This window comes from Anticarsia gemmatalis, chromosome 12 (assembly GCF_050436995.1).
Source record: "Anticarsia gemmatalis isolate Benzon Research Colony breed Stoneville strain chromosome 12, ilAntGemm2 primary, whole genome shotgun sequence".
NCBI lineage: Eukaryota > Metazoa > Arthropoda > Insecta > Lepidoptera > Erebidae > Anticarsia > Anticarsia gemmatalis.
This window is the reverse complement of record NC_134756.1, coordinates 8,262,527-8,549,377: the sequence shown is the minus strand read 5'-3', so window position 1 is coordinate 8,549,377 and position 286,851 is coordinate 8,262,527. Positions and strand designations below refer to the sequence as shown.

Sequence of the window (286,851 nt, the reverse complement as noted above, 5' to 3'; positions counted from 1 at the left end):
ATCATCAGTTAACAGATATTCATTTACTTTTTAACGAGGACGCGTGGGAGTGCATCGGACGTCCATCGTAGACAATTGATTAAGAGCAATTCTGCAATGAAACAGTGTAATATCACAGACAGCACTGTGTTCATGTATTGTATTATTAAGTACAACTTGAATGAATGATGGTGAATGGTACACATTTTATTACACGAACTTTTGTATTGGATTATTATTTTTATCGGATTAATGTAAGGTTGTAGTGCTTTATACATGTTTTTGTACAACTCTAAATTAAAATTGTAGACAATTCTACGGTCCTCTCATTTTTCGACACAAAAATATGACATTCAGACTTTTAGTCACACAGTATTAGGTATACTCAATTAGTTTTAATTAAAAATTCAATGCGCAATACCAATTCACAAAGTGGTTTGGGTAAATACAAATGCAATGAATTTATAATTTGTGATTTATCCCTTAAACAATGATGACTGAAGTTGACCTTTAACCAAAAGGTATTCGTATGACATAGTGCTACCTAATTAATCATAATAGTTCCAGGAACTCAGTTTTCACGCTAGGCACAAAACTTGTTAACAAGATAGCTTCCTCATAATGAATTACACTTACGACACTTTACTTACAACATATATATTCGTACAATCAAGTCTTCACGCCATAGACGTAGGCAGAGACCGAGTAACGCCACATGGTACGATCTTTACAGACTTTCTTTACTTACAACTTGATTTAGAATATGTTTTTTTATAACATCATCTCTTTGCCGTTGCCATACCGGGCACAATACTTACTTTACTTTGCATTACACCAGCTGAGAATATTTCAGCAGAATATAAAAAGCCCAATAGCTTCTTTTCCAACTAAGTCTCAAGATCTAATAGGTATCTAAGTCGAACTCGAAGTCTCGTAATCAGCAATCGCATACTTAACAGGGGTAGATCCCTGTGGTCTCTCCAGTAGGTAAACATATGTAGGTACAGGTTCTTTAGGTATTTAAGAATATTATAGGCGTCGAACTGACCTGTGTTAACGGGAATGTCTATCCAAACACAAGGTATACTTAGATATCAGTTCATAGCGTGCGGCTTTCGGATTATGTAAACTGCAAGCTAGCATCGCTGCGAGCCAGTTAGTAGCTCTTTAGTGGAGTACCGGTGTGTTTGTCCAAGGTACCGCTACGCTAAGTAAGCTTCGGTCAAGCTTTTACTCTAATTGAACTCTAATTGTAGCGATTTTTAACTGAGAAACTATTATTGGTAAGGCATTATAGTTGAAGGGACTTAAACAATAGTCCATGTCTTAATAGTTTACTTTAGTATTTTTCATTATTTAGTGTCATTACGATGCCTACCGGATAGGTAACGTAGGTATGGTATTGTAAAGAAAGCGTATGTCAAATAGTTACTTGTTGTGATTTAGCAATAACTGACGTGTGGGAGCGCTTTTCATCATCATAAAACAGAATATGGAAGTATTTTTATAATAATTTGTCAAAGGAATATACGCTAGAAACTAGAGAAGGTCAAGAGCCTTTTGAGCTAACCAATGAATAATAAATCAAAATACAAATATATTTACCGCATTCAACTAATACGTCTCAGCGAAATCCCGCACGGAACTGGGTGTAAACCCCGCGGATTTCCTTATCGCGTATTGGCGAAAATTTATAGAGTGTGAAAATTTTGTGTCTCGGCGGATCGGTGCAAAATGACAAACGTGACCCGAATGCGGGACTTAAGCCCGTTCAGATTTCAGTGCGGGTGATGAGCGGCATTTTAAATAACTGCGACCACATCATAAATTCTCTTTATGGCTTGTTCATTAGGTATGCGTGATAAATAAGCTTGTGAATTTTATGCATCTGCTTGCCCACTCCATTTTCGGGTTGGAGGAATTATGTATAACCTAGAAATTATTGTAGGGGATTATACGAATGAAAATAATGTTTATATGTTAATCGGGAAAATTGCACAACAAATTATACAAATATGGTAATGCTTAACGTTTTTAATCGTATACTCATTTAATGTCGTATTTTATGGTAAATAATATACCCTTTTGAGGCAGGCTCAGCCTAATCGAAGAGTCACTAGAAATATTATTATAGGTAAATAGAAAATTGTAACATTAGTTTTGCATAGTTTTTAAGAATTGGAATGTGTGAGTGAGTGACTGGTAAATTAATATTATTTTATTTTTATTGAATTATAAGTAAGTAGGAAAACGTCAGGGGTTTTAACGGATACAAGCCACTGGTCCCTATTATGGATATTTAAATTGCCTTTGTACGTCCTCATATTTATTATAAAAAAATATAACGCTACAATAATTTTTATTTTTCCTCTAATACTGGGTTGAATTGTTACACACTGGTTTTCGTGGTAAAAGGGTAAATGAAACTCCGATGAGCGCCTACTTACATAATTTCTATATTTGAATACGATTATGACTTAAATATGGGAATATTATTGTATTTATAAATGTATTAGTTTAGTTATATTTGTATTATTATATAATATTTCATTGTATTATTTGTCATCGGGTAGAATTTTGTATGCTAGTATACTTATGTTATACCTACGTTATTTTATAACGATTCAGTTTAACTTTGTCCATTTGTTCCTGATAATGCAACTTATTTGAATCATTGAATAAGATTTGTTTGGTTCCCAGCAAACTAATAAGTGTCGAAAGTTGAATTGTAGTCCTTAATTATGTGAATGTTTAATAAAAATGCTATAATATATAAAAATTACTTCACGACTCGTAGGACAAGAAGATATATCATAAAATATAAGAGAAGCTAGACTAAAATTTACTTTGAATGAGAGCGTATTTCAAAAACTTAATACAACCAAGCGTTATTAAAACTTTGGACTATTGGCTATAAATGAATTGTCCTTTTGCACTTTAAATAACAACTGAGGGGCAATGTCATCTCTGTATCGACAATCGCGTAGTTATCAAGAAATGTAGGTACCTACGTAAATTCGGTGTATCTCGTTAAACCATTTTTTTTCAGTAATTTTTAATGTCAAACTTTTATTTTTGATTTTACGTGCTACACTAGCACGATTCTTTACCACTATAATGTCTACCACCAACCGATTAGCTATCGAGAATTTAATAAAAATCTGATCAGCGCCCCTAACGGGCGTCGTAGGAACTATCTTGGCAGTACATTTTAAATGCCAATCTTTCGAAACTCGGCACCGACTGTAGAGAATCGCGCTTCTGGACTGTAAAACAAAACTTTTCTTTCGTTTACTCGACTCTAAACAGAAAAACAAAATAATTTCGCATCAAAACGACCCCTAAGAAAATCACAGTCGTCTCAGTGACACAAACTAGTAGTTCCTAGCAAATATACATACATCCGCTGTCCATTACGCGTGGCCATTATGTGCGGTTATAAAAGGGTCTAAGGGACCTCACCTAACATGTCCCGTGGGAACATTATTTATGCCCGTGCAAGTCCTTCTATGTCCCAAGATGTTCCCGTTAAAATATGGCCAACGCCGCCCTACCGTCGAAGAATAATGAGTGACCCAAATTGTATGCTTTTGACAGTTAATACTAAAATGTTTTTAAGGAAAGTCGGATAAAGAGATTGGTGTGGCCAATTTGTATGCGTACGATGAAGGAAATGTTGCTCTTTTATATTGTCCTGTACAATTTGTTGCAGTTTTTTTTACAAAATGAGAAGTTATTTTTAAAATGTTAAATATTAAACCAATAGTTGTGATACCTTATTTGCTTTTAAATGTAAACAAACCCAAAACACTCTGGTTATCTTGATTTTATGCTTTGAAATCTGTATTCTTACTTAGTTTTACTATCCCACCAATTAAGACTAAGATATTTTTTTTCTATTGGATTCAGCTTTAATAATAATTACTTATAATTAATTACGTTAAGAAATAGCAGAGTTAGGTTACGACAATAGTTAGGTGCAGGTGTTACTACGTTTCCATAGCACATAAAGAAATATTTAGGTTAAAAAATTGTCCTGTTCGGTCAATAAAGAAAAATACCATCGTGTAGGTCCCGTTAATTAAAAGAAACCATTATCCTCTTTTACCGTCGAGGTAAATATTAAGAATAAAAAATATTATGATCAGTGTTAAAAAGGGTAAACCTTGCTGCCAAATTTGAAAACGACACTCGAATTATTTGGTAATTTCATTAGAACCTGTTTTCTTGCATAGAACAGGAAAAATAGAAGTCGGTTTTGTAAACAGAAAAATAAATTAGAGTAGATATAAAATATAATAGATACCTATCAAAAACAAAATAATATTTATTTACACTCAAATAGGGTGGTCTAGTAAATAATAATAATTATTGCAAAAATGAAGAAACGCTATAGAAAAGAATGTAGTATAACTAAATCACAGTAGAGGCTAGTTGAATAAATCTCTCAAGGTATACCGTGGGATTTTCCGAGTCTGTGACCGAATTCCATAGGCCGTTGCCGTTGGACGACTCATCGAAAGAATTTGCTTACATAATATAAGTATTAACTCATTTAATAAACTATGACTGTTATACTAGACGGCTCAGTTGCAAGATCCATTTCGATGAGCGGTGTGGTAATATGATGTATAAAATGTTGATAAGGATGAGTAAAATATGTGTTTTTAAAAAAAACTACTTTTTACGACGAAATTTAGTAGTTGTTGTTGTAATAGTATAAAAAGGATTAACGCAATTGTTCTTAATATATGGAGATGAAAGCAATGCAATGGTACAGTAACGCTGACGAATGGTTAATGACAAACTAAATCGCTTAATTCAGTCAGACCTAGCCGTCATAGTCCCATAAGAAGCGATTATAATAACGAGATTATACCATTTTGGTCAGGGATGTCTCTATCTATAGACTTGTCTGATCATAGAATAGAGACGAGATGCGGTCCCGACTTTCCTAGGTCAATGAGCCTTCACCAACTCCCTCCCAGCAGTGTTGCTGTCCCACAGTTCCGCTCCCACCGGTATCCTAGACTCCTAAACCATTAACCAACATCACCACCACTGCCTTTATTTCCCTTTTTCTAAGGCCCTTCAACTTACTGTGGATGACTGCACCAAACACTTTCTATTTACGATGAACATTGTACGAAACGCGTTGTTAATTCATTTCGTTATGTTTATTTGTCATTTGATATTGCACAAATGAATTTATTACTGGATTACAACAGTAATAGGATCGCTTTATGTGCTAATACAATAGATGTCGGCAGTAATTTTATGCAAATTTTGATATTTCCGTACTTGTGTTTGTTATGAAACACGAGTACTTTGTATGACATCATTCTGTTTTGCTATATTCGAAACAGTAAAACCCTGTGAGAGAGTAAACAAAAATATTTCAATTATTACAATATATTCCAGTTTTCCTGTTTATGCCTATCCATGAATGACACTTACTACTATTAATATTTAAAATAAACATTTACAAATAAATACTTTTAACTCATTATTGTCTCTGTATGGGATTTCCCGAGGCTTGAGCTCACAACGAAGTCCAAGAGCTAAGTGTTTTTAACACAAACGGACATATTAGATTTCATAATTTCTTCGTTCTTTTTGAACAAATGATAATTCAGTCAGCCTGTGACTACAGCCAGTGTAACGTGCCCCGAAACGTCGGGAATTCCATAATAAAATTAGTTATTCCTTGGAATGTATGTTTCCCGTTGAATCTAATATACATTACTACTATTATTTTGTATAATAAAAACATGCAACGCAAAAGTTTTAAAGTCATGAAGTGATATTTTTTTAATAAAAACATAATCATACTACTGCCTATTACTTACATTTAGAATATTTATTACACACATTCTCATGCAAATAAGTGTGTTATTATCCTTTCACGTGATGCAATAAAAGGCGAACGACATGTTCCTCAGTATTCGTAAAATATTAAACAAACAGTAGTGTGAACAGTTCCACGGAACTGCTGTACACGCCCCGACAAACACTTGGCAAATAAAAATACCGTTTTACAATGGGATTCCATCGTATTTACCTTAGTTCCTTTATAATACACGTTGCATTTTAACTAGGTTTTTAACTTTATGTTATTGTGGACTGTTTTAAAATTGCATTGCTGTTTACTTTATGTTTAGTGTTCCTTGACACGATTGTTTCTTTGTAAAAAATAGGTCCGGAGAAATTTACGGAAATAAGGAATTTTACAAATGCTATGTTTGACAGTATTGATTTTGTGTGCTTTCACTTAACGAATATAAATTCTAATAGTTTTATCAGAACAACACAATCGAGATTGACTAATAGAACAGGCCGCCGCCGCCGTAGTCTTTTATTGGCTGCGAGAGCTTAACTTCCTGACACAGAAGAGAACACTATAAGCATAGACAGAAAAAAATATACGAAACTTATTTTGAAACCTCTTATTCACGTCGACAAGAGATTGACATGAGACGTCTTTATTTATTGATATTTATGATAGGTTATGTTTCCAATATTTTTGTACTATGATCGCCGGCATAGGTTTGTTTTTACGATTTAAATCAAAGCAACGTAATATACAAGATTATGACTTCAAAAGGTTGGAATTGTTGCATCATTCAAAGTTTCTTCGGTCATAGTCTGTCGCATGGCGTTTCAGCTGTGGGGATTGCTACTTTGGTAAGTTTGTACCGATTTACAGTTTGAATAGTGGATATTATATTGGCTAAGGTCGCCTCGCTGCGCTACTACCACGGCGTCGGGAGCTCATGGGTTCGATTCACACACGGGACCATTATTTGTGCGATCCTCAAATAGTTGTTTCGGGGTGAGTTGTACTTTGTTTGCATATTTGTAAAAAGTTTCCGCGACACAAGAGAAAATATCTTTATAACAATGGCATTGATTGACTAACGGTCTTGCATAGTTTATCTGTTAAGTAAATAGTTGTTAGCTTAAAACGCCTATTACACCAATGATGTAAAAAGGTTGGTATATAAAAGGTCATAGGTAGAAAGGTTCATAGATTTTAATCCTTTTTGGAAGTAAAATATGCTTCTATGAAATACATATATTAGTTTTAAGTTTGAGTATCCACTGACTAAGTAGGAAAATCGTATTAATATTCGTAAACGTTTCCTAAACTTTACATTTTCCTGCTTAATGTTTTCCTTCCTGTTTTTGCTACATGACAAATTTACTATATTTCGAATAGTTATTATATTGGGCACCATATAATATTACAAACAAGTTGCCTATTTGCGTCTATCTGCATGGTTACTATAAAATTAAAATCTACTTAACGAATTTTCATATTGTTTGTAATAATTTATACAATTTTCTGTAAAGATTTGGGTAGAGATCTCGTCCGAGTTACACCATGTCAACCATATCAAATTCTAGAAATTACCCGACGAAACTGGGGCTGGCTACTGGTTTATAAAACAAAAATTACGTGAAAGAATATTGATTCATTCTAATTTGTACTAATAGTTTGTCTAATTAATATGTTTCCGATAGAACGATTCAGTTATAAATCAACGCAGCACATAAATCGAAACGCTCTCCCATTGTCGCCATTGTTTTGTCAAATTTGGAATAATTAACTAAGTGCCATTAATTCATTAGCTGAATTATTAATGGCTACAGTCCCTAATAGGTTTTAGGCCTTAATACTAAAATCAGTAGCTTTGTTTCTCGAGCCTAATTTAATTATTAACTTTGTATAATGTATGGACGTGTTCCTGAATACAGTATTATTTTATGTTATCCGTTTTCATTGAATAACAACTGAAATGAGACTCAAAATGGTATTGTATTCACGTTGCAATCAGAGCTATATTTTTTTGTCGAAAATGGTATAATTGAATAGAGCAATAAAGCTGATATAGTATGGATTCAGATCACTCTCAAATAGTATAATTTTGCTTTGTAACGATATGTGATCGTCGAATCAATCTGTATTACATATTTTTTCTTGAGGACATCCAGCCATTGATCACTTCCGAATAAGTTTGCTTATTAGTCAGAATTTTGGCAATGGTTTCCATACATTTACGGTCATATAAGTACAAATGAAAAAGATTTTCCGACACTTATAAGAGCCCGTTCATATGATAGACGTTGAACGCGCTGTTCTCTCACTAATCATCATCATCATCATCTAACACTGAAAGAATTTTTTAAATCGGACCAGTAGTTCCCGAGATTAGCGCGTTCAAACAAACAAACAAACAAACTCTTCAGCTTTATAATATTAGTATAGATACGTCCTAAAAACCAACGTGCGAAAACTAAAAGTATAATTGTTCATAAAATTAAACTGTTTCTCTTCTAGATAATATCATTCGTGGCGATGACAACAGCATCAATAAGCATATCGAGCATGCCCGAGGACGGGGAGTACAACTCACAACCGTTGTTGGCCATCAACACGTTGTTCTCGCTGTTCTGTGCCAGTATATCACTATATCAGATCATTATATCACTGTTTTTGGTGCTGGTGAGTACTTCTATATTGTATTTAGCTTTGTATTTCTTTAGACACAATCCGACAGAAGAATCAATTTTCTATTGGAAGACAGGCTAAGCTGATGTTGATGGTCTCTAATTGTGGGGTGTTAGAGTAGTTCATAAAATCTAAGGTCAACTTTTGTAACTACCTTACTTTTCTTTACCTCGACTTACTACATTATATCACTCTAAGACTCTAGATGATTATTAATATTGCACAGTAGAAATAATAGTTTATACTTAGTGTGCAATCAAATTGACCAAAATTATTATGCAATAATATTGTTGGTTTTCCATTCCTACAGTTGGTACTACTTCTTATTGCTGAAATTTTTAAACTAGCCACGAAACTGCAATCGAGTCCAAAACCTTGTGATTAGCAATCGTAAAAAATAGCAAGTTAAGTTGTTTCGCAAAAATATAATTTTACTATAGAATATAACGTTTGCACAAATATTTTGTTTCGAAACAACTATCGGTACGTCTTACACATATTTGTTCCTCGTCCACAAATGTTTGTACCGACTGAGCCTTCGAATAAATATTTGACTTTATGTACGAAATATTCTTCGCGTTCCGAATTGAAGGTACTTTTCTGGAATTTTACGACGAAAATAAATGTGGTAAATAAAGTAATTGGTTCAAGAAATTGTTTTTGTAGAAATATCAAACAGTTTTATAATATATAATGTCCTCTTAGACGATATACGGCTACGGCGGTCAGTTTCATTGAAACTGGCCATCTGTGCAGGACTTTGTTTATAGTGACCAAGTGTGTGCACAATACACAGGTACACTCTCTATTCCATCACTCTCTTAGTCTGGTGGGACGGATAACCGACACGACCAGTGAGAGGTCAGGCGCAGGACCGACGGCTTTACGTGCTCTCCGAGGCACGGAGGTCTTCGACCTCAACTTCCCAACTCCGGGCAATCTCTAAGAAATTCTTAACAGAAAATCTCAGAAAATACTTTTTGGCCCGACCCAGGATTCGAACCCGAGACCTCTCGCACGGCAGCCGCATACACTACCGACCGCGCCACAGAGGCAGTCAAAAAAAAAAAAGTGGAACGCTTCACGATTTTGCGTCTCATCCTTGCGCAGGGGCCATGCTAATCTTCTCTGTATCGTTCCAATTTTAGTATATGTACTGCCGAAGCTCAGTTTTATATAAAACCAATTTTAATCTATAAAACTACCTAGCCTCCATGCCTGTTTAGAATAATTTGGTTACCTACATTAATTATTGTCATTTGATATTTAAAAACCTATGTAGGGTATATTGTAATTATTTTGGTAACGAAATTCTGAAGCATCCTCTGTATCGTCATTATTATTTTTCTCAGCAGATCCATAGCTGATTTTGTATTATAGGGTGCACGCATAGTATTATTGATCCCTAATAAAAATATTGGCCCTTTGAAGTTTTTTAACAAAACATTAAAGATTACAATCACAAAAATCAAATACTATTAAAATCAATCAATTAACGTAACAGTAGTTTGCCAAAAAAGTTAAGAGGATCAATTGTTGGGGGAATAATACTGACAGGAATGAGTCACCCTAAATTCATTTCAACCATATTAACATCTGTGTTAGTTAGTAGTGTGTGTGTTAGTAGTTACTAAGTTTTGTTAATAGAATAAGCGTAAAAATGTCTTAAAACACCAGCATGGTATAAGAGCAATAGTGTACTATTTCCTAGGAAACATTTCATCATTAGAATTGAGCTCTAGTTTGAAGATTCTTGAAAGTGCTTGAATCTGCAAAGTTTGTACCTGAGAGCCAATACCCTCACTACCTACACAAGAGTAATATCGTACTGGGAACTTTGCGTAGGCACTGAGTGGAAACACAGGGAAGTTCAGTGCAAATTAGATCGTGTTGCCTTGTCATATTGATACATGAGTGAAGAGTAAATTGATTCTCGTAATCTATTCGCGGCTCTTAAGGATTATTAGCAAATTTCTAATATCGCTTTGAAATAGGTGTTTAACATTGCAAACTGAGTTGTGAGACGTTTAAATGCAGCACCTGATAAAACTGTTGTCTTGAGTCAAGAAAAATAACCAACTAAACTATGTGCTTTCTAAAATGGTATTGGGAAGCAAAACTCACGATTCATAAAAATATTTAAACCTATGACATAACTTTCTCAGCCTATTTTTAGATGATAAAATGTGTATTCATAATTTATGTTTTTCTTTTCTTGCAGAATAAAATCCCATACATGTGTTCGTTATGGTTCGTGTCGCATATATCGATACTGACGCTTTACTGTATGATGTTCACGTTTAGAGCAGTCGTGGGCTATTTTCAAAAACAATACCTATTGTCGGCGTTCACGGTTCTTGCCGCTGTCATTTATATGGGTTAGTATCTTTCTACCTAATTTGTTTGTAGCACTGGTTGTTTTAAGTTTGAGATTGATCTTAGAGCTTGTTGCCTAAGGGATGGCTTAAAGAGTAAAATTGTTTAAAACTGATAATAGGTTATCTATTTTCTAGTAATAAAATCCTTGCTCGGTGATATATTGATGAAAGCTTTAAAAAATTCGGGATTTCCTATCTCTATAGGCTATCAACTTTGTATGAAAAGTTGATGAGCGCTGGTGGCGTATTTTGCAAGCGCTATTTCTTTCAAGTAATTTTAAATGTCATACGCTCGCTAGTCGATATATCGACTATGGAAAATACAGTTTAGTTTTTAATAGGATATGAGTGAAACCACACGAAATATAGTAACATTATTGAAAAAATCGTATTTTGCCTCCATTTTTCGAGTTTTCTTTATTAACCAATGGCTTTCTATTTTCAGGTGTTTTTATTTACTTTATGATCATTGTGCAGAATTATATTTTTTATCTTGACATCATAAGAGTATCTCGGAGTTTATCGTAATCTTTGTACTAAAGGTTTTATTTATGAAAATAAACTTCTGTTAATACAATATTACGAATATTCCTTTTCTGTGTTTATAACAATTTTTACTTAATCTTGAATAAGGATTACTTACTATACCTTTAATTATTTATAACAATGAGAACAGACTAGTACTAACATAAAAAAACAATAATTCTAGGGATTTTTATTATGCAAAGAAGACAAAATAAATGACATCACATTTTTCAATTTTCAAATCAATATTCGACCAATTTCCTTCGACGTTTAATTCACAGAAGTGCCCTCTGTGAAAATATTTCTCCTTCGAATCGGAATCCGTGGAAAGATGGATCCAATTATAACTCAAACGTTAATGAAGAATATCTTAATCGAGTTTACGGAGATATCTACAATATAATTCGTTTATTACTCGAGTAAATACCTCGAGTTTAAAACCCTCTCTGTAAACTGAAGTTAAAAGTAAATCGTCTCTTTATAAAACATCAAAGAGTTTCTGATGAAGTGCTTAATCTTTGCTTATCGAATTAAGTAAATCTGTTATTCGGTTGCTACTTCATTACGAAGACTTGTTATCTCAACTTTGTTACGTTTAGATTGAAGTTAAAAAATCACAAATTACCGATGTATTGTAAAACATTTTGGTGATCGGAAAGATAGACACATAATTTGAGAATCCGAGGAACGTTTAGGTTTTTATTTAATTTTGGTTTTGGAATTATGTTTTACGAGTATGTTGGTTCTATCCTGGGGTCGACGAGTGGTAACCATGAGTCGATGACCCCACATTTATAAAATTAAATTTATTTAAATATGCTACATAGATATTTTATGACACAATTCGGCAGTAGCACGTACCGTCATAACTCGTTGAGATTTGGCTGTAATCTTGGGCTGCATCGTGTTTGGCAGCCGCTCACTGTCTTGCCCTTGCCAAGCTTGCAATTAGCTTTTATATCCGTAGTAATGTATTCTATTGTCAAAGACATGTTTATATCAGGCTTTAAGACGTCGTTTAGGAGCGTAATTGGAGCACAACCACACTCTTCCGTGCTCAAAACAATGAAGATTTACTTAAGTTGAAACATTATAGTTTTTCATAGGAATATTTGGAAGACGAATATTCTTAGTTAAAACTTAACTTGCAAGAAAAGTACGAACTACATATATTTTGTTTATATAATTAAGTTTGAAGAAGGAAAGCAGCGTCCATTAAATCCAAAAATTGATGATATTTTGTACCTAAAAATAAGACTTGGGGCAACTTAGTATTTGAATGTAGTTTATAAATTAATTTATGTTAACACTAGCGTCTGATATCACAGCACTGTTGTACTCGATAGGATAGAATAGAAGGAATTCTTAGAATCTTAACTATTAACGCCAGTTCTCCGATGACTGGCTACAGTCGTGTTCTCAGAACATGCAAATGATTCTAAAGCGATATCCCTTTGACTGTCCCCGTGTAAATTGTAACGGTGTGCTTCTAGAAACGTCCACGAGATGGGAAATAGTTAGCCAGGTTTTTGCTGTACGTTTTTTGCCTTGCAGATTGCTTTTCCTAAATTATTTTATTATATTGCTTATTTTCAATGATAGGATATTGATCAGTTGTGGGTGAAAATACTTAATTTGGACTCTATGTGCTGATTTTACAGCAGTATTTTTTTTAGAGTTTTGACATTTTGGTTAGATTAAAATTTGGAGAATTTGTCAAAATTTTAAGTTATTCCTACAATTTAAGTATCTGATGATTTTTTTTTCTTTTATAAATGTTTTAAACGATCTCTCTACCAGTTCTTCTACTTTCGCGGACAATTTCTCTTAAGAAAATAATGTTTTCACGTTCATCTTATTATCCAGTCTGAGTGTGCGGCAGTACGGCAGTGAAGTAAGTTGCGTGTAACATTAGTTAGAAGCTTCAGCTCCCGTTGCGTAATCAACGCGGTGGAAATGTTGAGCGGCCCGTGTTTGGCAACGACGTCCTATCTCGGCTCAATGCATCACTCGAGTGGGAAGCAATTAGGACGGGCCATGGAGCGCGCGGAACGCGTGACAACGTTTTCATGATTATATTTTGAGACGATCAGTTTGATTTTCGTGGTTCGCGTAAGTTGGAAAAGGGCTGATGGAGAGATATGAGTGTGTTACTACTTTGTAAAGGTGTTTTCGCTAAAGCTGGCAACTAGGGATCGCAGATTGTTAGATTTATGGTTAATTGTTTTATTTGACAATTAAATAAAAGTTTACATTTATGAAAAAAAATAAGAGATGCTACTGTTATTTTATTACTCTGACCTTAAAGATTAAGATGGGTAACATCTTAACATCTTCTGTGGCACAAAATTGTTTCCGTTTTTCCAAAAACGCCACTTTGTGTCAAAGAAACCGTCGTTTTTTGAGATTATGAAATTCCTTTACCGTAAAAATATTCTGTAAAGGGCAAATTCGACCTAAACATTTGTTTTTGTATCCTTAATTTGTATTGTACATAAGAAGCCCTAAAAGTAGTAGCAGTAAAATGGTGTGACGTCACAGATTGGACGTTTCCTTATGATGTCATTACTGTTACGTTAGACGCTTGTAGCCGGCGTTACGAGCAATCTAACGCGGATGAGGTAATTTTAGGGTTGATGCACAAATTGCTGATTGGAATTCTTCGGTTAAGCTTTTTCATTGCTTTTAGCGTATTTTGCGGAGTATCTTTCGCTGCGGTTGCCTGATTTTTAAATGTTATTTTAGGATACAGAGCACTGCTTGTGGACTAATGCCTTGTTTACCTACGATAAACGTTAAAATAATTAAGAAGAAACAAAATAATCGACAAAAATCTGTTAAATATTCTGTGACGTCATGACATTTTAGTACCTTCTTAAGAATAAATTTGGCTTTAGATTTTAGATAAAACACCAAGGGCTAAAGTGCAGATAATGTTTTATGTACGATTAACACAAAAACTTTCGATAGAAAAATTTAAGTTGTAGGATAGTTTAAACGTCGTGATAGCCCTAATGTTCATTCGCGTTTGGTGTTAGCTTATTCCTCCATGCAAGTATGTATACTTAGTATGTGTTGCAATGTTCGCAGCGCGGAGAAATTAAGCGATCTGATGAAAACTGATAAATTGTTAAGACATATTATATTCTGGGTGAGCAGTGATAGCCGAGTGGTATAAGTTGACACCTCCCACGCCAGTGGTCGCAGGTTCGAATCCGAGGCAACACACCAATGACTTTTCGAAGTTATGTGTGTATTAGAAATAATTATCATATGCTCCAACGGTGAAGGAAAACATCGTGAGGAAACCTTGCATGCCTAAAAATTTGTTTAATACATTTATTGAGGGCATGCAAAGTCCCCAACCCGCACTTGGCCAGCGTGGTGGACTTAAGGCCTAACCCCTCCCTCATTACGGGAGAAGACTCTTGCCCAGCAGTGGGACAGTAATGGGTTAAAGGAGATATTCTGGGTACTTACGAAGTTTGCCGTATCTTCTATATGTATCTGAAGTTCTTTCATCTCAAGATGAGACCTAAACCAAAAAATATACCTTCACAAAAATTGTTCGTGATTTAACAAGCCTGATAAAATTTCTTGCTTAGAAACATCGGAAGCCAATATTCAGCGCTATCGTTTTACAAGCTATTCAGAGACTAGTACCATAAACCCTGATTTGCTTACATATTAATCCATACATCCGAACGTTAGTTAAACATAGCCTCTGCTTTACGACTCTCCCTATAAAAATTCATGAACGGGAACGTTTTTTCACCAGTATATTCCAATTTTTCATATAAATTCGTTCATTTTGCGGACAGGCCGGTTGTTGTTCATAAAGTATATCGTTGAAGGCCATAACGGTTAATAGGTGAACGAAAATATTGATGCGATATTTTATGTATGTGGTTTTGAGATATCGTATTTTCATTATTTTATTTGAATGTGTTATCGGTGTTGTTACCAAAGGCTCTTACATCTGCCAAAGTGCCGCCGCGGTTGTTACTGCCGCTTAAGACTTTTGCCACTGACGAAGAAGTCCTTCGCTAGAATCCTCAATAATTCATCTGCAATAAATAGACATATTGAATAATATTTGAGTAGTCTTTCTTTCTTTCCTTTTCTTTTTTTAAAAACAATTCCCGCACTAAGAATTGCTCTTGTGTCGTGGGGACTTTTACACACATACAAACAACAGGCACAAAGTACAACTAAAACAATTCTTTGTGGATCGCACAAATAATATAATTGTTCCGTGTGGGAATCAATCCTTAACCACTGCGCCATGGAGGAAGTCAAGTATGTATGTTTAATATTATTCTGATCTACGACCTATTTCACCTTCTTTAGATAAGTCTAAGTGTCTATTGTGTGTTACAAATAGAATTGTATCAAAAACATGACATGTTTACTTGCGCTTTAACATTATGCCGATAACATACAATTACTGAATATGAGTTGGCTGTAATCCTAGCAACAGTTCAATGGGCTTAGCATGTAACAGCTAAATACAAGCAAAACCAAATCATGATAAACAAACAGTAGTAAATTTCCATCACGGTATATTATTCAGGGATTTGTCTGCATTTCTAAATTGAACAAAATTGGCCACGCGTTGTGCCATCCAAGTAGAATATGCAAAAGGGTTATGCATAAACTAAACTGTACTGTATGAATGTGCATTGTGAATGAGCAGATAACACGATTGCGACATAGAGCCGTACTCTGGGTTATATATTGTATTTTTTTTTGCGAAATGACCAGAGATTGTGTCTTTTGGTGGACCAAACAATGTGATTTGTGCGCATAAATGTGCCTCTAATGGATTACCATGCCATTTCTTCCTGTATATTTTAGTTCTTTATGCTTAAATGTGTGTGCAGCTATCAAAGAAATTAGAATTTACTGCGGCATGGCTTTGCCCTTGACTTTTGATTTTAGATCGGGACACCACAGGAATGGATGGAAAGGTACAGGAATGCGGATGAAACCCTCACAAAAGGAATATCTCTTTTAAAACTTAACAATATATTCTATTATTATCTACGTATGGTTAGTAAGAACTCAACCTAGTTTATAAGTTGTTCAAGACTTTGTCCCTATAGTCTTTGGTATGGTTTAGCGACTGATATCTTACTTGACGACCAGCGAGGCTGAGTTTTACCTGTCTTCCGAAGCATGGTTACATTCAGTTCAGATGCAACTTAGTGACTACCCATCTATAAAGTGTCTGCGCTTAGGTTCCTTAACCGCTGAACGTTTACCGACCGGTGAACTCAACAAGCAATCCAATGGAACGATCACAATCGAGAATATCTCGTTTGAAAATTTCGACATTTATTATGAAATATATTTCGCAGAACGAATGTAGACCTCTATGCTTCAGTTTCCTAGTCCGTGCGACATTGTAGTTGTTTAATGAGTAAAGTTGGCGTGAGCTGTCCTTACTGCGCTAATCTCACAGTCATCATACCGGGATATACGTCTCTACGAAATAGTTCGCGTGAGTTATGCGATACTGCACGGTTTAGTGTGATTACTCCACTTTTATGTGACGTATACCGACGGTAAAACGCTTGTAGGTGAGTATTGGGTTTGATAGTAGAACTAAATGGATTATTATAATTTATTGCTTATCATGAGTTGAATTGAAGATGGCTTTATGACATACCGGTAGGTAAATTAGATTTAGAATAATACTTGAGCTATATAAATAATTCGTTGTTACTTATTTTATTATGTATATTGAATTTTCACTGACTTTCACTGATTATGTCCAAAAGCCTATCTACTAAACTGAGATAACTGAGATAACTTTCTACGAAACTGAGAAATGAGAAGCGCTCATATACTTCTTCTTGTTAGCGTGTCGATGGCAAACAAATTATAGTATTAAAACTTAAAATAGTGTGTGACACTTTCTGTCTTGCTATACACTGCTAGCCCAGTATTCAGCTACGTGTCTCATATACTAAAGATTTTAAAATATGAAGTAATTATCTGACGGAATGTTGTAAAATGTTTCACTTCGATGAAATCTAAACTTATTCCAAAATCGTCTCTTCACTGATAAAGAAAGCATTATATACAATACAATCTTAAAAAATACCTAGTTATACAGTTTTTGTACTCATAATTATTTTATACACTGAATAGCCATAACGAAAGGGATGAAATAACCACTATCTTAAATACTACGTTATAACCTTCACTGATAGTATAAGGAGATGTTAATGTAAGTTAAGAACAAGGGCTCGCGAACACGCAGAGAGGCCCATGTCACCAAGATTTATGACTTACCTCAACTTCTCTCACAGCGACCTGTTCGAGGGTACTCGTAATCTACTCAATTTAATATATTGTTAGTTGGCTGTTGGCTGTTGTCCCGTTTGATGATGCTGTTTTATGACTTTAAGTTTGTGGGTAACGTCCTATGCATACATTATCTAAGAGTAGGTGTAATAGATATGATTTCCTTCTTTTTGATGTTATGTTTTCATCCTTGTTTGCTAGGCAGAAGTTTTTTAGTTCACCTTGGTTGTGACGCCAGTCTCATGTCAGAAGAAACAAGCATTCATCGTGGGAACAAATGCCGAAATTTCTGTACAATCTGATATCGAAATAACTGACTAGGGTATTAACCCCAAAAATAAATTTGTAGGGATAGAATTACAAACTGTTTAAAAATCGCAAATATATTTAAAAACCAACATTATTTGAGTACTTAGAAAATAAATACGAAATTTTGTTTTCGCGGCTTGCTATGATTTAGAATTTTTTATATTATTGACATATTCATTTGATTTTTCATATACATTTTCATCAACCCATTATAGTTTGGTAGTCCACGTTATTCCACCACGTCTTCTTAACTTCAATTATCTTCATTACCGACTAATAGCTTAGCCATTATATACAATTGTATAGCGTTACCATATATCAGGCTTCCATTTAGACTGTTATATAGTAAGCGTTTATTAGTCATATTAATTAAACGTTAGATCCTGCGTCTGTTTCACAACGGCTCATTGCTTGTTGATAGTTATTACATAACCGGATAATACATACAGACAGTAATATGATAATACTTGGTAGAACTAGTATTACTGAGACATCTGCGTTGGTACTAGGCTTGAGTACAATGTGTACGCCGCGTGTTTAGTTAATGAATTTTAATGTGATTACTATTTGCAATATTCATAGAATAGTTTCTTGATTACAATTATATATCTTGTTTTGAGACAATAGAAGCATAATTTTTACAGTTACAGTCAACTTTTCTACAATATTTGAGTATCGAGAATTTGACGTTTGAAATGTACTGTAAAATTAGTTCCTACAACATGCGCTAGGGGCACTGAACCGATTGAAATTTGTCGATAGCTAGCCAATAGTCGATAGTTAATAGTAAGGAGGGAATCGCCCCTGATATATTATTATGTTTTTCTTACTTTGTAATACCTTTAGTCCATTGAAATGTTACTTGAGTTTTAAATTTTTAAGAGGACTCAATTTTATTTTTGGAACACGTTACACCTAAAGTTATCGAACAAAAAAGAATATTTTACAAACTTCAAGTTAAGCTTCTATTGAACCCCCCCCCACATGTACAAAAAAAATTGCGTTGTCTAAAAAATGCAATATTCGGCCCTCAAATTGTAACATTTCAATGGACTACTTCTTAGCTATAGGATATGTTTTTCTTGTCGTCGCAGATCTTGTCATCAACTTCTCTTCTAAACTTATCACTCTGTTCATTGAGTTTAAGTTTCTTTCCCGGCAAAGTAAAGTAAACTAATAAAGGAGTAGTTTTGATCCAATTATGATTTAAATTATAATTTATTATGAAGCGGTTTATTCTTTGCAGTCGTAAAAGTTATGATAAAATAGTTTGTAAATCTTTGGAACTAGCTTGTTGGAACACAAAGATAAAAAGAAACGCAATCAGAAAGATAGAGGGAGGGGAGGGGGTAGAAAAAGAATAGATTCTTGAAGAAAATAAAGATATTTACATATTAAATATAGGACTATAGGTTGATATTATTATAAAGTTTGTAATCACTATTATATTATGAAACAAAGTGCCCTCAGTGTGTCTGTCTGTTTGCGATAAACATATCTTATGATTGGATTTTCATGCGGCTTACCCAAATGATAGACCGATTCCCGTGGAAGGTAATAGAGTAAAATTTGTAAAAGTTAAGTGTGAATAACTTTTTAACCCCGATAAAGCCGAGGTGGGCCTGAAACGTATTAACAAACTAAACTAAATATGTAAAATACATATACGTACGTCACTGTTGTGGCCATTCATTTTGTCCAGGTATTATATGGCTATTGGACAAATAATTCTGCGAACGTCGAGCATTGCACCGAACCTAAATTCGGGGAAGTTTGATACGATTAAGCTTCAATTTCAAACCGAGCGCCTCTCAGAACGGCACTAATACTGTAGAAGACTTAATTGTCATGATACTTACATAACCACATTATACCTACTATTGAGGTTCTCTAGTCAATAGCTTCGGCGTAATATTTCCCGTTACGTTATGATGTAGCTTTGGTAAGTATGTTGTCGATTTTTACGAGTAAATTCCTCAGTAGTTGCATAGTTTTGTATATGTCTCTGTAATCAAACTAAGTTATGTATTACGAATGCATATAGTACGTTGTACGTTAAAGTTTTGTATGTATATAAAGTAGATTTAATAGGTAATATGACTGAAAAGTATTACATTTTAAATTATACAAAAGGTAATATTATCGCTCAAAATTCAAAACTTGTGTTAACAATAAGTTTTTCAGTGAACACGTGTAAAACAAAAGCTGAAATTGAGCTTGGTCCACGGTTTCATTATTGAAACACAGAATTTCGTTACATGTGGACGTAATGTCGGCTCGGGGGCGTTTTTCATTTAATTTCCGCCATAATGACGTCATAAATTACACAGCACTGTTATCTTTTCCCCACTTTTAAAATTAAACTCTGTTTTTAAAATGTACGTCCGTTGTACGCACTGCATTATGAGTTTTCATATTTATCTTTTGATGGACTAAAAAGGTTGGATTTATGTATATCATTTACGTGAACGAAACATGATTGTGAAACAGTCCGAATTCATCAAAATGTTTTGTTAACGAAGTATGTTGTATGTTTAAAGTATCTTTTCTTATTATACTCTTTTTAGCGGTAAATAGCCGATTACAAAGTAGCACTTCTATAGTAGAAGTGATCCAGCATGATATATTTTTCATACTGGATACTCAATAATTGCTCATTCATAAATGAATTGCTCATTCATTGAAACCACATAAAAAGCCTAACATAAGTTCTTAATTTAATCTGTTTTCATTGCAGCAGGAACGACATGTTTTTCTCGTCAAGATGATAATCTTAAATATAAAAATTACTTACACTTTTTTTTTCGGTTTGGCCCAACTCTATTTTTACTGACAGCAAAAAGCCTCTCGAAGTCACTTCCATTTTAATAATATAATCTACAGTTCACTTTCCCACTACACTGAACCATAATCATTAGCCTTATTGGCACTCTTACTTACTAGTAGGTAAACATAAAGTGTTCGTATCGTCCTCCCATAATTCGCCATTGACAGCATTAGCCTCCGCTGTGGACGGAGACAGGCTTATCGCAATTTATCGCTCGCAGTTTCGTACTAGGCTTATAACTAAAAGGGCCAATTATCGGCCCAAACCCCGTGGGCGTATTGTCACGGCATTTTCTCAAATGCTACGGTCGGCGATATATTGAGTGTTTTATTTGAGAAATATTTATCGAATTTACTGTGTTCGGTTGTACGGAAGATTTTGTAGACGATTTAAACGTTGTTTATTTTTATTTTTTGTAGAAAAGGATATTCTTTAACCGTCGACAATAAAGCAGCTACGGTTACAGTCGATGTGGTGGTACTTATATGTGTTCATTAGTATGAAGTGGAGCATTCCAAGCAAAATAAGCTTAACTATGTGAGCTCTAACAGAAAATATTGACGTCATGTAGCAAACATAATATTTCACAGAAGTGACAGAAGCATATTTTTATGGGTTAGTATTTCCATTTTTCAATTATCTACACGACATCATTTTAAAGTTTTTTAACCTAATATTCTAAACTCAATAAAAAAAACTTTCTTTTATAATAACACGTAAAACAATTCGATAAGTGCAGTTTGGTAGGTAATGTACGTATGCAAGTTCGTTACATAAATCTCAGTTAGCACTGCGGGAGGTACCCCACTCAATTTATTTCTTCTATGGTCGGTCACCCTTCAGTTAAGATGAAATTACATCTGATACTGCACATCCCTTATCTTTCGGTGATTTTACCGAGAGATTCGTTATTTATGTCATTGTTTAGATATATATCAAAACGTTATATTGCCTGGGGTCTAACAGTTTTTTGATCTCGGTAGTTACATTTCTTGATTGAAACCTCTTATCGAAATACAACTACGGTTAATCAATATTGATATATCAGAATAAATTTTATTTTAATCAAAAATATATTTATTTTAACGTTTCACGGAAAATTATAGTAAGTAATATATTACGAAAACTGCGAAATATATCAAAAATTACTGATACAGCAAAAACGAAACCACATTTGCTGTCGAGTCATTTCACATTATTAATTCAACAGTACGTGAATTTATTTGCTGCACATGATTCGTATCAGAGTAAACAAGTGTGTTTAAACACAATAAAAATAAATCGCGCCATTCGTCAAACAGCTGAACGGAGCGAAACCATCGTTGTGTCCATAAAATAAATTCAGTCGTTACTGGCTATAATAACTCAATAAAAACTGTTGTATGAACGGAAGTACGGACTGCTGACTATATATCACAGGTAGGGCGACCATGCTCCTTGTGTGCTGCATTGTGCAACCGATCAGTAGTTTCTACTATACTACTATAGAGTATCAACAACCGGGTAGCTCTCGGAAAATGTTGTATGAAAATCGAAAGGTTGACATTTAAAATGTACTGCCAAAGTAGTTCCTACAGCGCCCGTTGGAGGCCCTGATTAGTTTTTTTTAAATCTCGATAGCTACCCTGCTGTCGATGGAAGTAGAGAATAAAGCTACAGTTGTTGAATAGTTTTGTTAATCGTGCTAATATTCGACATTTTGTCTCGCATTACATACTTTTAAAACAAATAGCTGTGTATCACTAAGGTTAAGAAAATAAACAGCCTTTTTAAAAATAGCTAATACTATATGAGACATACTTGAGTTTGAAAATAGTTTATTGTAAAGCTCTAGGTGCTCTAGTCACTAAATACCTATTAGAAGTGTTCTCTATTTCTACATATTATTCCTTCAACGAAAAATAAGTTTCAAGGTACCATAACTTACAATAGTTTTAATACAACGAATAAGTTCGTGACTGTACACAACTTTGTACCGAAATAGCGATAAATTAGACTTTAGGCAAAAAATATGGTATCGTCTTACAAAAGAAATATTATCTGTCTAAAAAGGCTCAGACGGTTTTCACGTGGAAAGGGCATGACATTTAATAACCTTGTAGAAAAAATAAATTGGATATTACAACTATTGACCAAAATATTTTTATAGTAATTTAATTATTCGTCTGTTATAGTTAAAAGTGTAGGCAGAAGTTCAATGCCTCAAATACCAACAATTGATAGTGTATGTTTTAACACCTACGAAGAGGGCAAACTTGTAGTCATATATGCCCGTCAAGATGATTAAGTACAAGCGGCTTATAATAATTGCATGGAAATGGAAGCTAATTAAACGTTGTCTAACTTTGGTAGCGAAGACTGAGAGCCGGTAGTAAAGTCAGCTGCGCCAAACATAATCATTTATTCCTCAGTAGCCTAGGATCTAGAAATGTAGTACAAAAGAACATTAGACACCTTCCATTGGCTGGCTAGAGTTCGTCGGAACCAATTTTATAAATAAATACTCAAGTCCTGGATTTTCCGAGCAAATGGCCACCGTAATCACGACCTATACGGAGTAATTAAAGAGTGTTACGAGGCACTTACTTGTTTTTCCAACTTTGCTAGCGGAGAATGGACCAGTAATCTAATACCGAGTTACCGGGTTTCACCGTAGCGTATCCTTTAATCTGATTGGACAGAATGTATCTTGGAAAGTGCAAGTCGGCCGGATAAGGCTGGTTATGAGGATGAGTTTAATATGAAAAGAAAAATGTTGTTTACTCCGGAACTAATAGGAGTTTATAGTGTTAGTATACCTGTAACTTAAACCATCTTTATGGATAGCCTAATCGCAATTATGTTTACGGTACAGTTTAAGTTCATGATAAGGTAAGGTAAGGTTATTTATTTTTCAATACTGGTAAGTTTTGGAGGTACGCTAGACTTTAAAAATAATTGGCTAGCAGAATTTCGGAACTTCATAAAATGTGGAACGAATTTCGGAACAATGAAACGTTATACCAATATTCTGGTTTTGCGAAACTGTAATATAATTTAAGTCTCGGAATACTAACTATGAAATATCTTTTTGTATTACTCAAACATTGTATTAAGCTTAAACTACCGTTTTTGCAAATGTAAACCAATAATACCTTCGTATAACGTCTCAAATTAACATAACTCAGTTCATTTAACCAAAGTTCCTGTGAGACCGAACTGTCCTCAAGAATATACGTTCCTCTATTAAATCTTCGGCGACCAGTATTCAGGCAAGTTACTATGATCTATAACAACGATTATGAAGGCACTATCTAACGGCTTGTTATTATAGGTGGCCGTTAAAGCCGGGACGGCTAATGAAGCAGACGAACTTTAACTTGCTATAGGTATTGTCTTAGTTCATGTTGTAAGGGTAATTTGATGTTATATTATGTGGGAGAGTCGTTTGGTTATGTTAACCCTTTATGAGAGGATAAGAGAAGACTTTGTAGTTGTTTGTTTGTTTGTCGTATGGTTAGTGGTCAACCTAGTGTCAAAGTTGTTCAAGCCGCCCGAGAGGCCTTTGACGTGGCTTAACGACTGTTATCTTAGTAGACAACAACCGGGACCGACTTTTAACGTGCCCTCCGAAGCACGGAGACGCCCAGTTCAAATACCACTATGCGGTCACCCATCTATGGAATGACCGCGCCAATAGTTGCTTAACCCACAGATCGTTTACCGACCGGTGAGCGCAACTGGCTATGGGCGCCTCACTTTGTAGTAAGTAAGATTGAAGGGTTTGTCCCATTGGGTTTTGACAAAGCGTTCACTGTTTTTTGTCTTCCAATTTCCGCGGTTTTCAAGAAATCAAAACGTTTAGTTTGCCCTGGCTGTGAACGCGAACCTGACTAAAACGTCAAGTGGGACAGTGATAAATATGCACCGCGATAATTTTCTTAATAATGTACCACCAGAGTTTTAAGTTATTGTACTGAAAAGATTTTTTCGTTTAGCGTCCTGGCGATCCTGGCTTTATGCCTAATTCCGTCAATAACAAAGTATTAAATAAAACTCATCAACAATATTTTCAATCATATTTTTTCGGCTGCTGAGCAACAATGTTGAAACAAAAGTCCAACTCGACAGTTTCTTACGTAGCTGATTGACAAACGCAAATCTATTGTTATTTTGTTACTCTATGCCCTTTCTAAAATCAATACAACATTCTTTAAAACACCTCGCACGGCATAAACCCTAAAACGATTTCTCAAACAGCTACTCCAATCCTGTCACGGGGACGCATACGGGATTCCCTACACTCGGAAGCCCAGTGTTACTCAATATAATGCGAAAAGAAAAATGGACGTCACGCGGCCAAGCCGACCGGCTAGCTCATTTGTCATGGACACTGGTTACAAGCTCGCTACATAAAACTCACTGGAATTTACTTAAATATACCATTTTGTTGACAAAATATAGCTTCAGATAAAACTAGGCTTTTAGTTTATGTGAGTATTTAAATGAACTGCTTTTTTAGTAATAAATTATTGTAGAGAATTTGTTTTTGCTTGATAAATAATTCAGTTAATTTATTCGGGATTATTCTATTTGTTTGAACTGAAACTCAACGTGAAAGGAACTATAAATTATTTTGGTAATAAGGTGACTAACAAATCTAGCTAAAGCGTGTACAGTTTTATTTGCCTTACAATTAATTATAATGTTTAATGTGCTGTTTTATAATATTGAATTGAATTTGCGGAACATTTACACGATCTATACTAGTAATACTCAAATCTAAATATCAACCTCAAATTTTTGATTTACATTATAAAAGTCACATAAAATATGATCATAAAAGCCACAATATCCTGATGAAAGAGTGCACAGTGAAGCTCAACAAAGGAGAATCTAGCAGACAAGTTTACAAGCTCATGAAAAGACGGCGGCTTTGTGCCGACCATTCATTGAACCGCATTACCATTCATGTATGTACCACAATGTCATACTTGGCTTTGGTGATAGAGTTTATTACAAATTGTGTGAGAGTTTTTCGGTTTAACTACATCATTTACTTTTTAGAGATTACAAACTAGAAAAATATTGTCTTCAATCGCGTACTTAAAGAGACTGTCAGATCTTAAATTAATAAAAAAGAAATTACCCATTAATGTCCCACTACTGGGCAAGAATCTCCTCTCGTAATGAGAGAGGGGTTAGGCCTTGAATCTACAACGCTGGCCAATTGCGGGGTGGATACATTGCATACCTTCAAGAACCGTTAAAGAACTCTCAGGTATGCGAGGTTGCAACACGATGTTTTCTTTCACCTTTGGCACAAGTGATAATTATTTCTAATACACTATAAGGAAAATCATTGGTGCACTGCCTCGAGTTCAAACCGTCGACCATTTGCGTGGGAAGTACCAACTCCAAGTGATACCACTCGGCTATCACTGCTCTATAAATACGTTTCAATATTTTTGTTGGGTATGAGCAGTGAACCGTAGTTATTTGGTTTAAAGGTAGCGCTAGTGGCATAATTGGACCATTCTACATTTAACTTCAATATTCAACAATCGATAAAATAATGCAATGTTGCAAAATGTTGGAGTAAGGTTAACTAGCCATTTTCCCCGTATGTGTAACGCTCATAAACTTCGAGGAAATGCAGGAGTTTAATCAACGCTTCAAATGTAGTAGGATAAAGTCAACATTATTAATGGTTTTAATCCTGGTACGTAATCAAATTAAGATTTCTAAGAACTAGGGACCGTGGAATAGAATACATAGTATTTATTTCTAAGAATAACATTTAACTTACAAAAGTATAAATGTAATAGAATAGTTTAAAAAAAAAACAATAAAATTGTTATTCTTCAGACTTCATTTATAGAAGACAGATAGAAACTATTGGACCTTGGTGTATTGCCCTGTACAATGGTCATTACTATTTTTCATAGCACCTTATGTTATGATATAATGTAGGAAGTGACTGACTCATGAGTATTTTTATAGTCTGATAACATTGTAGAGACCCTTGTCGAGCATCAGTGAACCGCAGGAGAATGTAGCTGTCGGCGGCCTGTTTAATACCTACTTTATATTTTGGAATTACACAGCATTATTAATTATAATCTAGATTAATCGTGTTAGGCTCTCCAGTAAGTTGTCAAACTAAAAGGCTTCATAATAGCCAATTCTAAACCCAAAACTCTATTATCACGTTGCACATAAGATAGTTATCATTTAAACGCGTTAGTTAATGATCCCCAATATAATTACAAACTAAAAAATATTCTCTTCAACAAAATTGCGGTTAAATGAGAGAAAAACAATTTTCTTTGTGGTACTCGAGCACTAAATCCTGTTTGAGAGTAAATTCAATTTGAAGAAGTGCGCGGCAAGTTGGCGAGCTTGAAGAACCGCGGGTAACTAGTTTACGAAAGGATTAAAGAATTTGTTTAAAACATCGTTAACATTGTTTCTGGAGCAGCTTTATAATATGTTTTGAAACATACGACGTGCAATGTTTACTCTGTAAATGTTTCACGATCTTCTTTCTTGTATACGTTTTAAGAATGCTCGGTTTCTCCGAGTCGAATCTTGTAAAAGGAATTTGAAGCACTACTTTTCATTCTAATGTTTTGAAAGTTATCAAAGCGTACAAGTTTGATACATACTATTATTGATATTTATGACTTTGGATTTGATTTTGGTTCTGCAGCGCACTTCTGTAAAGTCGGTACTATCGAGTATCGGGAGTTTGACACATAAAATGTACTGCAAATATAGTTCCTACGGCGCCCGCTAGACGCGCAGATCAGGCTTTTATACAATAGCCGGTTGTCAATAGTCGAGTGGTAGAGTATCGCGCTACTGGTTTGAATGTAAAATATAATAATCTAAGGTTTTACGTTTATAGATATCATTAAAGATTAATTTATATTCAGATCATTTCATAATCCCTGCTAGAAAAATATCGAGAGGAGCGTAAGTGAAAGTTTCTCAAACCATTGTTTTTCCGAATATGAAGTCGCCAAAAGTTTTTCGATGTATTTATTTTTTGTGGCTGACTAACTTCAAACTTATATGGTTTAAACTTATGCCAGTAATAACTTACTATTAACACGAATTAACAAAACCATAGATGCAATATGGTTACGTTAATTATCGTTACTGTGGCGTATTTTAATTAAATAAAACCATTTATAATTTATTTCATTGCCATGGAAATCAAACTATAGGACGTTACAAGGAAAGTGCTGAAGGAAAATTTAAACGATTGACGTAAGTACTAAAATTGTTCATATTATTATATAGAGCATAATTATCTATAATTCATGGAATTATGTAATGGAATGTTTACTGTTCATTCGTTTGGGATTTTTTCTTTGTTTGTTATCAGTTGCAGGTCGATAACCTTACTACATATCATTATTAATGAGTGTATGTAAAACTAATTGTTTGTTGACTCATCCTGAAGACACTTATATTAAAACTGTCTCACTAGAAATTAATGATGTAATTTTTATAAACAAGGTTTACAAAAAACAATAAATTCCGAAGAAACAATTTTTCGCTGATCTTCGTTAATGGCACAAATATTATAAAATACTAGCTGACCTGCGCAACTTCGCTTGCGTCACATAAGATAGAATGGGTCAAAATCATCCCTGTTTTTGTAACATTTTTTATTGCTACTCTGCTCCTATTAGTCGTAGCGTGATGATATATAGCCTATATATAGCCTTCCTCGATAAATGGAGTATCTAAACTGAAAGAATTTTTCAAATCGGACCAGTAGTTCTTGAGGTTAGCGCGTTCGAACAAACAAACAAACTCTTCAGCTTTATAATATTAGTATAGATTTTTCCCCATTGTTTTCCACATTTCCCCATTCCCCACCAAACCTATGACTGCGCTACAGACAAATACATTTTTTGGTGGCCTATATTGTCTCAATGCTGGGCCTTTTGCCTGCTTACAATGAATTATGAATTTCCCGAACGCGAATTATAACTACTTATTTATTTTTAGCATCAGTTACCCAATTAACGTTAGCGGAACGACAATTATTTCCTGTATACATCGTTATTACATCACGTTGTCAATATAATAAGTAGGCACTTGAATAATTTATTAGTATGTCAAAATTATCTATAGTATTCTATGGTACTAATTACCCGCGGCTTCAGATGAGTAAAATTTGTGTAAAGAATCGAGTAAAAAAACCTATTTATTTAAATATACATGCAAAACCTCAAAGTTTTAAGTTTCATTTAGGACAACATTTCGGTCGACATTTTATTCAATCAGTCAGTTAGTAACACTCTTGCAAATACACACAAAATAGTCTACGAAATACGATACTAAATAAGAGAAAAGGGCCTACAACATATGAAATAGTTTTCTAAACAACTATATAAAACTATTTACTACAATATTATTAGGTATTCAATCGGCTGGCGAGCTGCCAAACCTCATCATATGGCACAAGTTTTGTCCATAAGCAGTTTCTTTATGCCTCACAGAATGTCAAGGCAAAGTGCCACTTATTTTTTCAAGATGCGAGAATGTTAAGAGGCCCTTTTATTTCTCTATTTTTGCAGTTATTTTTTATTTTCTTTTCAAACTACTATAATGTATGTTATCTAACGTACAGTTACTTAGCAAAATTTAAAATCGGGCCGCATCCAATTAAATATTATAGTATATATTGGTTAATTGATGATAAGTGTGGTTAGTAACTGACTAAAAATATCCGTGAAGTAAAACGAAAGTACAAGGTCTTCTCTCGTTCCATAATTTAAAGTTTCGCTAAACAGCTATAATCAAATTAAAATATAAATGTAACGCAGAGTCACACAGAATTATATCCAACTTAGTTACATATTTTTCGATAAAGCACGTTTAGGTCACAACTCTACTCACACATACACACTTCGTAAATTTTCTAGACACTACAACGCACTTCCCAACAATAACAATCTAAATTCATAGTCACAACAAAGTAACGTAGTGCCTATTTAATTAAAATATTTACCTTGCACGTGGTGTAATATTCAATGGAAAGTGCGTCAGGTTTAATGGACATTAAGGCCCCTGCAATTATAAGCCTTATCTTTATTAAAGAGCGGACGCTTAACGATCTTGCAGTTAAGGACCTGTTTGCGAGATATTTTTTCGAGTGGTTTTTGTTTTGGTGCAAATGCGTGGTTATTAGTAAGAGGTTTTTTATAGACTTGTGTGTTGATTTTGTGGGATAAAAATGTTTGTTTTTGTAATTCATTTTAGTTTAGTAGTTTCAGTTAGTCCATTTAAATGGTATATTTATGGGATAATGTAACATTACAATTGACTAAGTAGAACCTTACAAATACGTATGTAAACGAAGTAGAAGTTCTTGGGCAAGGTGGTGAAGATAGGCGTATAAACTCTTTTGTTTTATGGAGACTTATTATTCAGCAGTAGAACAGTAATAGATAATATATTATTGAGTTTCCATAGTGCTGTGTAATACAAAAAAATGTGCTGTATATTGGTCTTAGGTGCGGTCAAAACTCTCGTTAAGGTAGAAGTTTGTTTCATTCATCAAATAAATTCTGTATTAAAAAGATCAAGTATAAAATATGAATGATAAAACCTTTTTCTATTCAGTTGTAGCAAACTTAAACGTCTATAAAACTAAAACTTAACCTTATTCAAGGTCTGAGTTGAATTTCAGCAGGTATTTTAAAATCGTATCACATTGAACAGCGAATAGAATTTTCAAAGAAATCGCTGTCATGTCCGAACGTGCCCAGAATTGATTCCAACAGATACGGTATTTTGTCTTCAAGACGTTTTAAACTTATATTTCAACTACTTTTAGCTTGTGGTTTCGTTTTACTGTGATGGAAAACTATATCATTGAATAAATTTTCTGGGTCGTGTCTTTTAGAAATAATCTCGATTTTAACGTGCTGCGCTTGCTTAGGTGGGCAGTAATGACACATTATGTTAAATACTCATGTAAAATACTAATAGAGGTAATAAAATATTCATGCAAATTTTATTCAGAATAGGGTTTCACTTTGGTATAATTCTTCCAATGTTTTTTTTATATACGCATTTCTGTCCCACTGCAGGGCAAGTGCAAGTCCTCCCAAACGAGGGGTTAGGCCTTCCAATGTTAATTGTAATTTTCTCAAATAATGTAATCTGACGGTGTAAAATCCACCCTTAACATTTTATTTTATAAAAAATTAAAAATATCAGAACGGAATATAAATAAATCAAAATTCTAGTCGTTTTTCTAGTTTTCATAAAACTGTCGCCTTGATGTAGGTAATACGTGAAATGAGGCAGACAGAATTAATCACGTCTGCCAGAAAAACGAACAGTCACGTAGATTTTTTTCAGGGTTTCAGGCCTTGATCTTAAGTCGAGCTGTCGTAAAGCAAAATTGGATTTTTTCCTTTGGACTAAGCTCTATTAATAGTCAAATCGGGTCAGTTTTGAAGAGCTATTGTGTTGTCAGTCCTTTGAAATTTGATATTAATGTAGCTATATGTTATTCTGGGATGTAAAAGATTTTCGTTGAAAAGAAAAAAATATGTTTTAAAATTACAAATGAAGATTATAATAAGATTCATATGATCAAATTATAAACATTCACCATATACTTTTGTTGTGAGATTTAAATAGCAAAAGTAATGTTGTTATACAAATGTTAGATTCTTTAAAGATTACGTTATATGAAAAAACTATGAGCCTTAGTTTAAATTAGTATTTTTTTACACTTTGTTTTGTTGATGAAAACTGTGGGGCTGTAAAGACTTAGAAAATGGAATTGGAAACTAAATATTACATTAATAATTAGTTTCCAATAAGCAGTACATAGCTTATATAATTGTTTACATTAAACTATACATCGAGTAGTCTGGAACTAGTACAAATATATACATACGTGTAAACATTAAGATAGCGCCGATATACGGGTAGGTCAACAGATGTGTTTGTTTTGTTACTACGGTCTATACGATATAGATGGCTTATCTAATTATATAATAACAGTAGGCTTGAGATCATAGATTTTGAAGATCCTTTTCCGGGAATTAGAAGTACCCAATTATGACACCAGTGACTTATAATATTTTTTGTTCTCTGTACGTTACTTCATGCTTTCCTTGCGTTTGCTGGAATTCGTTTCTTTGCTGAAAATACGACGGGTTTGTATCACTAGATAGTTGTCGAGTAGTTAATTTCAACTTTCTATGCAGAGCCGAAACTACTAAGCGTCGAAAATTGAAATTTGGTATATGAAGATTTCTTAGGAATTGTAGAGAGGCTATATTATATAAAATGGTTTAGATAACTTTCACGTAACGCAATTGTAAATGTCTAAGGCTCGATGGAAAGGCAATATACTATATTTAATATATAGTGTAGAAGATCCCGCTACGAGATACAACTGTGTATCCTATATCTATTTTTTATGAAGCGAGCTTCAAAAACGTATTAACAAAATGCACCGCGACAAACTCTTATTTAGCCGTCGTGGCAACAATACCGTTTAACGAAGACTTTTTTAAGCTGTTCTTAACTATTCTCTGTTTAATTCCTTCGTTTAGTATTACAGTATGAAAGAGTAGGTTCTTTGCAGCGGTGTAACGGTTAATGGACACGATGGGATGGAACCGCCGGATGCCGGGAATTGTTTTAGCGAACCCATCGAGTTCTTAATAGGGGTGCCGCTCTTCAGCAATTAGGTTAGGCTTGTTTCGATCTAACTATCTATCATAAGTGATTGTTTTGTCGTGGTTTGATGTTGGCTTTTATCTTATGTGAGTGAATTAGCTGTAGATAATCGATACTGATAAGTTTTCTACCATTTCTGTTGTTCGTCGGTATTTTTGTTGTAAGCCACACTTTTAAAGCCGTAGTCTATTTAAATCAGAAATTTTCTAGTAAAAGTTTACATGCACGTGGTGACTATGCCATACTTAGCCATTAAGGGATATGTACACATAAATCAGAGAAATTTTCAGCCAATTACCACCATTAAAAATTTAAACACGTGTTAGGCAATTAATACGTTTGTATTTTTGTTATCAGAAGATGTCGACAGTCGTCATAAATATTGCAATAAACAAACAGGAAGGAGTGTAGGTAAAAGAAAAATAATGAAAGCATAACACGAGCTATTATTTTAGCCATTTATTTTGATGGGCTCCATCCGTACATCAATAAATATATTTACGCAAACAAGAATGCTTGGTTGTTATCGAATAATAAACGATTTATAACGGCTCAATGTTTTTTACTGATCTATGGAGTTCGTGATGCGGATGTTGAATAATATTCATAAATAAATAAAATTTAGAGCCTTTGTTCAAATATATTACCTTAGATAGATGTTTATTATTAAATCAGTTAAAACAGGATGTGTCCTATGCTAAGGTATAAAACCGGATGTTTCCATTAATCGTTCTAGCCTATGAACTCTTGCACTATGACCTTACACCTAACCAATTTGCTTGCACCTTTTAAAATACAACCAGATCCGTAGCGCGATTCTGTACAACTATCCACGTTCGACAACCGCCTAGCTATTGAGAAATTTTGTACAAAACTCTGATCAGCGCCTCTAACGGATGTCGTAGGAACTATTTTGGCAGTACATTTTAAACTTCTTTTAAATATTTGTTCTGACGCTATTTAATCGATCTATATTTAATCATGAATTTAAATACTGGAGATAAGAAGCGTATTTTAATATATTATACTGATTTAACACACACGCACGTTTTTAGTAGCATGCTTTATACTTCACAACAGCAAAAATATCCTTCGATATTCCATTCTTATACAAACGCAACAAATTCAGGTACTATTGCATATCAAACAAACAAACGGAGAAGCAAATGGGAAAACTTTACAGACGTATTGTTTCTTACATTGACCGACTTTAAGTGGCATACATGCTCCTGAATTATGCATAAGCAATGGCCTGCAGCGAGCTCGACCAGAAAAATGGAAATGTACGTACTTATACACAAGGACTGCGGATCCGTGAGTCACCAAAGGTTTCTTGAATATGCTTTGGATGTTTAAAGGTTTAATGTAAAACGTCTGACGTCCTATTAAATGTGGAATATGCTTTATAAATATTGTGCTTTGAACGTAGACTAAAACAATTTATTTTTCCATTTGTGTTTTGCATCCAACATGCTTTTATAGTAAGAAATAACTTTGGAATCTAGTGTTTCTATAATTTACAAGAGTTGAAAGTGAAATGTAAAGTTGAGTTACTCTTTGTATTTGACCTTTCTGTATGTGATGGTTTCATTCATCATTAAAAGAGGTCATTGATCTTTCAGAGTAATTACTACAAACCACATATTTAAACAAGCATGTATTTAAATCAACGTCGTAACGGTCATTGCAAGAAAACCTCAGTTATTTTAATAACGCTGAAATAAATGTATTGCAAACAAAAGCTCGCGTATAATAGAATACGGGAATTAACGCGAACACGCATTTTACCTTAAAATGCCTTTTAAGGTAAAATGCGTGTTCGCGTTAATTCCCGTATTCTATTATACATTAAACATGCAACGCGAGAGTTTAAAAGTTATGAAAGCTCGCGTAGCTCTACGCCGTAGGCGCGTAGGCTCGTAGCACGTACGTATTTTATTATTTCAAAGCACACAAGCTGGCTTTTCTGTATGAATGAAATAAATAAGTGCAATATTTTAGCTTTTTATACACTTTATTTGAGAGAGTATGAACTATGTGGAATGTATGGCGCAAACGTGCGTTTTTCTCTATTCAGCTAACATAAGTTACTGATGCGCTGAATTAATCCTGCAAGGTGTAACCTTGAATATTACATTTGTAAATTACGATATCTTCTTGCGATATTTTTTTACAGTTTTTATAAATATTTTATCTAAAATACATACATTTCTCACTTAAGTAATGTTTAAAAATTATGAGTATGCATCTATGGTCAATTCTACGTAATTTTTGAATTGCATTGCTTTTCATTTATTCGAACTCATAATATTTTACGAATACGCCGAAACGAAAAATTTAAAACAGTTGTCATTTAAATCATTGAGTGCGAAATGAATACTGGAATAGTAAAACAATATGTGCGAAAAAATATTATTAAAAGGTTTCATCGTCCATTGTTTGATGAACGTCCTGTCATATCAAAGTGAAATGAATTGAATGGTCACTTTAAAGGGAAATTGTACATAAATTGTGCATATATTCATATGTGTCGTGTGAATGATGATATATTGACAACGGTTTCAGCCGTTATAGTATTTGTTGTTGACGCTTTTGTGATGCAGACGTCGGTTTACCTTCGTTTATGAAATACTGTGGTTCGTGAAGTACTATTTAGAATATAATGTGAGTTCTTATAACCTTATATTAGTTTATACCGAAGTATTAGTATAGCCATTAAATTTAATGGCTTTGAATGTTGATAGACGCTCGACTAGTTTATCGCTTAGATTTCATTGTTAACTTATTAACAAAGTCTGTCGCACAGTGGTAAAATAAGGGTTACGTGGGTGTCGTAAATTCGGTTCCTTTTCGTTACACTTTACATCTGATCTACCATAGTACCCCATGGTTGTATGTTTGTAAAAGTCTAAAAAGTCTGATATTCGTTCACATTGTAGGTGTCGTAGACAAAAATTGGTATATTTTATAAAAAAAACATTAGGTACATTGCGTAAGTGAAGTTGCAAATTCCAAAAGCATATTTTAAAAGGCTTTCAATATTTACGAGATTATACTAATATTCATACAGAACTAAAAATCAAAGGTTTTAACTGCAATATTGAGAGTTAAAAAATATAATATTACATCGTACTTTAAAACCATATAAAAAATAATAAAACCGAATCCACTATGGCGGGTAATCTATTAATCCTTTCCGAATAAAACTGAAAACTAATATTTCGTTGTGAAAGTTTTTTTGTTGAAACGGATAGAGATTTGCCGGATTTTAGAGACTAATAAATATTGATGCTCGTTTATAAAACATTTCAACGAGATTGTGTTTGGTATTTTTTATATATTCTTTTACGATTTATTAGTAGTACTGTGAAACTTGATTATGCCTTTTCTGTATACTAGCTACCGCCCGCGACTATGTCCAGGTGAAAAGATTTCCGGTAATATATTTTTTAATGTGTTCAATTTAATGAAAATCCATTCAGTAGATTTTCGTGACAGAGGAACGAATATACATACATACCTACATCTATCCTCACAATCTTTCGCATTTATGTTTAGTGGGATTACCTATTTGTATATTCTTCAGGTCGCTCCATGAATTAAACCAGATTTTATAATGCGGGAGAACTGAAACCAAATTACCACGAGTAAACAGTTAAACAACAGTTAAAGTCCTGCTATCACGACACATGTTTAGAAATAATGCAATGTTAAAATATAGTCAAGAATATAATGTAGATACATATCTTACTGTTTATTATTTGAACATTAAAATGTAACATACATTTACGAACGAGCGTAGCGTTGGCGTTATTTTAGTCGCCCACGGGTTAGTCCCATAGTTAGGAAGGACAACACAAACTTCGAATCTTTTATACAATAACTCATAATACAACAGGATACATACATACATATATACGTAGATAAAATCACGTATTCTCCCCATAGGGGTAGCCAGAGACCAGTAAAGAACGCCTCTTCGTACGATCTTTACTAACTTGAATAAAACAAAGGTTATTCACATCATACATATTCTCATACAGGACAATATACTAGGTAAATGCTGGCAAAATTCATAAAAATGGACAAAAAGATAATCTCTGGAAGCGGAACAAACAAACGAAAATTTTCCACTTTCATTTCCTTGTGACAAAAACCTCTGGTAACTTTCAAAGCGGATAAACAGTAAAATTATCAAAAAATATGTCAACAAGTTAATAAAGAGAGTGGAAGTTAATAAAATTAGAGGCTTAATTGAGCCAAAAATATGGAGTATCGGTAATAAACAACGTTCGGTGTGATTATTAAGTGAGCTGTGACACAGCGGAAGCTATTAAATGTGGCCTTCTGTTACACCGAGGTTCGGACTGAACAGGGAAGAAATATGTAGCTCAAGCGAAAATTAACGTTAGATGCAGTTTGTAGAAGAATGTCTCGTGTTTGTTCATGCTGAATGATGATGATGCTTTCCGACCGATTTCGGCCGTGGCGACCACTTCAATTCCTAAACCTATTTGAAATCGATGCGCCCTGTATAGCTGAATAATATGCATTTGTTTATATCTTGACTTTTTAAACCTAACTTTTACAACATGAGTAACTTTCATGTTAAAACAATTACCTAATCTAAGAAACTAGCTTTTACTACTAAATAACAAATTAATGTTATAAAATCACATTTTAATTTCATAATGTTTATTTTTTATGCCTTCTTCTATTTAGATCTTGCTGCAAATTGGTTTTGATTAACATGTAAATGCACTTTTACAAAGACGTCCCGACCATTCTAAGAACCACTTCATCAAACTCACCACACTTCGGTGTACAACACGTCTATTAAGGGTAAACAAGTTATTAAATAGGCCACTAGGGGGCGTGGCGCCTGCCGTCATTACAGCGGCGCCGCTGCGTCGGTCGTCGAGTGCAACCGCCGCGGACTCATCACGGCATCTCGTTACTCCCGCACCTATAGATAACGACGTGTTAGATTGCTGCGATAGTTGGATAAGCCATTTACGTGATTGCGATGAGAGAAGCGATGATAATTGTGTAAAGTTTTAGGATCGTGCGGTCGTTTTTGGGGAAATAGGTGTGTAGTTTCATCGTTTTCATGCAAAATTAATAGCTTTATCGTAAGGTATCATTCAGGTGACTATAGAAACTTGAGAAGAAACCAAATTCAAACCCGGGTAATGTTTTAAATACTGAATGAATAAAAATGAGTTTTGAATAAAAATAATTAATTTGTCTGTGTTGCTTCAATTTAAGTTAATAAAGTTATATACAAGCGCAGCTTTCAAAGAAATCGCTTCGCAATGTAATTTTGATCACAGACTTAAATTCCGAACCGTGTGATCTCATCTAAAGTAAATGTTCCAAAGGGCGAGTTGGGAATTATGCCAGTCGAATGAGCACCAATGTCCGGCAAACTCACTGTATTATGTGAGATATTATACCTATTTTTAGATTCGACGTTGGACAAGCTTCTTAAAGGGAAACGAGAATATAGAGCTTAGGATCTATTGTAACTAATCTTTTTCTATTCATTAGCAAATTTATAGACCCTAGTTTGTGATTGTTTTAGTCATTTTCTAATTGAGATCTTAATTTGCAATGCATTTTGTCCTGAATCTTCTTGTAACTGTACTGCCCAATTTTTACTATTGTCACCAGAGTGGCGACATGGACATTGACGTAAATAATTGAGCTTCTTTTACCTGCCAATCATTACGTCTAAAATAAAACAAGGTAAGGCACGATATACAAATTCCCGTTTTTCTGTAATATGTGAACAATAAAAACATGTGTAACATCCTTTGTCTCTTTATTTAAAAACCGAAAACAAAATCGCCTCGAAAATATTTACAGTGTTTTAACGGCGACGTTAACGTCAATCACGAAACAATGCACTTCGCATTCCAACTTATTGAAAAATAATACTGAACAAACAGGAAAATAATTTCCTCTCAGTGAAATTTGGTTTTTTATATTCTTTTTTCAAGCCTTTTGAATTCGTTGTCAGGACGAAGGCTGATGGAGGATTATTTTTAATATTTCCCCGAAGCAAAAGGCACGTTTTGTCAATAAGGGGCACTGTTCCCTTCCGATTACTTTACGTCAATATCTAAGGTAAATAGGGGGAGGTATAGCATTCTTTGGGACATTTTTCTGTAAACTCGCATGTTGCGTCATTCATATTTGCTTTCCCATTACGTATTGTAATGTTCTCGGTATGGGAATTTGAATAATCATACTGGAACGAGATTTGTATTGGGAACAAAAAATTTTTCGTATTGGGACTCATGTTACACCTGTTTTTTTGATGATAAGAAAAAAGTGTGGTGTCTTTTTTAAATAAACAATTGGTAATTGTTTTTTTCTTGTTCTCAATAATACAATTACTTATGCTAATTATTTTACAAAGCAACACAAGTTTTGTTTAATTGTTCAAATCCCGGGAAATAAAATAATTACTAACAGAATTAATCTGAATAATTACTGCCTATTCTTTTTATCATAAATCTTACTTAACAAATATTAATGGAATAACTTTCCTCCTTTTATGAATTTGTTACTTCCCTTGTTTCAAATAACTATTTACTTAAGCTTTTTTTTCTTGAATAATGAGTATTTAGAAACACGTGCTGTAATTTTGACGTATTTTTTTAAATCTCTACTCCCTTTCCGAGCTCGTGGTTGATTGAAACTATTGTAATGTCTAACTTAAGAAGCGTTATTGTTTGACCTTTATAAGTAAAAGATTTAATTATGATATTGAATAGAATAAGGCATTTTCAACACCTCCGGCATTTGATTTTGACAATGAATTTTAAATAAAATGTTTATATTAAACTGGCTGGTTAAGTATATTGAAAAGTAAAATGTTGAAAAAAAAACCTAAGTCTGATCCCAAGTGTTTTTCTATATTTACTTAAAATTTCATCAAAATCGTTCAGCAGTTTAGTTGCGAACGCATAACAGAGGTTTTCATTAATGATGTATGTATTACGACCTACTTGTAGCTATTGTTATATTTCCTAGTTAATTATAGACATGAAGCTACGTCATGTTAATGCTCTAGCAAATTGATCAAGGGGTTAAGGACACCATAAGTCGTGATGGGTGATCATAGCACACACGCCCCTCACAGACAGTGATTAATCTGTCTCTGTTGTTTTGCAAACACTATAGTCTATAGTTATAGTAACTGTGTACACATCTATACTAATATTATAAAGCTGAAGAGTTTGTTTGATTGTTTGTTTGTTTGTTTGAACGCGCTAATCTCAGGAACTACTGGTCCGATTTGAGAAATTATTTCAGTGTTAGATAGTCCATTTATCGAGGAAGGCTATAGGCTATATATCATCACGCTACGACCAAAAGGAGCAGAGTACCAATAGGAGAAGTTGCGCGGGTCAGCTAGTGTTAGATATAGGGTGAGCTTTTTAAGTGTTTGTAAGTGGTTAACGCAAAAATATAAAAAGTCTAGGTAATTAAAAATTATTATATTTGCTTATCATAATGTAAATCAACTTTGTCTATAAAAACATAATTGGAAATGGCAAGATAGCTATGGGATTAGACAGGTTTTATTGAAGATGGTACATATGCACGATTAGGTACTTGAAACAAATAATTATTATCTATGCAGGATTATAAATTATAAAATGTTGGAAAAGTATAAGAGTTAAATGTAATTATTTTATTTTTTTGACGCAGGTTACAGATAGTTACAAAATTACTCCTATTAGATAGTATTCAACCAACGCGAAAGTTAGTTTAAAAGTCATCAACAAATTATAAAATTTCAGCGCCCGAAGCCGAAACGGTAAACAGTTAACGATATCAAAAAATATAAAAATAAAATGTCATGTTAAACACGCAAAATAAAAACCAGCAACTGAAATTAAAGTTCACACTTTAGCCGCTATAAATAATGTTAGGACCGGCTGACATGCCCGATAAAGGGGCAAAGTGAAATTGTCAGTTTACCTCTCGGTATCCACCTGCGGGGAGCTTAGCCAGACAACGTAATGTATGGACCCATTTGTTATAATTTGAGACGAATTCCACACTGCAGTATCACGCAGTAGATCAACTTAGCTTTATATGAAGCCGTGAAGCCTACATGATGTAACGCTTGTGGAATTATTCAACTTTTGTTTTGCTTTGGTTGATCATTCTCTGAATTGTATCGTTTGATATAAAAGGGCCGCTTTTTATTCAGTTTTGGTATATGATTTTACCTTTGACAGTTTATTGCAGTGCTATAATCAATGTTGATCATCTTAGCTTTATATGAAGCCGTGAAGCCTACATGATGTAACGCTTGTGGAATTATTCAACTTTTGTTTTGCTTTGGTCGATCATTCTCTGAATTGTACCGTTTCGTTTGATAAAAGTGCCGCTTTTTATTCAGTTTTGGTGAATGCTTTTACTTTTGACATGTTGTTAGTGCAATGTATAACCAATATATATATTGCGGGAATTCGTTACATTTTACCTAGAATATAGGGTTTATTGCAATAAGCTTTAGAATTTTTTATTGGAACATAAAATTAATAAATTTAGTTTTTTAATTAAAAACCATCGCGAGTGTAAAAAACATTAGTATCTTATTTCTATTTTTAGTTTAAAATCATACATAAAATATAACACTTTATAATGAAGTTACTGCAGTTTTAAAACAATGTGCTCACTTAAATTATCCCGTACTCAAGAATCCGGAATACGGTGGTACAATTCCTTTCGCAAGAACTAGTGGGGACATTGATTTCCATAGCGCGCTCAACAAAAGCCTCGCTGAATGAATGAATTACTGTGCTGCGTTAATGAACGACTGATGCGGATTAAGTTCGCTCTCGTGAACGAATGAACGAAATGCCGGTTAAAAGATTTATGTACGAAAAGAACAAATTGTAATACTACGTTTTCATTTTGTGAAAATGGAAATGACGATTTGTTTTCGGGTTTTGCTGAATTAGGTTTTATAAGGAGGGTTTGTTTGTTATTTCAGGTTTTGTCGAGATCTGATTCTATTGTTTGTGATCATCTTGATTACATTTATATTAAGGCTGAAGGGGAAGGTTTCTTGGTTATTTTTAGAACGCTATTGTCACTCGTTTCATAATTTGTTGATTGTAATTGAAATGGTGCCAAATCTTATATTTCAATTAGTGGTTCGGTGCCAAGATAAGATGTTCGTCTTTGTTTTCGGCAAGAACTCTTTAATCACAGATATTGCTGAACTGCGTTTTGAAATGCACCGTACGAATTCTCCAGAGGTGTAGTTTTTGTTTGAAACATTTCTAGAAAAACCCAGTCAAAATGCACAAACAAAAATCTGTGCTAATTCAAAGCGAGACCATTTGGAAGCTTCGAATTTATCACTCGAATTAGTTCCTCTAACTAAAATACACAGCATTAGAAAATACAGAGTAACCCAACGGGGACAAAACTTTGGACGGGACCATCATAAATTTTAAACGGCACTAAAATGTATATTCGTGGAGTGGGCTTTAATTTTGCAGACTGAGTAATCCGGGCCTTACAATCCTTACATACATTGTTTATGAGCTACTAACGGGTTACATTTAAACGTACCTGATAGATTTCACTGAGGTGTTACATCTTGTATCATTTTGTGTAGCGTTGCAGATAAGCGATTTGCATAAGTCTTAATTCGTAGCTTTACTGCGTAGCTTGAACACGTAGAACTTTGTCGTTTGGCTCTCGTAGCGTAGACCTTTGTCTTGAGTCGTAGTAAAACTGCGTAGCAGATATTCGTAGCTAACAGGCTACCGTAGATTATTTTTTCTATATTTTAGAGCATCGACGTGAATGGCCAATTCAATCTTTTGTTTCAACGCGACTATTGCTGGTAAACACAAAAAGCCTAGTCAATCGACGCTATTCAGTTCATAACAAGTTTTACTAACAGGAATGAACTATGGACAACAATGCTCGACTTGCTCGCGAGTGAGTGTCACAGGTCAGTGGCCACCTTTGCTACGAGAATATTTGTTTTTCTCAGTAAAAAGCAGAAGTATTCCAATTGTTAATAGTTTCATCTTTGAGAGATGAGTTATTGCTGTTCTGTTTCCGTTTATTGCTTCGTATATATAACTTCTACGAAGTGTTACTGCAAGGCTTTTGAGCATACTTTTAAATTTTTTCAGGTATATTTCTGAAAACCAGCAGTGTTTAAATTTTATAGCTCTTAGACAATTGCATAGTATCATAAAACAGAGATTTTTATACTTTTAAATTTTTTGTGAGTTTCGATTCCCGATTAATGTGCAACTGTTTCAAAAAAACTTTGAATGCAGTTGTGTTTACTTTATACAGTAATAGTGTCTCCAATATTTAAATCAGTTTCAATGGCCTATCATTTTATTCCACCCAGTATAATACTGAAACTAAAAATAATATACAACAATTTTTTTTACAAGACAAAACAACAAGGAAAAACACTTTTACAGGATTCTAAAGTGATGAAAGAGAACTATTCAAAAGCCAATAGATTCAAAGCATTGTAAGTCCTGAGCACGTTTCTATTGGAAGCGAGATAGCAATCTTAATAATAAAATTAACCTAAGGGACTAGTTTCATTATGAAGGAACTCGGCCGGAATAATGACTGACTAAAGACTGGGCCACTGTATTAACATTCTAGAAATACTGCCCAGTTTTACAGGATAGCTTTAAATAGTTCCGTTTCTGTGATTTTTACGAACTAGATAATATAGATGTGCTTAGTTTTTTAGGTAGTCTTTGCTTATCTCAAATGTTTTTTCGTTGCCTGGGCTTTTCAATTTTGCGATAATGGGAATAACTACTTTTTCATTCTTGGTTAAGACCAGAGCTCCGCAAGTAGCACTAATGCATGTTTTAATATTTTCCAAATAAGTATTTAAAAAATTAGAGCGTAGTTCTTTTCCTTTGCTAATTAATTTTAATAGAACTCAGTAATCAACCCAGTGTTTCTTCTTAACTAAATAACTACACTGAATAGCTTCTTATTCTTAACTAAACGAAATTACCTTTGAGAGTACTGAAGCCAGAATTTAGTTAAATATGTTCATCTTTTATAGGACCCCAAAAATATTTCAACAAACATTTTACTCCACTTCGATTAGACATAATTGGCTTACCGGACTGAAAAAATGCAATTTTCCAACATAATAAGTTACTTAAGTTCATTTTTGCGGCATTTTTTTCGATGGCGTGCTCCTCAATGCGATTTCCGGGACATTAGGCTTCACCGGTATTGAGAGGCGACAAAAAGCGTACAGAGATTTTCACTCAGACTCACCAACTATGCGGAGAGAGCACAGAATAGATTGCGAAGGCGAAATGCCTCTTGGAAGGTGAACAATTTTATTTTTATGTTGTCACTTTGTTTAAATTCAAACTTGCATACCAGAGAGTAGTAGTAATTTTCTATCTGCATTTGCTAGCTTCGTGGACAATCTTAGTTGCACTAAAATCGATCCTGTGCAAAAATGTTTATATCTATCCATATTTAATTCTGGTAGTGTATTTTTATGATTATTTTGTGGTTCTATAATCAAAAAGACAGATAGTAACTATAATTTACATATTTTAAGAAAAGCACCATATACTATCACTTGGCGTTAGTCATGTTGCAAAGCGCTTAATCCCATTTATATTCTTATCCCAACTGCTTATATACATAACCATATCGCTGTTCCCTGTATACACATCAGCTATTATAATCACGAAGTACTAAAATAGACATGTAAATATTATATTAAGTTCGTCTGTTTGTTAGCGTTTCAAGGTTTGACGCTAAAACGGATTACATAATTTTGACGAAACCCCGCGGTTGCCATGCTTCATGTTATAATCGGGTTACATTATGTCACTGCTGAAATAAAACAATGGGTTTGTGGACACCGTATTTACAAACACATATGAAGCTCTACAATTTCAAATGTAATATATCAATGACCTAGTTAAATTCTCAAGTAATGATGCATTGTATATTATTTCATGTGTTTGTTTGTTTTGTGATAGTGATATTACGGCTTATTAACTTGCAATTCCTTTTATCGCAGGAAACAGTCAAAGGGTAAAGAAGAATCTCTTATTAATAACACAGTAATGTGGGTTATAAATATGGTAAGATATAATCCTGGAGTCACCCTAGTGTAAGTAGCACGAATATTTCTTTTGCTAGAAAATCGAACCATTGGCGCAGGAACAATCTTCACTATTGAATCTCAAGTTCCGTCATTCAAAACTGACACAAAAAACGAACACAAACAAAATTATAGATTTGTAAATACACACAAATCTGCCAAATGTAACTACTAACTGAACTTAACTCTTCACAAACAATTGAACTATCTTAAATACAAAATAAATACACTTAACCGTGGCTTCAACTCCGTAATCCTACATTTAGTTTGGCTGTGGTCCTTCGGTGGAAGCAATTAAAAGCTGAAACGACTACAAATCAACTTAAGTACTCTTTCTTACTTGGTAAATTATCAAACTGCGTGCGTTCTACATAGTAGGGGACAGCAGGGTGATAATAACAATTCGATATAAGAACCTTTGTAAACAAAATTCAACTTTTTTGTCCTTTTCATTAGGCTATATGCCACGACCTCATGTAAGTCACCAAAACACCTGACCAAACAACAGGAATTAAGTTGTATTCTTCTGTTATATAGTGTTAAAGTTTAGACTAATAGATATAATTGGTAGGATAATATTTCAATATTTTGAAACTAATTAAAGAAATCCTATGATTCTTGGATTACTTTCACGGGTGACTATAATTATATTATGCCAGAGCTTCCAAAAACAGTATTTTCTTTTATCTAAATATAAGACATCGAATGTTAAATTCGCCACACGTCAAGCTAAGAGAAACTTGTTAATCAGCGTGCGTGCACGTATTATGTTACAACATTTACGTTTGCTGTACGTGTTCGCAATGACGAAGGCCTTAAGACATTCATCTACTTAACAGGATAATATAGACATCGGAAAACATAATTCCTACTCATTTTCTATCACAATTTTTTATGATTTCCTAGTATACATGCTGTTATATGAAGTGCAGTGAAATTAAATCTAACTGAACAAATATCTATGTAAATAAAGTTTGATATACCTACCTACATGATTTAGGCTGACTGAGTCAGCCCATGACCACGGTCGATGTAATTCGATCGAAACGTTGGGTAAACATATTTGTTTACCCAACGTTTGAAAAAATCGCGTTTAAGGCCCGTTGCAAAATAATATCATGATTTGAACAATTGTAATGCTCCCCATAATACATGATCATTTTCAAACTTCTTGCAAGAATGTGATGCCGGAACATATGCATCAAATTCTTGGCCGAGAGGTAATGCTAAAAATATCTCCAAAATCCAATAAATATTAATGCTGTTTTCAACAAAATTTATTTAGAATATTTATCATGAATACTTTTTGCCCATCTTCCCCTACATCAGACAGTATTTTGGTAACTTGCTGGATGGTATTCTAGGGGGCCATTACGCGTTCTTAAGTTTCACACACTACGAAAACTTTACATTCAAATACTAAAACTAACTTTCTTATGATTAGCGCTTTCAGGCTTTTGTAATAATACAGTCGTAACGCTTGTACTAAAATTGTAAGGACGCTTTGTACTCGTTGTTTTGTACTTAAAGGGAGCAGTATACTTACTGAAGATGTCTGGTAACATGTGTGGGTTAGATAAGGGAGCTCTATTTAGCCTACAGATAGGTACTCAAAATTCACGAAGGTCGTTATTGTATTGTCTGCTTTAGACAACGACCTAGTATTGGTTTCAGGCTATTCCAAGGTATTATTATCGATTTCAAACCCATATTATATGTTCGCCATATAATAATAACTTAGAAGCAACATTCAGTCTTGTATTTTATGATGTAGATGTTTACAGAGTAATAATAAATTGTTATCAAAATAAACAGCAGCTGAGTTCGAGGACCTGTCACATGAGCGCAGGAAGGCCTCAATCTGTGAAAATCGGTCAACCGTACGTATCCAATATCTATACTTAAACCAAACGATCTGTGCCGCGCGACACTTTCTTCGAGCCCCCTGACCCCTTTAAAATCACGATAGTGTTGAAAGTCAAGTGAAAAGAACTAGTTCAGTCACCCTGTTGCCATGGCAACGGTGAAATAAGGAAATGTTGTCATACACCGCTGTGCACCCCGCTGTTGAAGCATCGTATCGCATTTTCCAAGTCATAAAACTAAGTGGATTTGGCGACGATTCAATAACTTTAGTACGAACTTACGTGCGGTGAAGGTGTTATAATCGGAAAATCGACTTACATTGTTCCGCTGTGTACAAAATAATAATGACGATCGTAAAAATCAGAATAGTCGTAAATGTTAGTAAGAGCACTTTAAAGTGCGTTTCGTTTATTGGTAGTAATGTTTGATAGCCTGCGGTTTTACTGAGATCTCCATAATGTCTTTAAATATATACAAGCGACATTATTGTATGATAATGAAGTTATGAATTTAATCATGTAAGTGTTCATCTCCCCACGACCAAGCTCTTCTAAATCAAATCATTTCTCTGGTCAACTTACGCTACAATGATTTCCTCTCAAACCTTAGGGTGGTGCCCAAAAACCAGTGAACCAATGCAGTGAATCTTTAAAACTATTTTTTCTCAACCCCTGGCGCAGTGCAAGGGTGAACGGCACCGTACTCAGTTTTACGATATGACTTACGTGATAATATTGAAGTAGTAGATAAAATTTGAATTTTTATGAAAATTACGTCGGATAATATATTTGTAAGTAATAAATTTTCTGGGTAGTACGTACGTAATTTTATACGGAATAGATTTTTTACTTTATTCAATCTCGCTTTCGGATTTAGGTTTTTTCGTCGAGAATTAACGACTTCGGATAAATATATTTTTTAAATCATCATTTACATTTTTATACTATGCAGAATAGATATATGAAGAAGGCATTAATTACCGAATGCTAAATGATATATAATAGATAAAATAATATACATACATATTATATAGGTATATTATAACACAATTTTAAATGACTACAAAATTGTACCTAAATATCAATTGTCTTCTTTGTCATTACATATAGAGAACTCAAAATATTAGAATTACCTTAAAATTAATTTATTCAAAGAACATCATCCCTTAAGATTCATTTTATAAATGTACTTCTACTATACAGCTCAACCTGTGTCGCTACATTCTCTATCACAAAGTAACCGCTGCATTACTTCAAGACTGCTGCTTCTACTCATTTACCTTTCATGTGCTACACTGAAAGAGATTAACTTAGTGATTAGTGGTTTACTCATATCGTGTCGTGAGAGAGAACGTCGTTGTACTGCTTGATTTTTATTCGCAATTAATTAGTGAATACTTTTAAATGATAATAATCGAGAAGTAACTATGAGGCATATGTTTTATAACCTTTACTTGATTTGCGGTATTCGTTTTTATAAGTGTTTGTGTTGAGTGTTGAAATAATTTTAGTATAATGTAACCACAGAAAAATCAAAGGTATTTAGGTGTTATAGCCGCAAGTACCTTATGACCTATGCGATTTTCCCATTAGCGTATGTATGTAGTATGTATTATTCTTTATGATCAGTGATAAATTCAATCGCTTAAGTATATAGAGCAATGGCTAACCTCGGGTTTGCATTTGCAGTTAATACTCTTACTGGTTTAGTGCAGCACAAAAGATAATGATCAACAAACTCTTTCTGTTCACTACGAAGCTTACAGCACACATACTTTCTAAATCCGCAAAGGAAACGAATATTTTCATTTCAATATGATGCAAATCCCAAAGATGTTGCATTCCGGGACCGAATAGTTGAAATATTAAACGTAATCCTCTTAACTCTGAGAGAATACTTCGAACGCCATATCTGTGCACGCATCTGTTCTACCGAGAAAGCTCGCTAGTAGGTTTATATGAATACGAATACGAGGTACTCTAATAAATGTGTTGTTGTGATCTTCTTCTAAAGAATAGACGGGTCTTTGCTGGAGTTGTGTATTGTTTTGTACTCTAGGAATTGTTATGAAATTGATATCATAAGTTTGCGTTCAACTTTATGAGATTGGAGTATTTACCCATTATCAGATTGCTGTTTAATTAAATGCCGTGTCTTTTCATCTAGCTCCATTGAAAAAAATATCTTATTAAATTGTATCTACAGTTCAAACTACTTTAACGAAAAAGGCGTGTAATTTTTAAATGTATGTCAAGACGTGAAATATATTTTCCGTTCCCCGTGATTACATGAGGGCCACTTACCAATATCTTCAATTGAAGTTAGTGCAATCCATTAGCAAATAGTCAGCATGCAGATTTAATTTGACGACTATAATGGATGTCTGGATGCCTCCGCCCTCCCCTTTTCTGTTCGGGTACGGTGAGGACGTCCTCCTTGATAGTGTTCGTAATCCAATTATTCTGTGATTGCGAGCACGAATTTTACTAATGTTCCGGGAATTTTGCTTTGTTTACTTATTTCGAAGTATCATTAAGCTTAAAGACCTTTTTTGGAAGATTATCGTGTTTTCATAGATTTTTCGATGAAATTCTAAGCAGACCTTACGTTTCCAAATAAATGTTTATTTACCTGAAGATAAACGCTCTACCGAGTGTAAGCTTACAGTTCCTTCGAAATCAATGCTGTCTTATTTTTTAAATGTACTCATTCGCGAAAAATTTAGAATATAACAATATGACCACATATTTTAGGGTTTTACTTGATCTATGGAGGAAAACCTGTGACCACTGCAGGTCTATTAATAACCAAAGTGACATACACTAAGTAGCTACTTTTACCTGAGAGCTTTCGACCATTTTTGGTCATAAATAATTCGTATAACCTGGCGACAAAGGAGTCCGATTCATAGTTTCCTTAAAGGATTTTTCCTCAATAATAATTCAACATATAACCTCAAGAAATGGGTTGGCACATACTTTATAGTGATTTATATGACTAGCAACCTCTGCCACGGCCCACTCATTACTAAAGAATGTAATGTCAGGTTGGTTAGCAAAACAGAAAAATGGTGTATAGCGTATGGCCGTAAGGTAACGCATGAATATTTTGGTTGTCTAATGATTAAAATGAATAAAAATTTGCACTAAAATGGATATCTGTAGACGATGCTTTGCCGGTTTTACGAATACAGTACAGAATATGTCAGAATTTCTTTTTGTTTTTTTCAAGAATCCTAATATCATAATATTATAATAATATGTATAAGTATGTGTATTTCATATGTATTTTGCTCTTCATTTAGCGTCCATTTCGCAATGTTAACTTGACGGTATAATAACTTGCTGTCTGTTTAGAGTAAATAGAAACGTGGGCATTTATCTTCCAGACAAGTTTATTTAACGGGTCATTATTCTTCTTTAGTTTTTATTTAGTCTTCGAATACAGTACACTGTTTCTCAATCTTAGAGATAAACTTTTGTAAAACTATTGAAGAGGTCTGTAGCAGTTCTCAACCACTGTAGACTATCGACAACCGGTTAGCTATTTAGAAATTTTGTATGAAAATCGGATCGGCGCCTCTTGCGGGCGCCCTGAAAACTATTTTTACAGCATATTTTAAATGTCAAACTGCCGATACTCGATAGTAACGTTTGTAGAGAATCATGCTGCAGGTCAGTGCTAAAACAGACTGTTATGTGTGATTTGCTATTTCAGCGTAACGCATGCGTATAAAACTCTATTTCATTCCAGTTTATACGAATCAGGAGATGAATCCGAAATTTCGTAATCGATCCACTCCTGCTCATACATAACGGATTGAACTACGTTTCTATTTCTACGTATGTTAATAAAATTTTAGTGTGCACCGTAACTGAGATTGAAGTTCAGAATAAAATCAGTATTTTAGTGTTAATTCCAGAAAAGTCAATTTTACGATTGAATACTGCGAAATTACAGATTTCATTCACTTTATTTAAAAATCAAATTAAAAGCGAGCGAAAAATAAAAGCAGACCAATTCAAATGAATGAATTTATTTAAATTAAAGCTAAAACAGTTACCGAACTTTAGTAGCTAACCTAGTTTTATTTTTAATTTACTAGTTCGTGATTCTGTTCAGATTTAATCGTAGTTGGAAGTACAGAAACTGGGGATAGTGTAAGCGAGTGTTAACGAAAATGCAGGCAGACACGCAAACTGAATGAATCGGTTTTCACAATACTTATGTACTGTTTAACTTTATCTACCAAACTGCGGAATTGAATGTGGGGTAGTTGGACCAACTTTTATAACGTGCTTGTTAGTTTTAAGAGGTTTTGTTTGAGTGTGAAATACAAGGTTTTAAGACAGCTGATGCCAAATTTCGTTGCTTCAAAGCCCATAGAAATGTTATAAACTGGAAAATATGTTAGTATGTATTTCTCTTAGGTGAATACGGAACTGATTTAGATAAAAAATGGCAAAGCGATTTGTTAATTCGCGGAGACTAAGCACAAGCCAAGTTTATTTGTAATTAGTGGTTTTTTTTTGCATATTCTAAAAATATAAAAATAATCCCAAATAGTGAACGTTCCTTAAAAATAAACGAGTCATACGCAACTAGTTTTTATTTAACAATCGTAAAATTCAATTGAATAAAGAAGGACAAATATAGTCGTACCCTTTGGCGGTCCACTTAAATATTACTAAGGCACACCTTCTACCCTTCCCGTTTATTTACATTTTGTGTTATCTGAACAATATTTGAGAAGATTGTCGCGTAGAAAACTCACAACTTGTTTGCATATTGTGTACGCAATGAATTAAATAACGATCGAATCGTCAAAAGTTCAATAAATCTTTAAAAGTGTGAACTTGAGATACTACTATTTTAAACTTGCTTAACGATTCAAATAAAATATATTGTTTTTATTTTCCTGGATTTAAGTGTTAAGTTCTGGGTGTTATAATAGTTTCGTCAGATATGTTTGTGTCCTAAGAGAGAAAATTAAGAAAATTACTGCATTAAGATTTTATTTTGATCGATGATTGATCAATCTTAAGTTTATAAAAGCGGTCGTACCCAGTAAGATAGAGTTCGTTTCAGTAAAATTCGGTGTGCATTTTCATCAATTTTTAAACAATTCAAATGCAAAGTTTAAAAGCAATTTCCCCAAATCGTTTCTATCTATACAAGCATCGGTCAGACCGAGTTCGGAATAACGAAACGTTTCGAAACTCAATCCTTCTTTAAAATTAGGAACAAAGTTTGAAAGTAACATTATACTTTAGAATTTCATTAATTATGACATCGTTTGGTTAGAAGGCGTGAAACGGCAACTTACCGACAGCCTGCTTTTTCATGAAATATTCAGTAGGTAAGGCCTGCAGGTGGTTGATGCTGGCCGCTGGGACAATTATAAGGTATATAACTTTAAAAAGTTATTTGCTTATTTGAATTTTGGCAAACATTATGAAGTGAATTAACTATTGCGTAGCAAGTAGCTTTCATTTTTTGATAACTCTACATTAGGGAATTGCTTTTACATTATCTTTTCATTATTCGAGCAGCAGTCTAGGCCATGTATTTAAGTCTGACTTCAGTCCTAAACAAAAACCGTTTATATAAAATCTCGATTTATTTAAAAATATAATACAACAACGTCTATTTTTACTCAGTAATTAGCGTTTAAAAGATTATTAAAATCAGTATGAATAAGTAGCTTCAGCAGTTTCTTTTTCCCACATACAAGTTTCTATGTGCAAAATTGATGTTTTTACTCGAAATTTCGATCTCTAATGTGTTCGTTAAAGTATTTATTGCAAGATGCGCGTCTGTAAACTTTTGTGGTATTTTCCAAACTTTGTACTTCGACAGTTTTAGCTCTCATGACATCGATTACTAAGACGATCTAATATTTATGTACACAGCTCATGTTCATGTAAGTTCGAGAATTTTAAGTTAACCGACGGTGTACTTACCGTTTAAGTAAAGTGTTAGCAAGTAGCAGCCTCATAAAGGTTTTATGGTGCTGCTTGAATCTGGTAGGTACTTTTCGTGTATTCACGTCATAGGATATAATCTACTAATCTTTATGATTTTAATGGCCATATTTTTGTATTGTAAATTTAAAAACGTTACAAAAAATAAATGTGTGTAACCATTCCAATCTCAGATTGCCTCAGCGTATTTTGTTTCTGACTACCTATACCTAATGCTGTATGACCTCTTACTGCAGAAAGAACTGCTATTAACTTAAACTAAAAAAACGAGTACTCAAAAGTGACACTCGCAAAATCCCCAAAAATATAAATCCAAATTTGGACCAACAAAAGCTATTAGAATTATCCGATTTCGCAACTCAATTAACAGCGTTCTAGAGTGACAGACAGCCGCCGGCGCCGCTGCTGGGAGGCTGTTTACGAAGACGCCTTGCATTTGGAACCGCATGAATATACAACGAGCTCGCGATGGGTGCATTTTCACAATAGACAGAAATATCGGCCTGAAAATAGATTTGTAGATACTATTATTTTGGGCGCGTTTACTGTGACTTTATTTTATGCAGTTTTTTTGTTTATTTATTTTTGTTCTGCAAGTGATTACCAGATGATGCTTTATTATGTGCTCTTATGGATATTTTTGAATATTTATATTCTTTTAATATTTAATTACAAACTTATTAGACGTTGTGATCTCGGTGAGAACTTTAGATCTAGCTACATATTTGACATTAATTATATTAATTACAGAATTTGGTACTTCAAGAAAAAGATGATCATAAAAGTCAATAGAAGACTACTTTTCAATACACAATAAATTGATCTAAAATAATAAATGACGATCAGTAAGATATTTGCTTTATCATTACATCTAATGGACAAAGAATTATATAAAACAAAGGGCTCAACACTCGTAATATATTTAAACGTGAATCTCAAATATATTTGCATGTTTATTTATACGTAATGTAAGCTGTAAACTGATTTGTCAAACGCCAAGTTAGCGGTACAAGTTGGCTCATGAATATGCAAGCGTGGCCAGACAAGCTCGCCAAACTTATATTAAATGCATCGTGGGGACAATGATCGTACTGAAATGATTTGCTTGGCCCCGATACGCGATGTGTTCCGTTACCGAATTAGCTTCGAAATTGGGTTTGGGAGGATAAATTGGATCTAGTTTTGGAAGTACTTACTTGATATTATTTGTAAAAGTTTAGCTGTTAGATTTAAAATTGCGTTAAGATTTGTTTAAGGATGCGAAGACGGTACTAGAGCTAGGTCAGTGCGGTGGTATGACTCTGCAAAGGAATGGCAAAGCTTAGGTGCGAGTATAGTACTCACCATTGCATCTTGTGTGTCTCAATAAAGCAAGGTAGGTAAGTAGTAGGCTGACGGAACGGCAAGAGCCTTGCAAAAATACTGTTTCCAACGATTTCGGTAACTCTCTACCGTTATCGATAAACAGTTAGCTATCGAGAAATGTTGCGTCAAAAACAGAGCAGCGCCTCTAGCGGACGCCGTAGAAACTATTTTTGCAGTAAATATTAAATGCCAAATTCTCAATAATCGTTAGCACGGATTGTAGAGAATCGTGCTACTGAGTGAAAGTTAAAAATAATAATTCTCAATCAAATGCTCGCAGTAGTCTCTAAAAATCAATATACTTGATATTGAATATAAGTAACTGAAAGTAAGTTGAAACTATCTTGTTATTTCAAGGGCAGTAATGTATTGTTTCAAGTGACCTTTCGATAACCATTGATCTTTGTTATTGGAGGCAAATAAGGTGTCAAGTCAAAGGTCTCGGGTTCGAGTCCAAGGGCCAGTGAAGGACAATGTCGTTATTTTTAGAGCTATGTGTCTGACATGTTATTAGAATTACAATTTATTAAAAAAATATAATAAATTAAAATTTAATTTACTATAAAAAAACGGTGTAGTTTGTTATGGACTCTTTTATGACAAAAACTGAATACTTGCTTCAGTGTAAAAATTGTAGGTGTATTTCCTCAAAAAGAAAAGGATAATTTAAAACGTTCTTATTCTGCCGCTAAGACGAGTCTTTCACATACTCACATAACTCTACATACATAAAAACTAAAATACTAATTTGAGTAAAATAATTAGCGACATCTACAAATACATCGATCGCTTGCACTTGGTTATCATAAGCCGATAGTACACGATCATTATAATTGTCAGTTGTACCAGCTATTAATATGCGCCACAATCAATGTACCTTGTTGTTCAGTTCATGTTTACATGTGAACTTACATGACCGTGTTTAACTGCACGTGACACCGTTATTAATTCGTGTTAACACAGATCGGCTTAAAAGTAATTATTTATGTTATTAATAGTAATTATTGTGTGGTTGGTTACTTTCCATCAAGTTTGAAACTATCTCTGAGTACATACATACGAGTAGTACGACTAGTACCTACATTACATTGGGATAGACAAGAAAACGACACTTGAAACAATCCTTACAAACTTACCTTGCTTGACATTCATACATCTAAATCAAAATCAAATCATTTATTCATTTAGGTCAAATGCTGACACTTATGATAGTCAATGATACAGAGAGTGAATTTACCGCCTGTTCGGAAGGTAGGGCCAATCAGAAGAGCTGGCAAGAAACTCCTGGCCACTCTTTTCTAGTCATTAAGGATCGCCGATTACAAGTTTTCTCTGAGTAAAAAAGACAAATTAAAGGGTTCGAGCTTATGTAGCTGTTATTATTAATAAGAAAAATAAATATCACTTAATCGTACTCTAGGATGACCACTGTATAAAGGCGCAAATACGAACGGATGTACTTTTTTTGTCTTATAAAACTTTAACATGTATAAATAATTCATTTAAGACATGTAGCTATATTAAAATTTCGTAATAATGTTGATTATTTCGAGCTTGCACTGTATCCATTAAGCTGCAACACGATATAACCAAACCGTATCATCTCATAACTGATTCTGTCAGTTCAGATAACTAGCGGTCAGGATCAATTTAAGAGTACATACGATAAATCTACTCCATTTGACAACATTTCCACAAATTTTTACTTCAATTAAATCCGTAAATAAATAATACACTCGCAAGCATAAAATAAACTATTTAAAATTTCAGCTCAGCTATTCTTAAATAGTTTTAAGAGCAGCTTAAATCAATAATGAACGTTTCGATACAAATAATTTATTCATGCAAATTACCTATTTCTGTTCTAGTAATTAGATTATCGCCACAACTGACCATCGTATGTAACTAAAAACCTCGTAAAAAATGTTCTATGGAATAAAAACGAAATTGACAATTTAACTGGCACATCTAATCCTGTTAGTCGTATGCAGTTGGCGAAACGAGTGCCAATCAGGACAGAGTTGACACGGATTTAACAATATTCGTATATTTCACGGTAGAGCGGCTTAATTCTATTTTTTACGTCATTGAGCACGTTCTAGCCCACCCTGTATTGACAAGTAAGACTAGGGCTGCCAAACGATGGCACTTTTGAATGGATAGTCCGAGTTTGTCGAGCTACTATAAAAAGTTTAGATTATTTTTTTGTGAAATGCATTGGTGAATATTTCCTGAATCTTTTGACGTAAACTATAATAATAAATAAATTTAATTTAACCCATTAATGTTTCACTACTGGGCATTACTACTGTCAATTACTGGCTCACTACTGTCTTCTCCCGTAATGAGGGATGGGTTGGGACTTGACAGCACGTTGAGTTGAGTATTTTGAGTGACGTAAACTAGTTACTTAAAAATAATAATTAAATTATTTTCTTCAATAATGTATACCTTGACAACAGATTTATCAAAACCATTTGTACACAGCTTTTCTAGAAATAAAATGACAAGTTCCATAGCAATAAATAAAATTACTTTGAACTACATTTTTGCACAACCATGGATGACATCCTTAACAATGACGCAGACAATACAGGGTGCGCGCATTCGTCATGCGATCCACAGTCAGTCATAGATTACTGCCCCCTAGTGATTCGTATCAAATATTACTATTACACTCGCATCTCTATGATAAAAGCAATGTTCCATTTGACACGTGTTTAGTGTACGATTTAAATGCTATTGTTGTCAATCGAGGGGAAGTCATATTGTTAAATTGCGTCTCGAATTTAAGTTGTTAAGTAATTTATTAGTCAAAACATCTTTTGATGAAACGCTACTATAAAAATAAACTGGTTTAAGAATTAAATATTTTGTTTCCAATTTATTACGACAAAGTAAAGAACATTAGTATTACTACGATTTTGTTTTCTAATTTACTTGCGACCTTGATTTAGAGTCGAAAAAAGGAAAAGTTATCTGAGCTTTTAGACAATTTGTAAAATAGAAGTAAATTATAGAAAAAAATAGATTGAAAACGTACTACTAAGCACAACATGATAGTATTACATACTTACCTACTATCAACATACATACATACTCGTGTGTATTTATAGGTAAGGTCAAAATCTTACGATCGCGATGACATACATAATAATTAATTAGTAGCGTCTATTTGTATATCAAGTTCCAGGTATTTAGCACATGTCAGAAGCAAACGACATGCCTGCGCTATAATTAACAGTCGCTTAATTAATGTTATCGGTATTCTGTTACCACCACGATAATCTGTATAATCGAGAATATTGGTAATTGTGGAATCTGTTGCGTAAATACACGAAGGACGTTGTTAAATTTAGGTTTGCTGCGTTTGTTCTTGTTAGAAACTGTTTTAGGTATGATTTACATAAGTAAACAAGAACAAAAAAAGTAAATGTTCTAGTAAGATTTTTGTCATGATATTTTTGCAAATTTGGTTGTACTTGCGATGAATTAATTTGTACTCATTACCTACTTACATTTTTTTGCTACTACGAAAAAATAATTAACTACTATGACAGTAGATATTATATACTATAACAATAGATAGATCTTAAATCGGAAAGTTATTTTAAAATGCTTTCAACAAGCGCAACGCCGGTTATGCCATGATGCTATCGGTGCACAGTTTTAATATAATCAAACATATTATACAAATTCGGATATCAAACTTTATAGGAACGTAAAGCTCAATAGACAGTAAAAGCATTCCAACTTCTCACCAACTCTCTAACACAATAAAGATTACAGAACACGTTATACTTTTTAATAAAAATAAAGCCGATATGACAACACCACGTGCCGCCCGTCGGCGACTGTCACCGTCTGACATGTGAATGACAGCAGGGAGCCACGGACAGAGTGACATTGCATTGTCCGGATTTGTATGCATGAGAAAGAACAGCGGTACCAACTGAATAGGGACACCCTGTATAACGCATTGTGTTTTCCACATGGAGTTTTTCTTTATAATTACGTTCCATATTTGCAATTTAATTAAAAATGGTGTTGTTTTTTTTAATTGCCATGTGTTGTGAGGGGCTATTTTGGCTGACCGCTGACAAGGCAGTTATTAAACAGTGGGACATTAATATCAGCAATGTTTAAACGTTTCAAATAAACAAGTATTTTTAACTAAATAAATTACATTGTCACAGGCAATATTTATTTTGGTTACAACCCATTATTGTAGCACAGTTGGACAAGGATCTCTTCCTAAATTTTGGGGAAGGCAAAACGTACTGAAATAATAAACGAGAAGCATTTTAATATAAATCCAGTAAAACTCTCACTACAGGAAGCATAATAAGTTAAAAAATACTCTACCTTTTGCAGCTTAGTTCTTTACTCTGTTTTAATCTCGGAGAAAAAAGCGAAGTGTGCAATATTCGCGAAGAAGCCGCTAACCTCGGCATTCACGAGGTCTATTCAGTGCGAACCTATAAGCATTGTCGGTGAGACGAAAGCGGGTCAGGTCAGATATTAAAGATGCATGTACAGTCAGCGCCAAAAATATGCACACGAAGTCACACTTTCAAAACCATTTTTACGTACAGACATAAAAACACGCGGTTTTCCTATAGGGGTTGATAGAGACTAGAGAAAACCACTTGGTACGATCCTTACAAACTTCCCTAGCTTTATTCACATACGTACTATAACTTTTGGCATTTCATTGCGTACAGGTATGTTGTAAATTTGATTCTGTTTAGCGACTTTTGGAGCTAAGTGAACATCTTGTCATACTAAAAAGCATTATTAGCAATAAAAATAATGAAACTATTATTGTATAATAATTTCAAATCAATTACAATCACTGCGTTGTTTCTTGACCAATAGAAGCTGTTAATGTGACCCTGTATTGATATATTTGACGCTGACTGTACTAGGCAGTGCATGGACATAGTTTTATCTATGCAAGTTGCAAGCTTTTCTTCGGGAATAGAAACATGGAAGTTCATGTTTAAATCGAACATGTAAAGGAAAATGAATATTTTATAAACATTGACTGAGACGGGAACATGGAATTTGGAAATAAATCTCAGTTTGAAAATGTCTCTCTCTCTTCTTATTTATTAAAGAATACCCAATGAATTTTGTACTTTTAGTAATATTGTTACTTGTTAGTGATCCTATTTTATAAAAAGTGCAATTAATGCGTAGAAATGTTTTATGGACGAAATAGTTTTAAAATTGAACCTGAGTCTACTTACTATGTAAACTTATCACACAACAACAACATATTACAGAAGTGAACAATTTAAATGAAACAATAACCCAATTCACTGAAAACCAAAAACAATCGGGACTTAGCATTACACTCCCCTACTGCAATACATTTTTGGGCGCATCCATTCGTATATAATCTGCAACTTAATCAAATGATTCAAGCGCAGTCGGATTAGACAACTAGTATTGGTTTATTCAGCACGAAAGCGAGGGCTGGCCTATTTAATTACAAAGCTAGACGCAGGCAGTGATGCGTTCATGTGTGCGGTATTGAACTAACTCAGTCCATTTCTCTCTGGCCAACCCTGTACTGTTGACGGTTAGTTGTGGTGACTGGTTGCAACTAGTTGTAACTGGTTATAACTGGTGTATTTGAATATAGTTTGAATTGTGTAAGGAATTGAGTACATACTTATATGAAGTAGTTGTAACTGGTTATAACTGGTGTATTTGAATATAGTTTGAATTGTGTAAGGAATTGAGTACATACTTATATGAAGTCACGTCTTTTTCCCATAGCGATAGACAGAGACCAGATAACGGCACGGAAGTATTGAATTGAAATAAGTAAAAGAGTTGAGTAAAAGGATTGTAACTATCGTTTATTATACTTAGGGAGAAGACGTTTACCAAACATAGATTCGACGTAGGCCTCGCTTATTTATCTTTGCAATGATGAATGATTCAAGTAGCGTCTTTATGTCGCCAAGAATCAGGAACAAGTAGGAAAACGAACAATATGAAAGTTTCGTACTGTAAGTTTGACAAAACTAAAAGTACTATCAAGTCATCCCAAGCAAATTGGTGACGAACTTACTTATTGTTATATACCTACCCTATTTTAAAGTATGTAATCTATACGTCACTATAATCCCATATTGCACAGTGATTTTACTCCCATCTAAAAAGAGTCTTTTGCCATTAACCAAGTATATTTCAATAGAAAATTATGTAAGTAGCCCATAGCCAGGTACTCGTCGGTCTATTCTCCCTCGGCAATGACCTGATTATGCATCGATTACTTGCGGTAGGTCTACGGCATTGCGTGACCAACCCCTATTACCGTATGTATTTCACACCCAAATCCCCGAGGGTTATACTTTCTTCGGTCAAACAAATGGTTCTGAGTCAGATATTGATTAATATGTTATTTGATTACGTGTTCCACTTTTGTACTTATGGGCAGGCTTGGTTATGTACGTAGTAGTGGGTGTAATTTTGACGCATTGAAATCAAGGTTGCTGTTCGTAACAATTGGTTTATATAATAACTATTTGTGTGATGATCTAAGTATATTTAGAGCTTCGCGATCTCACTTATTTATAACATTGAAGCTTAGAATCTCACCCAGCCCGTCTAATCAAAGTAAAATAATAAGGTATATTCCCGTTGTCCACCCCCTGCTTGTCCACCCCGGGTGGACAGTGACACAAATCTTTTAAAAAGTTCTCGGTGTCCACCCCTGGGGGACAGTGAGAATTAATTTTAAATTATTCCCGCTGGCCACCCCGGGTGGACAAAGACACGAGTTTCATATTACTACTCTCGATGTTCACCACCGGTGGACAAAGCCACTGCTTAAATAAACATTCTCAATGTCCACGCTTGCTGAAATTGGGTGTAAAAAAATAAGTAGGTCTAAAGTTTAATCATATTATCAACATCTTTTACTTTTGCAATCTACACAAATAATTATCACAATAGGTATTAATCAAAGTCACAGAAAAATCTTTACATCCTCATCCTTTCTAGAAATAAATCAATATTGAAGTCCCCATTGACAAGTCCCATTCGCATGTCGTGAATAAAATGATCACTTTAAATATATTTTTTTACGTTTATTGTTATAACTTATACCTTGGTTTAATAAGTGCCGCAACTTAGCGTCAATCAACATTATATGGGAAAACACACAATAGATAGTGTAACTACTTCTATTTACCCTAAAGATGTTGATAATATGATTAAACTATGTACCTACTTAATTAATTTTGTTATAATTATTTACACCCATTTCTAACATTGAGAATGTTTATTTAAGCAGTGGCTTTGTCCACCCGGGGTGGCCAGTGGGAATAATTTAAAATTAATTCTCACTGTCCCCCAGGGGTGGACACCGAGAACTTTTTAAAAGATTTGTGTCACTGTCCACCCGGGGTGGACAAGCAGGGGGTGGACAACGGGAATATACCAAATAATAATATACTTTCTGAATCCCCTTAGACAACATGAATGGGATTTGTTATTTTGATTGCTTATTTATATTGTTTCAACGAAACAAGTTGTTGCAAAAAAGAAGTAATAAGCGAAATTGACATATTTCTATTTTCCATATTGCGCGTGTAAGTTTATTCAAGTTGCAAAATGATTTTATCTACGCAACTAAAAGATATATCTAAGATTCCGGGAAAAGGATAACGTTATTACCAAAACTTGTCATATCTTGATCGTTTTCTTTGCGCACAGAATTTGTCGGAAAAGATTTCGTAGAAATGCCTGTTCCTCTCAAACAAAACAGCAAGCGCCTGTAGATTTTATGATAGCAATACGTATTAGCAAAGTTTTGCTGTTAAAAGTGTTTAGTGGAATAAAGTAACTTTGTTGCGTGTTCGGACTAGAGTTAAATTTTAAGTTGCACGGTGTTGCAATAGTTAGGAACAAAACAATTTTCTACGTATAACTTATACGTTTTATGCACGTCAACGTCATAATGTAATTTTAACATAATTTCGTTTTAAGTCGGCCGCAGGGCGTTGGTTGGTCTGCTGGTAGCGACATAAATTACGATAAAAATAATAAATCTCAAATATGTATAGTAGTATTTTTGTAATGTTTTCTTTGTTTCATTTCTATTTTCTTGGTAAATTATTTTGGTCAAACAATATTAATGAGAAATATTACTAACTAAAATGATTACATACTGCTATTTTTTTTGCCATTCCGGTGACTAATTCCACGAAATAGCCAATACAATAGTGTTGACACAATGAATCACAGATTCCCGAAAATGAATCAGATAGAGGGAGAAAATATATTTTTCTAAGAAACAAACGAAAGGGGATGAAAAGAAGATTTTAATTCACTCCAAGATTCTTAGTCACAAAACTATCGGAGAAGCTTTGAATAATTAATGCAAAATCCAGTCACATTTAATATCTATTATAAATGCTTGAGTGGTTTCAGTGTCTAGACTTGTAGCCGCCTTTTGGCTTCATCCTAGATGTCACGGTGCATTATTACAAGGGATGTGAGTCAGCAACACCCGCGTGTGATGGGAAGAACGTGCAATTTCATTCTATTCACAATTTGTGAGAAGCGGTTATCCACATTCTAAGCTAGACGTTTCCTTGATGATATTGAAGCAGCCAAATGGATTTTATAACGTTCAAGCGGTTTTAAAAGTCAGTATTTTTAGACCACTATAGGACTTTTTTTAAAGTTTGTGACCACAGCCAGTGCAACATTTCCGATAGTAGTAATACGCAAATCGTGCTCACTTTCACGCAAATCGCGTGCGTTTTTTAGGTTAAAATATTTTTTATTGTTTTTCAGAACTGAACTGTCCCTTACATAAAACATGTTTTCAAAAAGGTTTATTTGTTTTCTATCTCTATTGAGTTTGATAAGAGCCTGCGCTTTACACTGTTTATTTTACTATTCAAAAATTAAGGAATTATGGTCTCGTACCGGTAAAATTGATTGCTAGTAATTATTCTCGGTTGGTAACATGTGCATTACATTTAACATTACGTTAATATGAGCACATTTTAATAATTTTGTTTTCTGAATCAATGATGTTAATTAAAATAAAATGGCATTATCGTAATCACTGTAACGGACAATTAACTGCAGGAATAAACTTAATCAATGAATTAATTAACGCAGTTGGTAATTTGTTTTACTTAATAGTATTAGCATAGTGCAATTAGTAGAGTTAAATGGATTTCACTTACAATGTAAATAAATCGAAGCTATTGTTCTAAAAGGTAAATAAATATTTGTGACTCTACAAAAATCACATATAACAAAATTTTGCTAAAAGTCCGTTTGATATTTATCTCGCGCCTAGAAAAAGAATGAGGATATTGGATGTTATTAATAATTTACGCAAATTAATGTTTACATACGCATCTGCTGCAATTATTACAATTATACTACAATAAAAAAACGCAACTAAGACTGATTAGTCCTATGGTATCTGTATTAATTATCTTATCAATAATTTCTGAAAAGCATTTGTCTAACTGAGACAGTAACGGGTTTTTATAATACATTACAGTTACATAAAGTAAACTAAGCCAATATAACATAATACTCGAGGTAACTGCACTCAACATCGATCGATAACACGAGATATTCTGTACGGCAAGCTATTAGTGATAATCTGATATCGCCGCCGCTTCAGCCAGCTAATTGTTAATCGTCTAAGATCTATTTTAGATACCTTATTACTACGGCAGGTGTAATTGACATATTTAGGAGGGAAATTAGAGCTCAATCTGAGGTTTAACCGAAGCCGTGTTAATTAGATGCTGTGAGCACGTCGCTGGTTAAATGCTGCCGTTTGCCTTGTCGAATTATTTGGTAGGTACTCGTACCTATAATATATGAGTTCCTGTTAATCAATAGAGAAGCTCGTAACTAAGTAACAACAGACGAGCGGATCGATCTCTCAGGTTAAGCTACGCTTGCCGAGGTTCATCAGTGGATGGGTGACCATTATAATACATAACGAAATTCTCCGTGTTCCGGAAAACACGTTAAATTGTAGGCTCCGGTTGTCATTTTCAAAAATCTTTGACAGTATTTACCAGTAGTCAGAAGCTTGAAAGTCTGTAGAAGAGATCCAAATTCAAACAATAAAAGTGATTCTCTACCACAATCCACAACCGGTTAGCTAACGAGAAATTTTGTGTATAAATCTTATCAGCGCCTCTAAAACAAGATCTAATGGAAAGCTCCATAACGTCATATTACTTTTGCAATACGTCCTACAGATTTACAGTTCACAGATATATGGATAGTTCTACATTAACGCGTATTAAACGACCCAGTTTCACATAGTAATTAAAACCCTTAACTACTTGTAAATGGCGTTGGCTGGTCGCCATGTATGTCTAATATGGCAATAGATAAGGTAATGACCCTAGAGATCGTCCGGGTATAAAGGATCTTGCCTCATTAACCGGTAATGATATTGCAATCCTTTATCATCAATTTATGTTATACCTGATATCCCAAAAATTTAGTTTTGGAAGTCATTTTTAGAAACTAAGAAGTAGTTTTTTGTGTAACTAGAGAAAGTATATGTGTTCTTAGTAATAGTGGGAGTTATAAGTATATTTTCTTTAAAAAATATTAGTATTACTTGAAGTTACCCTTATGCTTTTACAGTAAAAGTATCTTGTGTTAAGCTTATAGTAGAAGTGGCTACAAATGCATAAATATTAGTCGTAATTTGTAATCTTATATAAAGTAATTATTTAGCTTAGACAAATTAGTTTTTAGTCTTTGGATACCCCGATTGAAAAAAGGCGAGATAGTATAAAATGTTGCTAAATATGGATATTCTAACATAAGTACTGCCTGACCATACCGCAGACCAGACACTAAACAAACAAAGTCAATACAGTTTCTATGAAGTAACTCTACAATAAGCTCTATCATTCTAACCCGTCTCCCCTTACCGATACGACTGCCTACACACATGTTATACACCTCTACCTACTCCCTAGGGAAATAAACGCGTTATGTTATGCTCATTGGCTACTAACTAGAAAGCCAGTATTCAGTTATTAGCCGCAAAGGTTACATAATATGTCGCTCTACTGAAATTAATTGACTATAACCAATTATAATATTGGAAACGTTTCGGTTACTGTTAATTGCTATGTGGGTAATAAACCACATTGTAAAACATGTGTGTAATATTAATTATGTAACAAATTTTGTTAACAATTATACATAATGTAGGAAATAGTTATTCCAGTATATCCTTAGTCTGTATTGAAATATAATTTTTCGAGTTGCTTATATTACCAATGTACCTATGTGTATGGATGCAAGGCTAGACTCGACTTTTTTTTTAATCATAAAGACTTTTGCTCCTTCTGATAATCAAATGGCACTTAGTGCTGTTGTAGTGTCCACTACCTAAGTACATTGCTTCACACGCGATACAACAACACAACATAAACAAAAAGTAGTTAAAAAATTGTTAAATAGAATTAACAATTTTGCAGGATGGTATAAAACTCTTTATATAAATCAAGTGTTCAACTGGAAATCTTGTATACAACGAAACATTCGCTAAGCTTCTATGAGCAATATGAGCATAGAGGGCATAGCAATGCGAATGACGTACGTCGCGTCCTCCGCGCGTGTCACGAACAAATGAAATGTGAATAATGGACTGCGAAACGCCGTAGGAATTGGAAATCGCGAACCAACACAGCTTACTGAATTTGAAACTGTTGTTTTCACATGCCGCTGTGGAATTTTGTTATTTTGTCCCATTGTCTCTATGTTATTTGCGCTTTTTCTCGCGCTCTGTCTACGCCGCCCGTTTTTAATTTCGTTGATTTGGGTGTGAATGTAATTTTCCTTTGGTGTATTTATTTTTGTCGTTCTTTTAATGGCGGAAATAGGCTTTGGTGGAGCTATTGAACTGAGAAATCGTTATCAGATTTGTTTTTGAGTTTTATTTATAGAAGGCGAGTCGTGAGTCCGGTTTTTTAATTAACTTAATTCTATTTCATTGGTTTGAAGACACTTTTCCTTGTCTTTTGAAGATCAATAACTGTGTTTATGGCTAAAATGTATATAATATTATTATTTATCAAAAACCTGGCAACCTTTGAGGTAAATTACCTCCCACTTTCTATGAGAAATCAATGCCTTTTCAAACTTAAATAAGCAAACTGATTTCATTTCGTCTACTATAGAAACAAATAAGGGTTATAGAAACAAAATCTCACACAATTTATTACAATTCAAGGCAACAAAAAATCCCTGGGAGTCTCGTACGTAAAACAATAGAAAATATGCCTGCCCATAAAAAGTTCGTAACCAGTGTTACACGCGTAAAAATTACCCTTATTTACAACACATTACTAACAATACCACTTTATATCCATTACGATAGTACAAACGTTATAATTTTAACACAATAGCCTATATTTATTCGCAAATTTCTTTCTTGAATCAAAAAGTCATTAATGCTAGGTAATTATGAAATAGAAATAAAATTTATTATAACGATATGGTGTACTGAAACTGCTTGTTAATTGTTTTAGGCATGCAATTTTTTCGGTTCGGGAAATGTCCTTGAATATTACCGAAGATTGTTTTGTATTACTTTGTATTTTACTAACTTTCTACACGTATAGGCAGCTGCGGCTTAGTATATGTATGTACAGACGAGGTTTAGTTTGTGGACTACGTATTCTTATAAAAAGGTGTGCGTGTATTCTTGTAAATGAATACGTTCGAACGAAACTTCACAACTTGCCATAAAATGTTTACTTTTAGTACTACGAATGTGCGCGTCTGTAGGTATTTGCGATTAAAATGAAATTGAATCGATATGAAAGTGAGAGTAGAATCTGAAGTAGAATTGGTACTTAATAAAGGTAATTTGTGTGCGTGAGGTGCCTTACTATAACTGACCTCTTGATATCATAGAGAGTAGGCTAATCCCATCAATATAATTCGCATATAAAATGTTGTATACAGTCACGATTTATTCCTTGAACTACATTCTATATAATCGTGCAAAATTAATTGCTGTGTGTTCGTGTATTAAAATGTATCAAGTTGATAGGTTAGATCACTGTTGATATAATCTATTCGAAATCAAATCAGTGAGGTATTATACTTCGGTTCATAATGTAATTACTTTCTCAAACTTATGAGAACAAATGGCTTTTTAAACTTCGTAGCGCGTCAATGTTGCGAAGCTCGTAGTAAAAGAAAGGAAATTGCGAGATGAAAATTGCTTAGATATCTTCCTTTGCTGGGAAATTGTTTTTAAATTTCCAAGTAATAGTTTAGTTATTGAAAATTTCCATCGTTTTTTATTAAAATGCACTAAATGATTGAGACTTTAATTTACTACCTTTTGCAATACTGCGTATAATTGTTACTCCAAGTTATGAAAATCTTTCCATATCGATTCGAAAGCAAAACAAACGTCCAATCAGCCTTATAATAGCTTCAAATATTTTCCCAAGCAATATTGTAGAATTGAAAACAAAAAAACCGCGACGAATCCCCATAAATGTCCGACAGTCGGCGAGCCGTCAGACATTCGCGAGACTGCATTAGGCCTACGTTATGAGTTGGAAAATGCGACACTTGCGAAGAAACTCTCCCTTGTATTTATGACGCGGTTGATTTATCGTCGCCTCCCTCAGACGTTTGTTATTCTTTGTCTAGAGGGCAACGACCCCGTGACTCAGCGCTCAACAGATAACTTAACAGCCCGCTATTACCTTTTTCTGCCGAGAACAGATTAATTGGCCGACAGTTGATGTGTCAGGTGAAATAATTGGTTACGTATTTTACCACTTTGTGATTGGGAAGTTAGAAGTTTCAAATAGTCACGATTTTTACGCATTTTTTTGTAAATCACTTCTAATGACTTAAAAGCATGTAGAGAATTTAATACGCAGCAACATAGCTGCGTATTAAATTCTCTACATGCTTTTCAATGACGGACGTGACAGTTTACGCACATGCGTAAATTGTCACGTTCGTCATTTTATATTGGTTTGTTTGCTTTCAGGTTATTAGTAATGATAAAATATGTATAAACAGATATAATTGCTTTAGAAGTGGGTCGCCTAGAAGGAAAAAGGTAATAGAAAATAATATTGAAAGCCAATTACAGCAAAGTAGGTTAAATAATAGGAAATTTATTTTATAGACTATGTTGCATAATTAATTTGAAATAAAACTGTAACAAATAAATTACGAAAGAACTTTTACTCAGTCACCCGGCAGTTTCGATCAAAATAGCTAAACATCAAGTGGTTTCAAATTTGTGCTGAAATTGCACCCCAAACATGGCGATGACAGTATGTTGGGGCTGTGTTTAGCAGCCCCAGTACTAACTAGATATCATCGTATTGACTACCCAACAGTTGGACTTGCCTACTATTCCAATTCAAAGACCAGTGTAGACCGATTAAAAGCGTACGTATTCAAAAAGGTATATACACCGTTATTATTTATGGCATTTACGACCTTTTCATTTGAAACAGGTGTTAAAAATATTGGTATTTTTTACAGTTGCGCTGTGTTATACGAAAATCAACGATCGTTTTTTCATGAAAGATTGTTATTCTGTGATAGTTTCTGTTGACAAAATATGACGTAGTTTTTCAAATTTGTGAAGCTGAGAGTGACATTTTTGTGATGTGAATGTATCCTGTCGGCGAATGTCAAACGCGTACTAAAATTGCTGTTAAAATTGTAGCGAGATTACAAAGTTTAGACATCATACAGGCTTTGTGTGAGTGTTTGCCGTTTAGATTTACTTTAAAAAATGTTTTAGTTTATGTTAGTACAAAAAGCGAGCAGTGAATGCCGAGTGGTATAAGTTGACACCTCCCACGCAAGTGGTCTCAGGTTCGAACCCGAGGCAACACACCAATGACTTTTCGAAGTTATGTGTGTATTAGAAATAATTATCACATGCTCCGACGGTGAAGGCAAACATCGTGAGGAAACCTTGCATGCCTAAAATTTGTTTAAAACATTTATTGAGGGCATGCAAAGTCCCCAACCCGCACTTGGCCAGCATGGTGGACTCAAGGCCTAACCCCTCCCTCATTACGGGAGGAGACCCTTGCCCAGCAGTAGGACATTAATGGGTTAAATTCATTTATTTATTTAGTACGAAAATTGAGTTCAAGTTGGCACTGCAAAACAATCATTGATTAATAGTACTGGTGAGCTAACTTTAGGTTCAAGCGGTCATTCTTAATAGTTCCAGCTGTTACTGCTGGAATAGAGAATAAAAGGGACTCTATGTTTATGCCTCCATGTGTACCACAAGATGTAATAACTATCATAAATAATTTAAAAAATACTAATAGCGTAGGATACGATGGTGTTACAACTAAAGTGTTAAAATCCGTGAATACCCTGATTAGTGGTCATCTTAGTTATTTGATTAATCTCTGCATTTTCTCAGGTGTATTTCCAGACTGTTTAAAAACAACTATTATAAAGCCTATTTATAAGAAGGATAGTAGATATACAATGTCAAACTATCGACCGATTGCTTTGATCCCTATATTCTCTAAAATAATTGAGAAATATATTTATAAAGAACTGTACAAATACTTTGAGAATAATAAAATTATTTGCGATGAACAGAATGGCTTTAGGCAGAATAAAACAATTAACGTAGCTATTTATGATTTTTTACTCAGAACAACAACAAATGTAGATAAACGAAATCCAGTCTGTGCCTTATACTGCGATATGACGCAGGCATATGATTATGTTGAGCATGGTACGTTAAAAAATAAGCTAGATTGCTATGGTGTTAGAGGCAATGTTCAGAGTTTAATATCATCATATTTGTCAAGTCGGAAACAGGTTACGATCATATCACAAGTCAATCTAAAGACAAAACAAGAGATTATATATAGATCTAATGAACGTTTAGTTACATATGGAGTGCCACAGGGAAGTGTGCTCGGTCCTCTGTTATTTTTAATATATATCAATGACATACCAAAATCGATAGAGCACCCTATGACACTTTTCGCTGATGACAGCACTATTACAGTACCATGCAAATCAATAGCTTCTTATGAAAATGATATTAATGGGTCGCTTTCGTTAATTATTGGTTGGTTACAGAATAATAATCTTAAAATGAATTTAGGTAAAACTCACATAATGCATTTTAGTCAACGCACTCCCTTGACCCAACCATTTAATATAATTTATAACGATTCAAAGATAGATGAGGTAGACCAAACTAAATTTCTGGGATTAATTATTGATAAAAAACTCAATTGGAAAGCACATATAGAAACATTATGTAAAAGAATTAGTAGTAGCTCATATGCTTTATATAAACTTGCACCCATCGTAAATATTAGCACACTGCTTATAGCTTATCACGGACTAGTGGCATCAGTAATTAGATATGGTATAATATTTTGGGGGAACTCCGTCGATATAGATTTGATTTTCAAACAACAAAAACGCTGCATAAGAGCCATGTTTGGATTACGAACAACTGATAGCTGCAGACCTTATTTTATAGAATATAAAATTATGACACTTCCCTCAATGTACATTTTAGAAACAGCATTATTTGTAAAAGCTAACCCGCATTTGTTTTCCCGCATGTCGGATATCTGTGTAAGAAACCGTAGAGACAAGAACAAATTATGTATGCATAGAGCAAACACAGCATTAATGGGAAACAGCATCTTTTGTATGGCTCCTAAAATATATAATAAAATACCAAATAGCTTGAAGGATCTAAAATTGACTGTATTTAAAAATAAAATTACTAATGTATTATTGAATAAATGCTATTATAATGTAAAAGACTTCCTTGGTGACAATGATTTATAATATTATGAATAATGTGACATTTCTTCTTTTTTTTTTTTTTTTTTAATTTGTATTTCAATAATTTAACAATAGCTTCTGTTTCTTTTTTAATATTTGTATGTCTTAACAGACAAAACATGTTGAAACTGTACCTATTTTAACCACCTATGTACCTACACGTGTTTTTCACAAATAAAATTATCTTATCTTATCTTATCTTATCTTCCAGAGCTCTAAACGGATGGTGTGCGACCCTCGTATCATTCCTTTAGTATGTTGTGGTTGATAGCAATATTGTATCAAATTCATACGTTCCCAGAGTTCTATTTGTCGCGTGTTCACTGTAACCGATTCCGTTCAGATGGGTTGCTGGGTTTCACGATAAGCAACTAATACTGGCAATCTATGTTTCTATTCCCTGAATGGAAATTCAGTTCCAATTTTGCGGTGTAAGCTCCCGCTTATTTACACTGTAGTGCACCTATGTATTATTCTGATGCAATTGTGTTACGTATATCCATATTTCTAGAAACTCGTAATCTCCGTTTTGGAACGTATTGTGCTAATATTGTAACTCTAGTAGCTAAACTTCAAATTGACAAAATATAAATCTCAAAAGTTTAAACTTCAATCAAGACGAAAGTAGGTTTTAAAGAAGAAGAAAGTTCACGGATCAGGGTCGTAGACGTATACATAGGGACTAGGGACTCTAGGGAGTCCTCCGAAGCGTGGTTCAGACGGTTTCACCATAAGACCATCTGTCGCAGTGGCATCCCGTGGTCCATTGCACGTACACTACTTCTCCCCCATAGTCTTGTACGCGTGTACTGCCGTAGAAGCCATTTAGCTGCGAGTTTTTCCGCTACATATGTAAATAATACGATCCATTAAGATATAATTTTATGTCTAAAACATAAAAACCAGGCTCCAGAGACGTAAAAATAATGCCAGTAATAAAATCGAACTGAACCAGGTTGACTCAGAACATTTTTTTACTACTTTCCGAAATATCCTAAACTTATATTTGGAATAATATTTTTTACTGGTCTGAATTCTAGACTTGTTTGACCTATTTCGAGAGGATAAACATTCGATCAAAGTTTATATCCATTTATCATGTTTTCGCCGCGGAGTGAATGCTATCATCCCTTAATTTCATGCATGATCAGCGTAGCATATTGGTATATTTAGAATTTTGTTATAATGTTGATGTACCTTAACGATATCGGGATAAAGTCGGTGAAGTGTGAGTAATCGGACGGGACGCGACGTTGGGGCGGATTTGTGCTACCCTCGCCACGGCTCCTGTGTCGGGAGCCGTCATGGTAACCATGGCAGACGGCCAGCACAGCTTCTTTAATATGTTGTAGCGTGATGGTGATTGTTAATAACAGGTGTTGTTTTACTTGTTCTGATTGAGTTTGTGCTCAGTGAAGTATATGGCTGAATGATTTTTGATAAAAATATCCCTAATAGAAAAATATTTTAGTATTTTGCGTAAGGTTTGTTGACCTGAAAAGTTTATATTTACGAAGTTAGAACGAATTAGTCGGCTCATGCCAGGAATTTATTTATCCAGCTCACCTTCCTTTGATATACCGTCTAGGAATGTAACGTTGTGTAAAAATCAAAGACAGAAAAATATTATCGCGATAGTTCAAAGCCCTATAAACCTAGCACTAAAAAAATAAGCGCCATATGTCGTTACTTCTTATATAACTACATCTATTTATAACTATAATTATATTAATGGAAACACTAAAAATTATAACAAAAACAATCATTCATACGAAAGTTTTAGGAACATCTATCAAAAGTTCTGGATCTCAAATATAATATTTCCAAGAACTTAACAAACCTTAACCGAATTACTTTATATAAGTATCACTTTATACTTTTTTTTGTATCGGGGAATTTCCCAACATAATAGCCCCAATGCTTGTCAACACCCGCATACTACGAGATAAAGAATAATACTTTTAATTACAACATTAATCTGAATCATTAATCATGAAGCGAAATAGCACAAGGCGGTCTCTGTTTCATCAGTCCACATTTTTGCAAGATGATAATGAGGTTATCGTTATTCACTTAGTTTAAAATAATTATTAAATGTTGATTGTAGAGGCCTAACAATATGCTTGTCATATTTTTCTACAGATGTAATATGTGAGGATTCCTGAAGGGCATAAGGTTATCTTTATTAATTTAATAGTTTGAATAAAGAAATCGGCTACACAATTGGCATTTCACTTGATGTTATGTTGATAAAGCAATGTAAGAAACAAACACGTGTTAGTCTACATACAATAAAGAGGAAAAAATGTTGTGTAAGTAAGTCGGTTACTCTTTCATGCAAAAACTGCTCAACGGATTGTCATGAAATTATACATATAGTTTATAACCTAGATTAAACTGCATAAGATATTTCTACCCCGGGAAATGTACTCCTGTACCTACTCACGCTGACGAAGATGCAGGCAGAAGCTAGTGGTACTACAAAAATCTCTATTTACTGTTACGGAAAAACCGAGTTTACATATTATGAGTTTATACATTATTGCCTACTCATTATATTTGTGAAACCTTTCCAAACAGGACTCAGTCATAATTTTTTAAATATGTCTCCTTTGTGAAATAATTTTCCTCATCGTCCTTTTACCTCTTTTGCTAGGTCAATGTAATAATATACTTATTTAGTAACTAGAATTCACAATCCAGCTCTCCAGTTTAATTACAGTTAGTTTGAATTAGACCTAGTCCAGACAACAGACTTTTTGTGACCTACTCCGCAGCGTACAAAACCCTGCGTAGTTTACGAACAATTCTTGGCTGACTTTTTGTCGTGTCGTGTGTTACTGCATACTATGTTTTCTATTTTCACATATAAAAACGTTCGCTACGAATTCATTGTTGTCTGTTATGCCTCTAACAATACAAAAAAACGCTCTTCAAATGGCTATTTTGAGTAGGATTATGTCGTCTTTGGGTTGTCCCCAGATCCCACAGCCCCTTACTAAAAACATAACAACTGCTTCAGATATTGGACATGTCACCTGCGGCGTACATTTCAAAAGAATCTGGAAATATCTTGAAACGACAGTGAAGACAACTTAAACATTAATAACTTCGTTTTATTTCGGAAGTGCAGCTAAAATAGGACTTTATTGATTGTACAGTAACTAACTGTGCAGAAAAAAGTATACAAAGCACGGTGTTCACTGTTGCAATCAACTACAGAGTATACTTTCTTCTTGTTTACAATCGTTTAAGTGCATAAAGGAGGGGCAATTGATAAACTCCCACGACCCAACAAGATTAAAATTGCACTATTTCATTTCAATGCATCCACTTAAATATTTGCATAAAACAATGACCACTGTCCCTCTCCACAAATAGCACTACTTATACAGTCATAGGTATCAAATATATTTACTCTGTTTAATAGAGCTCTCAGTATCATGGGGTGTGTTTTAATTCTATTTGTGCAGTCAAAACAAGGGCCAGTCTGATCCCCTTTCAATTAATTTAGCCGAATATCCCGAGGCTCGCTTTTTACTCTATTTCCATTTCGATCGAAAACACAAGTACATTGTGGTAACATGACAAAGTAAGAGATATGAACTTATTTTGTTTGAAATTGAATGGGTTTTGTTATGACGGCGTGTTGTGGGACGATTGAAAGTCAATCATTGCAGTGTTGTTTACAAATATGTTGGGTTCGAGTGAGAGTACTCGAATGCAATTGTAGTCAAGTGGTTTTTTCATTCACTTTAAATAGCAGATGTTTGGTCAAATTCAAATGCATCCGGTTTTTTGACGTTATCGGTTTGAACATAATAGTAAAAAGCCCAATTTATATAGGGAAATTCTGGCTTATTTGTTTTCAAAGAAGTCAGGTGTGTTAATCAACAAGACATTGTAGTGAATAGAAATACTATAAAAGGTAAGAAATATTATATTTTTTATAAGAAACCATACTGTACTATATCATAAAATACTTGTGCTTGGAGAAAGTGTTCAATAATATAAGCAGTGAGTGTCGCAAAGTTTGTAAAACTTTTAAAAGAGGGATGTCTCCGAGTTTTCGGGTCCTATTCCCCGACTCGGCGATAAATCAATTTGTTAGAAAAGCAACTACATACTGTCCCTTAACGTAGAGATACGAGTATTAGATAAGAGTAAAGGTGCAATTCTTTATGCTTATTTTCTTTTAGAAATTGCATAAAAATTACAGCTTTTTATGAAACATGCAGGCAGACTTTCAGTGGAAAAAAAATATCATTATAAGCAAATTAAGATTTTCCCTACTCAGATAAATGTCGTACAAGAAAAAATTACAATATATCTAATACAAATAAAAAATGTTACACCAAAAGTTCGACAGCCTTTCTTCCTTCACGTTCAACCTAAACAATTCAAGAAAATTGTAAAGATAATTATGAAAACATCTTCCCCATGGAGCTCCATAGCGCCGTAACGAGCGGTCTTAGGGGAAATGGTCGTAATTACCACACTGGGTGCCATCGCACAATGGCATTATTAGAACACAGGTGGTCCTTACGTCCACGTCTGTATATAAATAATTTAATTTAGTGTAAAATCCCTGCAAATATTATATAATTATTAAAGTGCGTGTATTCCGCCGAAACAGCTGAAACGATTCGGATAAAATTGCGTATAGTTATAATAGTAGCGGAAAAATAAACATGTGAGTAACAGCTCTGCGGAGTGACCTAGTCATATATTATTTAACATCAAAATGTTTTATTAAATAAATCTGTATCGGTTACTTGTCGTATATTTCAAACTGACTGTAATTGATAACAATAAAAGTTTTAGTGACACTATTTTTTTTAAAAGTACTCTGAATTATATCCAGCAATCACAAATGCCATTATTACATTTTTAATGAAAGAAATCTTTGCATTTTGAAGTGATAAAAACTCGGGCCACTCAGTTGCTACGTGCTGGCTGAAAACTAACGGATTTTAGCGGTAGGCATGCCAAATTTTATACATTTTTGGACATTTGAATAAAAAATCAATCAGCTTCTCACTGAATAAGGCCTGTGCTGTAGTAAAAGCGATGAGAGCGAAATACAACGTAATTAACGTTGAGTGTTTCAATTACCGACGAGCATGTATCGTCGAATTTATATGGAGATGAACAAAAAATTGGTAAAATTACGTTATTGAAAGCTGTTGTACAATAATTTTGCCTACTTTAATAAAGCTAGGGAATATTGATTATACGATATTTTTTAAAAAGTAATTATAAATTTAATAAAGTTATGTATTTGCTTTTAACCGTGCATATGTATTATATTTGTTGTGGGAAAAAGGTTTATTTCAGGTTTAACACGCTGCAAAAGTTCGCTTTAGATAATGGGCATAAGATTGCATCAAGTTTTAAATGCAGGTCTCAAAAATACAAGTATGATTGTCGATACTGTTCACATCGATGATAATGTTTTAGGATCGCTTTTCCGAATTACAACATAATTTCATACGTAATATCCTTAATTTCCTAATTTTATTTCCGAACAGGTAATTTCTCCAAATAATTCCACAGAATTGTATTAATAAAGTATGTGTTCAAGTTAATATCTCCCCATGAGTTTTGGGTACAATTATCATTTCATTGGTGTTATTGTACGAGGTAACCCGACCGTGTCACTGTGTAGGGGAGTGGGAGTTGTATGTGGTTTCTATGGCGTCACTCGCTGAGGGATAGCTGCAACTACTCATATTATGTCGTTGAGATTTTAGGAAGCGATATTGTAGTTGTCACTTCAATTTGTCTCTTGCTGTAGGGTGTGAACAGATTTTTCTAGAAAACTCGTGAACGTAAAAAGTCTTACGGATTTAGCTATTGTCAAATTGTATGAAGGCGTAGAAGTTTTTAATAATCCAGTATAGTCCAACAGATTAGTAGAGAGCCTGTTATGCAAACTTTTCGGCTAGTAGAGGTATAGAAAGTATATAATTTGGCACACCTATGACACGCAGGAATACGCCAACATTTTTTTGCAAAAATAATAAAATATACACGATTGATCGCACGTTTTGAGTATGGTGTTCATTTTACATGTTGAAGAGTTAAGCTTTAATATCGAAAATATTATATCATCTCTCACTGGAACATCTTCCAATTGCTTACTATCAATTGCCCTGAATTTATTTTTTCACAATAAATGTACTTTACAAATTCGCGTAGACTTTCACCGATTTCACCTGAATTGCGAAACTGCTTGATAAAACACCCACATTTAAGATTACATTAACACTAAATTTAATGGTGTATTAAACAGAATTGAATCTGAAATTGTGAAACGTTAAATGGCCGTAAAGCAATACTAAGTTACATGAGCTAGTCGTAACATTCGTAATTCTAGTAAATCAAAGATTTTGACGCGTAAAATTAATTACATAGATACATCTTTAGAAACGTTATTTATTATAAAGATGAAATCGATTAGACATCACTTATTTTTAGAAATACTCATCACCATTTTATCGACAATTTCTTCCTTTTCCTTACAAAAAGTAGTAAACAAAGTAAAGAAATAATTGCTAGAACTGTTATGTGTGAAGTTTTTCAAGTGGCATGAAGCAAGTCCGTTAGAAACACAATATAAGTTGTGATTATATAAAATTGATTATAAATACGTGTGAGTATTTATTTACTCGGTCATAATGAATGGGTAATTAATGGGTAATGAAAGACTGCAATTGATGGCAGTAACAATGTAGAATAGTAAACAAATACTTAGTAGAGGAAGCCCAAACATTTTCTAGGCGTTTGACGTACGAAGTGACGCGACGATGTTTGAAAATAAATTGTGGTTCGATATTGTTTCATTGTTGTCTTTCCTGCAATGTAACTGTACTTTAAGGCCAACACAATAGTTTATTATATGATTTTTTACGAAGAAAACCTTCAAGTATCATACTAATTGCTTGGTAGGTATTATAACTACTAAAAGTATGAAAATATTACCTTCCATTTTTTTTATCGTAAAGACATTTTGAACTTGAGACCTAGAGAGAACTTATACATCAGAAAATTATGGTTTTTATTTTTTTATAAGAACTCTATTAAAGATCTAACGTTGATTATGTGTACCATGAAACATCAATCCTAATTTTTTCAGTGAAAGTTTTAACTGAAGCTACGGTTCAGTTTGCTGCAAAAGAATTGCTTTCAAATAAAAATCTGCGCAGTCGTGTTTGTATTATTAAAACATAAGTTTTGACGGTTGATCCATCGTGTCTGGGTTTATGATCGTGACTGTCGATTCTCGGTACGGCGGTATTAGCAGCACCAACGATCATAAATTATTCATGCCGAGGCATGTAATCAGTCACAGGTGCCGATGTATCGGTACCGCGCGGCATACGAATTTTTTTGTCTCTAAATTTTTATGATATTTCATTATTATGAATGGTATGATAATTCTGATCCAGCGGGATTTTACTACGTGCAAATATTCCGAATATTCCGCTATAACCAATATTTGATTTTGTAATTCGGTTATCCATTTCCACTGAATATAACATCGGAAGGTACGTGTTTAACAAAACAATTAATCAATCAGTAACCGCATGTAATGGTTTGAATACGATTGTTATTTTTCCGAGAAGTGCAACTGATGAATAATCTTCTGTACAATTGACAAATTAATTTTCTGTGAAATGCTAAATTGATGTGTTATCCGGAAACAGTTTTCAATATCGCAGTAGATAGTATTTAGATAGCTTAAATTGATGTTTATTCGCATTTCTACTTCGTTTATGAAATTGAATTTACCGAGTATAGCTTCATCTTCATCATTATATTAATGATTGAAAGCTAGAACAGGTTTACTTTAGCGCGATTCTGTACAGTCGGTACTGTCGAGTATCGAAATTTTGACATTTAGAATGTACTGCCAAAATATTTCCTACGACACCCGTCAGAGGCGCTGATCAGAGTTTCATACAACATTTCTCGATGACAGGTTGTCGGTTGTCGGTAGTCGATAGTCGATAGTAGTAGAGAATCAAACTACTTTTTCGTTATTTTCTCTTTTACTGTCACTTCTAGTATTATCTTCTGTCTCGTTACTCCCGTCAGTGTCCGCGACTGATTGTTCTCCGTTAGTTGTCGGCAATAAACCCATTCAGTTGTCACGGTTGCACAATCAAATATTTATACTTGTTAGATTAAGTGAAGCGTGATTCAAATTTAAATCTTTTCCATTTGCAGGTATCGATTAGAATTTAAGTTGTTCAGATTTAATCGAACATTTATGTTGCATAATTGCTGTTTCTAAAACGACTTCTCGTTTAGTTTTTAGAAGAGACACTTTTTTATCTTACACAATTGTATTCAGAGATGGTTAATTTCATTTAGGTAGATAATTGACAGTTGCTTAATTTTTTGTGCAAAAAGTGATTGCTCTTTCTGGAACTTGTTAAGAACACAAATACTGCTACTTATGATGCCCATACCTCAATGAATAGAGTCAAGTTGCATAGCCAAGTAATGACGTAGAATGTGTAAAAACTTATTGTCTTTACAATGTTTCTCATATGTTAGCTAACTCTAGGTAGAACAACGGCTCGCAAACCGCCATCGCGCCAGGCGCCACCGACCGTGAGATAGAACGTTGAATGACGCGAGACGCTACGAGTAGTTCCGCGCACGCCCGTCGCCGCGGCGTGTCGCCCTCATCGCGTCAGTACTGCCGTGCGCTTGTCGAGGGTGGACGTACGCTGCTCTCTGGCTGCACTCTCCCTCACATCACGAAACAAGTTTCACACTTTAACTTCTTGGAATTTACCTCTAAATTCCTTGCACATCACAATGGACTTGTGTGTTCACTTGAAAAGAACTTTTCTCAATGTAATTTCTTAATTTTTATTTTTTTTCCTGTGAAATTTGTGGTCTTTATATTATCTTGATAGAAAGATACGGTTTGCAAAGGTGTAATAGAAACGCGAGTGAAATTGTTTATTGTTCAAGACAATCCGTTGAGGAGTTTGAATTTTCTGTTGTTTTTTATTGTTTATGAGGACGCAAACCTTTAGCGTGTTGAAAAGAGACAAGATGACTTCGTACCGGGCAAGAGCGACAGGTGTGGTTGCTTTGGCTGTTCTGTTGGCAACTATAACAGGTAACTTAGTTCACTACTAGTTTGTTTTTTGTTGTATTTATTTTGTTTTAAAACCCCAATCAGTATGTATAACTTGTCCCAGTTTTATATTATCTACCTTATAATTTAGTCCTAGTAGAGATGTAGTGTTATTAGACTTTGTTGATAACTTGATAACAAATTGTGTTTCTTATGTTGGCACCGTTGATTGCATGTGTGATTCATTCATTCTATTTTGAGGTTATGTTTTGATAAGTTTTTATACTTTGTTTTTTTTTGTACAAGGCTAATATGTTATGTAGAAGTATATAATAATGGTTTAAAAACGTGTTCTTATAAGTTCGAAAGGCTGTTTAATTATTTTAAAAACAGTACCTACATTAAGCAGTAAGTTGCCTTCCGTTCTATTGTTTTAATTAGTTACAAACATAACTGTAAAAACTTATTAGTTTCAGCCAAGTAACAAGATTAACCTCACTATCTTATTAGTGGTTTCTAACAAGAAACTATTAAAGTTATATGGCAAGCGAGCAACGGTACGCTAAACAAAAACCCAAGATGCGTAATTAAATATGAAAACTAAAAAAGAAAATTCAAATGGGCAATTATAATTAGCCGCTATATGCTCGATTTACTTGAGAAAGAAATTGCAAGCATTCACCTAGATCCGAGGCGAAAACAATTAGAAACTTAAGCTGATTGACGAACGTGACGATTAGCGACAAGCCAAGGCCTAGTTGTGCAAAAACCGTTGTAGCCCGTTATACATCACAGACAGGTGGTAACTACGGAAGCCCGCTTTCCAGGAACAATTGAAATTCTGCCACATTTGTTCTCAGTGCACCCGTGCGTTACTTTCTCATAGCGTCGAATCAATCAAACGGAAATCTATATTCGGATGCCTGTTAAAGAACAAAACACGATTGCCCACCTAAATAATGTTCGGCATTCTGATTTCCACGATTTAGGTCAGATCCGGTGAAGTTCTTTTTTCACAAGCTACGAAAATATTTACCTTCGATTTTGCATTGACTTTCCAATTTACCTAAATTGTTTGCCCCTAAACTTTTTACGAATTCCGTGAGTCAAAATGTCATGATTTGATCATCGTCGAAATCGAAATGGATCTCTTAAAATAATTGGAATATTTAATTTCTGCAAACGAACGCAGATTAACGAAAGGAAATGAAATGGAAATATTAATTTAATAGTAGCAATGGAATTGGGATTTTTGATTCTGCTGTACGGTATAAGAGTTGCCGTATCGACACGATCCTCGGATCAATAACCTGGTGAATCGCTGCGAAGCGTGAGAGCATTCATTGCTTATCTCGCGTAATGAGTCTTAACTTATAAACTATGTGTTCACGATATTACACTGGAAATGCACCATAGATATGCAGCACTAAACCGAAGAGGTTATAGAGGTATCTTATTGCTATCTCAGAGATTATTGCCCAGAAGAGGTCGTTTATATGTTCCATTAAGTCCGTACTAACTATAGAAACTATTATCTCTTTATCTACACATGGAATACAATTCACACAAATTCAAAGCATCTGCCGTGTCATTACCCTTAGTCATTTAAGCCTGTTAACGCAGCGAGACCGCTGTAATGGCATGTTGACGGCACTTTCCTCGGTCATGACCGTTTGTGATTATGACTAGCAATAAGAAACAGAGATATTGCTTGATATTTCTATTACTACCGAACTTCTGGGTAAAATTTACAAAACGCATCTGTGGCAACATTAACAAATGGTGCGTCTTTCTCATCAGCATCCGTCTCAATATTTCTGTCAATAGAAGTCATTTATTGGAAGTGGTCCGTAACTTCCTTGGATTATTTTGGTGGATGCATTCTGACGCTAATATGAATTTAGCTCTTAGGATTATACCGGAGCTTCCTGGACGCAAATAGCGAGGGATCTAATGCGTTTCTGATTGTGCAACACTGTTTCTGTTGTATTAAAGTTACAAACATTCCAGCACTTGAATTTAAATAACATTTGCTAGGAACAGTGGCATTTTTCAAGCTGTTTTAGACAGACTGTCGTGAACAGTTTTATAAACATACGTGTTATATAATGTAAACGTTGTAAATAAGATCGTTGGAGGTCTAACTGTGAGTGCACGTGATATAGGTCATCGTGATGAATCACATACGAGCATGATATGAACGGCTAACACGTTAAATTGCCTTGCGTTACGTGACATCATAATCTTGAAGCTAACGAATATAAGATAGTTTTCTCAGAATAAACGACATTCACTACTTAGTCTTGCTATATTACTTTTCCGTTTATTGGACAGTTATTTTGAGATCGGTATGAAATAGTTTTCGTATTATTCGATATTATTTACTTTATATTCGGTCTATTAACGATATCGATTTTTGTAATGGGTGACCGCCCGGAACTTACAAGTTGCAACCTATAACAAGCACATTATTACACGAACTAACGAACGAAATCAGTCAATCAAATAGCATAGATAAACTTGTTGAATGTGCAAATCCTTTCAACAGCGAGATACGGCCGTTAAACTAAATATAAACTTGAATGATTCAATCTAATGTGAACGATCTTATGAATACACAAGTTGTCATTAAGCATACAGTCCACGTATTGCCACAGCCGGACCGGGCTACGTTTCTCGGCTATGTCATCAATTGATAACGTTATCTTATCTAGTACAGGTGCTTCCCTATCAGGGACGCGTTGGGTACAAACGGCCACTGATAACAGTTCTATGCAAAATGTTGAGGCTGCTAGTGTTTTTGTTCTCACTTTGTTGTGCTCTCCTTTGTTTAGTATTTAGTTTACATTAGCGAAGATTATGAAATATGTTTTAACGTTTTGTTAGATAAGTAGTTGAAAGAATATGGATTTTTTGTAAACGTTCACGTGTTTGGTAGTTCGAATTTGAAAGGACTATTACTCATAAAGTTTATTTCAGTGTCGTATCTTTTTACGTAGTACGATGACGTAGTTCACCAAGTGTCTGCGTAATACCTGAAGGTTCGTTTAAAATATCTATCAATAAAGAGTATAATTATTGAAGAAAGTATACGTTTAAGTGCTTGCGAACAACAAATTGAGTACGGTTATAAACTTAATAACAACATTAAGGAACTTTGTTCTTTAAATAGGTCCTAAGCAACAGTCACGTCAAAATTTTATATGGATGACGTGTCAAAAACTTTCTACCTTAAGAAAAAGTTCAAGGACTTTAATAACGGTGTTTTGTCAACTCTCGGCCTTTGAAGTGCGAAGTTGGCCGGGTTATTTTTAAAGCTTAACTTTTTGAATGGTTCGTGTTTTAATTTCCGACAACGTATACTTTGATGTACGTAAAAAGAAGATGTAGTTTTTCTCAACTCTTTTTTGACCAAGCCAATATAGCAAAAAAATCCAGAGTCATACTAAAAGCATTTAAATATAAAAACGTCTTACTATAAACGCTTTTCTCATATGAATTCAGACAATGAATAACGGGTTCCGAAGTCTAGGTCCAGATTTTACTATCTTGCATTTTCCAGGATATGCATTTCCGTTTCCCTAAGCATCGTCGATATCGCTTTCGTGTGGTCGTTGAATTACTGATAAAACCGGTAGTCTAGACCGGTCCTACCGACGGGATGTCGGCCCTGACGATTTTCGCAACATTACCTTACGCAGGAATGTCGTATGAAATGTTTTTGTCGATCCTTTACTCTTACAAATATGGAGCCGCGCTCAAACATTGTCTGATTGTTCCAAAATTAATTTGTGTTAACTTATACAAAAGGAAAACAATCATAAATAATGCGTATCATCTTATTTTGGATGTGAAATTGTTTACCGATTCAAGTAACGGTATCGAAAGGCTTCAGAATCCCACCCTCTTTTAGAGTACCCGGGAGACAATCTTAAATTCTGGTTTCGTTTTATTCTTTATCGAATCGTTACGGAATTCTGAACCAATTTCAGATTCGTAGACTACGTAGTCCTCAAAACGAAATACAAGTAAAAGTATTTGTCGCAGTAAGAAAATATCTAACGGTGAAAAAAGATTAGATTTTCTGATTGCCTTTAGACTTTTCTGTCGGGTTTCGGCCACGATTCCGTTAATGCCATAATTTGTTACGACTTGTTATATCCGTTCTAGTTTCATAATTCTAAGGCATTTTAATAAAAGATAAAAGTTATGATAAACGTGAAGGTTCGCGCTGTGTAAAATAATATCTGTAAAATAATATCGTTCATTTTTCAATGCGAGAGATACGGAATGTTAGTGAAATAATAATTCACGAGTCTTTATCAATATTTATTTTAGGTACGAGTGAACTTGAAGCCATTGTACATTTTATCGGGGTTACAAAAATAAAACTAGTGTTCTAAAATAAGATCTGTGGTTAGGTGTTTAATTTAAAGGCGTTATTACAGTAGTCATAGAGGTAATCTCCACGTTAAAGCCAGACCGAGGTTCAGCACTCTTTTAACACATCGCATACGAACAAAAAGTTAACCACAGACCGTTAACAACCTACTGTTACGAAAAGTTAACAATTAGTTCTGCCTTTGCTTTGAGCATTTCAAATTCGTTGTACTTGCATAACTCGGACTAAAGAAGTTGCCATCAAACGGCTCAATTGTGAAGAGTAAAAGCGATGCTTTCTAATTTATCTGCGTACGTTTTAGCAAGGTTCAGAGGTCTGCCAAGAAAGTTTGATTGAAGCGATTCAGCGAGTAAATTTTCATTCAATCGCTGTTTTTATATTGAAATTCCGGCAGATAGTATAACAAATAGATCAGTGTACTACGATCTACAGTCGTAGTCGTGTATCGTGCCCCACTCAGCTTCGTGGTTTGTGTTAGTTTTTTTTTACATAATGCTTCAGAGTTTCATGGTAGAACGATTTCCCTTTGACGATGTCGGTGTGACAAATCTCGATGTCATAATTTAAGGTTTTTTCCTCATTTGTACAAATGATGTTTAAATGTTTCTTTTTTATTTTAAATTTGGATTGATGTTCTTTGAAATTAAGTGAAATGTAACTGTTAAAATGGCAATTTAATTTGAATGTATTCGGGATTATTAGTAGCTATTTTTAAGATCACGTTGACAAAAAATATATCTAGAGCTCGGAGTCAAGTGTATTGTGATCTCTGAATATTTCTTTGGCCACCCAGTTTGCCAATAAGAGCTAGTTAGCGATAAAGGCCTGTACAATAGGCTATTGAGCCAAACAATTTTCAATAAAAAATTGGACTACTTCTTTCTAAAAACGATGATTGCTGCTAATAGTCGTGTTTGTGTCGCCGAGCAAGGCTTTTTAAGAGTTCGTTTTAATCTATTAAAAACATTTTTACTTTTTTTATAATTGTTACTTTCTTCTCTATATCTAACACAATTTGTCGGTGCTAATTAGTATCTATTAATAGTTATTTAGAATTATTAACGTTAATATAACAACAACTACTTCAACACTAAACCTACTATTAACTAACTGATTAACAATTTCTTCGCTCTGCACGATATTTTCTCCCGCTCTCACAACCGTTCGTGACAAGCCGATACATTGTCGATACATATATTACTACAATTAATAGTCTTGTAATATAATTGATACTTACTGTCTGTACCAGTCTGTTTCATATCAATCATGTCGTCCGACTAAATTAATGAATCATTACACGGATGTTATATTGAGAAGTGGAATGTATTATTTAGGTGTGTTTGTGTCTTGATAAGAATGGGAATCGTATTGATAAGTCGCAAATATTTACGTTTATCGTAGAATTTTTGCAGCACGTGCTTTACGATATGGTGAAGATTGATTGTGATATCACAAAATGTAATAAATAGTAGTAGGATATGGTTAGTGTATAATATTCATCGTTCTCTGCTTTATTTTTCTACGACACAAAGATTTTTCAGTTGATTTCTTACACGATTACAGCTTGTACAAAATTTCGTAAATCTATTTTCTTTAAATTTCAGGGCGTACTTTCGCACCTCAGTAGATTATTATAGAAATCATTTTGTTGTACAACCACGAGTACTCCAGTTAATTTACTATTTTCATCTCGTAATTCGATCTCTTCTCGTACGAGCGAGTGTCTCACACGAACACTAAACGAAATAGAAACAGTATCTGTTTGGCTGTCATCATTACTTAACCAATTCAGTTTAGACGAGTGAACGGCCACGAATCATGCCATGATCATAAACATGTCACATGCAATGTTATGACTTCGTAAATTGTTTGGAATTGCCTGCACGAGCTTATGGATATAAAACTCGCGTTCTGCAATTTAGAACGGCTGGAGATGTGTTTGAGATGCATTAGGGTGCAATTTCGTTTGGTTTTTATTCTAGGCTTTACATAAGTTAGGTAAGAATATGTTTTCCTTTGTGTGTTATTTCATATTATCTTTGTATTAGTTGCGTAGATTTGCTAAAAGATTGTAGTTAACTAAGTGTTAAGAACTCTACACTGAATTCATTTATGTTCACTGATTCATTCAAACTTAAAAATATTTTTGATTTTGTTTAGTGGTACCTACTACCGTTATGGTGTTAAGTCATAAATAAGCTCCACCTTAGCGAAATATAAATACGACTAATATTATTTAAGATCACTAACAATGGGAGCCTTTATTATAATGCAACTCGAAAACCACCATTTTATCAGCCATCTATCGTTACAACTATTACAAACCATTCTTCCAACAAGACCTCATCTATTCACAAGAATTTTGCATCAACATTACCTAGATTATAACGTTAGTGTTCCACAGCGGCCACGGTATAAAACTTCAAAGAAAGCCAACGGGTTTGTGGCTACAATGTGAAACAAACAGAGTGTGTCCAAGCGTCCGGCGCTCGACCGGACTGACGACCGGCGAGCGCGGACCTTGACGGGGTTGCATATTTACTTCATACATGTTATACTAGTTTTTCACCTCGTGCCTTTGAAATTGCTTTAACATGTCTGATTTTTTCGTAGTTCCCCGTAAATGTAGGAGGAAATGTTGTTCCTTAGGGCTGGTACTGATGTTTATGTTTTATTATTTTCAAAATACATTTAATGAGGCAAAAAGTTGGTATACAAAGGGCTAATGTTTTGTTTCATGTACTTAGTTATTGTACAAATGCATTTAAAAGTAACTTTTTACTAACAGTAATTTGTAACTATATTCACGCAAAACAGCGTGACGAATAAATTAGTACTTTCAATTAACGATGCATATTAGGGTATCACGAATTCAATCCCCACATGGTTTGAACAGAATCTATTTTGTATATTCCGATATATTCATATTTAGGCTTGGTATATATATATGAAGTCCATGACGTAAATATGTGACAAGTCTAGATTAATTCTCAGAGGAAAGCTCGATTCTCTACCACTATCGACTCCCGATAACCGGCTAGCTATCGAGAAAGGAGATCGGCAGATTTCGTACAGCTAAAAGTTTGTGTTGTTTCGTAACAGAATTTGTACCACTTATTAAGGGGACTAAGTTACTTATTTTTATTTGGGAGTATTATTTTTAGAAGTCCGGATTAATTAGAAAGTATTTGTTTATTTAAATAATAAATTTTGGTCTATGGCTTATATTTGTTGACAACTAAAGAAAAAGAAAATCTCATGAGCCGTCACTTTTCGTCTGACGTCTACGCATCCGCCAATTTGCCGTTGTTTTGAATTGTGGTTTTGACAGCATCTGAGAAATTTAGCGAACTATCGGGGCTTCTAAAAATGAACATAACTTTTACCTCCCAACTTTTAAAAATATAAGAATTTTAAAATAAGCTTGTCTATCATATTAGCTACCAATTAAAACAAAAAGTAAACCTAAACATGACATTTTATAAGCTGTATGAATTCTTCATATAAACCTGCCGTTCGCCTTTGCAAGAAAATCTGAACTGCGCCTCTAGCAAGCGCCTTAGGAACAATTTTGGCAGTACATTTAAAATGACAAAAGTATCGATACTCGACACTACCCACTGTAGAGAATTACGCTTCAGTAGTAGATAATAAAGTATCCAAAAAATATTCATCTTAAGTTTTACTTCAAGTGTTCTACACGCAGGTTAAAACAATGTGTAACGGTTATGTTAAAATCAAGGAAGTGAATTGCTCAGATAAGCGTTGAACTAGAATATGTTTTCAATTTATTCTAGATTCGTGACTCGATACAGGATGTTACAGACTCACGAAAATATAAATGTGCTTGACGGTGCTCGCATTTCGATTTGAAATTTATGGTACGGATGATAGAAATACTGTTAGGACTCGGTCAGAAGCCACTTGTTTTTGTCCAAACCGTTATGTTGCTATAAACAGATGAACTGGTTTTTCGTAGATAGAAAACCTTACTAGAGCAGATTATTGCGATCGAATTTGCGAACTATGCGAACTTCTTCCAGGTTTTTTAATACATAATAATGTATGGAGTAGTGAATCACAATGTGTAAAATAGTTAAACATGACACATTTAAAGTTATCTGGCAAGTAGAATAAAATAGGCACCTAATGCCACTCAAATATCTAGAAGGAAACCTTTTATTTTTTGCAAAATCCAGAGCTACAACTGCATTCTAACACTTGTTCAAGACTGACGAACTGAAACTTGTTTAGATAGAACATAAATTATGAGCTCATAAAAATCACCCGAGAGTCAAAGCAATGAGATAAATCTACATCATAATGTATTTGTATGTTCTATAAATTGTAATTTATACCGACAAATGGCGTCCAATCCAATTGATTGTCCAATTAATTAGTACGCAGTGAGAAGTCCCATGTTCGATTCCGGTTCATGTGTTAAATGTAATTAATTAATGTTGTATAGTGAATAGTAATTTTTACACTAAATTATCCGCTTTTACTCATTAATTTGTAGTTGTTTTAATTGAAATTGAATTATTTACTGTTTATATTATTTTAATTGCTTTTTGCAATTTAATTTAATGGTACGCTTAAATGCGTGTTTCCTTTTCCTGTTATTTGTGGTTAAAATAAATAAAAAAAAATATCTCTGCTCTTGTATCATAAATATTTTTTCCTCATATTACCGTTACCAAATGTCACGAAATAAACAAAACAGTTTAAAAAAAATATCAACAAAATGAATTATCGATATTTTTTATAATTTCCGGTCAATATGTTTTTCTCTACAATGACGTCACGAATACCTTGGTAATTTTTTATTAAACATTTGACTCAAGCTACGTGATCGATATTTTGAATGTTACGTAAGTACTAGCATTTGGACCTAAAAACGGACTTCATAGATCCATAATATATCTAAACATAGTATTATATGCCTTCGAAAACACAGCAATGATTATGAAGAAGCAATCCCTATGATTCTGAATATTAGTTGTTCAATTGACTAAATGTCGGTCAAATCTGTCAAATACCTGCTCTTTCCGGTCACCAGAGGGCGGTGGACTTACTTTACCGCCAATATCGCTGTCAGCGCCATTGCATTCTTGTGATTCGAACGAATAAGTTGAACTTTTTCTTTATCGAATAAATTTGTGTAAAGTGTGAATAGTTCGGTTTGAAAAAGTGATTTAAAGTGAGTATCAACACAGCAGTGTACGATGGAACCAGTAAGTGGCGGAGATAAGAGTGTAGAGCGAGACGATTTTGTTGCTTCATTGGGAGAACAATCGTCAAGCTCGGGAGCAACAGATACTAGTTCCTCCTCATCCTCGGAGTTTGAGGAGGGCACAGCATCCCCTCTGCCCAATAAACGCGCTCGAATTACGTCTCGCAAACGTAAGTACAAACATGATAATTCCGATCCTCGTATAGACTCTTTAGTATCCCAAGTTTCGTATATCTCTAATTACTTATACCAACAGGAGTTATTCAACAGTTCGGTAGCCCCAGGTGCTACTTCGGAACCACATGGTTCAGCACCGGCGAATAGTTCAAAAAATTTTTTAACGGTTCCAACTCAGCCGCCATCATTGGCTTTAGACTGGGGTTGCATAAATACGAATATTGACGACCGAAAGATTATTCCGGCTAGTGATAAAGATAGATTTAATGAATTGGTCAAGTTACAATACTTTGATTCTCAGGCATGGCGAGGTATAAGATATAAGCGATTGTTACAGAGTTGTTTAGCAACTCCCGGGTTTACAGGTCTTAGTGTTAATGAAGAGCTTTGTCATTTCAACAAGAGTAAGGATTATTTAGCTCCAACTGAAGCCTTTTTAGCAGGATTATCAAACAAGGTTTTGGAACAAAGAGAGTTACTTAGGTCAGGGCTGCAATCTATTCTTGAGTGGGCCAGTGCCAACCCTCGGGATTTAGATCCAGCTACTTTATGCGAAAAATTCTCTAGTAGTTTTGGTCACGGGTCAGAGATTTTTAAGAATTCTGAAACAATAATGCAGCTTGTTTGTGGAAAGCGGTCAGAGTCTATAGAAATCAGGCGTGATCGTATTCTTAAGGAAATTAGTAATACAAACCTTAAGGCCGCTTTAAAGAAGATTCCACCTTCCTCGGAATACTTATTTAGTAGAGATGCACTACATCCTTTGATAAAATCTCTTGGTGGATCCCAAGTTTGGTTGAATAACCCTAGTTATTTAAAGGAAAAGAAAGTTCCAGAACGTGATCATTCATTTCAAAATAGGAGGTTTGCCAACAAAGATAAGGATAGGACTAGAAAGCAAGAGAACAAATTTAAGAATACTTCTCGTAGGACTCAGCCCTTTCGTCCCCGTCGTTCAAACCAGGGTACAGGAGGTTCAAACCCCAAGACCAAGGACAATTGACTGTCAACAGGCTTTCAGGGGGGGATGCCTCAGAGCATCCATAGGGAGATGGCTCCAATTGGGAGCCAGTCAGTTAATTATAAAGACAATTTCAAATTACCACCTACCCTTCTTAAGAAAGCCACCCCTGAAATACCCAACCAGCAATTTTTTAGGTTCGTTAGCCACAAAGGTTACTCCAGAGATGACGAAGATGGTTCAGGAGCTAAGGAGCAAGGGAGTTTTAGAAAAACCCCTTCATCCGAATCCAGGTTTCTTTTCAAAAATGTTCCTGGTAAAGAAAGTAGACGGCAGCTTGCGGCCAATTTTCGACCTCAGGGCTTTAAATTCTTTTGTTGCCACGAAGCACTTCCAACTGATATCTCAGGTGGATGTAGTAGATTTCCTGCAGAACAACGATTGGCTGGTGAAGATAGATCTTCACCAAGCCTATTTTCATCTGAGTGTCGCGGAGACTCACAGAAGATTTTTAAGAGTGTTTTACAATGGAGAAATCCTCCAACTAACATCTCTGCCATTTGGCCTTTCGTCGGCACCCCGAACGTTTGCAGCCGTTTCAAACTGGGTGGCCAGTCTACTACGAGACCGTGGTATAAGGGTCCTAGTATACTTAGACGACTATCTTCTGGCTGCTCAGGACCGTTCCAAGTTAGTAGGCCAGGTTGCGGAAACGCTGGTCCTATTGGAATCCCTGGGTTGGCATGTGAACTACCAGAAGTCAATAACAGAGCCTACACACAGGTTGGAATACCTAGGCCTGGTCTGGGACACCCAAGAGCAGACAATAGCATTACCCACTCAAAAGGTTTTCAGTATAAAGAGAACTATAACAGACATCTTGAATCGCAACAGCTGCTCTTTGAGAGAGCTACAGCGTATCCTAGGCATGTTGAATTTCGCCAACCATGCGGTCCCTCAGGGCCGAATACATTGTCGCAAGACACAGCTTTTTCTGAAGAGATTCACCCAGAGAGGCCAGAGAAAAGCTTTGTGTCCAGCGGTGAAAGAGGAGTTACAGTGGTGGTTGAGGACGGTAGGAGACAGTCGGACACCACTAATCAAGAGAAGTGTTACCCATTTCTTGACAACAGACGCAGCGGATGCGGGCTGGGGGGCACATCTGAACAACCAGTACATTTCAGGCAGATGGGCCTTCAACCAAAGACAATGGCATTGCAATATGAAGGAAATGTATGCCGTCTTTGCAGTTATCAGATCCCAGGGTTCTCAGTTACAAAATGCGCACATTTTAGTTCAGTCAGACAACAGAACACTCGTGGCATACATCAGGAATCAAGGCGGAACTCGATCTCTAAATTTACTAGGTCTGACAACCAGGTTACTGGAATTGACGTGTCGTTTGAACATAACAATGACGGCCTTCTATCTCCCAGGGATTCTCAACGGTATAGCAGATTGCCTTTCAAGAGGAAAACCAGTGCCAGAGTGGCATCTGTTACCACCAGCGACAGCAAAAATTTTCGAGAGGTGGGGTATTCCCGAAATAGACCTGCTAGCAACAGGCGAGACCGCGGTAGTACCAAGGTACGTGTCGCTAAACTCAAAAGATGGCTCGGCAGATTTTTACGACGCCTTCAGCAGAACGTGGGAGTATCAGAACGCATGGGTGTTCCCTCCCCCCAGCATGATACCCAGAGTACTCAAACACCTGAACAGTGCAATCGGGACGTTTGTCATAATAGCACCTCAATGGACTCAGTGCTTCTGGTATCCCGATCTCCAGGCACGAGCACTAGCCCCTCCGCTCTTAATAGAGAACCTCAGAGAAGTATTGGTGGATTGGACAACGGGCCAGGTTCCTTCCCAGATAGACAGGCTGAACCTCCAGGCGTGGAAAGTTGGGGGTGGGAGGAAGACATAGCTAGCTGGAGCAGGGAGGAGAAGCAACTGCTGAAGAAGAGTTGGCGTCCTTCAACTTTAAGCACATATAATGCCCCGTTGAGGAGGTGGGTACAATGGTGTAGAGCACAGGACATCAATTGTAAGAACCCTAATGGTAGAGATGTAGCCAGATTTTTAGCTAGTTTATTTCTTGAAAAGAAGTTTGCCTATAATACGATCTTGTTACACAAGTCTGCTATAGCCACTTATTGTGCGACCATTGGCGATAGCTTGTCCAAAAACTTTTTCATACAACAGGTGTTAAAGGCAATAGCCATCTCAGTTCCTAGATCGCCCTTACCAAAGACGCCAATATGGGACGTTAAGATTCTATTTAATTGGTTAAAAACATCCTCTTGTTCAGGTTCCTTATTTGATATAAGTAGACGAACAGCTCTAGTGTTGTTATTAGCTTCTGGCCGAAGACTGCATGACCTTACCCTCTTAGAACTTGGTGATAAAGGTTTTTCAGAGACTGAGGACACTATAACCTTCTGGCCCAGTTTTGGTTCAAAGACTGATTCTAGCTCTCATAGACAATCAGGTTGGCTTCTTCTCAGACATGAGGACAGTAGTGTTTGTCCAGTCACTCTTATAAAGCAGTATATTAAGGCATCAGAGGCCAGAAGAAGTCAGAATAATCAGATAAGATCTCTATTTATCTCTGTCACTGGGAAGATCAAGTCAGCATCCAAGACAATAATTGCGGGTTGGGTGCGTTCAGTATTCAAATTAGTCAAGATAGATGCCGCTCCAGGTAGTATTAGATCGGCTGTAGCTTCCCGGGGATGGTTAGATAGGAGACCAGTACAAGAAATATTAGAGAGAGGAAACTGGAGGTGCATGGAGACTTTTTCTAAATATTACTGTAAAGAGGTAACTAGAGATGTCAATGAAGAAACTGCAGGTGGTCAGTTATATGATAATTTTAAACCTATATAGTAATTTCATATAGTTTAGTAGTGTTATTTCCAAGATGATCTCAGTACCAATCTTCCAGTCAATAGAGATTAAGAATTAGAAGATTTAAGTGAATTTATAATGTTAAATTATATTTACTGATTATAGTTACTGATAGACATGTCATTTAATGATGTTGAGTCTACTTTGCTTATGGTTGTGTTAGGATATAAGAAGTGAAGTTATAATTGATTTATTCTTAGTTTTTGTGTTCAAAAGTTATAATTATACTTAATTAGTTACATAATTAAATTTTTTATGTTTTGTTACTGTAGATGAGTAAGAAAGTGATTTCTGCAATAAAACTGAAATAATTGCCAATCTTAGTCTGGTAAAGTGATAAATTATACTTAATGCTGTTTAATTTTTAAGTTAATAAAAGAGATTGAATTTAATAGTGTTTTTTCTTTAAATTCAGAATTTTCAACATGTTTATTTCACATTGCATTCTTGTGTTTAGTTATTCCTGTTCACCAGCAGATATTAAACAGGTCTTCATAATCATTGCTGTGTTTTCGAAGGCATATAATATGGCTGTTTTGCATAAAAACAAAACAGATATTATATGTTGGAGAAAACACAGCAATGAATCAAGGAGCTTGCTGATGAAGACTGCAATGGCGCTGACAGCGATATTGGCGGTAAAGTAAGTCCACCGCCCTCTGGTGACCGGAAAGAGCAGGTATTTGACAGATTTGACCGACATTTAGTCAATTGAACAACTAATATTCAGAATCATAGGGATTGCTTCTTCATAATCATTGCTGTGTTTTCTCCAACATATAATATCTGTTTTGTTTTTATGCAAAACAGCCATATTATTGTTTTGTTTCTATTGGTAACAAAGTTCATGGTTCAAATCAACTGAACGTTACTGATATCGTATCTGAAAGTATAGTGCGAAGTGTACAAATGTGTTCCTGTCACTTTGTGAACAACTGACAAATGGATTATGTTAAATTGGCCTCCATATTGTAGACATCGTGACGGCTGAAACAAAAATGTAGATAGTCGTGAAGATTGAAGTAACCTTCATGCATCTATTTACATAGTTTTAGGGCTACAAAATAAAATACTGAGGCACTGTGAAGGATTTGTTAAGTGTATCTTATAGATTTACATTGTGATATTTACCTTCCAACTTGATGTCACAATGAGTGTTGTTGCTTAGTTTCAATAAGATACTAATGTTTAAGGTTAGGTATATCTGAAACGTCGTTATTATGTTTACAATATAAATATGAAATTAAGACTATTTTACGTCTGCACTTAAAAAGTGTATTGAAAGGTATTCCTTGATTGTGAATCGATTACATTGGTGGGAAGTAAATAGTTAATTTATTACAATTCCCTCACATTAGTTAAGTCATTGCTTTAGTGTATTTACATGGGAAAATTATTCGTCCGTGAAATAAAAATCCTGCAGAAATATAAATATGTATTCACTCACCATAGTAAAAAAACTGTAGCATCTGTTTCAAACTTTAAAAGCGCGATGGCGGGCGGAGTAAAAAGACGGTTGAAAAAGGGCGAGCCGACGAAGGAACAAGAGAAATGCAATAATTTGCATTTTATTTCCCACACACAGACACGAATTTCGTTCTCGTAACTGTTTCCCAGCATTGTGTCTCCGTATAATTGTACAATGTTAATGAATCTACGCGATCTTCACTATCTATCACAGATCTAAGAACGCTGCCCGTTATATTCATTTAGCTTTTAAAACAATGTTCCCGTATACACATGTCTCAATTTTTCACACCTTGTTAGGGCTGTGCGTGTTAATTACCATACATCGTGAAGAATAAAGTGCTCTTCATAGATTGGTGTTAAAAATGAAAGTCTTGCATGACGGACTAATGAAGTGTGTAACGCTCCAGTTTCTAGAAGATATTTGTGATGTTTCAATTCACGTTCAGAGTCTTGCGCAAATTCTAAAACATTTAAAGAATAAAGTGCGCTAACTATATTTTGAAATATTCTAAAGCGAACTGACCGACATTTAATTTAATTATATAATTTTGAAACTAGTGGTCTGAGACAGAATTATATTCTTCTTGCTGCTCTTTTAGTTATAAAACAAAAATAGGGTTTATAAGTAGCAATTGACACTGTTCAGTCTCTAAGTAGGATTCCTCCTGTATTTACAATTCAATTCCAAAACATAAATAGTAAAATATCAGTATTCCAATCTTCTTTGACTGTATAGTGGTCGTTACTTATTCATATGGTGTACTCTAAAATCTGAAGGTAAAGCCTCTCATGCCTAATAAAAGGTTATGTACCGAAGAAGGTCGTCTTACGAACCGTGGAGTCTATTAACATTATGAGCGATTATGCTTATGAGCTACCGTTAAAATATTGTTTATAATATTATACCCTTTCCTTATAAGTCTGAGAAACTGAACTTAACTGAGAATTATATGTGTCTTTGGGTTAAGGCGTGGACTGATTAGATACTTTAATTTGATTTGTTTCATTAGAGGTTATAATTTGTTTAAAATTTGTGCTGCTCGTAAAAAAACTAAGTGTGCCTTTAAGCTACAGGACAGAGTAAGCGGTGCAATGGAATTGTGGCAAACTAGCCGCTCCACTACTAGTTTTCATAGAATATCAAGATATTCCCTACTCTGTATATAGAAGGCGCTCTAAGGCATGATATATTCAGTTTGTTTTTCTAGACATAAGGGCTTGAGGTCTGTGGTTTGCTTTTCATGTCACAAGCATATTTCTATGAGATATTAAAATAATAAGCACCGCTTGGCAAAAATCATAAAACTTAAGCTCTGGAAGTAAATAAGATGAGAAGGTTTCGTTAGTTTTCCATTTTTTTATGTAACATACCACGCACCTGACCTTTAGAAGGACATCGTCATGAAGGACATTCCAGGTCGTCCCCTCGGTATTCGCATCCACATCCGCGCTGTGATCCCTATTACCAATCGCCCTTTATTCGACCTATCTGGTGACCGAACAGTCATGATACTTTCAGATATTTTGTAAAATAAATAAATATAAATATCATTGGGTAACTTACACACGGTCATTTGATTCCAAAATAAGCAGAGCTTGTACTATGGTAGCCAAAGAAATTGAAACAAAAAAAAATATTTTAAAAATCTATTTATTTGTATGTCGTATTTCATTGCGTACTTCTGGTTCTGTCGTCTTAATAATATATTTGCTAATCGTCTAGATATTTATAGCATCATTCTGGTTCTCCTTGAGGAGGCTTGTATAATAATAACGCCCACATTGCGATATGTACGTACGTAAACGTATTATGTATTTTTAAGTACCGGAACTTTGTGTTTAGCAATCTTATAGATTATGTACAGACAATTAAGTCGTTTGAAATATGATATAACGTACAAGCGTTTGGCTTTGGTTCCGCCCGCATTAAGAAAAAAATTGCCTGTGTCATTTCCCGTGATATTATGGTGAGTTCTATTAATTTAAGCTGCAAGAGTCCAGCTATCAAATAGGACTTAAATAGATATTCTTATTGTTTTCATGATAAAATTAATATATCTGCAGTCCGTATGTAATGGTAGTCTTAGCTAGTAACTGATCTATGTACGCCTGGTTACATAGAGTTAGCAATGTGTATAGCAAGGTGTCCATATTTCCAAAATATACAGCATGTAGTCACTTCGTAGTTACTGTTGTTCTCTTGTAAACGTTGCGTTATACTTGATAGATGTTTACACTGTGTGATGTCTGAACTTTGATGCAAGCAAGTTGCAGGCTCATTGTCACTGTCATATAACTTGGACGCTGTGCCACGCAAATTGTTTCTAAAACTAACACTGCAAGTTCTTTGTTAGTTAAACTTGTACTCAGTTTTGTATTTAGATAAATGGTGCTTTAACAATGTCTGTCTTATGACAAAGACGTCAACTATTAGTTTGATGAGTAGATTTTGTATATTTACTTCAGTGAAATTCTTTTTTTTTCTATACGAATCCGGGTTAGTGTCCTTTACGCTTTCGAAAAATCTGTTATATTTATTTGCTTATGTATTTATTTCTCCTCGATTATATTGTACTCTAGTATCAAGTGTTGGAAATCGCGCTATAGTATAGACTTTCTACATTATTCCTTGAATTCTGATTTTAGTAAATTACTAATAAGATGATACCACTATATTTTCAGCAAAGACATAAAGAAAAGCGATAGGTTGCATTAATGGATAAATTAAAATAACAATGTATAGATAAAAATGTTTCACAATACTTTGCATAAAAAACTCGGAACAATCGTGACTGTACAAACAGTTAATTCCGATAATTCAAACTCAATGAATCCAAGTACTTTTACATTATCTCTCACAAATGATTCATATTTCATAATACATGTATCTTTATCTGTCTATTTTGACTCATAAGTGGAGTGATAAGGACGGGTATAGTTATATTAATACCGGAAGAAGGTCCTTAATGTATATTAAACGGTTTTGATACTTTGATAGAAGTGGATGGGTACATCTTGATAGTGTATGTGGTTCAGTAATAGATTTCAATGGCTTTTGATTTCGGTGTGATATAAACCTATTTAATTTCAAACAGGACGTAGGATCAGTGTGAATAGAGATTTTATAGGACTGAGAAGATTTAGGCCTTTACAGTGTAAAGAAAGTAAGCAGACTCAGTGACAGGAAGTTTGGGGAAAGAAAAATATAAATGCCATCAAAAACATTCTGTAAAAACCTCAAGTCTCGCCGTAAAAAGTTGTGAGATCTATATAATACCAAGTCGATTAATCTATTTAGTCTCTACTTAAAGGACCTTCTGTCTTAAGTTATTACGTATGTTATTATCATGCCAATTAAAAAAAAAATACCTTTAAAAAAAATAGACCGACCTGGCCATCGCATGATTTGATTATTAGTATGTATCACACTACACAGCACGACAAGAAGTTAATGCTCCTGAAATGTTAATAATGGTGAATTTGTGTTTTCTTGCGATGACCAAGTCGATCTATTTGTTTTAAAGGTATTTTTTTAAAATTGGCATGATAATAACATACGTAATAACTTAAGACAGAAGGTCCTTTAAGTAGAGACTAAATAGATTAATCGACTTGGTATTATATAGATCTCACAACTTTTTACGGCGAGACTTGAGGTTTTTACAGAATGTTTTTGATGGCATCTCACTTCTTTTTGTAGAGCGAACATAAGTCCAATTTGTATGGAAAGACGTTTTTTTTTCATAATTCAACATATTTTCTTATGGGAATGTTGTTCAGTTTCATGGGCTAAACACCCTTACCCACCCTTTACCCTTACCCGTTATGCCTCATATAGTATGTACCTATTTACACCTATTTATTTTATTTTCTACAGTAATAATAATTCATTAACTGCAAATGTAACCTTGTAATCTTATACATTTATATGGGATTACAAAGTTATTGTTGCAGTTGGTGTATTTCGAAAACTGGATCGAAATAAGAAAATATTAAATTTTTCCCATGATTAAGACACTAAACCCTTTTTGTATTCTAAATTTTAAGCTTCTAAGTCTGCTAGAAGTACCTTAGACTTTTGATGATCGGTGAGTCAGTGAGTCAGTGAATCAGTGAGTGACAAAATTCAAAATTTTAACAAGTTGTCATTCTTAAACTACTGGTTCAAATTGACTGAAATTTTAAATATACCGTGTTTATACAATGACTGATTAGTTGCTGAAAATCCAGGCTTCTTGTTTTATCCACAACGAAATTATAGGGGGGTCAAAAATAGCCCGAATTGCTTCGAGAAAAGGATGTTACGGCCGTGCCGCTTTTTTTTTGCTCGACTTGCGGGGGCACTTCCGTGCCCCCAGATTAGGATTTTCATATTATTTTAAACTAGCGTTTGTTGATTAAAACCTGAAAATATTAAGGTTTTAAGCGTTAGGTATATAAAATGGGTACCAGTAGGGTTTTCGTGAAAGAGTAACAAAAATTACAACAAGAGTTACACACAGTCATACATAAATCCATCCTCTCAAATTTCGCATTTTTAATATTAATAGTATGATAGAGTCCCGGATTTCATATATTACAATCTAGAAACACAACAAATAATATGTTAAAGATAATAATTCAACAAATACACAATTTCAAACATAACACAATCTGAAATTCCAACCGTATTTCTCTTTACTCTAAAACAATTCAATCCCTTTATCCGTTACACAAAAAGAATACAGAACATTACAAATACGCCCATGTAAATAAAAAATGTAAATACCTGACCCGGCCTTGAACCCGTTTACTGTTCACTGATCCCCTTACCTAACCTTTGAGTTCCATCTACCGTGCTTAATGCAAAATCCTTTTCATATATTTCTTGCTTCATAAAGCCTTATGTAAAAAACAGACCGACTAAGATTTTCCTCGAGATAAACTTTACATTAAACGAGCTGCTTTTAAGGTTTTTATACTGATAAGTAAAGTTTAAATTTCAGGGGAAATGCTTACTTTCTTCTTATCAAACTAAAATAACTGTAAAAAAAAGAAACCATAGTTAAGTTGTCTGCCGAGATAATTATATTTTGAATAGGACTCTTTTAATAGTTACTTGTTTATCTCAAAAAAGTGCTGCTTATTATTACTATAGTTTGCTTGTCGATTCGGCCCAGCAAGTGTAGTTGAAAATAATACATAAATATTAGAACTCCTATTCCTGTACAATATTAGGTGATAATTATGTACGCTAAGTCATACTAGCGTAATAAAAAATTGAAACACATATAAGTCTGTTGGTATGCAGACACGGTTAAAGGTGACACAAGGCCCGTTAGGCGTATATTTAAATATTCTAGGCATTGAAAGTTTAGTCGCCATGCAACCTATTTAATACTAGAAAAAGCGCGTAACAAATCGCATCTAATGTTCATGAATCATTGTTATTGTGAATTTGAAAGTAAGTTAGTATGTTAAGTTGTTATTCACGATGTTTTACTTGAACTATGACATTGACTTACATTAAAATTACTACGTTGGTACTGGAAAAGAAAGAAAAGCTGTGGTTTTCAATGAAAAGCCTCTGGTTCACTTTTTATTGGTCATTTATTTTAATTTAGATAATACGGTGGTTAAGTTTTCTTTTGCATTTTCATTCGACTTTGAAGCACACAATAGACATTGCAATTTTGGACCGCCCTTTCTCCTAATTATATGTATGGTATTAATAAAAGAAACCCTAATCTAGATATCCCGGTTTGAGGACTGAATCACGAATCTCATTTAAGATAGATAAGCCTCGTCAGTCATCAAATTAGCAATAAGCTTGAAGCATACACAAAACCATTACTAACATGCAACATCCCTGCACATCAAATGGTCAAGTGCTCACAGTTTATTAGCGTTTTCAGTGGACGCTGAGCCTGGACCCATTTTACGATAGTGACGTCATGTTACTTTGGCCTCATGCCAACTGATAGGCACTCGACCCGGCTTACCCCGATGCTTAATGCCAGGGTAATGACCCAACGTTTCCAGCAGGTTCGGGAACTTTCCTTGAGTGGTCATGAACACTTATGAGTTACTCTGCGGTAAGTAGGTAGCGCTGAAAGGGTTATAACTCTGTTGAGTCATTTGATATACGTAAGTCGTAATTCTTAAGTAAGTAAGCTTAAATTACTTTAAGTGCGAGGATAAGGAACGGCTTTCTCATTATTTTGAAATCTCAAAACTCCGACCAGTCCATATTATTAGTTCAAGCATCGAATGATTCCTGAATTGGCTTAATGGTTGCTGAGTAGAGCGAACTACTTAGGCCAAGTTCTAAGTACCTACATAAGCTTAAAGGCGCTTAGCTCAAATTCAAACATTTCTGAGTGGTTTCGCGTTTATATACCAATTCATCAAAGCCTAATGATTATTAGTTGAAAGTCACTTTAAGCCCAGCAATACTCGAGAGCCGGTTAATGGTGTAAAAAAGCCCCTCGTAATGCTAACGATCATTGCCCTTACAAGCCTTGAACTTCGCCTTGAGAAGCTTCAAACGCTTACTCCGAAGGTCAGTTCCATTTATAAAATACCGCCTAACTTCCTGAATAGATGCACAACACAAATGACCCTTTGTATACGTCCAAAAAGGTGTTAAGAGTTGATGGATTTCCCATTTCAAGTTTGTGATTCGTTTTGTGAGGTGTCCCGTAATTAGTCTTCAACAAAAGAAGTTTAACATCGTGATAAGGCCGACAGCTTTCATAAATATTAATGGAAACCACTTGTCTTTGTCTTGTATTAAAATTAATGTGTTCAATTGGTCGTGACGCTACTTGGGGCCCTTTCGCAATGTTTGTTTCTAAAAAGTGAATCGTCATGCCCTTTAGAGTACTTTCATTTGCGACATGTTGGGATGGTATAAAGTGATGATGGAGTCAGGAAATAGGGTTTCGATGAACGTGAGCAGTTTTTATTAAAATAAACACAAAGAGTAATGTGAAGTCATCGCTTCATGATTATTTTGGAGGCTTTCAATGCATAATTGCATACTAACAGGTCATTTGTCGATGTAATGACTTTGTGTGACTATTCAAATACTTCTCGAATCTAAAAAAATGCTCTAAAGACGAATGTGAAAACATTATTTTGAGCATTGTCCATTGAAAGTGTATTTCGAAACACAAAAACACACTGTCACTACAAAAAGGTATTGAATAGTCATGCAACACAGATTACCTACACAGCCTCGATAAAAACTTTAGGTAATATTGCCACTAGAAAATCACGTTTTATACAGTTTTTGTCCGTGAAATAACGGCTGTCTGTAATTGTTGTGTAATTGTAGCAATAACGATCGTGATTGCGCGAAAAATTAAAAGAGTTTTCATTGCTATTGAAGCTACGACTGCGATGCTTCGCCGTCAATTCTGCTATTTATTTTATAGCGTATTCTTTTAAATGTTCCTTTAGAATTTCATAGCAATATTAAAGACTAGCTGACCCGCGCAACTTCGCTTGCGTCACCGAAAAGAGAATGGGTCATATTTTTCCCCGTTTTTGTAACATTTTTCGTTGCTACTCCGCTCCTAATGGCCCTAGCGCGATGTTATATAGCCTATAGCCTAACTCGACAGACGGACTATCTAACACTGAAAGAAACAAACAAACAAACAAACTCTTCCGCTTTATAATATTAGTATAGATATATATTATCATTTTTATATAGGATAGGTAACTATAATCTTATACTGTAGTGCAAAAAAAGAAACAAAATAATGTAAGGTTTCCGAAGTCTAGGATAGAGTGAAGTGTAGAGGAAAGATTAGAAAGGCTGACTACACTATCATATGGGATTCATAGCCTGGAAGAGAGAGAGAGAGAGATTATTATTTTTACAGGAAACCTACTGACAAATTAAAATGATATAAACTAACCCATCTAATTAAGATCATCAAATAAATATAAACTATAAAAGTAACGACCATAATTATTATAGTAATAAAATATGTTATACCTAAACATAAATTATCTTCCTCGACATCAAAATGAATTAAGCGACTCTAAAACAGCTTAACTATATTAAACTTTTGTCATTCTTCAACTGATACTCTAAAACAAGTTGTATACAAGACTCTTCTATAATTATTTACATCACACTTCATATTTTCTCCCTACTAATAAAAACTTATTCCCCGCATTAGAACTCATAAAATTTTATACGTTTTTAAGTAAAACAGAGATGTGTTTAATGTGTAATCAAGCGGTTGTTTACGACGCTTCAACGAGAGGCTGCAATTAAGGATGTCCTGGGTAACAGCGCCAAGCTTTCCAGGAGAAAAGCACGTAATAAAAACTCCGTGTAGATTATTTTTTATTGTTTACGTACTGGCTGATAAGAAAGAAAGTAGGCTGGAATTGAGTCGTGCTAAATTAACTTACTTTTGCCAAATAAAAACCTCTAAGAAATTATGTGTTCTATTTTTAGAATAGAATGACCAGTAGTGCAATTTCTTTCTGATTATAGTCGGTAATAAAGAGTAAATAGAGTTTGACATTTGAGATGTACTGCAAAAATAATGCTTACGCCAGAGGCAGGATAGGTAGAAAATCCGTTTATTCCATCTAGTCCTACCAGTAGTTCGATAGGCGAACTGTTTGGATGTTTTTATTCCAATCTGTTATACTGGCGGATCGAACTATTTGGAAACGCGGATTATATTCCAAATAGAACTACTGACTCCGATGTACAGTGAAACAAAAAATAAAACATCACCTACTTATTTTTCAAGATTTTTTATAAAATCGAAAATAAAATATTTTGAAAGTCGTAAAAAAATCATGATGTTTATAAATGGTGACATCCATAGGACGTAGATGGATCTCTGGCGAAGGAGGTGGTATTTGAAATTTTGCCTCGAAATTTCTAAACAATGTCAGCGATAGCCGAGTGGTTTAAGCTGGCACCTCCCACGGAAGTGATTGCAGGTTCAAACCCGATGCAACACACCAATGACTTTTTGAAGTTATGTGTGTATTAGAAATAATGATTACTTGCTCTAACGGTGAAGTAAAACATCGTGAGGAAACCTTGCATGCCTAAAAATTCGTAAATACATTTATTGATGGCATGTAAAGTCCCCAACCTACACTTGGCCAGAGTCGTGGACTCAAGGCCTAACCCCTCCCTCCTCGTTTGGGAGGAGACCCTTGCCCTGCAGTGGGACAGAAATGGGTTATTGAAAAAAAAAGGTGTGTTTTGAATATGTTGATCTCTCAGGATGCTCTCTCTTGTTCTTCAATAAAGTGGCCTTTTTCCTTCTACATTCATAATTAATTTTCACATGGCAACCACAAAAACACTCCAGCTATCGATAAGTAATTTTATCGATACCTGGAGTGTTTTTGTCTCTCATCCCTCATCTAAAAATTATTCATGTATGATTGACACGTAAACACATTTTCTAACATCCTTCACACAGGATTGATCAGAAATAATAAAAAAGACAATTTACTCTTCCTACATGACCACATGACTGTACCATTATATGCACAATAGCTCTATTTGGAATAAAATCCGCGTTTCCAAATAGTTCGATCCGTCAGTATAACAAATTGGAATAAAAAATTCCAAACAGTTCGACTATCGAACTACTAGTAGGACTAGATGGAATAAACGAGAAAATCGCGCTACTAAATGTTTAGAGCAATAACTATTTGACAATCGATTAATGTATTACCTAAATGGCTTGACGTTCACAGCTCAACAAAGTGCCAAAATACCATCTAACGTTCTTCAAAGACATAATTAGCAAACATATTAAGGAACCTCAAAATTCAATATCAAAATCTGCAAACCTTGTCGTTGAAAATTAGCCCGACTTACACACGGCTTACACCCGAATCAGCGGGATTATGTGGCAAATTGCGAAAATTGTACTAATATGTAATAACACTCTCGTGACCATTAATGAGGCGTTGAACACGGCCGCTACAATGACCGTTCCTGGGAGAATTTCACTCAGTACCGGAAGGGTAGCCTCACTTTATAGTGTTATCGTCATGAATATTTCCCATCCGTTGTAACACTAGGATGTGAAAATGCTAGTACGGAGGAAGTGTGTGTAGTCGTTCTATAATTGTACATACATGTCGTTGAAGAGGTAGGGTGTTAGAACTTATAACTTATGACCTAATAAAAAACTCATCTCAAATCTAAAAGGCTCTTAAAGCTTTTCTGTAATATACACAAGTCTGTCTAAGAACAGTGTTGCAAAAACTCAATTGTCACAAGATTTTTTTTGCATGGATTCATTCAGTATGCATCATATTCTATTGATATAATGGTAAATTGATCCTACTTCTTGACGACGATTGCCTTCCAAGCAATTAGCCTGCGCCTCAAGTATTTTCCATTAGGATGCGAAAAGTAACTGAAGGAAGTTCCCTTTCCATTTACGATACGTAATATCTACTTAACATTAATGTATCTATGACAGTACAAAAGCAAACATCCGCGGCTCTCTGACGGTGCCTTCAAAACAATCATGTTCCCGTGACTTTTCACACGTCACAAGCTTCTGAGTAGGGTTACTATAAAGCAATATGTCAATCGGGATTTTTGTTTCTCGTTTTTATTTGCTTTTTCTTGAGCTTTATGTTTATGTTGCTTTTCATTTTCTTGACAGATTTTCGTAGCAAAGCTATTGTAGATTTCTTTTCATAGAACTGATGCAAACATTGTAATTTAAAATGTTTAGTTTAGTACAAATACTGGCCACTGTACTTAATTGACGTCATTACGCACCCAAGAGTAATTCAATTACTTTTATTATAATTTCCATGTTTTATCAGGGGACTAACGACCTGTACCCTGAAAGTTTGGTAACCCGAATTCTGAGTCATCAGTTAATAAGTGTCGTCTGGTTTTGGGCAACGGGAACATTTATTGACGTTAACGCGTAACGCATCCGGCAGGCGTCGTGACGTATCGCATTACTTTTGAACAAACAAAGGGGACAATTAGGGTTTCGAACTTCATAGAGGAAGTGAAATGTTGATTAAAGTACATTAGTTGGATTCAGCTGCGGCTGTTATTATTTGAATAATGGGGACACTGGAGTCCACTTGCGGTGACAACAATATTGGCTCAGTAATAAGTACTACGCGCAGAGAAATGTTCTCACCGATCTCATTCATCTTTTAAGATTATTTTCTTATATTATTCTAAAATTTTAATTTATTTTATTGCCACTTCAATGCAGTTTATAGTTTTGCAAACGATGTTTTTATGGTTCTGACGCTGTTTCCGGTGATATCTCATTCGTTCTTTTCAGTTTATTATAAAGACGGCAAAAATAAAAAACGAAAAAAATTTTAACAAGTCTTTTATGTTCTGCAGTTTTCATCATTTTTAGTTATTTAATTAATTAGTAGATTTAGATATAATGACCACTCGCCACTCAGCGTGTTAGAGTTCATTGATCTGAATAACTAGATGCTATCTTTTCTATCATCATTATCATTGTAGTTTATTGTGTTTTATTTCTTTTGGAAGCTAATCTAATGAATGCCTTCAACAAATTATCTTTATTGAATCTATTTGTCAAATCAGAAGACGAATGGCAGAAAGTAACTATTTGTTATTCACAGCTAACGAAGTGCTCGCGAGCCTCGGTAGAAATTGTCACGAAATTTCCCGAATCCCGTCAGTTCGTAACTAAAGCTAATATTTCTTCTATCCGTCATTCCGTTGGTTCATCTCGGCTTATAAATTAACGGAGACGTTCTGTTAATTGGCACAATTACGAATGCGACACGGCCGCATTCCGTGGTACACCATTTGTTATCTAAACGATGCCTTTTATTATTCGAAACTGCAAGCCTGATTGTCACTTGTTATACAGAGCATAAATTAATTGCTGCATCTCTTTTGTTCTGTGCCAAAAAATAAGGTCTTTCACCCTAACCGTCCGCTATTCTAACATAATAAAAATTACAACAAGCAATTACAATTGTATGACCATGAGTCACTCTGCTATTTCCATTATAACGTTATTTTTCAAATATAATGAAATATAGGGTAAATGATTAGCTGTCTGCATCCGAAGCGTTATATTTCTGTGTTCGTCACGGCGCGGCGGCGCATCTATTGCATTCGTTAGTCATTGTACAACGATTTCAATGAGTTATGTAAAATGTGAGTCATTCAAAACAAGAGACGACATTTCTCGTTATTAGTTTGTATATCCTAATATGTATCGTTTGCATAATTGAAAAGAGGGTTACGATGTCCGCTCGCCAGCTGTTTCCTCCAAAATTTCGCAAAACGTTGCAATTATAACATAACAGGTTTCCTGCCAGAAATAATGGGGTTCATTTTGAGAAACAAAACCCCTAAAACTAGAAGGTTTATTAAAATTCTTCATATTTTCATTTTAAAATGCTTTCATGCGTTGTTTGGTTGGCAATGTTTTAGTTGTGGCTTTATGAAATTGTTTCGTATCTCCGTCGTACGGTAATTGTTTCCACGATGCATTAATTCCAAGTCGCGGTGCATACAGCGACTATTAAGTCAGCTTATCTTGTAGTGGAATTGTATGCAGAATGCGGATCTTCATAATATTTGGAGACTTTTTTGGGTTAAATAGACGAAAATTATGCTCATTGTAGTGCTGCATTAGTCTCTTTTACTCATTTTTTATGAGAATATACCAGTATCTACCACTAAAAGGGATCTCTCGCGGGAGTGATGTAGGCGAGAACTATTACACCCACCGCTCGCTAAAAACGATGCCAATATAGCACACGAGCCATTTTTCTAAAAGCCACCTACACTACGCTTTTACGGAGGCTCTAGCGAGAGCAATACGCCAGCCAAGTACACAACTAAAAAGAAAACGAACGCTAAGGTAAAACTATTCAGGTTAGAAGATCAGTCATTAGTGCATCAGTCTCAGTCTGTCGCTGACACTCTGCACTTGCGTCTTAATTAATCACCAGTTTTTCAGAACTTCACAAACATTCCTCAGTCTATTGCTAATGAGCCGATTTAACTTCCTCAAGACTATATTTAACCTCAACATATTTCGATTTAGTCAGAGGGTGTACTTAAATTTATGTAGAAACTCAATTTGTTCCCGAAATGTAAGAATAAATACGACCGCATACCTCTGAAAATTTGTGCCTCCGAAATACCAACTTCATTAAATAAAACCTAACGTTGAAGCAAATTCGCAAAGTTAGCTTACTCAGCGCTCGCGTAAATATCAGAAAACGTAATTTAGTTTATTTCTCACTTCGGGAATGAAGAGAGCGTCGACAGACCGGCAACTTTGTGTTACATAATTTTGCGATTGTATGAAAATCATATCTAAGCATTCATAGTTTCTAATGTTGATCGAAGATTCCGCCGTATTCATTTAATTACGTAACCTTTCACTGTATTGTTAACAATGTAACTTAACCGCAGATTAAGGTACTCACTATGCGTACAAAGTAAGAGTAAGCTGTCATTTGAAATTACTTCTAGCTAAATCCACGCAATTAAGCAACAAAAAGCTGGTAGTCTGGTAGTGTGAACACCGCGAAAAATGTTTCTAAAGGTATTGTATTGTGCAATATACCTGAAACAGGGGCTCGCTTGTCGCGTGCTCGACTTTTTCTAAACTTCTCCGGTACTCGTTCCGACTTATTTAACCTTTTGTCGGAGTCGAGGTGACTCGGGGTACAAAGTTTAGGGAGCAGCTCTCCCATGCTGATTGAAGATACGCCATACAATTGAAACGTAATAGTTTCCTATTGTTGTGTTCTTGTTGTGACAGCTTTTTATTTTATTTGGATTGCAAGTGTCGGATAAAGTTACGTTTTTAAATATGAAACACATGTTCATGTGTATGGAAAATAGTTTTGTAGCAACTTTGATTTGTATATGTTTTGAGTTACCCGAACTAAAATGTTTTCTTAATTGGAAATTAAGTCGCGTAGACAGCTGTAGGATATTAATAAGAAATAAAAATATCTTTACTTTATGGCCCATCTATTTTTTCGAAAGACTATTAATAACATGAATGAAGTCATTTACTATGCTTAAAATATGCGCTAGCTTCACGCCTATTTTGCTCGCAGCTTCCCTAGCCGACCGCCAAATTGCATCACAAAGAAAAAAAACAAAAGAGTGTCGGAATAATGGCGTGCGTGACGTATAGCTAGTCTCAGGAGCGATCGTCATTGTTCTGGCCCCATCGCACTTTGCAGGAACGTCGAATTTCAGAGCCCTCTGGAACACCACCAACCTTTTATTTTTTTGGGTTTAATATCTCAAGGAATTTCTAAAATACTTCTTCTACGTACCGTGAGATAGTACATTCCTGATGTAACGTTGAAGATGCATCAAATTAGTTTTCTTGCAGCGAAAGCTCGTTCGAAACTTGGTAATGTTTTACCCTAGAGTAGACTTTAGCTACATGAGAAAGATGAGATCCGACGCCAACACAACAATTAAACTGCATTTGTAATAAAGTGTGGGCTGTGGGTCTGACGCCACGAGCGCGAGTGCGGTCACCAACCCCTCGTACGACACACCGCGATCATGACTATGCTATTACCATGCATCGTGTGCCATCATAATAAATACCATCACTAAATAGACACTTGCGTCATACCTTGTTATGTGTCCGAGCCCTAACTACTATTACACCATGAATAATGTGCATCCATTTTGAAGGCCTTTGTTTTGCTTCCTCGTACTCAATATTTATCCATATTCAATCGAGGAGGTTGAGCATCAAAGTTCGTTATTCTCAACCACCCTACTTTGTTTGAAAGAAGTACTTGTATCTAAGAATATCGTGATGGTAAAAGCGATCGAATTTCAAGTGCATCTTGAGATCTGGATCATTTTGTAATTGGAGATAGCATTGAGATGCAGCGGCTCACTGCGAATACCGTTAAAGAAAGGCTTGATTGTATCTTTTCTTGCGTTCGAGTAGTTAATTACATGATTAATATTAACACGGTTAACTTGTAATTTATGTGTACTTTTGTTTTAGACGAATTATACGTGTAAGAAAACTTGAACAAAGCTAGAACTGAACAAGTTGCGGTGGTCTATGAAATATAGAGCTCTTTATCCCGCCGGCTGTATTTCTATTTTAAGCTCAGGTATCTCGCAGGAACAGGCAATCTCGACCACCTCGACCGTGCTCGGCTTTAAATAAAATTAAAACCTCTATGAAATTCCTCGCGTAAGTTTAGCAACCTTTTTGAATAAATCTTCATGTATACGAATGACGGACTCGAGTGGGTTTGTTAGGAATTCTGAACGTGAAATTTACGGCTCTGTAATTAATGTTTCGACACCAAAAAATCTTGTATGTAAAAAGGAATGCCACTTGAGTGGGAACGGTCCCGAATTCGGCGGGATGTAATCGCGCTATTTTGGAGTATAAGAATGTTGAAAGATTTGTCGCATGTGATGGAATCCATGATCGCGGGGGTCGTTCAACGACCGCTCCGACCTAAAAACTACCCAACAATGTGGACGCGATGCGGAACCGCGCAGATGAAGGATATGAGAGATTGTTTATTACTTACGATGTCCCTGCCACCGGGCTGCTCGCGACCGGCGACACCGTCCATTGAACACTACCTTTTTCAGTTAAACAGAATTTAACTTTTTGTTCTTGATTCGTGGGTGTATGGCAATGGGTTGTATTTAATATTGTCATACAATAAATAAGACAAGCATTTTATTCACGACTCAATAGAGGTAATAAAAATACACCCCTTGTAACATAAAACTCCGAAACATCTAACAGCTATTTTGAATATTAACGAACTCCCTAATTTTTGTACAGCCATTATTAATTAAATTCAAACTTTTATTTTAAAACTTGGAACCTGAGGATTTCACAAAGGAGGAGATTTAAACATTTTCGTGGAATGAATTCAAGTGCTCTCACTTTAGCTTTAAACGTTTCTTTTCAATGAGGTTGATTCAGAAGCGGGGGATGGCTGGCTGCGGTCCAAAGTGCTTTGTTTTTTATGGCCTCAGGACGCCCCTTCGCAACATCGGAGACGAGCGATCCGGTCAAGTGCTCCGGGACTTTTTGTTTGTCTGCGCTAAGATTTCTTTAAAACATGAATTCTCATAAATTTTAAGGAACATTTCTCTTGAGGAACGAGCTGTTGCCGGTGCAACGTATTGCACCCACTCTTGATGCCTCACGTTGAGTTTTTACGGCTCCGTCGAGATATTCATTTCGAGGTAATGGAACATGCTAAGCTATGACTTTTATAGTAGAAAACGATTGAAACATTTTTCTACGTATTGCAACGATGGCACCGATTGTGGTTATAGGGCATGACTTAGAGTGCATATAAGACTGATCTTTACTATTGTAATTTCCAAGGGTGGTTTATAAACTAAAATGCAAAGAAATGACTGCCTTACGTGATAGACCACCGTGTAAGTCTTCTGCTTTCGACAACAGTTAATTCGTATTAATGTTACTCCGAAGTATCTATCATAACGTATAACCTTAACAGTAAATCATAAAGTAAAATAGAAGTTGCCGCCATTACGCTAAGCATCGGCAATTTTATGGCTGTTTGAGTTCAACTTGTATTTATGTGCTTCTTGTGAGATAGACATACGCCACTAGTTTTATTACTTACAGTACTCAAAGTTCTATCTATTTGAGACTTGAGATCTGGATTTCTAACGGCGCTTGAGACGGCTATCGTTTTATGGTACGCTAACATTGTGTAACTTTTGATAGTTCAAGTTGCTAGTTGTTGTAGCCACCGATTAGGCATGTCTTGTGTGCCCAAAATAACCATGGTTCGCCAAAACTACAATAAAAGTCGCTTCTGTTATAACTTTTCTGAATATTTTCCAAATTTTATCATAAAAATGGAGAATCAATTTTCAATCATAAATTTTGGCAAACGTTTCAGGGAAACACCATGAAACCTCTATTGAGATTTTTCTTTTCACTAGTTTGTCGGTAAATTCGGTTGCAATAGTAAAAGTGATGCGTTGTCCAATTAGCGAGTACTTGTAGGTATATCTGCCTGTAGAGGTAAGGTTTCTGCAAAATGAATCTGAATTGCCGGCAGATATAAATCACTTGTGGGAACTTCGAAATATGCGTCGCTTTGAGCCAGCCTTTAGCAAATAGTTCGCTTTCAGTGTTATACGACTTAGACATTTCATAGGCAGCTTCACTCCAATATAACTTACATTTCTATTCATAAAGATTTTGAGATAGTTTTGAAGTCTTTTATCTTCTATCGATCGTCAATATTGCGACTTCGGGAAATGTCATACGCGTAAAAAATTAATTAAACCGCAATAAAATCCGATAGTATTAATACTGAAACAGGTATGACGTGTTTATAAAACTAATTAACAAATTAGTTTTAATATAATTTCTAACAGGAAGCATTAATAGTAGCAATAGTCTTGGTGCCGCCAATGTTTTGTCGTAAACTTGACACTTTAACACGTAGCGTTATCAGTATTTATGGTGGCAGTTTCTTTCAATAACCTTGGCGTAAAGCTCCACAAAATATTGATGGCTCTAACTTTATGCGATGGTAACACGTAAAATGTTTAATTTCGCCCAAATGTTGATTTAGGGGCGAAAGCGCAAAATTTTCTTCACGGCATCGCTATTTTATGAGCGCCTGTATTTTTATTTCCTACGCTTCATAAGAAATAAAGTTCGATCCTTTATGTAACTATGGCAGTTATAATAAAATTTATGTTCATGTGTTGCGTCTTACAAAAGCCAACGACATCAATTGAAAAATATAATAGCAGACGGAAATCTGTAATGAATAAATTTGTTACTACATAAAAGATTTTTTATGTTAAAATCCATACTATAATATTATAAATGCGAAAGTAACTCTGTCTGTCTGTCTGTCTGTCTGCTACTCAATCACGTCTAAACTACTGAACCAATTTGCATGAAATTTGGTAAGGAGATATTTTGATACCCGAGAAAGGACATAGGCTACTTTTTACCCCGGGAAAAGGACGCATTTCCCGGGAAAATTCAGAAAATTCAACGAAGTCGCGAAATATCAATATTACAATGACATTGAATTAACAAAATTCCGTTGTCATGGCAACTGTTTTAATGGCGGATATGCCTTAGCGCGACTTCGTTATATTATGAGATACAAATAATTTTGAGAATATTTTTCGTGAAAAAAAACATATTTTATATCATCACGCTACGACCAATAGGAGCAGAGTAATAGTAAAAAGTGTTACAAAAACGTAGAAAATTCTGACCCATTCTCTCTTATGTGACGCAAGCGAAGTTGCGCGGGTCAGCTAGGACTTAATATTTATCGTTTAAATTATTATTATGTTAAATGATAGGAAATTATGTGTTTAACTGCGAAACAATTAGCTTAAACGCAGCGGGTATCCGTCGTACAAAACATAATTATTGGATAAACTTAAGTATATTTTTTGCAAACTCCTCCTAGTTAATTCTGTAGGTAATTTTATTTTTCTGATTGACTATGAGTACATCGCCTTGAAAACAAAGTAGCATTTCTTCAAAAACTGTTGTTACCTGATAATAACAGTCTTCTGATGTAATGGATGTCCCATTACCAATCGGTGACACATCGGATATCGACTCGATTCCATGAAAGATGGACGTCACTAATAACTAGATTATTACTAGCTCTTGTCGAATTAATTGGTACTAGAGTTGCAATTACTCAAAAGTAGGTAACCACAAATAACTTCCAAAAAAAGCAATTTTTTAATAACTTGCAAAGACTCGATACTATTTCAATACTTCGCGCAAAACATTTGTGTTCGTGTATATATTATTTACCGCAATTGTTTGTTAGTCCTATCTACTTGTTACGTGTTATTATGACACAATTATCAATAATATGACACATTATTAGACCAGCAACTAAGTAGACCATTATGTACGCATTACTCGGCTTGCGGAGGTATACAAAATTCTCAATATAGAACATCAGTGGCCCGCAGGCTTATGCAGCTGACGGTGGCCTGTTTGATAAAGCTACTTTATTTTAGACTCTCAGAATTAATAGCTATAAACTAGATAAGTCTACTAAGTTGTAGGAGTATAGGATAATACCAAAGTGTAACACGTAGTTTCAATACCCGTGGTTTGTGGTCAACTTAACTGCGAAGTTGTTTTACATAATATTTATATTTCATTATATTAATTACCATTGGGAATCAGGTCATATAATCGTCGAAGGCAATCGCTAAATAGTTGATACACATTGCTAACAATGTTTCACATAATTTCGTCAGTCGTCATGCTCTACTGAGTTCGCATTGCCGTTGTAAACATGTAACCATTGTTAGGCCTTTTTAATGTACTGGAGTACACCTGCAAAAAGATGTTACGGAAAAAATTGTATTTTGTCATTATCTTTTAATCACGGCAGAATAATTAAGTAGCATTCATGTTTTGTCTTCGCCATTTACACGGCACCAGAATGTCGACAATCATTACCGTAGGGTAAGGTGTTCCTGAATTTGTACTATCGTCTATATCTGCCGCCATTAACGCAAGCAAACTCTCTCTACAATTACGATTATAAGTCCTCATTTGGTTCAGACAATAGTAAAATTCTATGTCACCACTAACAAGCCATAACCATCTAAATTGATTCCCGGAAATTTAACATGATAAACGCATCGCAATGCACATCTATATTTAAACGATCTATTTCAGAAGCCCTTACAATTGTGTAACCACCCAGTGTGCTCATAAATTAATACAATTAAAACCAACAGGAAAGAATTATGTCGGAGTCATTCCCATCTCCAAGTGTCATAATGTTCTATCAGTCTCGTCATTGAATGGTTTAGTGTTAATTAAAGCCAGTGCTGGTGTAATAACAATTGTTTTAAAGCTTCGTAGAATTCATTAACTAAACAAAGATCGTAATACGATACGGGCTGCTGTTCATAATTTTAAATTATTACTACGAAAGAGTTGTTTCCAAATTTTAAATAGACGATAACACGCCTGTGAAAAACGATAGCTTTCATTCTTTTTTAATGATTAAACGGTAAAAAAACAGTCCATACCATTAATGAGTCCAATTTGTTATCAAAAAGTGTGAGATAAAAAGTAATTTATTACATTTTAATTCTGATATTTGCAAGAGAAATTGCTCGTAAACATTTGTCCCACAGTCGTCAACGGTTCACTAAAGACCCGGCAGCTGAAAGCCCCGAAAACTCACTTAAAAATACGCCTCACATGTAAATTGAGGACATTATGTACTGAGTAATAATTACTTATGTTAATTTGTTCCCAGGTATGTCGAGACCAGCCCTATTTGACGGTAACGTACTTCATTATATGGACCCCTTTTTATATTAATTTATGTAATTTCTCTTTGTTTATTTTCGTCTTTTTCATGAGCTTTTAACTCGGCTGTATTGTTTAGTATTCATTCATGCGAGGGACCAAGTTTGTTGTGGGAGTTACGTAATTTTAATACAATTATAAAGTTGCTACTTCCCGTGCTTTAACCTATACGAAGTTCTTCGCTTTATAATTTCTGACGCTTCATTTGGCGACTGTTTTAGTTCACATTCCTTAATAAACCCTGTTTTTTCGTTACTTGTATAACAAATAATCTTCTTCATCATTTTAACTTCAAAAACGAAACCAATTTTCTCCAACACAAAAAAAAACAGCTTGTAGATTAACAGCTCTTTTGTAAACACTCTGTATAATTAGAACCTGAGCCTAACGGACCAAGTACAATGAAGTTTTCACAGCCTTTTGATAAGCCTGTCCCGAACAAATTCTATTCAAAAAGTTTTCCTTTACAGAAAGCTATTATCAGCTCTATATATTTCCTTATTAAAACTTATAGAACAAGTTACCTGTTGGTTTAAGTTAATGTTGTTTGGATTTAATGAGCTAAGTCGGATATATATCGTGGAACTACTTAGGGTGGATACGACACGAATAAAACAGTAGTTTGTTTCACACGAGAGTGGGTAGATAATATCTCTGTTTGGACAATTTAAACAACGTGTTCCTGTCTATAATTAAATGTGGATGTGAAAAAATAACCCTTTGTGCCTTCTCCGTTATTTACAGACTTTAAGATCTGTTCGTAGATATCGTTGTTGAAACAAAGATTCGTGTCTTTTAACTTTATCTATGTAAATTAGGACCACATGTTATATTTATTGCTTTTTATACATTCTTACTTTTACCTTTTTTGTTACATAATCTCGCAAATGGCACAGAAAAAAACAAAGTCGAATCCAAATTATTTCAGCAATTCTAAGTTAATACACTTTACATATCATGCATATTTAAAATAATCTTTATTTTATTTTAAAATTGTATGAATATTGAGGCTTCATATAATAAACATAGGTCCTATATCATGACCTAATTCTCTTTGGCTCTAGTCCAGATCTACTCGTTACACTTGGCTTGTAGTCTATGAAAATATGACTGAATAATAAATTTTACATCGTCATTTGATATTAACATATTATATTATTCATGAGCCATTTAATCGTTTAAAAGAAAATATTTTTTACATGTGAAATGTAACTGAAAATCAAACTATATATACATATGCGAAATAAGATTTGGTATGGTTTCAGAATTTCTAATTATTCTTCCGATGTAGTTAGGGCCATTATGTCAAAGTAGCTTTATCATGTTATTTATGGCTTGATATTTACGATCATAATTTGAAATTATTACTTACATTCTAAAAAGTTTGTGAGAAGAGAGTTTGTGTGGATGGCTGGACCCCACTCTTTTATGCAAAAGCTTAATTATTACGACTGAGTCTGAAACACACAAACAAATCATTTGTTTAACGTTGAATTAATACATCTAATACATATTTCTTACATTATCTACTCAAAACTTGTCAAAACCACGAAACAAAATCAAGGAATTTAAATTACATTCCGTGGTAGTCTTTGATCAATATCAACAATGAAATGTCAGGCTGTAAACGACTTATCTCTTCAAACAATACCGTTTACTGATCACAAAGACCTATTTACATACGATTTGTCCTTAACTTGGATTAACGATAGTATTTACGCAACCTTGGAAGTTAGGGGTAAAATCAGAGATCGAGACACAGGTGTCGGAACCCTCGCAAATGCGATTTAGATAATTTTGTCACTACGGAAGCAATCATAACTGTGTTATACATAATCAAATGTAAGATTTTTACTTGTTATCAGTTTGTTTTTTAAGTAATTGTGCAAAAGCATATCTTATCCTGTAAGACTAATATGACTATAGATGTAAATGAAGCAAGGGAAGTTTGTAAGAATCGTACCAAGTGACGTTATCTGGCTCTATGGAAAGAAGGCGTTATTTTATGTATGTATGCGTGTATAAGTTGTGCAGTAATATAATGTATCAGTGTGGATAAAGCAAAAGGATAAGTTCGTCTGCTTTTCCCTTCTGGGAATATAGAGTTATTCCTTCGCTGTATATTGGATAGAGTCAATATATTGGCAATATGAGGTGTTTTTGTATATCTGTGTTGCACTTAGCATAAGATAATTCAGTAACAGTTTTGTTTTAATTTTGACACCAAATTATAGAGATTTTCTATGATTTCTGTGAACAAAAACCTATGCTAGGTTTAATTTTTTTATTAATCGTTTACATACAAGTTATGTCAAGACTGCATAGAGTTTCCAGAATGTAACTTAACTTAAACGATAAAAAAGTTTTGTAATCAGACGAATAGCGTTTGTTTTTTGCCTAAATGATATAGTGGCTTTTGATTGAACTTCACACGACAATTAGCACTGGCGTAATTACCCCTGCAATATAAAACCTGACCTAGTGTGGAAAATGAAGCACAATGAAGAATGTTAGCATGCAACTTGGCAGTATGACATCTCTTCCAGTTATATTTTTTATTTCATGATTTATTGCACTGGAGAGAGGAACAGCTATAATCTTTAATAGTAGGTAACTAAATTTACTTTGTTAAGTGCGACATTTAAAATGTACTGCAAAAATATTTCCCACGGCGCCCGCTATTTTCATTTGCTGGTTGTTATACCTTTTTCCTTCTTCAACTGTACTTCATGTCCTTCAAATGATAGGTTCCATTAATTGAGTTAGTAATATACTTAAGTAAGACGTTACTTTTCAGTGCTAGAGTAGTGATACAAAAATGGTTGAGCAGTATATTTTATTGTACATACATTTGTAAAATTTCAGAATTAGGAATATGCGTCACAAATATTTAAAACATTGCTATTATAGCTATATTTTCTCTCCTCTTCCCTTCTCATTTTCCCAACATATTTATTTTCTTCGCAACCTTCATCAAAGCGAAGTCACCTTATTACTTCGAACAAAAGCTGCAAGTGTTCAACAAAAACACCATTAGCTACCTTTTTGTTTACTGTTAACACTTAAGAGCACAATACCGTCAGCTGGGACGCACAATGAACTGTGACCCTCCTGTGTAATGATATCGACACCCGATATTGTTGCCATTGCTTTTCATGGCGTTCCGAGACGCTCTTTGTAATAGTTTAGGCGATTCCATGTGTTTTTGTACATGTCGCACTAATAATACAATAGTGTAGTAACTTAAACATCGACATAACGTCTTCATCTAGACTTAACACTAACCATACCGTATTTTTTTATTATAAGTAAGAAAATAATATCTTCTATTTAATTTTCAAAACACAAAGAGCTTTTTTGTTTTTTTTTTGTACCCCCAATAGGGAGTGATAAGCAAGTTATTCGTTGATTCTGATAGAAGGTGTATTTTGAGTAACATCACTATTGTATTATAGTACGATGTCTTACAATTTGAAACAAATAATAGCTGCTAGAAATATACACGTGTAAGGAACAAGCTCTATATTTTATAAATAAATATTTCTTTTTCGAAAAAACACAATTCCAGCAAGTGAAATAATAATTTTACGACTCCGTGGCTTTTCCGGGAAACTAAAATGATAAAAATAAGTCTTTAGTATATTATAAGACTGATATCATATTTTATTCATGTATAGTAGAAATATTTTCCACTGAATCCAGACTCTATTTTTGCTCTACTCTTATATGTACACGCAAATGTATTAAAGTAACAAGATATTATAGATGCACAATGCATTATATCGAGAATAATATTAAACAAATAAAAATATTCTTTACGATGTGAACACTAAACCATGTTATAAAGTTTGTAAAGGTTTTTCAAATCATAAATTCGACTTTACCATTTGAGCTCTCACCAATCCTAGTAATAACTTCATAATAATTTTAATTCGCGAATCCGAGGCCAAAGTTATTGGATGCCAACTAACTTTTAAACTTATTAATATTTGGCACGATTTTCTTCAAGTTTTATATTTTGACGCACAGCAGTTAGCAGTTAGGATTTATTTAGTTTTGATGTGATTTTGCGGATTGTTTTTTAATACATAAAGAACATCTATGGCCTAACTGAAGTCTTGGCAATCTTATATAATACACTGACTTTTTATTCAACGGACCACAAAAACCAAAATTGATTACGAAAAACTTTTCTTTAAAAATATTTATACACCAAATTGGATTTTATGTCACTTTCATGCAAAACAACTTCGTTATAAAATAACAAAGAAGCGATCTCAATGTATAAAAATGTTCGCCGTAGTTCACCGCATGCAGGTCATCCTTTGTTTTATATAAGGTAATAAATTGAAGCACTTGGTGGCCATGTTATCACCTCCATGGCACGTAGGTCCTGGCTGAATTCATGTGATGCGGACAATGGTTATTGTCGCCTAGCCACCGTGATATAAGGCGGCCATAACTCACATTTTAGGCGACTATTATCTAAGTTTACAAGTTACGATATACGAGACTGTTATTCAAAATTCCACAATCGTATCTCGGTAACTAGATTGTTTAAATAAAGCTTGTTTTTGTGTTTTCGTAGGCACTTTTAGATCGAACCCGCTATTCTTTACTGTTAGAAGTAAACTAATTAATTCACAGCTTTATATAAAACTGGTTATTGTCACAAACAGTGACAAAAGCAATTTTGCTACCGTTACCGTCTGATAACCCAATAATCTTATTTAGTGCCATTCGATATGCGAGATTATATTACATTTAATTATTTACGGTGCTACAATAAAATATACATTTTACGTAAATAATTGTTTAAATTTACGAGATGTCGACATTAAACGGTTTTGGTCAATATAACAATTTTGTTTTAAAATATTCTATGGTTGAAGAGGCAATTGATATCATGAGCTAACGAAAGTTGCATTCGATATAAATCTAGGATATGCTCCTGAAGGTCGACTATCAGATGGTGTCTTTCTACAAAACAGGTTAGTCCACGATTCCAGCACTATCTTGAATGCCAAGGCTATACATTCCTCTCCGGCGATCGAGATTTTGCCGCGCGATTCATAAATAAACTCCCACAAATTCTCTCACTTGGCGCTTAACGGTCGAAATGTGTGGAATTTTTATCAGAGGTACGTACCTGCAAGGAAGACGAACGGACATGAATTATGCACTTGATGAAACATAACACGGTTATAGTCTTGTGACCGGGGTCGATGACCCATCTGAACGAGATGACAATATAAAAGTCAGCGCACCTCTTGCGAGTGTGCGGGTTCCGTTGCATTGTGCGTTATGAATAGAATATTATTCTAGTTTAGTGCCAGGATTGTGACATAATATTTTCCTTTATGTAACTGTCGGACCCGAAGAATATTTTATATCATTTTCTACTTTGACACAAATATAATGCTTTCTGAAAATGTTGATGTAAAGAGCCAAAAAAGTTCGCATAACGCGATTCACGGTTCAGCAACGTCAAACATTAAAAGGATTACCACGTCATCCGTACGGCTTAGAAAGTAAAAATTGATGTGGGGTGCTTAAAAACGAATCAGTCAAAAACTAGACTGAATAAAAACTGTATGTAATCCCATAAGTGGGCTAGGGACCCCGGTTATCGTAGTGAATGGAGACTCGGAGTTCTCTTTCTAAGACCCGTCGTGACAAATTGCTCTGGTATCGCTTTTCATCGGACGCTTTTTATTCCGTGTGAAATTTTTCTGCAGGAATATTTTTCTGTACCAGAACGGCCATGATGAATGTTTGTAGATAGCTCCGCTGTGAGTTCAAGTTTTAAACTTTTATTAATCTTACATGAAGGTTTTATCTTCAATATTGTAGCTTTTGAAATCTGCGAGAAGTTGGATTTTTATCTGAGTGCCAAGTTTCACGCGAAACCATTTTATCTCATGGGTGTAGAGAAGTTTTTAGTTGGCCATCGGTGAATGTGTTGAAAAGTCTAAATATTTATTTGTACATAGGTACATCTTCAGTAACATTTTTATGAGAATTATTGGATGTACATTACATCAATAATATAGTAAATGTAGCATCAACCGAAATAAACTTTGTGAATTTTGCAGTTATCATAATCCGAAGAAACTACGTAAAACGTTTTTATTCATAAATAACATCTTGGTTCAGGATAAATGTACTACGCTTCAACGTCCCTTATTTGGATAATATTTACGATTTCTTCGAAACATGCTACACGTACACGCGATACCAATAAAAGTTTTACTGGTTCGCATTAGAATTTCGTTTTACGATTCGTTTCAGATTATACCTGATGCTGAACTGTATAAAGTAACATAATATTTTCATGTTACGCTATAACGACTTTTACGTTTCCATTAGCATCCTTTACATATTTATCACCAGAAAATACGGTTAGGATGCGTTATCCGAATAAACGCCGGCGGCAATCTCAACACCGAGCGCGACCCTCTCGATATCGTTCACTTTACGTTTCATGTTTTGCTAAGCCGTACAAACACGCCCAAGCCTTTTAGCGTTTCGCACCCATCTTCCCTAATCCAATTCAAATACTGACCACATCATTAATTCTCTACAATATAGCACCCTCAAAAAGCTTCGTCTTCGATATTTCAGCGGGAACTATTTATATTTGCGGCGCTGTGTAACAAAGGCGCGGGCCATAAATAAAGGTCCCCACACTCGCGCCCCTGGGGATACCGCCTTACTGCCTTTGATACGGTCCCTTTTCTTATTTTGATGCGGTCTAATGTAACTGACTCCTCTGTGTATCCCGCTTTGTACGCACTTCATAAATCATTACCTGTTCGCGAGTAGTGTTCGCAGCGTGAGTGGCAGCTCGTCTTCTGTTTCCTTAATGCAATGTAACACATCGTGAAGCTTGTAATATTTTAGTAGGATTACTAGTAGACAAGCTTTGTTTGCGTTATAATTATTCAAGTAGAAATGGTTCCAGTTTAGTTTCATTAGCATTAATGGTTTATAAATTCATATTGTTTCGGAATAGATCGGCCACTTCTGTTATTGTTTATGGCTTTGTAAAGGACGGCTCTTGTGCAAATGACAAGAGAGCAACCGGGTATATTCTCAATGATTTTCCAATTTCCTATTCAATCTGTTACTTGCCTATGAAATACGAAACAAACACTGTCCAGTGGATAATTTAGAAGAGTAGCAAAAATGAGGAATCAACAAAAGCAAGCAGTTTTATAACATATGAAGTAATATTTTTAATGAAACTCTTACTTAAAATAATATACAACATTTCATATATTATTCTATATCTATAAATCTAATTCTAAGTTGATGAGCGATGTGCGTTTAGCAACACATTTAGCGGTTCACTTATTTTATATTATAGAAATATGGATTGTTTGTAATTATGTTATTCAGTTTCAAACTCATAATATACCAACTTACACACAAGTGCAACATGAACGCAATAACTTGCTAACAATGTTCAAGACTCAATATCAATTACACATTAGAAACTGCTAAGGTACTGTTATTAATAGTTACGTCGAGACGACCCACACTGAACCACATGTCTGCTAGACTCAACCAACTAATTTAACTTCAATTTATTATTGCTGACTCAGAGCTAGACCATGTTTATGATTGGAAGTCAGTTCTAGTTTCAATAGGTTCGTCACTTCTTAGCTTAGCTGAAGTCTTAACGAGCTTTGGTTTCTGTAAGGCATTTGAAACGTAATGTGTGTCGTAGTCATAGTGGTTGTAGATTTATTATAAAAACCTAATAGTTATATCATAATTTGTAGCCGACCGATATGAATTATGTAAGTTAATTAATTTTTAAAATGTGGGACTAAATTGCAGGTGCGCGAGTTTCTTCCCAATATGTTATTATTTTAAGTACGTAACTGAGAGTATCGACATAATCGACTGCCACAATTTACTCGCAGCAAAACTCCAATCGTATGTTTCGAGTGCATTTAAGCAATTTCAAAGGAACGAACTCCAGATTATTTGTACACTTAACTCTGAGGGAGCAGCTTTCAGATAACGTCGTACTAAAATAAGTCTGCCTCAAGATTGCCTTGAGTGTTTCGATAACAACCCAGATATGAGACCTGACACAAGTCAAGAGCCAAAAAGAAATAATTTGACAGTCAACAGAAACACCGCTTTTGTACACACAAAAACAAATCTCGAATACAGTAACGTTGTTTCGTACAGTTACTGTATAGTACTTTGCGTATAAATTAAACTCTGTTTCATTCGCCGGTTTAATGAACAGTGTAGCTCCGCTAAAACTTTGCAGCGAGATAATACATTATGTCGGCTTGTCGGCACAAATAGCAGAACCGCTTAACTTTATTCCGAAGCGAACTACAAAACAAAATGAAGCTGAACTTCATTCATTAACTCTTTAATAACCACAATATGGACAACATAATCAGCATTGGTCGAGCGAACATGACTATATTTAACTGTTCGACAGTCAACTTCGAATGAATTGCATATCAGACGATTGTGCAGAAAAGTTGAGCGTATCGCTGATTCAACCTATGAATATGAATTCGATCCTCGTTAATAATAGCGTATCCTTATGTTTATATTCGGTTCGCTTTGTTTTCAACGTACACTTTATTCAAGCAATTTCGCTCGTATCCGCTCGTCTAATTACTGAACAAAAGTTTTGCTTAATCAGTTCAAATAATACTAATTCAGTGGGGGCCGCGGCTTCGGCGAATTTTGTAGCTCAGTACGTAAGTATGAATCATGTTTGTAAATTAACTTATAATTACTCGAGTGTACGGAAAGTTAATTAGAAAATTTGGGAAGATCAGTTCAACCGAGAAATGAGGAGGAAAGTTTCTTGCCTCGCTTATATTTAATAGCCTGGAGACCAATTACACGAGAGCATAGTTCACAATCTATTTATACAACCATTGTGTAACAGTATAATAAAGTAATAATCTAGACATTTTTAGATTTATGCTTTCATTGTTCGCGAAGGAAAGGAAAATGTCTATTCACCTGTATGTTATTAAAGTAAGCCGACTTGTCATAAAGAAATGACCTTAAATGTGAAACTTACGTTACTTGTAATTACTTAATTATCGTGTTGTCGAATGATACTGTACGTTATAGACTCATATATTAATTAACAGGCAAAATAACTCATATATTAAATTATTACGTTGATAATTTTACTATTAAACTACAGCTACTTAAACAATATATCTCTGTAGCGATAATTTGTTGTTAATTAGCAACTTAATTCAGCTCACGAGCGAATGATAATACAAACAAACCTATTCAGTCTAAGCACTGTAATAGTAAACAGTGAGTAAGATGCGGACGTGCGAATATCTGCATTTGAAACACAGAATCCCGCACTAACAAATCGGATTTCGCAGAAACAACGTCAATCTGTTTGTAGAGAGCTCGCTGCATCAATGGATTGCGTAGTTTTAAAGGATAAACACTACTTTTGCGCTATAAACTGTATTGCAAAATAAACATGGTAATATGTGGCGCCCCTGATTGACTGTTGTAAATTAGGCGTGCCGCAAGAAACACTTGTAGCTCCCGAGTCATTTATATCATACTCGGGGCTATTTATTTAGGGCTGACTAAGAATTGTTCAGGAACTTATATTTCAAAAGGATAAGATAAAGGTATACGTTTCTGTGAATGTTTTCTCTACAGAATATTTTTGGGTTAGGTCAATATGTCTTGGTTTTAATAGACTCGGCATATTTCTGTTGAAATATATTTCCTTACTTTATGTTCTAAGTTTTTGAAATTCAAATGAAATATGGCCACTATTAACCGAGTTAATATTACCGTCAGAAAGTGTGAAACTGGCAATTTTTGTGAAGTACGTTTTTAAATTTAGTTTAGTGCAGTTTGTAAATCCTAACAAGTGAAGTTTAACGTTTGGTGGAGTGCGGCGAGCGCTGATAGCACCTACCTGCGGGCAATTTATTGGCACCAGTTCACACCTCTGGGCTGACTTTACTTACGACTATTTCGAGTTTTGGGATTTATATTTCCGGCACCTACTGCCCGGTGAACAGACTAAAGAATTTATTGCCATTTCCACGGTCTCTAACGCAGCAACTGCAAATTATTGCGTCCATAAGTATCCAGTTAAAAGAATATTTAATAGCCCATAAAATTTTGTTTATATAAGCCACATGAAGATGAAAGTCTCATGTCATGACTTTTATGCCTTTTAAAGGAGCTATCTTAACTTCAAAAAGTAACGCCGCTCAATGTTTTCGTAATTACGTTAGGTGTCCTGAAATAGAAATTGTAAGTACAAGCCTCACTGCAATTGCAACGTATTTATTAACATAAATTGTAAATCGACTTCCTAGCGCTAACAAGGTATTTCCAATAGCGCAGTCCGTTTGTGAATATTTTAGTGTTCCTTGTTCACTAGTAATATGGACAGTTTGTCGCCTTTTAAATACCATACGTTGTCCATTATTGTCGGGAATGGGACCACCCTGTGGCGTCGTCTGTCATCAGGGCTCGCCGTTTCATGCCACTTTGAACGCGTACACGACTCGGCTCATTTTCAATTTATGACTTAACGCCGCTTCATTTCTGAAATTCACTGCATTCGTGTCCATTGACTTTGCTGTTGCATTTTTAGAATTGTTTCCTTCGTCTCTAATTACTGTTTTGTATTTCTTCTTTCATTAATGTTACGTTTTCTGTTCCATCAGTTTCGTAGAAATAAATACATTGGTAAATGTTCCTAGCAGAGCGTTTATCTTGTGGAAGTTTTTTAAACGAATGCTGGCCACTTGTATTTCAGGTAGCTTTTTTTGCAAAAGCATTTACGACATATGGGAGCAATTTTGCGGTCGACTTGTCTCTTAAATTCTGAACATGTGGTGATGTTGTTGAAGATACTCCAGGCGTACAGATAATACCTACTTATAGAATTCTTGAATACTCTTTATTTACTTGAATGCACCTATAATTCTGTTTCATAATTAGTATTCCTCTCGGCATATTTGTTAAACTTTAATTGACTTAAATAATCATAATTTTCTTTACATTGTAAAATGAAATTTTGTTTCTCGTCTGAATCCCCAGCCAACGTTGAATGCTACGAATGAAACATTTCCGGTTATTGGACTTCTCTGCAAATAGTTGCGACATACCATTCGCGTTGTTTGCACAATTAGCGTCCCCTCCGGCGGCATTCCTCGATATTGCTGTATCAGCACGTCCTGTCGTCTACAGATCACTACATTTTTCGTTGTTACGTCTTGTTTTGTTACGAGATATTGACTCGGCGCCGTGTGCAGGTAATTGCCGCCTTCACCTCTCTCACATATCTAATTATTGTTGGTAACTTTGTAAGCATTGATCTAACTCACTTACCAAAGTGTTAACCAAAATAACCTTTCTGTGGTAACGAATGCGTCCAATTTCCTCAGTTCCAGAAACGAAACACCTTTATGACTTGTTACCATTCAGCAAATTATATCGTAAATCAAGCATTCACTCAGTCCGAGCTGAGTTGTAGGAACAGGTAAGTTCCGCGAATTTAACTAACAATAAGCTGTTAATCCTTATTCGTAGCAACTTGACACGTCGGCATCGAATCATGGAGCTTTTATTTCCAATTCGCTTCGATTAGGCACGTTTTTGCCCATTCCCCGTAGAGCATGCTTGTTCCCCAATGTTTGTTATTGTAACAAATGCCCAAACACAACGTTTGTTTTGGCTGCTGAGAACAAAGACCTTTAGCTTTTTCTTGGCACGAGGAACTTTAGTAACGCTTGAAGTTTTTACGGTGTGAGCACTTGCGCGCCGATCGTTTATTAGTTTTACACAACATTTTGAATTTATACGCCCTTTTGACGCCGAGCACTATATGCAGGAAATTAGTTCAGTCCGAGAATAAGTTTTCTTTGAGTAAAGTTAAGAAGGCAATATGAGTTTTCGACGCTTCGCCGAATCACCATAAAATTGCTGACTTTATCATAATCTCCCCGGCGTAAAAGAGTTCATTTCGCTCCGTTATTCTCAGTCTCGTGCCAATTTAGAGCATACTTGATATCCGCAAGACTTCGAGTGCTGATTTAATTCTTTTATTTATTAGTTCTATGCTATTGTTTGAATTCACCGCTTTTGCCAAATGTTATAAAGTTGGCAAAGAGGGTTAGTCAAAACTAAATTTAATATTTTTACTTTGGTATCGAACTATACTTGTGTCATTTTGTTGCAGATAGATACAATAATATACTTACTTTTCAGCAGAATGTCTAGTGATCGCTTCATTGCTGTCGTAATCAATTGGAATCGACCTTGTGCATACCTGTCGGCAGGTTTATACAAAATCAATTTAATAAGTTCCATGTCAATGTTTGATCATTTCTGAAAGAAAACACATTAAAATTTTCCGCAGTCAATAGAGCTAACAAAAAACAGGATAAACAACTCGGGACCGTTTTCAGAGATTGAGAGCGACATTTCTTCACCGACGCGACCGCGGGTGAATTGTCAAAAGTTTTGATTTATGCGCATTTTGATGGTTGTGCGGGACCTGAATATAAACCTTAACATTTTACTTACAAAACATAACAATATACTTGAGACTTCAGACTTTTTAAAACACAAAGGTTGAAGAACTTTCGATTGGTTAATGTCTGATATATCATTTGTAACGAACAACTATTGTTTTTGTTGCGTCTCCCAATAACAAAACAAATTGGAAATTAAAATGGTGGCCTAGGAAGCCTCAGTAATGCCTCTATTGTGAGATTGACCTTTACTATGGTTTCACAATGTCGGCTGTGCTTTGTTCGTTTCATTTAATATAATGTGATTTCGTAAAGCAGTATACGAGCTTGTGTGAACAAAAATGATGTTTATTTCAGTATATAATTGTGTTTTTGACATACTTATTTAGCCTGTCTTTGTAATAATCTTTTATTATGTTATCTTGTCATCATTGATGAGAAGAAAAATAAGTTGTTGTACGGCTGCTATATATAGACGGTGTTATACTTTTCTAGTAATTGTAAATAATATATTCTAGGAAAGTTAGTGACTGTTATTTTTTAAATTGGGTCGAGTTTAAAATATGTGTTGAGTGGCAGGTTTGTACGTAATAATAGGTGATTTAGGAGTGCGAGTTGATAATACTGACAAAAGTTTTAAAGTTTAATTACTGTATTTTAGAATGTACTTCATTGCTTAAAAAATGTGTAACATTAATTATTATTTAAGTATCTGTGAAATATCGCTCTTAAAATATCGTTGGTATCGTACAAGTCAAACTATAGGCAATGAATTCAGATTACGTTTGATTTTGCCGATCGATATCGTAAAGCTCACAGTCGACTAAAGGCGGATTACATTCATAATGGTATGGTATGTATGGGAACCACTGTTACGGCAGCGCAACAGATTAATAGCAATGATTCTAAACATACTTACTACTCACTTAGATACATTCTATAGATAAACATTAAACGCTTTTTTAACGACTTCCCTGTACTACAAAAACAAAATTAAAGTGTAGTTGACATGTTATCTTAGATCTTAGTAACAGATCTTTTAAAATAAGTATGACAGATAGACTCATTACCGGGGCCCGATATTACGATATAAAGAAGTAGAAATTTTCCAGAAGATTGAAGATAAGCACCAAGACCTTTCACTACAAAGCAAGTTAATACACTTTCTCTAAAAAATCAATTTGTTGCGATCAACGGGGCCTCGTAAGACAATGAAAGGGTAGCTTTTGTCGATCACTTCCGAAGAATGCCGAAACATCACGAAGCCTGTCTTCATCTTGATAACTGAATTTATAGAAGTCCGGCTTAGAAAGTGAAGCCTTTTGTTTTAATAAAGATTGATAAAGTGGATTAGATACCGCTTTGTATCTTTTCAGCTAGGTTTACTAAGCTTTGTCTTAATGCTATTAAGTTGTTTGTTAGATTGACTGAAGTAACAGTCATCGTAAATTTCTGACAAGTTCAAATGTTCAGTCGAAAACTATTAATTAAGATTGTTATTCCGATGAAAGCAATCACAATACCGACGCTTATTATTCAGAATCTGATATTGAATCCAATTATACTAAATTCTACGATTGTCTCGGAGACGTTCCGATATTCAATGTCCGAACGCAATAAATAGCGTTTCAATTTAAAAGTAAATTGTAGCAAAAGAAAATCACAGAGACAAGGAATCAGAATCACATTTCTTGATCCCTTGTTGCTTTAATAAGGCATTCTGTATAGGAATTCAATTAGGAAATAAATCGATTTTCATAATGATGTTGTATTATTCGCGTTTGAATAGTTGGTAATCACTAATTCGGTTTCGGGGCTCATTAAGCGTACGCCAAAATTTCACGTTGCTTGGTTCACATTCACATTGTCCGTTCGTTCCGTCAAAATAGCGGAGTGTACGTGATTCGCGTGACAACACTAGATGACAAAGCCCAGTCTCTGTGTTAGAATTGAGGAAATTGCATCCCTCAAATCCTATTTCAATGCAACGTGGAGTTTACGCGCGATCGCCTTACCGGTCTCACACAGTTCATTTGACTGGACACATGGATAACAATGCAATTCGATTCTACAAAAAAAAACCTTTGTTTACGCTTCATCTAATGTTGGGAATCCCAAATCGGATTAAGATTGCCTTTAGATTGGGTAACATCGTTTGTCAAAGTTAATTGATCGCTCGACGAAAAGTCTGTTTTAGATTGTCCCGAATGAAGACAAAATGCGTACATCGCTTGTTTAATCTTTTCGATCTATTGAAAGTAATTACATTTTTTCCACATAATTATATTTGGAAACGCACAAAGAATGAAAGTAACGATCGTGAATGAACACAATAAATAAAGGAAAGGGATCGATTAATCTTAAATTACAGAAAAGAAAGTTGGTTTTATTACTTCTTTCGGTTCTAAAATCGAATTAAAAAATAAAAGCATAAGTTTATGGCTCAATAAGTAAAACGGATTGCTTCTAACGGATAATTTATTTTTTCTTTTTGTCACAAACGATGGTGGTTGAATTAGTTGTATTGAAAACCTCAGCGTGTCAAACTATCCTTCTTAATGATTCTATTTTTATTGAAATGTTCAGAGTTTTTTCTGCTTTTTTGACCGAAACCTATATTTCAATTTGACGTCTTTATTACAGTTTAATTTAACGCACATTAGCTAGGCGATGATTTCCATGTTATCGGGCCTCTGCAGATGGGACTTTTTATAACAAAAGCATAATGTGTTTCTCTATTAAGAACATCTTGGGTGGCAGTGACGAAAGAGGAGCTGTTTTCCATAACAGGTCTTCCTGTTCCTCCCCTGTCCTTGTATCGTGCTCGCAGTCTTTCCTGTCTGTCCCCTCTCGCATCTCCCTCGCGGTGACACATGCAGAATTTTGATGGGACGCAGACAAATGAGCAATAAATCAACATCTGAAAGTTGAGATTTGTTTATAAAAACTTTTATTGAGAGCATAAATTATTTCGTTTTGTTTGAAATGCTCTGCATGTGAATAATGATTGAACAGATGACAAATGAGTTGTTTCAATGTAAGAAAGTAATTATTTCTTCGTCGCATGATGTTACCAAAGATGTATTGAGGTCACCACATTTTCAGTACGACTACCGAGCCCAGTGACAGTTTCATAAATTATGATTGCGCGAATGAAGTTATAGATGTATGTAAATGCTGGATATTTTTAGAATTAAATTATCATAAATAATCCTAGCGTCCCAGGGGAGTTCATAAATCAGGCTGCAATATTAAAACCACCATCGGTTTTAATTACTTGCCATACAAATATGCAAAATAAATCCAACGCAAATATGAACGCATGTGCGCTTTTGACGTTATTTACAGGCACTCATAAGAAATGTGTGTAAATAACAATATAGGTAACGCGAGGGTCCCGGACACTGTGATCTATATGCAAATGTTATAACCCGCTTATTATATTTTCCGGGGAACAGTAAGCCGCGAAAATACAGCCGGCGATACTCCATCAAAATTTATTGGGGGCTCGGTGTGTGCGCGGTTTTACAACGTATTCGCACCGCCCGGTGTGCCTGTGGCTTTATGAAAAACATGTTTTCCGTCTGCTGTCCCAATTTGTTTAAATTGATTGATGGTCCGTCCCGATTGCTGTTTAGATTGCGTTAAAAATATATTTTGTTACCTTTTCTTTTGGTACATTTTACCACGTAGGTAACACGACAGAACATACTCAAAACAATGCTAAAGTATACTGGTTAATTGAGGATATAAAAGAAAATTAATATGGCCACACGTGACTGTATTTTTTATAAATGCTGAAGCATAAAGTTGTTGTTTTTTATCAATGTGTGGCCGAATTCCATCACATGTTTGTAACACCGAATATAATAATATTATTTTGTCATAAACGCGGTCGAACAAAAATGATTAATGATTGTATTAATTAGGTATTACGCGTCAAAGTAAGAAGTCATCTGTTCTTGTTCAGCGAAAGTCTGAACACTAAAGATGTGGAAATGTGGTGAAGCGTATTAATGGTTAACATTATGAAGATAATCATTAATTTTCATTAAAGTACACCATTTTTATTAATTTGCTTTAGTATATGCTCTAGTTAACATGTATGAAGATTTTTTTTCGAAGTTTTCGTAAAATAAGTGTTTTTTTTATCTTTTCACATCTTGGTGTACGTACGTAGTAACATTGAATACTAAGATGCACAACGAGATTTTTGCGTGGCAAAATATTATTAAAGGTAACGATACTTTAGAACATGAAAACCGTTAATAGTAACATTTCTTAGCACCAAATTCACTTTCAAGTAAACGCAAAATTTCAATTAATATAAAGGAAACATTCGAGACTCTACCGGCAGCAATAAGCCTGATTCCACTCAATTTTCCGAAGGCATTTATTTGTCGTGGAGGCTCTCACAAATTAAATACACCCTACATCAAAGCGTGTCTACGTGCGGTTACGGACGTACGATTTTACAGTTCACTTATTAGAATTACACGTGTGCCGCTCTGCTATTTCATTTACACGAATACTTATTTGTAATTTAAGTCCACCGCATGATTGCGTTTCAATGAAATGGTTCAGTTTGAGCTACGCAATGTCGACTAGTCGCAGGGCTACTGGTGTCTGCAACTACTTTCCTCTTAATAATAATTCGATTATGCATTTTGTTACAGTTAGCTGTATATTTATCTATTTAAGTACGTATTTAAAAGCGTATCACACATATAAGTAGGTATGTTTATCAGTTATTTAGTTACCTTTGTGTGAGTTGTCCCATATTTGTTTTTTATTGTTTAAAAACCTGGCAAGTCATGACTGTTTCAATAGTCAACGGACTTCGATGATGACCAATAGTGCTTATTCATTCTAAAACGTGAAGTATTTTATTAAGACATACAAGCAACATGTAGGTAAAACTTTAAATACACCAGTTGAATGTTATTAGAAGAGTTTTATTCGAGCGCGGAATTTTTACAACTGGATGTTGTTAAAATTCCGCTGCAGTGAATATCCGATCTGAGATTGGAATAAAATGGTTGTTAAATCTTTATGCTATTTCACAGGTATCTACATATTATATTTCTGCAAAGTTCTACGTTTGTTAGACAATTTATAGATTTAGTAACAGCATGATGGTTATGACAATTCGATCTGAATGCTACAGACTTGATGAGATGCAGTAAATACTTTCTGAATTAATAAATTTAAAACATAACTCAAATTGTTGGTTAAAAATTCACCCGGCTTAACCTGTTGAATGTTTTACGATTATAAATATACTTCGTGGTTTTATATAAGTCATAAGTAAGTACCTAGAATTTACGACTCATATTTTATATCCACCGGAGAAAGTAATTTTATTGAGAACAATAACAAGCTTTACGATTTCAGCAAAACGCTCAGTTTTGGTTCTATTCGTAAGACAGGTATTGGGTACAAAGTTTGGAATAGCGTATTGCGAACAATATTGTTGAATTGATGAATTAAAAATATTAGTAACACAATAAAAATGATATTATAATTTTCTTTGTAATACGCAATAATTAGTATCGAGAACGCACAATGGCAACAGGGTAGTATAAAGTAATTACACTATTGTGAAACCGATAGGATACGAAAAAAATTAACCGCGAACTCTTGAATGGGAATCGAAAGTAACAATGGGTGAAAGCAAATTGTGTTGGATGGGACAAAAGCGTACTGACCCTATCTGTAACTGTCTATTTTTATTTCCCGGCGCGAAAGCGTCTTAACGAATTAATCCACCCATCGCCGGTACAAGTCGATTTGCTTCGAGACCCCTTCCGTTACATTATGTGGCGTTAAAGAGAAGAAGAAAAGTTTAGTACCAATACTTTTTGTTGCAAATCTTATTACACCATGATACAATAACAAAATTGGTCATGTCATAACAACTGCGCTTCCCACAACCTCAAAGGTAAATTGAAACATGCAATTGCACCAAATTAATACATGTTCTCCTCGACTTTATTATTTGATTATCTGGCTTCGAATATAATAGTTGTAATAAAATCCCCGAATTTGTGCTACCCAACAATTTAGTCGCGTAATCGTAAACGTGCGCTATTTCTTAAATGCGCCCCAGCACGGGACGCCCTCCCGGAATTCCTTATTCATTTGTGGCATTACATTAGGCGTATTGTCCCAAAATGAGACGTTGAAAGAAAATACAAATGGCGTCTTTTATTGAGTTTCCGGAATGCGCCGTTGTGTTGTAAAATTGCTTGAAACGTGCGTTTTACGGCCGCTAAATGGAGCTATAGCAATTAAAATATCCAAGAGAGCCTGTTTTGCGGTATACTCTTATTTTCACTGAGTAATAGGTCTACGATTTTAATATTATAGCCCAATTAGGAAAACCTAGATCATTATTTTCGTAAAAGTTCTCGGATGTATAAAAAAATATCTTAAAACTATCGGTTAATCATGAGAGAATGGGTAGAAAAGGGGCCGTGAGGGCCGTCGTTACCGGATAGCAATAAATACATGGCCATCATGGCTCATCACATCCACCTACAAACAGCATAACATTATTAATACGCCTATTCTTTTGATTCATCACAAAGCTTTTAAATATAGACTATTAATCCCGTAAAGATGTCTTACGCTAGTTCGAAGATTCCGTTTCAATAAGGAACAATTGTGAAAGTTTGTTTTCCGCGACTTTGCCTCCTCAACTTTTAGCTCAGCTGATTGTTCAAGTAAAACAATCTGAGAGACACAAGATCGGATATTCATTGAACAGAAAAATATTATTTTCTATTCGTTGATCCCACTATCTACTTTTCTAGTTCAATACGCATTCCTTAATGGTATTATATTCAAAGGATATAACAAGAACTGTTGAAGTTATTGTGTTTTTCTATCCGGTGAACATTCTTTTATAATATATTTTTGCTTTGCTTTGTTGCTGACTTATAATGTTTACCTATTGTATATGCAGGTAATGATTTAACCAGTAATACATGGTGATATTTTGCTTCATTATAGTTGTATTACGCAAATATGTATGAAGGAAAATAATGCACAAAGTAAACTTGTTAATTTCACCAACACTAATCGCAAAGTGGCCCTTAAATGTAATCATTATAAATTCTATCAAAAAGCAAGTGAACCATAGCATTATCAGATTATTACCAAGTTGTATGCGCATATAAAATTGATTCGTTTTTACCTGAATTATTTATTCTGAACGAAAAAGCCAACCTGATTAATAGGGCTCCTTCATCTGATTAAATATTCCAAATATCCCGCTTTGATTTCGCGAGGGACTTCGAAAAATATTTTTCGGATAATTCTCGATCAGCCCCCAATAGCATTCCGTGAATATTATTTCCTTTCTCTCCGGACGTTTGTAGGTGGAATTATCGATGTGGACCCTTAATCAAAGCTTAGATTAACGTGATAAAAGGAAAAACGTGTACAAAATTACTGCTCAGATTTTTATGTCGATCCTGTATCGATTGACTGACGGTAAAGGATTTAGGAGTGTGATATTAGTATGTTATTGAGATTTAAGCTTAAGAGCTCGCCAATGAAGCATAATATTATGAATTTGAACATGCAATTTAAAAAAGAGATAACGATATCGATATTAGTCTTTGTAAAATGTGTTTGCGTTTTTTTAAATTGAACAGTCGATGATGCAGTTCTGAACTACGAATGCGAGATGGATAAGTTTTATTTTATTTAACGACTGAAAAAAAATGTTGCGAATTGTATCGATTCCGAAAAATATACCGAGAAATAGAAATAGTACGTTGCATTCTGTAGTCTTCGTGCATTCTCTATTTTCAATTTGGAATTTCCGTTCAAAAATGTTAAAAGTTTTTTACCCTATTCCCAATTTCGAAAACCCATCGGTATGCGAAATACCTGTTGATTCAAAGGCTATTATAATACACGAACTATGCATACATAGTGAACTTGTAAGGTTTTATTTTGAAAATTGATAACGGTAGGGCAACGTATACGTTAGTAGAAGCCACAAAACGTTATTAATTTGATTTGGGTTCGTTTACGTAGGGTTGTAATCAATGTCTTATTGATTCATGCTGACGTAGGTATCGTTTATTCTATTGTTAGATTGATCATGAACTAACGTATTACTTAAACAGTCTTGTTTATAATAATACAATAAAAACGAAACTCTTTTACTTGGCCAGTTTTGTTTAGAGAAATAAAAACGGTATGATTTTTTCTCTGCTCTATTACTTGCTAGTGTAAGTTATCTCGAAAAAGAGAAGAAGGGTTCATGTTTTTCATTTGTCAGACAACTTAATTGTAGTTTGTTTTCGCAAATGTAAATTGTTAAGCATAGTATACAAATAAATACAAATTTAATAATGTCAATGTAAAGATTTGTTAAGAACTAACTTTAGTAAGAAAATCATTACGTATGAACATTGTAGATGTCAATATACTACCTAATTTAGTTATTATTCCTAGTGGTTTTATACTACCGACATTACGATTAAACCCAAGATGCACATTTTACGTAGCATCGTATTCTTCAAAAATGATTGATATTGCTGTATTTTATGCGGCCATTTTAAACCAGTATCCATTATGTTGAGATTTGTGACGGTGTAGAATAACAGTTTTACTGCGATAGATAAAATATTATGTTCTTCTGCACCGAAGTGCATATCAAAACGGATATATGGATGCGAAACGAGCGTATTTGCTTTGTTTTTTACGTTTTTTTAAAGAAATGTAAACTAAAGAGTCTATAGATTCCATTAAATGTTATGGATCTTTGAATAGGAAGAATTAATTGTATTTTCGTTGTTTGTTTTGCAATAATATTCTCAATGTTAATTTCCATTAATTGAGCAACTCTTAAGAAAAACATTTTGATTAAATAAAGTCACAAAATAATCTTACTTTAAACATGCTCTAAAAATTACCTTTTCGCTGTACTGCGAGATCTCAAAAACTCTAAGAAACCTACAAAAAATAAGAATTCCAACCAAATACAACATCTCCGGTTTCGAGCAAGAAAGTTTCCCATACGTTCCCCTCGCCTAGAGCTTATCTAACCATCCTCAAATAAATCAAGTGGAAAATTGAAATCCAGGCAACCCCGCTCCTATGCGGAACTTAAGGCTAACTTTGATTAACCGGATTCACCCACCTGATTAAAATTTTGTACCAGAAACAATTACTGATATACTTTTTGTGATGTATGTGTTGCACTATTTTAAATTAACAATACAATTAAAACAAAATATAATTAAAGAGAAATAAGAAGTAAGTAGGTATTCCATTTTTAAATGCAATTTATTTAATGCTTCGTATTTTTACTAAAAAATATTTAAATATTGGAATTGGGATATCTATCAGCCAGTGTCTGTAATCCAGATTTTAATTATGGAGTTGATTTTATTGCATTATTGAAGCAGAAATAAAAATATCTGGACTTGAGATCAGATATCTATGAGGCCATAAGAATCTTATTTTAGTACTAGTATGGCGGGTTTGTAGTTTCAAAGACACATACGTTGTTCAAATCGATAGAGCAATTTATTTAATATAGAACTTTATTGCTCTTGTACACAGTATAGGTCCGGTTTCGCTTTTCAAGTTTAGATACAAGGTAAAACTTTTCACGGAGCACAAAAGGTACGCCCGACTTAATCCGTACTAAGAGACTTGTAGTCGTATTCAAGCGATTTATCGTCCGAACAAAATAGAAAGAATCGTAAATCAATGTGTTTTCTAAGTGCACTCAACAATTGTATACAGGCTATAGGTACTAGTGTATCTACACATGTTCCTACTGCCATCTAACAAAAGAACGACAGCGTTTCCCATTATACGTCAACACACAATTCTATACACCGATAGGATCGTCTCGTCGCTTATCTATCTTTACGTGTCGATATAAAATAGAAATGCGATGTTTCTATCATGATACAATCGCATAAAAGGCCAAGCGGGTTGATTCTGCGACTTCTTTAGATGAAATTTAGATAAGGGCTCGTCCTCACACAGTGCGCGTACGGTAAGTAATTGGCTGGGGTAGGCTTGGGGCGGACTTATCGACACTCGTCAATCGCAATAAAACTTCGCAAATCGTTCCCCGTATGTGTACGGCTACTTACGCCTCGCCGATTTATAGATACTGAAGTAATGACTACGCAATGCAGTTATTGCTATCCAGGAAAACTCTATTAACGGCTTTGTATTGCGTTCTAAGTAATATTTAACTCACGTTTCCATTAGAAATAAAGTTATTTGACCCTATTTAACAATTCAACTGATATCAGAATTATAGAATAATAAACGTGGAGTCTAAAATTAAATCACAATTTGCAACTTTTTTTATGACAATAAAGAAATAATTATTCCATATTTAAATTAAATACCGTTCACTATTGGGCTTTGTTATTAGTGGCCAGTATTAAATCTAAAATTTATATTAATAGTTGCAAATAGATTGGATTAGTATTCGGCAACAAATTATCGAACATTTCTAATTCAAAATGTAATTTAATTTTAATAGTAAAATATTAGCAATGCAGAATATGCTCTCATATTCTCGAAACACAATGGATATTAATTTAATTATGAATCGCAAAAGAAATTATTAATTATTTTCACCTTCTCTTTGCAAATAAGATTTACGTCGGACTTATTGTATTATTAATTAACTGTAGATGTTTAATTTCTCCGTATTAATGTGTTATTAATTATTTACTGTTTGTTGTTCCAGGTATGTAGAAAAATCATCCAAGCGTATCGTAAAGGTAAAAAAAGACGCTCCATAATTCATCTCGAGTTTTTCGTTGTAATCTCGAGTGGTTGTAATTAAGATAAGTCGCGGTTTGTGCTACGGATTTGTAGTATCGCACTCGTAAAGCTAAGCGTAAGTCCACGATAACCTCTCGAGTTTTAGCCGTTGACTATAAATAGTCAAGTGATAAATTTGTCGTACGTAACTAACATACAGGAAATTACTGTTTCTGTTCCTGACCCTTATTTTTGTTTCAACTCGAATCTAATAAATTAAATATTTCAATTAACATGTCCTTTTATGCGCGGAAATAAAGTTTTCTTTCAGGAATTCAGATTCATAAAACAATAATCAAAATATACGCAAAATACAAGGTATATAATTTATGGATCATAATTTGCAAAGCAACTTTGAATACCACAAACCGGGAATAAAACACAATGAATGCTTATAAGTACAACGACATCCCAGTCAATATAATTTTATTACAGCATTCGACAATCGACAAAAGAACTCGAGACAAAGGACCTCTTTTGACGGGTCATAAAATTTAATTTGTACTCCCCCTTGAAATAAACACAAATATAGTTTTGCTATAGGACTCTGATTTATTATTACAAAATACAAATGTGTTTGAAAAATGAAGCCTGTTAACGGCTTCTACATTTTTTTTCCGAACGAACAAAGAACATATCGTTCTATTTTCTAATTTCGGGTGCTATTACGTCACGACAAAACAAAGACCTGTTGATGCGACTCGTAAACATGAAGGCAATGAACGAAAAACGCATTTTGTTCCGGTATTTTAAATCGAAGTGTCAATTGATAAGTATATTTATTGTTACGGGAAAAGATGTATGGGGCTTGCTGAGATTTAATTTTACACTTCCTTCAAAGTTTCCGTTTACATTGAAATTGATATTTTACATAGTTGTCGAAACTTCCGTACCTTGCGTTCGGTACGTGAAACCAAACACATAAACGCTTCGTGATTCTCACACTTTTGACATAAAATCAATGTAATCACACAATAAAAATCGATATTCCTAGTCACGAGAAGTAATAAACCGGACTATAACGTCGTAACGACAAATATGTCGCACATTTCGGTGTCAACGAAATATGAGCGGACATTAAAACGTTTTTATTATTTTCCATAACGAGGACTAACACGTGTTAGGAACATAGAAGTAAATCGTCTTAAGTAAGGCAGATGTAAGATTTCGTAATATCGGATTATGTACTCGGCGCTTACGGCACTTATAACGTGTGAACACGTGTAGGGCTGTTATTACTTATTACATGTGTCACTTGTACTTCAATCAGTGTGGTGTAGACGAGGGTTTGATTAGAAATTGCTTGATTGATATTGGAAGTTGAGAATTTGTAGGACTTTGGAGATTATGGGATTGGTAAGATTTGGCTTACGAACTGTGATTGCTGTAAATTAAAATGGTGGGTATGTAATTTTCTTTTTACAAGACTAGTTAATAAAACCATCAAGATGTAAATCAGAACAGTGTTTAAATCATTAGCCCTCCCCTCAAATGATTCATCGCTTTCAACACTAAGCATGAGTAATCCAAAATGAGTCTATTTTTCATAAAGATCCAACAAAAAATGTGTGACGTAATGCTCTTAATATTAAACGCCATACTTTCACATTGTCGTCGCTTTGAAAGAAAGATTGCTTTTTACGAGTGAATGCGTACCAGATGATTACGCCTCGCCGGTTGAACGTACCCATTTCGGCTTATATGATTTACATGGGAATTTCAGCCGCGAACTTAATAAAGACCTCATAACTTTCAATAGAAATTTCACTTAACTCTGCTATCGTAATAGAATCAGAATGGAACAATATGTCAATAATTAGGTTAGTTGCAACACGAAATGTAATTTATTATCCGTCATCGTGATAATAAACTTACATTACCGAACTTAGTGCTGTAATTTGGTATTAAAACTTTTACTCGCGGAGTCAATATCTGGGTTGAAAGGAAATTAGTTAAATTGCCTTCATTAAATTATTATCTCTTACTTTTAGAATCGATAAAGAACAAAAGAAAGTGTTTCGGATCGGTTCTAATTGTCTCGAACCATACTTATATCAAAAGTGTTGTACCGAAATGTTCTATACTTGTTGATGAATACGTAATAAGCTTCTTAGGTAACCATTTCGACTGTACGTGAAGTTTACAAGCTTTTATTTGGCGACATTTTATAAGGAGTAATAATAAAAGTAGTATCAGTAGGAGTATGTCGTTGAGTTACCCGGCATGGGGCGCCTCCCCGGGGAGCCTGACTCATTCGGGGTTGAAGAACTTTGTTAATGCACTTTACGTCACATCGGTTTACTTATTTATTCGCGAACATATCACGTGGAATGATAGCTTATTGAGATATTACATTGTGTGACGTTGTCATGTGTACACAATATAATGGTAAATTAATTTTATGATACGTTGAACATGCTCTCTACATAAGAGCAGGGATCTGGGGGCACGGAAGTGCCCCCGCAAGTCGAGCAAAAAAAAAGCGGCACGGCCGTAACATCCTTTTCTCGAAGCAATTCGGGCTATATTTGACACCCCTATAATTTCGTTGTGGATAAAACAAGAAGCCTGAATTTGCAGCAACTAATCAGTCATTGTATAAACACGGTATATTTAAAATTTCAGTCAATTTGAACCAGTAGTTTAAGAATAACAACTTGTTAAAGTTTCTGAATTTTGTCACTCACTGATTCACTGACTCACTGACTCACCGATCATCAAAAGTATAAGGTACTTCTAGCAGACATAGAAGCTTCAAATTTAGAATACAAATAGGGTTTAGTGTCTTAATCATGGGAAAATTCAAATATTTTCTAATTTCGGTCCAGTTTTCTAAATACATTAACTGCATAAATAACTTTGTAATCCGATATAAATGTATAGGATTACAAGGTTACATTTGCAGTTAGTAAATCATTATCACTGTAGTAATAGAAAATAAAAATAATAGGTCTAGATAGGTACCTACTATATGAGGCATAACGGGAGGGGGTAAAGGGTGGGTAAGGGTGTTTAGCCCATGAAACTGAACAACATTCCCATAAGAAAATATGTTGAATTATGAAAAAAAATGTCTTTCCATACAAATTGGACTTATGTTCGCTCTACAAAAAGAAGTGAGATGCCATCAAAAACATTCTGTAAAAACTTCAAGTCTCGCCGTAAAAAGTTGTGAGATCTATATAATACCAAGTCGATTAATCTATTTAGTCTCTACTTAAAGGACCTTCTGTCTTAAGTTATTACGTATGTTATTATCATGCCAATTTTTAAAAAATACCTTTAAGACAAATAGATCGACTTGGTCATCGCAAGAAAACACAAATTCGCCATTATTAACATTTCAGGAGCATTAACTTCTTGTCGTGCTGTGTAGTGTGATACATACTAATAATCAAATCATGCGATGGCCAGGTCGGTCTATTTGTTTTAGCGGTATTTTTTTTTAAATTGGCATGATAATAACATACGTAATAACTTAAGACAGAAGGTCCTTTAAGTAGAGACTAAATAGATTAATCGACTTGGTATTATATAGATCTCACAACTTTTTACGGCGAGACTTGAAGTTTTTACAGAATGTTTTTGATGGCATTTTATTGTTTCATGATGATAGAGTTTTATTTTTGACATTGTGGTTGTCACGGTGACGGCTTATAATAAAATCATACAAATTGTACCTCTCATTCTTTATTCATAAAGCGTTATGTGACAATAAACTTTATATTTCAGTTTAACAGCCTCGTCATTACGCAAGATGAGATCTTACTAAGCAATATTTTCACTCCAATTTTCCGAGATGAGATACTTTCGTTGAGTAATATTTCAATATACGTTAGGACTTCCTTATAAACATGTCGGGAGGCGTATCTACAGAAATCAGATCCTTTTCAAAACGCACTTATTTCCATACGTTGGCATGTTATTGAAGAGTTCTTTGAATTGCAAATAGGCCGGTCCTCGGGTTCCATTGAAATGTCAATTTGTTTTCTATTGGGGTGGGTTGTTTGGTAACCTCGAGACATATCGCCTTACTATTGTGTGTTTTGGACGCGGTAAGTCGGATCTTACACTTTCCCTCGCGTGTGCCACGGGGATGTTTGCCGACGATATTCGTGAGTTACATTTTTATTAGACATGTTACGTAGAACCTTGTATAAAGAATAAAATTAACGTATTCTAGATACGTGTCTCATGCACGCGTCTATGAATAAGTAAATGCGTTCAGAAAATTGCGCTCGCCAGCTGAAATAATTTAAAACCGATACTAATGGATTAAAATAAAACTGGAAAATGTGCTCGAGAAACAATGTTACGTGATGAGTGGCCATTAACTTCGTGGAGAGTCAATGTGTATGAAGTCCCTACATATTGAATGAGCCATTAGGTATAATTTATTTTTAACGTACATTTATATAAACAGAAGCGTTTAAAGTAATTGAATTCACAGGATGTCGATTCAATTTGATACAACTTTCATTTCCTAATAAGAAGTAAAAAAAGCGAGTGGGCAAATCATTTATTTGATTTTTACAAAAATATTTCTGAATCAAACGATTATAATTGGCCAACTTCTATACCAGACATATACCACAGTAACAAACAAATATAGTCGGCGCTACGTTCCAAATTCAAAACGTAAAATCCAAAAAAAAAATATCGTTCCAAAAAGTTCGTATTTTATGAAGTGGGCTTGAAATTTTGGGGGTGCTTTTTGGCGCAAAAAGTAAAATGTGTAGTCGGTTGTGCGGTGTCCCGGTATCCGGTTTTTATTAGTGGCGGATATCGAGTGGCTTCCGAGGGCCTTTGTGGCCGATTTGGTACGAACGCCCATTGTAAGGAAGATGTCGCCGTCCATTGTTGTTGAATAGCTGTTGAACGTTTACCACAATGAGCCGAGCTTAGCTGCAAGTCGTTATTGATTTGTTTGGCGATGGGTTACTTTTTGTCGTACCGCTTTTGTCGAGGGATTAATTGTTTTAGGGTCTCTTTTTTGTAGGGTGCTGAGTGCAGTTTCTGTTTGAGAATATAATAGTTTGGTTGAAGCGGAATCAAGTACTTTAATTTAACAATTATGAATAAATATTTGCCTTAAAATATTTATTCATATTATTGAAATAATTTCTAGTTTTGGATGGCGTTTGCAATAAAGAATGTGAAATATAAAGTTATAAAAATAGTTTTAAAACGCCAAAGTAAAAGTAATGACTGAATTTAGGCGGAAAGGTTTTACTATATTTTAATCTATTACATGTTTTAAAATGCTGTCGATACAACAGGAAGAGTTTCTTGAGACGTTGTGTAAAGCGGATAATTACATATAAACATTACTTTATTTATCTTTTACGATGTCAATATAGTTAAAGAGCTTCATTTTATTACTTTGATTGGTTCTTAAAAAGTCATTTTGTACGTCGTAAGAATTCAAACGATTTCCTTTTTTGTTCGTAGCACTCGTACTTTTAAAATTCTCGGAGCGTTTTAGAATTAAACGGCTCTTATCGGGACTTAATGGTAGAAGGTGTGGAGAACACATACTTGGTATCTGGAATTTGAAGCTCTATCTTTTTATCCGGTGTTTGATATTACTTTTTAATGGTTTATCCGTAGATATAATTATAATGGCTGGTGTCCTGTTTGTTTTGCTTTAGGAAATTAAAAGATTAGGTACTACTTTTAAGGTTATAGTTTCATCGTTTATACTGATTAAATGATAAAAATATTGATCATATCTGGAAAAAATAACTCCGCGAAACAATCTTTTTTTTTCGTTCTGTACAGCCATCGATTCTCAATAAAATTGTTACCTTTGAAAAACATTTTTCCTGTGAAAATTTATGTTTTCGTATACACTGTTGAATTGTATTTCGGGTAGCAGGATGTTTGTTAATTTATGTTTGATATCTTTTATTTGTCAATAAACTGTGGAAGTACATACATTCGTGTTGAAGTAATAAAGCAGAATGTAATTTATGGCATTTCCTATCATTAAATATTTTAGAGCACTTACTGAATATAATTTTATTATAGTATAATAAACACTCGCTGAAAAGTATAATGAGTAAAGTTTTTTCAACTGCTAAATATGTTTGTTCATCTAAATAGCAGTAAGCGTGGGATGCAATTAATTTAGCATAGTTCTTCCGGCGAATTATATATCTCTAAATAAAAAACTCATGAACTATAAAAATAAATATACTCAACAGTGCAAAACATTTCGTCTACGTTTTCGTTAGCCGATCCAATGATTTAGGTGAAGAGAGTCGCTTCACCGAATACTATTTATTTAATGAAACGTAAAACTTCTTAGTTTACCTGCTCCATTTATTTAGCGTAGTGTAAACAAGAACTCTCAGTTAAAAGTACTGTAAACAACTCAATAAGTAACGAGTCTTTAATCGCTAATTTTTGATGGCGTGTCTTATGTTAGGGTTGGCCATACTAAAAATCTCACTTCTGTTCCTTAACTTTAACATCTTACAGAAGTTAAACCGACAATTTTCGCAAATCCTAATTTAAAAAATTGTATTATTCATTTAAATACGGATAAACGACCTCCATTAACGATAATTTTAATAAAAATTATGTAGATATGCGTTTTGTTTATTTTGTTATAAAGAATATCTAGAGCATTTGTTTTTTCCTACCGTTTTCAGAACGACTGCAAGTTTAGAGCAGTGACAATCAAAAACAGGAAAATGGGAATAGAAAAGAAATAAAATGTAAAGGATTTGTCAAAAAAGGCGTGAAACGATTTTCAGTTCCGTCGTTTAAAAACAAGTTGCAATCGAAAAGGGACGCATTGCCATAGAAACTTTTTAAAGGACCGCTTTGTTCTTCAAAAAAGGTTACACTGATTTTTGTTAGCAAAGTCCCCGGTAACTTAAAAGTAATCAATCACAAACGACTGACGTTAGCTGTCGATACTTAAAAAAAGTTTAAAAGCACCTTTCGATAACTCAAACAATAACGTTCAAAATTACCTTGAATTAGGAATGACATTTAAAAAGAAATTGATTATCAAGCGTCATTCAAAGTATACAAGCCTTCGGGGATCATTTGCACAGATATTTCACTTATCAGAACTTATTATATTTTCTCGAAATCTGAAGCTCGAAGTGACAACTGACAGCCCTATTAGCGATCCATTGAAATTTAGATTATCGTGAATTAAGATTCAGTCCGGAGCGTGGAGTCGGTTAAAATGTTTTTGTTGTTCATAGCTGCAATCGAATTAATGATCGCTTTTGTGTCGCTTGATTACATCGATTACCGTCACGTAAAAAAATATTCGCAATGATTGAATTCGCCGCAACCCATCCATATCCATTGAAAGTGCTCAGCAACTTTAAATTGGTTGGAAAAGAACTTTTACTGGACAACTTGTAATTTAAAACGCGTATAAAGTAGTTTTAATAAAGCTGCCGTCATACTTGGATTAGGAGAGTGGATTGCTTCGCCTTTATGGAGGAAATAAATGTTAGTACCTACATTTGCATTGTAATAGCAACGTGCTGTTCTACTTCTGTAGAGCTTTAAAAAAGTGACACTCATCGACCAGTAGACGATGAGGTAAGCTACTTTTGACTAAAGCAGTCTAGAGATAGGTGACCGCTTTATCTTATTTGAACTAGAGAGCCGCTTAGCTTTGAAACGAAATGTAAAGAGTCAATTCCGAGTGTAGTCAATTCAAAGAGTAGTTATAACGCTTAGTGCCACATGAAAAAAGAAACACAAATAACAGCTCTATGAACATAAACTTTTCGAAGTAAGTTTACGAAAAAGTAAATATATTTTCGCAAATATTTTATCTAGAGGAGGCAATGAACTTGTAATTCTAATAGAATTGTTTACGTTGCCTACGCGTGGTTGTGGGAAACATCTAGTTATTTTTGCGCAAACTCTATTTAGAACACACGACCGCCTGTGTGTGCGTTGTAAATATTAAACAGAAAACAATCCTGTATCCTTGAAAGTTTTGTTTTTTTATAACTTTGCTCAACATTATTGCTCGCTGAACCTGTACTATTGTATTGTTAGGGACGTAGATTTGTTTATCTGTTTATTAAGCCTGTAGCACTTTACTGCTTAAGTAATTTGAATCATTATCTATATTTCGGGAAAGGACATCTATGTGTTACCATAAAAATGCAAGTAAGTAATATATATTCCACACGAATAAGTCGTTCTCACCACGTATTGACAAAAGCAACAAGTGTGCCATCTATGAATATCGTTACTCCTATGATTTGCGAAGATAAGATGACAACCTTTTGTAAGAAAAGTGACGCTAATATGCTTGGAATCATTCCATTTGCAAACTTGCATTAACCTGAATATAAAGTGATATATTTGCATTTCTTAGGTCACCTTTGAAATTTTCTTAACAGCTCTCTTCCTACCATGTCGCATAATAACTCGAAGTATTAAGATTTTCTGGTGAAAATGTAAAGCAGCTATAAGTTTACTAACCTTCCCGTTTTACGGTAATTTCTATAAAATTACTGGTAATTTATATAAAATGAGTCCCTAAGGTTTACCGTTAGTAAGTAAAGAGACCATTCTTTACCCCCTTGATAGTAGGCCGACGATTTGCACAGTAATGCCGCCGTATTTATTGAAGCCAGATGAAAACCAGCAGATTTAGACCCGGCATTCGCAAGTATGTGCGAAGATTCGCACGAATATCACAACTTCTCTGACAAATAACGGTTTTTTTCATGAACGTGCTAACGAAAACTTCGAAACCCATTTGACTTTGAAAACGTTTTTTGATATTTACCTTAGTATATGTATATGAGGAAGAAATTCATAGACTTTATTAAAGTAACTAAGCAAGTAAGGACTTGTGAAATAAGTCTAGTGCGAGCCTAACCCTGTTACCACCTCGGTTCTCGAACAAAACTAAATCCATTGGAATGTTGCGAATAAACCGCTTCTGTTTAGAGAAACGTTCAGTGTTTACGTTCGCACACGATGTTAGCTTAAAGCTCTGTGTTTATAGTTCTTTTGTAGGACAACACTTTATTTACTCTATAAGGTTGCTAAGAAGTTTTATTAGGTCAGAGTGTTTAAGTGTTTTATGAGGATATAAAATGTTATCGATAGTTCTGGCTGACGGATGGGTGGCCGATTACAAATGGCCTGTGACGGCCTAGAAGAGTATGCGCCTTGAATCCGGTTGGTAAAAAACTGACCCAAAATCGTGGGTTAGAATTTTACCTGCAGTTTTAGATGAGAAGATGTTTGAAAAAATGGATCGCGTATGAGAACGTTATAGATTTAATAAGTGTGTTATATTAATATTTTGTACTTGAATATAAATATGTCAGAATTCGATTCAAAACATTGGCCCAAATAGCCTCTAAAATAGTACGAGTATCCATGTCATCAGATATAACGTAAATAGAACGATTATTTTACCATCACACAAAACTCATTGCAATCCACAATTTCGCCAAAAGAGATCGGTGTCGTGATCTATGAGAACAACAGCCGTACACAATCACAATAGAATCGTAGAAAAAGTAACCATTTACTACGGAAATAAAAAATCATTGCTAACTATCTGATCGTGATACACCGCAGTAAAACTATGGCAAAAATCGTGAGTTTCGATTATCTTAAGTACTCTTTCCATATAGATTTTCACACATACTTTCTAAGAAATTATTCATAATACACTTTCGTGTAAGAGTTGTCATTCACCTGTCGTAGCCGCCTGATGTCCATCGTGGATTAATGACGGCGAACCAAAGGTTACTAATGGACTAGCGATATATAAGAGCTATACGATAATATATCATGTTTCTTACTACAAACCTGCACCGAAGTAATTTGTGTTAACAATTGCCTTTGACTTTAGAGAGTACGGTATAATAATTTTACTACGACTTGTAAGAGAATTCAATATGAGAACACAGGCGAGGTATAATTTGTGTTACCATGTTTGAGATAACAATAAAATAGAAGCGATACGCGTGACTAATATTATTATACAAAATTAGTTACAGATTCGTCTATAGACAAGTGACTACTGGCTTTCAACCGATATTTAGGTATGGTTAACGGTACTTTTCAACTCAATACTGATACAAATATTAACAAAAAAATATCACATTTATCCCAAAGTATTTAAAGTAACCGAACAATAGGAATTCCATTCCCAAACCAACGCTTTTTAACAATATAAGTTAATTAAACGAGAGATGATTATGAAATTCAATTTGAAATCCAACCCCTTTGTCTATTTTTAATGTAACCAACCTGTCTGTTGCGCAAAATATAATAACAGAATGCATTTAACGGTACGTGTTTCGAATTCCCAAAGCGTTGCGGACAATATCAGCCGTCAGTTGCACGCCGAAATGACGAACATATTTTAATATCAGCACGCATCGGATACGTATGGTGGTGGTTGTATTACATTATTTAACTACCGCTTCATGGAATTCAGTAGAACGCATTTCGGAAATACGGGACAAAATAGTTTAGTGGAAAAGTAATAAACTTTTCCACTAAACTATTAAGTTTGATATAAACGTTAGTTGTAATTGAAGCACTAAATTCATTTTACTATTTGAAAACTTTTTGAGAATTTAGTTAAAAAAAAAACTAAAGTTATGATAATATTTCCAATGTTTGTTCATGTTTTCATCTTTTACATATTAGCAGATTATGCCCAGCATTTAAGATGTGGAATACATCTACTACTCTTAGCTAATCTAATGTTAACTTGAACTTTTCAGTAACAAGTACTCGTAGGTAACATAGTAACAATTACAGAGAACATCTGTAACTTAAGCTTGGATCATGAGCGATATTAATTACGTACGAATCTCCCCTGTGCTTCGTGTACACGATTAATCAACTATTACGAGAGCAACGGATTAAATTGAACTAATTCGTTGTAGTTCTGTCTAAGATTTCTAATACAATAGGTCTTTGTTTTGTCTTATTCTTTTGAAAAGTTTTCAATTTAAAGCTTGAAGTAGTATTGTTTGTTTGAAATTGTATAAGTATATGTGTTTTGGCACAAAATTGTCTATATTGCTGACAGTATATTTGTCCCTTCTTATAACAATACATACTTATATAAAATCACGCCTGATATATCCGAAGTTATAGGTTGAGATGTATAAAATATACCCACGTTCTGCCATTAACAATGTTAGTTCCATGTAATATCGAATTTTGGCGAGTCTATTGCTTTACAACAATCTTCAGCGTATATTTTGAGTAAAAACGATGACACGTCAAATTTGGGTTCTGAATAATACATTCCAAAAAAAGGTGTTTTAATCAGCAACGGCAAATTAGACTTTGAAGCTACTTATCCTTTTACTTTCATTTGCAAGCTACAAAAGTATACAATGATGAAGCAATTAGACAGTCATACTCATACATTTGTGCAAACACAGCCAAGCTAAAGAATACATCATTGTCATTGTCTGGTACATGCGCGTCACACCGAATATCGCATGATGTATGATCAGCGGAAGTTTCAATTGCTAAAGCCCTTCTACTCAAATCATTATTAATTTGTTTACTGTCTTTGTTTGCGGTTAAGTACATACATATATCCGTCGTCTCGTTATTAACTTGTAAACTTGAACTATATTACGTCGGCGCGGTTTTGTAATGTTCCACAATAGTTTAGAACTTTTAAATTGTATAGTTTAGGTTTCGCTCTCACGTACAAACTTTTAAATTAACTACATAATATGACCTCGTTTCCATTTTGAGTTTTATCTATTCATACACACGTGTCCCTTGTTCCCATAGAAGTAGGTAAAATAGGAATTAAATTTTACTTGTTGATGTCATTTGCTAGAAAGAGCAAGTAAATAAATGACTTCCTCTATCTCAGGTGTATTTAACATTGCACGGGATATATGTTAGGGTGTTTCATTTTTCTGAAGTTGTGATTTTAATGTGACTTTGCACGGCCCCTGATTTTCAATGGTGCAAACAACATTTCAGTCAAATTTCATTGTGATTGGACAATATTTAAAGGTTGCACACATTGGTGACTTTTATCTTGATATAGCATAATTTCGAATTTTGTACCATATTGTGCTAGTGTGGGTTTTTATTCTATAATTCCTATGTGGGATTATATTTGTCGCAGGTTAGTAATCTATTTTAAACATAGGGACTAAAAGAGGTATTTGGTTATTAGAAAAAGTGGCTTTTAATGATTTTTTAAGAGCTAGACTTCCTTCAAAAGAGCAATTACTTTGGTGTTAAATTATCACCGTAAAGAAATGAAACAAACACTCTCAAATGCCGCTAAATTTTGCCAGTGCTAAATTCTTAGATGTGTGGACGAAAGCCAATAGTACCCTTGTAAAAAAATTATACACAACAATTTGAGACTAAGACTCTCCTATTCAAGGATTATTAGAAAAACAACGTGTGGTAATGGTTAGTTACATTCAAAGTATTCTAAGGGACAAAACCATCCAAGAGAGGACTACAAGGAGTTGTAACAACTCTCACTCCCTTTATTTAGAAGGTTGAGCTGAAATCAACTTCAGTTTCAGAATTCCGTCAGGCAAGATCGATGACAAAAGCATAATATATTATTATACACTTAAAATTGTTTTTTTTTTTCACAATTGAACATATTTCAACGCAATTCGACAGGAATTAATGAAGAGAATAGATGATTCCGTCAGTCTCATATATGTCCGTTTGTGGCACGAGGCACCTGTAAGCCGATGGGCTCATATGACTTGACTTACTACATTTATTAAATTCTTAGCCAGACGAAGACAAAAGTGCTATTTCAGCGGCCAAAAGACGTCTGACATCTATCAGAAACAAACGTGTGACTGGCTTCTTTTAATGAACATTTACGTGGAGAAGCGAAGGAAAAGGTGCTTCAAAATCTGGAAATGGTACCCGCAGAACAAAAAGAAAAGATGTGGTTGGAAGGCAAAGGACTGGACTTTAAAGAAACTATCGTAAGCGATTTTGTTACCAAAAAAAAAACAAAGAGTTTCTTCGAGCTGTTTGGAATCCATGATTTGACAGAGTACTGCAGTGATTTACTAAGGATCCAAGTAAATGTTCTGAAGGTGGTTATTAATACTGCAGAACGAGGAATAGTTCTAATGTAAGAAAAGTTTAATGAAACGGTGAAAGACGAGCAACAAAAACAAATACTGTTGATGGTAGTCAAAAATCACGGAAAAGACGTCACCAAGTGAACTAAAGCTGAGCTACCATCTTATAAAATTGTTTGATGCGTATTGTTTATCGTCTGTCACAATGAATATTAATTTTAGTATTCAAAGAATATTATTATTAAGAGTTTCGATTTCAATTTTTTTTAATAAATGTGATGAATATTTATAGTTGAGTATTTTTCATACATTTTCAAAAGTGACCAAAGTGTGCAACCCCTAAATATTATTCAAACGGCTTGAAATTTGGTATACATACCTTTTACATGACTGAGATCTGAAAGGCGGGCAAAGTCTAGAAAAATAATACATTAAATTTTTTGCCTTAGTAAGTGAAACACCCTAATATATGTGTCTCAGAGTAATGTAGAAAACAACTTAACTTAATACACGAACCTATTGAAACAAACAGCTTTCTATTGTAAATAACCTAGTCATTACACTATCACCACTTTCGTTAAACATTTACCATTTCATCACATTAATAACAAACAACTTTGCCAATAGAAAATAAATTGCTAATCTCTCGTTTAATTTTGCACGCTATTTCACTTAAGTATTCATTCAATCTTGACTAGTTGTCGTTTCACACTTGGTGACTCTTTTCACAAATTCGTGTAACATTCAAATGAGTTCCAAAAAATAACAATAAGCCTAATGTCGGTAAGTGCTTCGTCCCCTACTCCTGAATAATGGGACAACGAAACGACATTGGGAGAAGCTTTTCGTAAAATGATTCTGTAGTACTCCCCCTTATTAAATGTAAATAGTTATTGATCTTATAAAGATAAAATATACGCAAAGAGGAATATGAATAACATCTTGATTTTAACGTATGTTTTCGTTAGCATAAAACGTACATAGGTACATTTCAAAGTAAAGGTGAGATGAGTTTGGAACTCCACATTTAGTCACAAAGGTCGATATGATTTAGTCAAAAATGTACATACTTTTGAACATCTTAGCTATTTTAATCTACGGAAAAGGATGTCTGAAGGTGTAGGTTGACAGTGTTCCGTTGTAGACTCATAATATGACATTCATTTGTATAAGTCAAGTGATTCTTATCATAAATTAGATCACGCCCTACGCTTATTTAGGGACCATGACAGAAACAGTTCGTAGCTACAACATTTTAACTCTTTTGTTTTGTTTTTAGGTCATGAAAGTTTATAATTCATCCAAATTTATTGGAATTTACATCATAAAATAACAAACTAAACCACTGAAATCCGAGCATTACTCACCGACCATACAAAAAAGAAAAGAAGTGAAAATCATTTACTTCTAATAATCCTACGTCATAAAAAGTACGTGCGCGCAATTTTTACTTTAATAATAAAGACGTGTGAACCAAGGAAATAAGATATTCCGAGGCGCCGAACAGAAGTCACGTATCCGCCCGTTGTACGGGGCGTGAGACGACCTAAAGAAATTGAATGTGCGAACATAGCCCGCCTTGGAAGCCTACCAGTAATAGACTTACGGACTCTTTGTATGAGCCGCCAGAGGTCTCCGTCATAATAATGTCATTTGTATCTAGAACATCTTTTTAATATAGCGCTAAAGTAACCATACATGAATAATTCATAGTGAATATTATATTAAAATACTAAATAGATGTCGTATATATAAACGTCTAGCGAGTATTCTTTCGTTATTATCGCATAAACCATCCACTACACGGAAATGGATTACATTTTTGATCGTTTCCATTCCATTGCTCCCGTTGTCTGGGGGATGGTGTTATGTGACTGATGATACCCATCCACCGTTGTTTCACTGATTAATATTTGTATATTTTCGTTGAGCATAAATTTTGTTTGTTTTGCATAAATAAACACTACGTTCAATTTGTTGATCCAAGGTTTATTGTCTTGTAAAAAAGTAAGCAACTTAACGACGGAATTTCCTAATTTAAAAATACGCAGCGCGTAAAGCATTGTTCATCTTGGTAAATAAACGGCCCGTTCAAATTACTATTTATTACGTCGCGTTTATTCGATCACGGCGCGAGAACCCGGAAAAAGGGAGGCAATTCATATTTAATCGCTCACCGAACCCAATATTACCCATCTAATAAAACAAACCGTCCGAAATCTTCTTTTGAGATTATCCACACTTCCTTAAGAGCTTAATTTATTGTTCCCGTCGACTTTTTGTAATCCTCGTGATCGTAGCGAAAAATCCGACAATCATCGCCGGCCGCCCAAACTTATGTCATTAAAAGATTGAAAGATTACTCGTTCACTTGCTTGGGGTAAAAACCCACCCCGGGGTAGATTTATCTCATTAGTTAAATGGTGCGTCGGCGACGGCTAGACGTGGCGGAGAATTAAGTTTTGGTACTTCGAATTTCCGACAGTTGGAATAAGAAACCATTCTGCTATAAGTTCCAGCTAATTTGAAAGAAATTACGAATTGACAATGATTGTTTGAAGCACTTTTAATGATTTATATTGTGAGTTGTTCAAATTGTTGCTGTTGATAAGTAATGCCTAATAAATAATTACTTTGTGTGCCGCGGAACTTACAGGTTTACTAAAACTTGTCGTCACTTCCTTTATTTAGAACTCAATTACAATCGTGATATACTTTTTTCATAATTGGTTTCGAATCTTTCGGTCCGCAAAAGTAATTTCTATAAATCAAACACGAAATTTTCCTCATTAATAATTAATTGTTTTCATCAGAAGGTGATTGATTCCGACCTTTTACGATATTAATATGAAATACGAAGTCGGTATCGGGGAACAATATAATTAGAAAATTTGGAATATATTGTTACAATACACGCGACGTAGGGACAAATAACGGGTATTGAACGATCAATAAATATTCGAAACGCATTGGAATACGGAATTATCATTGTAAATGTTAACACAATAAAGTGTTTAATCCATTAAGCCGCTGGATGGTCAAGTAAGCCACTACATAGCAGCCTCTTTTCAAACAACATGTTACATTTTAATCCGTGAGTCATTCGTTCTGCTAACATTTTACGAGGTCGGTGAAGGAATGCATCTGTGGGGGAAGCTTATTGGAAAAGTTTTAACTGGATTAGATTTGATTAGAGCGGAGTCGACGAACATTCGAGCACTGTCACTGGTTTATGGCTTGTAAGTAAGTTGTTAGCTAATTCCGAGTTTGATTACTTACTTCGTGTTGATTACACAGATGAAATACCTACGGTATTATGACGCACGTTTGGTATTTTTCAAGTTTTGTTTTAACGATGCTCGTGACTGTTGTGAACGTAGGGACGAACTCATTGAGCGCATTAAAAAGAAACAAATTATGTTTAAGATTACTTTTGACGCACGTGGTAAATATGCATCGTACTTCATTTTGGAATGTTAAACTTTTCTTTGTCTGATTATGATCAGGTTAATGCGAGTGTTTTAAACACTCGTAAAAATAACGGTATAATAATTGCATAACATTTATCTTAATATTATAATCCATCGTAATAATTTGTATACTTAATTCCACGTCGAAATTATCATAACAATAATATTTAGGGTAACATTCTCATAACGCGCTCCCTAATTGGATGTCAGTCATCGACATAGATTATACCTTAAATTATAACAATGTTTTTCCAATAACGTTGTCGAGATCGTTGTACCGTGTAAACAAAATACTTCAGTGATTTCAATGTCTACAGTTCGGAGAGCTTCGAAGTGGTTCGAAGTCGTTGAACCATTTATTAAAGGCGTCGATTACTAACACAATAAGTAGCTCAGGTGTGACGTAGGCAATTTAATGAGCCGCTAACTTTACAGTTTCACTATAACTGTTTAGCTACAGTTAATATGACCTTTGTGTTGCTATTTTAAGCGGGTTATGTTTGAGATAATTGTACATTTTTGTTTATGAATTGTAGTCACGGTTCACAATACTTTTTAGACTATTTTTCTAGACAAACTATGAAGTTTGTCTAGAAAAATATATTTTATAGGTAAAAGGCACTATCGTGAAAAGTTCTTCAACTGAAGTTGAGCGGGTACTAGTACTAGACAAATATTACATTACAGCTTAGAGCATAACCACTGCATGCTTGTAATATTTACAAAGTCCAGCGGCAGACGAAGCCCCATAACTCACGAATACCATTTGCCGAGAAGCGCAACGGGCGTTATTACAAAAGAATCAAGTTCGTCCGGTAGAAAATAGGCAAACAAAAGTCCGCGCCGGAGTAGGAATTACTTTAAAATCTCTTGTAAATATCAAACAGAAGGAAGTGCATTTGAAATCCATATTCTCCGGCATCCAGTAGTCTGCAACGGCAAACATTCCTAGTCCAAATAACAATAACAGTAAAAGTCCTTAAGTCCACCACCCGTCTCACCGTTTGTCTTGCTGAGTGCCAAGTCAAGAGCGGAAAATTCGCGGATGCATTATTTATTTGGGAAAGTGCAGTTTGTCGAACACTTCGATATCTGTCATGAATATCTTCTGTGATTTTGCTTTGACTTGCAACTTGGCTAGCGTGGAAGATACGTGACATGGACGTTTAGAAATTTAGTAGCCTTTGAGCCTCGCAATAGTTATGCTAATGTGCACTTTGCGCTGAATTCAAAATCCTTTGGACGGGTCAAGCGCTACCTTTATCGCCGACTGCATTTACCATAATATTAGTCTTATTTACAACGATTAGGATGTGTTACTTTGGAATGTTTAATGGTTATTACACCCGCGTTTCGTTTATTATTTAAACCACACACAAAACTAGCTTCACAAAGGAAAGGTAAACATTTTGTACGTGTTCACACCATTCTCTAACAGTCTCACGGTTTCAGAGAGTTTGCTCGCGGCACCCGCTTTAAATTCGGGGCTTTGCAGTCCATTTCGAGTTTTAAGGGGGGGTAAAACTTTAAACTAAATTAAACCTCTCTTCTGTAATTAACGGAATACAACTAATTCGTATTTCTTTTAAATTATTCTGCAGCTGTCTATTTTTAAACAAATGTTTAAATTACTTTCTTCTTTTGATTCATCAGAGGATAAGTTGATTATCTTTAAAATCACCGCAAGATGTGACTGCAATAAGAATTCGTAATACTTCGGAACTGGAGAAGTTTTGGTAGTTTGTTGAATCTGCACCGGGATCTCATGCATAACTGTGAGCGCTCGTTTGGTTCACCTGTTTCCCTCTCTTGACCGTTAGTGCATGTTGCTTGCACCTGTGACCGAAGACATTAAACTGCAACCAAAAAATAATTCAGACCGTTGCGCGTTGAGATGTTTTGGACCTCCAATTTACATATTCAAGTTAAGCGTGAAGTTTTACACTTTTTTGTCGCATGTTATACGATAGTTTACTGCTAGTGTAATGAGGGAAGTGATTTTATACCACTGTCGACTAACAGGGACTTTTGTATGACAAGGGGATTAGCTGCGCTCCTAGCGTATTCCGCAAGAACATTATTTTCATGTTATTTTAACCTTAACTAGAATCGAAACTAGCGACTAGTAAATTTGTGCTACTGCGCCGCATTGTCAAGCAATCCAAGGTAAAACTCATGATCGCGTTTATTTAAATTATTATTAATATTTGATAACAATCATGCAACATGAAAGTTTAAACGGCACTTTAAATGTGACGGAGTGTAAGAGTTAATTGGTAATTAATTGTCATGAAAACCGTTTCGCTGTTGCTATCGCAACGTCCAGTCGGGGTCGTTAGCGGTCACCGAGTTTCGGAGTTCGGAAATGTCAGGCGTATTGAAGTGATGTATCACTACCGACCACGGCCAACAATTTTGTCATAATTACCAATGGAATTGCAATAACATCTGCTTTAATTAACCGTTTACTTTTTTGGCTGGCTATATTGGAAAGCCATCGTGATCTTTCAACTAGTTTCTAGGATCAAAAGAAATATTTTTTTATGGGGTTGGAGATTAGAGGACATATATACCTATGGTTATAACACGTTGATGCGTCAACCCCACACTTTTACATTTATATTGTTATCAGATATAGCTTTATAAATCATACACATTCTTAAGAATCTGAGGGTCTTTCACAGTTTATAGAAATGTGTCTAATGACCTATCCTATAGATAAAGCGGCAGCAAATATTAAGGAAAACAGCTGACAACACCATCTTATAAACTGTCCAATATTTACTACTCGAAAGTAATGACGGCCTCCGTGGCGCAGTGGTTTAGGTCACCACACCGCTACCATTGCGTCGGGGCTATATATTCAAAGACCTCTTTTTATTTAATTCTCATTGATGATCTCAAGATAATCGATCTGCGGTTATCTCGAACAAGATTACGTATGCAATTGTTACGAGTTTCAATAGCAAAGGTCATAGGTATTCTGTTTCTGTATCTGTGTAAATTGTAAGCCGAGACAATGTGCGGTTACATTCAATACCCATCAGGTCAGCCTTTGAAACATCTGTGTAACATATCACTCGTGATTAATTCACTTCATTCAATAATAATATGTCTTGGGAAATTTAGTCTGTTTCCAAACAGAGCCTGGATTATAACAACCAGACAAGAGACAATTAGACTTAGGGCAATGTTCGTTTCTGCTATTATATTCATTAAAATATTCTTAATGTCGTACTATTTACGAGTTGACACAATGCGCCCATATGCTTCCAAGGTACATAATCTACGTAATATAAATAAGTTAACAATGAGATTCGTTTTACTACAGTACTAATTACACAGATACTCTTCCTTTTGGTTTCGAATTCACAGCGTTCTAGTGATGTTTTGACTACCTTTGTTATCAAGCTGTACATGCAGTCAATATAATCTCATAATTTCATCGATATTGAAGCAAAATTCAATTTACTGATTGAAATTAAGGGATTTATTCTGTTTCGCATTTCGTCCGTCATTGATTGCCGATACAGCTTGTTGTTTTATTTATGAAAAGGATATCTGCTTGATATTGGAACGAAATGTAACGAGTTAAGTGAGGCTTATGAGTGCTCCATTTAAGGGTATTATGCGATTTCATTGTTATGTTTTTTTAACTTTATTATTGAAGTATAATTTATCGTGAATTTTTTTATACACTGAAACACTGTGGAATTAACATTTCTCTAAACTTTTATTCAAAGACTTTTAAATATATTTGATTTAAAAATCTACTTTTCATTTGGAGTTTAATCAGAATTTTGATTTGATTTTCGTATTAAAACAAAACATAAAATTCACAAACTAACAAAATTTAAGGCACTTTAGCAGCAGAATTTTGAATATTCCTTGTATTTTGTTGTATATAATATTATCTTCGAAATAATGTTGACGTGTGCCGGTCATTATAAAGATAATAATTAAAAGCTGTGCTAACTAAAGCTTTAGTTTGTCCTTGTGACATAATATTTTACTAAAATATCGGTTAGGTAAGCAAAGATTGTCGTTTTAATTAGGAATACCAAAATAATAATGGTTCCTTGCAAATTAAAGTAAAAGCCAAATAAAAAGTCTGATAAAGTTAAGTCAAATAAATCATACATTTATCCAACTAAAAATGCAAACATTTCTAAAACCCGTTTTATTACACGTAGTACTATCTCAGCACGAAGACGCGTCTAAAACAAGTGCCACGTAAACTCAGAATAAAATATTTATTCCAATATTTATTCCTAACTCTCCTTTAGGATTTCAAAACACCTTTCCATGCTCCATATTTTACATTTCGCGACATCCACTCTCTTATTACTAGCAGCATCCCATTCCGCTCTGCCCATAATTTTCGGCCAAATATCACGCAGGTGCACTGGTTATCATTAGTCGGGGATTATGTTACTATACTCTTCTCTTTCACTCTCATTCAAATCCTCTATCCTTCCCGCTCACACAAATGCTCACCGACAAAATTATCACGGGGAAAAAATATGGTTGGTTGTTTTTTTTTTCGCTCAAGAAGCCGTATTAATACTCAGATTGAGTTACCGCTTACCCCTTTCGTTTGCGGTTAAAAGAGGTACTTTATTCTCTTTTTTGCTTTTTTAACTTTCTCATTGAGCAAGTTTTTAATGTGGAGGGTATAGATTACGTTTAAAAGCCTATGTTTGGCTTAACTTTTATTCCCACAAAAGACGTCTGACAGATCACTGAATTAAAACAAATGGACTTAAGACACCTCAGATACGTGTAGAGGTATCTTTATTTTCTTAAAAGGTTCAGTGTTTTAAGTCTAATATTTATGTATGGTAATGTCACATCACAAAAAATCTGGAATGCGTCAACGCTCCTCTATCGAACTGATTTTGTGAGTAATATTTGCACTTGCTATAGGTACACATAGGTTCCCAGCAACACGCTATACCTACAAAACTAAAATCTAAGTACCGAATCTCAACAAATCTCGTGTGTCTCCAACATTTGATGTTTGCGTTACTATCGACACGTTTGTATAGCTCAGCCACGTAGAAGGCAACTTTATCTTGTTTCCCTTTGACACTCAAACCGGGGTGCGTAACTTTTTCGCCTTTTAATTTAGGGAGGTAAATTTTGACAGAGATAATAACATTGTACTGCTTAATTAAGTTTATTAGAATTTATTTTGGCGAGACGTGCTAACTTTTTCCGAGCCCTTTATGCTGATGGCTGAACCGTTTTGGTCATTGCGTTGTTTTTTTTTATTTGGATAATACGTTAATTTATAACGGTATTTTTGGCGCGCTGTCTGTCTATGGGTTTAGCGGTAAATACGAATAGGGTAATATTTAGAAGTGGAAGGTTATTTAGTATAAATTATATGCAAGTTTGTGATCTAAAAATAGTGTATTTGCTAACTGCTATAACCGTATTTTTTTATACAAATGTATACTTTCTTAATGTTATTCATAGCTAAGTCGTAGTTAACATACAATTTACTTAAACCTGCGTGTTTTCGCCTTTGTACGTTTCCGTTGATATTAGCATATTTTTAAGGCAAGCATTCTATATTTATGAAAGCAATCTCTAAGTGAATTAATAACGTTGTTTGTACAAAAGAAATATAAACAGTTTGAAGTACGTCGAGTGAATAGCTTCCGCTACAGTTATTAGAAGTGGTCACGCATGCATCTTTATTAAAATTAAACTACCAGTTGCCGGTCCACTTCAACTGAACTATTAATAGTTCTTATTACAACACGCACTTCTCGTAGTTATTAAAGGAACTAGATGAAAATAGCCCTCGGTTTTACGTGACAAATCTTAGATTGAGATTAATTTGCGATTCTTCGAAGTCATTTATCTCAATGAACGAAATTTTAGACGGGTCAGGTTTGTAATACAAATTAGTAACTAGTCAAAGTCCTGGCTACAATTAAATATCATATTCTGCTTAGTGAAAAGATGAACTTAATTATAATGAACGTTTCACTATTAATATCTCTGTTAGACTTTAATATACGAAGGTGAAAAAGAGCACTATTTACTTTGAATAAAGACTATTTAGAAGATACGAACTTTGGCGTAACTTTAATTTGTCTAAGAGTAATCAAAGTTCGTATCTTCAGTGCACTGGACGACACCGTTTAATTTAAAGCTGACACTTTGTCTCCAAAACTTCATACAACTTTCGTGAAAACTTACTTCTTAGACGGAATTAAACACTTCATTAGCACGGCTTTTTGACTTTTCTCATTAAAATATTCTTATTTCTGTTAGTGGATTAAACAAATAGCTTTCATATAAATTGATTGCACTTGTGAAGTGAAATTGTTGGTACTTATTACGAAATGAGCAAGGGGCTCTTTGTAGGCCGAGCGCATATTACTTTCTTGATTGTTTAAACGTTTTTCCCCTTTGCCTACGGACGGTTAATGGAAATTTTATGCTGTTTGAAGGTTGTACAGGTTGGGGTAGTTCATTTTTGGGGAACTGTGTTTTGGTATCTTTGCCGAGTAAACGATCAAAACATTCCTTTATTGATTGGCGCAAGGCTTTTAATTGTATTTCTGCATTAAGTTAATTATAATTTTTGGTAACTCATATTTTAGGAACTCATTGCTAGAGACATTGCACGTAACTCTTATATCATAAACAGTAATCGTTGCAAAAAAGAGTTAAGAACAAGACCTATCAAATCTCCCGCAGTAATAAAACACCAAATTCCTACAAAACTCTCCATATATCCCGATAAGATACATTCAATAACTCGCATAAACAAACGGCTTCTATTCCACTAGTCTGTCAACATCCAGACAACGGACTAGTCGCATATTTTATTCAAGCGATCACGCACGCTCCATCTGGTCAGGTCTAAGACAAAGCCAGTGATTTAATATGGACGTGTAAGAGGCACCGCTGTTTGCGAAGCCTCCGACGTTTGCCATTAGTCAGTGCTGCGGCCATCGCCTCAGTTTGTACCCTCCTGACAACCGAATTATTTGACCATCATTTTGCATTCCGTGCACGGCTTTCTGCTTTTATTTAGACTATGTTGTAGGATTTTTCGGAAGTTGGCTTTAGAACAACGTTTAAATATGTAGGTGATTCTTCTGTTAACAATATTCTGAGTCTTACTCTTTTTGGCATTCAGTATACTTATTTTTATCATGATTTCTCATGCTCGGTCCAACATACTACTTTTACTGTATTTATTAGATACTTTTAGATCTTATTAGGCTTTAAAGTACAAAAAATATGGCGAAGTCACAGCGACATAGGATCGTAAATATAATATAATATAGCAACTGTAGGCTGTAAACTCTAAAATTTACTTTATAGCCAGCTCTAAAGGTAAACCTAAAGCTCTAAATTAAATTCAACCATTTATTTATTTTAAATCTTGGCAGCAATATAGGTAGCTACTTCGTATAAAATAGTGCATAAATAAGATAGAAGTTCATTGAAAATATTTAAAATCGAAATTCAAAAACCGAAATCCATATGGCGCGCTTGCAACATTTTTTTATTTACCGTTAACTTTTATGGACTCTCGAAGCGCTAAGCGCATTTAAACGATTTACAGTAACAAATGAATTTATGGAGTTGACATTTAAACCACAAAAGCTAAACTGAGTCAAGAGAATAAATCTAAAAAATGCTTCTTTTATTTTCAGGTAAATATGGCAGTTATACTAACATGGAAGTAACGGTGTCTGGGTTAATCACATTACGTGATATCACATGAAAATGGGCGATTATTCTCTCATTTCTCAGAGTAAATTCTTGAGTAAACATGGTAAGTTCAGTTTCCACCCTTCTCTACACCTTGTGCAGCTATCAAGTAAGATTTTGAGATTATGTAAACACTCAGTAACCCTTTGTTATTTTAAGCTGGATTCGCGATATATCAAGATGTAGGTACGCTTGGAGATTTCTAAAGACAAGTTCTATGATATGAAGGCAAAATCTGCTACATTATTATATTACGCGTCAAGTTCCCGTACCGTAAAATTGGAATATTATAATCATCGCAGTCATTTTGCAAAGCTTTATTGAAAGAATCTTACAATGGCTATTACTTGAATATGTACACATTGAAATAATTTTAATAATAATGCAATTTTATGGTAATTTAACTACTTCTAGAATGTGATCTAAAAATATTTCCAGCAACGTCATCGTCATAGAGACATTGTTATAACACAATTAGGAGCTCAGTGCTTGTTCTACACAACTCCAGCTAGGGCTTTTGTTAATGTTTTCGCACAAAATACGGATATTACGTGACCTCTTCATCTAGAATAACAATGGAATCTGCATCGGAATACTAATATTTTTACAAAAGGAATTTAGTTGTAGGCTAAGGTTCGGGGAAGACAAATAATATAGAGTTACTATTTCAGATAAAAAATCAACGATACCTCATGAGGTGCGATAAACAAAAGCAGAGACCTTAGCGCAGGCATTTTCATGACTGTTTACGGAGTTGAAGTTGTGCTATTAACGAAAAACGGCACACATTTATTGTGACGATCAATAAAATTAGTACTCCAAACCGTGTTTACCAAATTGGCACTGTAGTTATCTTGAAATGAGATCTACCTAAAAGGTAAATTTTGTTAATAGTGAGCCAGAAAATTTTAATAATAGTTCTGCTATTTTACACCATAATTATGTAATATTATATTGATAATGATAAAATAACATTATTAAAGTAACCGAATATTATCAGCCACAGTGAAAACTCCGCTAAAAGCAGTTTTATTAACCTTTTAATTATTCAATGTGCGTTCGTTTTGTCGCATTAATTATTTATTGGATAATTAATTGGACCTTTTACGCCTACTAGCTTGCTTTTAGTACATTAATATAACAGGGATATTTTGTATAATCAGATAAATTGCGAGAAAACGTAGTCTTTAATGAACAAAAATAAGATCTGAAGCGCGGTCAAGTGCGTAGTAGTCGTAACCGGCGGCCATGTATGACAAAAGATATGAATGTAAAAGAGACAAGGGAAGTCTGAAGGAAGTCTCTACCTACCTCTAATTCGTAAAGGCGTAATAATGTGTACTTAATATCGGTAGCCCGATTTCCTGAAGTCGCTACCTATCAAGTATCAAATCTACTTAATTAAAAATTGTCTTTACGACTCCCGATAGGAGCACTGACCAAATTTTCATAGAAAATATGCCTAGTTAGCCAATTTTCGATATCCGATAGTACTAGAAAATCAGTACTGGCTGGTTCACGTCCTTTCCAAGGCTATAAAATCGATGATTAAGTTTATTTAAATCCTTTCAGTAGCTTAACTAAGAAAACGGACAGATTTATTTTTGCATTCTTAATATTGTTATTAGTATCAGAAGGTGTATATCTTCCATTCTCGAACCCTATAGAGGTATAATAAAACAATAATAATAAGTTATAACAAGCAATTGTGCGTTTGCGATAAGTTTCCTGTTGTAACCTCGTTTCCGTGGGAATGCAAAAAATAGCCCGCAATATTTAAATTTATGAACATGAGAACCACATGGAATCGGTTCAGTAATTTTTGCATGACACCTGTTCAAGCACCGGACGTTTACACTTGAGACAAGTAGAATAATGCCAATTGTGAATTTTACAAAACATATTATTTACAACATTATGCAAACTAAGAATTATTTTTCTGAAACATTCAATTTCCCATTTATTTCTACGATAGTCCTTATTCCTTACTATTTGTATTAGAAGCAAATTCATAGCGCCAGCAAATTTATATTATAAGCATCAGACATCCTGTCATAATTGTAAGCGCCGGTACTAAACAATATACCAAAAACTCATGTTTATTTCACTTCAGCAACAAAAACATACATAATATGTTATTTATCGAACACACTTAATTAACACCGATTCCGCCAATAACTAACAAATGAAGATTTGTAACCAAAGGGCGACCTTTTCCGGCTATTTTACCTGCAATACAAGGGTAGTACTAATAAAACGTAAATAAATTGCAAGCGATAGTGGGTAGGGGAAGCCTGCAAGCAAAACTGCCATTAATCTAGCTTAGCCGTATGCTAAAACGTATGGACAAATTGTGGTTGAAACGTAGTTTCTATTAAATCTGCGGTATTAGCGTAAAGTATGGGATAGGATGTGGTTTGTTCGAATTATTGGACTTTCAGACTTTGTGATTTTGGTTTGGCTTTCAAGTCGTTGGAAATTTAATTTAAGTAGGTATATACTAAAAAATTATCACCGAAATGTACGTACAATGTACATTTATAACTTTTAAAACAAAATTTGATAATTCTTATATTAAATAGTTTTGTAACTATCCGGACAAAGTTTGTATGGCATAAAATTGTACTATACCCCAGATGAAATTTGAGCCTGTCCTTATTAAATAAATAACATTTCTTTGAACCAAAAAAATAGAAAGGAGCCTTATCTAGAATATTATTTAGATGTGTATCCAAATAATCCAGCGGTACCTATGCTAGTACATAGATGTGTGGATACTGAGGTTCTAAATTCTAAACTTTGTATGCATCCACAACGGGGGCACATTTCATACAAGGCTCTCTACTCAATTGCTGGGCTATAGGTATTCTGCCGGGCATTTACGAATAGCGATCGCTTAGTAAAGGCAATTAATTGTTTTATATCTGTACTAAGACATTATGTTTAAATGCACTGCATAATTTAATACTTAGGTATTAGATGTGACTCGTAATGGGGTAATTAAGATCTAAATCTATATAATGTGATTAATTTGTAATCAATACAATATAAAACAGCCATTTAAATCTGCGCACTAAACAATCGATACTATAATTTGCCATTTACAATCATCCCATGTTCAGCAGTTTTGTATAAAAGACTGCTAAACATGCAAACAGAAAACAAACACGCAATGCTTTGAACTGACAATTGTGACTGAACTGTCAACGACGCCATATTTGCATTGAGAGGAGGAAACAGGTGTGCCATCGACAAGCCACAGATGTCGTGAGAATCGACGGAACTGACAGATTTTTTGTTTATACCACAAACATGTTCATTATGAATCTGTGGGATATTATTTCACTGTTATTAGAATAGGAATCTAAAAAGAGGTTACTGGATATTTTACTACTTAGTTGTTTAAAATACTTCATTCAAAGGATTTTTACCTGAAATGATTGGAAATCGAAGCGTTATTGTGAACCCGGTGATGAGTTAATTAATGGACTGAAATAATATTTTTAATACCTTTTGTGTTATTAAAGGTGGTAATCTACTATTTGGAGAACATAATTATCTATACTCTTTAAAATATAGCTTGATTAGAATGACAGATGTCAAACTGTTTTGACTAGGGTTGTAGAAGTATTGATCAAAATCGATAGCGAAAAAATCGAATCTAAAATAATAATATTCGATTAAATTATTTTTGAATTTGCTTTTTACGAATTGTTGTTGTGAATCTTATTGTTTAAGAAAATTCGTATAGGACGATCAGCCCTACTTTTAACACCGCATGGAGACCTCTCCTAGTTTAGTATTAATTAGGATCAATTAAATAAAACAATGAAAACGGTTAAATAAAATTAAATTATTCAGTTAATGGTGCAATTCTGATGATAGGGATGAGGATGATAGTAATATAAGATGCGCAGTTAATGGTGCGCATCCTAAATCAGTATAATCCTCATCGCTATCATCAGAATCGCTGGAACAATCTTGGAGATTCATTATTAATTCTTGGTCACAAATAGTATCAAAGTGTGCTTCGTGATTAACGATTAATCAATCGATTTACTCTTTTCAATTGTGTCTCCTCACTAAAATTTTTGCAACATGACGTAGCCTTGTAGAGAGGTTGAAAATTATTAGGTTTATTTTTAAGACTTAAGAAAACAGTACTGATTTTTAGTTTAAAGGCTGATTGTATTGAATTATTCTGATTTCTTATTGAGGATCTGTATTTAAAAAATAGTTATAATGCTAGACAAGACAGATTTTTCGTGTTTCAATTTGTAATACTCGTTAGACGTCGCTACAAAGTTGTGTCATCTGTTTTGCTTAGAACTGTCATTTTAATCAAGCTATATTTTAAAGAGTATAAGTGTTTACGTGTGATAGTGTAGGCGTTAGAGACGTCTGCCTATCCTTTTAAGGACTACAAGGATGAACTCAAAGCGTTTTATTAATATTAAACTCAATTTGTTACGTTTACTGATATATGTGCGCAAAAACACATATTCATGATGATATTGCAGATTACATAAAGTAAGTCTGTAAAAAGTCTACGTAATATCGTCATAAATCTTGATACAGATACTGAAACGCCAAAAGGGTTTGTAAAATATCTTCGACAAGCGCTAGGTAATCTAAAATCCATTTATCAAAATCCAAATAAAAAACCTGCTACGTTTCTAAAAGATAGTTTTATCTGACCTTTTACGACCTTACTAGGTTTTGCGGACGATGTAAGGTTTTGCCGGTGACTTCGTTTGTGTGGATTTAAAAGTCACAGTTTATCTTGTGTGTTGCCAAATTTTAACTCATTCTGTACAATATTTTTTGCATGGTTGAGTAACAATCATACAAATAAGAAAAACCTTAACATTTTTAAACTGTTCGTCGAAAAATTTGCCGATTTAAAAAAATATTAACTACCAAATCTGACAACTTTCATCCAAGTCCATTCCCTAATTATTTCAGCACGAGTATCAAACTTCAATTAGAGCCCTCAAAAACGTAGGCATTTATAATACAAGGTTAAGCAAGAATTTTCAATCAAAACAAAGCACGACAAATATTTATAAAGGCTCCTTCTTGTGGTCGACTGATCTGTCTTGACAAATTAAGCGAAGCGTTGTGCACCTGAGCTAGTCGGTTCCAGACCTGTCTCACCGACATATGGGACGCTCAAGGGAACGACACGACTATCCGTCACTGCACGTCTAGTGTGCAACAAGCCTTAGTAATTCATTACATGAGATTACACGTACATTTTCGATTGCACTGTTTAGATAAGAAAATGTAATGTATTTGAGTTCATTCGTTGCTGTCAGGTTTATACACTGATTTGTGCAACGTTGTTGATTTGAATTTAGTTTTGTTGGTGAGTAAATACTAAAATAAAATATATGGGTACAAATCTTTTTGGAACTGAGGCCGTGTTTATTAGTGATTTACTGAAATTTGATCTATTATTATTTTGAGTTAAAACAGGAAGAATTTAGAAAAGTTTTCATTATGTTTTTAAATATTAATCCTTAATTTCCTCAGGGATTTTCGTTGAAAAATAAGGATGTCTAAAAATATAATTTAAACCCTTACCTCTTCCGTAACAAACATTTTCCTTAATATTTTCATAATGAAATCCGGCGATAAATCCACATTGAAACGTTTAATCCTATCCCGTGCGGATTTGTGAAATAATCGTGTTTATTTAACACCCAGAATGTTGAGATTTCTTCGAGGAGCAGAATATATTTTTATCGTGGAAATAAAAGATGAAAATGTCAGGAGGTTTTATGTAAGGCTGACATATTGGGAAATTTTTCAACGCCTGCCTCCTTGCGATACGATACCGAGTACGTTCAAGAAACTAATAGGCTTTAATATTGCGCACTTTTTCCAAGAGATCGTTTATTTTTATCTTGAGACCTCGCTCTTATTACTTGCTAGTTCCTCATAAACTTTTGATTGTAATTCGATTTTTAAGAAACGGTGAGAGTATTATTTACCCTTCGTCTTTTATATAAAACATGAGTGTCTTTATTTATATTTTTAATAAAATGTGATTTTTAAAAGCACGTTTATGGAAAGGTCCAACTAGGAAGTCTCGGAGGAAAAAAATTGTTTTAAAATAAAATAAGTAAGTATATTGTATATTACTTCAAGAGTAAAATAGTTGGCGAGTAAATATTTCTGCAGCAGTCAATAAAATAAACAGATAAAGAGATTCAGACAGTATCACATACCTCTCCGTTACCCACAGTTCCTACAAAATGTAGACTTATACCAGACATGTCTTAAGTAGTTCGATACGGTCCTGCATTTTGGCTGAAACCCAAAAGTCAAGTGCCGTTTTCTTCTTATTACCCAGTACAGGAAAACTATATACATTTTTAACGTTCTTACGAAGAAGTACACGATTAAAGCGAAATACGTAGGTATAATATTGATTGCAGACAGTTTAATAAGGACTGAAGACAGGTTAGATACGACGAACTTTTAGTTAGCTACTTTATTATTTTTTAAGCTATGCTCATTAATAATGAAAGTTGATAGTTAATATATATACTTTATATGTTGGTAGTTCAATGATATTTGATATCCCGCAAAACTCGCATTCTAAACTATCATCCAAAAACAGAACGAAAAAGTATTATATCGAAAAGTTCAAGTTAAAATCACACAAAAACCACTGCATCGGGTGTCACGGGACCGATTTCCATGTGGAGCAAATATTTGTGTGTTTGACAAAGAGTTGTAACAAGTGTGTGTGTCCGTTATTTGTGAATTTATACGCAGAAGCGCAATTCTCTACTGTAAGTACTGACGAGTACCCAGAATTTGACTTTTAAAATGTATTGCAAAATTAGTTCAAATCGCATCCGCTAGAGGCGCTGTTAAAATTTTCAAACAAAATTTCTTGATACTTAGCCGGTTGTCGATAGTCGACAGTAGATAAGAGAATCTTGCTACAGAAGAGCGATTTTCTATTAGGTACTATATAGGAACTAATTGTTAAGTACATTAAAATTTGAAATGACAATTTTTCTATCCTTGTTAGTAACGACTGTAAATAATCAGGTTACAGTTTACCACGGAAGATTAAGTAAAATGTTAGGTTCTAATTCAGTATGTAGCTAGTCATACATCTCTTGCTTAGATACTCATCATATCTCCTTGGAGACAATAAATCGCAGACGTCATCTATAACACTGAACTGTTATTGCACCAACTAAAACCTTGACCTCTCAACGTTTGCGAATTGTTTAGCGATATTGACTCGAACAAGCTCGTTAATTTGTCGATAGACAGCCGCACCGGCCTAATAGACTTGCTCTATTGTTTGGCAACTAAGTTCGTAGAGTCGCTTTATTCGGGTGCTGAATGAGTGCATTGAGTACAATTTTTTATTCATATAAGTAACCAAGTCCACGTCTTTTAGTTGTTTCTTTGGTCCAATAAAAACGATAAGAAACGTGGATTAGATTTAAATTTATATATATATAATAAATAATGCAATATTATATTTTATTTGTGTCGATCCGCTTGTAAGCCTAGAAAAAAAGTAATTAATTTATTGACTTAAGTATTTATTTCATATTTTTATCAACAAGTACTTTCTATAATTTTCTATATAATTTGAAACATCAAAGCAAAAGAAAAGCAGTTCCCGTGAAACGTAGCTTTTCGTATCAATATAAACAAAAAAGGTACTACTAGGTACTACTATTTAGATACGTTAAATACTCCAAATTAAAGCCGTAACATACAGCAACCAAAAGCCTATATACAACTGGAAACCAGTAAAAAGCGGTACTTACCGACCAAATAGATTCACAGTGTGAACATTCTATCGCAGACTGTATTTACAGTGAACGGTTGAGCACATTTAAATGCGCACATGTATTCAACGAGCTAGGATTTGTGGCTGCGAATTACGGGCTAGTTATCTAAGCGAGTTGAAATATCTAGACCGGAATCTGGAAGCTCTGCTTAGATTGTATGGGTGATTGGAATGAGGTAGAGACTGAATGGAAATTATTTTTCTCAGTAGATAAAATGTTTGTTTTGTAAGTTTATCTTTGAGTAGAGTTGAGGAAATATAATTGCGAAATGCCCAGTTGTTGTTGTTGATAGTTTTTATTTGTAAACGTACTCAAAGCTTTTAGCGTTTTTCAAAAGTGCGTATTGTTTTGTCTTGCTTAGTATCTGTTGTTATCATCACATCAGATTTGATGTTATTTGATAAACCTGTCTCAGTACTTCAGATATAAACATAAAATGTGTTTTTTTATATACTTTTATTCGATCGATCCAATTTTTAAAAAGGTATCTACTATCTCTCTTAATACCTACGCAGTTCTTGCAAAAGCGTTAAATAAACAAAATCTTCTTCTATTTTCCAAATAAGCTATTATCATGAGTCATGCACGAACTATACACATGCGGAACAGCCTCCCGAAAGTTTGTCGCGGTGACGCATAGGGGGCGCCTCTGTCGCGCCGCTTCGTTATAGCCGGCTACGTGACGAGACTGTACGTGGTCCGGGTTTTGTTGACGTATTGTACCGTACTGTACCGTACGCGTTTACTGATTATTATGTGTACATGTTTAAGTATAGGGACAGACATTATTTTATGTAAGAAGGATGAAATGTAAATTTTGTGGCATGTAACATAAGCAGAAGGAACTCTAAAAACAATATAATTTTCTTGTAGCAGCTTAATTTTCATCATAAATTTGACTAAAACTATTCCTCTTACGGTTTTTTCAACATAAAATATTATGTCGTACTCAATTTTGAACACTTTTTGAGTTAAAAAGATATAGTAAATTTTGATATAATATGCTTTATGTTTTAACGATATTCTCATTTGCACCTATATCTAATAAATAGTCGACGTCACCTTGGAACACAGCTGGTTATTTATAATAGTGGCCAGTACGGTTGTAATTCACGTAAGGAATCCCAACGGAGTGCTTAGAGCTGGTCCAAGATATCTTTAGCTGTAACAAATCTTCTACAATTGTAGTTAACAGTAATTAACGACTCTTATAAGTATTTTTTATGTTTCGTTCGTGTCATGTTTATACCATTATTAAATTGAGGAGGAGGCATAAGTTTACTAATGGATAGGTAGTTGCAGTACTTCTTTAAAGACTACTTGTAGGTTAGAAATTATGTATAATGTAAATGCTATAAGAATCAATATATGAAAAAATAAGACAAAGAAAACCAAATGTTTAAAACAACAGAACATTAATATTCGCGTTATTTATCACAGTTTCAAATGTTTTATTAAGATTTACACGCAGGTATGTGAAATATGTCCATTACTTTCGCGTTATTTGCAAAGAAATAAATATACCAACTTTCTGAGACGTCGCGAATAATTTATGATTTTGGTAAAACGAAACAAAACAGAGAACAAAACTTTTAAGGAATAGCGACCCACTTTTAAGAGCAATAAAGTGGGTGCTCTCTTTTTGTTCGGATTTTCACAAATTAAAAAGAGGCGTTCTTCCTTTGCGATTAACTTTATTAGAATTCATTCGGAGGACGTTGGCAGACTGCTAATGAGTGTTCTTATCCCTTCCTGATCGCAACATTGGTCTTATAAAGGATATAAAAGAGCTTATTTACTCGTGTTCAGCCTTTTTATAGGGGTAACGAAAATTCTTAAGATCTATCTAAGATGTACGCTTTGAGATTTTTATCGCAGAATTTTGGGTCACTGCGGGGTATGGCACTTAATATACTTAGTTTGACATCAAAGTGTAGAGCCGTTATAAAAATAGAATGATAATATTAAGTTATTTATAGAAGAAATTTAATTTTAGGACCTCAGGGTAATTCTGCTTATAATGCATGTTTTTTATTATAACACACTACTTCATAGCTCTACAAGACTGTAATCATGTTTTTTTAATTTATAGAAATATTCGATACATAGTTGTGCAACTCTTTTAAAATTAATTCAATAGTTCATCCGCATTAAAACATAGTGCCTTAATGCGTGTACTGTGTTTGAACTTAAAATTCACTAGAACCCTCAACAAGCATCTGATACTTTCCCATTTCCCCATTCTTTGATGAGAATGGATTTTTTAAACGAACAAATATATTACTGTTCTCGGGAGAGAATATTAATTCTACAAAAGCGGATTGTAAGATGAATCCCGTCGGTACGGTGAATTACGGCCAGGCTTAGTTCGTATTATTATGCGTAGCTATAAAGTGCTGCCAGCTAATTTACATGTGGAGTACAGGCATATTTAATTTATTATAGCTAAAGATTTATATTTTATTACTTAAAAGTGTATTTTACATTTATATTTATACAAAGTTTATAACTTAAATTGACAGCCAAAAATATGTTGCTAGTAAAAATCTGTATATTTTGAAACGTAATACTATCATCATTTCAAAAGGAGTTTTTCCACAATAGTAACCTGTGCCTAAATGTAAACTGAACCAAGCTACATGATTGCGTTACTTTATCGTGTTACGTTTGAATTACAATAATAATATGTCCTATGGAACATTTACAATATGTGTTAAGCACAAGTTCTCTCAAAGTTATCATAGTCATCCAATACAGCGTTTTCTAACTAAAGACCTCCAACGTGTCAGAATAACGGTCTTTTACTGAACTGATCGCAAACGTCATAAAAACTGTTTTACTATCTGAAATCATAGTAAGCTTTGATTTATTCCCGTCATTGTAAATAAATCTTACTTAAAGATAAACTTTAACATAAAATGTTTATTTGCAGTGTAGTTTTAAGTGCGGTTTTCTTCCCGTGGGAGTGGTCTCTAAATGATTAAAACGGTAACATTATCGAGATCCGACTATTTTAGGACCAATTAGTATCACATTACGATCCCTAATTAAGTTGGCGAAACAAAAACTATTCGATCTAACCTTTCGATGTTTATGTATTAGTTAATTTGGGCCCGAGTCGAATCTAATTAAGGCTGCCTAAAGGTCTGTTTAGATAGAAAATTACTGATAATATATGGCCTATCTTTGTTCTAAATGAAATTATTTTCTATACGGGCGGTTTGTAAGGTAAATTTATGATTATAATATGTGTTTTGTTCGTACTCTAACACTCTAGCAGCCAGCGTCGACTTCGTCCGTGTGGACAGTATAACTTGTCTTAGTGTAATGTAACCGTGTTGTAACCTAAAGCCTTCCCCAGTAAATTGACTATTCAACACAAGATCAATTCAAAGTAGTAGTTTCTGAGATTAACGCGTTCGAAAAAACAAACCTTTACATCATAATTATGGTAGTATTGACAATCATCGTGATCTAATATATAATATTTATGTACCTATTTAACCGATAGGCAACAAACAATCAACTATTTTGTATCAGATTCTTCGTACTGGAATAAGCTCTTGATACAATTAGCTATCCATTTATTCACGCCGGAAATTGCTAAAGCGTGCCGATCGTGTGCTAAATATCTACCAGAGATAATGCTCGCTATTATAGCTGTAGTATCAACAAAGGCATAATACCCTATATTCAAATATATTTCGCAAGTAACGTTATTATAAGCACAAAGTACTCGTGTATTGAGCCGCCCGGAAGCAGAAGCTCAATACTTGACACACATACTCTGAAATATACGCAACTCACGAGCTTACTTACTCCTTACGATAATGTATAGAAAATTGCTACTTTAAAGCTAATCCCAACAAAAATGGGCATTAATTTCAATGAAGACTTTCTTCTCAACAACAAATAACTGTTATTAAGTACCATCGTACGATTGTATAGACCTTCAAAGTTCCAAAACGCTACCAATTACATCCGACCAAACGCCGGACGATCGCAATTTGCAATATTAAAATATTTATTGCTTTTACATAGTGAAAAATTAGTAGCCATTTCCTTTACTTTCGTTTTGACGCCTAAGTATTAATTTTTAATGTTCGGTCAGTTAATCAACGTACTTCGGTTTTATGAAGTCGTTCGTGTATGAGAACAGAGAAATAGATCATTCTCATGTTCCGCTAATATTATGATGTTCTTTCATCTGTATTATAATGACGGATGTTCTTTAAAATTTAATTGACATTTGTAATTAAGAAATTGGTTTTACATACACGATGTTTTTGTATTAATTGACAGCTTTCCGGACGGTTCACGCATCTCAAATATGTTGTCAAAATGTTATGACATTATCGAAAATTATCGTGATGGAGTGGTCACGACGAAATGATTTCATTCATGTATGTAATTTTGACGACAGGAGTTTTTAATGATACGTGTTTAAGCGCTAGTTGCGCTTGCTTTTACATGTTGTAATATACCATCAAACTTTTGTTGTAGGGTTATAAGACGTCTTAATGTACCCACATTTCGTACTTATTTTAACTGATATTAACATTTCGAACCTCATAAGCCATACTTGAGGGTGACACCCCTTGAACTTTTCATATCGCAAGATATATAAAATAATATACAAACAGTGTTATGAATAACAATTTGTTTGGGCAAATTTATATTTTTAGATAACAATATTTTAGGTTAGTACTTCATTACTACAAAACACTTAAAAAGTAATCTCTACGTTCATTATTTTAAAGCCTTGTTAGTTTATAATTTAAATAATATCTATCACAGAAAATCTTTACTGTAGACTATAGTTTTAGTAGAAAATAATTAAGTACATATATTATTTAAATGGTCAAATTGATTTATTGTTCGAGTTTATCAACGGTAGAGTCATGCTCACCAAACGTTATATGAACGTCACACCTCAAAGATCATCAGAATGCCGTCCGTCTTAACTGTCAAGAACACCATCGTTAGCTTGCACCTGAAGTTTCGTCAACAAAATCAAAGAAACATTTCTCTTCACACAAAGTTAAGGGAAGAGACTATTAAAACTCGTATTTCTTGCGTTTTAAAGTAAAGATTAAGCGTATGCACCTCTAATAAATGTTACATTAAATAAACAGTTTAAATTGAATATATTAAACAAAAACTTATTTACTAAGCATGGCCGCAAGTGGCGCGTTCCGCGAGTCAAGATACACAACGCAGGAACAACTGCACAGAAACGCAACTACAGCTGCGCTCGCTTTAGAACTAATTTTGCGCCAAGTTCATACCGAAAATTAATATACAGCACTAAAATATTTATTAAACGGCCCTCTCTGCTTATGCTTATTACGAAACTGTTCCCTGTTTTGTATTCCACTTGTTATGAACCGTCTTCTCCAAGTTATGACTGATAGGAAACTTGAATATTTAGTGAGTTGTGTTGCTAACTTGCGGCTAAAACAGCGGACTAGTGATCAAAGGATGTGGATTAGTTAGTAAACCACTTCTTGCAAAATTAATGCGAACTCATATTTATAACTAAGCTTGGTTTCAGAACTCAATAGATTCTTGTTTATCTGAGGGTACCAGTTTATCAGAACTAGTTACGGACACTTCTTGGTATTCGTTGTATAGAAACTGTACAATATTGTTTAACTAATTTATAAGATTGCCTCATAAAAAAACGTATTGGTTTTAAAAATCATCGCCTTTAAAAAATCACAACCATAACAGGAGAAGTTCCATACTTGTTCAAATAAATCGCGAGAAGCACCGAAGCCGACGAAATGCGCAGATGCGGTTCGTCTACGCACTAACTTAAACAAACATGGCAGGCTTCAATAATCTTTCCAGTTGAATTTATCCCTTCGCCGTTGAAATGTATGCACAAACATGCCCTCTGTTTGCAAAACTGTGATACTGCTAAAATTAGCCGGTCTCACAGCCCTCGTGTTTTGCCAGTTCGCGCCTCGATGACTGACGGCTTGTTACCATGTTACTGTTGATTGAACATTTTTGTTTGCAATTATGTTGTTTTAATTAGTTGAGCGGAACATTTTTTATACAATTAATTTTGTTTCAAACGTGCACCAGTACGGCTTTTTAGTCAAAGTTGATTAAAAAAGCAGGGTACAAAATGTAAATAAAACAAATGTTACTTTAAACAATTAAAACCTTGTTTATATTTTTGTGTCATTTTTCTAGGGAACAACCGCTACTATATTCTTTTTTTATTTTCGAAATGCTCTAGCTTTCCGATTGACAGGTTTCCAACTAGCCCAAATATTTACAAAACTACAAAAAGCATCAGTATTTTTCCAGGCCGATTTGAAATATTTATATGCAGAAAGCCTTTTAAACGCTAGAGAGGCGGAAAATTCATCGGACCGCGATATACGCCAACGTGTTTACGATAACATTGAGGACTAACAAAACGCCGGTAATTGGTGTTCACCTGACTTTTGCAGTATAATAAATAGATCCTTGCTAGGAGGGTGGTGTTATAACGCGGGGCTGCGTTTGACGAGTGCCGAGAGCGACACCACGGAAAATTGGACGGGAAATATAATTGGAAAATTATAAGGGTTCGCCACTTCCCTGCTAGTGCACCTATGGGTTCGAACCCCCGGGGCAGATGACTTTTCTTACTTACTGCCCCCTGGCTTACTGAAATTGAAAAATAATTTAATCCAAACCGGGAAACTACTTTGCTGGTTTAACGAGTGGTAACCACAAAAGTGGGTAAATAATTGAATTGTAAAACAACTTGGATCAATTTTACATTTTCCGCAAAATTTTTGACAAATATGTTATTATAGATTTATTTCCGTTCTGTTTATATACATTGGCATTGATACTGAATATAAGAAAAACCCAACGACTTTGTTCTCGAAACTAAGTTTGGTAACTCTATAATTCGATGTTTTCCTTATAAGCAAAATACTTGTATGTTTCTTTGTGCCAACGGAGTGACCGATATTTGAGCGTTTTGGAAATATTCATATATTTTTTTCGTAATTGGACGTTGTCGACTCACGGAACACTACCTCAAAAGCTTAAACTCTCTTTTGCGTTTCGCCGCATATACCAAACTTCCATAACGCTGAACGTTGCGAATTTTTTGGCGCGTCACTATTTCCAATTTTCTGGTGGTGCGATTGTCACACGACGTAACGGAGAATTTTCTAATAAAGTTGTTCCATACAAATGGTTCCGTGGTTCCATTTTGCTGAAGTTGACTGCGGAGTTTTAAAAGGCTTTGTACAATACGTAGCTAGGGTGCAACTGAAAGCGTCTGTTTCACTTACTCTGTCTTATTATTCTTCCAGCTGAAGTCCTGCCTTATGAAACTAAATTGTTGCAACGTTACCTTTTCTTATAACATTTGGAAAATGGTTTACGTTTATTTTTGCTGTTTTACTTAAAATGAACAATCTTCTCATGTTTTTTAGTGAATTTATATCCACAACTAACTCGATAACTCAAACTCGATGTCTCAAGACAACATTTAGAAGTACATATCATAAGAATTTTCTTAATTTCGTGCTATTTAGGCACTTCACGTAAAAGGCTTAGCGGCTTGTGTTTACGCGTGCAGTAAAATTCGTTAATTGAATTTCCCGTACGCAACAAATCCTTCCTCACGGCCGGTCGCGACGGATCTTGAATGTAATTATACTATCTGAGATATTTTGAATGTCTCCTGAGATTCGGTGTCTCATGATGGAAACGGGTAATAAATCTCAGAGTATGGCTAGATGTTCGCTTCGGGTACAGTTTGTACGTGTCGGTACATAGTGTTGAATCTGTTAAAAGCGTCAATTTATCTTTATAATCCACTCAGGCAGCGTGTAAACAGCGCAGCCGAGCGGAGCTTGGCTTGTCTCTGCTAATATTTCAAGAGACGTGTATCGCTCTCGATGGTGCTCTTAATACTACACGTCGACAAACAATGCGTGATCTTAGATGTTAGCATAAGATCTATGAACAAAGTTTGCTCGCAGTTAGTGTGTTTGATTTTAGATTTGCAGTTCCCTCAGTTTAATGCAACATATCTCTTAGTCAATGTAAATATTTAAGCGAGTATGAGAGCAAGCCAAATGCATCGTGTTTTTCTGTTGTGATATATTTCTTTCAGTAGCTATAACATGTTAAAGCAATTTACAGACGGAAACATTTGGATAAACTTCAGAAGCATACAAACTCATCTGCCGATTATTGATTACATGATGGCAATTACTATTTAATTAAGTAACTAGGTACTAACTTTTAAAATATACATTACCTCTATATTTTGAACAGTTTCAGATTGTTAATATTTTATTTAAACTGACAAAACGGTAGACGTTCCAAAACATAATTGTTACGCCGGAAATTATGAATTTTATGAAAATTTTCCACGTTCCATCAAAGTTTAAATTACTGGCTCCCAAGTTTGTTTTGTTGAGATTTGGGTTTACGTAAAATTCTTCATCTGATTAGATAGGCGTATCACGGTTAAACAAATTGTGTAATGTTAAAGATTTATAGTGAAAAGTGGGGGATGTTGGGCTTATTGGCAAACAGTGAGGGTGGGAGATAATTAATCTGGCCAGACGGATGGTCGGGCGAGAGGTGCGGAATACAAATCGGTGGTGACGCGACGTGCTACTGTTATTGATGACCATACTTGTTATATATTTGTCAGTTATTTTAATTTTTCCACGTGATTGTAATTTATGATGATCCCGACCAATCCTCGGTCTTTATAACCGGGTGTTAACTTGTAAAAGATTAGCTGGAATAATTTAATGTTTACGAGTATTTGCTTTCCAACCATAAATATGTATTATCATATGATATATTTCATTAATTTTAATGCCCGCAGAAAGGGAACAACCGTCCGTGTCTGGCCGCTGTACATTTTTTAACTCAGTACATTTTTGTAGCATGTGCGAGTTTTGAAACACTGCGATGTAGATTAAAACCTGATTTAAAATTTCATTGTTTTATTCGCGCTTACCGGCCAACTTTGTTGTAATTATAATTTTGTACCTTTTACATAACATAAAAGTTCGGGTTTTTAAAAGCTATATAAACGGATATAAGTTAAACTTTCCACATTTTTCCACGGACAAGGAAACTCTGGGCTTATTGAGTATGTTTCTAAATCGCGTTTGATCCCAATGGAGTATCTTGATAACGTAAACGTAGACCGCTACAAATAAAATTAAATCGCAAAGTACGTTTTCAAACGAAATTGGCATTCCTTCTGACTGGAATTTCCCTTTGAAAACTTTTATAGAATAGATTGAAGCTGCTCAGTCGATGTCTGTAGGCAAGGTTTGCTTTGTATGAAAAGATGGTTTGATTACGCCCTGAGGCCTTTCCAGCTTTTGAACAAACAGTTCGTCTAGAAAACTAAGACCAATATTCATGGTTCTTTGAACTGACTCCTAACAATGTCTTCACATAGTACACTAGCAACACTACCACTACTAAGTCGATGTTTGAGATAAGATGAAATTTTCAAGCAATTTTGCGACGACAGCTTAGCGTAAAAGGCTTCTAGCGTCCACAACAGAGCAACATAGTCCTGTATAAAAGCTCATCCTGCGCAAATCCTCTTTATACGAGGTATCCAGTTTTTTCGCTTTTTCTTTTATAAAAGAATTTTATAATAGCTACCTCGATCATATCTACTGTTTTAATACAATTTCTTAGCCGAGTTCTTTCTTTATCGTTCGTTAAATCTTTGTACGACCTAGTCCTATTGTAGACCTAGTAGGTGTAAATACATGTAAGTAAACGTATTTACATCGCATCGCAACGACCAGTTGAACCGGTTTCAACTGATAGCGAACGTCGTGAATTGAATGTAATAATGTGCGTAGGAGACCACCACTCGGTAATGGCTATTGGGAGCCACGACATTACGTCAGCGACACTAAACGACCACGATCTTAGATAAAGTGAATAGAAATGTTCTCGTTTGGCAAAAGTATTTTCAGTTTTTTCGTGCGACTATCGTACCGCCAACATTGTTACTAATTCAAGACTCAATTCTAAGGTAAATATCAAATCAATTTCGTGCCGAGGAGACTCAAAGGATCGTTGTGTATTTTATTTATGAATCCGAAAGCATTGCGCTCTTAACTAGCTCTTCAAAGATTTTCATTATAACCTGCAATCGGGCGTCTCTAAAATGAAAGATATTTAAAACTTTCCAGTGAAGTCAATTAAAGATGAGATGAAAACTTTACAAGAGGTAATAAACAAACGCGGGGTGAAATGATGTCGGTTTGTTTGCGGGTTATAAAATGAGGAGCAGCCTACGAGGGGCGCAGCAGGCACCGACCAGTAATTAAAGCCCCACAGAGGGGAGACGGCGAAATCTGATCAATTTGCTAGCTATGATTTGTTAAAAGTTGTACGTTTTTGTGAAATAAATATATTATTATTATTATTATCTTAGCTTCAAAGGGTAGACTATCGGCAAATAAACATTGATTAGCTCGAGAATTCCATCATGTTGTTTTTTCTAACTCTCAATTGGAACTTATTTTCAAGTGCATGTAAGCGAAGCGGTATTGTAGCTCTTTTCAAATTTCAACATAAATTTATCTTACCCAAGGGGCGCAGTAAATATTCAACGCAATAAAAGAGTCCGAAAATTCTCCATAAAAATTCTACGAATTCAGCACATATTGAGTGGTCTCGAACAGTTTTAAGTATGGGAAGCGCGGAGGTGGTACATCCGACCCTCGTATTTAGCTATTGTTTTAAGTAGGCTACACTTCGTAACGCCCCTGCCGTTAGGCGAATTTTTGAGATCGGGCCTTTTTATATATTTTTTTTGGCGGAAGAGCCCTCACGCTAAACTGATAATGACGGCAGGCTCAGGGGGAATTGGAACGTAGCCGGAGTTTAGCAAGGCTTTAACGATGAAAATTTATTGTAACGGTTGTAATGCTTTTCTTTGCTCGGAATAGGAGCGTTAATGGTAATCCTAAGAACTGAAACACCTGGGTCAGCGTTGCTGTAAGTGTGGCGGGAAATACGCTGAGTTTCAAATAGCCCGATAAATGTGTCGGGTTAACCATTGAAAATAAAACCTAGAAATCAAAATATGAACAAAATACTTTCATGTTTCTTTTCGTCAGATTTGTTAAAGAAAACAAAACATGAACTTTATCGGTATTCGAGATATTTGTCAGAGAACTTTCGTCGTTTCCGTCTGACATCAGGTTTCATCAAATGTTTTGCTACATGAGTCACAAACGAGGTTCCCCGGGCTATTCCCTTCTCCCCTTTCTGAGCTCAAACAATCCACAAGAGTAATTTATCTCATTTCCCTCAATTACGTGCTTTTCAGTGGAGCCGGAGTCACATGTCAAATGGGGTGAAGTCGCTTGTCGAATTCTACATACATATTTTATGTGAACGCCGCGGAAGTACGATCGAGTTATAGATGTTCATTTGCGGTAATCCGTTTGCATTGATATCGGCGGGGACGTAAACGGTATTCACTCCATCACGCAGACTAAACGAGTTACATTCAAATACTTCTTCCAGGGTTTATATTCGTTTAATTCGTATATAGATTACAATTCCAAGTTATTAGAGCTGGCATTCTTGTTGTTATTTGGTACAGAATTAACTCCACCCTTCTAATTTGTGTTCAGCGTTAATTCAACAGATTTTCCGATTTTCTCAGTTGAAGTCGGCCCATTTGTATTTGTTTCAAGTTCGCAGACACTCCCTCGGGCGACGCATCCGCGGCGAGGGGAAGGTGGGCTTAATTAGGAAATAATGCCTAAGCGATTAATCACAATACCCCTACGAATGTACATACTACGCAGACAGTCTGTTGTTTTCGAATTGTGAAACCGACGGTCTTGAAGCTGATTTCCAATGGGAGGCAAAGGATACGAGAAGGGACGTCTTCAACAGACCTGAAACTGTGACGGTTCGTTTCACATCCGCGTATCGCTGTTTGCCTATTATTCTAAAAGTCAGAGGTGAAATTGAGGGACGACCATGGGTTAAATAATGTTTCTTTAAAATGTACGGTCGGAGAAATTTTGACCGAGAGAATCATGCGTTTTATTTGCCTTTGGGAGATCAAATATGAAATGTTTGAATGAGTACATTCTGCTACTTGCGTATACTTTTGTGTAATTATAAACCCCTTGCTGTTATAATAATTTATCATTAAAAAGCTTGTAAATCATGGTTGAAAAACAAAATCAATTAAGCAGTGTTGTTATCTCATGAGGGCTGCACCAGTCAGCTTAAGCACAACTCTGTGTTATAAATGAGTTTTGCGGCACGTACAAATCTATCTAAACAGCTTGTTATGAATTAAATGAAAATAATTGGTAATACAAAACCGCTTGGGGACGACAGCAGTGTTATGAGGCACACAAATTTTCCGCAAACCCTTTAATCCACCGCTCGCTTATTTCACTTGGCCCCTCGTTGGCGCATTTGTCCCCTGCCTCCCCTATGCTAGTTGATGAAATTTCGCCAATGCCTCAAAGGTACAAACTGTAAAATTCATGGTGAGCTTTTGATGCGGCAGTTGTGCATTATACTCATGCAGGTGTAGTTGTTTTGTAGAATGGCACACAAGGGACTAGAGAATAATGCGGCCTTTGTTATTTTAATGTAATGATATAGTATTTCACTTTGCATTTTATACTTGGGATTTGTTACGTGGAACTTTTTCGTGATATTTTTCATGTAAATTTTGTAACAAAATTGTATGATGTAGGATGTTTGTATGTATCGAATATTTAGTTTCCTTTTAGTTTTTACGCGGAAAAATGGACAGTGTAGCATCTGGCGTTATCTTAAAACTTAGATGAGCGAGGGAACTTACACAAACAAAGTATACGCCGTTGAAAAGAAATTTTGTTCTGTTATTCATTGTAATGCTAAGTTATTTCTGTACATAAATTGTCCTGGGATATAAAATCACCTGTTATTTTGAGTCACTGCGGTAAAATATACGCTCATTTCCGCTACTAAGTTACACAAGAGATTTTTTAAGAAAATACGAAGGAAATCGTCAAGGATATGTGTACATAACATCCCTTCGCAAGTCCACATGGGACTCAATACAAACTCCCTCGACCAATCTACATGAGGTCGCGTAACCTATTTTTTATTATAAAAACTCAACCCTAGCCCTGTGAGAATATATTTATAATATTATGTCTTCGGAGCCATCTCTGATTTTCGGGTTTTTATTTTTACTTTAGTGATGGGTTTTGTGTGTTGTGAAATAAGAGATTGCTTTTAGTGCGCTTCTTTCGACACATCTTAGTATTATTCTTCCACATATTAATATAAAAATGCCTTTTGCATTATAAAATATGCCAAAGGTATAATGAAAATCAATTCAACATTTATTACTGTATTGACACACAGCGCCAATAAATTTGTAGGAAATTTAAAATCATTCGAAATAAAAACCACTAAGCCTGAAAGTACTTTGACAAGTTTGATTAGAAATAATTTAAACCCATTAAAGCTCATCGGGCATATCATATCATTCGAATAAATTCTAAATATACCTCATATAGGAAGGAAAACAAACCAACAGTTGTTATTCCATAGAGAGAACCCGTAATACGTCAGATTATGTGACGCGTCAAAATTATACCTATGTTTAATTAACGGACGACCCTTTCGCGTAATAATCACAAATCAACGTTACTTTGATGTTATTGCGACCCATAAAGTTATGGATTTTGTGTCAGAATATTTGATAGTTGTAGAGTAGAAGCACAGGTATAATGAGTTTTAGAAATGTTTAACAACTAATTATATGTTACCATGGTCATTTCATTTTCAAAAATAAGATGCTAATAGTACACGTGGGTTTTTATAAACCTATCAACAATCACAATATTGGGCATATCTGTAATTGCATACGCCCCTACAGTTACAGTCCCTAACTACAGAATTCTTTGTTATCGTTGACGTTTATTCTGTTGACATGCTAAACAAAAAGACCAATAATGTGCGTCACGTATCTCCTACTAATGTTTGTCTTTCACAATTTATTCTTCCAACAAAAGAAAAACAGAAATGCAAGATATATTCGTGTACAGTATCGTATAAAATGCAACCGACGCAGTTGGAAAACCGAAGGATAAAACGAAGGGCGCGGTACGCGAGCCGCATTACTAAAGAGTTTGTAAAAAATTCTGTGCGTCGCCCGCCTACTAAGACTTCAACATTATGTTTTATACAGAAGATTTTCTCAGCAACGGTGATATTTTTTCGGGGCTGTTTTAATATAGAGTGCGTGATAAATCGACACATGTGTCGCGTTCCGAAACTTTCAATTCATAATTCACTCGAGATCTTACGCTTTTGATGAATTAACAATGTTGCTTTAGGTTCAAAGTGTACTGAGTCTGGAGCACTTTGTGGACCCGTAAATAATGAGAAAGGTGAAGTGCTAACTTAAACACAGCCGTCGAGAATACAGATTTCTTAGTAGCCTATTATTTAGCCATATATGGATATATCTCTGTTTTGACCTTTTATTCAATTAATTACTTTTGTACTTCATTATTTTGTTTAATTTACGTAGTCAGTGACTTGTAAATTCACCAATATTAAAATAAAACATGTTTGTTATAACCGCAAAGTGTACAATGTACATTTACTGCTACACGAAAACAATAAATATTTATAAAATAACGTACACGTCTGTGCCTCCGTAATTTAATTATGCAAACTTTTAATTAATTAAAAATTCGTAGCGAACTTACGCGTAAGCCACATGTAATTGTTAAAACAAAAATTGTTTGTTTTGTGGTGATTTTATAACTGTTATAAAGTTTCATCAAGTACTTTTTGTTTATTACATAACTATAGTACGACAGCTTAGTAGAGAATCTTATATGCAAGAGTTGCGGCTGTAGGAGGGTATAGAAAATTAAGAATTTAGAACATCAGTGACCCGAACATCAGGCTTATGCAACAAATAATATTTAATTATAATCTAGATAATCCGTGCATCCCAAGGCTCTTCTAAGTTGTTAGACTATAAGCCGCTACGCACCGTACAAAAAACGATACCGATTATACCGTATCGAGCACCTACACATAACCGTCTTTGATGATCCGTCCATGATGTGACCACAAAGTTGTGGGTTAGCTGTTTCGATGCGCAGAAGGAAGTCTAAACAGTGGTCAAGACTGTCATCAAAGCGTTAACCGTTCAGAAGTTTAAGCTGCTCTGATGTACAGTTGACATATATTGGACTAGATAGTCTTAAAAGAAAACCGTTTGTTATCCCTTCCGATCTATGTTGCAGTTGTAAGCAAAACGGTCTTTAAAATAGATGCATCGTTTTTTTTATAGAAAACAATAAGAAAAATGTTCACGTAAAACAAGTAACTTAAACAACGCTACTTCAAAACAGCACCCCAAAATTCTACAACTTTTCTTAAGGGACACCCGTGCGAAGTTACAAGAAGGGGTACTTCCATATTTTCGGGTATAACCCTAAAAAATAAATCCTTGGGTGTTGCGTGGATGGTAACGGTTGAGAATCCCTGCAATAACGAGACGTGCCCACATGAATAGAGTTGACAACACTCGAGTTGATGCCTTAGATGTACGGTGAATGAGATAACGTGTTACATAGCTATAAAAGCCAGCCGGTGCTGCTACTGCTGCTGAGTTATTTCTCTACGACATTTTTTCATACACTTATAAAGCGTGAAATATGTTTATGTTTGTACATCTACGTTATATCTGTATTTTTTTTGGAATAATATATAAGTACGTAATACGTAAAGTCATTATACTGTCGCGGGAGTAGATGAAGACTACAGTTGCAACATTCGCGTCTCTTGGTCTAGCGTCTTTTGCTTACCCGCAATAAAGCATATTGTCTTAAATAAAAAAATAGGTTTGTTTAAAAGAGAGCTCATTTTAATGCTAATTAAAACTTAGAAAAGAGCACAAAATGTCTTTAATGAAACAAGTTTCTAACAATTCACTCATCTCTGTATTATCTACGAGAAAACTCACTCAGTCTTGACGAGTTTCTTGTGTTTTGGGACACGCACGAATTCTATGCACTTGGTAATTAACCAAGCGTGTGGTCACCGAGGGATATGAAAGAGCTCTAATAAGTACCACCGTCACGTGCCCCCGAATAAATTGCGGTAAACTTAATTACAGAGTTATGCTTGCAACAGGGACCGTCCATTTTGTTTATCTGCATCCAAATGTTGCTAATTTTCTAATGAAAGCGGGACTTGTTTAAGTTTGTAGACATGGAAGTTGCTTGAGACAAACATTTTCGGTATTTCTGTGCCATGTTAACTATCAGTTCTATTGTAGGTCTTTTTATTCTTATATTTATTTATCAGTGGCACGCCTCAGCTTTTGTTCCGGCTGTTTTACAAAAAAATCTTTACAACCTTTACAAATTTATTGAGGTCCTGCGATAAAATTAATATTAAAACGCGTTCTTATTTGCTAAGTGGACTTTCCTCATAATGTTTTGCAGCGCATGAATCAATTCATAATACGTAAATAACTTCCAAATGTCAAAGGTTCCCTGAGATTTAACCCTCCCTTCGCGTGGGAGACCACTCGTGTACCACATCACTACTAACGATTATATAGTTCAAATTCTAAAAATAGCTCCGTACCTTTTATTCCTATTACATCAAATCTATTCATATGTTATTCGTATTTGCTATTTACATAAATACCAGAATCTAAAATTGAATCAAATATACAAAAGTGATCAATTTATTTAATAACTGAAAAATAACGCTATAAATTGAAACAACATATTGTTTGATTCATAAACTAACCACTGGTATTTTATTCATATTTGTTATTTGATTGAAAACTTTATCGGTATAGAGGTATGTATGCGTATTGTACGGGAAGCGTCAATGAACGATGACGAGTGCCCGTATCGAAACACATTGGCATAATAGGAGAGGACGTGTGCGATTGACGTGATATAAGATAGTGTAGTCTGTATGCAAGTGATATACTTTATGAATGAATCTTGAATAAATCGTAATTTGCAGTCTATTCTGATAGAACTTTGAAAGATAAACGAACTACGATTTTAAGGTTACATGCTATGTAAAAATTCTGATGAAAGAGCACGGGTTGATTTTAAAATACGATTCTTTAAGTTACAGCTAATTGATATTTTAAACTGTGGATAACTATCTATACATCAATTAAAATCTCTGTTAAATTAATATTAGTAGCAGTAAAGAACTCAAAATTACCCTTTATGAAATTAACAACTTAATATAGTAGAAACATTTCTAAAATGCTATTTTCTTTGCAGGATGTTCTGGCCAAACCCTGAGGATATTCCCGGTGCAGAAGCAGCAGACGGTGGCGGTGGGCAAGTCAGTTGTACTGACGTGTCAAGTGGACGCTCCCGACCCAGCGCTTGTCACACAGCCACAATGGAAGGACCCTAAAGGACTTGTTATCAATGAGGCTGCGTAAGTACTAGACTAAAAGATTTCTTGCAAGATTTAATTGCAGACATAGGCTCTTAGATAGACGAAGCTAAGGAATAGCTCATAATATAAATTTTATACACGTTCATCGTAGCTTAGTTGGTCAATTTTAATAGCATGTTTTCATTATGTTGTAGCGTTTTTTTAGACTATAGAGATACCTTAGTAGTAGGTAATTACACTTGGTTTACAACGCTATTAATGTATTAAGTCTTCGTAACCAAAAACGCAACAGAGCCTGCCTAATACAGAAATAGAGCAACTGTATAAAAACAGAACAGTTCTACTCCTATCAAAAACAAAAGTAATAAAACATTTGTCATAACATTTTAGCACGGGCACCCGACCAGAGATATACACGGAACCGATGCCAGCGAAACAGCTGCAACTGCTGTACATATCGTCGATCACTACCGCCATGGCTGGCAACTACACCTGCGTCGCCACTTACACTAACATGCCACTCAGCGCTAGCGTTGTACTGGACACTTTCAGTAAGTGAAACTATTGTATTATGTCATCAGTCATGTTCTTAAAGAAATTGACAACTTGACGTGTTTTTCCAAGTTGTCTTGTACCTTTTTTGGCTTTGAGTTTTTTGCCAAGCCCAAAACAAATTACAGCCGATCACGTTACGGTAACATTAGTTAGTGTCGTACTTATGTTATTAGGTAATCATTAAAAAAAAATTTTTTATCAGAAGTATAATGGTTACCTAAAGTGATTATATGTACATATAAAGTGTTTTTGAAATGTTTTATAAAACGTAATCCTTCCAAGCGGTAAAGTATGTTCAAGTAATCAAATTTGTTCACAACTTATTACATTACAAGTTCACATGTGTCCTTGTAAAGCTTTCGAAGATAAAGGAAAATGCAGCGTAAAAGCTTTAAGGAAAACTAAATCACCTTCAAAAGATTTTTCATTTTACTTGGAGTAAAGCCTGCAGGAAATTAGCTTGCTAACATTTTAATTTTGTTTTAGTTGCCATTACATGGACAAACGCTAATGAGAACCAGTATGCTACTAAAGGGAAAGACTTTAAAATTATGTGCGAAGTTACTGCTGAGCCAGCACCCTCCGTTGATTGGTTCAAGGAAGGAAATCCTGTAAGTAAATCTCCATATTCTTTTAAAATTATTTACTATATGTGAAAGTATTTATAAGAAAAAGAAAATCATTGTCATTTGGAATTGAATGGTATAGTTGTATTTCTAATGTTCTTATTACAATAAGGTATTTCATGTCTTTCGTAGATTGCGACCGGTGACCGCTACGTAATTCACACAAACGGATTGATGATCAAAGGTGTAGAAGAGAGCGATGATGGAACTTACACGTGTCGTGCCGTTGTCATCCAAACTGGTGAACTGGCTGAAAGGAACATCAAACTTGAAGTAAGACATTAAAATAAAAAATATTGTGTGCATTGTATTCCAGTTTGGTAGCCTTTATCATAATTTAATTCTTATTCGTCTATTTTTAAAAGGATTTAATTGATTTTAAATTGTGGCTTATAGGTTTATACCGCACCAGAAATGGAAGAGCGTGAGCCTAGAGTAGAGATCAAGGAAGGTGAAAGTGCCGCTATTTCTTGTAAAGCTAGAGGAAAACCAAACCCAACTTACTCTTGGATCAAGGCGTCAACTCGCGAGGTACGTACTCTAAAACAAAATTGGTAATTATCGGATAGAAATAGTAGACGGTTAAAAATACTCATTTTCTTTTATTTCTATTAGAATTTGGCGTCGACTTCACGATTCAGCGTCCAAGAAAACACAGGTCTCTTACTTATCGATCGCGTCGAAGCGGCTGACTACGGCAAGTACATTTGCAGCGCTGTAAACCAAGCTGGGCAAAACGAGACCGAAATTGAAGTGGAAGTCCTAGTGCCGCCTAAAATATTCGAACTGTACAACACCACCGCGCCGGAGAAACAAGAGGGTAGATTAGAGTGTAAAGCGACCGGGCGGCCCGCTCCACGTATTAGTTTCCGCAAATTGAGCAGTCCTGACCGCTTTCTGAATGGGCCTAACGACGACGGCAGGTAAGACACTTGCCAGTAACAATGGTGTTTTACTGTCTCCTTAATGGCCTCAGGTGTTGCCTAATGCTTACGTTTACTCTAACATCTTAAATCACGTTTATAGCTTTCCTTAAACCCTCCTGTTGAATGTTTTAAACTGCTCGTTACGAAAAAACAGATGTTTTCAAGTCTCCAACTTAATTTGCATTTACGAAAATTTTAATGTTTTCTTTTAGAATTACGATCGAAACGAGCAGTCGGCAGACTGGTGACCAGATGGAATCTAGTGGAGTTATCACTATCACTAAGTTAAACAGAACTGATGATGGACTGTACGAGTGTGTTGCTGAAAACGATGGTAATATTTGAAATACGAATCTATTTCTCTTTTAAAGTTCCAAAGATATTTATTTATACTTAATATTATTGTATAATATGAATGAATGTTTTGTATTATTTTAGGTGGAGAAGCAAGAAAGAACGGTCACTTGACAGTTCAGTTCAAGCCGACATTCGAGCACATGCCTACGATCCCTATCTGGAGCTGGAACGGACGTCCCGCCAATTTAAGTTGTACCGCGCAGAGTATCCCGAACGCTACCATTAAATGGAGGTACGTTGTTCAAATAAAGAGGACTCTTTATTGTAGCCATTTTACTTACATGTTACCAAATTATCTTATTAGCTGTGCTTTTGGATTTAATCTGGAATAATCCTTTCTTTGTTTGTATTCAGTGAGCGTACAAGTAAATACTGGGTTGAAAATGTAAACACTGTTTATAAATAGACCACATACCAGAGTTGTAATTAAGCATCTGATTACTTTGATGACGATTTTCTATAAAAGTGAATATGTGAAAACTATATTTATGTTTCGTATTTCATATAGGCATTATAAAATAATTCGATATCTTTGACGACTATTTGACCAAAAGTATAAATTTATAGGTTCCGCGAGTTAGACTTGGTAGAGACTCCTCAAGTGAAGATCTACGGCTCGGGTCCATCAAGCTACGTGATCGTGACGCCCACGGACCGAGGCCTGTACGGTGTTTACAAGTGTATTGCTACAAACACGCTGGGTGAGGCTGAATACATCATTCAGTTCCGTGAAGCTTTCCCTCCTGGCCCCGTCGTTCAAGTAAGTAGTATATAATGGTTTTTTCATTGATTCATTTTGATTGTTAGTGTTATGTTGGAAGGAAAAAAGTTTATAATATAGCTCGGAAAATAGATGATTTATGATTTGACGATGATTATAACTTATAGATAGTACTAAGTCTAGATTGAAAAACAAATAAAAATAATTCCAATGAAATGTTGGTTACAATTTTGAAAGTAGCTATTTCTCAATAAAAGATTTATCACAGTAATTTATCTATGGGTATAAAAAAGGTAAATATTACTACTGATAACGTAAAAGGTAGATATAAATCTAGGAAAGCATAATATATCCATTACCCTACAAATCATTGTGATTTCAAATACAAAGTCAATCGATAATACCCAATATCAGGCTATTTAAGACAATACCATTCATATTTAATCGGCTAAAAGCAAACGTAATTAGATTACATTAGGCACACCACTCAGGTACAGATTTTAGTAATAATGGATTCAAATTAGACTACGAATGTGGTTAAATAAGGCTTTAAATAAACCAAGTTTCTTCGGCTTATCACTAACATACCTACGTATTGTTAATTCAAGCAAATTTTCGTTAAGTCTCTGAGGTTCTGTGATTTAGAGGAATTCTAGTAATTATACATTTCGTAGAATTGAAAGGTACGCCAACACGTGTTAAGGTTTAAAATAGTCTTTCTTTCGTATATATTCATTATATATGTTCCTATTTCGTAGGCTCGCCAAGAAACAATAACAGCAACATCAGTATCATTCAATATCGTTGGCCCTGCCGAAGAAATGGGACCACCAATATTGGCCTACACAGCCCAATACAAGGAAAATGGCAATTTCGATTGGAACCTCGCTCAGAATAGGACTTGGTCGGCCAACTCACCGTACATCGTGGAAAATTTGAGACCGATGTTCACCTATGATTTCCGATTTGCGGCTGTCAATCAAGTCGGACCCGGTAGCTGGGGTGCTCCTATCACTGTAATTATGCCCAGAAGGTAAGAGAATTCTTCATATCAGTTGGAAACTCTCTAACAAACAATGTTTACTTTCTTTTACAACGTAATGAATTTAAATTTTCCCTCAGGTCACCACCGGAACAACCGAAATGGTGGGAAAACGAAAGCCCGGAATCGCTTATTCATGGCAAATACGCAGACAGATACGAGCTGAGATGGAGAGTGCCCGCCAACAATGGAGAACCTATCGATATGTATGAGATCAACTACTGCCCCGTAAGTTTTTTATTGTATTCTTACTTTATATAATATTCCCATTTCGACACACAATACACACGCTCTGAATAGATTTGTTGTCTGGATGATTTATTTCGCTTTCATAAGATGATAGAAATGGATAAACTTATTACTTTATCGTAGTTTTGCCTTATCTCTAAGCCTCTCGTGAATTGAATGTTTAGCTCGTATCAGTATCAGTTTTTGCGAATAATATAAAACATTTTACTAAAAAAGCATGAAGGATTCTAAGAATGTGTTATAATTTTTCATCATATTTGGTTATCGTGTTCGTTTAGGTTCAGAAAATAACAGGTGAATGGCGCATTGCATCTGAATCTCAATGTGTCGTTGAGGAGCTCAAGTCCCTCGAGGCAATCAGTTACGAAGTACGTGGCCTCCACCCAGACACTCGCTACAGAATGCAGGTGCGGGCCCGCAACGTCCTCGGATTTTCCCTGCCTGCCCAACTTTACGTCCAAACCGCTCTCGGTGAGTACAATCAGGAGAGTAACGAGGTCCCAATAAGGGCCGGCTTCTACGACGTTTACACCGCCTCAGAGCCAATATATTCAAAAGCAACGACCATCTCTCACTTCTTGAGCCTATTCACCTTTGTTTTGTGTTTCGTTTTGTGAACTGTGACCTCGAACTAGTGTTTTGTGCGCCTTCGATATTTATTTTTAACGTGCTCCTGTAAAATATTTTTACAACGAATTTATTTCTTTATGTATTATGATTACTTTTTGGTTCTAAGTTTTGCTTTTCTTTTATCAAGTACAAGTATACATAGAGTAAGACATCCGCTTGTTAACCATTTTTGTGTTATTTATTTTTTCTTCGTTTTTCTGAATGATTTTTGAAGTACTAATTAATTTTACCTTTTTATTTTTATTGTACAATCTTGCCTTTACAAAATAATAATTTTTAAAATGTACAAATATTTTTACAAAATAATTGCAATTGTGAGGAGTGTGTTTGAAACGTTGTATTTTGGCATGCATTTTTATTATTTTATATTATTATGATTTAAAGTTACTCATAGTATTTGAGTATGACTATAATTTGAAGTTAATTATGATGTACTTTTATAGTTTTTAAATTTCAAATTGACGAGTTTATATTATGTTGGTGTTAATTTATTACCGATGGTAAGTTTAAATTGCCTATATTTTCTTTTCATTCATTTTTTATAGTAGAACATTTTATTTGCCTTATTAACTATAAGTATTTATCATTATAAATATTTTCTAGGTAACCCAAATGGATGTCCCAGTCCTTTCAGATGGGCTCACACTAAAGTGGAAATCTTATCGACGATATTTATAACATACTACCTAATATAAACTACTAGTTAAATAATATAATAATCTTCTAAATTAAGCAAGTCCAAAGACGACTGTTGTTATTTAGGGAAAATACTTGTTGTGATAAAGCAATTTGTTAATGTGTAAATAAGTGTAAATGTTGCTTGTGTTTGAAAATATCATAAAATGATTTCTGAACTTTAGTGGTTCCAGTTGTGTGAATTTATCATGAACTATTATTATTATAAGTATATATATTATTATATCCTATTATGATTTCCACGTGGCATTTAAATTATATTGAAAGTTTATTCGATAGTTATTTTTAAACTAAATATAATATGACATAGGTAATTTAACGGCTAATAAATTAACACTGCCAAAATATAAAAGCGTAACATAGTGTTAATTAAGAAATAATGCCAAAAATTAAGGCATCCATTACATTTTAACATAGAGAGTTGTATAAGGATTCATAAGATTTGTGTACGAATTTTTGATGACTATTTTGTCTTTTGATATAGAATAAAGGTGGGGAAGGCAAACGTCCATCTAAATGATAAATGGAGATAGAAGGGAATATGAATGTTGAACATTATTGAGGGTTGAAAATATAATGTAGTTAGCCAAAAGTTCTACTATAATTGCAAGGAGTTCAGAATTGTGATCTGTTTTAGGAGAAAAAATGACCAATGTGAAAAATAATAAATGTTTTCAAAACAAATTGGCTATTTGTAGTTTTGTGTATAGTAAAGAAAATGAATGAGGTTATATACAGTTGAAATGTACCATATCAAAAATGTATTATACGAGTGACATAATAATATGGGGCGGTTACAACTTCATTCATTTTTGCTATTAACTACCATCACCAAATCCCATTCAAATTAGATATAACCCTCATCCCTCAAATGTACCTCATTGAACTAATAACTTAACTGTAATAAGAGATCGAAAAGAAAGCTGTCAAGATGCTTATCAAGAAGTCCATTAACCCTTTTGAATGTTGATCGTTACACAAGTGTGTATGTGTCGCCCTGACTGAAATTTGGGTAAATATAATTTTACATTAATATGATATTTTTAATAGTTAATAATCCTGCTGCATAGTTTCCTTTGGAATGTACTAATTACTATTGCATGAACTTCATGTACACCCTTCAAACGCTGATTTGATTCACATTGTACCAGTAGCATGGTCCCAACATCGACGACTAAACATACCGACTCCTGTATACATTTCAGTATTTACCATTTTTACCTTTACCTTAGTAGTCATATTAGATGACAACGATGTTAGATATTTTTAATTTTTGGGTTTTCTAAGTCACCCTAGTCATGCCCAGTTATTTTTTTCTAAGCATGGATGGTGTAACTTATGGAATTGCCAACATAGTAACCCCCGCCACGCCACTAAATGTTGTGATCCTAGCGTATGCCACCCTCGCTACTTCTATTGGCAGTTTCACCAGGTTTTAGGATTTCTTTGTAGAAGATTTTTATACCACTGTTGCTTGAAAAATGTTAGGTTTAATCAACATTTATTTACGACGTGTTTTTTCATCGATAACATTTTTCAAACAGCAATTTATAATGTGTAATATCCATTTAATTAAGAATATTTATATTATTATATTATACTAAGGTGATGGGTTATAGATATCCATCCAATACCTAGTTGATTTTTAATATTTTTATCGTTACAAAATTGTTATTATTGTTTACAATAGATTCCGGTACCGCTTAAATAGAGTTACAAAACTTGTCATGGGGTTTGAACATTTATTTTGCGATAAACAAAATCATTTGGAATGTTTGCATCTTGACAACTTTTCTTTCTTATGATTATATTATTATTGTTATCATTAATTTTAAGATCTTCGACTTATGCATCATCATCTTTCGTTTCTGTCATTGGTCATCATTTCATTTCCATTCAAACCCCATTTCATTCTAGAGGAGAGCTTTCTACCAAACACTTTGATGAGTCGTTTAAATAGAATAGTTACCGGTGATTGGGTGCACGATTTCTTTATCTGAAAGCACTCCCTGTTTGTCAAAAACGCTGATTGCAATGAATGTTTATTGCTCAGTACACGTATAATTATAATCTGTGTATATCTAATACTTACTCATTCTATGAAGTACACACGAGCTGAAACTGCATTTATTACAATCACTCACATGTCATCTAACATCTTCAGCTTCTGTGACACGATTCATAAACTAACCATTAAAGAGCAGTAGATGAGTTTACCTCGTAATTTGAATCACTCTGGCTTTTATCCTTTTAGCAACCGGTATTCTGCTTCTACTGCTCTTATAATTGATATGCAAAAAATTATATCGAAATTTATTTAACAGGGGTTGAACGTTCCGGATTTGCGCCACCGCAGATGTTGTCGAGTGGAACCATAATTGGAGTGGCACTCGCTGGAGTATTCATCTGCCTACTCATCGTGGACTTACTCCTCCTGTGCTTCAGACGACAGGGAGTCATTGCGACAATGTGCGGCAAACGCGGCAAGAAGCACAATGACGACGAAGCCAAATTGGGAAGGTAAAAAATCTTCATAATTCTTAGCTCTCTTCAAGAACTTATTCAAAGTCTTTATTACCAAAACCAGTTCATCAGATAGCACTTCATCGACATCATAACCGTTCCTTTCCAAACTTTCGTAAATGACGATTGTTACTATCTATATGTATTTCTCCTTGTGTTAATCATGTTGAAGCCTGCCCTTTGTAATCCCGTGTTCCGTAATAAGTGTTAGTGTCGATGAGAGATGTTTCTGCCCGCTAGTCTGTACGGTTGGCGCTTCCCGCTCCCTTATTGCAGCACGAAGCCGCGCGCGCCGCCCTCCCCCGCGCCCCTGCCGCCGCCGGTCAAGCTCGTGCCGACCCCTACGTAAGGCACCACACAATAGCCATACGAAACCTTGAGACTGCCTGCATGCTTTGTTTGTGCGGATGATATGGTTCGGCCCTCGTGAGGAGAAACTTCCCGACCAAAATTCATTTGGTTTGAGAGGACTATAATTTATCCATTTATTAAACTGCGGAAAAGTATGTATAAGACTTTTCGCTGGGGCTGAGCAATTTGTAAATAATCCAACGAAGAGCTTCGCGATCTGCCTTTTGTACATAGCAATGGAGTATTATTATAGAAAACGTAATGCTTTGGATTGAAGATAAAAGTGTTGTGTAGTTGTGTAGTAGTGTACAGTGCCGCTTTTTCAGAATTACTAATTTAATAATAGCAATAATTTGTGTGAATTTTAATAGTAAGCAGGTGCCACGTCTTTTCAAAACCGATCTTTTTCGCCAAGTTCTATTTAACTGGAACATCTCTTTCGACAATTACCACTCCGACAGTTATGAACTTTTGTTTTTATTTTATCTTTTGTTTTGTGATCCCTCTATCTCCGGTTGTGTGTAACTTTTCCTAATGCACTTTTGTCTATTGTCACAGGTTTTCATAGTTTGACTTTAGCTGTTTTACTATTTGCACAATCCACTAACATAAAATATTTGTCTTTCCCAATGCTGCCTCATATCAACCTCGTGTAGTTATGTACCGACCACGCCAGTGTAAGAAACTCAAATATTCATATCATACAACTATTTTATACTGTCTGTTTTGGTTTGTGCATTGTGTTTTGTGTTTGCAGTGTCTGCCGACTTGTATTATACATTAATCGCTGGCTTTCTGTTGTGTTCGCTTTATTGACCTTTCACCCTTCATTACCTGAGTAACATATTTATTTCATATCAACATCCATTAATGCGTAGACATAAAATAGATTTGGCTGATGTTACGTTTTTCGGTTTAAAACTGTTTATATTTCAAATGTGATTTGATGATCATTCATTTTCGTAATATTTTCTAAACCAGTTTTACGATGTAAATAATTTGCAAACGTAGCATCAGAAAATCATAGTGCTGTAAATAAACGCCAATATCATTTAAGTTAAGTACAATCAATATCTAATACGAAATTGGTATCACAGGGATGAAAAGGAGCCACTGAAGGACACAGGAGATGACGCTATCAAGAGAAACTCATCCGTTGAGTTCGATGGCCACAGAGTATACGCTACGAGTGGAGGACCTATCATTGGAAAGAACTCTGCTGTTTAAGCCAATGACGAACAAAATAAAGGATTACATGATAATGAATGTTAAATGTACGTTACATTCGATATGCTTGTGTACATGTTTGTGAGCGCGACCAGTATTTTAAAACTGCCAAAAGTTTACTTAAGTATTCAGCTTTACTGTCTATCTAGATTTGTTTATCTTCACATAATAACTATATATTTTTATAACATCTAATTGTAATGCGAGTATTGTATACCATTTTCTAAAGCGATGTTGTTGAAGATATTCTCGTCTTTGACAATGGAACTATTTTGCACTTTATGCATTTCTTGAAAGATACCGTTGCTTCAAGAGGTACGATATGTGCCTTTTAGTGTATGTATTTCTTAATGAGGGTATTATATGTTAGTGTATATAGGATAAAATATTACTGGATCACATTGTTTATTTATTTTTAAAGAGTTTACTTCGATATTCTGAATGATATCTAAAAAGACATTTTCTATATTTCTCTCTATTATTTACTTAATATTTTATCAAGAATATTTTTATAGTCATCACAAGACGTCGTGAAACTGAATGTTTCAATTACTTAATATGGTTTTGCCGGTTTGTTTAGTTACTTAAGAGAATTTGCCTTTAATTTTAATGAAAAAAAATCTGATACTGTAGTCGTAAGTTTATTTTTAAGTCTTGTAAATACTAACTTAAGACTGTAAATATGTTTTTATTGTACTGTTTAGTCTCATACGCATCTCATCTCAATATAAAAAACTGAGTCAGAATTATTTCGTCATTCTTTCACTGTATGAGACACTACTGTTAGGACGCTACGGCTTACCGTTGTGTAAGCTACCGAATAAGTGTCATGTTTAATTTTATAAACAAAGTGTTAGTTAGGTAATGTATACCTGTTAGTTTATGTAAGGTTATTCAGATATTCCTACTTATTGTAATGAATTAAGGTATGTTCAAACGACACAAATAAAGAACAGTCGTTTTAATATATTTTAGAACACAATATACATCACAAAAGAGTTTCCAACGTTTAAAGTCTCGCGTAGTCACACAACGTTAGTTAATATTAAGAGAACACGACAAAACTACTGTTCTTTGTTTGCAGCGTGTCGGCTCATTCGAAGCAGATTGCTAAATTGCCGAATGTCGCCGTAAAAGTGTTTTATACCGTCATTACACAATTTAGCAGCTATTACGAATGAGCTCAGAAATGTTTTTATAACTGCTTAATTGTATCTAAGATATTTTTATTATAATATTTATCTACATCTTGTACCTTGACTTTCTGATGTTTTTAATTTCATACAGCGCCTTTAAAAGAATTTATGAATAACTCGTAGGATAAAGTTGTGCGAATAAGCTAAATAAATGTTAAGAATGTTTTTTGCTGAGCCGCGACTGTCGATCATTTGTTAGTGTAGCGCACGAACTTCACAAATGCGTTGACATTTGTCTTCAACAGAAGTATCTAGAACTTACTAACTATCCCTGACGTCTAACTAGATCTCGGCTGCGAGCTAGTCGTCAAAGTTTGAGGGTATAATAGCCTTAACTTTTCCAACTAAATGAATCCAGCAATCGAGTCCAATTTATCCATCAAATAGTCACTGAAGCCTTCAATAGAGGCAATTCCGAGCAATAGAATTACACAGTTCGTTGAACAAATTGCAAATTAAAGAGCAACAAAACTTTGGTAGTCATTCGCTTCTTCATGTACCAGCTTAAATAAATGTTATTCGTATGTAAGTTTGTCAGCTTGTAGCCGGACTGCGACAAAACGAAAGCGCATTTTTATATGAAAATAAATGTATTGAAAATGTTCCTGCGTATTATTTATTTATGACAATAGATCTGACCTTTATTGACGCCTACGCACTCACATTTCACGTGTTTTCTAGGAATTTTGGTAATAGGGGACGAAGAGGGCTATTATTTTTCTACGAAATATAGTAAGACACCGTACGGCTGAATTTATTATTGCACATACATACTTATTTTATTAATCTAAGAATTATGCGGGGTAACGTTATCCCCGTAGAATTCCAAGAAAAAAATATTTCCTGAATGACATAGGGTAACCAAAAGCCCCCGCTGCGACATGTTAAATCTATTGTGAACCTGAAACTGAGGGTGACCACCAAATTCTTTGCGTCAAACGTGAATTGTATTTAGCTATCACAAAAATATTTGGTTCAAAGTCCCATTCAAATGTATTTTACGGTTCATCAATATTAATTTGCGTTAAAATAGAGCTATTACAAAATAGGGACGCCCAAAGAATTGTCGACAAAAAGGCATGATTTATTCTTGTTAGTGCAGTGGTACAAAACTGGTACGCTTTTTAATCGATGTTCTTATTACATTGTAATCTTTTACGAGGGGATGTGCAGCCGGGGCTCGGGTATAATGGAGCAAATGTTGTGCAACAACACTTATGAACGTATTAGACGTAGAGATGGGCTTAGTTACGCTAGTCGATTAGAGCGCTTTTGATCGATGAGAAAGGGGTGGGAGTATTATTGTAGAACGGAGGTACGACTGATGATGTATTGTAGTTTCAGTTTTATTGCAGATACATTGAAAAGGTTTGGTATATTAGAGATACTTTTTTAATGTTACATGATATTGTAAAAGAAAGGATTTTAATATTTTAGAAGGAAGATACAATATTGAAAGCTTTTAACAATTGGTAAAATGCACGTAAAAGAATAAAAAACATTATTTTCATAGTTTTTATAACCGGAAGATAATACAAAACGGATGGAAGCAATTCATCATAAACGAAATCAAAAACCGACCCTTACGCAATTTCAAGACATGTCCCTTCGATTTAATAAATTTATAAGAACTCACCCATCGGAGTAGAACATGATATATTGAAAACATCGACTTTATACCGAGCGTGACGCAGTTAACAGCACTATTTGGCGAAAGCAATGCGTCACGGTTGATCCACGGGGTGCAGTCAATCGCTGCGGTCTATAGTCGCCGAGAAAGGACACAATGACGCACCCTGTACCTCTATAATTTATAATTCACTGACATTCAGAGTAGGGGGACCGTACGTGCCTTATCTGAGCGGATAGAGTGGCGACTCGAGTGGAATGTGCCGAGCTTCTATATTTTAGTCTAAAGGTAAGACGTGCGGTAATGTAGTTTCACAGAATTTTTGTGTATTTCGAACATCGCCATTGTAGATTTGGTTTCTGTGGAACTGTTAAAATGTGGCCTGCTCATTTATAGAATCTTAAACGAGGCCACTTAACAAATATGAAAATTAATAGCTTATATTTTTGATTATAGTTATAATTTAGTTTTGTAGAAAGCAGCAAAAAAAATTTAAAATATATTTTATTATCATAAACACAATATTTCGATTCAATGCAAAAAGTTTTATCATACAATAAACTGCCGTAATGCAAAAACATCATGGATGAAGAAAGCTAAAAAATCCATCGTGATTTTTATCATAACATTATCTAGTAAGTAATGGTATTTGACGTCATAGCGTTCATCAATCACTCGTCTTGACGGCCGTCTTTCGCATCACAGAATAACCTAATTAGAAAATGTAGGTATGACGTAAGTAGGAAACTGTAATACTGAAATACTACTTAAGTAGCTTTTTTTACATTATGCGAATAGTCTACATTTCACTATAAAAAAAGCTTCTGTACAGCTTTATACTACTTAAGCATCTTTTCTTACCTGCCGTCTGTTGTTGAAAAAATCTTACTTTTCAAGCATTGTTACCTGCACAACTTACTAATTTAATTTTCTTCAATAACCTATGAACTTTACACACACAATTACGTCGACCCACGCTAAGTCCCAACTAATATCACAAATTCACAACAAACAATATTCCTAAAGCCGTGGCCACCCTACTAAGCCCATATTGGTTATCGGGGGCAACAATTAGGGCGTCCACGCGCCCGGCTTACGTGCGGTTCGAACAACTTCCCTTTGAAATAATTGGCCCAGTAGCAGATGATACGGATTACTCCACAACCCTAATATTGTATACAAAAAGTAATACAGGTTGCCTCATTTCCGATATGAGTCGTGTCATTACAAAAAACGCACCCCTTCAAATGCCCTTTTTAATTAAGAGTCGCTGGTATTAAAAAGAGTATGTTTAACTTCAGTTTTGCAAGGGGACTGTTTGTGATTAGTTTTTGAGTATAGATCTACATTTAGTGGAAAAATAAATCAATCAGTCAATTGTTAGCGAACTCTGTAAACTGCTAACGACAACGTATTTTACAGTAATGTATTTTTATTCGGATCTCTAGCTAATCTTTCTAATACATGTTGATATCAGATTTTTGGTCTTAATTAATTCATTCATTCGGTCTAATTCTGTTGTTATGATGAAGGACTCAAAGTCAGCAAGAATGATACATTTAAAGCTTATCAGAGTCATTCAGCTACACTAAATGCATATAACGAACTACCGCTCTTCGTAATCGCTACACACTCCAATTTAGACAGAAATGTTTCATTCCAAATCTGCGAAGCAAATCGCTCTGCACATAACCTAATCTCTGATAATTACGTAAATAAGCCTAATGAGACTGCACTCCAAAAGCCAGACATAATGACCAAACGCAACGCAAACTGCATACGTGCTCTATCAATTTGGTTCAGTTATTGACAACGAACAACGGGGGTTATCCATCAGTGTCAAAGAACCCCACTGTCTGCTAAGGGTGATAAAACAACCTTGGAGAAGCACTCTTGATTTGGTTTACAGCAAACTTTGTATAAAAATCTGTTAGCACGGACCCGAGTCGGAGTATTATGGTACTTGGTTTTATGATAAAAATAAATGTTATCGAAAACAATGCTGTTTAGCTTCGACCTTTCAAGCAATTAAGTTGAAAATCTGATTTAATAAATTTTTCAGTTCATTTTAAATGCTAAATTCTCGATTAATCGGCTGTAGAAAATCAGGCAACTGGTTGAATTGAAACAACTGCTTTAAAAGTGATCACAGTAACAAGACGTGACAAAAATCGGAAAGAATACGGCTATGTAATAATAGCAACAACCACCGGGAGAGCCATATGTTTATCGTAATTGACTTTATATAGACATGTAATATTCCAAGCATCAAGATTGAAATAGGTACTAAATTACCTACACATCTAGTGTAAAGCACACAACTGTATGTGGACACAGACTTCGTCCACGACTAAGCACAGTTCCCTGAGGACTAGTATCCATCTGACAAATCTAATTCCACGTACATCTGCTGGTTTACGGGTACGTAACGGTGAGTTAGTTACATTTATACTGTCTAGACATTCGTACATGTACTTAATATTAACTAGAATATAATAAAAATGTGTTGTGGTAGTGTCAACTTGAATATAAAGTCGTTTGAATATGTTGATATACAATTTTTTTGATTAAGTACAGAACTTGTATGTTATTGGCAAAGATTATATTATTTAAAAGCCAAATAACGACTTATGGTTGGTAAAACTGCAAAACTCTACTTTCACGATTTAATAGGCTGACAATATTAACGCTTTCAGACAAAAAAGATTAAAAAATAATCATGGGCCACAGTTAAAACCACATACTTTTATATAAGTGCTTAAAATATGACAAAACAAATTTTAAGACCTGCAATACTCCTTCCAAGAAGTTTTTCGGTATAGCGCAAGGTATTTCGTAACTACGGCCAATATTAAAAGTTTTAGTCCCGACTTCAGCGAAGCGTTACGATAGCAGTTTAGCGAGCGATCCCCGTGGAATGTGCAACTTTATAAAAATGTACATCATTACTTCTCACTAGCGCTGTAACGTTTCCGACGATTTATACGTACGGTTTCGTATGAAGCACTTTTATTCGTTGTTAGTACACCTTTTTGATATTTTGAATTTTTAGTTCACATGTGCATGTAAAATTCAACAAGATATGCAACAGTAAACTTACAACTTGGCAGAGAAACACAAAATCGGATTTTCATACATTATACCGTCATTTTTTTTTCACTGTAAATGTGAGTTCACCTCAAAGGCTACCTACTTTATTAAAATTTTCAGCAAACTGCAACGTTTAGATGATTCCACGCACCCCCTTTAGTAAAAAGTTACAAAAGTTAAAAAATTAACACCCGCTGTATCTAACGGTCCAGATTTTGCCGACATTTCTAAAAAATATATCTATTGGAGTGGAAAACCAAACAATTGGATAGTCGTACCCTTTTCTAAATTACCATTCAGTCCTAAAACATTCCATGTTCTAGATTACCATATAGACTACATTTAATACCGCAAAAACGTAGCTTCCAATCGAGGGAGCGGACAGTAAATTAATTAAACGCTGCACTGATCAAAATATTGCGGGATTACTAAGTAATCCGTGTAAAATTAAATTAAACCGCGGCGGGTTATGTCGCTACTAGTTTATCATGACGTGTTTGTTTATTAAAGGTAAAACCTGTTTATTGGTGTCAGTTTTCGTGTAAATGGTTAAACTATTGAAATGTTATATTGTTGTATAGTAAGAATCATGTAATCATCATCAAAGAGTTTACCTTTGATATGCATTAGACTAATAGAAAAAAATAACCCCATTCTGGCCATTTTGTTAACTTAAACAAATAAATGTATTTTATTTGAGTATTCAATTTATGAGTCCTACTTTTATTAGGAACAAAATTAAATATTGTTGAATTGTCTTTGAGCCAGCAAAGGTTCATGAAAATTTTTTTAGTACATTACAGTTGAATAAAGAATACAATTTAGTAATATTTGCGCAAAATTTAAAAGCTTTCATAACGTATGATAAAAACCAGTATTTGCCATTCGAATATTGTTGAAATCACCCACCGCAAGTACCTACGTACAAAAATCGCAATATGAAATTTTACGCAAAAAAGCAATAACTGTTTTCAGTAAGCCTGATAAATAGCGATTAGTTTGCCCCTGCCATACCTACCATACCATATTGGAACTCGATACGATGAAGTACGCCGCGCTTACACTGTTACCCACCCTTTGGACTTATTGCGAAGGATTATAAATACTGATTTATTTTAATATGAACTAGAAGATTACACATTTTGTAAGAATTTGTGCTTAAAGTATTTAGATGACGTTACCTTGAGTTTAAATTTAAAACAAGCGTAATTGAATGAGGATCTGATTTCATAAGTAAGTTAAGTATAATATTATTTGAAGAATCAATTGTAAAGGAAACAAGTTACGTTTTATTTTACGCTATATACCTACATTACTTTTGTGATTGCATTTTCTATTATATGGTTCTTCATTTTTGTTTTAGCAAGTTTAAAACAACCAAAACAAAGGAATGCAAGAAACAAAAAATAGTAAATAACAATATTCATAAAATAAAAGTAGCTCTTTGTAGGATGGAACTCATTTGGAGCAAGATAATTAAAATCCTTTAGACGCGAAACAAAGTTTACAGAACTCCATTTTACTTCTGCAAGGTATTGTTTTAAAAGAAAGATTACGGCTATGATTATAAAAATGTTTTAAGTTTATTTCATTTCCGAGATAAAAGTAATTGTAAAAAACGTAACACTGTAAATTGAATAAACCACATAAACTCGATCGAAATTCTATCACTTTTCTCAATGCCCTTACCCCATTTTGCCGGAGTAGTAGATAACTTACGTCAAACTGGCATGGTGCACTCATCACTCAAAGGAGATTAAACTTTTTCCACGCACTTGAGTTATTGCAGCTACCAATAATTGGGCGTATGGGGGACCGTCTAGCTCGCCGTCTAGACAAACCATTGATAAATAAAAAGCGATGGCGAAAACAAAATAACAAAGTTTTACGGAAATTGACGCACCCCTGCAAATGCTCTTTTCCTGTATAACTTTTGGAAGTTGAAATAAAAATAACTTTCGGTGAAATCATAACAAATTGAAGCCATCGTTGCAACCTGTATACGCACTATATTTATTTATTTTTATTAGGGAGTGAGCTTTTTGGGAACGTAGTAAAAATGTTTTATCTGAATTTATTATACTCTATGTAGCTTGGTGTGCGTTAGTGGTGAACTTAGTTAAAGGAGACTAAGGCAATAGACACTCAGTGAGGCAGACTAGCCGCGTCAGGTTTACCTCGAATCCGATACTGACGTAATTAGAAATCTCTGTTACAGTCTGGAGAATACGTGAACTTTGAAGCAAGACCAGTGTGAGTACACAGATCCTGACAACGTTTCTCTATCAACGTTTGACGTGTATTGCGTTTGGCGAATATTTGCTTGGTCACTCTGTGCGTAAATTCAGTTTTGGGAATGATGAAGTGAAGTCATGTGTCTTGGAATATACGCAACGTTGACCAGCACAAAGTTAAGCAAAATTAGTAATAAAGCTAGCTTGCTTTAAGAACAAAATACGTTACTCAGTAACAGTGTCCATTACTTTTTTTTCATACTCATTCCCCTAATATAACACCCCACATTTAAAGCTAGAACAATACTATGAATTATCGCATATTACGGGAACGTTTGAACGCACATATTAATCTAATCGAGTCGTTGTTTGTCCGGTGGGCTCGCCCGGACAAACAGAGGGCCCGGATTATGACGTTACTCTAATTGACACCGTTATTTGGGACCAAAACCTAAACAATTCACCCTCGTTGCGTGATGATGCATCCTGATTAGAATTTGCTTTGGTTAAGCCTTTGCGGACTGTTCTGAACGTATTACGTGTATTATAAATTTGTATGCAGATATAGGTGTGTAACGTGTTTTGCACGCATAAAGCTTCGCGTTAACGCGTTAAAATACGGTTCGCTGGTTGTAAATTGTATTGGGCTTTCAAAATACGTATGTATGTATGTATTTGGATAGCGTTGTTTAAAAATCAACATATCTGTGACAAAAGGCCGCGCTTGTAACCAGTGATCGAATAGTTGAAACACTTTCAACTTACATGAATATAAATTGCTATAAAAATGCCAACCGTTTAGAAGAGGATTCTTAGACTTCATTTAGCCTTGGCACATAGGTAACAAAAATGAATATAAAAAGCGTATTTCTTCTTCCAAAATAATGTGCATCTCTTTCACAGCAATAAATAACAATTACTCAACCATTACCAAACTTTGCACTCATATTTTGCGACAACACGAAATAAATCACATCAAAAATCGATTACATTTGAAACGCAAGTACCAGGGGCTCATATCGCAAAGGAGAGTCACCGTGACCAAGCGCTTAACAATATCAATACCGTGGTAGTATTCCGTTCCCTCACGATTTGGACGCAGATGGTCAACCAATTGACCGGATCTATTTCTATGAACAAAATCTCACCTAATGCTTCGATATCGTCGACAGATGTTTCGCTGTACGGCTGTCCGAGAATTTGTTTAACCGATTCTAAGTATGATAAATATTTCTGTGGTTGTGTTTAGGTGTTTATACGGGGCAATGAATTGTGAGTCGTGATTTAGCTTTTATTAGCGCACATGTTCATAACTAGTAGCAAAGTAATGCACACGTTTGGGGAAATCTTGAATTTTATTACCTCAACAAAGATGTACATACATACTTACATACATAATTGTCCCACCTCTTACAAAACTATCTACATCAACATTAACTGTCTACTGATTATGTAAAATATTATCTCTTGTCTAAAACAAATATAAAATGTACATTATGTATGAACATAAAAAGGCCGGTTTAATTTTTTAAATCAAATAATAATTTTCTTTTGCAGCTACTGTGAAGCGTTTCGTAATTCTAGGAATTTTCATATTTGTTATTGTTGTACTTGAAAACTCCTCTTTATTCACTACGTTCTGAGTGTATGCAAGGTCTAAGTACAACGTACTTTACCGAGGCGGTTGGTCTGGCCTCTAGTGCCTCTAGACTTTGCAAATAATGACGGTCGTCTTCAACGGCCACACAGGAGCTTACTTATTCTACTAAAATGTACCAACGTATCCAAATATAGAAATAACTTTATATCCTTAGAACCAATCCTCTTGGTTATAATATACCATTGATATATCACTGACAATAGTAACATTACCAAATCCGTATCTAATAGCTCTCTACTATCCTTGAATGGCCTTTGACATACGGTGTAATCCTCACACAATGTAATTTCATACTCACTGGCTATAAATAGCATCAATATTTGGTACAATGTTGGTCTGTTGGCGTATTGGGCACAATTGAATACATCGATCTAGGCCGCACTGATAGAATCACGCAGCGTACATGTGGAAATGTGTACTTTTTGGTTCCCCGCGGATTTGGTTTTAAAATGTAGAGGATTAAAATTGAAATATTTGGGTAATGGTTAGGCAATATTTGTAAAACAAATATGAACGTTTGGCATAATTTGATTATGATTTTTGCTGTTAAAAAGTTACCAAATAGTTTTAAATATCGTACAATTTGCTCGTGTTTTAAATCGAAGTTACTATAATTTGTGATTAGCTAAAAACACCAGAGGTATTTTTGTCGTAGCGTTTGAATAAGCGAAGTCAGTTTTAGGTTTACGTACAAACATAGCAAAAAAAACAAACAAACAAACAAACATAGCTCAAACTGTTGACTGCTAGAAATTCCGCAATAAAGAACTCGCTATAGTTTCTCTTGTCCAGAAAAATAAACCGGGTACCTAATATCTTCAATCGGGAGCACAATATTATGGACTAAATAAAAAATACATATGGTTACAAGGTTCTATAAGACTTCACTACAATATAAAAACATATGTCTATACTCTATAAGTAACAATAAGTACAATAACCCTTTCCTCTATTTTACGAGCAATGTGGTTTCTTTTCATTGATATGTAATTTAAATTTATCACATAGTAAAAGTTTTACTACGGACACGAGTGTTGTACCCGCGAGGGTCCATCGTAGAGGGCAGGTAGAGGGTAGCGGGATCGATTCCCGGTACACAAAGCTATGTATAATAACTGTAACGTGATAATAAAATTGGTCAGCTCGACATAAGGTCAAATAGGGTTTGATCCAAAGATTATTTAGATAGTAAAATGCATATGTATAATTTACGTTTAGCCCAGCTGTAAACCTATTTTCTCTTATAGGACATGGCCGAAAAAGTACATTGTATGTGCTACATAGTGGAATACACCACTTATAATAAATGTTATTATAAATGAAGGCGCATATTTCAACCTTTCGATCTCTAGGGTTTTTTAGTTTAAGTAATGAAAGATTCCAAAATTTTACAAAACGTTTGTTATCTTTCACGAATATGTCCCACAGACAAAGAAAAACACGGTTATGGACACTTTTGATTTTCAAAGTATATACATACCTAATTTAAGTTTTAAGTTATTTTACAAATAAAAAAAACCTGAATGTTTTGTTTCACGCTGACTTTTATTTTTAAATCAAAAATATTTTGTATAAATAACTGGATACACACGAAATCCGACTCAAAAACTATTTGAAAATATTATTAAATTCCTGCTACAAATATTATTTAAAACATGAAACATAATATTTTGAATTTATACCTCTATATTTGATATAGCCATTTACTGCTACATAAAAAAGTGTTAAAACAAAATGCGGGTATACATTTATTAGTGCATAATTTAATTTATTGTACAACGTGCAGATTGTAATTATGGAATTCTGTGAAAACAGGCGCATGAAAAGTTACAGCGGTTTTTTGTACTTATGTTGATATGCGTCATTTTATTTCTATCATTAGGCTGTGGATACTTATGGAAGCGGAATAATTACCACAAAGGAGTCACACTGTGAGGCATAGGTCTGTAGTAATTTTATAAAAATGCTCTTGTACTTGGCACCCTAAATGATGATTTTTTGAAAAATTGTTTGTCATCTAAGCAAAAATTGTCATACCGTTTCGTACGAATGTACTAAAACGTTACTCTTGTAAATAAATTATGTAAATCTAAGGCGTTCTCGGGAGCATTTCATGTTTCGTAATGAATCCTTTCCACATAAACCCTACGTGCTCTTTAACTAAAGTGAGTAATAAAACATGGACCACATTTTTTTCCCAAAAAAATAGGAATAAAGAAGGAAAAGCGAACGAAGGACCCTCTGGGATGTAGTTTGATGGGATCACGTACGGAAACTTTTTCGGGTATTTAGCGAAAGGGCAGCTTTTCCACGAATTTTACTCAAATTGAATTATATGATGCAGAAGTGCTCCAACTCAAAAGCTTTGATAGCGACCGCAACCATATTACAAAGAATACAAAAGAACAGCTCTCGACGTTTGTTGACTTGTCTAATTTACTGAAGAACACTTAACTTATTATAAACACGTGTACAATTGACTTAACGTTTAGTACAATTCGTTTTATCTTCCGCTAAATGGATTGCGGGGCTTAGAAAGTACTTTGACCATTACACGAAACTCGGTGTACGTAATAGATGTTAGCGAAATAGAATTTAATTGTAACGTCCACAATGAGATTCGCGGCAGTTTATTTTTACAACACAACAATCTTGCCGCTAAGGTACGAAACAAAATGTAAAAGTTTACAACCCCTTTATTTGGCACGTAATAAAGTTTTACGATATGGCATTTACTTAACGCATAAGTTGACCCTACCATGAACCCCGGTTACGAAAGTTTATAATTTAATTATAACACCCTTAGGAGTCGTTATACAGAGCTCTCTGCATTTCAAACGTGGATTTAGAATGCTTCGAATGAAAGTACAATTATGTTTGCAGCTTCCCTAAACAATGTGGGCGTAGAAGACTACAGGCCAACTTCTAAAAGTTATGAATCAAAGTTGAATTAGATTTCTATTTTTAATTGCGTCTTATACAGGTAATTATAAAAGTTTCAAAGCAATATTTAATTCAATTCAATAATTTTATCTAATTATCTTATTTTTTGCCATTGTTTAATTTTAATTAAAATGTCAGAGTTATATTTAGATTCACAAAGTTATAATTAAATAAATTGCTTCAGAAAATTCAGAATCTGTCATTATAAAGGCTGCCCACGCAAAAAAACTTTTGAGCAGTTAATGTAATTTAAAACAAAGAATATTATGTATAATTTCTAGAATAGGTTATCTGAGTGATCTTTTTATTTGACAATTTACTAATTCTTAAGATTTTCGGAGTTCCTTGACTAAAATGTATGCGCCCGTCGAATTTAAGGAAAATCATGCCTTTGAGAGCTATAAATCTCACCGACTCTAGGTCAAAAATTCCGGCGTATAAATTAATCTAAAAAACTTCTTTATTTAAATAAATCTTGTATGAAAAAAAAAGAAATTCCCTTGAAGGTTCTGAGTTTATTTCGCCAATTACGACCAGTTGTAATGTTAAGTAGATTGCCTAGGAATTAGGCTGTGAGTTCTTAGTCGTGACCCACAATATTCTAGGCATCAAAGAATCTATCTTATATCTCTATTATCAAAACCACTTATTTTTTTTATAAAATTACTTAGTAAATTGATTTTCCATTGAGTTCTGCGTCAAAGATTTTTAAATTGACAACATTTAATATTTTTGCTGCTCATAAGATGTATGAAATAATTGTGTAATTTACCAGAACATTTACATTTTGAAAAAGATAAACCTCCCATTTGACGCTACAAGAGCACCACAATCATCAATTTAAACGCCATAGAAACCTGGTCTACATATAAACGAATGTTCACCGGCTCATTTGTTGAGGGATAATAAAACAAGCACTCGTTAGGACCGCTAAACATTACTTAGGTTAGACTCATTCCGTGGGGGTGTTTCGGCTGTACGCAAATGGTCACATTCACTCTCACTTCGGCCAAGCAGCTGAGCCACGGAAGGGAGGAATGCTTTATTGTACTGCCGTTTTCTGTAAACAACACGCAGGCATATTCAAGAAGTTTTATTTTTAACTAACTATATGGTTTTATAATTACGCTTAATGTATATGTAGAAAAACCACGGATTTTGTTTAAAAAAGAACATTACGGTTCGTAAAACTGAATAAATTAATTTAGAAATAAATAACTATACAGCAATAAGTGTACCAAATGAAATATGTTCCTAAAATTGTTAGTCAGCAATATGCAGATCGACAAATTTCATCGGGTTACAGGAACTTTCAGATTATTTTACTAATAAACAAATTAATATTACATATTTCACGTCTATCATAATAAATGATCAGATTTAGCAAAGCTTTGAAAAGGGTATTTGAATATTTCAATTTATAATAAACATCGATGCTCAAACAAAATATTTGTATTTGTGACAATTTAGCTTATGCGTTATTAATTATTATTTCGTTAACAAATTGATAATATTTGTACCATTACGTCCATTTAGCAAAATATTTGATGTGTAATATATATTTAATTAAACAAATAAGCACTAGAATACAACCACACATTTTCATTGAAACAGTCCGTGTCCGGATAGTTTGTTTGGCTTCTTGAACTACTGAGTTCCTGTTGTGTTGTACAAAGGGTTTTTCAGTGGCTCTGTAAGTCTGTGTGCACAGTGCATTCGCCACTAAACTCGCTAAATAACCAGCCATTTTAGCGTAACACAGGATGCGGTACGTTAGAAGTTTGGATACCCGGCCACGACTCAAACGCATTGTAAGCACTTATGGTGCATTAGAAGACGAAGTTATTAGTGACTATGAAGTGTTCGCCTAATGGAAAACGTCTGCTTTTGGGAGGTGTGCGTTATTGCTAATAGAAATTGTTCAGGCGTTGGGTGAGTTGTTCTATGTTTTTCGTTGACGTTTATTTGACTAGCGATGTGATTTATTTTGGTATTTACAGAAGATTAAGTTAACTAATTCACTAATTATATTGAATTAGGATGTAGCTAGTATCTTATGACAATTTACGTTAATAAAGACCTATTATAACTTAATATCAAAATTAACTTAGTTAACTTTAAAATATGCACATACGTATTTCATTCTAACTTTCGTTAACCATAAATATTTCAACGTCCCTTTAAAGAAACGTACTTAATTTGAAAAGAAAAACCGCTTTACAAACATAAAAATTACAATCCCTGTAATAACGTTATACAATTTTGAAAGCAATATTTAATTTTATGGTGTGGAAAAAGCTCTCCCCATGAGTGGGGACCCTTAGACAATGGTATGATTTGTTACCCCGACAGATATCATCTAAGAAAATTTTCATCTAAGGCTTGAGTTTAAGGCAAACATAATTCTTATTTTTTTTCACAATAGCTCTGTGCATCGAGGCGGTTTTATGAAGGTAATTCATTGCGTTCCCTTTTTACTTGTGATTATCTTAAACGGGATTTTTTATTACATTTGTTTAGTAAATTAGGGTAGGAACCGTTTGAACTAATGTTCTTTGCTGTCTGTCATTTGTTTTACGTACTTTTTTAAGTTACAAATTACCTACGTAACGCAGTGGTTAAAGTGTACGCCAGCACCATTGCGCCGGGAGTGCATGAGTTTGATTTCCACACAGAACAATTATTTGTGCGATCTACAAATAGTTGTTTCGGGTCTGGTTATATTTTGTATCCGTTGTTTGCATGTTTGTAAATGTCCCCGCGACACAAAAGAGAGAGAGAGAGTGGGGCAGTTGCCTTAAAGAAGAAAGAATGTATGTGCTGTTTCAGAGCTGTAATTTTGCTACAGATAAAATGATGTGCTTGTGCAGTTAGTGCAATTTGTCATGATAAATGCATGTTGATGAATGCATATGGAAATTAATGGACTCTATGGTCAGTTATTGGATGCATGATCGTTGTATCGTGCACGATGTAATAATGAAATACGCCTAATAGTATATTTAGATTGTTAGATGCCACGACTTTATTTAACGACTAAACTTAGCTTTAGTTTCTGCTTTAAACATTTATCTCGATTTTATAATCGGAAATGGTGCATGTAGATATAGTTTTTCGATTTAATTATGAAACAATGATTCTCTAAAACTGCTTATACCACACTATAAAAACATAACACTGACTGACTTGTTATTCTATCTAAAGTGACCGATTTTAGAAAGAATACATATAAAACAGTTCGAGCACTCAATAAGAAATGTTGTCATGCGTCTCCCCCGGGAGTCGAATCTAACACCATTATCAGCGAAGTGTGAACACGCCATACATCTCTGCATACTCCTCGATCCTTCAGGGAGTAGAGGAGTGACGGCTTGCATACATAACCCATTGAACATGCTTCCTTTGCGTTAATGTACTCCATAATAGAAGAAGATATTTTATCTGTATTTTTTATTTATAACATTAATTGACAGTCGTTTTTCATGACCCATGATCATTTTTATTTACACATAAGAATTTTATGCATGACATCTTTAATCAGGCTACAATAGTTATTTTTTCAATTTTGGAATATATCGCCTGTTGACACACTAGTCGATAGTAGAATCGCTAGCAAGCATCTTTACGTGTATTATTTATAAGAATTGTTATAAAATAAGTATTACGTATGCTGACACACATACTTGCACGTTAAGCATTTTTTTCCTAGGAATAAGATCCACGACTTTCTGGCGTTAAAGCATCGATTTGTGATGAGTTAAACGTTTCTAATAACAAAATTATTTAAAATACCAATTTAAAAAAAAATGCTTTGCCAACTATGTACTTTCTCCCACACAGTACTAACAGGACAGTCGCAACATAAACTATAGGTACAAACACTGATGTACGTGTCTAGATGTGAACGTACTAGCTTCTTTGATACCCTACACTTCGCTTTGTGTCCTCATGTCAGCTTTGTTCAGCACTGAATGCGTGGACTGCCACTGTTTTGTTGCTCTGTTAACTGTAAAGATGTTTGCAAAGTTCGTGTTAGATTTTTTCTGGTGCGCTTTCAAAGTATAACAATTGCGATAATTGGGTGCTATCAGACAATGCAAAGAAACCTTGCCGAATGGATGTTTTGGCTTTAAAATAAATCAATATTATGATAGAGACTTCCTTTGGCGTTAGAATTTTATCCAAAAAATATGCCTCTTTGTAATTTCACGATATTTCTATTACAATTATATTAGAATAACACTAGTTGTTCGTAATCTAAGTTGACATTCATTCAAAAGTCACTGTCAACTTGCCGCATATAAGGTACCTACTAAATTTCTTTTTGTTAGTGTCCTTCACTACAACTAGATTAAAAATAGAATTAGGATATCGTACTTAAGTTAACAACCATTGTCAACCTGTCGTGTATAAAGAAGGTACTTATTTCTTTCTGTTAGTGTCCTTCCACTAGAATAAAAATAGACTTGACAAGATTCTATACCGTAGATAGACGCGAGGTTATATTAAACATAGTAAAGTACCCACAGGATATGACGGTACAGTCTATTTTCAGCAAAGATTACACCACGTCTTATATTTAGGTCATCATAACATCAAATAATTGAGCTGCAGATTGTACAATAATAAAATAATATACAATAACGGTTCTGAGTAGCGACGCATACAGATTACTTCGTATTTCATTGCAACTGAATATTAACGTGAAAATACATGAATGAAGGCATTCTGTGAATACGTAAACAAAGACAAGCTCGATATTTCATAATATTGAAATCGGATTCATGGAATTATTGCATGATTTTTCACGCATACATTATAATGTTAATAAAACGATACATTTTTAAAGTGTTTATTTATCGTGTAATATTTCAAAACGTTTTTTTGAGGTTAAGTACAAAACGAACAGTTGAAATCGAGAATTGAACTTTATAAATAATATAACTTTATATTAAGAAGGTCACAAACAGCTGCAGTGACCCAAAATTATAGTTCTTATTATATCCCGCAATTAACATGGCGAGCCATTGTCAACTAGCCAGTGATTTTGTCAAAACTATAAAACGACCCTTTTACGGACCCTACTTAAGCATACATCAATTCAAACCCTCAAATGTTCGTGTTAATATTTTGAGTGCGTCACGTGTGGCGATTGGCTACGCAAAACAAACTGTTCTGCTAATACGGGTTCGGGGTCCAACTAGCCCCCATTCCAACCCTCTGTATTGTCAATTAATTAATTATCCACGTCCGATGGACCGTCGGATTTCATCCACGCGAGGCCCAAATTCATTATCGAAATTGATGATTGACTTTGATCATATTCATTATAGTGATATGGCTTGAAAGGTGCAGCGGCAAGGTAATTGGGAATGTACGGGGCGTGTGTTTGTAATTACGTTATTTGCTCTATTTGTAAGGGACGTTATTTTCGCTGATGGTTCAGTGTTTTGCTTTGAGACCATTTTTGAAGGTTTATTAAAATATCTTGGTGTGTAAAGGCATAGACCATAATTATTATCTCAGATAGATTTATTATATTAGTGTGGTGTGATAGCTCTGATCTTATAGTGAGCCTTGCACTTATAAGTTTACCAATGATTTTTTGCAGACATGAGTGCAGTATACATATAAGAGTGTTATCGACTCACAAAAATAGAAAATGCTATACGCCATACGGCCATACCTGCCTAAGAGCTGGTGACAAAATTTGAAGATAAGTGTTTGATAACCTATACGATACATTTAGTGACAGGAAATGTTTAAAAATAAAATAAATTCCACCTGATAAACTAAATTGTATCTATCATAGAAGTGATGAAGCCGCACAAAGTATCTGATTCAGACAAGTTGTTCAAGTAAATAATGATACAAGTATTATAAGCAAGGAGTAAAGGAGAACTTTTCCACGCACTCATGTTCGGGTTGTTTTCACCTCTATTTACTGAACAGTACAACTATTGCGTAGCACGGTGTAACAAAGTTTACTACTTGGAGTTGCAGTATCTTGGATACATCTTGCTTCTATTGTGTTGTAGTATACTGATGAGAATAGACCTAACAATATACTGATGATATACTTATAGGATAAAAAAAACATGTTTATCTTAAAAGGTATCAATCCTTGGATAAGAAAAGTCTTCTTTCTAAAGATTTAAACAAATATATAATAGAAATGAGTACTGATGAAAAAGTCCTTTTTGTGTCGTAAGTTCGGCTTGACTTATTTATTTTTATTTATTATAAGTGACAGACTATTTTCTCTAATAATTATAATAAATGTAGAACATCTGTTTTTACTCGGTTGTAAACCAAGTCATAAACATCAATAATAAATTAATACGTGTGTAATTATTTGGTTATTTTAGAAAATTTGGTTTTAAGTCACGAAACTATATTTTCTTATTTACAAGAAAGCCACTATCACAAAACAAAAACACCATATTTCACTTTACGTGTTACTAAACAGGTATAAAAAGGGAATGTGTCCTTAGAGTGAGTATAAAGTATTTATTAAGGTAACATCAGATGGGGCTCTGATGTAGCCGGTCCGGTGGGACGTCCGCGCGGACCGGCTTAGCCTTTGTTTTTATGATATACCTGCAAATAAATACGGAGAATTTAGTGGGTTAAATTCTTGAATCGACTATCATTGATTTGAAATTTTGTAAACAATTTTCACTAATTTTAGCTTCAAGCTCGTAGTTTTGAGGGTTTAGACTAATTCATCTAAATTCATATTTCTTTGGTTTTAAAATAAATCTATCCCTATAAATAGTAAACAAAACAAACTGGAAAAGACAACCCAATATCGTATCAATAGCCAACTTACGCAGACAAATAACTTTTCTTTCCCTTATACCAGTATACGTCTTTTCTTCCTAACAGCCGGTAAAGCGATCGACCTGCAATCTATACAGCAAACATCTCCCACATCCGCATCTAGTCCGAACTCCGGAACATCCCCATAAGTTCGTCCCCCTAACCACTGCTCCTAATAACGCACTAAGCACGGACAAGCTGCGTCCAGAGGTCAACGACCTCCCACGGGACACCTGCTGATGTTATTGACAACAAAACTGTGTTGTTTCTTTTATTTCCCACTCGGCTTCCAACTCGGGAGAATTAGGGATTATTTTGTAAGTATTGGTTGTAATAGAGCACTGAACTCTAGGTATAAATACGTATACATAATAATTCGTAAGAATGACATTTATTCACCGGATTATTATTACCCAGAATATTTTGACTTATTAAGCAATATCAATAAAAATCGTTTCTTATTTTAATTTCAATAATATATGGAATTTTTATTCCTAGTATATTTTATAGCACATCAACAATATTACTAAATTATTCAAACAAAATTTATTTTTAGTCCATAACAACTTCGACACAAAAGCTCGGAACGGCAAGCTAACCACAAAAATCTGTCTGTCACAAAACTCCAGTAATGCACTGCGTTATTTTGTATTATACTTCAATTTTATTTTATGTTGATCCCGAGCTCCCAAAAATGGCTGCTAAGGGAACACTAAAGCCGCGGCCTACACCGCGTTTTACTAACCTGGCTTTTCGAATATAAAGAATTCATGGCAAAGAGAATTTTTGAGGCAAGACACACTTGTTTGTGAATTTTTATCTTTATGTGACTGTTACATAGGTTTTTATTCACGTACATTCGTATCTACTCTCTACAATAAGTGGTTGACATTATATTTCATTCATTTCTCTAGCATACTTGTGGATTGTGTACAAAGCAATATAAACTTTTTACAAGCTCATTCCAGCTCACCGTGATTACAGAAAGAAAAAGTTAATGTCTAGAATATTTTTTATTTTATTTATAAACCCTCGGGCTTTAAAGTGTGAATTCAAAAGTTGTAAAATAACTCTACAACTAGTTAAATAATTGTTACATTTACCGTGAAAGTGTGAGGGATGAGCTCATAAAATACTTTTAATCTGTGTAATATAAAGTTTTTAGTTAAATGTTAATTTTGTTGTTTTATTGTGGTTGCACAATGTGTGTGTAATTTGCATTTTATTTATCTAACAAAATGAGCTGTTGCTTTTAGAAATATTACGAGGGCTTCAAATTAATTTTTACGAATTTCTACGGACAAATACCACGTAAAGATTTTACGTCATGAGGTAATGTGCCAAGTAGTGTAACAGGGTGATTTATTTCCTAATGCATATACGATATATGTACTTGTATTTTTACTGCAATGGTTGTGTTTGCAAAAAACCGTTGTCAATCAACAACGCTTTCAAAACGTAAAACACAGAGATACCTACAAAATTCGCAGAGGGAACAGTCTTTTGGTATCCACCGCAACGAGTACAAAATACACAAGATATCAGAGTAAAATTGTTGGCAGCAATGCCGAAGCTTTTCGCCAGAACTCGGTGGCGGCGAGCAAAACATGCATACGTAAATAAAGGCTTCGTTTAAATTCATGCTTACTCTTTTGGGACCCGCACTTGAAACACCTTGTGGAATTTCTGGAATTCCGAACCGGACAGATTTACTGACGAACGTTTCCTCTCTCTTACATCGTATAATAATGCATGCGGTGCTTTCAGATTTAGGTTAAGACGATACGTATTCACGAAGGTTCCTTTTGACAGTAAAATAAAAGTAGCATCTAGGCTACGTTTGACGAAAAATATAGGTCTACCGTGGTCTACCGACCTAAAACCACGTTTCTTATTCCTATTTCGCCAGTCATGCTTGGCAATATTTCGTGAAAAAAATATTGGGTATCATTTTCTCAGAAGTAGCCAATTACTAACGAATGATTAGTAATTCAGTTATTTCTGAGAATATGTAATACATTATTTTATTCTGACATATTTTGCGGTAAACATGTTTGAAGATTAGACTGGAAGAAATACAAAACTTAAGTGATCAAAGTAAAGTACAGCAATATTTTTTTATCTAGAATTAAATTAGGAACATTCAGCCGTAGCATTTATTTTGGCTACTACTTAATCGCGAACCGCTTTTATGTACACTGAGCTATAACGCGATTCTCTACAGTTGTTACTATCAGGTATCGAGAGTTTGACATTTAAAATGTAGGTAAGTACTGTAAAATAGGTTCTACGGGTCCCGTTAGAGGTACTTATCAGATGATCATACAAAATTTCTCGATATATAGCCGGTTGTTGATAGTCGATAGTGGTAGAGGATCATTCTACGCTTTCTTGCAATTTATAACACATGGATGTACAAAATATAAGTCAGGAAGTTGTATGAACCGAAGCGTATAATCGAAAATGGCGGACGTCGTACAACCCCTAAATCGTTTGCCACTAAATCATATTCACTATAAAAGTCCCGATAAAACAGTAAATATTCCTTATGCATTTTATTGTGCTTTGTGCACACAAATCTTGTGATCTGCCATTGTATGGGGTGTATGCGTATCGAAATTACATATCTACACGCTCGCTGACTTCTGTTAAGAACAATGGTTATGTTATTTAGGGGGCCAAGGTTTTAATTATAAGCATGCTAATTTGAAATTGTCGTTCCGAAAATATTAATGCACGACTTCTTATTTCAGTAAAAAATAGTACTGTTCATTGGTTAATGTCAATAATTTTGTATTTAAACATAAACATACCAATTTAGTCTAATAATTTCTTAAAACATCACATTTATTTATATGAGTATGTAACTTATAAAGAATAATTGAAATCCACTAGGTAACCGGTTGTTCTATGACGAATCATGGCAATGAAATACGATACTAGTCTTTTAAGATTTTCATCGTCATAGTAAGATATTACTCATTCACTGGTCATACACGTTTGTGCAGTCATTACTTCACCGCAGGAAGTATCATATTCTGAAGAATAAAAGCAAAAATCACTACAGTACTACAATTATCATCTAAAGCTATGAGTGTACCAAGTGTAATAAAACAAGCGCGATTTTGAACAACTGTCGAGTATCGACAACCGGCTAGCTGTCGAGAACTTTTTTATGAAAATCCTAACGGGCATCATAGGAACTATTTTGGCAATACATTTTAAATGTCAAACTTTCGATACTCGTGAGTGCCAACTGTAGAGGATCGCGCTACAACAATATGAATCAACATACATTAAGGTATCAAAATACCTAATAAGTAATTAACACACTCCTCAAACTTCAAAGCCGTGCTCCACAATACAATTTCCAGAAACCAAACAGTTTTATTGAAAATACACGTGTACTTGTACGCCTTTATGTCCTAACGAATGTGAATTTCATGTTTTCACAACGCGACACCATTTTTTAAATTGAATCTAATAATTTGACAGCTATGAGAGCCCATTTTATAAGTTCATGACATGTATTCATTGCGCAAAATGTTTAATGAGTCAGCATCGTTACTGGTTCTACAGTTTACAACTGCTGAGAAAATAATTCGGGTATCGGAAACTTTTAGAAAACATTTATCACAAATAGCGCAGTTACTAACTTTTTATCGCGGCATTGTGTGATTATTTTGCGTGTCTTATTATTTTTTCTAAATAACCAAATAAATAAAATTTTATGCTAGATAAAAAGGCGGCTTCAAATAATGAAACATGGCACATGGTAAACGACTTTCATTATTCTTGCAACCATTTTTTGTAATCGTATAGTGTTAGTGCTAATACTGAATCCTTTCGTTTTCAGAATAAGGATATGCATTATGCTAAATACAAGCTTCCAAATCCACCATCAGTAAAATAGATCAAATCCGACTATAAGTTAGACCTCCCCCTTAACAAGCGTCATGTAAGTTGAAACCCCTATTAGCATTCAAGAGATTTCTCTCGGAGTGAGTCAGACCAATGTCACGAACGGGAAGGCCTAACTGAGTCACAGAACTACGTAATAATATAGATAATTGGAAGATTGCTAGTTACACCGCTTTATGAGCGAACTAATAAGCACAGTCTTGTGATCTTGTTATGTTAATAGACAATGATGCCATTGTACCTATATTTTATATTGCTACGTCTTCATTAGGTTATTATGCTACTGAATCTAGTAATTGCATTTGTTTATAAGTGCCCTGCCTCACTAGAAAGTCATGGCGGCGTCGCTGGCTAACTGCTTGGAAACGTAGCCAGCAATGCCGTCATGGCGTCCTAGAGAGGCAGGGCTTTAAGAGTTGCCTTAAAAATGGAGATTGGAGCGTTCTTATTTAGCCACAAAATAGATGTTATTATCAACTAATTTGCCGTACTCAAAGCTACTACTACTAATTCTGAAACTTTTAATGTTCTTATAACGAGATTTTTATGTGTAGCGGAATAGTTATCAAAATCTTATCTTCATATCTATAATTATCACCATACAAGTACTGTTGGTAGAAATATTAAAATTATTTAAAAAATCTGTCTCATCATCTCTTAGGTTTGTTTACTTTTTAGGTTCACTGTATTCAGTGTTTATCAACAATGGAAAACTTTATCCTAATAGCAATATCTTAACAAAATATTAAGAAAACAACAGACCGTTGTAAATTAATTACAAATGTCGGTGTAAGGCGAGAAATTCGAAACTCGGTAGAACTCAAACATCCGCTTCAACTAAATTTATGACCGATTCGTTTTCGCTAATTAATTTCTACTCTTATCTAATACGCTTAATTGGAGTTACTGAGTTTGTTCGTAATTCATCGGCGAGTTTAATATCACCGCAGTAACTTTGAAGCGGGAATTTTCTGAAAATTATACAAAACAATGCCTCTTTTTGCTGTTCTTATGATTTTGGAAATGAGTTTATTTGTCGATGCGGTTATTTGGGATTTGCAATGGTACAGCTTGTTGTTTAGAAGATAAATAATAACGGTTTCAATGCATATTTATATTTCAATGTTAGCATGATGTATGTACTTTTATAATATGTGTAAGGATCAATGATATCTAATTTCAACCGGTTTATTTTTTACCACAGAAATTAAGTTTGCAGTTTACTAAGTACTTTAGTTAGTGTAACCGTCTTATAAAACTTTAAGCTGCTATATCACTGAACTTTCTGCTATTACCTTCATAAAAACTTGAACAATTTATTTAATATCCTAGAAAACAAGAACGTTAAACTCGCATACACTCCGTATAATTACATTATTTCAAAATATTACTAAAACTGTAAAGTCTCTTCGATAACGTATAATAGATAGTACTCAAGGGACTGTACCTATAATACAATAAACACGTAGGTATGTAATATGAGTGAAAACATTTTTATCTAATAAGCGGCTCTCCCTAGCTTCACGGATAAGGAGGGAATCTATGATTGATATGGGCAACACAACACAAACTTTCATTTTACAGAAAAGCTTTTCCTTTAGCTAAAGTATAAATATAACACTTCAGTGTGTTTCGCCTCATTCGTTTGTTTTGAACTTATTCTTTCGACTATTTAATGGTATTAAAGGTAATCTAGTACATTAGTTAGAGTTTATAATGTTCACTGGTCTCTGCCTACACTTATTGGAAGAAGGCGGGCTTTTTGTATGTTTGTATGTATGTATCTCTGTGATAATGTCTTTAACCACTGTTTGATAATCTTGAAAACCTTACGGACAGATCGTTTGCAATTTTCATAGCGACATACAGAATGTCATTACTTGGTTAGTAACATTGTCTGTATTAGACTGAGTGTTTTGTCGTGTTACTGAAATAATTATTTTACTTTATGGTTTGCGTGATTTTCTTCCACGTAGAGAACGAGAACATAAACACCATGAAAAATATTGACTATTACACAGCAAATCAATATAAATATGCTTCTTCCTATTCCCACTTACTAAAGCAGTTGCTATATTTTCTATCCTTATTAGTAACTTCATCATACAAAATAATGAATTCGGAACTAACATAATTATTAAGGGTTAACTTAATAAAAGAATTGGGTCAGTTTTAACGTATGTCTTCATACTGTTATATTCCTAGGTGGGTTATGCAGGAAGACGTATGTTATTATAACGTCAACCCATATCACGTAGCTGTACGTAAGTGGGCTATTTTATTATGACAGCCCTTTGTATCTCCAGATGATAAACGCCCACTACAGTAAGTTAACTAAAGAAATGTCAGAACTAATCCCGCGAAACTGAAATATTGTGGTCGGAGTGTTGCAAATTCAATGAGCAGTGTCTGTGAAATTGTTTTGACATAACGCACGCAGTGATAATCAATTCTTTGAGTAAGTTTTTATTAAGTATTGTAGATGGTTTTCTAAATTCAGCGATAAAATTGACAGTCAATTGATAAAATCACTGTTGAGTTAGAATTGGAAATCAACGAATCAATCGAAAATAGTCAACAATTTTATCATGTAACAACTAAAGAATTCCAAAAGTATTTTCGTAATGATAAACGTTGTTCTGAATCCTTATTGAAACACTTCTTAAACGTTTCCGTGAACATGTTTAAACTGTATTTAAATTCTACAGTCCTCTCTCTATTTAAAATACCGTAATTTTGCTCCAAAGTTTTCATTTTGTAAGGAAGCAAGTAAAAGTAGAAGTAATTTAAGCGCACAAAGACAGAGGGGCGTCTTGCGGAGTGTCCGGCGGCATTGCGGCGCGCTCTCACAGGCTTCAAGTAAGAGCCAACGCTATGTCGCCACTGTCCTAGTAGATATATACTCTTATTACTTCAGATAATGTGTGAGCTTTAACATCATGTAGATCAGGCAAACTAGGCGGCATTAAGAGTAACTTATTAAGATAAATATGAACACTAAAAACATACGAGACTTGTTTTCAAAATAAACTTTGTTTAAAGGTTAATGTATGTGTAACATTTAATTTCCCGTGCGACGAACCATACACGAATACACAAACACATTTCTCTATTCATTACTCGAGCACAAAAGTGTACGAATTAGCTGTATTACTAAGGAATTCTCGCGCTCAACACGCTTGCCAGCGGATTCAAGTTTTCACCAAATTCTTTACGTTGTCGTTCCTTCAGAGCTTATAGTTGAAACTTTTCAGTGTTATTTTAAACCAGCTTGTAGGAACGTTTACTCTATACTGGGAAACGGAGGTGAATGTAAATTCTCCTTCGTTTGTTTATTTGCTGAATGCGCTTTAGGGTCCCGTCAATCCTGTCGTTTAAGGCACATCATATTCTTTTTTGAATGCCGTCCGTGCGCACTTTTATGGGCGTCTCTTGTTCATTTTGCCTGTGGTTCCCGTTGAATACATTTTTTTCTGTTTATCAGAAACCGCGCAGTCGTATTATTTACTTTTAGCCTACGGCTGCGTAAAAATGGAATATATCAGGCTGAAAGAATTCAATTATTGTGCCAATAAAGCACTTTGGCATTTGTATTCGTATGGATATATGAGCATACATTTTTCCAATAGAATTTAGCAAGCGTAAATTCAATCTGATTTTCATTTACTTTTTTGTACGTACGCCTTTTCTTTTACTTTTTATAAAATCGTGAGATGGTCAGTTGGTCGATTCTCGTTAAGTTTAATGTTTAGTTAGCCGACTTCTAGTCTTTGTTCTATTTCCCAGCTATAATCGTATAGATACCAAAGTTACATTTTACTGACCATTTAGATGCGAAAGGCTAACAAACATTTGTTTCCAACTTACTTTCGTATTTGTTAAGGATCATTTAAGAACGTTCCTTTTAATTTAAGGTCCATTCCGTAAAGCGAACTTTTACTGGTCAGGGATTGAATAAAAAATAGAGCTTGTTAGTTTCTTATCGTCCCTACAAAGTTATTAGGGTAGACTGGGCCAAACGGGTAAGTTAATGGACCTTGTACGTGATGGGCTCCCAAACATCCACAAACCTATATACAGTAAAATTCTTCCGATGGTAGTGAACGTGAAAATATCTGCGCATCTTATATGACATAGGTAAGGTTCAGGAAATAAGGTTTATGTAGCGAGAAACTTTATTTTGCGCTCCTTCGTTTTTCATATTCACCTGCTAGAGTTTATTGACCTCGCGTGCAGAAAATGTGATCAAAATGTCACAATCTTGACAGAACCCATGAATCATATCGCCTATAAATATCTAAGCCTATCTTTTTTGTTGACAGCGGAGTGGCAAGCTCTGAAGGCATTCGTTGTATCAGTATTCAGTTGCCGTATCTTAGGAGGGGGACACACGCTCCATGGCATTTCATTACTGCATCCCTACTGGGCTGAGATCAGTGTGATATTTCGACATTTTCAACGGAATATGCTGCACTTTTTGTTTTTTTGTTTGTCATTTGTGTCGGACGTTGTGTGAATATTTGATGTTGCAGCTTTTAGAGTGCGTATTTACTATAACAGCTCTAATAGGACACGTGTTACAAAGTGTAAACCTTCAAAGGGAAGATATTTTTGTCAATTTATTCATTTTTTACACCTTCCTTACGTAAGTCATATGGCTTGTAAAAGCGATATGATGAGTAAATTTACATGTACAAAATGACTTCTGCTGGGTAATGTAACATAATACATTGGCCAGGTCAGTGACCTTAGAGTGGTCTAGGCATAAGCCATATTAGGTAAGCTAACCATACCGATGTTAAATCATAAGTATATTTTCAAGCAGTAGTTAATACAACAGTGGACTTCATTTATTTTTGTTTAATCTATAAAATGCAAGAATACTCACCAAACAAAACAACACATGGCACATGAAAGTTTCTAATTTCCTCCTCTATTTTCAGTTGAAACTTAATCTCGGAACCCTTATCTAAAAGACAAAGGATATGAAAACGTCTCTTCACTTCGAAAGAACGGATCCAGGCTTAACATCGCTGATCCCAATTCGTCGCACGTTTTCAGTTTTATTGGAATTAAGTTATACGGAACCCTTTACTTCCGCCGACGTTTTGGTGGCATTACTAAGGATTACCACTTCCCAAAGGGTGTTGCTCGCCAACCGTAACAATGTAAAATAGGCACATTTTACGTATTTATGTACCCCTAATCCTTATTACGTTGTTTCCAAATTATATTTATTCAACGTAGAATAATTCCATATTCCCTATGGAGGCACCATTCAGCTCTAATGTTTCGTATGAAGTACAATATTATAGGTTATTTTGCTTTTGTCTGCTTCGTTTAATTTGAATAAACTATGTAATTTATGTAAGTCGTTTCACCACATATGATTATAGTCGTCTTATTTTTTATTATATTATATTTGAGCTTGTATTTACTTGTCCGTGTAGACTAAATAGTCGTTTATTCCGTATGTGATAAAAGGATTTCTGCAAAAAACAATGCTTATTTACTACCTAACTTTAGTGTTACACTATTTGACCTGAAAAGAAAAAAATATGCATAAATTGTGTCTCACTATATTAATCACTTTTAAAGAAAATTATTCTACATTTCATTCATTATTTTTATTAATTATCGCGTAAAACTATTAATATTTAATGACATTAATGAATCAAATCAAGCATAATTCCCCTTCCAATAGCATTACTTCGATTAGTATGAATTATTGAGGGAACCAGTGACTTGCGAGCTAACGCGCACTTAGCCGAGGCGTTCAGTTAACAGCGGTATTAATTATGACTGAAACGATGTAAGTGTTGATCGAATTATTAATCTGTTTTGCTGAGGCTTTATGAATCCAAATGACCAATCAGCGTAATTGATTATTTACTTATGTACTATGTTAACTTTACATTTTTATTAATGATTTGTTTTTTGCACGTACCATTTCGTAGAAATGAGTAGTGAGACTATACATCCTCTCATATCTTGGCGATAAGCAAACGTAATCTACTAATCTGAGTATCCTTTTCCTTGGCACTCTTCTGAAAGTGTTTTTATCGTCCACGATAAAGAATCAATCTGTCATTTTGAAGCACATTGTCTAAGAGTAAAATCCTATTGAAGATATAACACAAACTTATCAACATTAAAAAACCTGCATTTGCACTATGCTTTGAAATTAAATAAACTATATAAAAACGTTATCACCTAACGTAACGAAAACTATCTATGCGTGACAAAACATGCGATCTAGCAAGGCAGGTTGTTTCACTAACATGTACAGTAAACGTAGACCTACACAAGTGCAAGGGGATGCGTTGTAATAAAATTGGTCGTAGTCGTAAACTATTGTGCGTTTTTATGATTCATCTCCAATGTTTGCCGAAGCCCTCATACGGGACTACAAGATGGTACGCTCGCGTGCTAAAGTGCTGTATCGTAAAGTCTATATTGTTTTTGAATTACTGCCGCTGCTATCACGCTTTTTTCATGGCCTAATCGCTTGGAAGTTAGTTTAAGTTTGTAGAACTGGATATAAAATCTAATAATAGTCTTGAATTACTTGCATCTAACTGTTTGTAGCTTTTGAGAATGTTATTTTTATAAGTATACGAGTCAAAAATAATAATTCTATAAGTCTGAATAACACCGCACATATAATTTGGAAGTCTTCTTGGTTGAAAGTGAAATAGTGCATTCTAAGTTACAACTTATTATCAATTTCAGTCTAGGATTACATAAATAAATATACATCTATATTGATGTGAGAAATGATGCATAATAAAAAAAGAATAAGCCAGACCACGTAATTGTTAAGTAAAGTTTAAATGTGCGTTATGTGTTTATGTGTGCAAATATTGAGCACATTTATGTTAGGTTATATTTCTAAAATTCACGTTAATATTGCCACTAAAATACCGTATGAAATATAAATTAAATATACTAAGCATAACACCATTGTCTTCGACATTACTATAGTGCGAAATTTGTGCAGTGCTCGTCTAAGTAAATTTGGTCATCTCACCCAATCTCTCTTTACGAGGGGTCAGGGCGGGCTGCGTGAGTTATCGAGATTTGAGGGCTCCAACAATGAATCATTGCGACAACACACTTCTTATTTAATTTACCCTCTTCTGTTTTACTATGACCCTTAGCACGTAGGTTAATGAATGTTATAAATATATTTTTTGGAATTGTGTCTTGTCACGATCTCTTTGTTTCAGAATGTGTTGTTAGTTTATTACTAAACGTGGTCCCCTAGTCTTGTCGTAGGGTATTGTCTAAGAAACATAAAATGGTTTACTACTTGTGCAACTATCTAGAATATTTTTGCAAGAATATGTAAACAGAGAGTACAGCTACATGTTTTGTAAAAAGTTAAAAATTATGTCTTGTAAACACTTAAACGTAGGTTCATAAGAGATTCGTTTACAATTATTTAAGACGAGATAATATCAAACACAGTAAACACCTGCATTATAATTTTTAACCAAGTACGGTACTTAGTTACAGCGTGTACGTTATACCAACGGTCAAGTTTAAAACTACACGGTTGCTCTTACATCCCAGGACAATCCAACTTCCTTTATCCATAACCGTACATCCTGTTCAAACTCCAATACCTTCGGGAAAAAAGGCTTAAATATCGACAATCTATCGGTAGACGTCTGGACATATTTCACTTATAACCGTCACAATATAGGTTCCGTAGCGGAAATCTGCCGGCCTCAGGCAGACCGACATCGACACAACAGTTTATTTAGCGTGAAAGTTTCGTAAATAGCTGGCCAGTATAAAAATGGAGAAAATGGGCGTCGGTAAAACATTTTGTGTAAAGTTTGCTTTGCTCACTCTGTTTTGATAGGCGCTGGACATTGCAGATTGAAAGGAAACATAGTTATTGATTAGGTTTTATGTGCTTAGTTTTTGGAAGTGAATCGGTGTACAGCAGAATATTCGATGAACTTATCTCTCAATTTCAATGAAAACAAGTTTGATAAATAGTACTATTTGGGAAAAATATTAGTAAAAACATCACTTCTGCGAATGCTTACACATCACAATGAGCCCGATATTTTTTCAAGAACAATCTATCACCATCAGGTAGGTATTAAATTTCGAGCGAACCAATTTCCATACAAGTAAGATATTTGACCTCGACCTTACGAAAAGTTATTGAGTGAAGACACCTCCGTCACCTTCAGCACATACCTTCCACGAGTGTCGTCTAAATCATATTTGAAATATGGTTTATCGGGAAGTAAAATCGGCCTTCGACTCACAATTGTATAGGTATTTATTTGAATTTTCCTCACCAAGTACGCCGAGGCACGTGCGTAATAATATTTCCTTTTTTATTGGTACATCTTATTCGGTGTTCAGTGGAAGGCATCAACGTGTGTGAAATTTGTTGACGCGAACCTATCAAGTCGCGGTTATTCATTGTGACATAAATGTCGACTATTTTTTGGTATATTTTAGTCTGACTATACCCTTTACTTGTAAGAGTTTTGTGTATAGCGTTATTTATTTCTTGAGGAACCAGTTTGAATGTTCGGCGTGAAAAATCTAAATAGTTTCTTTAACTTTAAGATTGCTACTTCAAATTAGGTATTATGTAACATGAAAATGTTGCTGTTATGTTTGATGTATTTACTACTAACTTTTTAAGTAAGTATGTGTGAAACAGAAACTACCTGAAAAAAGATAACTAACGCAAATATCTCTGCTTTAAATATATTTGGCTGGTGGAATACCATATGAAGTTTTGAATCAACTAAGCCAGCAATTTGAATAAAATACGAGTATAATGAACACGCGATCCAATTAGATAATTTAGTCGACATAGGAAGCGGACATTGCGACTCGACGGTTTGTCAGAAACATTCAGCTCGCTAATATTTCAACAGTCAACTGGTATAATCCATTTAGCATAATTTTTATCATAACCAGAATACGTGTATAAAATGTGACATTTTTACGGGGTGGTTTTGTCACCTGCATAATAGGTTAGCTAATTAAGCAGAAATTAGATGAACTAAAGTCGCCGATAGGTGCTAGTGTATTGCTATAATTTTATTTATGGGATATTCTACATCTAAATTAATACCTAATTGGTCTAACTGTATAGCTTAATTATAAATTTATCATCTATAGCTAAAAATCAGCAATCTAAGTCATAGTTTTTGATCAGAAAACGAGTAACTATACTGACTAACAAACGGTGCCTACTTAACTAAGTAATTAACTTTATTACAAACGAAAAAAATAACATGCACAGCTCTTTTCCCTTAATATAAGCTCAGTTTACTCAAACAATACTTATTGACACAGACATAATATGTGAAAAGAAAAAAGAAATTCTACTTCCTAAACATTCAGTCAACAGCCGTAGAAAATTGCAACAAATTATAATAACAAACACAATACTCACCTTGACCGACTTCATAATGCCTAATTACGTATGCCGTGCTCGACCAACAAATGAATACGCCTTAAAAAACTAAACTGAATACAAAATGTAATAGGTAAAGCAAATAACATGAAGTGAGACATTTACATTTATGTTAATTTAGGAAATTTCGTAACGACGGCGACGTTTGTAGATGTCTGCCCGGGGAAGCTTTTGTGGGAACTTTCTTGTATCGTGTTCGGTGTCAGTTAATATTAAGTACATAAAAATATATTGAATGATTATGGTATTAATTTCGATACAAGAAAGTACGTTACAACTTGTAACTTACAAGCAACAAATTCTAATTTATTGATATTTAATTCTAATTTGATATAAATTTCGAAAGTGTGGCTAAGTTTTTTTTCTGTTCCATAAATTGTTTCTCATAATTACGAATAAAGAATCATTGTACATGCAAGATTCACAATATAACATTATCTAAGATGGTTTTTAAATAGCTACCACGGAAAGACCGCAGCCTACCTTTCGCAGGGATACTTATTAACTGGATCAAAATCGTGTTTAAAGTTGTCAAAGGTAGATGACGTTGATATTCTCAAGGTGCTACACGTTTTAAAACCATCGAAGCGAGAAATTAAAGTGCACATGCAAGATAAAACATCACATTTATTTCTAACTAGCTGTTCGGAAGCAAACAGAAGACTAGTTTCCGCTGACTCCTGGGAGTATGTTTATTAGCTAATTTACAATTTTGTGCTTTCAGCGCTTTCCTGATTGTAGCACACTGTCAAACGCTCTTTGTACACTTAATGAGCATTTAAGTTCCAAATTAATGTTTCAGCAGAAAACTGTTAGCGTGGACTTTATTAAAACTTAATTTATTATTCCATTATTTAATTAATATTGCGTATATTATAGAATGAATGTTATATGAGTTTCAATTTAAATTGGTTCATATCGCTGTATTTGCTTTTCTTTATTTTTAAAGTGAGGTTCTGTTTCCAGAGCTGACATTTATTGTTTTTGATGACCGTTTTTTTGTGACTAGGTTTTGTTTCATCAACTGTTGCGAAACTTAACTCCTCTCTATTATTTATTCCATGTAAAGAACATACTGGACGATCCACAACAATAAAACAAAAAATAACAATAACACCAGGTCGTGAGTTTCTTTCCGTTTTTCTCACAAGTTCTTCCATTCCACAAGCGATGGTACATTCAAAATGCTATAAAGTTTACCAAATAAAGAATATTTTTGAATTTGTCATATTCTGTGGCAAGCCGCAAAACCGCACTCACGTCGCAGGTGTCCACATTGTGGTCGTGTTAACCACAACTAGAGCTTAGTCGGATATGCAACAGACATCCCTAGACGTCCAATCCAATTTCAGTGTTACATCTGAAATCTAATAAGAATTAATTCAATCTGTATTATTCTATTATCTACTGTTTATAATACAGAACTAAGTTTTAATGTTACCAGGGTTAGGTGTTGCTGTTCACATGGGTGAATGTAGAGTACTTAATATTAATGCATCCGAACTTGGTACTAGACTAGACTAGATATTACAAAGTATTTTGAACACAACAATAACGAGATAATAAAAGCGGATAAGTTTTATACTTAGGGTCAAAGTGGTTTGTTACTAAACTATGTAAAAATACTTACATTTAGGACGTATGTTAAACAGAATATGTTATGAAGACTAATAATAATGTAAAGCTATAAGTGTTAGGCCGTTAAATAAATGTGTGTGGTCACTGTCATTTCAGAACAAGTTGTATGCCGCAAGCTTCAATTCTTAATGAGATCCGAACGTCACATCATCGCCGCAACTGGCAATAACCAAATTGAATAATTTCAATATTAATCAAAATTTCAACATGCAATAAAACACAATTTGTCGCGAGTGCAACTGACGTTAGCCGCAAGGGTTAAGCCAACCCTGTGACTGGCGACCGTCCTTCATAATTAATCGGGAAGCGGGTCGCAGCCGTAACAAACGGGAAACACGCTCCAAACGACATTTCATCCACTGACCGAACATTGTTCTCTGTTATTTCAATGGGAGATTGAGTCCCTTTTGTGTTTTTTGAATGTCCAATTTAGCTTGCGGCGATTGAATGGGTTAAAACTCCTATTACCTAGTGTAGGCTGAAAGCGCTCGCACCTTTAATACGTCCTGCTCGCAGACTTGTAAAAAGCCATCACAAGTTTTGCGCCCTTTCATTTCGACGTCAGAATGATTGATTCGTAAATGGAAACAACATTTTTTATGTTATTTTTCTGTCAGTAATTTGTTGATATATGGCCTTGGCCGTATTGAGAGTAGGTACAGTTATTACCTGGTCTAAAAAAAGTATGCTTTCTCAACTAAGAGTATTAAACCTTCATGTAATATTCCTAAAGAACACTTTTTAAATAATTCTGTAGCTAACATAAGTAAAAATAAACCATTAACTAATTTATTATGTCATATTCATAGCTTCGATATTTAAAGTTACGAGTGTGTTACGTTATTGTAAATTTTACATGTTCATAATTACAATGTTGTCGTACAACTTAACGTCGCAACGGATTAAGCAATAAGACAAGGGCTTATCGAGGGTTCTGTACAACACTACAACTTGTTACTGTGCATTTGTGTACGTTTGTCGAACGTGACTATAGACGATATGTTAGTATTAGTGTTGCGAGCTCTATTTAGTCTGCGCGGAAAAATCTCCATACATTCACATACATTTGAATTATTTTCAAACCGTCGCGTCGTGTCCCAGTGGAAATCAAATTTTACATATTTTGTATTGTATGCCCACAAAAATCGTTAATTAAATTTTACGACACTAAAATTGGGTTACCCATTTCCACAGATTGACTGCGCTGTGAAATGGTCCGAGGAAATGCTCGCTTTTAGTCGATGTTTCACTTAATATTGCTAAGATGGCTTCTTATAAAATGTGCATTGTACAAATAAATCAACAGGTCAATATTAACCCACACTACGCTCGGAAAACAAACAATAAGTTGCTGGCGATAAAAATGTTGATGAAAGGAAATGAATGCCGCTGCCAATCTTCATGAATTTACCGACCCGTTGCGGTTGTACACAACTCTCGAAGAATTGATGTAATCTCTCCATATTTTATTGGTTTCTCGTACCACATGTAGAGATATTTTTATTATTATATTTTAAGCACATTCTGTGGATATGTATGGGCGTGATACATCACGATCTAGGCCATCAAGTCTCGTAATATACCATTTATTACATTCATGTACGTGCGAAGCAAGCTATAAATATGAAACAAAAGTCCCAACATTTTTTATATTCGGCTGAGAGGATATTTCATTGATCTTTTATTGCGTTTACACAGGGGGGATAAAATCACAACTTCGGGGAAGAAATGAACTGAAAGGAGAAAGGGTTGGCGCGGACACGAACTGAATAGACAATGCTCATTCGGAATGTTGATTTGTTAAATCGCTACTCGCATACCAATCGATTTGGATGGTTTAAAATCAAATTGTTCTTTAAAAAGGACAGTGGATTCAGAAAAGTTATTCTTGCATTCAACGGTTTGAGATTTTATTGAAACACTTTTTTCGTTGTACAGAAAATTTGCATATTCAATGGAATATTCTCTTTGCACGTTTTGGCTGTAAAAGTTTGAGTTCGAATTTTTACAGCGTCCGCTCTCCTAAATTATTTTGCAGTGCGGTTGTCAGAATCAAGAACTATTTTAACTTTGAACCAGTTGTCTTTGGCATTTGTAAGATATTTCGCACTTACGTATTCAAATTGAGTTTTATACGGTATTGGCTTTAATCTGGGTTCTCTTATTTTTAAGTATTAATAGGTTTTCGCACTAAGTAATATTATTACATGTGAATTATATTTTGAACTCTGTAGAATTAACTTCTCAAATATCTATGATTACACATCTAGTACTCTCATTTACTTTTTTATAGTCAATATTTTAAATATTATTTCGTATTATAAAAGAACAATAGGGACATCAATTTCGAAAAGTTGAAATACCAAACAGACTCGATTCGCCAACGAAAGAGGTCAATGAATTAGCACAAGGTTCATTCAGTCGCTTCTAGAACTTTAAGAAATCGCAGTTCTTATCTCTTAAACTTTACATTTAAACTGCATAACATTTTTCATACTCTTTTAAAATTACATATCCAGTGGAACTTTAGTTGCATTTCTTGCTACTTTATCTCAGAGATGTAATTTAAGTGAGACTGTGGCTTACGGCGCGGACATCTTTTCTAATAACTCTCAGGGTTTCATCAGGATTATATGAAGCACTGGTATTAATGTTGCTCCTGATTTCCTGGGGCGTGATGAATTTTATTTGCTGATTGCAACAGGGATTTACAAAGTCTTAGTTTTATTTTAAACGGATTTTATTGAAGTAAAATATTGCTAGAGGGATTACCCGATTGACAATTTAAAAAGTTAAGGCAACCAGTTCTAAAGCAATGAAACGAGCATTATTGGATGATGATGATAAGAAATTCATATCCAAGATGTATGTTCATTCATCACATAACCGTTTTTCTTAGTATTTCTTAAGGACATCTAAGTTACTAAAACTACAAGCAAAGTGCGATAAATAAAAACATATTGCTTGTACAATCATATACGAACTCATATTTATTAAAACTTACACGAGAAGCAAATATAGAAAGTTTTCGCCACATATTTCAATTTTCCGTCGGCTTTCGCTACCCTAATAGACCCTTCCTATTTAGAAGTGACTTACTACAAATAATACAGCGAGGACCACAAACCAGACAGTGCTCCGCCCAAAACGCGGTTTCGTAAACGAAGGATATACAAATGTTTCATTCGTTATAGCTATACTTATCTATACTTAATATTATAAAGCTCAAGAGTTTGTTTGTTTGTTTGTTTGAACGCGCTAATCTCAGGAACTACGGGTCCGATTTAAACAATTCTTTCAGTGTTGGATAGCCCATTTATCGAGGAAGGCTTTAGGCTATATAACTTCACGCTACGGCCATTAGGAGCAGAGTAGCACCGATAAATGTTACAAAAACGGGTAAAATTCTCTCTTATGTGACGCAAGCGAAGTTGCGCGGGTCAGCTAGTTTCTACTAAAGGTCTTATTTTTATTAAAGCTTTGTCTGGGTATTTATTTCGGCGTTTATCTTAGAGTTTTGAATCAAATTATGTATCGTGATGGTTTTTATTGTGAGCAAGTGATTTGCAAGTATCGAAATAGATTGACAAAATTAGTTTTATAGAGAACAGTCCGTCCATGTAGAGTATACAGACCAAATATTTTAAAATTAATGGTTTGTGAGAAAATAAACTGCACTGGAATATAATAAATAATTGATGCTAACAGGTAAATTGAATGAAAATACTTGAAAATAGGTTTGTTTTTCTCTGACCACAGTAAATTAACACAGAAAACTAATCGATTAACGTAACGAGGGTCAATCTGTAAATCATGTCAACTTCACACTACCGTGGAAACCAAAATACACGTAACAATTTTAAATTACAGCCACAATTTGGGCAGCCAGACGGCCTTATTACAATGTTATAGAGTTCAAAATTGTTTTAGAATTGAAAATGGCTTCGGATATCCGCAATTAAATGGGTAGAGACGCCGTAGATCAGCGGGTGGTGAGAGTGCACCCCCTAGCGGACAATCACGAAATGCTTTTATTTTTTCAGTCGTCCACCGCGTTTATAGCCTCATCAGAGGCTGTTATGGGCCCGCCACTGCAGTTACCGAACGCCATTGCAATTTATACGCGTTTGCGTAAGTAACTACGTATGTACGGCTCCCCGATTTTGAAGAAAACAGAGAGGAAAATAATTTAGAGGGATGATAAGTTATGACTGTGAATTTGCCATTTTATTAGAAAATAAATTGAGCCTTAGTATATTTTTGTGCCTGACCGAAATAAATGAGCAATCGTATTTTTAAACCAATAACTTACATTTATAATCTTAATACTAAACTGCTAAATGCGATGAGATTTTCAAAGACAAAATACCTTATTTGTGACCGTCGTAAATAAATTAATCTCTCGCTTAAAATTACTAGCTAAAGCAAATAAACAAGAAAATAACCAAAACATAATAGTAAAACATTTCGTTGTCGGAGAAACTGTACCGTTTTGGCAATCATCGTTCACATTGTAAGTAAACAAAGAGAAGTGACGCTGAAACAATCAAACCCTCACGGATAGTTTGTACTGACCAAACCTTTGTAACATTCTACACGGTAGGCGCTGTTTGAACACCCGACACCGTATATGACAATATGTTATTTCGTTACAATAGCTTTATACAAATGTTGTATGTAGGTAGAAAACTGTGACGTTTAAAAAAGTTTACGAAAATATTAATACTTTAGGATTGCATCTGAACATATAAAAATGGTTCATTCCTTAGATTTATACCAGTGTTTTTTTTAACCCATTATTGTCCCACTGCAAAGCAAGTGTCTCCTCCCCAAACTAAGGAGGGCTTAGGTTTTGAGTCCACCACGCTGGCGAAGTGCGAGTTGGTGCGGTCATTTTATACATAGATGTGTGACCGCATAGTGGTATTTAAACTGAGCGTCTCCGTGCTTCAGAAGGCACGTAAAAAGCTAAAGTACCAGTTGTTGTCAATTAAGATAACAGTCGTTAAGCCATGTCAAAGACCTTCCCGGCGGCTTGAACAACTTTGACACTAGGTTGACCTAAAATTTATAACTATTACTTAGAACTACAAATGTAAGTAGGTACTTAAGACGAAAGATATAATCTGAAGAGGTATTTGTACAATTCGATCCTTTAATCCTTATTTTCAATAACCTTTCGATATTGAATTTATCTCAATTTTGTTCGCCGTCGATTCGATCGCTTTGAACATTAAAGTTTATATTATTTACGAGTAGCAGACGGTTTATTGGATAGTTCTAAATACTTGAGTAGATCATCGAAGTAATAGAATTTTATATACGCCGACGATGGCTAAAGGTCGCAGAACTTTAATACTGAAAAATGTTGTACAATGTTCATGTTGCGATATAAAATGTAAACTTTCGTGTAATTTTGTAAGCCTAAGTTTAATGCCGTTTATAATTAACATATAATTGCGTTATACTCAACATTTTATAAAAACGGGAAGGCTTATAATCTAAGTTCTAAGCAAAAGGACCGACGCTCTTACTTATTCACTAAATAAGTCCTCATTCGACTGCTGATCACGAGGTCTCGTCTTGATTCGGGCACAGTGCTATCAATACATATCTTCAATTTTGTATTATAATATTCTGTGTCATGGAGCCCGAAGGAGACCGTATATGGCAATTGGCTTGTCCTCTATTACATGAAAAGCCTAACCAACAGATACCATATTTATGTAATTTATTGGTAACAAATATAAACACGTAAGTAACCATACAAACTAAATTGCTTACTTTTCTACTATTCTTACATTTATACTTTTCTAACAAATCTCTACCTTGTATTTCATGAAAATACTCTCACGTTCTTAAGTAAATCTTGACCGAAATCAAAAACATATAATGATGTACTCTTATAAATAGGTCGTTATAAGTAGGCAAATACTTTCTTTTAACGACCATGTATGTATGTTCAAGACCACTCAATCGTTATAAGTAGATTAGGCCTGTCCTTTGAACCAAGGATCAAAGCGGTATTGTTTGCCTATAACCTACTTCATACTTTTTGTCGTTCAATTTCTTAATGGTCTGTACACCTAAGTCTTTTATTCAGACTTTTTGGTAATCCTTTTACACATTATTTACTTGTAACAGTTGAATAAAATGTATGGTAATTTTCGTAAAAATCTTTTCCGAGAAAGATTTATCATTGTTGTTAAGAAAAAACATAATGACCGATCTTTCAGCACTCATTTCTTTAATTATCTAAAATGTTACTTAGCCAAGCTAAACAGCGTTTTACTCCGGAAAATATATTCACGCACTCTTAGTTAGCTCGTTTAAAGTGGCGAAATCCGAAAATTATTAATAATTTTTTTTTAACTTAAAGATCACTTGAATAACAAGATGTGTTGTATTATAAGTATGTATATCTGATTGTTTTACGACATTCTAGATATTAAGAAGAGATAATACTATACTCGTAAGTATAATATTAATCCTCGCTTTAACTCTTACCTTTGCAAGGTTATTTCAGTAGCAAGATTACGTAGGCGGCGATAGAACGTACTACTAATGTTATTAATTGTCCATTTTTGGTGTAATAATAATTAATTATGGTTTAATTGATAAGGAATCGAAGTACAACAGTATATCTGTACTAATAATGTTTTTTGTTGTTGTTTTTCGTTCGAATCAAAACTAAATAAATGTCTAGCTAATAGAATACCGTCACACCGAAGAAAAACATTGTTAACTATTTTCAACAAAAAAACTACAACGCGATTAAAACCGCAGTAAAAAGCTAGTAAGTGTATAAAATTAATGCTGGATATAATCAGAAATGTTGTTTATTGAATATTGTTAACCCAAATTGTCCGCGATAGGTGGTCAAACAACCGGAACCCAACCTATCAGTATTTCCATTCAGTAAAATTTATTCCGTAAAATCTATAGCCATTAATTAAGCGGTTGACCACTAAAACAATCATATTCACACAAAATACGCCATTAACACACTGTTATTTGATATCAAATTACCGTAAAGATCATTATTATTTACAGTCGTAGTGATTGACGATCGCTAATTGCGAATTGTTTGCGTCAGCACAATACATCGCCGGTTGATTGCGAACGAATGGTGACATCGAATTACTCATTGAACAGGTCCTACTTTTGTGCTCTGAAATGTATTTCGGACGACTACAATAGCCTTCAAAGGAATTATGCCCTTTAATTAATTTTCCATCTCAACTTTTGTCTCCTAGAATTGCAAAAATGTAATGGTATTTCAATTGAATTTAATGCTTAAATATCATACAATACTATCTCTAAATATTTATATGATTACGTCTATTTGTACAAAAAAATCCAATTCCCCGCTAAGTATGATTGATTGATTATTTGAATGTTTTATTTTTTGATTTCATTATCAATGTCAATGTTGTCAAAAAACTATCATTTTTAAAATAGTACAAAATAATAATCATAATATTTAAGAAAAAGGTGCATCACAATTAAATCACGGTAGCAGTTCAGATTCTCTTGTAATTTATTTACTAAAAAAACAAACTCTCTGAAGAAAAATAATTAGGTACTAGAATAATACTTGTATTCTGGCATATCCTTGTCACTTATTCTTTAATACAATACAAAATACGGAAAGTATTTTGCTCTACAAATGTAGTTTAATAAAGAGCAGTTCATTTTCATTGTTTTACCCTCATTATTGCACTGGAATTTAATTAAAACCATATTTTTAATTTATGTATTTATAACAAGTAGTGCAACCGTGTCAGGCATGCTCATTAAAATTATCGCTGATATTAAATTGAGTTTGTAATATTATTTCTGTGGCGTATATCACGTTTGTAGGCAAGTGATGTGAACTGACACAACAGAAGTTTACAGTTGCTTTTTACTGCCTGAAGTCAGACATGTATCATAGTACACCATGTTCCTACACAAAAACCATAGTTAAGTAAACTCAGAGTAAGGTTAAGGGCACTTATTCTTAGCCAACGCGAGTGAACTTCATGGATGCTGTAACGCAATTCTCTACAGTCGGTACTGTCAAGTATCAAGAGTTTGACATTGGAAAAGACGGTTTAAAATAGTTCCTACGGAGCCCGCTACAAGCGTTGGTCAGATTTTCGGGAAAAATATCTCGATAGCTAGCCGGTTGTCAGTAGTCGATAGCAGTAGAGAATCGAGCTACTGACCATTCATTTCTCTAGCTGTTTTCAATTCTTGTCCAAAAAAATCCGCAAGCAACAAAAACCAGTGAATAGTTTTTCCGTAATCAATAAGGCTTGTTAACCAAATTTCACACGTATCACCTTAACGAAGTAAAAGTATACCACGAAAGGATCCATTTTGTTTGCTAACTTTTTTTACCTTTTTCCTGTATTAAATCACACGTCACGTAAACGAAATCTGCGGACGCAACAAAGGGAAAGGCCAGGTAATTCCTCGCCGGCCTAATAGCCCGCTCTGTTGTCACATTAGGGAGGAGACATGTACCCGGATTATCGAGATTAGCAACAACTTTGCAACCTACTGTTATTTCATAATTTCACGGATAAACTTAAACAAACTTTAATTAATTTCACAAAGTTCCGCACCAACATTTTGTTTTTGATTACTTTGTTGGAGGTTGATGAGAGTTTATGGAAATTTATATTGTATTATAATGTACTAATGAGGACCACAATCGCGTAATTTTAAAACGTCACGAGCTTTATCAAACGTTAAATTGCGTTTAAGGATTACTGCGAAATCTCATTAGAATTTCTATGTATGAAGAATTAACCGTAATATGCGTGAAAAACACAAGGTTGAAAATAATTAAAGTACAAATAAAGTAACTCTTGATTTTGACTTGAGTTGCACGTGAATGTTTGTACTACATAAAGTATATGAACGAAAAATAGGTGCACGTGCGTGAGAATATTTTGTGAAAAATCAATTTTTAGCGAATGGCCCAGATAAAATCTTTTCGACAGTAAGAAGTGAATAGTTTTATCAGCAAGTTACAAAATGTTGCATTTTTCAGATTCTAAATCGGCTTTCGCATTTGGAAAAGGCATCCATGTTAATCTTAACGCATATGATTTATATTGAAAATAAAGTTTAAAGTTTTGAAAAATGTTGGACATGTCTGCAAATATTTTCATTCCAAATGCCGTAGCATATCGAATAAACCAAATAATTTTTATTTATACTAACAATTTCCTCTATAACTAATCAATGTTCACGTGGCGTCTTATCAAAAACATCTAATGATTTGCGTTACTAATCGATTAATATTATTCCGTCTTGTAATCAGTACGAAAGACGTTTTAGCGGATTAAGCATGAGTTACAGAAATAAGGCAACGGTTCTTTCAAATATATGTGCCTTAAATATTTTTAAATTAATCATAATAATTATGTGTGTTCTTGAGTTCAATAAATGTTACTGCTGTCCCGTTTGTACGTGTCCGTGCGAAAACTTGAAGAATATGAAATATCCAACAGAATACGGTGTGACTCATTCTCCGAGCAGCTACAAAATTTTCATAATCGATGGTGTTGTGTTAATAGACGTTAAAGCGTGAATTGTTGTTTTAATTGTGTGTTTTAGTATTAAAAGATTTGCTATGTAAACAATCTAATTTTATACATTGTTGTTATTATATTAGATTATTGCTTATTAATTGCCCCTTGTATTCTTTAACTCGTAGAAGAAGAATACCTGCCAAGATTTAATGTGCAAAACTGATCCTGTCTAAATGTAGTTTTACTTGTAAATGAAAACTACATAATCTTCAAGAGAGAAAATTAAGGTAACTTGCGAAAGGCTGATCTGACTCCGTTCCATATTCCGGTATTCGTTGGAATTTAGATTGAGAACTTAAGGCATCTTGGTGGCGATTTGTGTGCAAAGTACCAGGAGGTCAGCCAACCCGAGAGATTATTAATGCGGGGTGCATGCAGGGTTGCTACGCGACGCGGGAGGCGTCTCGACGTCGCGACGCAGCGGCGCGCCACGTGACACATCCGACACCTTCTACATTGTTATACATTCCTGGTACAACTTCGATTTTTCATGATAAATGGCCACTTTGTGTAGTGTTTTGTATTCATACTTTAGAAAATGGACATATCAAACACTGATTTTATTAGAATTGAAGTAGTAAATAGGTTTTTAATAAACTATTATTAAAATAAATATTGCTTCTTTTCTCATGTTGGGAAAGCCTTGCCCAGCAGTGAGACAGATATGTGTCAAGAAGAAAAAAAAAACCATGAACTCTTCATCCATTTTAATGGTAATTTCACTCAGTTAAAAAAACAGAGTACTATAATGTAAAGTGAATTGAATTTTAAAAGTCAAATGATCGTTTGAAATGCACCCCACTTGTAATCCAATACCAGTCGAAATGCTTTTAAATAGCTCATTGATAACTGTCGCATGGTGTCAGTTTGACTTTACAATTAAATATAATGGATTTTTGATCTTCATTTAAATTAGGGGGCTTTTCGTTTTTTCTTTTACATTGAAAGTAAATTTTACGTAAGTACCTAATGACAGCAATGCTGAAAGCCGTTGTAGAAGCTACTTAATATATTATTTTTTAACGAATTATTCAAAACCAAATCAGATTGAAGATTAAATCAAATCATTAATTAGCAAAAAAACTAGAGAACTTTCGATACTATTTTATTATATTCACCATATTTTAAAAAATCTGATTTGTATAGTATCCAAAAAAGTATGAGAATTTTGAACGACACATAAAAGCAACTGTTAAAGGTTTTTAATTAAGCTGAGTAAGCACTTAAGCTTGCGCGACAAGCGCCATTGAAGGGATCCAGATAAAAAATGTCCACGGCAAATTAATGAATTTTCATGTTTGTTCTTTTACTGGGCTTAAAAATATTTTTAGTAAGTTTGTGTGTATTTTAACTCCGCCTTTTTAAACATAATTTTACCGAGGGCTTTTCGAGATGTTCACCGTTTTTAAAAAGTTTACATTTTAGTTTCAGTTCATAAAAATGGTGAACAGCTTAAACGGTTTGTCTGCTATGCTTTTAGGGTTAAACTGCTAAGCAGATATAAAAATAATTTAACAAAACATTTTATCACGATGAAAATCCCCGCAAGCAACGTTTAGGCAAAGACTTACTGTAATTAAAATCAAACTACAAAATAACTTACATCACTTCATAAAAGTTAAAGTTAAACATTTATCGCGACCTAATTCCTTACATCCAAAACAAGGCACTAAAAGCAACTTTCATCAAATCCTCATCACAAAGCATCTTGGCACGATCTTAGGGCGGAAGTAGATTTTCTCTTAGTCTCTATAAACAGCGAAGTAGTGAGGAGACAAGGAAGTGGCCTCGGTAACGGGGTGTTAAGCACTGTGATTACGCCCTTAGTTTGCATACAGTACAGTTACCGACACAAGTTTGGAAGCTGTTGCAAAAGTTTGCTACCAAATTGCACTTGCTCACCGATATGTGTTGTGATTTTCTTAGTGCCGTTTTCTTTTTGTTGGGTAAACGGACATTGCCCCTTTAGTGTGAGGGTGCAGTGTTCGAAACTGTAAGAAAAATGCTCCAAACAAAAAAGTAGAGTTGAAAAAAATTGGGGTGATTTAAATTGCTACGCAGCGTGTAACAAAGGTCTGTTCTTTCTTAGCTCAACTCTACCTTTGTACCAAATATTAAATCATTGAAATTGGTTCAGTAGTTTTGACGTGAAAGCGTAACAGACAGAGTTACTTCCGCGTTAATATTTTTTTCTTCAACTAAACGTCATCAACGATACACAACACCACACCCTCTAACAACATCTTCAGTGAAATCTGTTGGTGCTTTCTGCACCTTTACTAGTGAGAGAATAGCTCGAGGGTTTTGGAGCGAATTGTTTCCACATATGATATCCCAACAAAAGCCGGCGGCTAAATACGTTCACAGTTCGCAATCCTAACCGCAACTGTTGCATATTATGGACTGCAGAATTTATATTACATTGATGAACAGGAAATTAGATCGGTCCATGTTTTTATTAATAACCTAGGCTAGCTGAAATGTACCTATTATCCGGTGTTTCAATATAGCTAGTTAGTTAGTTAAATACCTTATTGTGTGAGTATTTCTTAAGATATAATGCTTTGTTAGTGGATAACTGAAACTATAGAAATTATCTTATTGGTATAAGGGTGCATAAAAGATTATTTCACAGGAGATAATTCACGAGAAGGAAGTTTTATCTAGACATTTTAAAATGAAATTTTTCTTCGCAATTTGTTCGATATTACAGTTCAACGTTAATTTTTAATACGAGGAAGTGAAACTTTGATTTTTTTCAAGGATTTAACTTATGTTTTTAATAACAACGTAATTTAAGTTTCAAAGAGTATCCTCCTTTGTAATTATCCCAATTTCCAAGAAACTAACTAGAACCGAATTTTAGCAGACATTACCATACGCACTCACTAATTGATTTCTGTTTAATGCAGCCACAGGAATGTTTAATTAATTCTGTTGCGTGGTAACGACATGACTTTACTACACGTACCTAATAGTACCTATACTACGAAGCTTAGCAATGTATGTATGTATGTACTGAGTGCCACAAGCGACAGCTTTGTTTAATGTTCACCAAACTTTTCGATGTAGAGGAATTTAGTGATTAAGTAAGTACTTAGAGTAGAGATAATCTTTGCAAATGGTGATAATACCTTCTGTGGCATCATTCAAGACTAATTAAATTATATTACTATACGAGTAAATCAGTGTGTAAGTGTGGTAAAGTTCAGAGGCGTCATGAGTAATTTTCGTCAAAGGCCTTGTAGAAAATTCTTCTTTTCCATTATTTGTATCAGAAATCGCAATTGTATTCGTTTTCTAACAACTTGCCTTACTTTGATGCACTTTACGTGATCGTTTTAACAGTAAGTATAATTATCAAAAGCAGAAGAAGAAATTAAAGCCGAAATAACACTGTTAAGATTGCTCTTGTTAAGATGTTATTTATCCAGAATCAAATCCTTACTAGTAGTGATAAAAATAACACTTATTATTCTCTACAATCTATTTAATAAAAAATTTTGAATCAAATACGACAGATACAAGCTCCAGTAGTTACAGTTTGGTAACAATACAACTCAAACTGTAGCCGACGCTACATTTTACGTAATGCGATTTGCGCTTGTATCATACTTACTTGCTTTGAATTAATACATTGCAGTTGCGGTAACACATATAGGATAGTAATGTGTAGAAACTTGTTAATAGTTTTATTTGGTACAGACAGAATAAGTTATATAAAAATATAGTTATAATAAATAATATATAAAATCATTACCTTTCACATCATCATCATCACATCATATTACCTTTGATTTATTAAAATAACATAGCCGTATTGACATTATTTAAGCAACAGAATTAAAGATAATATTATTATTAAATTGGATTTTGTTACTTAATATTTTCTACTCGGTTCAATATCAGTAGGTCTTGTGGAAACGGACTACTTCCGCAAACAGGCGCTGAAAAGCTCCGAGGCAAGACTAAGAGGTTCGAAGAACACGCTGACATTAATTTATAGGACGGCGTCAAAGATAGGGTAATGATTAGGGTAGTAGAAAGAATGAATATCGAAGGCTGACCATACTATCATGTGAGGCAAAGAGCTGGAACACAAATATTGGGACACGAAAATGAAACCCGTTTTCCTTGGTCACGGCATCCGCGTGAATGGCTGGACCGATTTTACTAATTCTTTTTGTGTTCTATTTGTTATTATTAGGAGAAGGTTCTTACGGAAAAACTCTCAGAAATATTTAAAAATAGACATTTAATTTTGCATATTTTAAGTGGTACGAAGTTCGCCAGGTCAGCTAGTTAAAAATATTTTATGCTGGAAATACAATGTTGTTTAAACTTTAAGCTTGCTCAGTGTGTATGATTTACATTTACGCGTATCTGTAAACTTTTCCAAAAAACGTATTTTAAACATTCTTTAAATAACTTTCGGAAAATAAACCCGATTTACATTGAAAATAAAATGAACATTCTTAACTTCAACAATAATAAAATAAATACCTACACACTGTGAGTTTATTTAAACAACGTCATAACACATAAAATTTTACATATTTCAGTTACGGGAATTTGTAAAGCAAAAGTCGTGGTAATTTCCGGTAAAAACGTTTTACAGGTACTCCGAAATATCAAATATTTAAAAAGGACCCCTTATTCATATTTTGGCCAACGGTTTTCAAAGATTAAAATTGTATTACCTACCTAACTAAAACAATATTATTTAGTCCTTAAAACTACTTTCGCTTTTTTACCCGTCTTTGACTTCAAACTCAAAACTTCGTTTTAACCATCTACTTTATGTTATTTAATTACTAATATTTAGCTTCTGTCCAGCGTGTGACAATTCAGAGTAGTTTTTTTTTAGATATTATAGATAATATTATTCTTCTTGACGTATAACTATTTGTAATTTTTTATCAGGCGACACGAGCTTTTACGAAATAGTGTTGCTTTAAAAAAATCCACTAAACATTTTACAAAATGAAGATATTTGGGTATTAAATTCACATTACCTATAATTATAATGTGTAATTATCGCTCAAAATTAACTTAACTACAAACAGCTATAGTTGCAACAATTGATCACATCACTTGTAGTAATGTTTGAGTTTGGCATGTAATTACTAAGCGATGATTAAACGTTCACGCGAGCCGTGATGAGACCCAATTATTGGCAACTACTACTAATTAAATTATACTAATATAATTAACTATATATAAATGGTTATTGGAGACTATGTTTGCTTGTTTGTTGTAATTGAGTAATTGAAACTACTTTATTGCTTTGCGTATAATCCGATATAATAAGGTAAAAAAATATTGGTAATATAATTTTATAACTGTTTGTGGTGTAAGCGGTTATGTATTGTTAGGTTTTGTGTTCGAATCCCGAATGGAACAAAGTGGTTTTCAGGTTATCCAATTTCTTTTACCCCCGGATTCTGAAAAACATTTAGCGGTAGTTTATCTATTCTATATTGTTTAAGCTGATATAAACATGACAGTTTGAGTAGATAAACTACCTCTAAATGTGCCTCGAAACCGATCGTTACAATGGTCTATATTAACCTAGAGTTTGTTAGCCATTTCGATCTCCTTTATGCGGGAGAACCGAAAGCAACCTCTTCAAGTATAAACGGTGTGAAATTACACGAAAGACACGTTTGATATTTCATTGATAAAATTACACTAATATTTTAGTGCGAAGTATAAACAATGTGGGTTAGTTGGAATGCGCTTTAAATAATACCATAATATTCAATATATATTTGTTGAAATGAGATCAAAGGTAACAATTTTATTAATTTGCCGTGGTCGTATTGCAGTGGTTAGAATATTTTGTTAATTACAAAACACATGAGTGTTTGAACCGCAATATTAAATTATTTGTCCATAGTTCAAATAAATCCGAATATTAACCAAATGATTTACGATTTAAATTATATTATTTTATTAAAGTGTATTTCGGGTATGTGTACGATTTATAAAACACAATTACACACAATACGGCACTTCAATTACTTTTTTTTAAATATTTTGCGTAATTCCTAGGCGAAGATCTGCTCTGAATATGCCGGATAAATGAGAACATAACTTTCTAAAGATGAAATATCATTTAATATTATAGTCAGGTGCGTAGTACTGGTAATCCTGTATGCCTGTACGACAAGATGTATGGATATAAACAAGGCAAGGGAAGTTAGTAAGAAGGTACAAAGTGGCGTTCTGATGTCCGCGCAAATATCATTTTTATTTATTGACTTTCCAAAATACGTATTTCACTTGAACACAATCTTTCTAGTCTTCATCCCAATACTTACATAGCGTTGACTATAACGACACTAAATATCGAATGATAATAAAACATAACGTTACATTTATTACTTCCCAACAAAATCAACAAGCATTTATCCATCAGTATTGCAATCTTCTGTTAATGTTTCTTCACAAGATGAATAGTGATCGTGATAAGATTTATTGTCGTCTTCCGATGACTTGCGACGATAATAACGACTAGAGCTGTATTTATATTAGTCGCTTTACAACCAGAATCTGAGCGGTTTTTGCTTATAAATCAAGGGGAAGTTAAAATTAGCGAGAGAACTTGCTGTTTTGCTGTGGAAAGGAAGCAAAAAGCTGATAAGGAATTACTTGGCTACATTTTGATTTTAGAGCTGAGCGAATACAAATTTTGTTTATTTGGAAATTTAACTTAAAACAATTACCAGATACAGATATTATAGTAAGGTAATTACTAGTGGCCCAACCCGGCTTTGCCCAGTTTAATAGTCATCATTAACAAATTATAAACTAAAACCTTACTTGGGAATCGCTCTATCTATTGAAAAAAAATGCATTAAGATCCGTTGAGTAGATTTTGAGTTTATCGGGAACAGACAGACACGCCACGGGGGACTTTATTTTATAATATAGTATAGTAGATGGTAGTGTTTATGACTAAAAAACCTATAATGCTATTAGGAATCGAAATAGTAGTGGTGGTCGTCATAATAATTTTAATAAAACTTGCATGAAACTTAAAAGTAAGCAAAAAGCTATTTTCTCAAGCGTCCTATATGGTACAAACAATAACGCGTACCTCAAAGGTAATAACGTAATGCAAGGCATCCATTGCTCCGTACACACGTATAACAATTTGTATTTACCACAAGACGCGAGCGGTGTGCATCATCACGTGAGTGGTGCCTCATATCGCTACGCTGCAACATATTAACCCGTTTCTGTTACACTCGCACTGAATAGTAAGCAGACACTGGCAGCCAGTGTAGTATTTTAGACGAAATAGAATTCGATATTCGAAATATTTATATTTTCTCCTCTATTTTTATGAAATTTGTTAGAAAATCACTTTGGTTTTCCAGTTTTCTTTGGAACTGTTACTCCAACTTTGTGTTACGAAGGTGTTAAATTATATTATTTTATTATAAAATGGTATAGGATGAAATAATATACAAAGATGTGAAAATTCTGTAGTTTGTCTATATCTAGTAGCATTTTATGTTTGATACAAATGATATTATCCGAAATAATAGTCATGTTTTGTTCAGCACTAAGGTAATCTGAAATTATGTTTCCAATTCTTAATCAAAGGAATATCAATCAGCCATTGCAATATGAAACAATGCAAAGATGTCAATAAGTACCTATAATATAAATTACAGTTTCACAAATCAGCATTAGTTACTCTCAAATAGTTGTGTAATTATCTGAAACCACCATATAATATCAAGTTAATTAGTACTTATTATGAATGCAAATAGTTCATTACGTCTGGGCTAGTTTGAACGCCCGAAGCAATTCTACTTCGTTGAGCAAAAACTTACGATTCTCTACTGAAGAATATTATTATCATAATTATTGTAATATTTCTTATTCTACTGCCAATGTGCCATGGGCGATAGTGTGTCAGACCAGTGCTCATGTTCGACTCCCGAGTCATGCAACGTTCAATTATTATTGGTCTTTTGTAATGTAAATTAGAAAAGACTCGTATGACAAGATGTACAGATGTGAATAAGGGAAGCGAAGTTTCTGAGAGTCGTATCGAGTGGCGTTCTTTGGTCTCTGCCTACCTCTATGAGGAAAACGCGTGATCTTATTTATGTATGTATGTATGTATTAATATATTTCTCAATAGTAGGCTGGGGTTTTGTAACTTGCTCGGTGTATGGTATTACGCTTGCCTCCTTTATCAATGGAATAAAATTGTTAATGGCGAAACGCGGAATGTATTTCATATACCTTCGGGTATAACAGGCGTGAAATTAAGTATGTATGTAATATCTGTTATTATATACTGCGACTAATGATGTGTATTTATGATACTAATGGATTCTAGTTGGTAAGCAATCTCTTGATACTTGTAATCCAATATTGGTTACAAATCGATCATCTATTAGTTTCGTAAGTGATCTGTGTAAACACAATGTAATAACGTACAAAAAGTGATGTAAAATATTACGATAGTGAAAATAATGAAACATCTTTAATATCATAACAACCAGTGTTACCGGAGATTACCGTAATAACCCAGGTAAATGGGTTGCGGAGGTCCTATAGTCACACCATATAAAATACTGGTATTTAGTTGTATTCGGTGAGACTGGAAGCCGACTCCAATATCGATAAAAGAAAGGCTAGGCTGATGATGTTACTGTAAACGTGGACATACACTTACCAGCAAAAATAGGAATTTTTGAAAAACTTTTTCTGCTACTAATTGAAACCCAAGGTAGCTAACGGTGTCACCCAATACTTTTGCTGCTATTGAAGAGTGACCGCACACAAAGGGCTGTGTCTGCACTCCGCTCTATAGTGCATTTACGAACTTTTGACAAAGTGTTAAGTTCGGTTCCTCCACAAAAGCATTCTTTTAAAACTAGCTATCGAACTTTTGCATTGCATTAATATACCTACTATTATTTCAGTATGTATGCAATCCTGCATTATTTAGCTTAGATTGTTTGACGTTAACAACCAATCTAATTAAATTTTGAATAAGTCAATACTGATAATAGACTACATACTTAGTAGTGTTAGAAAATAAATTATTAAGTTTTTGGCGATTGTAAATAATGACGCAAAAATATTCTTCATTGATTTTCCGTCGTTCGTATAAAATAATAATAATTCATATGTGATATGACTTTGTTTCTAGAACACGGTTATTTATAAAACTATTTCCATGAATAATAGTAGGTACCTGAGGTTTCTAATAGCTGCTTTTACTTACTCATAGGATATTATCAACTATTATTTAGATATAACTGCTTGTATCACAATAGCAGGATATAATTTAACTTGGAACCTGTGTTTAATACGTCATTAGTATGCCTTAATAATGAATGTATGAGTATGAAGGCTAGTAGCAAGGAGGTAACTGTTTATTACTGGTTGTCAGCTGAGAACCGTAGTTCTACGTGTTTCGTTTAATTATTTATTTTTTTGACGACGACCGACTAAGATTTGCTATTATATCGCGGGGATTTTACAATCATACAAACAACGAACACAAAATACAACGAGACCCGAAAGAACTAGTAGTGGATCTCACAAATAAATAATTGTTCCTTGTGGGAATCGAACCTGCGACTTCCCGACGCAATGGTAGGGGCAGCGTAGCGACCTTAACCACTGGTCCACGGAGGCAGTAATTGTCATAAAGTACACATTGTGTAGATCGAATATCTGCACAATAATGATAATCACTGATTAAATAAGGTATTCCAAACTTGATTTAATCGTCCCAAAAGGCACAGTAAGCATTTTTGAAACTACTGAACATATACATTGAAAACAAAAACCTTAATGGACATTAAACAAAAAAAAATTCTAAACTTATCTTTTAATATCATAAACTATATTTTATTTTTAGCCATAGTTCAAAACTTATGGGCCATCTCATTTACCACATATCATCCAAAAGTATGATATGATAATAAAGTACCTAAGATGTCAAACATAATTGATTACAAGAAAAAGTCCCACAAAATATGGAATCCTAAATCAAAATCCTTGCAAACAATCGACTTGATGACGTATTTCCTGTGGAAAAGCAATATCAGTTGGCAATAAAAACGGGCAATTAATTCCCCATTAGTCACGCGGACGACAGCTCTATTCATATTCAATTTGTACTGAAATGATTAATAGTAATAGGAATTATATTCTACTATATGTATGGAGGGAATATTACATTTGTTGTAATAGAATTATTAACATAAATGCACTCTTGAGATGTAATAAATTCTGTAAGGTGTATTTATGTGGAAGGGTCATGGTTAATACACAGGTATTGCATTGTTGTTTCTTGCAATATGGGAAATAACAAGTGCAATGTTACAGTATTGTTTTGTTTTCTTTTTAACAAACTCAAAAAAAGAAGGTTATTACTTCGACTGTTTTTTATTCTACTAAGTTTCACTAGATTTGAATTAGTGGTCTATCAGATGGAATTTTGATAGTAGTTATTATTTGCTCTTTCTTTATCTAGCAGTAAGTTTAGCTGACACATGTTCATACGTTGTGGAACCGCCTTTAACTTTTGAATTAATTGTTTTGGAGTGAGTTTCAAAGGCAGTCTATGATTTCTAGCAATAAAGGGTTTCCGACAATAAGTCATCAATTACATGTGTCGCAGGGTTAGCAACTATAGTCAATAGATACCATTAAGGTGTCCATTTCGTTATGATATATTTAGTATTATGGATATTGAAAAGCTTACTTTAAGATTACATTGTACAACAGACGACTAAAAAGCACGGAAGATACTAGGATTTAAAAATAATTGGGCACGACCTTTGACCGGTAGTCTGTCAGACTATCTGTAAATTGTATTTATTAACCCTTTGTCTAAATAAGTCTTCAATAAAACATTTGTCTAGATACTAAACCACGTTGTTCTACGGAAAGTCTACTAAATAATTCAGAGTAATTAAGAATCCTTTTATTTACTTCAAAGCTAGATAGCTCAATGTTTTAGAACAACCGGATTCTTGCAAGCAGCTTTTAATTAATTAGTCTAAGTCACAAAAAAATCTCATTTATCAACGTTCTTTTACTGTTTGTTTTGTTTTAACTAAATCATTGCGAAGCTTCTCTTTGCTTCGTGAGAGATTTTAGTTGCTTTGAACAAGTCAATTTAGTTTATGAATTAGGTTTATTGTTATTTTTGTTTTAATAATTATTGCGTATTATTAATAAGCAAGGTAGATTGATGTTCACTTTTCAATGCTATATCAAAAAAAATATTTTAGTACAACTTAGCTCGCTTTTTTTCTGAGACAAAATGACACCCGATTTCAAATATGTTGTTAATAATTTTAATGGTTTTTTATCTTTTTCACCCTGTAATGAAAAGAAGATGCCTCAACCTAGCTATTTGCCCGGTTTACTACACAAGTATTACTTTACTTGTGTAATACATAATTATCATGTATAACTTAATTATAACTTCATATGACACGAGTGTAAAAATGATTCAACGTTCAGAACACGGTAAAGTTTCATATAAAACTTTTGACGTAGACACGAACCACCTTGACTGGTATTAAATCAGACCGTTCGAACAACAGTCATATTTAAACCAGAACTTCGAGCGAGAGTTTCAAGGAAAATGTTCGGAAAAACTTTCCTATGTTTTGAGAACAGCTTGAAGTGAAACGGATATTGTTTTGTTTGTAACGTCTGAGATCTTGGTTAACTCTCGTTAAAGAAAAAGAACAGATTAGGCTTTGCGGGTTAAATAGAAAGTTTAGGTAGAATTTTAGAAGAGTTAGTTAATATACAATGATCAATTCGGAGTCAAATACTTTCGGAACCAAATATTTCATAGGCATGCCTTAGAACATAAAGAAGTTTGAAGTTTTCGTACAATATAAAGTTCGGCAATGAAATAGGTGCAGCGACACAAATAGGGTGCGTTAATACATTTGAGTGCCAGCTTTCGATGCAAGCGTGCAAATTATTGTTTTTCGTCTTTTACGATTTATTTGTAACAAATTTCGGTTATCACAAATTGCAATACAGCTAAGCTAAAGTTATTTCAGGCTATTTCAGTCTTTTTCTAACTAAAAGTATGGTGTTGTATATGTATCACGTGCATGTTGGATAGCGAAAGTAAACTTAACAAGATAGCCAAGATATTGATTACCGATTTACAGCTAAACTTCCCCGCGTGAAGGTGGTAATATAAGTGGACCATCTGTGCCGCGTCTACCCTCCGAGCCACCGAGCCACGGAGGGGAGATGCACCAATATTTGAACATAGCGGTTTGTTCAACGCAAATAATAACTTCGAATAAATTCTAAGTAGCCGCAATTGCCCTTTTGGGAGATTAATGTGTGTAAATATTCAATTTATGGGGTTATTATGCATGATATGGTATTTTATTTGCTGTTATAAATATTATTAATTATATTTTGTTTTAGGATTAAGTAGAAAATATATTTATTAACTACTCAGAATTTTGTTGTCGTTCAACGAAACTGTTTTAGTATTTTTTTATTTTAACATCGCGTCGTAGTCTCTAATACGCCTGCTTAATGATTTACAAGGTAAGAAAATAACAGTCTATTCATTAAAATATAAAAATAACTTAATTTTATAGGTCATTCAGAATCGATAAATCAAACATCATGACACTCCCAAAGGGACACCATCAGTGTACGGCGTCCCAAAGCGGCCACGCTCATGGCCGGCTTTTAATCTAAAAGCTATTTTATGTAACAATTCCAACATACCGCGGGGAAACAACTCATTTTTGCTTATTTTCCACTGATGTATCAATCAATCATTTCCTTCTTTGTTCGAGAGGACTGCAAACAATGACGCTTTTTGCCGAACACTATACGTTTTTGCGACTTCTGAAGGATATGACATGTGTGGATACTGTCAGTTTCTCTTTTCTCTGATATTTTTTAGATATAGATGAGACTTCAGCTATTTCATATTTCTACATTTTATTTTTATTATTTAGACAACACAGATAACATAGGTAATTATGCATTAACAAACTTGACTAAAAAATAAAATATAGCTTTAGTGTCGTAATACTACCAAAAAGTATTAAATCCATTAAAAAGAGGATTAATACCGAAAACAATATAACTGGTCAATTAATGAGCTCGGTAAAATCAAAAAATGCCATTAGACTTCTAGAAAAAAATAATTAAAACTAAAACTTAAATGGCATTTCCGAAATTTTTGGCTATCTAATAAAGGAACGAGACGTCTACAGAGGAAAAAGTTTTTGAAGTATAAAATTTAAAAACATTAATATAAAAACACGTAGCAAAACGCAGAACATTTGTCTATTCATGCGAACTTGTCTAAGCGAAAAAACACACAAAGAATTCGATAACACAGTAACATTAATGCCTCGGGCGTATGTTGGGGGTGGCAAAACAAGGCTATTTTAAAATTTCATACATATTTGCATCCAACAATGTGCAAACGTATCCAAAGTGAATATCGTATAAATATTCTTGCAAATATTACGTTACCGTTCGTTGCATGGCCCTAAGCAAAATTCGTATCCAAATCGTATTTTTATCGCGAAATAGAAAATGTATTAAATTTCCTCTGCCATTTCATTTTACAAGGCGAAAGTATGTTTATTTCTTTAAACTGCGTCGTATATTGAAGAATTATGTGGTTTTGAGAATGTTTCCTTATGAATGTTTAAATTGAGTAGAATGGATTGTTATGTCGCTGTATATTTTAATATCGCAGCTCTGGTTTATGATTCGTACCAAGATTCTTTTATTTTGTATGAAAATGTTAGAATGAATTATATATGACCTGTTTTTGAATTTCAGATTTACATATGGAATTTTAAACATGCATTGTAAATTTTTAGCTACAACTACAACCTTAAATGTATGTGTGTGAATTTTGTAACATGTTTCTGTTGCATAAGAACTCTATTTCAGTAATTTAATATTAAACAATTTCTTTTTCGATAACAACAAACACTACCAATATCGGAATTTAAAACACTCGCATTTAACTTGAACAACATTTACAAGAAATAACATTTACTTAGTTTCCTGATAGTGAACATTCCGATACACAACATCAATATTTTAGTTGGCAAACTTGTTGGAAACAAAGGAGGGGCTCCAGACAGGAATAAACTAGGCATTGTGGCGCCAACAACCTGCATAACACAATTTCTCCCGACACCAGTTTCTACTGAGTTAAGAAACGGGGAAATTGCAAGTCCACCAACTATTTATGGGAGAGGCTCTCAAAGTTTACGTGAATAGGAACAATGTTCCGGGTTTTTGTATCGTAGTCAGTAGGTGAGTACACTGAGTATACTAGGGATTGTGTGGCATATAAAGACCTATATAAAGTCACGACGTTTTCTTTCCCATAGGTAGACAAAATCATATAGATGCATGTACAAACTATCTCTAAGAACTTCAACATTTTACTGTAGGCCTAAAAACAATCATATTGTGGAACTCTTTCTAAGCACCTAAGAAACATAATTAAACAAGTTATACTATTAATAAAAAACATTATCTTATTATCTATTAATCTTTATTACTAATATATGCCGCTGCTGACCACGGGTTGAGAAGCACTGGCCTATAGCAACGAAAGGTGCAACGGTATTTTACAGGACTTTTGATAAATACTTTCGAGTATAACACGCTTCTTCGGTAGGTAACTAAGAAGTTTTCTGGAACAATTTTCGGTGAGGCAAACGAACCGTGCACCTACAAGTTCTGTGTAGGTAATTGAATTTAAAACTTCAAGTGAGAGTTACGTCTAAAGAAGAATCTTATAAGAAGACGCCTTTTCGTATTAAAGTGTAGACGATGAGCTACAAAGTTTTAGTAAAACTATTTTTTTTTTGTTTTGTTTACTATCGTTAGTGTTAGTTTAGATATCGCGAGAGGTGTTGGCTTCGCGCACAAGGCACTGGTACTCATATTACGATCTAGTTAGGATACGGGAAGCTCAAAGACAAAAATAAAAACATTAGGAGTGGTTTTGAATGACGGATTTTTGACATATTTATTGCTTGTTTAAATACTAATGGACTAATAAATGCGAGGAAATAACGTATGATTTTTACTAACATGTCGGCTTTAAGGGGTTTAAGTAATAAACGTGTAGCTATAGCGATTTAGCTTTTAAGTTCTCTAAATACACAGCTTAGCGGAGTGGAAAAAATATCTAGAAATAATTCTCAAGCATGGCAATAGAGTTCTAAATGTAGTCAATTTACTGCAGTACCGCAAATAGATTTATGTAAGCAATAGATACAAAGCAACTAACACCTCGGAAGATCGATCTCACTTTAGTAATGTATCAGCTGCGTATTCAATGTATTCATCCGGTGCATTCGCTTGACCTATTGTAAGCTGGCTCCTCAATTACAATCTCAAAGGGAAGGTGATTGCCTCTACTTGTTACTAAGACCATATTAACTTGTTAGTCTTTGTTGTAGGGTAAGTGCTGGATAAGATGTTTGCATTACAAACAATCGCCAAACGCAGTGAAGTGGGTGTGAATTTGCGGGCACTATCAAATCAAGGACTGCAGTTTTCGCCGAAAAATTGGTAACTAAATATTTATTTCTAAGTGGTATGGTACAAGTAACGCGTTATTTATTTACTTATTGTTACTACTTGTTTAATAAGAAGCTATTTGCCGTCAAACTCCACAAAAAAATGCAATAGGTTTAATTAAAACTTACAAAGTTAATAATATTTTCATCGTGATTTTTTGTGACAGATAATTATAGGTATGGCGCATCTGTCAAAAATGTTAAAATAATTTCTCATAAACTTACATGACAATGGAAAAATCCTTCAATTAAAACCAAAACAAGGAAAACCAAAAGATATCATAAGGCTCGCACAAAACATCTGTCAGTCGCAGACACAAGCTCGCAATAACACGAAGGGATTTCGTTTGTAAAACTTTCCCCGTAATAAAGTTACTGCCTTGAACGTGATGTTCCATGGCGTTCACCCGGCACAGATGTCAACTATAGATATTAGTTCTGGAGACAATTTAAAATTTAATCAAGGCTTGAACTACGGCGAATTGGATTACAAAGTGCCGTTTAAACGTAAGTGATATCTGTTTGAGTGTATTGTAATGTCGTTTGGTAGTTCGCTACTATTTAATGAGTTTGTGGCTTTAGTTTTGGGGTATATATTTTCTTAAAGTCGTTATTAACTGTAAGTTTAGCGCAGTGGTTAACGTGGTCAACTCGCCGCGTGTGGTGGGTTCGAATCCCACCCAGGACACATTATATTGGTGTGATGACAACGAATATTCGTTCTAAGCCTGCTTGTTGATTTATAGTATGTTTTTCAAAGTACACAAGAATGTTCATCAGTTATTTGGTTACCATAGTACAAGAGCTCTAGTAGCTCTGCTTACTCTAGAATCAAATGAACGTGAGTGAGTTGTCCAATGATATTTTTTTTTTATCTTTTCAGTAAACTATGGATTAAAGAATTTTGAGTTTCTGTTACAAATATAACCCTAAATAAATAAGAAAGCTACTAATAAAATAGGTTCTACGTTATATCAGAACAACATCATATTATTTAATAGTTAAAAATTATGAATTGGGCGTTTAACTAAGGTAAATGTTGCTATAAATACCTGATCTTCGGATATGATATCGCTTTGGTTATGAAACCGGGAGGTGTCGTATGGTGCTCGACATTATACACGTAGTACTACCAAAATAGCAATAGCTAGCCGAGTGGCGAGTACATACTTCACCACACTGAATGATTGAGTGATAGTAAAATTTTGTTAAGATAAAAGTAGAATGGTTTTTTTGCACGATACTACTTTCTTGTTTCTTCGAAAGCTTAATGGATTAGTCTCATTGGATAATTTTACAAATATAAACAATGTTTTAATTCCACTACACAAACTTAGCGCAGTGATCTTATCCGCTGTACCAACATCCGTAAATTTTCAAAGATATTTTATATGTAGTATATAAAAATAGGTAAGTAAGTTTCTATAAAAATTGATTTTAATACTTTCTGGCTATACTAACTATGAAAAGTAAACTTACACAGCTCTGAGAACAAACTAAGTTTAAATAAGGTTTTAAAATGCAAGCTCTAGGTTTAAAGCTCTTCATATTCACCGCTAGGTACTAACTTCAGTTAATCCTTCAATTTGTATTTCACGTAAGTTGCCGCTGCTATGTGAAGATAAGCATAAAAACCTTTCTACTCAATGTAAAATTACGTCCATTTAAAAACTGAAAGCAAATGAGATTTACTTTGCAACCATCTTTAAATATTGAATCTGTCATCCTGCCAAATGTCATCTAATATCTAAAGCGATTCATCCGTTTTTGTGAGAAAAATGGCCAGGACTACAATTAAATATATATTGTCTAAATTATTAGTAGATAAGAATTAGATACCCATAAAACGAATTTTTATTTTTCTTCAAAGTAATTCAAAATTATATGTTATTATTATGTCTTCAATTTCTAGAACACAGAAACTTTTCTCAATGATTAGTAGCTATGAACAAAAATAGACTCAATTGATTACAATAAAATTTTATCAACACCATTCTTCCTCGAGTTTGTGGCGACATTCTTTAACACCAAATATGTCATGCCGAAAAACCATGCCTTAGTCACACAATGAGTCAGGGGTATAAAAACTATGGAGCTATAAATATACCATATATTCTAAGAAGATAGGAACAAAAGATGTCGTGGTAACGTAGAACGATTTTCTAGTCAGTTCTATCGTGTATCGAGAGTTTGTTATTACAATTGAAATTGACTTCAAAATGCATTCTGGTGCTCGCTTGAAGTGCTGTATCGCGATTCTTTGCAACTATCGACTATCCACAGCAGGCTAGCTGTCAATATCTATTAAAAACCCATTTGTAGGTATACTTTGAGTGTCAGAATCTCGATACTCGATAGTATCGACTGTAGAGAATTGCGGTACAGATTTTAATACGAAGACGATAGCTAGGCAGTTGTCGATAGTAGTATCGCCCCGCTGTCCCTTAAGGCGCTTGCTACAATTAGGGGAAAGGTGACCAAAACGGTCGCAACAAGATACAATATGTCCAAAAAGGTTCGGACAATGAGTTCCGAAATGATCGGCATCCCCTCTTTCGTTCGGAAACGTTATTGTCAATGTTTGCCTTTGGTTTTAAGATAATTGTTGTGGTCAGACAATTAGGAAAATTGTTCGGGTACGCAACGGAATTTTCAAATTATTTTTCTAATTACATTGAAGTTTGGTTTCTGCCCACAATGTATTAGACGAAGCAATATTCTAATAATTGCGGTTCATTACAAGCATCTATTATTTATTATTGTGTTACGGTTCAAACATGCAATATTTGTATAAAATACATACCGTGTAGGCGAGAAGTAATAAAAAATTACCCAAAAACCTCATTTTTTAAAATATAATTCCTCAAGGAATCTTATTTAGTGATTCTTTTGTCAGCAACTGGGGTGGTTCTAAGTGAGATCAATCCATTAGGGCGCATTTCAAACATGATTAAGCAGCGTTGCTACTTTTATGCAACCCTTTATGTTACCAAAATCATTCTGCCCGTCTTAATGCTCTTCTTTTCAGTAACAAGGAACAATTTATATAAGTGGGGAGAGCACATTGCTCGTTCATTTTGTGTGTAATAAGAGCCCCTAGATGCTTGAAAGGGTGATTGTACAAAATAATAAAAATATAAAATATCATCCCATTAACAGAAGAAAAGCGATTAAGCTGATAACGCCGAAATGAGCCGCAACTTTTGTTTTGTAAAAATAATATTTAAGACGATGATAAAAATCCGCCTAGTCAGTGATGTTACGTAAGTTCTTTGTAATAACCATTTAGAGCGTCTTAGGTGAGTGGTACTACAGTACATGGGATGACATTCCATTCTACAGCGGTTCAAACGCTCTAAAAATAAGCGTGATGTTTATACTTCAATATTACGTCCCATTTCCGAGCTCACAGTGTCAGTAAAAGAGGCACAAACGTCAGTCGTGTCAAGCCTTGTCCGCATCTGCACGAGCCATAAACAATTACATGATTTGGAACGCAACTCTTTTTTTTCGAACGCATTTGAATATAAAAGGCGGGAAAGTAGAATGTGTCAGTCTTGAACTTTTATCTTTTGTACTGTTTGTGTTTTGTTTTGTAAAATATACAAAATGAAGAAGTATTTTGTTATTTACGTTTCTTTGGTGATTATTTTCTGTAAAGGTAAGTTTTTTATTTTAGTTACGTTTTTGCATGTTAAAATATTTAGAACGTGTATGTACCTACTGTTAAATTGGTATTATTTTATTCGCACTGAGATAATAAGCGATTTTTGAGAAAATGTATTGAGACTTAATTGAAAAATGATGGTACGCATTTAGGAGACAAATTAATTTATCCTGTTTTTTTAATACAAAATGCTTATTATTTTTGTATTTTAGAACAATAATTATTCTAAACAATTAAAAGTGTAGTTATAAAAAATATGGCAAAGTTTTTGATTAATTACATCTAATACTTTCAATGTAATTATATACCCTTATTGTTTTAAAATAGCTCATAACGGATGTATGATATTATGTATCACATGCAAGGCGTTTTTATTACAATCTATACCTACATACGTATTATTCTCATTATAGATAATTTTGTAAGTGGTCAGTCGAAGGTCGCGTGCACCAGCATCGTCAAGGCCAAAGTAATTTCGCTGCAAACAATTTTGCAATGATGCAGGTCAATTATTGTATCAATAGACAATCATCTTAACTGACACTTTGATTTTAAAATGTCACTCGATTGATTGCCTTGCACGGAACTGCGTAATCATTTATTTGATCTTGAACATTCGTTTTCATCACGTCGAATCAATTGGAGAGATTTTTGAACTGAGTTACTTTAGTTATGTGGGTGGCCCCTCTATTACTGAAGTTATATTTCAACTACGGGTACGGGCAATTTGGTCAACCGCGAAACATCTGCTATGTTATAAAAACAAAACATTATTATTTAAAGAGATATATATATAATCTTCATACATACAATTTCATTAATACTCCTAGCCGTACAGTAAAAGACAACATCGTGAGAACACCTGCGAGCGTGAGGATTCTTCCTTCATTCAATTATTACTGTGGCTATACTCCTTTATCCTATAGAACAGCATGTTTACCGCGTATAATTATTTTATAGCAATATACTATTTCTCTAGTTTTCAACTATTCTTGTTTCCACGAATTTTCTTTACATTGCATTGTTACTAAACTTCAACCAAACCGGGGTAAAACTCAAAATAGGGCTGTCAAACTGCGCATGCTATAGTGTTCGGTGTTATGAAGTTTGTGCAACTCAATTTTCATGCTGTCTATCAAACTTGCAACCGTTTCGAACACAACTGCTGTGTGACGCGAGGAAATAAATAAAATTTATTTTCGACATAATTCAATAACTGAGAAAGTTACAGAAATTTTTGTGTGTCACGAGTTTCGAATGAGAATATTTTGCTGGTAACATGTTACATGTAGCATTGTCTATTGTAAAAATGTATTGAACCTCTATGTGGTTGTATATGTAGGTGAGCATTCAGAAATCTCAAATTTTCTTTGAATATTGTTTTTATTTTCGTTTACACCACGACCCAAAGTGTTAGTTGTAAAACGAACTCAAGGATAGTTGTACAGTAGTTGCGTAAACCAGAATACGAAGCTTTATGAACTATAAACGTAAAACATAAGATGTTATTATTGCACGTGGCTGTAGCCGGTACTAATGCACTTAGTTTACTAATGTTTTTCTCATAAAAGAAAAAAGAACTCGGTCAAGTACAAGCCACTTGTGCAATTAGTGTTTTCCACTGCACCGTTGATTTTATCTCTGTGACTAACATTTGAAATTTAAATCGGGCAGAGAATTTTACATTTTTAAATCAGGTCGCTACTTCCTAAATGACTTGCTACTTTTTTCTTTAAATAAAAACGACCACAATTTTAGCGATTAATTTATGATTTTATTACTATTTTCAGTTCAACAAATTGATTTTTTTACATTTAAGATCCTAATTTTTAAGGATTGAATAAATGTCATGGATTTAAGATTTTTTTTAAACTACACAACTATGTACACGAAGTGCTCTAAAACTGTACTTCAGAAAGATTATTTGAGTTTCACAGTAATTTTCCTTTGATCATGTTCAACAGATGTTAGCTACAACTCACTTCCTAAGAGACATGACCTAATCATTTTCTTTAACACTAGATAGGTATATTTATTCAAAGCTCTACCCGCATTATGAATGTTTACTCGACTTTTATAGTTAGTTTAAATATCACGTCGAGACGCACATGTTAATGTTACTGAAACACAATCTTGATTGATTCAGTTATAGTTAACTATTTTGGGGTTTTAATATTTGTTTCTTTATATTCAAATTATTGAGCAGTTTTTTTGTGAAGGAAGTAGCGTATATTCGAAACGAATAGTTATATAAAATACAAATACGTATATAGATATATAGATTAGTTTTTTTGGAATTTCGTCACTTGTTTTCTTTGATAAAACTACGAAACTTTTACAGCGCTCATCATGAATGTACATTATTTTCAATTCACTACTAACATTATTTTACATAGTGCAGTAAAAGTTTCAATAATTTAAGTAAGTAGTAGAGTGCATTAGAGCGAAGTACCAACACTTCGTTCACCGGCAGTAAAGTAACCCATTTCTCAGTGACAATTCCTTACTTTCTCTAAGAAAAGACAAGCAATAAACTTTAGTTTTCCTTTTATTCTTGTGCAAGCACGGACCTGGACCGGCTTAATTAAAAAAATACGATGGAACTTGCAATCTCATTTTATCATTTCGATTCTGAAGTTATGATGTTATAATAGTAATAAAGTGCCATTTTTATTCATCACGGTTTTTAATCAAAAACTTTAGACTGGATTTCGAATGGCAGGGTTTTGTTACGCTCAGTTAACAGCATATACCGTGTCATTTGAATTGCTTTTACACCTACAAGATAAAAAAGTATATTTAACTAAGTATTGAAGAAAAATGTTTTATGAACGCAATAAAGCAAACTTCCTACCGCATTCATATCACAATATCCAGTTGTGTTAGTTACCGTAACAAAATATTTAAAAGCGTAATACTAGTAGCGTGCATCAAACGACAATTTGATGTGTTCGGTCACCGACTAGTTGAGCTCGTTAAGCAGATGTGACGTTATCAATTCCTGAAATTATGAGTCCCATTATTGGTGTCATGGTGCCGCTAAATGGGACGCGTGCCGATGTTTCATTTTGATATGTTGAGGAATGAGTATTTTGCGGTTGTTTTGATGAAAATGCAGCATTCATACATTTGAAATTCGACATGTAATTTCAAATGCCTAAAATAATATACGCATTGCATCATTTGGATCATTGAAACCACTGATGCTATCCGTTTCTAAAATATAATAGTTTATTTATTTTGTTATTCATAATATTAAATTCATTCAACCGTATACAGCTTAATTCAACGTTACCTTTACAGAAATTTGTATTCATTTGACTCTTGATTAAAAGTGAAATTCGAGAGTTATTAATCCATCAATGAGCGCATCTGTAAATCAACAGATTTCCATCAGCTCGCATATTTCGACTCTGCAATATTAAACGTCAGTCAAAATAAAAATCTACGTGGAAATTCTTATTTATAGAAGAACTTATTTTAAAAAGGCTCCGATATTAGGTCGATGTATCTTTCGTTATTTGAGTTTTACGATGAACGGTAAAGGCCGAAACTCAAATACTTACTCCTGATTTGCCCTTATTAAGCTCCAGGACTAATATCGTTTACTAAATTTATTCAATTGGATAATAACGCAGTCTGTTCTTGACTGACAAGGCAGTAAGGAAAGAATGAAGCTGTTAAATAAAATATGCTTTCGAAATATTGGAGTGACTTGCTTTAAAACGAAGGTTACTGTGCTACTTTTTGTCCGAGGTTGGTCTTATATCATAGGTTTTGGTTTAAGAAAATTAATTAATGTACTTTTTAGTAAAATTTGTCACTAATTATACAAATTGATAATCACAATCAAAACAATGACTAACATCACACTTTTACACCAAAAGGTCTGGCTTTTTGACAAAAAAAGTCGAAAAACTCATTCACTAATAGCAAATGTATCTAATTCAGATTTTGGCCAGTACCATTTTATACATTCACCCTACAAAAGAAAGCCTAGAAAAAGCAATTACATGTCACAGTTATAAGTCTATATGTGCATGTGCAGACTTTCAGATTGCATGATTAGAAGACATAAAGTTTAAATGGGGCATCGACAAGCACGATTAATGATCATGAAGACTCCCGACTTAATGTAGAACGTTTGTTACATACAGGCCACTGTATTTATATCTACTGTAGGAATGGACAGTATTTTGGTACTAAAACAACTGTTTCTTAGGCCTCTGCCTTCCACTATTAAAAAAAAACGTGATTTTATGTATGTTTGTATGTACAAGTGTTTCATGAACATTTTGAATCTCATTTTATATTGTGTTAGTGCTGTAGTGTAATGGCTCTGCCTACCTATGGGAAAAAGGCGTGATGTTATGTATGTATGTATTATGTTCCGTGTGAATTTTCGTTTTATAGAGGTATGACTATTAATATATCTGCTGATCATAAGGACTTAGTGTCTACTGCTGTACTTTAAGTAGTCGCTAATACAATAAATGTTTGAAATAGATTCACAATTTGCGTACTAAACCGAATTAAGTGAATATATAAAGTAGATAAAAGTTTGTTTTAAGGCTCTCTAATTTATTTGTGTACTTGCCACAGTTGGAGATTATCCCTCAGTCTAGTCAGATTAGTATTTGCTTAGATAAATATTTATTCCACTGGCTTTGAAGTAACACTAATTCAAAAATCTGGACTGACATTGTCTGACTTTGATGTGTTATTTGAATAAAATAACCGAATACAACATTTTGCGATTTAAAAACTGAGGATTTTATGAAAATTTAAAAGTCTAAAAATGTATCGGTCCGTGAAATATGTATGACGTATGCATATGTTTAGAAATACATTTATATTTCTGAATTTTTTGATTTATGCCACCTAAAGATTGATATAATATTTTCAGATATTTTATTTATTTTAACCTGATATAAACAAAAATGGTATTACTTTAGACTTGTCGCATAAAAGGGTCCTTGCCGTTGCGAGCGGAAGAGAACGAAAGGCTTTCAAGAACTTTAACCCTATTTCATAGTTAATATATTTTTTGTCGAGAATGGTCAAACGAAGATCAACGAATATCTTGAGGTAGGTCCAGCTAAGTGTTTTTTGTATCTTCTAGTTAATTTATTATTATATCAACAATATAGAGCGTTGATTTTTATTTATAAATAAGTCACCTTGAAATATACCGCTAATGTTGATATTATAATAGCGTCATAAATTTGCGGACATAACAAAGCATGTGCTAATTAAAACCAGATGATGGAGTGTTAAATATTTATAGGGAACTTACATAGCCCATGACCTATTAGATTTTAACGAGCATACCTATTTTAGTACCGTTCATACTAAGCTCTATTTTTAGAAACAAAAGGTCTCGAAAATTCTACCAAAATACTCCAACAACTTATTTTATTTTACAAAGCTCTTTTGTAAATCTAAAGATTTGTACATTATATTCTTTATTTCCTTTACCAAAAATATGATACATTCACATTTTCTGACACAGCAGGAAATATCCATATTCTCGCTGGAATCCAATTCGTATCCCATGTCAAGTATTTGACAAAGGTGTTCAAATATATGAGAGGAAATATATATTTTCGTATTAGTAAAGTATACCGTTTTAGGTCGTTTGTAAGTGTAGCTGACCATAAAATTGTGTTTTACGTGTTTATATTATTCCTTTCTCTACCAACCTGTAGTTAAAATAGATACACCAATGCAAAAGCTTATCTTTATTCTTCGCTACTTCTGCTTCTATAGCATGCGAGTACGTAACTTGTATACTAAACCGGTTTTAATGCAATCTTGTAACAATTAATCTAGCCGTTTAAAGACCACCCAGTTTTCCAGACTGTATCCCATCTGGCCCGGTGACTTGGCCCGGCACCGGGCCACATGGGAAAAAAAAGTTTTAACTGGCCCGGTGCTATGTATACCGGGCCAGTTGACACAAATCGAGTGCCATCGTCCCCGGTAAGGGGAGAATAGAGGATACGCCTCGTAATTTGTGAAATACTAACTACTTACATGCATCTATGAAAGGGATTGAACCTATAAATCAAACTGTTTAGTATAAAATAATCAGATTTTATTGTGAATGACGCGATATCAACTTGTGTCATAAATCTCAACCTAAAATAGACTATTATAAGTAGTTTTTTTTTAATTTAAACATAATAACAATATTTTATAATACCTAATACTAAACAACGAAGTCAAAAGTAGATGTTTTTAAATTTGAACATAATAACAATGTTTTTATAATAATACTAATCAACGAAGCCAAAAGTAGATCTTTTTGAATTTGAATATAATAACAATATTTTTTTAATACCTAATATTAATCAACGAAGCCAAAATACTATGAATGCAACAAAAATATTAATAAATACTTATTACATCATACAAAGCAGTTTACAATATGACTTTTTTAAAAACCACGCATTTTTTATAAGCACGCGAAGCGTGCTTTGGTTGTCTTTCTCTTCAATTTCTCTTTGTCTTCAATCCCTTTCTTAGATGCATGTAGTTAGTAGTTATTTCACAAATTACGAGGCGTATCCTCTATTCTCCCCTTACCGGGGACGATGGCACTCGTTTTGTGTCAACTGGCCCGGTATACATAGCACCGGGCCAGTTAAAACTTTTTTTTCCCATGTGGCCCGGTGCCGGGCCAAGTCACCGGGCCAGATGGGATACAGTCGTTTTCCATGCAGTACCTACTAAAACTAGTAATCCCTAGTCCAGATTAACCAATTTATGTATTATTTCATCTCTTGTGTTAGATCTATTGTGACCAGACCGTGACGTGTTTGCTATTCTTGTTTAATTTAGATTGACGCTGATTAACCCATCTGCACCCAATGTCAAAATGCTCACATAATATTTAATTCACAATTTATTTGGGTTATTTATATGGGAATGAATGAATTATGACGTGGCAGTTGTGTTACGTGTCGTTGCACATCTGAATGAAAAATGTCGGAGTTAGTCACGTTGGGATATGAATAAACATTGTTATTTGAGTTTAATCAAATTTAAATAATTTTAAACGTGACATTGAATGCACAATTGTTTTATTTTATTTAAAAAGAAATGTAGCATAAAATCACGCCTTTTCCTCATTGGGATAGGTCGAATAATTGTATACCTATATGTTATGAAGTATAACTATAATTGGTGACTTAGAATGTTGAGCTAAGCGACTCGCGTACTATTACACCTTCTTTTTCATCGTATGCATTACCAAAGGCATAATATACAATGGTCTAATTTACAAAGAACGTCCAAACGATAAACGTAATAGACTTAAAGTAAGCCTAGCCTTATAAGGTTCTTTGTTAATCAAAATAGTAATTGCTACTCACTGCATAGAACATTAACGTTTACGCAATCCATGGAAAGTAGTTTTCCACGGTGATTGTGCAATAATTTCCCCTATCGTTATAAATGATGATACACTAAGGACATACCGCGATGTTTTGATCCACTGCTCGTTTGTAATTGCGTGACAGAAACTAGAACACAATACAACTTTATAATACAGCAATGGATAAATTAATATAAAGCTTTTTTTACGTAACTTCGTGATGAAACAGCTTAAAGGAGTAAAGTCAGTAGTCCAATCAGATAACAAGATATTTAAGACTGTTCATTACAGTCGAACCGGAACGGTCCGACGTCTTTACGAGAAGGATTCACATATTTTAAACACTATTGCGCTATTTCGGTTCGTACTTATGACTCTCACAAACTAGTTAGATAACTATAAAATGTAGTGCTAATACGTATGCCATCAAAAACATTCTGTAAAAACCTCAAGTCTCGCCGTAAAAAGTTGTGAAATCTATATAATACCAAGTCGATTAATCTATTTAGTCTCTACTTAAAGGACCTTCTGTCTTAAGTTATTACGTATGTTATTATCATGCCAATTTAATAAGAAATACTTTTAAAACAAATAGACCGACCTGGCCATCGCATGATTTGATTATTAGTATGTATCACACTACACAGCACGACGAGAAGTTAATGCTCCTGAAATGTTAATGGCGAATTGGTGTTTTCTTGCGATGACCAAGTCGATCTGTTTGTTTTAAAGGTATTTTTTTTTAATTGACATGATAATAACATACGTAATAACTTAAGACAGAAGGTCCTTTAAGTAGAGACTAAATAGATTAATCGACTTGGTATTATATAGATTTCACAACTTTTTACGGCGAGACTTGAGGTTTTTACAGAATGTTTTTGATGGCATCTCACTTCTTTTTGTAGAGCGAACATAAGTCCAATTTGTATGGAAAGACGTATTTTTTTCATAATTCAACATATTTTCCCTATGGGAATGTTGTTCAGTTTCATGGGCTAAACACCCTTACCCACCCTATACCCCCTCCCGTTATGCCTCATATAGTAGGTACCTATTTACACCTATTTATTTTATTTTCTAAGTAACAATAATTCATTAACTGCAAATGTAACCTTGTAATCTTATACATTTATATGGGATTACAAAGTTATTGTTGCAGTTAGTGTATTTAGAAAACTGGACCGAAATTAGAAAATATTAAATTTTTCCCATGATTAAGACACTAAACCCTATCTGTATTCTAAATTTTAAGCTTCTAAGTCTGCTAGAAGTACCTTAGACTTTTGATGATCGGTGAGTCAGTGAGTCAGTGAGTCAGTGAATCAGTGAGTGACAAAATTCAAAATTTTAACAAGTTGTCATTCTTAAACTACGGGTTCAAATTGACTGAAATTTTAAATATACCGTGTTTATACAATGACTTATTAGTTGCTGAAAATCCAGGCTTCTAGTTTTATCCACAACGAAATTATAGGGGTGCAAAAATAGCCCGAATTGCTTCGAGAAAAGGATGTTACGGCCGTGCCGCTTTTTTTTTGCTCGACTTGCGGGGGCACTTCCGTGCCCCCAGATACAAAAGTAAGGAAGTGTAACACTTAAAAGAAATAAAAGAACGGGTTAACTTTAACAAATTAAACACTAAAACCTTTCTTGAGAATCACTCGAGTGGCGAAAACCGATTAAGAATCTGTTTAGTTTACATTTTAAGATTATCGTGAACAGACGGACAGACGGACGCGACCACAGGACTTTATTTTATGGTACTCGTATGTAGTGATTGTGATACTTTCCATACAATTCTACGTGACATTTAAAAACCTGTTAATTACTCATCCAATATTCATAGTAACATTCAGAAACAACTTTGAAGACTGTTATTTTAATTGTTCTTTAATAACTAGTTACATATTTTATGCGTATAATAATATAGAAAAACAGTAAAATGATACTACAAATAACAATATAACGTTTAACAAACAAGCAGTAGCAACGTAATGGGGCTTAATTGAACGTACGACGCGATAGTTTATGTCACTTTAATAATACAAGCCAGACGGTGTTATGACATGGACAAGTGTCGATAATATACCAACAAATTGTTGGACGATTAGTTTGATTACGTGTTTCATGTTTACCACTTATTTCGAGGAAACTGTCGATACTTGTAACGGGTGGCAGTTGTTTTTCTTTACGATATTTGTAAAAGTTTTGGTAAGAAGTATTAAAACATGTTAGCAATGTCAGTTTTCCAAGCAATTTGGCGTACATAATATGAGCGTTGGAATTCCGAGAAATTCTCAGCAGCTCTGGTAGCCCGTCTTACTCGTCTCTACATAAATGCATTTGAGAAAAATGTACAGGCGAATTAAACTGATAAAAATGCCTATGCCATAAAAACTAATAAAGCATCTTATATCATAATTTGGGCCTCTTGGTTTTTCCACAGTTCGAAGTATGATATATCACTCACATAAATGATACTGGTCTAATTTTCAATAGACCAAATCGATCAAGAAATGATCGTAATAATTTATCCCTTGGTCTACAACTTGACAACTGTGATTTTGATTGAAGCGCCCAGGGCATTGACCTCGGGTAATAAAATAAAAACTGATCTACTTTGTTACATATTGTCTGATACGAATACGTAACAAAAAATGCACGTGTTTGTATCACAATCAGCTAATAGAGAATAACTATTCTACAACATAGTACGTACTTCAAGAAACGCATTTAAATAAATGGCTCGTTTTATAGTTTTTTTCGGTTTTCGCCATAAAAATAACGGCAGTAGCTCGCCCCTACGATGTTTACCATGTGCTAATTCCTACACTTGGGAGAAATAACATTAAATCGTAGTGCCGCTTCGAATGCTTTTCCACTAACGAACCGATAATTTAGGGGGAGGGAACTTTTCTTCGGATTTACATTATTTTTACGATTTTCTTTCCTTATTTTGTAGGTTTCGTAATGTATGCGAGCCGCTATAAATATAGTAAGAAATGGGGATTTGAGGGTCGCCATTTGTTTATTTTTTTATTTCGCGCAGTATTTTCTTATGAATTAAGTAACAGTATTATACTCATTTCGGTTTGGCGTCAAAAATGATTTTCTGAAAAATGTTTTTATTATATTATGGTCTGCGTGCGCCAAAGCTTCTATTGCCAAATACACCTTGGGGTATATTCTATTTTGGTGAAAACAATGACCATTAGGGGCTTAGAGGGCGTTAGTAATTCATAATACTGCTACTACTAAACTTCAATCCACAACTCCAACGACCTCAATTATATTCCGACCTTGCATTCTTTCAGAGACTAATTCCCAACACAAATATCATTCATCCACATTGTCGAGTTCACTCAAAAGGACATAAAGTGTCTTAGCTTTTATTATTCTTTACCATGACGCAATGGAATCTTTTTCTTTGAATCTGTAATCTGTTGCATCAATTCGCATTGAGTAGGTATTATGTTACAGTAATCTGAATACTTAATTCTATTAAGTGTAGTTTTCACCCACGTGCTCCGTAATTGAATGACTGTGCTACACTTGTACTTGTATCATTGTAAAAATACGTTAAAGCGAAGATGAGTTTCTTCTAATGTAAAATAAAATATTTCATTAATGATAACGTCAAATTAATTATTTTAATTGCGTTTTTATATTAAAACCTAACCCGCCTAGGCTTCAAAGTACCTACTTTAACTTATCCTTTCCTACGAAATATTCAGCTTTTAATAATGCGGCGCTGCACTCAATAATATGTAGGTTTTTCCTATAATGGGTACATAATTTATATTAATTCCAAAACTGTTCCTAGTATTCATATTAAAAGGTGCCTACGACTACATTCAAGTAATTCGTACAACACAAATTAAAATGACTTTCAATTTTCGCTGAAAGTGAGCAATTTTTGGGTATATTACACGAGCAAAACGAAAGTAATTAATGTAAATTAATTTCACCCGACGAACTTTGTTTACATCATAAAATAAAGTTGTTTACTGGATTCATGCGAAACTATTTAATATGAACGAACGTTTTGTATGAAACATATTATTTAGGAGGCGTACAAAACTATGTTCATATGGGCCGCGGCGGACCATCAAATAGTTTTTGTTTACATAGTTTGTAGGTCATAAACGTTGAGGGCAATTAACTCTCATTGTTTTAAACTGGATGTAATGTGCTGTAAATCCCATGATTCGCCACCATTCTGTGACGTAATAGCTGACAGTATGGAAGATATGAAATGTCGACTTTATAATCCATCTACATCGCTTGGTTGCAACTTTGTACAAGATAATGGTGTTACTAAAAGGTATACAGGTTTTTCAAGTACCTGACAGCATTGCAAAAACCAGTTAGTCTATGCAAATTCTTACAGAAGCCTATTTAACAGTAAACTTTGATTATTTACCATTACAATCCTGTTTTACCACTTAGCTCTGAGGACGATGCAAAAGTCAATAGCCATAATTGGCTGTACATAAAAAGAGCATGAACATACATTACACACATATGTTTTCTTATACGCACCATATAGCAAGTGAATAGCTATAATAACAGTAGCAATAACATCGTTAAGGGTGTTCAATAGGCTCTTTCAATACGTCCGCCCTTATAAGCCTTCGCTATTGATTACAGACGGAGACACAGGTCCGACACAATTTTCGGCCACTCTGTCAATTTTATCTGATTAGTTGTCTGCGGGGATTCAATGTAATAATGTACGAAACGAAAATAATGATTTCTTGGAAGCAGCTTATGTGGCTTTGATGTACGAAACACGGAATGGGAAGAAAGTTAATTGTTACGTTTTTCGCACTGTTATTTGGTTCTTCATTGCTAATAATGACGGAAACTCTTATGAATATGCTTAATTTGTTGTAGCATTACCATTATATAACTTATTATTAAGAAAATGTAACTGCTTGTTTCGTTTTATACATAAACTTTTTCATTACAAAAGTTGGGCAGTTTAATGATATTATATAGTGGTGAGAAATATTTAACCACGATCTAATTCCGTGTGCCGACAAACTCGACTGATCCGATAAATGAACTTATATAAAAGTTTAATATTACGTTACGCGTGGAAAGCGTGCGATTGCGATATTTCCTGACGACTGACTTTTGCCAAAGTTAAATAAGCTACGCCATAAGAAAACTCGCCCAATCTTCTACCCTGAACATAAGGAGATGGGGATTTTTGCGGTACTACTACTTGCCTTGTATTTATTCATTAATATATTACCAGTATCGGAACATGTAATCTTATAAACTTATCTCATTACCAAGTTAAGTTTAATGAAAGAAAAGTAATTTTTAGTTACTTACGATTTGTTTTTCTTACGAATATTTAACTTCCTCTTTTTCACCGCCCAAAAACAAGAAATTTAAAATAACCATTTGTTTCAGATTGTTCCGCGTGCTTCACAGAAAATTCCAATCAGTTGGCATCAGTCAAAACTGGTCAGGTTTTCTATACAGAATGTTGTTGCACCGCACCCGGCTTCTCGGCTAAAGACTTACAATGGTTGGACCCTGAAAACAGAGTCATAGGGTATGTATTTTTAGTCCTTAAGAGACTCATACATTTTTGACGTCGAGAATTTCATAGATCTATAATAGATTTGATTTCCGAGGCTTAAAGTTGAATTAGGTCCCCCTTAATGCAAATATTTGTATACTCCACAAATCAATATTTTGGTTATTTTAGTTTTATTTGCTTTTTTGTAAATGTCCCTGTAAAACCCGTTTACTTATTAAGAACTTACCTTTCTTTTTTGCACGAATAAGCTAGTTTTCAAGTCCTTCATTTTTTACATTCCCTGTCAAACTTAAAATTAACTTATTGAAAACCTACTTTTCTTTTTTTGCGCTAGCAAACTAGTTTTCAAGTCCATAATAAGGAAATTGTTTTCACAAGACCAGGTACAGAATCGAAAGTGTACATCGAAGAGCAGAGATCGGACAGCCAATGTGTTCCGCTGCACATTACAGAGGCAAGCAAACAAATGGCGGGAACTTACACATGTGCGTCCAAGTATCAGGGCACGACGTACACTCAGACGTACGAATTAGATGTATATGGTAAGTTTTAAATGTCTAAAACTGTTTGATTAAAATGCTTTCTCAAATAAAATACTGGTAAGACTAGGCAAAACTGTTAGTATTGAACTTAAGGCAGTATCCAAATAGACTTTCATTGCATATTGCTAAATAATACTTTTGGACTGATTTGTATCTAATTCTCAATAAAGACTGCAAAAAAGGCATACTTCATTTAGCCCTTATTCGAATACTCTTTTATTAATGTTAAGTCTCTAGTGATATAAAGTCTAATCTAGAGTTGAAGATTGATGCTTTATCCTTACAAAAATGAATTTTAATGGACTCAAATTTTAGTTTTAACTATATATTAGCTTACACGAAATAGGCTTAATTAATAGCACTATTAATCTATTTCTTACATTACACAGATCAATTGGTATTCTTCAATACGCAGAAAGAACAATATTTGGTATCTGGAACAGATTCCATGATCAACTGTTCAGCACAAGGCGCATCGACACCTTACGTTAAATGGTACAGAGTAGATGATTCACTAGAAGAGGTAAAACTTCTATATATTTTGATCTTTACATGATTTACTTGTTTTCTTGACATTTAGACCAGACGGGTGATGGTTTACAGTCGGTACTATCGAGTATCAAGAATTTGACATTTAAAAAGTACTTAAAATATTTTAAGGTTCTTACAGCACGCACTACATTTTCATCGTTATTCATAGAACATCTACAGTACAATTGAGAATATGGTAGAGACCAATAAAAATATGTTGTATAAAAAACTGATTTTACAAAATCTTTCTTGACGATTTTTTTGTATTTTCAAAAGATATTACCGAATGTAGATAATAAAATGCACCTAGGTCCCTTTTAATATTTGAGATTTTGCGTTACTTGTGGTTAAGACAAAACTTGTTTCCAGATATACTATGACACGGGAAAATATGAAATGATGTCTGAAGGACTGGTTGTAAAAAATGTGACCCATGAAGATGCTGGTATTTACAGATGTTCTGCGTCTGTACCTATTACAGGCGAAGAAGCTGAAGTTAATATAAATGTTAAGGTACGCAATGATGAAACACTTATTGACGACATCAACAACTTAAAAAAATATTCTTCACAAATTTTAGCATTCAAGGTCCCACATAACTTTGTTTCAAAGCTAAAAACTCTTGTGTATACCGACAGAAGATTAGTCTTACTCGCTGAGATATAATAAACAGCTGAATTTATTTTTCTACTGGGTCTGTCTCTGAATGAAATTAGCAGTTAAACTGAAATATAAAATAAACCAAATTCATGTCTGTAGCTTAGAACTTTAAATACAGAACATCGTGAAGATGGAATCGAATACAATTAATACTGTTTCCAGGTTATGACTATACCAGTAATATCAAGTTTTACAGCATCACCAGAAAGCACTGTAATAGTTGGAGAATCACTATTTATAGAGTGTTCAGCTGAAGGATTACCTGACCCTGAATTTATATTCGAAAAGATTTCTAATACGGTAACTAACTTTACATAAATTATTTTCATTAAAATTTCTATAAACTCTTTAGGTCTTTGATTTTTTTTTGGAAATTTCTGATATTTATCTTTATTTTTTACTTTATTCTCATGTTTGTTTTTATTCATACCAATTATCAATAATTCACTAATACATAAATTAAAAACATTCGTATTTTGTTCTTTAGTCAACCGATAGGAACGCGACATGGGTGCAAGACAAGGGCACGATTCGTTTCAACTCTATTCAAGTAGAAGACGCAGGAATATACGAGTGCTGCGCTAAAAACTACGTCGGGAATACTACCATGGAAATTGAAATTAAGGTATTATAGCGTTTTCCATAGACTTAAAAATTATATTGATATGATTATATCTGTCGTCTTTGTTTCAATAATGTTATGGCCAAATTGCTTTTCAATCAGACATAAATACATATTTCCGCTTCAAGAATTTCACTTCTAGATACCATGATTGCCTTAATAATTTTAGTTTTTTGTACAATTTATGTTTTTTTTTTCAATAATTACACTGAGACTGTTAACAAAAGACGTATATGATTCGTTTGATATTCCCAGGTACTAGTGCCACCGCAAATAATAGGTTTTGAAAACGTAACTGTTCTAGAAGGTAATGAATTACAAATACATTGCTTGACGATTGGTAACCCGCCGCCAAATGTTACGATTACTTATGAAGGAAAGACTTTGGATCAGGAAAAGTAAGTGAAGCAAATATTTAAGAAGTTATTACAGTTTTTTATAGATAATATCGTTAATGCCAGTAATCTTAAAATTTATTCAGTATTTATTTGACTTAATGATAGACTATAAAATGTTTAATTTAATTTTCTAGGGACTCGATCTACGAAGACAATTTCATTGATAATTTCGCAATAATCAGAGTAAATAGGTCTAATGAAGGATATTACATTTGCAATGCAAGTAATGAAGGTAAACATTTTAATTAATTAAATATTTTATGATTAAGTTGAGGATATTTATTTAACTTGTCTTTTTTTTTGTTCTGGCAGTGGATTACCATACGGAAATAATGTACGTGACGGTAAATCATGTGCCATATTTTGAGAAAAGTCAAGAGATTGTATGGGGCTGGAACGGGGAAGGCGTTGTATTGAACTGCACTAACGATGCCAATCCACCGGCTACTGTAATATGGAAGTAAGTGTCTTTTACATAAGGGGTAATATATAGATGTAACGTTAACTGTCGCAATTTTGATAAAGATTTTCCTCCTGGAATAAAACAAGAGCTAGGCTTTGTTTAAATGAAAAGGTTTAAAGCTTATCCGTTCCTTTAAGAACACTTTTCACAATCATTTTCTTTACAGATAATTGTGTTTTATAGCTACATTATCGACTTAAAAAATATTTAAATAATTGATATTGTAACCTAGGTTTGACCCCCTGATCTATTCGCAAATTTCATACCATAACTATGTATAATATAATGTGTTTCTTTCAAACAGGTATACGAAATCACCAAACACAACGACAGATGAAGCAAAAATGAACTTAAATTTAAGTGACTCGCCTGTAATTTACTCGTTCCCGATATCTGACGAATACGCACCGTTCGGTGAATACAAGTGTTTAGCTCAAAACAATATTGGTCAAGCTGCGAAAGATATACAATTGAAAAAAGGATACATACCATCCAAGATCGTAAACGTAAGTAAAAAGTTTATTCATATTTTTTTTCTAAATGTGATGTTTAGTATTTGACAGTTATGTCTAAAGTTACATTATTATTAGCAAAATTTCTGCAATTGTCGTATTAAACACCCACTCTACAATATACCATTGAATAAATTTTTATTTGCCTAAAAGAACAGTGGAGCAGTGATAGCCGAGTGGGGAGCAGTGATAGCCGAGTGGTTTAAGTTGGCACCTCCCACGCAAGTGGTCGCAGGTTCGAATCTGAGGCAACACACCAATGACTTTTCGAAGTTATGTGTGTATTAGAAATAATTATCACTTGCTCTAACGGTGAAGGAAAACATCGTGAGGAAACCTTGCATGCCTAAAATTTGTTTAATACATTTATTGAGGACATGCAAAGTCCCCAACCCGCACTTGGCCAGCGTGGTGGACTCAAGGCCTAACCCCTCCCCCTCGTTTGGGAGGAGACCCTTGCCCTGCAGTGGGACAGATATGGGTTATTAAAAAAAAAAAAGAACGAAATATCTCTTACTTGCGTCAAAGCCTTGCCAAAAACTTGATTTAATAAAAATTCTACTGAAAATTCGTCCCTAGTTCTTGCCTACACACAAAACCTTTTCATACACAGGTACACTTAAAATTGCCCTTTACAGCCTACGAGAATACTCTTACCAATAACTAAGTCATCTATTTAAAGACTGAACTAGTTTATACAAAATAGAGAGCGAAGATAAAATAACGCCGTGACCTTTTCATTCTAACTATAGAACTGTAAGCTCTGCATACATTTCACGGCTCCCAAATTAAGTGTTTAAACGCTTAACTAAACAAATACAAAGATAATTTGAATTACAAATAGATTTTGTTATTGTAAACCACTTCTTTGAAACTATGAAGCTCGTATTTTCATCTACGTTCTTAGAACTTTGTAAGACCTTTTCAAAAATGTTTATAGTTCTTATTAAAAGATTCAAGTTTTGGGTAATTTTAGATCGTTTAAGGTATTTTGAGTATTGAAAGACTCTTAGCTAAAAATAAAATGTCTAAGTACTTTTTATTAAATTTGACTACGTTTGTGTTTTATGCAGTAGGTAGTGTATACGACTGCAGACTGAGCAGATCATAGGGTTTGATTCGCGGGTCGTGCAGAATGCTTCTCACCTTTTCTAATTAATATTAATTTCTCATCAGAAGCTCTAGTTTGGTGACGTGCCCTGTTGATGATGGTAATGAGCTTAGCCCTATAACGTGGGACTAATATTGGAAATGGAATAATAATATTTCATACAGGTATACCTTTATCTTCCGGTATATAGATTTTTTTCTTCTCAGTTCCTATACGAAGTATTTCAGTCAATAATCGTAAAAGTAGCAAAGTTCCTTCAAGTCTGCGAGTAGTTTCACAAGTGGCAATAATTTATTTGTTGTAGCCGTCTATTAAGGAGCATTGTTAGCAATTCATTTTTATTCTGTTTGATGAGAATGAGTACGTCAATATAATTGCAGCATGTATGTCTTTAAGGTCATGTTTATGGTACCTACTATAGAACAATACACTATATAATACCATTACAACTTGAAAGACGTCACAATTTATTACACACTTACACTTACTTAATGTGTGATGATTGATGTCTCCAAATTAATTTAAATTGATACCCCTCTCTTCAATAAGTGTCACACCAACTAGTTGTATAAAAAAATATGACATTTTGTCTTACATTCATACTTGCCTTCCTGTTACTGTTTCTCAGCTAAACCAATAAAATTGAGGTGCAATTTAGCAGATTGATAGATTAAATTCCGGGGACAATATGAGCAACTAAAAAATCGCCGCGCGGCTTAGCTGGTTTTTTTTTAAATATTATATTTTATTTTTCAGGCGTCAGTAATCGCTCCGACGGCTACTACAGCTAGTTTCTCAATCGAACCTCCGACAGATTTCGAAGGGCCTGACATTCTAGGGTTCCAAGCAGAATACGACATAGCAGAAAACTACAATATCACTCATATCCACCGCAACAGAACATGGGCGTTGGGAATAGCGTACAAACTGGAGAAATTGAAACCTAATTCAACGTATTGGGTTAAAATAGCTGCTATCAACAAAGTTGGTACCGGACCCTGGGGAGAATATCTAGAGTTCAGAACTCTTGAAAAGTGAGTATGCCTTCCTTTTTTTTTTTGTTCCTTATATTGAAGCAAATTTTATAGCAAGGTGTCAAACTGTTGCTGGATAACATGATATTTTTGCACGCAATCATTTATTGTGTTAATACATTGTTTTTATATAATATTAGTAGTGTAACCGACAGTTTAAGGTGAGGTCACGGACTCTATTCCTGGGTCAGACAAAGTACTTTTGGTCTATTCTAATTAACATTTGAATATTTCACAAAAGTAGCTCGGAGTTCGGTAGTGCACTCCGTAAATGGCAATTGAGTCCCTTATAACATGGGACTAACATTGTTAATGGCGAAACGTGGATGTACTTCATACACCCCTGCCTACAACTTTGGGTATAAGAGGCGTAATATTATTTTAGAATAACCTAGTGTAGTAACATAACAAAACACCGCCTGATTACACCCGTCAATAGTACAAAAGAATAAAAAAATGTTTACTAAACGAGTTTTTCCTAGCAAGAAAGGTAACGATACGAATAAATCATTATGTCAATACCTTTCGGGCCACAAAGTCAATATCAAAGAACTACGGCATGACCTCAACACCTGTTTGTATAATAAATAGGACCCTAACATACGTAATTACATTTATAAAGAAACATCTTCACAAAAAAGACTTTAACAATCAAATCAAATCTACATTTAGCGGTCTTAATGAACGTGAGTCATTCTCAAGTACCTTATTAGTTTTTTATTCGTAAACTTATTCGTCACTGTCATTAATTCGAATACAATTATGAGTAATGTAATTTTTTATTCAATGATGTGATTATGTTTTAGTTATTTTAATTTTGTTTGACACTTTGACATACACAAAATTATATTGACATTTGCTTAATTTGGTTATAATAGTGTTTGTTAACTTAAAATTAAATTATTTATTTCATCATCACTAATTTTGGACCACCATCGAAGCTGTCAAAAAGCTATGAACTTTGGTAATATTTACGCGTGAGCTGTCAAACCTCACAAGATGCTTTATTAACACAAGTTTATGAATTATGTAATTTTGTCAACACAAATTAGATATCTTATGAAGTTAGTGCTAGTTAGATTATAATTATGTTTTTAATTAATGCTTATGTTGAGGTTCAAATCATTCTTATATTAGAGACGCATTTTATTAATCACTACCTTTTATTCGGTGTTATTTAATTTCAAGCAATGCCATGAATGTTCATTCGGCAGTAAGCAATGACGATACAAAAATTCAATTGTCAAATCGTAGCCAATAGAACTCAAAAATTTTCCAATATATTTTGTAGGGCAGCCCCAGAGCCGCCGATATGGCAAGTGGAGTCGCCCCAGATCCCGCCAGACAACGTGCTCAAGTGGGAAGAACCAGAAGATAACGGTGAACCCATCGACTACTACGCGTTGCGGTATTGTCCGGTATGTATTCACACAGATAACTTAAGTACAATAGAGTAAACCAGGACTCTTATTATCTCTATTCTTAGTCCTTATATATTTTTCCGAGATTAAGATCTTTGGAAAGAGAATCGCGCTACTGATCTCAGTAGCATGATTCTGTACAGTCGGTACTTTTAAGTATCGAAAGTTTTGACATTTAAAATGTACTGCAAAAATAGTTTCTACTGCGCCCGTTAGAGACGCTAGTGAAATTTCCATAGATTTTGCATTGTATGGTGTATGACTACTCTACTGCATCTTCTTCTGCTATATTGTCTTGTTTTCTTGGTGACACATTCCTACAGTCCTGGAACTAACAGTTTCTGGTTACACTGTAGCAGTACCACACAGATATATGACGTTATTAGCCATGCTTGTTAGATGTACGGTGTCATGTGTATCCAAGCAAACAAAATTGATGCGTATCGAAGTTAATTGGAATAATGACGTGCACATAAATCGTTCAACGGCACTTGCAGTAAGAACTTTTTGAATGTAAGACGAAATAATATATTTATCGTCTGTTTTTATATTTTTTTAGAATCTAACTGTTTTACTCATACATGGCTCTTACTTATACATACAGTGTTTTGACACATTCAATCAATGTAGAAACTGCACAGTAAAAGACAAAACGCTGTATAACTAATCAGAGCTTATATGACTTATATTAGTAGAGCAGTAAGTTCTATAGTTTCACTAAACTACAAAATAGTGAACAATTTAGGGCACACACGGGAAACAATTACTTGTAATTTATAAAAAAGAGGTCACACAAAAGTGAGTCATTCATTAAAATTACACACAAATTATCATTTTTACCTCGTGAATCTTTAAATTATGTCACAACTTATGTTGACGTTAAACCAACCAATTATAAATTTATAGCCAGACTTCCAAACTTTATAGACGTCTGCCTATTAGGAATGTTTTAGTTTGCGATTTAGAACTAAATCTTTAAATCTGTTACTCGAATTATTCAATTACCTAATAAAACATTTATATTGAATTCTTCAAGTCTGAAGTCTCGCTATAATAAATCACTTTGAAAACTAAAATAAAATTTAAGAAGAATTTACGAACAATTTTACTTTTCAACAGGTACACATAGAATTAGATGAAGTAGACGAATCTCTATGCAAAGAACATCGCATAGTATCCACTGAACAAGAGCTGGTGGATCTAAAGTTAAACACCACGTATTACTTTGAACTTATAGCGCATAATGCTAAAGGAAATTCCACTGCTGTCAACCTCACACTGGTTGTACCAGGTACGTTTCAATTTTAATAATATAATTATTTAAAAGTATTTATGGGAAACAAAAGCAATAGTGAACGATCCTCCTTTTCGCTAGTTAAAATTCTTCTAACGATGATTTTCAAAACGTTAGTATTCCCATACACATAGTAGCTAATTGTTTCAACTTCTACATATTATATTCTTATGTATACATCAACTTTAAAAAAGCGTTTGATTGAACCTGCTTACTAACAATTTGATATCATAAAGTTATAATATCTAAAACTATAAATACTTTAGCGAACATTTTTAAGCAGAATATGAAAGTCTAGTCTCTTTAGAAATTTAACGAAAATAACTAAGACTACTGGCAAACATTTGCAGAACTAAAGCTAACATAGTTGCTGGAGCTCATTATGTCTGTATCTTTTCTCGGTATAAAAGAGTTTGAGCGAATTATCACGATCTTCTGCGAAAATGAACCACTGACAAAACGTTATATGACCACATTATAGTCCGACAACTTAGTAAAGAGCATGCATGATTTATCTAGATCGTAATAAATCATTTGTGTATTTCTAAAATAAAGTAGTTGCATCAAAAGATCCACACTCAGATGCATAGGTTTGCCGATGTTCTAATTTATGAAATGTGTAGATATGTCTCCGTCAAGCGCGAATATCGCATACCTTTGTATGCAATATTCGCTCTTTACTAAATTGACTATAGGTGATTGTAAAAAAATACCAGTGTCTTATTTGGGCATTTAAGTTTAGTGTATCAAATAATAAATAAGTTGACAAGAATCCGATGTAGCCTTACTCTAATACTTTGGAATTGGAAGCCTAATTACCCGTAGTAAGCTCCTCCCTGATTACTTTTACTTCAAGCTTAGTTTGATACTACAGTCTTAAGGACATTTTTTCGGTAATTGCCCGTTTTATTTTAACTTTCAATAATAAAAATCAGAATACTACTCTCATTACCTGCTACTACCACAACGCCTATCAAGAAACACTTAATCGGCTAATTTGAGGTTATACAATCTCAACGTTTAAATTGCTGGGCTCCGTAAATCAATTAAACAAATTTGACAAAGTTCGTAAAGCGAGATTTGGAATTAATCTTATTTTACTCGAAATTGTTAACGATAAAACGATTTATTAATAGGTACTATTTATAGCACCGAGGTAGCAAAAACAAAATTAAAACATTTACATAACTACTTAAGTCAGATAATTCAGATATAGATACTTATGATAGTCGTTACATTAGCGAATAGCCAAAGCTACCAATAGCTTGGAATAATAGCTTGGGGGTAAAGCCTAATTATAAAAAACTAAATTATAACTAGCAAAAAACTTAAGACATACTTAATGAGCAGTACTTTAGTAATTGAGATAGTAAACCTATTAAAACCGCATAACAAATAAAATTTATTAAAAATAATGATTCAGAAATATGGTTTCCTTACAGCAATGGATTCTTCGGAATCTGCGCCTCTGTTATCAGGCGGGACCATCATAGGTATATCTGTAGTAGCAGTACTTGTATGTTTATTACTACTAGACCTGCTACTACTATTCTGGAGGAAACAAGGCATCATCGCCAGCTGTTGTTACAAGAGTAAGAAGAAACCAAACCCGCTGAATTCACGGTGAGATAATCATTTCCTTTTCATAAAACCATTTATATCAGTCAGCTTTGCTTTATTTATTAGATGTGTGATCTTTATTGTATCTATGTTCTCTTTATCTGATTGTCCAAAATGGCCCGTAGCAAAATGGTTCATTGTTACACAAAGCATGCTGCTTGGGGATTATTAACTCCTTCAATTCATTATGGGTTTCATAATTTTTATTGAAATGACCATCTTTTATTTAAAAATTGTTTCACAAAATTGTGGTATGTATCCCAATTACATTCATCTTGCAAATTATTAAAATCGGTATCCTGCAAATTAGCTGTCTAGAACTCAAGATTCGGACCAATTATCAGCAACTGTCAGGCAAATCAAATCAAAATTTATCGAACCATTCCGAATTCAATCAAGCGAAGTCCAATCTCTAAAAAGATTAATGAAAATTTTGGAAATAATTTGTCTGAATTGGCGTCACCTTAACCCCGTTCCACTGACGTCTATTTGTCAAGGTTTTCGCAGACTAGCCACAGTCTGCAGTCGCTACACCAAAATATTATTATATTTCTTATATAACATAAGTATGTTTCATTATGATATAATATGCGTCGAGAGATCTTGCACGTACTCGCTATTATTTGAATTCAAGAATAAAAAACAGACAACAAGAATAGCCATATTCTTTACTACTCTTATTCACGAATACGAGCTGAAAGTAATCTTATGTAAAAATACAAACGATACATTCAAATATAAATACCACGCAACAATAAGTTGTCGGTCTGTAAATTCTGAAATCATGTTGAGCCGAAACCTATTGATTTTTCAGTGACAAGAAAGGTCTGTTGAAAGACAACGGGGAGAGCACAGACGATACTTTGAGGAGGCCTAACAATGGCCACAAAGAGTTCGAATACAATAAGACCACCGGCATTATTACCGGAAAACATTCCTCGGTATAAAACAGAACATTTTAAAAGGTTTAGGTTCGATGTGGAACCCGCGATTTTTTCATTTTAACATCTTATTATAAAGATAAAATACAATCCACATTGGGTAATAATGAATGATAATTATACTTATTTTCCGACAACTTGGTAGAGAGTCTTAGCATGCACGATTCATCTAGTTTGTAGTTGAGACTGCTGTGTAGGTGATAGGCCACCGTCAGTTTCATAAGCCTGCGGGTCACTAATGTTCTAAACTCTGAATCTTATGAACCACCAACGGCTGCGAACCTTGCTTGCGAGGCTCTCTAAAAAATTCTTGGACTTATAGTTCATTTGCGTTAGCTTAGAAAAGCTTATCCTAAAACCTGATAAGCTTTTCTTTTTCCAAAGATGCAACTTTCTCTCTGATCTTGTATATTTTGCAAATAAAGGCACAAGATTTAAAACTTCCTCCAAGTTTTGGTTGAGACTAGTTTTAAATCTTAAAAAAATCGCTCGGTTCCACATATTTAAGCGGTAAGTAAAAGTGATACAGTAACTTTAGTCGTAGCTGTTTTGTAAAGTACTTTATTTACTTTAATATTCTAATATTCGTTGTCATTGTGGAAAGATGCTTTAATTATTATCATGAAATCGTAGATCTTAATAGTGTATCTTTACGGCCTAATACTGAAATGTAAACAATGTTTCAGCATTCGACCGTCAGAGATACAAATATATTTCGCTACTTATATTATTTAATTATATGTAAGAATATTTTTATTTCTATTAATATAATTGTAAATTCAAGCAAGTCTGATATCAGTAGAAATTTGTCAAACATTATGAACGTTTTGTATTTCTAAACTTTACCATGGTTGCGATTTTATTGATGTCAGAATTTGTTTGATAATTTGTAAATATAAACAATACCTATTAATTTCATGTCGTAGTTTTGTATAAAAGCTTTGTAGCTGTGTAACTCATATCACAAATCTATTAATATCTATCATCCAATATTACATTACAATTACTTAGTTTAATACCAGCAAAATGGTTTGATAAATAACCCTTTTGCTCTCCAGCCGTCTCTGAAAGTCTATT

General features: G+C 34.2%; 3 protein-coding genes and 1 non-coding gene across 7 annotated transcripts; 3 read left to right on the top strand and 1 right to left on the bottom strand.

The window, feature by feature from the left end:
• Nucleotides 1-6,463: 6,463 nt before the first annotated feature.
• On the top strand, nt 6,464-11,447 carry LOC142977334 (uncharacterized). Its single transcript, XM_076121187.1, has 4 exons — nt 6,464-6,663; nt 8,321-8,485; nt 10,713-10,869; nt 11,315-11,447. The coding sequence occupies exons 1-4, from the start codon at nt 6,571-6,573 to the stop codon at nt 11,395-11,397; spliced, it is 498 nt and encodes a 165-aa protein (XP_075977302.1). The 5' UTR covers nt 6,464-6,570; the 3' UTR covers nt 11,398-11,447.
• On the bottom strand, nt 9,557-9,659 carry LOC142977420 (U6 spliceosomal RNA). Its single transcript, XR_012959700.1, has one exon. It is a non-coding gene; the product is annotated as a U6 spliceosomal RNA (small nuclear RNA).
• A 68,044-nt stretch (nt 11,448-79,491) lies between the features above and the next one.
• Fas2 (neural cell adhesion molecule fasciclin 2) lies at nt 79,492-200,029 on the top strand. Of its 3 annotated transcripts, none has more exons than XM_076121302.1 (16): nt 79,492-79,940; nt 188,205-188,367; nt 188,719-188,879; nt 189,370-189,494; nt 189,642-189,782; nt 189,906-190,040; nt 190,125-190,432; nt 190,648-190,769; nt 190,874-191,024; nt 191,360-191,552; nt 192,272-192,546; nt 192,636-192,783; nt 193,083-193,275; nt 196,455-196,650; nt 196,930-196,998; nt 198,102-200,029. In XM_076121302.1, the coding sequence occupies exons 1-16, from the start codon at nt 79,835-79,837 to the stop codon at nt 198,229-198,231; spliced, it is 2,616 nt and encodes an 871-aa protein (XP_075977417.1). In that variant the 5' UTR covers nt 79,492-79,834; the 3' UTR covers nt 198,232-200,029. The 3 variants fall into 3 exon arrangements, with proteins under 3 accessions (XP_075977417.1, XP_075977416.1, XP_075977418.1); XM_076121301.1 differs by having other exon boundaries at nt 196,894-196,998; XM_076121303.1 differs by lacking the exon at nt 196,930-196,998.
• A 61,414-nt stretch (nt 200,030-261,443) lies between these two features.
• On the top strand, nt 261,444-286,174 carry LOC142977156 (fasciclin-2-like). Of its 2 annotated transcripts, XM_076120896.1 has the most exons (16): nt 261,444-261,681; nt 274,493-274,637; nt 275,004-275,167; nt 275,557-275,690; nt 276,068-276,211; nt 276,521-276,658; nt 276,846-276,983; nt 277,236-277,378; nt 277,513-277,610; nt 277,691-277,838; nt 278,146-278,347; nt 280,221-280,498; nt 281,790-281,916; nt 283,039-283,210; nt 284,656-284,836; nt 285,648-286,174. In XM_076120896.1, exons 1-16 carry the CDS (start codon nt 261,630-261,632, stop codon nt 285,778-285,780), a joined length of 2,397 nt encoding a protein of 798 aa, XP_075977011.1. In that variant the 5' UTR covers nt 261,444-261,629; the 3' UTR covers nt 285,781-286,174. The 2 variants fall into 2 exon arrangements, with proteins under 2 accessions (XP_075977011.1, XP_075977012.1); XM_076120897.1 differs by lacking the exon at nt 261,444-261,681 and having other exon boundaries at nt 274,501-274,637; nt 275,009-275,167.
• Nucleotides 286,175-286,851: the final 677 nt, after the last annotated feature.

What these genes read in the sequence shown, in the direction of transcription:
- LOC142977334 (XM_076121187.1), top strand. Translation starts at nt 6,571, where the DNA reads ATGACTTCAAAAGGTTGGAATTGTTGCATCATTCAAAGTTTCTTCGGT. An exon ending in CTGTGGGGATTGCTACTTTG is followed by an intron (nt 6,664 to 8,320) that starts GTAAGTTTGTAC and finishes TTTCTCTTCTAG; the next exon opens with ATAATATCATTCGTGGCGAT. An exon ending in TGCCGCTGTCATTTATATGG is followed by an intron (nt 10,870 to 11,314) that starts GTTAGTATCTTT and finishes TTCTATTTTCAG; the next exon opens with GTGTTTTTATTTACTTTATG.
- Fas2 (XM_076121301.1), top strand. Translation starts at nt 79,835, where the DNA reads ATGAGGACGCAAACCTTTAGCGTGTTGAAAAGAGACAAGATGACTTCG. An exon ending in CTTGTTATCAATGAGGCTGC is followed by an intron (nt 188,368 to 188,718) that starts GTAAGTACTAGA and finishes ATAACATTTTAG; the next exon opens with CACGGGCACCCGACCAGAGA. An exon ending in CGTTGTACTGGACACTTTCA is followed by an intron (nt 188,880 to 189,369) that starts GTAAGTGAAACT and finishes ATTTTGTTTTAG; the next exon opens with TTGCCATTACATGGACAAAC.
- LOC142977156 (XM_076120896.1), top strand. Translation starts at nt 261,630, where the DNA reads ATGAAGAAGTATTTTGTTATTTACGTTTCTTTGGTGATTATTTTCTGT. An exon ending in GGTGATTATTTTCTGTAAAG is followed by an intron (nt 261,682 to 274,492) that starts GTAAGTTTTTTA and finishes CATTTGTTTCAG; the next exon opens with ATTGTTCCGCGTGCTTCACA. An exon ending in TTGCAATGCAAGTAATGAAG is followed by an intron (nt 277,611 to 277,690) that starts GTAAACATTTTA and finishes TTGTTCTGGCAG; the next exon opens with TGGATTACCATACGGAAATA.